The 288,358-nt window shown below is 43.8% G+C and overlaps 3 protein-coding genes, 1 long non-coding RNA gene and 1 other non-coding gene across 6 annotated transcripts; 2 read left to right on the top strand and 3 right to left on the bottom strand.

The window, feature by feature from the left end:
• The first annotated feature begins 114,330 nt into the window (after positions 1-114,330).
• On the top strand, positions 114,331-126,771 carry LOC119827963. The gene is made up of 4 exons (XR_005287734.1): positions 114,331-114,419; positions 116,720-116,774; positions 125,749-125,958; positions 126,055-126,771. It is a non-coding gene; the product is annotated as an uncharacterized LOC119827963 (long non-coding RNA).
• A 1,198-nt stretch (positions 126,772-127,969) lies between these two features.
• On the bottom strand, positions 127,970-174,842 carry Tdrd5 (tudor domain containing 5). The gene is given in 19 exon segments (XM_042056065.1): positions 127,970-128,478; positions 132,168-132,378; positions 136,039-136,182; positions 136,549-136,728; positions 141,769-141,909; positions 145,413-145,541; positions 146,128-146,328; positions 153,577-153,643; positions 154,316-154,528; positions 158,778-158,998; positions 159,946-160,154; positions 162,791-162,864; positions 162,866-162,956; positions 165,049-165,106; positions 166,422-166,499; positions 166,501-166,545; positions 170,874-171,070; positions 173,632-174,024; positions 174,611-174,842. Coding segments are annotated over 19 exon segments (3,165 nt in total). The 3' UTR covers positions 127,970-128,197.
• Positions 139,061-139,133, bottom strand: Trnak-cuu. The gene has a single exon. It is a non-coding gene; the product is annotated as a tRNA-Lys (tRNA).
• Positions 174,843-184,954: 10,112 nt separating the features above from the next.
• On the top strand, positions 184,955-196,351 carry Nphs2 (NPHS2 stomatin family member, podocin). Of its 2 annotated transcripts, XM_038350064.1 has the most exons (8): positions 184,955-185,261; positions 186,445-186,548; positions 187,183-187,255; positions 189,285-189,367; positions 190,542-190,745; positions 193,832-193,887; positions 195,059-195,137; positions 196,073-196,351. In XM_038350064.1, the coding sequence occupies exons 1-8, from the start codon at positions 184,955-184,957 to the stop codon at positions 196,349-196,351; spliced, it is 1,185 nt and encodes a 394-aa protein (XP_038205992.1). The 2 variants fall into 2 exon arrangements, with proteins under 2 accessions (XP_038205992.1, XP_038205993.1); XM_038350065.1 differs by lacking the exon at positions 190,542-190,745.
• Positions 196,352-202,612: 6,261 nt separating this feature from the next.
• Axdnd1 (axonemal dynein light chain domain containing 1) lies at positions 202,613-285,278 on the bottom strand. The gene is made up of 25 exons (XM_038348565.1): positions 285,182-285,278; positions 284,050-284,222; positions 283,265-283,368; positions 276,959-277,079; positions 274,145-274,230; positions 271,110-271,166; positions 270,430-270,532; positions 269,010-269,131; positions 265,290-265,430; positions 263,801-263,905; positions 260,374-260,494; positions 254,101-254,202; positions 251,947-252,110; positions 250,510-250,585; positions 248,791-249,025; positions 239,186-239,387; positions 236,715-236,808; positions 222,936-223,144; positions 220,506-220,602; positions 218,335-218,445; positions 212,395-212,517; positions 208,786-208,890; positions 205,521-205,603; positions 203,995-204,266; positions 202,613-202,680 (listed from the first exon to the last, which is right to left on the bottom strand). Exons 1-25 carry the CDS (start codon positions 285,276-285,278, stop codon positions 202,613-202,615), a joined length of 3,171 nt encoding a protein of 1,056 aa, XP_038204493.1.
• Positions 285,279-288,358: the final 3,080 nt, after the last annotated feature.

The following is a 288,358-nucleotide window of genomic DNA, read 5'->3' as shown; positions in this document are numbered from 1 at the left end:
CTGTCTAGATCTGCATGAACGTGTGATTAGCTCATAACTAATTATGATGGAAGATGTGCCTGTGAACTGGCCTGTCCTTCCTTTTTCTCTTATCGGAGCACATCCCTGATGCTGCTGCTGATGACCTTCATGACCTTGATCTTTGTGCCTCTGACCTTCGCTCCCTTCTGCTTTCTGCTCAACTGCGATTCTAGCTCCTCTTCTGAACTCTGCAGATTTGAGGGAGAAGGCAGACCGGAAGGCTCCCTGCTGTTTGAACTGAAGTAACTTAGAAGGGGCAGAGTAAGCAGCTTACTTAGAGAAGGAAGGTCTCTAAGGAAGTTTAGAAAACCCTGAAGGGACCACTCAGCAGTCCTCATTATAACCGTCAACTGTGCTAGACAGTGGAGGATATGGAGATGAGAAAGGGGGGTTGAAAAAGTTATTTTATGTATAATCTTATTTTTATTTAGTTTTATTTGTAGGGGGAATTTTTCCTGATGCTTGCCTGTACACCACAAGTGTGCAATACCTGAAGAGGCCAGAAGAGGGCATTAAATACCCTGGGATGAAAATGAGTACGTGACTGCTCCAAGGTATGGTTGAGGAGGAGAGAACAGCCAGAGGCATCTGGAAGAGACCAGACTGAACAGGGCCGTGAGAGGAGGGGATGAGAGAGGAAGAAAAGAGAGAGAAGAGGAGAGAAGGCAAGCAGCCTGAGAGAGGAGCTGTGGACCAAGAAAGAGGCCAAGAGTGGAACCAAGATGACCGAGTCCTTTAGGAGAAGCTGGGGGAAGGGAAGCAAAGCCCAGTCCCTAGGCTGGAGAGGTTTAGGGTAGGGGGCTGGGTGAAGCCACGGGTATTGAGTGAGACTTGTCCCAGGGTCCTTTGGGAGCTGGCAGTTCTGATCCACCATTTGGGTGCCAGTAATCAAACCTGGGTCCTCTGGACTCTGTTTTCCTTTACAGGTTTTAATTATAAAAAAGGATGATTTTTTTCCAAAGTAAATTAATCAGTAGAAATTACTAGTAACTCTCAAAGACAGGAAGGCACTGATTTATGAAAGGTGAAAAGAAACAAATGGGGGGGACAAACATTTACAAGCTTTCTAAAGTCTGGGTTTGTGTGCGCGCGCGTGCGCAAGTGCACATAGCTGTCATGAGATAGCCAAGGACTACCTTGCAGCAAGGGTCAGCAAATAGGATGATGCTGTCTAGAGAGGAGGGGCCCAAGATAACCACTGCATAAGAGTAATAATAAAGATGAAGGAGAAAGATACCTGTGAAGGCACTTATAGGTAGGGGCAGAAGTATAAGTTTAAATTAATCACAAATGGCCAAGGTAGAAAGTCATTTCCTCAGGCAAAGTCAAGCCAGTTTTTGTGTGTGTGTGTGTGTGTGTGTGTGTGTGTGTGTGATGTGCGTGTGTGTGTGAAGATATAAAGTAGACAGATTTGGCAAGAATTTGAATAATAAATATTGTTTGAGATGTTCCCATTGGCTTACTTCTCTGCGACCAGTGAGTGCTGTGTGGCAAGGCAATGTTACCACGGTCGGAGGGACTGGAGCAGAATTCAATAGTGTGTCTGAGACCTGGAAAGCTACAGGCACTTCAGTTCACCAGTTCTCTTTTAAGGAACCCGTTCTTCACAGATACACACATGCACAGGTAGATGCATACGAACATTGCTTCTGGTAGTACTTGTACAGGTGCACACCACTTAAGAAGGATGTATGTGCTCAGAAATGTGTTATTAGGTGGTTTCATCATTGTGTCAACATCACAGAGAGTATTTACAAAAACCTAGACAGCAGAGGTCGACCACTTGACACAACCTCTTCCAAGCTGGCTTTGAACTTGCTCGATAGTTGATGATGTTCTTGACTCTTAATCCTCTTGCCTCTACCTCCCACATTATAGATTATATAGGTTATAGATGTGCAGAAATGGGGCCTTGGAGATATTTTGAAATCTCATATAATTTTTAAAATATAAATATATAAATTTAGAATATATAAATTACTTCCTTTGGGATTTTCCCAGATTTTCAACAAAGGATTTTAATTTTATTATGGTATGGTGGAACATGCCTTTAATCCCAATGGATGGAGAGGCAGGGCAAATTAGAGATGTGGTAAGCACAAATGTGGTGCATATAAAAAAATCTACATACTTACACATAAAATAAACATTTTTTTCTGGGTATAGTGGCACACACACAGGAGGCAGACACAGTCAGATTTTGTAACCAGGGCCAGCCTGCTCTACATAGTGAGTTCCAGGCCAGTCAGGGTGACATAGCGAGACCACGTTAAGCTTTAACAGAAGGATAGGCCTCTGTCAGTAAAGTGTTTGCTTTGTAAGCATGAGAGATGGCTCAGTGAGTTTGATGCTAAGAACCTACAGAGGAAAACTAGACATAGTGGTGCCTGCTTGTGACCCAAGTGCTGGGGAGGTAGAGACTGGCAGCTCCCCAGGGCTCACTGGCCAGCCAACCTAACCGAATGAGTGAGCTCAGGCCAGTGATAGACCCTGCCTCAAAAATAAGGTGGACAGCATTCCTGAGACCCAAGGTTATCTTCTGGCCTCCATAAACATGTGCACACTTGTGCATGTGCACCTGAGCATGTAAACACACAAAACAATTAAAATAGTGATTAAAAGAGTAGTAGAGGACATGCATACACTAGTGACAGTTGTTCGCTGTCATCAAGTATTATGTGTGTGCACAATTGAATGTACTGTATTTTATTCTTTCCTTTTCCATTTGTGTGAGTTGTCTGAATATGTGTGTATATGCATGTTTGTATGTATGTGTGTGTGTGTGTGAGAGAGAGAGAGAATGCATGTGTGTTCACACACACATACATGTAATACATGTATAAGCTAGAGGTTGATGTCAGGTACCATCCCCCATCTCTCTTCTGCCTCATTCTTTGATGCGGAGTCTGTCAATCAAACCCTGAGCTCACCGTTTTTCTAATCTTACTGGTCACCTTGATCTGGGGATCTCATTTCTACCTTGTAGGGCTGGAATTACAGGGGGCCACTGAAACAGAATAAAGTAGAAAAGGCCAATTATTAGATACTGATCTCTTGATTTCTTCAGTGATTTACTTAAAGCTTGTGTGGCTGATTTGCTAAGCATGACTTCACTAGGTATCAGGAACAGAACGACCTGGAGAAAAAGCTGAAACAATGGTTTCTGTAAAATCTTACTTGGTTGAGGCTCCACCTTGTGATTTTAGAGTATAGAATGAGAACGCAAACCAGACCCGATACTGAGGCCTTTCAGGAGCCATCCTGGCTTTGGGTCACCCAGTGACATCCCTCTTCCGCTGTCATCGATGTCACGGTGCTTATTCTCCCACCACACCACCACGTCCAACTGGCATTTTAAGCGGATTCTGTGGATCTGAACTCCGGTCATCATACTTATGCCACAAGTACTGTAACCACCGAGAGAGTCCCACACGCTGCGCTTTATATGGTAATGGTTTGCGGGTACAGTATCAGCATGAACATGTGACTATGTCTAAGGATGGCTCAGTGGCACTAGGCGGTAGGCAAGTCCAGCTCTTTGTCACCCTGTGGGACTACTGTGATAAGCGTAGCCAGCTGCTGGTTGGAGGGTTGCTTTGCCACAGAGTGTGACCGAAGGAATTGATGAGTGTTCTCCAGCACAAAGATCACTGACGGCATCATGGTTCTTCCATGGAACACCACGCAGCTAGTGAAGAGTAAGTCTCCGTTTGCATCACCAACTGTGTGTGACGTTAGCACCTACCTACAACAACACTCATGCTGTCTGACTCAATATTCCTACTTCTAGAAATACATACAGGAAATGATGCCATGGAGGGAAAAGTCTGGAATGGAGGGGGACTCATTAATATTTATAGTCAGAAAAAAAATAGAAATAAACTATAAACATCCAAGTGATAAACTATAAATGTCTAAATGATAGGGAAGCCATTTATTGTCTTACGGCAAGGCACTCAGGGACACGGATAGTTATTAAAGTTACAACTTCAAATCTTTGTATCAGAAGTGAAGACTGTGTTTACACGGACAGAACTGGGCACACACCTATGTAAGTATATGGCTGTCAGGGAAACACTGGAGTGTTAACACGGCAGTAGGCTCGGCCTGGCTTGGCGGGGCTGCGCATGGTGTGAGAATTAGCTGGTTTTCCTTCTGTTTTCATTGTTGTATAAATCCGCCCTTTGCCTCATGAATATTTTTCAGTTCACTCCTTGCTTTTCAGAGATTGTTGGCATCGTGGCCTCCCTCCCTCACCCACCCTTCATGCCATATTACCCCGTGTTTATTGTGTGCACAAGTTCCACTCTGGGTTTGTGGCTGGCGACACAGTTCCTGTTTCTATGAGTGAGGAAGGGGTCCAGGCTTTGGAGTTGGGAAGCCCAGTTAGAGCCACGGTTCTGTGAGACTTTGGGTAAAGTCCTGTGCACTGGGATTACACGTGGGCTGCCATGCCCACCTGGCATGCCTGAGGGTCCTTCAGATCCAAACTCAGGGCCTCGTGCTTGCCTGGCAAGTGCGCAGTATACCCATCCACCTCTCTCCAGTGCTGTCTTCTCGTTTTTATTCACCCATGGGATGGTGTCACCCACATTCAGGGTGTGCCTTCTTTACACTGCTAAACCCTTCTGAAAATGCTTTCAAAGCCGCACCCAGAGGTGTGTTTCCATGGTGATTCTAAATTTAATCAAGTCCACACTGAAGATTGCCCACCACAGAGGGTGCTGGTAAGAATTATGCTGGGGTCTGGAGAGATGGTTCAATGGTTAAGAGCACTGGCTGCTCTTCCAGAGGACCTGTGTTTTATTCCCAGCACCCACACAGACGTGCGTGTAAGCAAAACACCAATGCAAATACACTTTTTTAAAAATCATTTTTTTAAAAAAGGATTATGTTGGGATAACAGGCACAATCCAGCCATTCCTATTTCAATGCTTCTTTGTAGAATGAAGAATTGCTGCCTGAGTTTTTTCTTTTTTTTATATTTATTATGTATACAGTGTTCTGTCTGTATATATGCCTGCAAGCCAGAAGAGGGAGCCAGATCTCATCATAGATGGTTGTGAGCCACCATGTGGTTGCTGGGAATTGAACTCAGGACCTTTGGAAGAGTAGGCAGTGCTCTTAACCTCTGAGCCATCTCTCCAGCCCCTGAGTTTTTTCTTATGTTGGGAACCAGGTGTCGTTTCCACTTTAATTCCCTAAGCTTACAGGAAAGACACAGCTCTGAACTGAGGGCTGAGCAGAAGGTTCTCGAGAGAGTCAGGGCAACAGTTTGGGTTCTTGCCAGGTCCTGCCTGGGAGTGCTGGCTGTGCCTACTGTGAAAGAAGCTTCAAGGAACTCACTCGGGTACCCCTCTAGCTGTTCTTCCAGTCATCAAGGGACCTTAAATAATGTCCTACAGTTGATCACATAAATTATGCCTTAGTGGGGAGGAAACAACTCTGTTAGTTATTCAACTGGAGTTGACTGGAGCCACTTGTGTGTGGCAGTGTTCTGTAGTCTGACTGGATGCCCAGGGCATCATTGACACAGTAGCAGGATCCCCGTGCTTGTGGCTGGGTTCATGTTTCTTTCTAGGGAACTTACTTTTGGCTCGGTTTGCTTTTCCTTTTAATTTGCCGTCATGAGAAAGCACCCAGTTCCATCAAAGCCAATTCCAAGAACTTTGAACCATTTTGAGCTAGTCCCAGATCTGTCTCACCAAGACCCCTTGAGACTTGACAAGACTCTGTCAAGACCTGGGGCTTCACAGAGCGGTAATTAGCGTTAAGCCAGCAGGCCACAGACTGTGCGACCACACACACACATTCTAGAAGGTATCTTGTTTCTATTCCCCACGATCTCGTCACACACTCTGTCCATCAGTTGCACAAGCCATCTCAGTCAGGATTTAGACTCTTGCCGTGAAGAGACATGGTGACCACGACACACTCTTCTTATAAAAGAAAGAATTTAACGGGGGCCACAGTTTCAGAGGGTCAGTTCATTATCACCGTGGCAGGGGCATGGCAGCATGCATGGTGCTGGGGCAGTAGCTGAACTGCATCCTGATCCACAGGCAGAGGTAGCAGCACTGGGCCTGGTGTGGACTTTTGAAACCTCAAAGCCCATCCCTAATGACACGCTTCCTCCAAACAGGCCACACCTCCTAAAACCCTTCTAACTTTTCTCACACAGCACCACTCCCAGATGACTGAGCATTCAAATATCTGGGTCCACTGTGTGTGTGTGTGTGTGTGTGTGTGTGTGTGTGTGTGTGTGATTTCTAGTTCAAACCACCACAAGGTCAAAGGTCATTAGCCTTTGCCAAACCAGGAGGACTGACGTGACCGAGAGGCTGTGGGAGCAGCTGAGGACTGCTGTGTTTGCGTTTGGTGAGAACGGGATTTTGACTGAGTGGTCAGAGTAAGTGATGTTTCTAGTTTCTCCCACTTGAAGTATTGCTTCTAATATTTGTTGCTGAGGCAGGAGGCTCTCAAGATATCCTGGGCAACGTAGTGAGTTCAAGGCCAGCTTAAACAACACAGGGAAGGGTCTTACAAGGTTCTGGGAATGGAGTTCAGTAGGGCAGTGCTCACCTAGCCAGTTCAGGTCCCACCCTTCCCCGCCCACCACACACACTGAAGCTAGGAGCTGTTACATTAAAAAATAGTTATCATATTTGTTTGGTTAGAAGCTCCTGCTCACTCCTGCTTGATCCAGAAAGCCCCATTCCTCTCTCTCCAAACCCCACCCTCTCAGAGAATCTCCAACAAAGAAAAGGCACCAAAAAGTCCCGTTACACATTCTTGGCAACTATTGCAATCTCTTCCCCTGTTGCTGCCAAGAGCTCACGTCCCCACCTAAGCATTGAGCTTTTGACCCTACTGGGGCACAAACCCAGCTTGTGATGGACATGTCATCTCCCCTTGCCTACACACTATATAATCTCCCTGCTTTGGTTCAGGCGTGTGGCTCCTCCGGCCTTGATCTGTGGGACTGGAGAACCCACCCAGGAGTGGCTTTGCTCAAATAAACCTGTTCTACTTTTTCAGTTTGGCTTGATCTGACTTACTGCGTCGGCAGAGAAACCTATTATGGGGGAACAGAAAACCTATTAATACTTATTATATTGTCCTGGTAAATACAACACTTAGAAGAGCAAGCTCAATTTTAGCATTCTAAGAACCTTCCCCAGGGCTCCATGCTGAAATGCGACAGCATGGGGACAGGTGGCCCAGTTGTCAGTTTGCAGTGTTCCCCCCCCCCCCCAGGACTAGGCCATGCAGCCATGAGAGACCTCATATGCATGAAGTGTGACCCAAACTTGGTTCCATGCACTGAAGCGTTGCTGTTCTGAGCTCCTGCAGCTTCGAGGGTATGTGTGCTCTAGGTGATAGATGGAGGGGTGGAGGCTTTTGTGGGTCCCAGAAACAGTCTATAGCTAAAAGACCAGGGCAGGGGAGACACAGAGGCAGCTCCTTGACCCCAGAGATGTGCCCTCCATATGGAGAGAGTTGTGTCCTGAGACGGGCCACAGCAAGGCCTCCTATACCAGGGTCTAAAGACAGTGCTACTTCTAACACTGCCCCAGAATGTTGGGTCCCGGGGGCTTTCTTTTTCCTATCTCTGTTTTGCAAAGGAAATGTGTTATCTGAGTTTAAGACCTAAATCCTCAATGTCTAGGCTGGTTGAGTATTAGTTGAGCTTTAAGGGGCTTTGCTGGGCTTCACGCTGTGAGGGCAATGACTTAAATGGAAATGCTAGGAAGATCTAATGAATAGCTGGCTGGGCTTTCAATTCAGGCCCTTTGGTGTCTGTTCATTCCCTGCTGCCTGGCTGCTCATATATCGTTCCTTCTTAAGAATGCCCTAGGATTTAGAGGAATTTCCCTGCTTGGTCCCCTAGTTCTCCTCTTTCCTCATTCTCTGATATTCTGAAGGTCACTGCAGGCCTCCTGAGCCTCAAAAGGAGTACCTACCATGAACTTTTCCTAGAGAAATCAATCGCAACTCAAGCGGCTGCTGACTGTCATCTACTCAGATCCGTGGGAGGGGGAAGTTTGGTCTCTTAGGGGAGGTAGCATCTACCTGCCTGGCTCACTGGACCAAGCCTTACTTTAGCCAGCTTGTTTCAGCAGGGGGGCTAGAGGGCGAGGTTGACAGTGTGGATTCTGAGGACCACCAGGCAGATGGATTGAAGTATTGGTTCCATAGTTTACTGGCTTTGCAATCTGGGCAAATCACTCATCCACTTTGGGCCTCAGTTTTCCCCTCTAAGATCTCTAAAATGGGGATAAGGATAACTGAGTTACAGATCATTAAGAGGCTTTGGGAGAAAGGTCAGAACAACTTCATGTTTTTAGGAGACATGTAACAGTTGCAAAAGAAAGGAGAGAGAAGGAAGGAAGAAGAAATGAGCTTGACGTGCATGGTGGCATATGCCCGTCATCTCAACATTCTAAGGTAGAGGCAGGAGGGAGGCAGGAGGACCAGGAGTTCAAGGTGATCATTAGCTACACAATGAGTTCAGGCCCAGCCTGGGCTACATGAGACCTTGTCTCAACAAACAACAACAAAGCTGTCACTGTAAGCAGGTCCTACTCATTCTGTCTTCCAGGGCAGCTCTGGTGTTGTGTTGACCTTTCTATGGCTACATGACCTAGTTAGCTTCCTATTGAAGTGGTTAAACACTGAGCCCAATATTGAGAGATGGGGAACTTTGTCCGGGCAGGGACTCAAGGAGGGAATCAGGAACTGAAGCAGTGACCATGGAGGAACACTGCTTATTGGTGTGTTTCCATGGCTTGCTTAGCCTCCTCTAATATATATATATATATATATATATATATATATATATATATATATATATATATATATATATATATAATTTATGTGTATGTGTGTGTGCCTGGTTGAGTTTCTGTGCATTACATTTATGTAGGTGTCCTTGGAGACCAGAGGGTGTCAGGTCCCCTGTAGCTGGCGTTAAAAGCAATTGTGAGTCACCTGATATGGGTGCTAGAAAGTGAACCCAGATCTGGAAAAGCAGCAAGTTCTCTTAACCACTAAGCAATCTCTTCAGTCCTCATTCTGTCCTCTTATATCACCAGAGCCACCTGCTCAGAGGTGGCACTGCCCGCAGTGGGCTGGACCTTCCCACATCAATCATCAATTGAGGAAATGTCCCACAGACCTGCCTACAGGCAATTCGATGGAGGCATTTTCTCGATCGAGGGTCCCTGTCCCCACATAACTCAAGTTTGTGTCAAGTTGACAAATAGCCAACAAGCACGGGTTGTGGAAGAGTTTTTGTGGCAGAGAGGCCACCAAGGGAATGGGTTCTCTGTATTGGTGTGGGGCTGAAGGAGGGAGGCTGTCTGTGCTTGGAAGACTGACCTAAGGGACACTGGGAGGGTGTTAAGAGCTGATCCCTGGCTACAGTGCTATCGCGGACATAGAGTGCAGTTTTCCCTGCCAGTTGAACACTCCGCCTGTGAGAGCTGGGCCTCCCACTGGGAAGCAGTCAGAGCTACAGTGACTTGACTGTAGACATTCGGCCTCCCTTCTTATGGCATCTCTCCTCCAATGACATCTCCAATCGCTAGCTCTTCATTTATGCATTTCTGCACATTGCCAAGTCAGATACATACATCAGTTCATTTCAAGCTTGTAAGATCCATTGGTGGTTGTGTGTGCTGATGTAGGTGTGGAGAAACTGAGGCTGAGAAATCTCAACTACTAGTTTGTTATGGTTAATGTTATTAACTTGGTAGAATCTGGAATCACCTAAGAGATAATCTCTGGCATACCTGTGTGATGTGGGATGTCTTCCTGTGTGCTGTGAGTATGTGTTGCTCTCATTGGTTGATAAAGTTGCTCTGGCCTATGGCAAGGCAGGATAGAGTCAGGTGGGAAGTCCAAGCAGAGATATAAGAGAAGGGCGGAGTCTGAAGGATGCCAACAGCTGCCCAGGGAGCAACATGTTAGAGCACGACCAGTAAGCTATGGGCCACGTGGTGATACACAGATTAATAGAATTTTTTTTTTTTTAAAGACAGGGTTTCTCTATTTAACAGTCTTAGCTGTTCTGGAACCCACTTTGTAGACCAGGTTGGCCTTGAGCTCGCAGAGATCTGCCTGTCTCTGCTTCCCAAGTGCTGGGATTAAAGGCATGCACCACCACCACCTGAGAAATGGGTTAATTTAAATGTAAGAGCTAGCTAGTAATAAGCCTGAGCCATGGGCCAAGCATTTATAAATAATACTAAACCTCTGAGTGGTTATTTGGGAACTGGTAAGCAAGAGAAAAAAACATCTGGTTATACCTGTGAGAGATGTCTGGAATCTAGATCTGGGCTCTAGGTCAAGGTTGGTCTCTTGAGAGTCTCTGAGTGTGATATTGATTAGGCTAACCAACAAGTTAAGATGGTGACCCATCTTAATTGTAGGCAGGACCATTCCCAAGGCAGGAATCCTGGACTGCATGAAATAGGAAAACTGAGCTGAGAATGAACATTTATTGTTCTCTGCTTCTTGAATGTAAATACGCTGTGTAAATATGTAAATATGCTGCCTCAAACTCCTGATGCCTTGACCTCCCTGCCACGATAGACTGTATTCTTGGACGTGAGCAGGAATAAACCCTTTGTCCCTTGAGTCACTTTTGTCAAAGTATTTTAATCGCAGCAGTAGGGGGAAAAAGGAGCTATCATCCAAATACACAACTGGTAAGAGACAGGGCTAGGACTTGCACCTAAGTCTCTCGGCTCCCATCGCTCATGCCATGATGAGCTTCTCTGGCCATAGAGCTCTACCATGATTCTTGCAGTACATACAAGTAGGGGGCAGGTCAGTGGAGGAACAGGCTTTTCCTGGGGGTGTCAGGTTGAGGATGCTCCTTTGGGAAGAGGTAAATAGACTCTAGATAGTTGGCAAACATAGCCTGAAAGTAACCATTGTTTCAACCAAAATTAATGCAAGTTGGATTTGCCAAATTAACAGGCCTGGGGGTGGCAGGAATGATGGAGGATTAAGTACTTTCAAAACAGTTCCTTTTGGATGGGGGCTTTTGTTTTTTGCCCTCCCTTGACTGATCAAGGGCTGGACAGGTAAGGGAAAGAGATACAGAGGCATGCGAGACTGAAGGCTGACTCTGCTGCTGCTGCTGCGCAAGCTCTGTGAGGAAGAGTGACTGCAATAGCTGCCAAACTTACTTCTAGGGAGAAACAGGCGTCATTTGTAGAGGATTTTCCAGAGAACAAAGCTCTTTGTCACTTTTCTGTGCAGTCTCTGAGCTGGAGGACATCAGAGCCATGTCAGGGACTCTGTAACCATCCAGGTCTCTACACTTCACCCAGACCCATCTCCATAGGGAGCAGGCTGTCTGGTTAGATGAACACACACACACACACAGACACACACACACACACACACAGGCACAAACACACACTCACACACACAGAGACACAGACACACAGAGACACAGACACACACAGAGACACAGACACACACAGACACACAAATACACACAGACATACACAGAGACACAAGCACACACAAACATACACAGAGATACAAGCACACACATAGACACACACATACAGACACAGACACACAGAGACATGAACACACACACAGATACACACAGAGATACACAGACACACACACATATAGACACACAAAGACACATACACACAGAGAAACAGGTACACATACTCACACAACACACAAACAAGTACACAGACACACACAGTGATCCCTATCCGGGTACTGCTGGTCTCTGTCAAGACAACTTTTACCACTTTCCACTGCCTCTCACCTGGGCCCTGCGGTGAGCTCCTCCCTGAGTCCCTCCTTCTTCCACTCTGCCATCCAATTAAATTCCCTAAAAGACATATAATCAAGCCCCTCTCCTGCTCCCCTCCTTCCCAGGACAAAGCCTAACACTCCAGGGCAGCTATGGAGTGAAAAAATTGCCCAATTTTCTTGAAATGTTTTATATTTATCTGTTTATCCATGTATACAACATATTTTCATATGTGTATGCAATATATTTTGATCATATTTACTCCCCCATTCCTCTCTCTGATCCCCTTCCCTCTCTGGAAAGCTTCTTCCCCGCAATATGTCCCCCTCCCATTCAGTCTTTTGTTACTGTGATATGACATTGTCATCCACACATTTGTGGACCCCACTCGTCACTATCAAGGGATACGGCTGTAGGCTGAACACACCTGGACTAGACTTCATTCTCATGCCCACGGCTATGCCACTTCACGCAAAGCTCCTGCCTGTGGAGCAGCTGCCTGCTGTCCTCCGCTGACATTGGTCTCAAGGTTATATCTTATCTCATTGCAGACTCATGTTGCACCCAACATTTGGGAAGAAGTCTTGGGGCAGGGTCTATGTCGCTTTCGTTTCTCTGTCTTTGGTGTTGGGTCCGGGGACCAGCCCACGATAAGAGCTCTGAAAATACCAGCTGAATGAGCAAGTGCGTTCTGGCACCTTGGCCTGTTATTTATGTCAATTTTAGATCAAGCAAGTCTCAGAATAGACATGTTCAGGATGAACTCTCTGTGCTCAAAGAGCTAATAGCCCAGCTAAATAGCTTACTCTATTTACTGTGAATTAAGAGCCTTGAGCTAAAGGGATTGCTTCCGGATTGGAAGACTCTCTAGCTGGGTTTGCTGCCACTTGTTCCATGACCACTTAATGTTTTTGAAATAATCTCATCTCAAGTATCAATAATTCGGATTTGTGTGTCAAAGGATGTTAAGGATCACCAAATGGACATTGCCAGATTCATCCTCCCACAACGACCATGAGAGAAAGGTCTTGGACCTCCTTCATTGCAGCAGGCCTGATGTTGCCACAACGCAGATAGCATTTCAGCACCCTGTGGTCCCAGCCAGCAACTTCTACTGCAAGACCCTTGAGACCTTGGCTCCTGGGTTCTGAAACCCATATGTGTGAGTACGGGGAGAGACTTGGGGTTGAGAAATGTCAGGACCCTCAGAGGCAGCAGTCCCTACTAGAAACGTTTAAGAATTGGGTCGTGAAGGATAGATTTAATTCCTAGTTCCATATGAAACCTTGGGAAGGCTTTTTTCTTTTAAATGGAGCTAATTCTTTTATATTTTTATGAGTTTTCTTAAGGATTGAATGACACGCTTATGTCAAAGGGCATAGGCAGTTTATACACAAGTGTAACTGAAATTCTGAGGGACAGAGCCTAGGGATCCTTTTTGCTACTGAGCACAGAGCTTTGTTGGAAACCACAAGAGCTGGGCTCTGCTCCTGGGCTACCCAAGTGCTGGGTTAGGCTCATTTCAGGTCTGTGAAGACTTTCAGGCCTGCAGCCCAGTTGGGTGGCTGGCCCTGAAGTAGCCTTCCTTTGAGACGTCTAGAAACTCTTGCAGATTTGTGCCTGGCTCTGGTCCTCCTAGGCAAATATGGGACTCTGATGCTGTCACACTCTAGAGAGGATGGGGCGGTAAGCAGGGGACACACCTCAGTTTATTCAGGAACATTTCTGGGATGCTTTTAGGAGGTTTGAAAACATCTGAACAAAATGATTGTGTGTGTGTGTGTGTGTGTGTGTGTGTGATATACATGTTGGTGTATGTGTATATGTGTGCACGTATGTGTGAGGGTTGACACTGGGTGTCTTCTATTGCTCCCCATATTTTAAAAAATGTCATTGTGTGTATAAGTGTGGGTGCATGTGTTACAGCATGCATGTGTGAACAATTTGTGGGGGTTTGTTCCGGGCCATCTCACCAATGCTCTACACTATTTTTTGAGACAGGTCTCTCACTGACCCTGGAGCTCACCTATTTGGCAAGGCTAGCTGGACAGTAAGCCTCAGGGATCTTCCTGTCTCTACCTTCTCAGTTCTGGGATTATAGGCTCTCTCTCTCTCTCTCTCTCTCTCTCTCTCTCTCTCTTTCTCTCTTTCTCTGCTGGGATCATAGACATACTGTTTTAGGTGGTTTCTGGGGAGCTGAACTCAGACCCTTATGTGTGCACTGCAAACACGTTACTGACTGAGCCATCCCCCCAACCCCACCTTTTTTTTTTTTTTAAATATTTATTATATATACAATATTCTGTGTGTATGCCTGCTGGCCAGAAGAGGGCACCAGACCTCATTACAGATGGTTGTGAGCCACCATGTGGTTGCTGGGAATTGAACTCAGGACCTTTGGAAGAACAGGCAATGCTCTTAACCTCTGAGCCATCTCTCCAGCTCCCCCAACCCCACCTTTTGAGATTAAAACGAAGACTTTTTTTTAACACAATAAACCCGTTGAGGTTTAGACGTGTATATTAATAGCTTTCGGCAAGGGCATGGGGACATGGTCATAGTCACACTGTCATATAAGGGTAAACGGGGCCAACCTCGCCGGAAGGCTGTTTGGCAACATGAAGCAGTCTTAGAGATTAAAAGCTTAGCAGTTTCATTCCAAGCATTGATCAGAAGGAAACAACCATGACCAGAGGAAAACTTCAAGTCAGTAATAAATATTCCCTGCAGTCTTCTATGTGAGGGCAAGTTTGGAAGTTACCTAATGCTTAACAACGGAAGAAGGTAACTAGTCAATCACCGCGCTTGTAGACTGCTACAGAAAAGCATTGATGTTAACACTGCTGAGCAGGCAGCTTACAAAACAGAGCTAACTCCCAAACAAGACTCCTGAAGTGTCTTCCCGAAGAGGAAGGAGCAAGGAAGTACTCACACAAAGGAAACTTAGGTAACGCATGGTAAAGTGCTAACTCCCCCGCCCCGGTTTTACTTTGTTCTTGAGAAAGGGCCTCACTGTGTACTCCCAACTGGCCCCAGACTGGTGATCCTTCTGCCTCAGCCTCCTGAGTGTGGGATTACAAGTGTGGACAACCACACCCCTGTACACTTTTGGTTTTGAAGGGTGGGATTATACATGACTATTTCCTTGTGGTGATTGTCAACATTTTCTAAGTTTTTGCTTTGTGAATTAAATGTTCGTTGAAATTGGGACTGGGCAGCTCAAGACATACGGTGCAGCCAAACGTTACGAATTCCCAGGGTCATGCGAGAGGGACGACTGCAGAATGGAAACCCAGGGAATGCCTTTTTGATCCTGGCCTGGTTGTTCTATCAGTTGATCAAAGGAAGCCTCAGCTTGGGGGCATGGGCGGAGGAGAGACTGCAGTATAGACTTCCACTCTGGCATAGAAACGCCTGTATTTATAGCCTGCGCACCGACCTTTCTAGCTGATTGCAATTTATGGTTTCTTAATTGGTTTTCTTGAAACAAGCAGTTGGTAACTCATATGCCAGCAGGGGAGGCCTGAATCCCATCAGGGTGCCAGTTGGGGGGGGGATGGGGAGCAGAGAGGAGCTCCAGCCATTCCCTCTGCACAGCCTCCCTGACATGCTGCATACTGCACCTTTAATTGATCTGTGAGTCACAGAGAGATGGTGGAGGGGCTGGAAATGAGTAATCCCTTGATGGTCTATATTTATGCGTCCTCCCACAGTGACATCCATGGACAATTTCTAAGGCTGGGCAGCTTTTCTTTGACATCTGGGACCACCTGCCTGGTAGCCAGACAACAGAAGAGTCCAGTTTGTTTTACAGAATTGAAGAGATAAGATGGGGAGAATGAAACTCACTTCTTAAGTCAGTGAGCTAAAATAGTCACAAGAAAGGGCCTGGGAGGAAAACCCGAGCCTGCAGCCTCCAGCTTTTGCACACCGTGTTATGTCAGTAGCTTCAGGCCATCGTCTTGAGGACAAAATGCTTTCCTTTTCCCTGGCATGTAAAAACAACCTAGGCAACATTTCTCTATTTTTCTTTCTGATTTTTTGTTTTCTTCATAAGTCAAGGTTCTGTTTTCTTTTTTGATTATAATATAGCATTTCTCCCTTCCCTTTCCTCTCTCCCAGACCCCCACATGTTCCTCCTTGATCTCCTTTAAATTCACAACCTCTTTTTCACTAACTGTTATTGCATGCATATATGTATACGTACATACATATATATTCCTCAGTATAACCGGTTTGGTCTGTATAGTGTTACTCATATGGATGTTTTCAGAGCTGACCGCTTGGCACTGGACAATCAATTGGTGTGCTCTTCCTGGAACAGGCCACTTCTGTTCCTAGCTTTCCTCAGTTGCCTATAGTTCTGTGTAGGGTTGAGTCCTCATGGGCTTCCCCCACCCATCTTGGCATGTCCATTGGTGTCATGGGCTTCCCCCATCTATCTTGGCATGTCCATTGGTGTTATGGTCTTTTCCTTATCTGCCTTGGCATGTCCACTGTGCTACCTTTGTTCAGTACACATTTGGGCAGTCATTTTGGTGAGTTTTTTTTTTATGGGTTTAGCATATCATATTACTAGGAGACACAATCTCACAGCAAATTCCCCATCATTTGACTCCTATGACCCCTAACCCCTTCCCAGAGTTCCTTGAGCCTTACACGTGGGAGTTTTGTAGATGTATCCATTGGGATTGTGCTCCACAACTCTGCGGTTTGATTGGTTGTGCTTTTCTGTAGTGGTCTCCAACTGTTGCAAGGAGAAGTTTCCTTGTGAGGGGTGAAGACTACACTCATCAGGCTAGACCTGGAGGAGGGCCTTGGAAATCTGGGTCACTAGTTCCTTTTTGAAACAGTCTTATCCTGGAAGGCATGTTTTCTCTGGGTCTGGGTATATAAATATTCAGGACCATGCTAGGTGGAGTGGAAAGGGAGCTGCTCACGGTGACATTGGGGTTATAGTGGAAGAAGTAAACCTGTGTGTGCTTGGTACCATGTTAACTGGAATTTAGTTCTTTCTCTTTTCTCCCCTCCCTGCCCTTCTCCCCCAACCCTAATGACAAGGTCTTGCTTGTATCCTTGGTTGGCCTGGTGCTCACTAGGTAGATCAGGCCAACTTCTAACTCAAGACAATCCTCCTGACCCAGACTCCAAGAGTGATGGGTGAGCAGGCATGAGCCACCATGCCTGGCTGAATTGGGCTCATCTCTATAACACACTCTACCATGAAGAATTGCTTCCATTTTCAGGTTTGAAGATTAGTTCGACCAAGGACATCCCACCACTAAGTGACAGTGCGGGAGTGTTGAATGTAAGCAGTACAGTCTGGGATTCCATCCTCTTAACCTCCTCTTCCACCTGCTCTGAAAGAGAAGATGGGAATGCCTCAAGGTGAGGGCTCAGGCCAGTTTAGCTACAGCTAGTTCATACTTGCAAATGTAACCAGTTGTGCACAGTCTTAAGTACCTTGGCTGCCTAGGAATCCTGCAGTTGGTTGCTGTCAGTCAGGGGCAACTTTCACCTCCCACACAGGATAAAAATTGGTGGCTTCAGAGGCATCTAGATTCTCACCTGCACATCTCTCCTTACGGGATTCTATTTCAACTATGTCCTCTGGGTAAAGACAGTATTTGAGCAAAGTAGGTGTGATCAGGGAAGTGTTGTTTACAGCCACTAGCCCTTCAGGAAGTTCAAGTTGTGTTATGGTTTCAACATGTTCTGTTTTAGGGATATTGGAAAGTACAACAAAGAATTAAAATGTGTAGAACATGTGGCGGTTCCCATAGTGACTGACCACAGGACCAGATTCGGGTCTGTTACTTAAAATGACCTCCTTGGGTAAGCATTATAATCTGTCTGTGTCCTGCTTTTTTCCTAGACAAATAATAAGAATTATCTTTTAAAACCCCTTTTATTATTTCAGTAGGATGTTGAGAGGTTTAGGAAAGATAATTATAAGGGTTTGACTGTTTGACCAGCTATTTTTGGATCAGAATTAATTCTCTCTTTCCCTCTCTCTCCAGTTAAGCAGATACCCCGCTACTGAGCTATATTCCTAGCAATCTTATTTATTATTTAATCTTAGTGGTGTGTGTGGGTGTGTGTGTGTGTGTGTACGTGTGCCCATGCACATATGCCACAGTGTATGTGTGTGTATAGGTTGGAGAACAACCTTAGATGTTGGTCATTGTTTCTACCTCTTTTTGGGCGCAATGTCTCTTTGATGTTCATCACAGTATAGATTTTCTTGTCTCCACCTCCCCACCTCACTGCTGGAGCACTGGGATTACAGACACATGCTCCCTGCCCCAGATTTTACATGAGGTCTTGGGATTCAAGCTTGGATCTTTGTGCTTCCATGGTAAGCGCTTCAGTCACCAAACCATCTCCCCAGATCCCTTGCAACTCTTTTTAATGTACATTTTTCTTTTTTAGGAAGGCTTCTCCTTCTGTATCCCAGGCTGCACTGAAATGAACCATGTACCACTGGCTGGTCTTAAACTAACGGCAATCCTTCTGCCTCAGCCTCTAGGCATAGAACACAACTGTAGCTTTTAATGTACATTTAAAAAGCAAAAGAGGTATTTTTTTTTTTGGTCAAGGTATTTTTCCCAAAGGGTTTTACAAAATGTCACAGTCAGCAACACAGAAGCTGACTCTCAGTTTGATCAATATTTCTTACAGTAACCATCCCAGGGGCCAGAAACACCCATTTTTCTGGTTTTCTTAGACAGTGTGGACTTGAGTTTGGCATTCTGCTTATATAATCAATGGGTTTCAGGTGATTGGGAATGCAAATCGCTGGGAGTGCCTGGGTCTGCACCAGACTCCGAAGACAGTCGTAATGAGCATGGTGAGACAGCGCCACGTAGGGGTGGGAGGCTGGATTGCAACCTTGACATCGCCGCTAAAGGGTTTGGTGATCTCAGGCAAGTTCCTAAATTTTCCTAGAGAAAGGCTTTCTCCCCTGCAACATGAAGACGTAGACTCGGAAGCTCCAAGGTCTGCTGTCTACTGTTCTTTATTTTCAAGCCAGAAGGCTGCCCATTGGGGCGAACTAGAACTGTAGGCTCTGGAAAGAGGAGGAGATAGCAACAACTGCTGGGTTGTTGGCACACTGTCCAGAAGCCCAGACAACGGCCTTTGAGAGTCCAGATGCCCACAATGTCCATCAGCTTTACCTTGCAAGTACCAAAAGACGTCTGCTTCACCTGGCGTGCCCCGTGACCATGACCACACTGCCAGTTGTCACTGTGTCCTTCCTGACCAACCCCTTCTGGGCTCCCTTCCCCCTACCCTGTTGCTACCCCAGGTTCCCTCGCATTAGTGCCCTTCTCATCCCTTCTACATTCGCTAATTCAATGAGTCCTGGGTCTGTTGAATTAAGCCCACTGCTGTCCCTGCCAGAATCCTCTAACAGCTTTAATTGGAAAAACAGCCTCAGCCTCTGCCCATCAAAGCTGATTATATCCGTGAGCAGAGGGGCCTGGTCCTCGTCCGGGATGTGCCTTCACCCTGCCCTGAGCTCATCCCGCGTTCCCTGGGGCAGCACCGGAGTCAGCTCCCGCATCAAGGAGCAGCAGCTGCGCGGCCCCCACCCCCCACTTCTCTGACGGCATAAACAAATCTGTGTGCATCACGGGGAACTGGAAACAACTCACGCTCAAGGTAAGAAGTCATTTTTCTTTTCCCCTTGCATTCATTTTCCCCTTCCACGAATCCCAGAGGAATCTGCCAAGCTGGAGGTAAGGCTTCATTCCAAGAGAAGGTCCTCTTGCCTCAGGAAGACATCCCAAGGTCACACAGTCCAACCACACACCAATTCCCAGAAGTCTGCTCATTTGAACCCCTTTCTCAGGGGTCAGAGTGGTCAACCAATCAAGAGCACGTGTTATTGGCTGTACGGAAACTAGGTGAGCAGGTGCTGGTTTTCGGATACTCACAGGGTTTCATACACCACACCACCTCCTATTCTGAACTTTTCCACCGCCCTCAAACAAACAAACTCCACATCCATGAAACAGGCATCCTATCCCCCGCCTCCCCCAGCCCCCATCCCCAATCTGCCTTCCTTGTCTGTTAGCCGCAGGGTTGAAGAGCCACCCTGTGAATATGCTTTGCTCTCTATTTTGGTTACTAAAAGACCTCTGTGTAATGCATGCAAGACGCTTTCCTTTTGAGATCTCCAAGCACCAAAACTTGTTAGTTTCCTGTTTTTGTTTTTTTCCATACTTAGGACAAAGAAATGCCCCTGTCTTCTCACTGCCAAGATGCTGAGAACCTTCTGGTCCTTTGGTTTAAGTCTGGGAATACAGCCCTGGTCTAGCTGATATAACTGGGCAGTATTAGATGTTTACCCAAGGTTAAGAAACTTGGTTGATTCGGCATGAAGGGTAAGGCATTTTAGCAAACCTAAGAAATCATAAAGATGGTCAGTGCAAACCATCCAGGGGCAAGCATAGTCCTGGGACAGGCACCATCCTGGGGGAGTCACCGTCCTGGGGCAGGCATCATCCTGGGGGGAGTCATAGTCCTGGGGGAGTCACTGTCCTGCGGGAGCCACCGTCCTGGGGCAGGCACTGTCTTGAGACAGGCACAGTCCTGGGACAGGCACCATCCTGGGACAGGCACTGTCCTGGGGGAGTCACCGTCCTGGGGCAGGCACGGTCCTGGGACAGGTACCATCCTGGGACAGGCACCATCCTGGGAAGGCACCATCCTGGGACAGGCACCGTCCTGGGGGAGTCACCATCCTGGGACAGGCACTATCCTGGGAAAGGCACGGTCCTGGGACAGGCACCATACCTGGGGCAGTCACCGTCCTCGGACAGGTACCATACCTGGGACAGACACCGTCCTGGGGCAGGCACCATACCTGGGGCAGTCGCCGTCCTCGGACAGGTACCATACCTGGGACAGACACCGTCTTGGGGCAGGCACCATCCTTAAGCAGGCACCATCCTGGGGCAGGCACCATCCTTAAGCAGGCACCGTCCTGGGACAGGCACCATCCTTGAGCGGGCACTAGCATAGGAGCTGCACAACCTCCAGCAAGCATCAGGATCACCTGGAAGACTTAGAGCCAAACTCTGGAGTGTCTAGTCTCCTGCAGGCTGGGGTGGGCTTGAGGTTCTGCGTTTCTCAATTCTCAAATGGTGATGATGCTCTTCACACCACACCTGTGTGGGACTATACACAGAAGTGTACAGAATATTCACATTAGCACTTCCTTTGTATTGTCTAAAGGACACAGCAAGGAACAACTGCCATCCCTGTGCGTTTATGTATTTGGCCTTATGTACTCCCTCCTTTTTTTTTTCTCTTGAGACAGGGTCTCACTCTGTAACCCAGATGGCCTGGAACTCACTATTGATCCCAGACTGGCCTTCCAAGGGCTGAGATTATTGGGATGCACCACCATGCCTACTTCATCTTTCACTCCTTAAATCTGATGACTTTAGGTCGAGATCTTGTCTTGATTACAGCCATTGGTAAATAACGCTGCTTACATTTTCATAAGTATGTTTTATATTTAAATTTTCCACTTCACACTTGGGAGCCAAACATCCACAATTCCTTAATGTGCTTATTACAGGGCTTAATCAAATCACACAGAATTTCTGAACAGAAGTGAGATTGAATTTACAGATTATTTTCTCCTTCTGGTTATAGGCACACTTGAGATTTTATGTGTAACATAAATTTGCATAGCTCTGTTCCTATCTGGCCCATCATGTAGAAGACTCTCCTTTGAACTTGCATCATGTCTTATATGAATATGCCTGGCCCCACCCCCCAGGCCTGTGCTCCAGGTGCTGAGCCACGTGTCAGGCATTGGCTCACAGCCATGGTGGTGGACACCTGTAATTCCAGCAATTAGGGTGCAGATGCCAGAGGATTGCCTAGGCTACATAGTGAAAACCATGCCAGCCGGGCCTACATGGCAAGACCCTGTTTCAAAAACATTAACACCCCCAAAGCGGCAACAAGAGCCCCACCCAAATTCTTAGTACTCAAGATAATCACTGTATTTTATTATCTTTTCAACGCAGGAGTGCCTGCAAAGTGTTCAGTTTAATAACTTTCCGAAGTGTAACTATATTGCTTCCTTGCTTAAGCCTTTTAAAGACTTTCCCAGTCATAGAGGTGAGGCGTGATGCTTGATGCTTAACCATTGCCTGCCTTCTGGAGCCAGTCTCCTATGTCCTTAGCCCTGAGACTCTGCCTCAAGAGTGCATCACGCTTGTGCCTGGCTGGCTGGTCCCAGTGGGCCCACAGGGACAGTGTTAATAGTTGGCATGGACTATACAGGGCCTCACCACGAGCCCCTGGGCACCTTCTGTCTTCTTCTCTCCCGTGCCTCATACACAGATTGCAGTACTCAGCCCTGCAGACAACTGAGCTTGTGGCCTGTGCATCCAGTTACAGATCTCTGCTCCTTTCCTCACGTCACCTCAGCCTTCCCTCAAGCCATCTTCCCTGCCCAGAACGCTGCTATCTTTCCTGCCAACATTTGTCAGGAAGCCCAGATCAAAGGCTCAGGTTTTTTCCAGATCATATCGTTAGGAAACCTCCTTCCTCCTCTCTGCTTATGGGCACGCAATGCTCCGCTCCTGTGTAAACCTGAAGATCAGTGCCTTTGTCACCATCCATGCCCTCCTGCCCTCTGCAGTGCCTCATGGCTGGAGGGCACACTGTGTTTCCTTCACTGTTCACAAGCAGGTGAAGTGAAACGGATAACGGCTACAACAGGCTACCTACAGACTCCCTACTTTCCTCTGGTCGGTTCTGGAGTGGTTTCTTCCTGGAGCCAAGACCAGTAGCAGGGAGAAGAGAAAGCTTGGATCCAATCTGGACCTTTCTGGACCTATGCTAAGAGTTAACCGCAGGAAGACTGTAGGCAGACATAACATACAAAGTATGTACATAGTCATGACAGCAAGAGGAGAAAATGCTTCCTGTTACCTTACAGTATCCCAAGGATTTTAGATGCTTCAGTACAGGATAGGAGTTAGAGAAGGCAAGCTGGGCAGTGGTAGGGCACGCCTTTAATCCCAGCAATAGGGAGGCAGAAGCAGGTGGATCTCTGTGGGTTCGAGGCCAGCCTGGTCTACAACAGCTAGCTCCAGGATAAGTTCCAAAGCTACAGGAAAACCCTGTCTCAAAAACAAAACAAACAAACAAACAAACAAAAAAGTTAGAGAAGGCAGCAGGCAGGCCAGAAGAGAGTGCCACTCACCAAACTGATTTCCAGGACTGCTGGATGTGGCTTCTAATTGCCTCTGATTTCTCAGCAACCCAAGCAAAAGAGAAATACAGTCATCTAAGACGACAGAGCCCAGGAAGAACCAGCTCTTCTTTTCAAGCTCCGAGAAGCATCTACTTAAAGGGACAGGTTGACAGAACCCTGGAATTCACTGGCACATCATTCCACAGACAGAAAACAGTCATCCCACTCCCACCAACAGTGACTGAGCCCAGAGCCTACCTCACTACCCTCTCCCCTGCCTCATACATGGATGCTGACTGGGCCCTTGAACTTGTGGCCTGTGTGTCTCATTCTCCTCTGTCTTGCCTCCCATCCCTGCACTCTTGCCCACATTCACCTTAGTCTCCCCTCAACCCTCAAGTCTTTTTTTTTTTTTTTTTTTTTTTTTTGCTTTTTTTCGAGACAAGGTTTCTTTGTAGATTTGGTGCTTGTCCTTGAACTAGCTCTTGTAGACCAGGATGGTCTCGAACTCACTGAGATCCACCTGGCTCTGCCTCCCAAGTGCTGGGATTAAAGGTGTGCACTATTACTGCCCGGCGGCAGCCTTCCCTCAAGCCTTCCCTAGAATGCTACTTTCCTCCCTACCATTAGAAAACCCAGACCGAAACTTCATTTTTTGTGGATGTGAATGTGTTTATTTGTGTGGACACACACGTGTGTGCACTGCGCAGGCACGTGTACACATGCATGTAGAGAAACAACCTTGGGTATCATCCTCAGGCACCGTCCATCTTTTTGATTTGAGACAGGGTGTCCCACAGGGTCTCCAGGGAACTTGATAAGTAGGCTTGATTGATGAACCCAGGAATCGGTCTCAGCCCCTCAGTGCTGGGATCACAAGGACATGCCACCAAGCCAGGCATTTTTTATGTGGGTTCTGGCAATCGAACTCAGATCTTTGATCAAATTCAGGCTTTCATGTCTGCATGGCAAGAACTTTATGAATGGAGCGATCTTAGTTACTCATTTCCTCCCCCCAAAACCTCTCCCTTTTTAAGATAAGACCTTGCTGTGTAGCCCAGGCTAGTCACAAACTCCAAGTCCTCTTATCTTAGCTGCCAGAGTACTGGGTGTATAGGCATGTATCACCATGTCCAAGCAACAAAAGTGATTTTTTATTTTATTTTTTCTATTTTTCTTTCTTTCTTTTTCTTTTTCTTTCTTTCTTTTTTTTTCTTTTTCTTTTTTTTTTTTTTTTGGCTTTTGAGACAGGGTTTCTCTGTGTAGCCATGACTGGTTTGGAGACAGTGGTGACCTTAAACTCAAAGAGATCTGCTTGCTTCTACCATCCAGTATTGGGATTAAATGTGTGTGGCACCATATCCGACTAAAGAGTAGTGTGTCTCAGAATAATCCGAGGACCAACACCCAAGTGCATCCTGCTGGGAAGCAGTGCCCTGGGAGGTGGCAGCTGTCATAGGAAGCTCTCTGCATGTGGGCTTGAAGTGGAGCCCAAACACCTCTAGGGTAACTGCTGTATTGTTCAGCTTCCCAGGGTCTGCCCAGTAGGCCTGCCAGGCTCTAGAGCAGTGGTTTTCAACCTATGGGTCATGACCCCCTTAGGGGTCATGTATCAGATATCCTGTATATCATCTATTTACATTTTGATTCCTAACAGTTAGCAAAATTACAGTTATGAAGTAGCAACAAAAATAATTTTATAGTTGGGGATCACCACACCATGAGAAACTGTATTAAAGGATTGTAGCGTTACAGAGGCTGGGACCACTGCTCCAGGGTCTTCAGCAGAGCCGGGGAGGATGGAGACTGATCTCACGCAGTCCCCGACCTCTCTGATTCCTACCTTTAATGAATTAGAGATTGGCATCAGCTGTCTGATGAAAGGATTTTACATTGCCACAAAAAAGAAAAACAAAACAAAACAAAACTCCAGACGTATCATGAATAATATTTCTTTCCACCAAACTTTTGGCAAATATTTTCTGGGAGGATTTAAATTCATGTTTAAGTTTCTTTGGGCAAAATTTTAGGTGGTTTAAAATGCTAGGTAACTATACAGAAAAACCAAATATTTATACACATGTTCAGTACAGAACTTACTCACAACCCAAAGATGGAGCTAGTTCAAATATTTGTCAGTAGATGAACTATCCCATAAGTGACAGGCATTATGGCACATGCTATGACATACATGTAATGAATCCCTGTACATTATGCAGAGAGACTGGATCTAGATGCAAGATTTTACATATTGTATGATTATATTTACACGATGTTTCCATAATGGGCAAATTCACAGAGAGGCCAGGACAACTGCTTAGTGGGCATGGTGTTTGTATGAGAACGATGACAGGATAGTGGTTGCCAGCAACGTGAATGTACTCAGAGCCACAGAACTGTATATGTCACAATGGTAATTTTATATTACATGAGTTGGGGCAGGGAACCAACACTGAAGGGATGGTCGTCAGTGTTGCTAATGAAAAGCCATCTTATAATTTGACAATTGGCCAGGCAGAGAGCAGGGCTGATACTATTACAGAAATGAAGAATGAAGGACTCACTCCATCAGGGCCAACACACACACACACACACACACACACACACACACACACACACACACACACACACCTTCTATGCACTAGATAGATGGGACAGTGACCACAAGTGAGTGTAGGCTAATAAAGCTAGAGGTGCTTTTTCTTTCATGTGCTTCCTGCCCAGGAGTTACACATCGCTCATCTTTCTAGTCCTGGCCCCGAGTAAGTATTTCCTAGGTAGAATACTGGCATATGGAATAAATCACAAATTAAACACAGGCCTCTGTTGCTGTCTATTCATGGCTCATTTATTTTACAAATATTTACATATAAACATTTCCATAATGCCCTCCCCCTATCTGATCAATTTATTCAGCTTCATCTGCTTTTGTATTTATAGCAAAGAAGTAATAAGGATGACCCTTTCCTGTCAAGGACCCTTCCCTGGAGTTACTTCATAAACCTGGGGCCATTTTCATCTTCTTTCCTGCTGGGTTAATGACCTGATCCCAAGTCATTCTCTGACAAAACCAAAGCAGGACTTGTAAGCAGCATATGTCCTTACCCAATGATAACATACTCTTTTCTACTTTTATTTATCCAGTTAATAGTCATTGAATATTGAGTGTCTGTCATATGCCAAACACTGTGCCAGGTTAACACTGGGGTTATGTCTGTGCCAAGACAGATGCCAGCCCCAATGGCATGTGCGCTGGATTTCCAACAGGTGACTGCAGTGTGCTGTGGAAGCACTTTCCAGTAGGGCAGTTAGTCTCGGGGTACATGGAAGGTCACCCTGATCTTGAGGGAGTCACTCAGTTAAGCTAGGAGATTAGGTTAGCAGAAATATACATGGGGAAGGATCCTCCAGAGCTGGGAGAAGCAGCACAAGGCTCTGGCCATGTCCTCTGCCCTGGCCAAGAGTAAGCCAGGACACCCACACCCGTGGGGATCTAGGAGCTCAAGCCACCAGCCAGAGCTGAGTACTTCCTCTTGAGTTCTAGTTACTTCCCTATCCCCTTCCCCTTTATTCCCCATCCAGGCCCTTTGCACAAATCACTAGTTGTCATTTTTGGCTGTTTAGGTCTATGGAGGCTCTTTGAGAATCTGATGAAAGTCACAGATACTCCTGTAAAACACACACACACACACACACACACACACACACACACTCATAGAATTCTGCCTGTAAGTTCAGAGAACACACTGAATCCCAAACACCCAATCCCTGCCCTTCCTGCCTCCTTCCATGTGCTCAAGGCCAGGAGGTCCAGGATGCTTCTTGCATTCCACCAGACCCAGAAGACAGAGTGCCCATAAACTGGTAGCACCTGCCCTCTATGGGTCTGTCCTGACTTAGGGCTCAGTTCTCTGCTGGTGGTGCCCTGTCAGGAACTCGGATGTACACTTTCCATGCTGACCCTGAACCTTGGTCCCTAGGTCTGGGCCTGCATCATTCTTCCTCTACTTGTCTGTGGTTTGAACTCCCTCCCCTCCCCTTTCCTCCCCTCTTTGTCCCTCTCCTCTCTTCCGCTTCCCTCTCTTTCCCTCCCCCTCATCTCCTGTCCCTTCTCCCCTCTTTCCCTCCCCTCCCTCTCCCCTCCTTCCCCCTCCTCTCCTCCCGTCCCTCCCCTCTCCTCCCTTCCCCTCTCCCCTCGTCCTCTCCCCTCTCCTCTCTTTCCCTCCTCCCCTTCTCCTCTCCCCCTTCTTTTCCCTTCTCCTCCCCTCTCCTCCCCTCCTCTCCTCCTGTCCCCTCTCCTCTCTTTCCCTTCTGTCTCCTCTCCTGTCCCCTCTCCTCTCTTTCCCTTCTGTCTCCTCTCCTGTCCCCTCTCCTCTCTTTCCCTTCTGTCTCCTCTCCTGTCCCCTCTCCTCTCTCCCTCCTTCCCCTCTCCTCTCCCCTTTTCCCCTTCTCCTCCTCTCTCCTCCCCTCTCTCCTTTTCCAATCCCACTCTTTCTTTTCCTCTCTCCCTGCAGAATCCTTCCATCATCCGGAGCTACTTTTCCATATGCTCCTCCCCAGCTACCTCTCCTTAGCATCCTTTGAGCAAAAACTGAATTTGGGTGCATGGTGACCCTTGTCTGTCATCCCAGCACTCAAATGTGGACCCAGGAGACGGCCATCCATCTGAATCCTGCCTGGTCTTACATAGTGAGTTCCAGGCCATCTGAGGGGAATGCAGGGAGATCTTGTCTCAAAGAAAGCAACCTGCTCAGAAGCTGCTGGGGAAGAACTTCCAGATAGGGTTATGTTTGAGTGGAAGCTCTTGACTGGAGAGAATTCTTTCCCCAGGGGCAAGTCAAGTTCTGCAAAGCTGCCCAGGCTGCAGGAAGCAGCTGGTCAGCTGGTATGAAGGAGTGCCTCAAGGAACAGAACATGGAGAAAGATAACAGGGCAATTTTTTTTCTTCCGAGACAAAATATTTTTGTGTAGCTTTGGAGCCTGTCCTGGAACTCACTCTGTTGACCAGGGTGGCCTCGAACTCACAGAGATCCACCGGCCTCTGTCTCCCGAGTGCTGGGATGAAAGGTGTGCACCACCACCGTCTGGCCAGGTCAGAGTTCTTTAATAGTTGTCCCCACAATGTCTCAGTATTGTCTACTGTCCCAGCGTTCACTAAAGAAACACCTGGGGTCACGAGTCCCTCTGTTCTCTGCCTCTTTTAGTCAGATGAAGGCTGTTTTCACCTTGTTAGGTTAGCTCTGCTGGGAACACTGGCACTTTCTCAGAGGAAAAGCTTCTGAAGGCTACGGACATTTCTGCTTCTATAGGCCTCTTCAGATGGAAAGGTCGGTGAGCCCTGAGTTCTAACAGCAATTTAGAGCCCATCCTCCAGGTGGCAATGACTTCTTGCCAACAGTGGCAGCCTGTGATGGTGTCGGTTGCCCAGGAGGTACCTGCTTCTGTGTCAGGAAATGCCTGAGCATCCTCAGAAACCCTCGACTGCCAACACCAGTATGGGTTAGGGCCCCAGGGGAGACAACTCCACTGCTTCTAATGTCTCCCCTTCCTCATTAGTGATAGGACCTCGGTCTTGTTTCCGTTTCTTTCCTCTCGCATTTGGAGAAAATTATAGATTTACGAGCAGTTATAACAAGCAATACAGAAAGATTCTTTATCCAGTTGTTTCCAATGCTGTCTTATAAACTATTATTCAGGATCATGCCAGAACACTGATGTTAACCTCATCCAATAACATTCTGATTTTTTATGAACAGGAATCTGTGTGTTTAGCTTTGTGCAATTTTGTCACGTATGTAGATTTTGGGGACCACTACACAGTGTTCACGATGAGAATCTGTCATGCTGTTCCTTTGTTGTTCTGGTGCAGGCCCTCACGTCACCCACGCTAGTCTCACTACGTAGCCAAGGATGACCTCAAACCCCTGACCTCCGGCCTTCTCCTCCTGAGTGCAGGAGGGGCCATCACACTTGGGTTTCCTTCCTGCCATTCTTTGGTAGCCATAGTCACACACCCCCTTCATTGATCTGTCAATCCTTTCTAGAATTTTGTCATTTCACAGCGTTACAGAAATTAAATCATACAGTATGTAACCTTTTGAGAGAAACTTAATTTTTTAGCTGGGCATATTGCCATCCAAAACAACAAACCAAGCTTCCCAGCTTCCATGGTACATGTCTGGTGCAGCCATGTGACCAAATTTGGATGGACTGCTTTTACGTGGGAGTGTTCTTTGGGTCTCTTTGAAGGTTGTTTATCAGGGACTGACACAACGGGAGAGTCTCCCCTTTGACCTTCATGTCGCTGCTAGTATTAGGATGGAATGGTCAGGGTTCCAGCATCTCTCTTGAACCATGAAGTAACTGTGATGATAAAGAGATCTGTGCTCTGAAAGTAGAAATAAAAAAAATCTATAACCCTGGTCCCCTAATGGCCTCATGGAGCCACTGTATCAGCTCAGTACTATCCATGGCCAGACTTCTTCAAAATGAGGAGAAATATATTGTTGGTTTGTTAATGCATTTTCCCCGCTTGTTATATCTGACTGACCCTGAACTGAACTTACACAAGGTATTTTCAGGGTTTTAAGCAGAGGAGCAATGACCTGAGCCAGGTTTCAGAGCAACGGTTCTTAGACTTGGATATGTGTCTGAATTACTTAACACGGATCACTGGGCACCGGCCAAGAGCGCTTCTGAAGCAGGAGAGCTGGCTGGCCCCAGGAGTGTGCAGTTCTTCCTTCCTTCCCTCCTTCCCTCCTTCCTTCCTTCCCTCCTTCCTTCCTTCCTTCCTTCCTTCCTTCCTTCCTTCCTTCCTTCCTTCTTTCCTCTCTTTCTTCCTTCTATTCTTCTTTCTTTTTTTGGTTTTTTGAGACAGGATTTCTCCATATAGCTTTGGAGCCTGTCCTGGAACTAACTCTGTAGACCAGGCTGGTCTCAAACTCACAGAGATCTGCCTGCCTCTGAGTTCTGGGATTAAAGGCGTGCGCCACCACCGCCCGGCAGGTGTGTGCATTTCTAACAAGGTCTTAGGTGACACGAACGCTGGACCAGGGCTGTATCTTGACAACTACTTGTTTGAATGAATGGCCTTGGCAAAGTGGACATTGATCTAGTGGCATAAAGATCGAATAAGAGGAACCCCGCCTGGGACAGAGAAGGCCACCCAATGACTTGTTTGAAATGAGACTGAAAGTAGCGGGGAGTAGAAGAAATTCAAAGGAGACTGATGAGAATTCCCGGGACAACAGAGTGGGCAGGACCCAGGGGACAGCCTGGTGGAAACGGGTAGGTACCAAAGATGGAGGGATGGAGAATGAAGGCCGTCTGCTGACCGAGGGGGCAATGTCCAGGGCTTGCTGTTTGCATAGGAGAAGTGTGCGATTTGGCTGAGTCAGAGTGGAAAGAAAATAAGAACAGGAGAGGAGGCTGGGCTGCAGGCTGCGAGCTGGAAAATGCCCACGCAAGGCTGCCATTGGAACAGCTGTAGATGTGTGGGCAGAGGACAAGGTCTAGCCAAACCTTACATAGAGTTAGGAAGATGGGGCAAGTCAGCAGTCAAGTAAACGAGTGGACAAGGAAAGTGGCCAAGGCAGACTCACGTGTGCTGGAAGGCATACTGGCTAGAGCTCTTGTCCCACCTCTTTCTTCCCTTGCCTCTTCTTTCCCTGAGAAATCAGGCTCTCCTTCAAGTTGATAAATAGTGTGTCTGGAAACCTTGTAGCTCTTACTGAGAGTTGAGTTGTCTCCCCCTCCCCACCTTGCAGCTGCAGGCCTGAGCCCACCCAACCCCAGATCCAAGGTGGATCTGAGTTATGGCCAGTTCTCATCAGTGTCTTCCTGGCTTCCAGCATTTAGACCAGGTCATGTGACATGGAACCTCTTCCGGATCACTTCTCTCTCTCCCCACAACTAAAAGGGCCGGAAACTCCCTCATTTCCTTGGAACTTGGGGAACTAAGGAAAGTCTGTCTTCCTTCAGGGCCTCCTCGTGGCTACCTATGGCCATGATGCTGTAAGTGTTCAAATAAAAAGAGGGAGGGTTTCAGAGAGGAGGATCCCTGGCACCCAGATGCCAAGGAGCCAGCTTCGGAGGGGATGGGTACCATGACTAAGATCACTCTCAGTGTAGGAGCAGTAGAGCTGTGGGGATAGAGGTTATCACTCTTGATGAAGAGAGGAAGCAGAGAGCCAGGATGTTGGGAGGGAGGGGTCACAAACAGGGCACTTTCGCAAGAGATGGAGATCTAAGTTTAGTGAAAGAGAAGGAAAGAGCTAGGAACAAGGCGATGAGCTAGACACTAAAAATGAAAAGGCAAGGAAGGCACTAGGGCCTGAGTGAGTGTCATCGCTAGGTGGCTATTGCTGGGATAAAACACCATGATCAAAAGCAGCTCGGGAAGGAGAACATTTATTTCATCTTACAACTCTGAGGTCACACTCCACCTGAGGGAAGTCAGGGCAGGAACTCAAGGCAAGAACTGAAGGAGAGGCCATGGAGGAGTGCTGCTTATTGGCTTGCTCCTCATGGCCTGCTCAGCTTGCTTATAGCACCCAGACCACCAGCCTAGAGGTGGCATATTCTATAGTGAGCTGCACCCTCTCACATCCACATCATCAGGAAGATGCGCCACAGGCGTCCCCACAGGCCAACCAGATGGGGGCATTTTCTCACTTAAGGGTTTTTTCTTCCTAAATGACTCTAGCCTGTGTCAAGGTGGCATAAAAACTAGCCAAAACAATGAGTAAAGAAGGATGAGCAGAGCCACAGGACAGAGGGCCACTTCAGAGTCAAAGGAGAGAACAGGGAAATTTGGTTAGGCGCGAACAGAAGTAGCCGAGTTTCTCATAGTGGTACCTCTCTGCAAGGTACCAGAGGTTTAAGGTTGGTGGATTCTGGGCATGCGAGGGGTGGCTTGGAGCCCAGTGTCAGGTGAGGCTCTGTGCTTATAGAGTGGGTGGAGAGTCCAGCAGGGACTTCATTGGGGAAGGGACCCTTGGAAGCTCCATCCTGCAGAGCTGAGAGACCACACTGGGTAGCTCCAATGATAAAAGAGTTCAGTTGCTGAGGCCGCTGTTTTGCTATGCCTGGGCTGAGACGGCAGTGGCAGTGTTTAGCAGTGAAGCTGTCTGAGACCATCCTGGAACACACAGCCCTCCAGGTGAGGCTCTCTCTTCCATCATGCATGGATCAGCATGATGAAACCCCCTTCAGTGGCCACGGGACCAGGGAACTGTGAAAGCATGGGACTATCTAGGGATAGCCAAGGATACGAGGACTTTCTTTCTTTTTTTTTTTCTTTTTTGGTTTTTCGAGACAGGGTTTTCTCTGCAGCTTTTTTAGAGCCTGTCCTGGAACTAGCTCTTGTAGACCAGGCTGGCCTCGAACTCACAGAGATCCGCCTGCCTCTGCCTCCCGAGTGCTGGGATTAAAGGCGTGCGCCACCACTGCCCGGCAGGACTTTCTCATGATAGATATTTCTATTCTCTTTTCTTTCTTTCAAGTGAGATATATCCTGTTAATTAAAAAATATGGAATACCTATAATAAGGAAGAAGGTGAAGTGCTCTGATGACAGGGTTTCTGAGTGAGCAGGGCAGGGGCTCCCATTGACTCTGAGAGAGGTCAAGACAGGTTTATTCTCCGAGGAGCTGAGCTCCAGCTGATCTTGGGGGAGTTCTCTAGACCAAAGGTTTATGGGAGAAAGAAGGAAGAGGGGAGAGTCCTAGGCAGAGGAACGGCATGTGTCAATCAATGCTAGGGAATGAGGAAGAACACAGTGTTCTGTTGTTTTTTAAGATTTTTATTTTATGTGTATACATGCCTTTTGCCTGCATGTATGTCTGTGCACCATGTGTGTATAGTACCTACAGAAGCCAGAAGAGGGTTTTGGATCCCTTTGCAAATGGAGTTGCGTTTGGGTGTTGGGAGTTCAGCCTGGTCCTCTGGAAGAGCAGCATGTACTCCTCATTACTGAGCCTTTTCTCCATTCTTCAAACATGGGTTTTGAAGAACACAAACAATTATAGGTGGGCGGGGCCATCAAGAAGAAGAATGGGATGAAGAGTGAGACTAGAAAAGCAAGGAGAAGCCTGATACACAGACCCCTGGGGATCGTTCCTGGAGCCTGTATTTCGTCCAGGGACAAGGGAGGACTAGGTGTTAACTGCATGGGCGTGAGAGACATGAGGATGAATGGGATGAATGGCAATGACAGATGAAGGGTCCAATTAGGAGGTGCTAGAATAACCTCGTAAGACAATGTGGCTAGGACTCAGGTAGTGGTCAAGGCCTGTGGTTTATACACACAAACATGAGGTAATTAGAAGGCGAATTCAGTTATAGCTAGGGGTGGACGGATGTGGGTGGTTAGGAAAAGGAAAAATAGATAAATAAACAAAACAATAGTTTTACTTCCTGCTGCATCCAAATTGATTAGAAAGAGAAAGGTTGGTGACTGCTAATAGGAGTGTCTGTTGGGAAGGGATGTGGTGATACACACGTGTAATCACAGTACCTGGAAGGTGGGGCAGAGGATTGAGAGTTCAAGGTCATCCTCAGCTACGTAGTGAGTTCAGAGTCAGTCTAGCCTATATGAGACACTATCAAAATAAGCAAGTGGTGAAATAAATTATAGTTATTAAAAAGGAATGTCAGCTGGAGAAGTACTCCAAGTTCAGGAAGGAAGGCTTGGGCCCCAAGATGGGATGTTCTGTGGAGAAACCTGAGCCTTCCTGCCATGGACACTTCTATCTACGTTCCACTCCCATCATTCTGCACACTCGTTCATGTGGTCTGCACAGCGGTGGTGACACTTTATTCTTCAGATGAAGAGGAGGTAGAGAGTTGCAATATGGAGAGAAGAAATTAATAGTGAAAATTACTTCAATTTCAGCAACAATGTTCAGAGTTCCAGTGGAGCAGGAAGCAAGTGTGGCATTATCCAAACAGATTAAAACGTATTCTATGATGAACCCCTTTTGTTTCAGGATGCTTCAAGAATGGGCGAGGTGGAGAAAATGGTGAAAATGGTGTGAGGAACCCTCCTTGCCTCAGCAAACCTCCTGATTATTCTGAAGCATGTCCTATAATCATGTATAAGTAACAAATACTTCAGTGTGTCATCTTCAAAAGTCTCTACAAAGGGGCCCACGAGGTGGCTCAGAGGAGAAAGGCACTTGTCTCCAACCCTGACGACCTGAGTTCAAGCCCCAGGATTCATAGAATGGGAGGAAAGAACCAACTCCAAAAGTTGTCTTCTAACCTCCCTCTCTCTCTCTCCCTCTCTCTCCTCTCTCTCTCTCTCTCCTCTCTCTCTCTCTCTCTCACACACACACACACACACACACACACACACACATGAACTAAATAAACATAACAGTTTTTAAAAGTCTCTTTAAAAACATAAATGCTGAGAAGGTGCTGTTCAAATGATTTCCAGCATTTGGATTCCCCAAACCCCTGTGGATACTAGGTGGGCAATGGTGGCTTGCCTGTAACCGGGTCTCAGAAAGCAGAGACAGTGGCTCACTAGAGTAAACTGGCTAGTCTCTAGCTTTTTAGTGGGTGAGCACTCTGGGTTTGGATTAACAGACCCTGCCTCACTGAATAAGGAAGAAGAGCAATGGAGATGACTCCCCACATCAATCTCAGGGTCATATGTGGACAAGCACCACCCCTCCCCCACCCCTTCCCCTTCCCCACATATGTGCATCATACACAAAGGAAAATGAAAAAAGAAAAAAATAATATAATACTATTAACACAAATAAGTTCACACTTCCCCAGTATCATTAAAAAAATCCAGTGTCCATGCATAGAAAACTTTTAACCATGCCAAAGCTATGATCGGGTGGATGTCCTCAAGGGCACATGGCCATTGGTACTATCAACACCATCTGCCATTACCCATGTCCACAGCCTATAGTGTTCTCAAAGGATCTATCTTAGATTATCCCAGGACTAATTAGAGACCCCTAAATGTTGGTTCAGAAGACAGTGATAAAATTCTGAAAAAACAATTTTACTGGCTACAGGGTATTTGGTAATTCACTTGGTTTATGTGGGTAACTAACTGCAAGATAAGGTGTAAAAAAATGAAGCAATATAAATATTCGTCACAGGAATGGATAAAAAGTTGGAGTATGTGCTATGGAATAGTATGCAACCTTAAAGAGGAAATCATGCCAAATGCTACCGTACACATGAATTTCAAAAACATGGTGCTCCGTGAACATAGACCATTCACCAAGGGCAAATCCTGCATGCTTCTGCTCATATGGACTATGTAAAGTCATCACCATCACAGAAATAGAAGGAAGAAAGTGGGTGTCAGGGGACTATGGGAAGAATAGAGAGGAATTAGCGTTTAGTGGGTATAGAGCAGTAGCTCTCAACCTGTGGGTCTCAACCCCTTTTGGGGGCCAAACAACATTTTCATAGGGGTCACATATCAGATACTTACATTATAATTCATAACAGTAGCAAAATTATAGTTATGAAGTAGCAATGAAAATAATGTTATGGTTGGGGTCACCCCAACACGAGGAACTGTACTAAAAGGGCACAGCATTAGGAAGGCTGAGAACCATTGGTGTAGAGTTTCAGTTCTACAAGATGACAATGATTTGAGAGATCTGCTACATAGCAATGTGGACATATCAACACTGCTTAGCTGAGCGCCTAAACATGAGTGCCATGCTAGGTTTAGCTACTGGATTTTGTTTTATTTTTGCAGTAGTATCTTACCATGTTGTCTAGGTTAGCCTAGAACTCATGATCCTCCTGCCTCAGACTTCTGAGTGCTGGGATTACAAACATCTGCCAGCATACCTGAACTATTTACTTTAGAATTTCCTTATATTGTTTTTATTAATGCACTTTCTATATGTTTTTAGTTTTTTTAAAGGTGTGTGATACCATGTTCGGCTTTAAAAAAAAGATTCATTTATTGACAATTCATACATGCATAAATGTGTTTGATCAATTTCCATTCCCAGGCATCCCCGCCAATTCCTCCCTCCTCCTCATCCTCCAACTTTGCCGCCCAACGGTATGTTCTCGTCTCTCTCTCTCTCCTCCTCTCTCGCTCGTCTCATCTCTCTCGTTCTCGTCATCTCTCCCTTCTTCCCCTCTCCCTCTCCCTCTCCTCCTCCCCCCTCCTCTCTCTCTCTCTCTCTCTCTCTCTCTCTCACTCTCTCTCTCATATTTTATTTTATTTTGTTTTTCAAGACAGGACTTCTCTATGTAATAACTCTTGCTGTCCTGGAACAGGCTGGCCTTGAACTCACAAAGATCCACCTGCCTCTGCCTCCTGAGTGCTGGGTTTAAAGGCATGTGTCCCCTGCCAGCTTTTCTCCATTATTTTTAAACCCACTGAGTCTACTTAGTGCTGCCAGTATGTGCCTGGGTGCAGAATTATCTCCTGGAGCATGGGGAGCCATTCAGGGATTGAATCCCTGAAGAAAGTTTACTCTTCTCTCTACAGCAGCCATCACTTGCCAATAACTTTTAAGTTGGGGTGGGACTTCATAAGCCCCTACCCCATCTATGCTAGGATTTCTTGTAGACTATCATCTCAAGGTGTGTTACATTTGTTTATGCTCTGGAACATTTGTTTAATGATGTAAAGATGTGTTACTTTTGTTTATGTTGCATTTGCTTAACTCTGTGAAGCTGTGATTCTTTGATTGTCTAAAACTCCCGATGGTCTAATAAAGAGCTGAACAGCCGATAGCTAGGGAAGAGAAAGGATAGACAGGGCTGGCAAACAGATAATAAATAGGAGGAGAACTCTGAGAGAGGACGAAGAAGGAGCAAGAGAGAACGAGTGGAGAAGGACGTCAGGGGTCAACCACCAGCCACCCAGCCAGCCATGGAGTAAAAGCGAAAGTAAGATATATAGAAGTAAGAGAAAGATAAAATTCCAGAGGCAAAAGGTGGTTGGGATAAAATAATTTAAGAAAAGCTGGATAGAAATAAGCCAGGCTAAAGTCGGGCATTGTATTTGGGAGCTGGGTGATGGGCTCCAAAGAGCAAAGAGTAAAACAACCAACAACATTTTGGTTTTCCAAAGTGGAGAGAGAGAGAGAGAGAGAGAGAGAGAGAGAGAGAGAGAGAGAGAGAGAGAGAGAGAGAGAGAGAGAGAGAGAGAGAGAGAGAGAGGAGAGAGAGAGAGAGAAAAAGAACAGCCAACAACAAGGATTTGGCTGGCTGGGTCTCGTACATGTAGCCACATGAGGTCTTAGTCAATGTGAGTCCATGCACACAATGATGCTGTTTCACTGCAGAGACCAGTTGCTTCTGGTACTTACAGTGATCTTTGAGCTTTACAGGAGGGAAAGGAAGGGATGTAAATGTTTATTTAGAGCTGAGGGTTCCACAGTCTTATGTGCACATTGGCTAGTTGTAGGTCTCTGCATTAATTGCCTTCTACTGTAAGAAGGAGCGTCCCTGATGAGGGTTGTGAGATTCTCTAATCTATGGATATAAAGGTAAGAACTTAGGGGAATACTGTGTCCATTTAGAGGAATAAAAGTCTTACATTCTCCCTGAAGGCCTATGAACTAGTAGCCAAAACTAATAGTTTTGGATCAGTTAATAGAATCCAGGCATGAGTGCAGTCTTGTGGAGCAGTCTTTAAACCCAGTCAAAGTGGATGGTTATTGCTATAACATTCATGCCACGATTGCACCACCCAGTCTTGCCAGACCACTGGCTATTGTAGTTTGCAGGATTCACAGCTGGGTAATATTCTCCTCAGGTGGCATAAATTGAAATTTCTGGCACCATGAAAGCTAGGGTTTTACCATCAAGAACAATGGCAATAGCTTGTAATGTTTGAGGATCTATGGAATTCCACCGACCAACAGCTAGAAAAGAGGTAATCCACACTTGGCACTAGGCTTTTTGTTTCATAGCCCATGGTATCTGAGAAAGGCATCGTCCCCCTGCGCTAAAGGGTAACTCCACTTAAAATCCTTTTATATTTGTATATAGTTCAGGAAACTTCCGCAGTAGTGGGTTTCCATAAAGCACTTTCAAAGGCCTTTAGTGTTCATTACCCTCCCCACACTGTCCCCTCTACTCTGCCCTTCCATCTCCCACCCCATTTCATTCTTCCTGTCCTGTTATTCCCTCTCTATAAGGCTTGTGTCCTAGCCCCCTTCCCTTGAAATGCCCCTGGTGTGGGACAGTAGTCTATATTCTGTCAATTATATTTTTTAAAAAAAAACATTGAGCTGGGTGGTGGTGGCGCACGCCTTTAATCCCAGCACTCGGGAGGCAGAGGCAGGCGGATCTCTGTGAGTTCGAGACCAGCCTGGTCTACAAGAGCTAGTTCCAGGACAGGCTCCAAAGCCACAGAGAAACCCTGTCTCGAAAAACCAAAAAAAAAAAAAAAAAACCAACATTGATTGGCCAGTAGCCAGGCAGGAAGTATATGTGGGGCAACCAGACAGGACGTTGAGGCGTGTCAAGGAGAACAGGAAAATTCTGAGAAGGAAGCCCATTTCTCTGCATTCCTGACCCGATCACAGAAGAACCAAGATATGACTTCCCCACTGAATAAGGTACTGAGCCAAATGGCTAACACAGATAATAATAATGGGCTAATAATGGACTATACAAGTTATAAGAGTTAATAAGAAGCCTGAGCTAATGGGCCAATCAGTTTATAACTAATGTAGACTTCTGTGTGATTTCTTGGGACTTAACGATTGCAGGAACCAGGCGGGACAGAAAACCCAGTCAACATACCCCCCCCCCCCATACAATGGCCCCTTACTGATTTCCTAACCTTTGAGGATATTCCAAATGAAGCGCATATCTAGAGATTTAAGGCTAATATTCACATACAAAAGAGAAGTGTTTGTCTTCTGGATCTGGGTTATCCCACTCAGAATAATTATTTCTGGCCTCACCTATTTTCCTTCAAATTTCATAGTTTCATTTTTCTTTATAGTTGAATAATATTCCATTGAGTACCAAATTTTCATTATCCATGTATCAAGCCACGGGCATCTAGGCTGTTTCCATTTCATGGTTGTGTGAGTAGAGCAGCAATTACCACGGGATGAACACTGGACAGTGGGATGCAGGGATCTTTGGGACTATACCCAGGAGGGGTGTGTCTGGATCACACGGTTGATCTCCTTGCAGCCGTTTGAGGAATCGCCACACTGATTTCCATAGTGGCCACGCTGGTTTGCACTCCTACTAACAGTGAATATGTGTTTCTCGCTCCCCACATCCACACCATAGCCATATTAATTGGGATAAGGTGGTATCTCACTGTAGTTTTAATTTGCATTTCCCTGATAGCTAAGGATAGTGAACTCTGTAATTTTGTGTACCATGTATGCACAGGAGCCCAAAGAAGTCAGAAGAGGGTTTGGGTTCCCTGGAACAGGAGTTATACACATTTGTGAGCCATGATGTCTGTTTTGGGAACCAAGCCTGGGTCCTCAGCAGGAGCAGCAAATGCTTAGTTGCTGAGCCATCTCTCCAGCCTTCTTTTTAAATTTTAAGTTTTTTTTGTTAAATTAAGTCAGACGTGGTGGCACACACCTTTAATCCTAACACTTAGAAGGCAGAGGCAGGCAGATCTCCAAGTTCTAGGCCAGCCTGGTCTACAGAGTGAGTTCCAGGACAGCCAGGACTACATAGAGAAACCCTGTCTTGAAAACAAACAAACAAACAAACAACAACAAAAGAACTTAAAAAATCAACTTAAAAGCCATCATACAAGATAACAGGGCTAATGACGTCTTCATGAGTGTGTCATTGCACTTAGTTCATATTCATTGTCCCCCACTACAGCCCTTCATTCCTCCTCTGCCCCCCATTGATGCCCTTTCTCTACCCAAAGTCTCTCCACCATAACTTTTGGAGGTAGGTCCTTTTTAGCTGTAAGAGTTGGAAGGACACCATAGACTTCTAGGATGTTCTAGGATGCTATTCCTTTTGTCTGGGTTGGGAAGGTATTGGGGTACACGCTCCTTTTGGGGGAGTCACCTAAGAAAAAGAGGCTAGAAGTCCCTTAGCTTTTATTTATCAATCAGGAAACAAATAACTATATCCCACAAGGCTGTAGGAATCTCGTGTTAGGGGACTGGATAGGTTAGGGAAAGTAGGAATGGGAGCGTGCGTGCGTGCGTGCGTGTTGGGGTATCACCAGTAAGAGAAAGAAAAAAAAATGCAGAAGCCTTTTTCCAGGACTGTGCTGTGCTTGGGGAAGCATTCTGGGAAGAAAGGAGAAGGCTTCCTGTCACCAGGAGCAGTAACGCGCAGGCAATGTGGAGTGTCAGATACAAATGTGTAGCGCACGCCAGCAGGCAGATGTGCAGGAGACTGAAAGCTCGCTGGTGTTGAGAGCTGGCAGGGTGGGCTGGGGGCCGGGAAAGGCCAAGTCCCAAATCCCCCGCCGAGGCACCAGGCCTGCAGAGTGCTTTCAGAATTATTGACGTGAGGCCGCTTTTCAAGAGAGTGCAAGCATGGCCCAGGGAACCCAGGCAGCGGTGGGCAGAGCTGGACTGCAGCCTGCCCAGTCTTCCTCCAGAACATCTCCTGGGACTGCTTCCCTGGCACCCGTGCATGGCGGAGGAAGAGTTCGGTGTCTCTGCTGTCTGTGGCGATACAATTCTGGTCCTAGACAGAGCTTTTGAAGGACTATCCTAGCGAAGGGATGGCAGGAGGGGCTTCCTATCGAAACTTTGAAACCAAAGGGAAGCTGGTCTTATGTGAGGGTCTGCTGCTCATGCGTATTGGAACTCAAATTGTCTGCGAGAGCTTAAGTGGTTCACTGACCATGGCCGTATAAGAATCGGATCAGCTCCTGGGGCCTGAGAACCATCCTTTCTACCCATTTGAGGCCATTCTCTGGGAAGCATTATCAGTGGGGAAACAGCCCTGGTTTTGGGTACTTCTATTTCTTCTGAACCTTTCCTTCTGACCTACATCCTGGTCGTTAGGGTACTTACCTTTGTCTATCATTTAAAAGAACAAATCCATGATGTGGGAGAACAAGAAGAGTGTGGAGTTTTTGTTTGTTTGTTGTTGTTGTTTTGTTTTGTTTCTGTTTTTGATTTTTCAAGACAAGATTTTTCTGTGTAGCTTAAGCTGTCCTAGGATTCGCTCTAACTCAGAGATCCACCTTTCTTACTCTCCTTAAAGGCATATGCCACCTTTAAGGGTGTGATTGAAAAAGCCATAGCCTTGAACCATTTAGAATATGGAAAATGAGCAAAATCCCCCGACCCCCAGCTCAGTTCCTTGACCACTGTTATTAGCTGCAGGCCACGGTCCTCCCTAAAGACTTCCACACTGACCTGGGTGCTGGCGCCTCTGGGCTTCTCTCCTGAGCACCTCTCCTGAGCATCCACACCTAGCATGTCCAGCAGCACTCTGCCTGTGCCCCAGGAGTCACGCTCTGTTATGCAGATTATCTCTTGATGGGTCAGTGGGTAAAACACTGGTTGCCTAAACCTTCAGGATGTGAGTTCAAACCCTGGAATATGCATACCCCCCCCCCCCCGAACAGTGGCATGCATCTGTACCGTCAGCACTCCTATGGTAAGATGGGAAGCAGGGGCAGGACTGGCCAGAGACTTAAGGGCTAGCAACCAGTTATGTGAATCAAATTTCTCATGAGTCTGGGGTGATTATTTGTTTGGTTCAGGCTTCTTTTTAGCCTGAGAGTGATTATGATTTCCCAGATTAAATTCAAAGAGCTCATCCAGTGAGTATGTGTGTCATGCCTTAGAAATCATTTATAAAAGTAGTTCCCCCATCCAAATTGGATGATCCTGACAAGACAGGGCTAGGGAAAAAGTGACAGAGGAAGAGGAGAGGAATTTTAAGTTCTACACAGCTGGGACAGTGTTTCTCCTGGACCAAGGGAAGATAATCATCTTGAAGTTCAAGTCCAAAGCTTCCAATTTTCGTGCTGTCATTTGTCTGTTTATTTTTTGTAGAGCTGGGGTAGCTTTCATCCCATCTGTAGTAGGACTTACTACAGCCTAGCGCCAGAGACCACACACCTCCTCTCTTGCTACATACGGTTCTCCAAGGGATTCTATACCCTTTGTCAGGAAGTGGCTCTTTTGGGTCTTTGTGAATGAACCCCATTAGAACTATGATCAAAGAATTACACATTATTAGAGCAAAAGAAATATGGAAGCAGAGTTGTCTGTCCCCTCCCCCCGTTTTCTAGAAGATGAGCCCAGCCAGGATAGTGCTCTCCCTGCTCACAATTATGTCAATGGCATTGCTGTGTAACTGTGAAGTCAGTTTATGTTCTATTTTCCCTCCTGGGACACCGTGGTAGATCAGAATATACATTGTAAAATGTGCCTTTTTTCACAAGGGATGTTTTGGACTGATTATTTTGAGATATAACAGACACATGAGAAACTGTGAAAACATGGTATAAATGATTCTTCTGGGGGAAATGTACATTTTTTTTTGTAGGAAAATGTCCATTTGTAAGCCTGTCTTCCTTCTGTATTGGGAAGACAAGCTTGAATTAATCTCAGCTAAGTCTTATCAGTGGGAGGACTCAGAATATCAGTGGAGGGCACATGCGTAGCATGAACAAAACCTTGGTTTTGGTTCCCATTATTGCCAGAAAAAAAGTTTTATCAACTAAGAAAGCTTCAATTTAAATTCTCTTCAATAAGAGTTATGAGCTGGGGAGATAGCTTAGTAGCAAGAGTACTAGTTGTTCAAGCATGCGGACCTGGGTTCAAATTCTTGCACCCATGTGAAAAGTTGGGCACGTATACACCTATAACCACGGTGTTGTTTGGGGTGGACACAATAGGATGGCTGGGGATTGCTGGCTGCCAGCCTTATCTTCTGATTCAGTGAGAAACCCTGTCTCAAAGGAACAAATCAGGAAGAGCAGGATGCCAGAATACTTAGTTTTCTGCAAGCGTGTTCATACATATATACACATATGTACACAACACACAAACACATGCACACACATATGCACATACACCTCATGCCAGTACTTTCTCCAAAAGTGACTCTCTCTACTTGCTCCTCTCTTTGTCTTTAGTTGAAGATGGTACCAGAACCTGAATTCTAAACCATTTCTTTGAGATTTGGGCTTTGTTGCCTTTGGCTTCTCCCATGCACGTATCAGGCCTATGTGTAAATAAGATCCTGTTCTCTTTGCTAAACTGTTTTGTTCTGGTGGTCCTAGCAAAGAGCTACAAAGGGTAGATGGAAGCTCTTGTTTTCTTTCCCTACACTCTGAACTCCTGGAAGATATAGAGTATTTCTGTTGTGTCCCGTGCAGCAGTCTGGTTACAATGGCTTCACTCCTGTTCTGCGCAGGGAAGAGGTGCACGTGAGCCTTTCTGTGCCCAGCCTGGAAGATGGCTGAAGAAAGAGAGAGGCGAATAAAGCTTCCCTCGGTTTCTACTTGCTGACCCAATAACCAGTGTTGAGCATTCCTAGAGCTGACAGCACACACATGGAGAAAAACAGTTCTTCATCCGAGCCAAGGGAAGCCTGTCAGTTTGATACATCACAGAAAAGGAGGAGAAAGCATTTCTCTCGCAAGTGGTCCGGGAAGTGTCTGTGTTTGGGATGCCTTTTCTCTGTGTCCTCAGACCATAAGTGATTCAGGCATACAGCTAGGGCCAAGCATGACCTGAGCCATCGATTAGCAAGCAGGAGCAGCGGACATCTAGCTTGGTGCCTGGAAACTCAACCAGGCCAGCACCCTTTCTCCCCTAAACTGCAGTACGACTGGCTGACCCACATACCCAGCAGGATCCCATCCTCTGAACCCCAGCAGAGTGACCCTCCTGATGCTTCCTCTATTGCAGGCATGCACTTGTAAATCTTGGCTGGGAGGCAGAACAGCAGAGCCTTTCCTGCATTCGTTCGTAGCATCTATTTATGAGATGGGTTTCTAACGCGATTATTTCTCCCTGCCTTGATCTGATTATATGACCTTTTAGAATTTTCTTTCTTTTGTTCATTCATTCATCCATCCATTGAACAAAGAGCATCTGGCATCTACTTCCTGCTGGGAACCTTCTAAGCCAAAATCAATAGAATGTTTCCCAAGCTTTAAAATTCCCTGCTCGTAACAGCAGCCAATTAAATAGGAAAGCAGAGGGGTGGGCCAAATTCAGAAATAGCCATACTAAATCTAACTTCTGCTTTTTGCTAATTATTCATTCTCTCCAAATCCCAGTTTCAACAACTCTAAAATGGGAAGAATTCCCCACAGAATTGTTATGATTTAAAAGGGGGAGCATAAATAAAACATTTTGTACTTCATGCCTAATGCTCTCTCTCTCTCTCTCTCTCTTTCACACACACACACACACACACACACACACACACACACACAACACACACACACAGAGACAGAGACACAGAGAGATAGACAGAGAGAGAGAAAGTAACCCAATCTGCCTCAACATTCTCTTCCCTTACTACCTTATAGCCCTGGTCAACATGGTCATTCAAGTTCATGCCACTTCCTAGGGCAGTGTTCTTGGAGTTTTAATCCTCTGTGAGAATAAGATCTGTGTCAAGGTCGGCTGCAAAGCCCAGAGCTTATGGGAGAATGGATCCATGAAGTCCAGTTAATAAATAAACACACAGACATCAAGGCTACCGGCTGTCAGAGTAACAAGACTTTATGTTTTCCTGGCTCCTGTCATCTTCAGGACTGGAAGCACTTAATGAATTAGTCTCGCTTGCAGCCCTCCTGGGCAGAAATCCTGCTGTGTCAACAGCGTGCAGTCTCGGTAACCAGCCAGAGGTCAAGTGCTTCTCTGTACTCTGCCAAGCAGATCCCTAGAGCGGCTTTGGTGTGGGTTTGTTTCTGATCATAAATGTACCAACTGTGTATTAGGTAATTTAAATGACATAAGTCAAAAACTAAGGTCTAAAACCCCTTACAAATCTTTCCATGGAGATAAGCGTGGCTGCTTTCTTATGCTGTCCACACAGACAAACCACACCTGCACACACTTAGGTTATACTGTGTACTTGCTGCTTTAAATTTAACAACACATCATGTGATCTATGTTTCTACATAATTTTAAGTGGTAGCTAGTTTACTATAGAAACTTATTGCTAAGCATTTCTGCTGACACTTGCATGGTTTAGATTTGGCTTGGGTATGTCTTTACAAGACTAGAAGTTTGTATTAGAAGCTTGACTTCCCACGAGGGTAGGAATGTTGGAAGGTTTTAAGGGGCTAACGGTTAGCAGGAAGCAATTTGGTCATTGTGGGCTTTGCCTTCAGAAGGAATTGAAGAGTGGTCATGATGGTACAGACCCTAGAAGGTGGAGGGTCAGGAGTTGAAGGTTATCCCCAGTTACATGACAGGTTCAAGGCCAGCCTGGGCTATTAAAAACCTAAAGGAAACTGAAGTAGTTCTTCAAGACCCTGGTTTGCTCTCAAGAGAGGGTTTTTACACAAGAGTAACTGTGGTTGGTGGCATAGCTCCATAGGTAGACTTAGGTTTAATCCCCAACACCACATAAACCGAGATGATGATACACAGCTGTAACCCACAAGAAAAGGTAGATGATGCAAGGTCAGACATTCAAGGACAACTTCTGCTATAGCAAGCTTAAAGTCAGCCTGAGCTACATAAGGCCCCATCTCAAAACAAAACAAAATGAACAAACGTGACCGTGATGTTGATACTGACTGTTAACATGACAGGGTCTAAGATCACCAGAGCATGCCCCCCCCCGCCCCGCCCAGCAAGCTCCCCAGAGCATGCCCCCCAGCAAGCCCCCCCAGCATGCCCCCAGCATGCCCTCTCTGTGAGGGATTAACTAGATTACACTAATTGAGGTGGGAAGACCCATTCTAAATGTGGGTAGCACCACTCCATGCGCTGGGATCCTGGACTAAAAGAAAGAGAAAAATAGCTGGGTGCAGTCCTTACATTGCTCTCTGCTTCCTACTGTGACCAGCTGCCTTAAGTTCCTGCTGCCATGACTTTCCTGCCATGTCAGCCTGCGCCTCAAACTCTGAGCCAAAACACACACTTCCTTCCTTAAGCTGCGCTCATCAGGTATCCTGTCATAGCAACAAGAAAGTAAATACAGTGGCCTGTTTAGGGTTTCTCTCTGGCTTTCTGTCTTGCCATGTGATCTCCCTTTTTTTGTAAGTTTTCCAACAATGATGTGTAGTCAAGGGAGAAGGGGCCCTCATCACAGGTTGCACCACACTGCTTAGATATTAGGCTTCCAACATTGTGAGTTAAATAAACCTCTTCACAAGTGCCTGGCCTTGGCATTTTTGTTATGGTATGGAAAATGGACACTACTTAAAGATTGCTTTAAGTACGTGTATAATCATGTGCTCCCTCCCTTAGGATTTAGAGAGCAGCAGGAGAGAGGGCACGGGCATGGAAGAATGTGGGAGGTTTGTAGAATGAAATGTTGCTTGATATGTCAGGAGAGGAATGGGACCCCTGAAGGGAATACAGAAAGGGACTCTGAGTGAGGCTGTGCATTTAGAGACTGTAGGAGCTCCTGGAGCCCCTGCTCCTCTCCTCTGCCCCCACTACCACCTGCCTGAGAGCTGTTCCTGGAGCCCCTAATGTGGCCCTCACTGTCCTGCTCTGGCTCTTGCCAACCTCTCCAGACTCTGATCTCCTGTCCTTGTCCTGGTGCTTGGCTTCTGATCCTCTGAGGTTTGTGAGGCTGTGCTGAGCCTGGCATGCCCATTCGCTAGGTTAGATGGTTTTTGGAGATCAGAGTCAGTCTCTGATTCTTCTTCCCCACTCAGGCTGCATTAGTGCCTCCTCCCTTCAACACCCATACTGTTAGAATCCCGGTCCCTCTATTCTGATACCTTTTGTGTCCTTCTCTCTTCTGGTTTCTAGGGTTAGGGTTAGTGTCTTACATACTGTGTATATAATAGGTGCTCAGTTGGTATTACAATAGTAAAGGTGGTCTTGGAGCTTCTTTTGGGTGTGACCAAGATACATAAGTCATGCAAAGCAAACATGGTGGATCCCAAATCTATCCCAGTGTTCATCATTCTCTGTGTTGTCACTCCATCTCTTGCCTAGATCATGAGTGTCATTGACCCACTCGTCACTCAGTTTCAGATAACCTTCTGCAGACATTACATGAGGCTGCACTCAGACAATAAAAAGCTTGCTGTACAGGTGTTAGAGCCTGTGTTTCTCCCCAGAACCCACATAAGAGTCAGGCATGGCAGTGCATGTTGGAGGTAGAGTCCACTGTCCAGTCAGCCTTGCCTACTTGGCAAGTGATCCTATCTCAAAAACAAGATGTGTGGCCCCTGAAGAACAACATTCAAGGTTGTCATCTGGCTTCTGCATATATGTGCACACATATGCATGCACACCCACATGCATACATGCACATGAACATACAGGAACATTCTGTGTACATTATTTTTTCTATTTCTCAGCCATCTAAATTGCTCTTAGGATAATACCAAGGACTATAATGTAGCCCTACATATCTGGTCAGCCTCATGTTTCTCTTTGGTTCTACATGCTGCCCCATTCTCTCTCTCTCTCTCTCTCTCTCTCTCTCTCTCTCTCTCTCTCTCTCTCTCTCTCTCTCTTTCTCTCTCTCTCTCTGACAGGGTCTTATGTCACTGAAGCTGGCCTCAAACTGTCTATGTAACCAAGGATGTCCCTGAGCTCCTGATCTACCTGCCTCTACCTTCCCAATGCTACTAGTCAGACACATGCCACCACATGCAGCTTATGTGGTCCTGGGAGATTGAACCCAGGGCCTTGTGCACTCTAGACAAGTTTTCTGCCAACTGGCCCTCTGTACCATTTTTCTCTGTAGTTCTTAAATCCCAGCCATGAGCTATCTTTCTGATCACCACACAGCTGAAGTCCTTTCTTGCCTTGGGAACACTTCACTCCCCAAGAAACTGGCTCTTTCCCATCCCTCAGGTTTCTGCTTCTGTGTTACTTTATCTATGAGGCCCTGTTTCTCAGTCATGGTGCCTGTTTGTTTCATTACAGCATCTTTATGCTAAATAATTGTGTTTTTATTTGCAGATTGTTTAATCATCTCTATCCTCTTAACTATGGGGCAGTGATTTATACCTGGCCAAAGGAGATAATTGGCAACTGGAAGCCCGTTCTGGTTGTCTACTGGGGTGTACACTGTAGGCACCTAGTGGGCACAGGGCCAAGGTGCTATTGAAGAGTCTACAATGCACCTGTCAATGAGTGATCAACCATAAACGGTGGCAAGAGGGAGGGCCCAGCTTTAGACAATGGGTTCCTTCCTTGCTCATCCCTGTGTCTCCAGCACCTGGCCCAGTGTCTGACACACAGCGAGGGCTTGCTATGTAGCTGAGCACAATAGATGACAGATGTTTACCAAGTCATTTTCAATCAGAACTGACGCCAATCACAGTGTTAGGGCTGGGAGAAGGGACTGCAGAACCAGGCATCACCCCTAGTTGCTGGATTTTGGGGGGAATTTCCAAACCGTAAGTTTGGAAGTGAGGCCGCCTGAGGAGTGGAGGACTCAAGGAACTCTAGGAAGAAAGTACTTAAGAACCTTTTGAATTTGCATGGCCCTACCTGCTGCCAGTCAGTCCTGGGTGGATGGGTGGATAGACAGAGGCCAGAAGAGAAGGAAAGAATGGGGCCTCATGTTGCGTGTTCGAGAAGTGCTAGTCTGTCACGCTTATGCTCATGGACTCCACAGAGAGCCTATGAAGAATGGTAGACACATGAGCAGATACAAAGATAGAACTAAGATGGGCAGGGCAGCTTTAGACTTTTTTCCTGCTGTTTTTCTCTTAAGTCATAAAAGGCCCTGTCCTGGCTAGTTTCATGTCAACTTGACACAAGCTAGAATTACCATAGAGGTGGAAGCCTCACTTGAGAGAACGCCTCCATAAAGCCAGCCTGTGGGGTATTTTCTTAGTGATTGATGGAGGAGGGCTCAGCCCATTGTTGGATGAGGCCACCCCTGAGCTCATGGTCCTAGGTTCTATAAGAAAGCAGACTGAGCAAGACATGTGGAGCAAGCCAGTAAGAAGGACCCCTCCATGACCTCTGCATCAGCTCCGGCCTCCAGGTTCCTTTTCTGTTTGGGTCCCTGTCCTGACTTCCTTCAGTGATGGATTACAGTGTAGAAGAATGAGCCAAGTAAGCCCTTTCTTTTCTAAGTTCCTTTGGCTATTGTTTTTCATCACAGTATATTAACCCTAATTAAAACAGGTTTATTTCCAAGATATTGCAATCTTTTCAAATACTATAGTAAAATATATTAAGCTAGATTTTTTTTTAAAAAAAATTTCATTTGTGAGGCTGGAGAGATGACTCCATGGCTTAGAGAACTGACCGCTCTTGCAGAGGACCTGAGTTTGATTCCTAGCACCCACACAGTGGCTCACAGCTGTCTGTAAATCCTGTTCTGATAGCCTGTTCTGACCTCCACAGGGAACAGGCACACACGTGATGGATAGACATACATCCATGCAAGGCAAAACATTTATCCACTTAAAGTAAATAAAGACATAAAATAAAATAAAAACTTCATTTATATTTGGAAATTCCAGAAGACCTAGTTATTATTTGTCTTTCAGAAAGGAAACATTTATATTTATATTTGGAAATTCCAGAAGACCTAGTTATCATTTGTCTTCTAGAAAGGAAACATTTAGGAAGCTGGTGGGGATTGAAGAAAGCCTTGAATCCAAATAAATAGTATCTCTCTCCCTAAAGCACATTGGCATGCTTTCTGAGCAAGGCTATGCTACAGAAGCACAAAGATGAGAAAGCTTCCAGAAGAATTCTCTCCTAGTCTGCCTTTCCTACATGATCTTTCCAACAAAGCTTCAGGAATTCAATAATCTCACATCTAAGCCTATGACAGTCTGTGTTAGAGACATCTTGTTACCGAGCGCCTAGCTGATTTCATCACCCTCTGTAGAGGGGACCCTGAGTTTTACTCATTCGCTAGGCATGCTGTGAAACAATCTTTGTATACTGTAAACATCTATTGCTCTCAGTGTTAATAAAAAGCTGACTGGATTTTCGGCAGGATTTTTGGGCAGAGAAAATGCTGGGAAGGAGGGCATAGTCAGAGGAGTTGACGGCCAGATGGAGAGGAAGCAGGACATTCAGGAGAGGTAAAAGCCACAAGGGTCGGGGCAGCACATTGATGAATAGGAATAGGTTAACTAAGTTATAAGAGCTAGTTAGTAATAAGCCTGAGTGGCCAGCTGAGCTTTTATAATTAGTAATAAGTCTCTGAGTGGTTATTTGGGAAGCCACTGGTGGAACAGAGCTGATCGCGGTCCCAATGAAAACCTCCACCTACATAAGCTAAACACTGTTAGAGAGACCAGGGATTGGTAAAGATGCTGGCTTTTAGCAGCCATGTTCCCTTGAGATGTTCTTGATATCTGTAGGAGTTATTCACATGGATTTCCTGCCACTATCCTGAACTTAACAGGCTTAAAACATAACTTTACCCCCAAAGTAACAACTCCCATTTCTGTCAACATGATCACCGTTGCTCAATTGCGTAGCGCTGAAAACTTGAACCTACAATACCTTTATCCTCCTTAGGGACAGTTACAAACCTTTGCTTTGTTTCTTATTCCTCGTATCACTCAGAGTTACTCTTAGCAAACAATACTGTCTGTGTCATGGAGGAGAATCACAACATCAAGAGCCTCCTGAGCAGAGAGAGGAAGAGTGGGGAGGGGGGAGAAGAGGAGGGAGAGGAAACTGCAATCAGGTTGTAAAATAAATGAAAAAAATTAATTAATAAAAAAGAGCTTCCTAGCCGGGCGGTGGTGGCGCACGCCTTTAATCCCAGCACTCGGGAGGCAGAGGCAGGCGGATCTCTGTGAGTTCGAGGCCAGCCTGGTCTACAAGAGCTAGTTCCAGGCCAGGCTCTAAAAAAGCTGCAGAGAAACCCTGTCTCGAAAAACCAAAAAAAAAAAAAAAAAAAAAAAAACACTTTGTTAAAAAAGAGCTTCCTGAGCCTGCTGTCCCATTGCTAGCCTAACTAGTCTTGATCAGGATTACCCCAAGCCTCATCTCTTCACTCCCCATGGGAAGGCTGACAGGTTCTCCTGGCCTGCCCAGCCTCCCACATGTGGTCTAGGTCTACCTCCTGCCCTCCCTGAAGTCTGCACTTGGTTGACTGTTACCTCTGCCCTTTCCCTTTCCTCTTCCCTCTTGGCTCTGTCCTTTCGGCTCTTGGATACCACCAAGCTTCTGTCACTCTTAGAAACAGCTCATTGCTCCCACGCGATGCTACTGCCCAGTGATGTCTCTTCTCCTCCAGGGCAAAGCTAGGAGGAACAAAGTCTATACCGGAAGTCCCCACATCCCTGCAACAGGCACCCATCCACTGCTGCATTTTTCTGCCTGGTCACAGCCAGACACTTCCAACATTTGTATCTGCTGCCTCTAACTTCTCGCAACGTACTCATTCTGGACTTACTGAGATCCGACTTCAGGCCACTATTCTGAAACTGCTTCTGCACAAAGTCTTCAGCGACCTCCTTGCTGTCTCTCCCAGACACTCTGCTATCGGCCAGTCACTCCTCCTCCAAACTTACCCTTAATTGTTTTCTTCAGCCTCTCACGGAACGGCCTCCCCAGATTCTGTGTCCAGTTTACTAGCAACCTGCTCCCTCCTGGGCCTGCCTCTGCACTTATGGGTCTTCCCCAGGTTTCTGCCTTTGCTCCACCATGCCTGCCTCAGGCACTGACATAACCATAGCTCATCCTTGAGTCCCAGACTTGTAACTCTCAAAACATTATATTATTCTTAGATGTCTCACAGGAATCGCTGATTCTTCTCTCTTTTCCAATGTAAATTTCTTTTTGTTACTTCTTTCACCGCCCAAAGCCTCGAAGTCCAACAACCTGTGGGTCATCCCTTCTCTATAGTCAAATTACCAAGTTCTACACATCTTCTCATTTCCTAGAACAAATCACTCAGATTCACATTACTATAACAAAATATATGGGATTTACAAAGCAGCAGAATTTATTTGACCAGTCTGAAGCTTCCAGCCCAAGACCAGAGTGATCTATTACTTTGGGCCTTGGGTTGGGATGTTGGAAGGCAGTGGCAGGGAATAGCTGGTAGACTAAACTTTATTTTATGGCGAAATGACAAGAAGTAAAGAGATCACTGCCACAAATCCTCTTAAATGGTACATTCATAACAACATAAGGACTTCATATGGCCTAACATCCTGCAGGTTTTACCAGCTCCCAATAATGCCCCCTTGGAAACTAACCCTTTAACATGAGGATGAGATAGACCTTTCTACTCTGTTTCTTAATGCCTTTGTCTTCATTGGGCTGATTAACTCAGGGCTAGATAGTTACAGTCTATTTGTGTCCTTTGTAAACTATCCATACCTGTCTCTTCCCATTAAGCTATGCAAGGCTCCTACTGTCCCTTATTGCTCCAAATGCATCCTCTGGATTTTATAATTCTACTATGAGTCCTTTGAGGGCGTGGGTCATGTATAGTCTTCCAGAATCCTCCAATGGTCCCAGAACAGCAGCGACTATAGACTAGATGGCTTCAAAACATATGAGACAGCAATAAAGCCTGTCTGCTAAGAGATAGGCTATATTCCGGCACAAAGGATGCTATTCACTTAATTCTACTGCCACAGTTACAAGATGTGCTGTGTGTCGGCACAACCTCAGCAAAGAAGTTGGTAATGGTTTTCTGAGGATCCTGGGAAAGGTATTCCACCAAGATGCTAGCATGGCCTATGGTGTTACCACAAGGTCTCAGATAACTTTGGAGATTTTTTTTGCTGTTTGTTTGTTTGTTTGTTTGTTTGAGACAGTGTCTCTATACATAGCCCTGGATGTCTTGGAACACATTATTTAGATCAGGCTGGCCTCAAAATCTTGCCTCTGTTTCCTAAGTGTTGGGACTAAAGCTGTGTGCCACCATGCCTAGCCCTACTTTAAAGAGAGGGCAACTATCTGTAAAGTTTTATATGGTCCTGAAGCAGATCTCAGGGTCCTGGAACCTTGGGCCTATGGTCTAACTGTTTTGTAATGGTTGTTACGTCTTGGAAAGAGGCAACGGTTTAAATCTTACACGAATCTCTTCTGTTTTTCAGAGTTTAAGTTAAGACTGTTCTATTTCCATTATCTTGAGGCTCAGGCTATTTGATAGCCTTTGTTATACATCTTCCCCTGTCATTGACTCTTCCTCAGTAAGAATTTTAGCATCTTCCTACCCTTCATTCTGGAAAACATTAACACAGAGAAAAATGACTTCCTTAACTCCCAAACTCCAGATTTCACCGTCTCCTTGACGCCAATGGCTACCATTTCACATTTCAGTCACCCAACACCATGGTCATATTTAGGATCCATTTCGCCAGAACTGTCCTCTGGTTAACCACATCTGGACTACAGTCACAGTCTCCTGACAGTAATTTTATCTCAGAGCATAGTGACGGTGGCCATATCCCCATCCTACACAACTCATACCCAAACTGCTCCTCTATTGTCTGTCAGACAGAGCTTTCTAACATATAAACTGGGAGTGTTATGTCCCTGCTCAGAAATTTACACTGGCCCCACATTTCCTATAGGATTAAGAGAAGTCAGAGTCCTTAACCTAGCATGCAGCCTACCATGCTGCCGTCTACTCTCAAGTCTCTGTAAGTGGACATGTCATACTCCGACATGACTGGACTACACACGGTTCCTGGCCTCCCCTGTTGGCCACTAAGCTCCCAGAGTCTCTGTCTCTGTCTCTCTCTCTGCCTGGAAAGGCTACCTTCCTGCCTATCTTACAAAGATACTCATCTTCGTCTCCAGTTCAAACACCAATTTTCCCCACCCTGCTCTGGAAGTCTTTTCTGCCTAGTCCAGGTAGAGCTAGGGGCTCTTTCTCCTCTGTGGCCCAGAACTTTATGAAGCAGCCATTGCAACATTTACTTTATCAGATTTTGTAGCATGAAGGTGGGGGAACCACTCTTATTCATCTCTGTATCTCAGCCCCACGTGCAGGCCTGGCTCAAAGTCGCCTCAATAAACATTATGGAAGGAATAAAGGAATGAATTCTAAAGTCACCTTGCCCCTTTTTCATGCTAGGTCAGAAGAGCCTGGGCACTGGAATTAATTGGATCTCTTCTCTCTTTACCCTGGCTCACTGCCCTGCCCATATGATTAAACCTCCTAATAGAATCGGCTAAGAGGCGCATACAAATCCCTCGGCATTAAGGAGAAGAAAGGCTTCCAAGTGCTTAGGGAAGAAAGAGCTTGGTGCTTCAGTGATGTCTGACTGCTTCCAAGATACAGAGTACCTGGGAGAGTTAGCGAACATTTAAAATTAAAACCAATTATGCGCTCGGCACTGTGCCGGCCACCGACAGTGAGGGTGAAACAAAGTGACAGCGTACATTAGCTGGTCACTTCCTCTGTGTCAGCCACAGTTCTATGGGGGAGGGGCAGGCGTTCATGGTTATCAGTCTTATTTTGCTTATTAGGAAATAGGCCCAATGTCACAAAGCTAACAAGCACAACGGTACTGTCACCTCGGCTAGCTGGCCCTTTTTCTCTTTGCCGAATCCCCCTCACACCTGTTCTCAAAAAACCTTTCCACTTGCTTGCTTCTCCTTTGACTTCCTTTCCTCTTGCTTGCTTCTCCTTTGACTTCCTTCTCTTCATCAGACGCCAGTACCACCCAGAGACTGCATCTGCTCCCTTTTCTTACTACACAGAGATGAAGGATGCTCCACCTGGTTCTTGCGCCAGCCCAGGGAGAGAAGACGCCATTCCTCCCGAGTGCAGCTTCTCCATCAGATTCCAAGCTAGCTACCCATTTTTCAGGAACCTCACACTATGACCCTTTTACTTCTAACTTTCCCATTAAATTGAATCCTTCCCATTGTCTTTTTAAACTATCATGGCTAACTGCGAGGTCCACCCTCACATGTAAGTCTGCGGTCCACTCTCAGTTGAGTTTTCTTGTGTGTGGTATCAGACATGGGTACAGGCTTCTCTTTCACGTGCACAATTCTCCCACCTAACATACTGAAGAGAATGCCCTTGGCTTATTGCTTATTTTTGGTGCTTTTGGCGAAGATTAATTAAACATAAGTGGCTGTGTGGGTGTATTTAGGAGCTTTAAAATTTTGCTCTAATAGTTGATAACTCTCTCTATTCCATTCCAGTTTCTTTTTCTTTTCTTCCTCCCCCCCTCTCTCTCCTTGAAAATGGGGTTTCTTTGTACAGTCCTGACTGTCTTGGAACTAGCTCTGTAGACCAGGCTGGCCTTGCATGCTCAGTGATCCACCTGTCTCTGCCTCCCAAGTACTGGGATTAAAGGCATCTGCCACCATCACCTGGCTCCTGTCTATTTTAATTAGTGTAGCTTTGTAATATATTTTGATGGGAGGATTTGTGGTGCTTCCAGATTTGGGCTGTTCAAGACTGTTTGTATATCTGAGGAATTTTATGTTTCTACACAGATTTTAAGATTATACTGTGTATTTTTAAAATTTTAAATAATACTTATTATTAATTTGTTTATACTGTGTTGGGGGTGAATAACATGGCACAATTGTGGGAGTCAGAGAACAACATTTGTGAAATGGCTCTTTCCTTCCACTGTATGGATCCCAGGTATCAAACTCAGGACCAATGGCAAGTTTCTTCACCACTGAGCCATCTCATTGGTCCCTGTTTCTATAAAAATGCCACACCATTGAGATTTTGACAGGGAAAGAAAGAAAATAAAACTGCCCCTATTTATAGGTGACTTGATATGCACACAAAGCCCTAAAGGCTTCACACAAAATGCTAGAACTAATCAATGAATTCACCAAATCAAAATAAGCAAAACTGAGTGGTGTTTTTTTTTTTAAGCAACATTAAGCCTTCCAGTCTTGGAATAAGGGATAGCCTTTCATTTGTATGTGTGCTATTTAATTGATGTTTTGAAGTTTTTAATATACAAAATTTTCTCCTTCATTTGTTAATTTTACTCATTCTTGAGCTTGTGTGTGTGTGTGCATGAAAGGTGTGGCTATTGTCCTAATCAGACAGCTAGATGGTGGGTGTATAAACATGTACCTGGGGCTGGGGAGATGGATGAAGAGCAGAGTTCAGATTCCCAGCACACATGTGAAGGCACAGAGGTTCGGGTCTATAGCTCTGGCACTGGGCTAGTGAGGAGGCAGGAAGATCTGTGGGTTTGCTGGCCATTCAGTTGCCCACTTATTAAGATCTAGGTTCATTGAGAATCTTCTTATAATAGGTGGAGAGCAATAGAAGATATCTGGCATTGACTTCATTCACATTCATATAGAGATGATCATGTCTACATGCACACGTGTGTGCGTGCACACACACACACACAAACACACACAGGGCTGTAGGGAAATGTATTGTTGGTTTTGGAACTTATATTTTAGTAAATTCTCTGGCTAATTCTAACATTTTGGAGGCATCATCAGGATGTTCTGTAAATAGGGACAGTCTGCTCCTTCCTCCCTACCTGGATACCCTTAGTTTCTTTTCTTCCCTAAAGGCACTGGCTAGGACGTGTGCTGTTATGTTGAGTAAAACTGGCAGGAATGGCCACTCTTTCCTTTTTTTCTAATATTAGAAGAAAAGGTTTCAGGTTTTCATCACTGGGTTTGGTGCTAGTTATGGGCTTTCCACTGGCTTTTGTTTGAGTGTGTGTGTGCCAAAGTGTGCATGTGCATTGTCATGCGTGTGGATCTGCTTGCCAGTGTGTAAGCCAGGGTTGCTGGCGTGCCAGCTTCCCTGTCCCTGTGCTCCACCTTGCCACAGGAGTGCTAAAATTACAGACTCGCTACCATGTCCAGCTCCATGTGTTCTGGGGATCTGAACCCAGGTCCTCACATTTCACCCAGCAGGTGTTTACCCATGAGCCTTTAAAAGTAGAAATTCTGATTACGTTGCTGCTTGATAGACTTTGCTGTGATAAATACCTGAGAACGCCAACTTAAAAGGAAGAAAAGTTCACTTGGACTCATCGTTTCAGAGGTGTCGGCCATCTACAGGGAAGATGCCAGGGCAGAGCAGCTCACCTCATGGCACCTGGGAAGCAGAAAGAAGGGGAAGGAGGGCGAGGGGCTGGGAGAAGGGAGCCTGATCTAGCAGGCCTTCCCCTTTTTCCTCTTATTCCATCCAAGCCCCTGGCTTATGGGACAGTGCTGCTAACATTCAGGGTGGGTTATCTTGCCCTTAGTTAACAGACTCTGGAGATGTTGTCCTCCCCACAGCCTGGGTAGGCTTTGTTAATCCCTGGTTGTTTCTCAATATGGTGAAGTTGATCAGCTAGGTCAATCATTATAATTTTCCTGCTGCTTAGTCCTTCAGAGATGCTCATCAAATACTTAGTCCTTCAGAGACGCTCATCAAATCTTAGCTCTTCAGAGACTGCTCATCAAAATCCTTAACAAGACCAAGACTGTGTGTTCTTCTTCCTCTTGACCTCTTCCGCTCATCTTGTAGAAAGCTCCCTCAGTCTCCACTGGCCTGCAGAACCTCAGATGCCGTGTTCTAAGGAAGGCCTTTGGTCCTCCATGGGAAGTCCTCTTCCAGCTTCTGAGTCCTTCTCCCTGCTAAGCTCCTCTCAGTGCTCAGGTTTGAGCTCAGCCACAGTTCCTCAGCTGGTTTCCCAGCTCCTCCCTGAAGCGTCCCAGATCCACTATCAACAAGTGCTTGTGCTTGTGATACCCTGTGCCCTTCTATGATTTGAGTCACAGCACCTCTATATGCTTCTTTAGTGATAGCTTATTTCTCCTAAACCGCTTCAAGCTGCATGAGAACTGGGATGTTGGCCATTTCCTTTCTTCTCAACAGTGCGCCCGGGGACATTTGATAAATCCTTGCTGGTGTCTTGGAAATGCAATGTTCACTTTTCAGTCCGATACCATCTGGCTTCCAGTCTCATTACTCTGCCCAAATTGTCCTTGCTGAAACCATCAACAGTCGTCAAATGCCAAAACTTGGTTGAAATCCTGGGGTTCTACCAGCTGGTGTAAGGGTTTCCTGCATTAAAATAGAATTTGGGTAGTCCCCCTCCCAACTCATAAAAAAGAGTGGGCTGATAGAATATTTTTAACCTGATGTTTCTGTTTCATAAGTTTTCCTGACAGTTGGTACCTATAGTAGAACCTAGCACAAGATGTTTTCCTATTTAGCTCCAAATTATGTTTTCAGTAATTGTAATGTATGAATATTTCATAGTTATTCTCCTCCAAAAAGAACCACGATTTCCCTAAGTTCTAGCACATGAACAGTTTTTGAGCCCCACTGGCCAAATCCAAAGGAATATTTTTGTTCTCTAATTTGTTCTCTTTGCAATGTCTGGTCCTGTTTATCATGTTGTTCATTCATTTTTAGCAACCAGTACTTACTAGGCCTGTATGATGTTTTCAGGCAGCCATTGTCCCCGGGTCTACTATGGCATCTAACACCTCCTGTGATCTTGTCCATGTGCTGTGTGGTCCTGGGTGGAACAGAGACCCCTGCCTTCCCCACCCCCTCTTTCTCTTCCTCCACAATCACACTACCACTTAGGCCAAATATAAAATTATTTTGTTGACACCTAAGTAAATAAACGAGTGAATGGAGAAATGAACAAAATGATGAGACGGACTTTATCTTGTTCCTGTGCCCTGTGTCCCCACTGAAGAAGCCACTGAGACACAGAAACTTGGGAGAACAGAAATGGTGGTCTTCACCTTATGGTATATAAAATACCATCTGCTTTTTTTTTCACGTAAAGTTGACTTGATAGAAATTATGATAGTCTAACAAGTCTGGGCGTTTCACTTCTAATATCTATAAGCCATCACTAAGACATTTTTGTTAGTTTTTTGGTTTTCGAGACAGGGTTTCTCTAAGTAGCCCTGGTTTTCCTGGAACTAGTTCTGTAGACCAGGCTGGCTTCAAACTCACAGAGATCTGCCACCTCTGCCTCTGCTTCTGCCTCCCAAGTGTGGGAGTTAAAAGCATGTACCGCCACCACCCAGCTAAGACATTGCTCTTAAAGCACACACCCCACATATATGTTCATATATCATGAATGATTTATGGGCATATAAACAGTTTCATTCCATAAACATTTTTAAATGCCATAAACTGTAGGTATAGCTTGGCAGTTGAGTGCCTTACTAGATATGAGAAGCTTTGAGTACCAATGGAAAGAAAGACATGGAAGAAAGGCAGGAAAGGAAAGAAAGGAAGAGGAGAAAAGAGGAGAGAGGGAGAGAAAAAGGAAAGGAGAGAAGGGAAAGAAATCGGCCGTATATTGTGCCTGTGGCAGAAGCTAGGTAAACAATGAGATTATATTAATGTTTCTTTATATTGTAACCCTGTGCCTTGCCTAAACTACTCTCTTAGTTCTGCCCTTTCTCCCAAGCTTGTCAATCAACATCATCCTAGCACCGAGGACTAATTCAAGGGTCACTTCCAAGTGACCTTAACAATCTGTCAGAGTCAACTGGCCAGCCTCTGATCCACTTTAGTGTTTCTGTCCCTGACAGCATGTCCGGTTGCTCTACTTACCATCACTGCTGGCCATATGAATACTCCTTTCCCACAATACCTTGCAGGTATCTAGAACCTGGCGGCCATGCCTTGCTTGGCTCCGATTTCCCAGTGCTTTGAGAAATATGTTTTCTAAATTCAAGCAAGTTGAACTGACCATTTACTACCAGGATGCTATCTATGTAAACACCTTTTTCTATTTTTTAATATTAGTGGGCTCTCTGGCTTTCCCTTTGATGTCTAGGTTCTAGTGGCCTTGGCTGAGAGCCCAGGGCAGCTTCTTGCTCCCACCTCTGCAGACAACCACAGGACATCAAAAAAAGCAATTCTCTTCTGTGCTCCAGAATTTATTTGGGAAAAACTCAAACTGTTTTTTCCTGCAGCGGAATGGAGGTCAGAGGTGAGTCATCATCAGTGAGTTACAAGAGAGCAAGGCTCTTGGAGGCTTTGGGCTATTTCTTCTAAACATCAGACAGATTCCCAGCCCAGACCTGAGGCCCAAGGGACACCTCTGCTGACTTTTCTCCTTGGTATAGACACAGATTTCCATACCACTAGTATCTGGACCAAAGCGGTGACAATCACCATTCCCTGGGGGACATCACAAGGCTATCTCAGTCCTATCTGTTATATATACACAGATAGAAGAGGGCTGGGAATCTAACTAAGAATATAGACAGTTTTATCCCTGCCCTGTGAGCTGTACACACTGACACATGTCACAGTGATTCCGACCTTCAAAGCGCATGACTCCCAGCCTCATCTGGTTATAATCCAAAGCTATACATGCCCAGGTGACGCTGGTGTACCTGCCTCCCAAGTTACCGTGCAGAGAACAAGAGGTTGTGAAGGGACAGGAGAAAGAAAGCCTTGTGGCCTCACGGGGAAGGGTCTGAGCTCTCACACGTCCAGGTTCAAGAGGGCAAATGTGCTTCACGGAGTGGCTGGGAGCTGGGAAAGGGAAACTGGAGAGGCCATCTTGTGGCTGGAAGAGTCTTTCTTACTCAATAGCCAGCCTGCCTGAGAAGGTGACAACTGTAGCCAATGTGCCACCACAATCCTGTCTGCATTCACTCCTTCCAGGCACCGTCACTGATGAAAAGTCTTCAATGAGGCATCTCAGGAGACTCCATTTAATGACGTGAAAACTTCCTTGCTCAAATACTCTGAGGGCCATATAACCCTAGAGTCCAGAGTGGTTTTCTTGTTAATTTTAAATTGCTCATTAATGTGTCTGTGTGAGTGTAGCCCCATGTATGCAGGTGCCCACAGAGGCCAGAACAGGGCATCAGATTCCCTGGAGCTAGAGTTTCAGGCAGGCCACTGCACACGGTGCTGGGAACCAGACTCTGGTCCTCTGGAAGAGCAGTGAGTGCTCTTAACTGCTTAGCAGTCTGGCCAGCTCAGCCCCAGAATAATGTTGTGGTGATCTGAGTGAGAATGGCCCCAGAAGCTCCATGTTTGAATGCTCAGGGAGTGGCACTATTTAAAAGGATTAGGAGGTGTGGCCTTGCTGGAGGAAATGTGTCACTGGGGGTGGGCTTTGAGATTTTCAAAGCCCAAACTAGGCACAGTGGCTCTCTCTTCCTGCTGCTTGTGGATCTGGATGCAGGATTCTCAGCCCCCTCTCCAGCACCATGTCTGCCTGCATGCACACTGCCATGCTTCCCACCATGAAGATAACAGACTAAACCTCTGAACCTGTAAGCCCGTCCCAATTAAATGTTTTCTTTTTATAGGCATTGCTGTGGTCATGGTGTATCTTGATAGCAATAACAGCAGTACAATATTGACTAAAACATCAGTTCTTTCAAACACGACTTCTCCTCCCTGGGGTCCAAAAGCTACCCCCAGAAACAGACCTACATATCTCCCGATGTCACTGCATTCTTCTTGGTCCTTTGCCAAGGACTGCTATGTGTTCCCTATCCCGTGGTAGCAGTGAGACCATGAGAAGAGACATGGTTCTGCTTATTGGGATTGTGGTTAAGGCTAGCCCAGCGTGCCTTGACTACCCAGCTCAGACAGCCTGTCCGAAGGCAGCTCTTCTTCCTGGCTTCCTAAGAACAGGCTTTCCTGTTTTAAAGAGATTCTGGATGGTCCTGATATTGTGGCCCTGTGTCCTTTGGTTTTAAACCAGAGGAATCCTCTTGAGCGACATAAAGGAAGTGGGAGGTTTCATCAACACTGTTCAACTGAGGTCATGTTCGAGGGAATATGGCAGGCACAGGGCAGAGAAAGGGTTTTTTAAACTTCACATGATTTAAAGTTCAAAAGACACAAAGAGATTACAGTCCCATCAGTCGTGGGGTCAATCGATACAGTTAAAGGTCTCATTCTTTATCTTACACTTTTATAAGGTAGTATACCTTCTATACACCTTCTCTTCTCCCCTCAGCCCATAGCTTGGAAAACATTCCCATCAGTTATATAGGAAACTTCCCAATTCTTTTCCTATAGATGAATAGGATTGTATCTGACTGGAAGTAGGGTAAAATAATCAACAAGTTTTTTTGATGAATACATAGTTTTCCTTTCATAATTCAAACAATGCTATGATAAACTCATGCCCTTGTGTTCGTGAAAGTATAGCAAGCAGCAAGTTAAATCCCTAAAAATGGAATCAATAGGGCAGATGGGCCAGAAACTTCTAATCCAGATGGGTGTTTCCAAAATGTCTCCAAAGAAGTTGTACCACTTGACTTCCCTGCCAGCAACTTAGGAGAGAGCCATCTGCCCAGAATCTCATGATTGCTGACTGAGGGGGGCGGGGTCTATCTTACTGTACTTTGCATAATAAAGCCAATGAACAGCGTTAGGCTCTTCTAGACCCGCACTTTCCCCAATGGACTCACAGACATCTGGCTGTAAACAATACCTAGGGATGGCTATGAATTTGGGGCATCACAGGGTGTTGGTTCTTGGGGACATTAGAATCTGAGAGACTGGGCTACAGAGCACAGCACCTCCACTTACTAGCCTTATGATCTTTACAAATAATTTTACTTCTTCCAAATTCAGTCTCCTCACATTAAAAATGGAGGTAATATTGATTTTTTTTGCAACGCCTTGCATCTGGCACATGAAAGAAACTTAATAACGGTTCTTAAATGGTTAGCAGCTTTCCTGGGAGTTAATAATCACAGGTCAGGGCTAACCCCTGGATACTTTCCACAAAGGGCATTCTCCTTCCCTAGCCAGGACCAAATGGCCTTTTCCTCAAGTGGCCGGTCAGACCATTCCCACTTCCTCCTCTGAGTCACTTAGCGTCTTCCACTGCCTGAAGTGGATTGCTGAACTCTGCTTTGGGCCTGAGTGAAGACTAGGCCAGCTTGTCCCTGGGCCAGCTTTCCTTGCTGCCATAAGATGTCTGCTCGCAAAAGGACTAAGACAGCCCTCCTTTTCAATTACAGATGGACAGGCGAGAGACAACACAGAATCCTCTGACAAAATGCCAGGCACTTTCTCTCAACGTCACCATACTTTGCGGTGTCTGCCTTTTCAGGATATCATTTCTGAGGAGGTCAGCAAAGACAGATCTCTAGCTCTGACAGGAATGCTCACAGCTAGGGTTTCTGTTTGTGGCAATAACCAGCTCCTCAGAAGTTTTCCATTCAGGCAGACAGCATCCCCCGTTCACTCTGCAGGATGGTGGAAATTATGAGCATGTTCCTGAAGTGAGTGGGGCTCTTAGAGAAGAGCTGCAGCTGCCTTGCCGAATGCATGTTTGAGTCATCAGAAAACTACACTTGGTTTCTCTCTGGATACTAATGTGTCTGTGTGCAGTTTAGAGCCTCTCCCTCATGGGAGCTGGGAGAGGAGGCTAAGAAAATATAACTTATCAGAGTTTGTTCTTTTCCTTTGCACCGCTGGCTGTTCTGAAAGGGACAAGATCAGAATGTCTGTGGCTTCCAAAAACTCCCTCAATATGGAAAAGGGACTGCCTCTTCCCTTGGAAGATGGCAAACCCCAGGGAATCTCCCGCAAAGTGAATGAACGGTGTCTTGTGTCCCATCTTTGTCTCTGGTACTATCTCCTATTGTGTCTGGAATTGTCTCTCCTGGGACTGGCTCAGACCCAGGCGGGACACAGAGATCCCACTGCATACATTAATCCTTGCCAGTTACATGGCTGCTTCCCTGGAACCGGCCCTTCAAGCCTGCTTGGGAGAACCCAGTTCCTGTTCTCCTGCAACCATGCCGACAATCTGGTCCTGGATTGGGAGCACTCTGGTCTGCTGTCCTCACAGACTGGAAAAGCCCAGAGAATGTGTCTCAGTCTGCCGGTTGGACGCCTCCCATATCAAACTTACTAGGAAACATAACCGTCCAGGGTCCCACAGCTCCATGCAGAGAAAAGGAAGGTCCTGGTAAGAACAAAAAACAAAACAAGAATAGCCCACCCCCAACCAAAATCAAAGCAGCTGAAGGTAGCACTAGGGTGCTGATAGTTCTCAGGTCTCATTACTGTCTTTCTTTATGCCTCTGAGGATACCACCCTTTTTAGGGAGTCTTCCGGAGCAGCAACATGCACCAGCAGAGCTCGGGGGTGACCAAGACCAGGCAGTATCCTCCCTCGGGGTGACCAGGACCAAACAGCAGACTCATTCCAAGCCCTGTCTCTCCATCCCTCATCTTTATTTGGGTCAAGCCTTGGTACTGCTAGCCAAAGCTTCCTCGTGGCAGACGCGGGATCCGGGATGCGGGTGCGGGAGGTGGCTCAGGAGCAGGCAGGCAATGGACCTGCCACGGAGCCGGATCTCTTTGCGGGGAAACCTCTGGCTGCCCTGGACCCGGGTCTCTGGTAAAGATGCCTGTCTCCGAATTCCTTCGGGTTGTCGCGCTCACACATCCCGCCCCTTGAAGCTACAAAAGCACCTTTGCCCTCATTATTCCGTAAAACTTCAGGAAAATCCCTGGCAAGCTTGCTGGAAACTGGACTCACCGACCGACAACTGCCAATGACCAGGGCAGCACTCCCCCCTCAAGTCCCCCACGGATCCCCTCTCCACACCCACGATCGCTAGGTCCCCGTGCCTAGGAGATCCCCGGAAGAACTCGGTGACGGCTGCCCCGCGGTTGAGCGCCAAGGGTACCAGAGGGTCGCCAGAGCCTAGGTTCAGCCATAAAAGCAGGAGGGATCCCCGGAAAGTGGTGCGGGGAGCCGATGGGCGGGGATGGGGGGAGGTGAGGGGCTCCAGGAACTGGCAGCCATCCGACCGCGCCCCTGGGAGCTACCGCAGCTGGAATCAGGAGGGTGCAGAGCGTGGAGTGGGGTGCGCTGCGCAAGGTGGCGCGGGGGCGCACTTACCTGGGTGTTCAGTCGCCCTCGACAGTGCTCTGGCGCCCGGCACATCCACGCTCCCAGTCTGGTGATCCGCCTGGTGAGCCGCACCGCACCGCACCGCTCGCTCTGCGTGGGCGATTGATTGCCCTGTAGGTCCCGCGGTGCAGGCTGTTCAGCTCCGCTGTGGCTCCAGCGCAGCACTGCCCCGGGCTCTGCGCGCCTTCCTTCCAGCGCCAGTCGCCCGCCCGGCCCACGTGAGGCTGCTCTGCCCGCCCTGGCTCTGAGAGCGCGCTGGCCGAGTACCCAGCCCAGAACCTCCTGCTTCCTCCAGGTGGCCTGGGATGGAGGCAGGTATCAAGAGACCTGATTGGCGCTGGCGGGAGTCCTGGAAGAACCCCCAAGCCGCAAGGTGAATTGCACTTAGGGATATACTAGGTCTGCTAGCATGTTAGTCCAGAAAACACTCTTCACCCAGCTCAGCTGCCTTTTAGCCCAAGAAAAGCAAACCTCAGGAGTCGCAGCGTCCAAGGGACAACTCAGTAGTGAGGACCTGGCGAGCTGTAAATGGGGTCCAGCGTGGAAAATCTAGAATGAGAATTTAGGCGCCAGAGTGTGTCGCTGTCTACTGAAGAGGGACCGCCTCAACAGCTACCTCAAAGGCTAGATCTTTGTGCTATTCCCAGGCCTGGGAGTCTAATGACACCCGAGGTCCCTGCCTTTGATGTACAAGGTCCTCGTGGAGGAGGCAGAGTTAGAGTGTGTGCTTACCTAGCCCTGTGATGTCAGACCTATCAGGAAAGGGACGAGAGAAACATTAGCGGGGCTGGGGATTTCATAACTGTCGTCTTTAAAAAAATTTATTTTTAACGTACTATGGCCTCCCTGTGAAGGTCAGGGGACAACTCGCAGGAACCAGTTCTTTCCTTACACAATGTGAGTCCCAGGGCTCGGGGTCAATAACAACAAGTGTCTTTAATCTCTGATCCACCTCACCAGCCCCTCCTTAATGTCTTCAGAGGCTGAGAGTTGCCTGTGAACTGTACCCCAAATAGGAAAATTGTGAGAGCATTTGTTGGAAGGTCCGTTTCGGAGAACAGGGCAGGAAGAGAGTGAAGGAGCTAGCCTAGTCAAGGTTCTCAGGCCAGCATCCCTTTCTCAGGATTCTCTGTCAATCCTGTTCAGACTGAAGATTTGGAGGAAGAAACGGGGTCACTCAGGATAAACTCAGTGAAGGAGAATCCCACTGAATCAATTGTATTTTCTTTTTCACGCTCAGGGTAGTCTGGTACGATTCAAGGAAAAGAAGACAGATTTGAGAAACAAAATAAAACCCTGAACACAAGAAATTGTAGGCCCCCAGTCTGATCCTATTCATCAAGGAATAAGAAAGATGTCATCAGGATAGGCTCCTCCATCATTTTCAATTCGTTGTTTTAAAGAAATGACTATCTAAGGCCAGTTACCCCATACCGGGTCACTACAGGGGAACTTCTGTGGTTCAGCTCTTCATTACTGTCTCTTTCCAGGTTGTAAATATGAAGTCCATTTCCACGTATCACCTCTTCTTTGCACAATCAGATCTCACACCTGCAGTCCTTTCTCATCTCTTTTTCGAAGACAAAACAACAAAATATGAGAATCTTGCAATTTTATTGCAGACATTTACACAGAAAAGCAAGAAGACGTCTGCACATGGATTAACTGCTCATTATAAGTCAAACATGAATGTAATTACCATCTGAATTATTGCCAGAACCTGAGGCCTCTTCTACACCTATCCAGTTCCCAAGTCCCTCCCCGGAGCCACCATCCTAACTTTGTCATAACCTCATGTGTGTCTAGGTTTTGTCTATTTGTGATACATCTCTAAATGACATCATTTCTTTTGCTTGCTTTTAAGCTTTCTATAAACAATAACATAACAAATATTTATATTTTCGCATATGCTTTTATTTGGTTTGTGGGAACTGCCTCTTTTGCTATATGTGGTTGTTCATGCTACTTGATATTCCTTTCTGTGAGCATGTCGCTATTCGGTCATGGTTTAGAGGGACGGTCTACCGATGGTGTCACAGGAGACTGAGCTGCCTGACACGGGTGCCTGACATCACACTCTTGTCCTTTGGGAGAGCGTGTGCACCCTTGACTGCTGAGCTCGCTCTCCGGTCCTCACAGATGGTTTTGAGAAACAGTACAAAGAGGGCTAGGAATGTGGCTCATGGGGCAGAGCACTTTCTTGGCATGTGCAAAGCTCTGGGCTCCACCTAACACAATACAAACCCACTGTGCCAGTGCATGCCTGTAACTAGAGAGGGATTTTTCCTTAGGAAAAAAAATGATGGGAGACGTAAAGGAAGAAGGATCAAAAGTTCAAGGTTATCCTCTACCACAAACTGAGTTCGAGGCCAATCTGAGGGGACACAAGACTATCTCAAAATAATAACGATATTAATGAATATTACAAATAAATTTCAGGCACTCATGTGCCCTTTACCTAGTTTCCCCTATTAGTAACACTTTGAGAATTTCAGTACAAGATTTCAGGATGACTATTGTCACCAACACGGTCAAGATACAAAACATGTCTATACCACTAACATCCCCCTTAGCGTCCTTCGTAGACAAACTTTCTTCCCTTCTGCACCTCCCCCACGTCTAGCTTCTAGAAACTGTTTCCTATATTGTTTTTCCTTTCCAGGAATTTGTGATTTTTAAGAATGCTTTACAAATGAAGCCATTCGGTCATTCCCTGGAGAGTTCTCCATGCTGTTTCACGTATCAGTGTTTATTATTATTATTATTATTATTATTATTATTATTATTAATTATTACTGAACAGCATTACAAGGCCTGCATGTGCCACAGCTTGTTAAGGTGTTCTCTCATTGCAAACTGTTTGTAGTTTGGGGCTACTACAAATGAAGTTGCCATAAACATTCACAGCCTGAATTGTGCATGAACCCAATTTTTCTATCTTCAGGATGGATGCCCAGCCATGCAAGTGTGAGATTATGTGGTAGCTGGGTGCTTTAAGAGACGGCCAGTCTGTTTTTGAGAATAGCTGCAGCATTATCCTCCCTAGCAGTGTGGTTGATCTAGCTTCACATTCTTGCCATCCTTCTATGAATGCTGATGAAATTATCACCTGAATTTAGATGCCGCTCACACATCACCCCAGAGAGTTTCCTTGTGCCTCCTCAATTTATGTGGGATTTATTTTTATGTGCATCTTATGGTTGTTAGAATATTTAACATGAGACTTACCCATTAGCAGAAATATATATATAAATATAATAATATTGTTAACTCTAGGAATTATGTTGTTGACTACTAATCTTGCATAACTGAAACTTTATACCTGGGCCTAAAGAGATAACTCAGCAGTAAATAGTGCTAATGCTCTTGCAAAGGACCTGGATTCGGTTCCCAGAGCCCACATGGCAGCTTAGCACCATCTGTAACTCTAGTTCCAGTGTATCTGACAAGCTCTTCTGGTCTCTGTTCACATGGTGCACTAAACTCATACAGGAAAACACCACACACATACACACACACACACACACACACACACACACACGTTTAAAAAGTTTGATTAAAACCTCTGTACCCACTGGTCACTAGCGCTCCATCTGCTATTCTTTCTAGGTACTGGAAACTGTTCTGGTCACTGCTTGGGGAGTGTCTGTGTTAGCACCATAGCGTTAGCTGGACTGGACAGTGTTTGTGCACATGCATAGCTCATTTCACGTAACACGGTGTCCTTCTGGTTCATCCACCTTGTTCAAGGAGCAGGATTTCCTTTTTACCTAGGGCGGAAGAATCTATTGTGTACGAGTCACATCCAATCTCCCCTCCCCTCCTTTCCCCTCCCCTCCCCTCCTCTCCTCTTCTCTTCTCCTCTTCTCCCCACCTTCTTAAAACAGGGTCTTAAATGTAGGCAGACTGCATTGAACTTGAGATTTCTCTGCCTTACCATCCGAAGTGCTGGAGTTATAGGTATGCACCAGCTAATATCATATTGTTTTATCTATTCATCTGTCAGTGGGCATTTATTACCTAGGCTAAGGTAGATAATGCTGAAATAAAGAAAGAGTGTGGCTATTTCTCCTAGATACTGTTTTCAACCCTTCCCTTCCCACCCCCCCTGTGTGTGTGTGTGTGTGTGTTTCCTATTGCTGAGATAAGACACAAATTCCAAAGTAATTTATAGAAAAGAGTTTATTTGGGACTTAGAGTCTCAGAAGGCCTCAGGCAGGCAGGCATGTTGGAGCAGTAGCTGGGAGCCTTACATCCTGGATGAAGTCAGAAGACAGACAGAGGGACACTGAGCCTGGTGTGGGCCTTTGAAATCTCAAAGCCCACCCCCTGTGCCACATCTCCTCTAGCAAGGCCACACCTCCTAATCCTTCCCCAACAGTTCTGTTCTACTAACTGGTGACCAAGTATTCAAATATATGAGCCAATGGGGGCCATTCTCCTTCAAAGCACCACAGTTTGCAAATGCTAGTTTCTCCACCAGCATTTGTTAGCTTTTGATAAACACCATCCTGACTAGTGTGAGGTAATATCTCTGTGTATCTTTGATTTGCATTTTCCTGTTTTTTTTAAAAGTGATGTTGATAACCTTTTCTTATACCTGCTGGCTTTGGAGATACATTTATTTAATTCATTTGCCTAAAATATTGAGATCATTTTTCTATTTCTATAAAATATGACATTGCTATTTTGATAGAAGGTACCAAGTCTGCAAACCACACTGGAGAGTATGGTGTTTTAACACTATTAAGTCTTCTAGTTTGATCCTTTTGCCTCACACATGCTTGAGAAGTGCCCTGCCACGTGGTTCTTCCAAGACCTTGCATTTTCTTTAATTATTTCATTAATGTTGATCATGTAGACTATACGTATCATTTACCTCCTTTCTTGGTTGCTAAATATTTGTGGTTTGATGCTGTTGTAAATGGAGCTGCTTTCCTAGTTTCTTTATCAGGTAGTGGTTTAATGGTGTTTTGGTCTTAGATTCGGTGTTTTTGTTTTTCGCTTTCTAGTTGTTTTGTTTGTTTGTTTTGGTTTGGTTTGGTTTTTGAGACAGGGTTTCTCTGTGTTGCCTTTGTTGTCCTGGAATTTACTTTGTAGGCCAGACGAGCCTCACACTCATAGAAACCCATCTGCCTCTGCACCTGGAGAGCTGGAATTAAAGGCATGTTTTTAATCTAGGGTCTTATTAAGGAGGTAGGGTAGCTTGGTACTTACTGAGTAGCCCAGGCTGGACTCAAACTTATAGAAATCCTTCTGCTTCAGCCTGAGCACTAGGATAACAGGACTGCACCACCATGCCTGGTGTGTATGTATGTATGTATGTAAGCATGTACATATAATTGATTTTTATTTGTTTATTTCTGAAACAGGACCCAAGATAGCCCAAGCTGCAATTAAACTCCCAATCCTCTGTTTCCACCTCTCAAGTGGGATTATAGGCTAGGTGGGTATCACAGTGACAACTGTTGTGAATATTCTATATGCTGGAGATATTCTGGTTTATTTGTGGACTGTTTAGCGTCGTTCTGTATTCACTTATTTTATTTTTTAATTTTTGAGATGTAGTTTCATGCAGCCCAAGCTGGCCTCAAACTTGATACATAGCTGAGGTTTCCTTTGCATTTATGGTCCTTCTGCCTCTACCTACCTCCTGAGTGCTAGGATTATCGGCATCTGTTGCCTTACCTGGTTTATGCGGCCCCAAGGATGAGGCCCAGGACTTCACAAAAGCTAGACTAGCAGTGTGAGCTATATCCCTAGCTGAAGTCTTACTACATTTTACCTGATGATAATTTGTTAAGCTTCTTAAAAAAAAAAAGAAATCAATTTAGGTCTGTAATTGTGTATGTGTGTCTTTTACTGACTTTCATTTTGATATGTGCATAAGGCTTGCTTCCTTGGAATGAATTGAAAATTACCTTCCTCTACTATTTTCTGGAAGAGATACGATGTTAATTTTTTAAACGGCTTGTAGAATTTTTCTGTAGAACTGCTTTTGCCTGGACACTTTGCCACCTGTGGCCATGTTGGAGTTTGAGGGATGAGCCGCTGTCGGGCCATGCCGACCTGAGTGGCCTGTGCTGCTACCCAAGGCCATAGTGTTGTCTGGGCCATAGTTACTGCTGAAGGCCATATCTGGATCCATGGCCCTACCACAGCCAGGGTCTGTGTCAATGTCCCTGGCTCTAGTTACTGCCAAAAGCAGTGTTGTTGCTTAGGATCTGGGCCAATACCTGAGGCCATGTTGGTGCCCGTGGGCCATGCTGTTGCCAGGGTCATACAGATTGGGGTGGCCTGCCCTGCCACCTGGGGCCATGTTGATGTCCAGGGCCCAAGCTGTGGCCTGAGGCCATGTCTGGGTCCATGGCCCTTCTATTGCCAGGGCCTGTGTTCAGGTCCATGGCTCCGGTTACTAACGAAAGACATGTGGCTGCCCCAGGGTCTGGACCACCACCTGGAGCAATTTTGGAGACAAACCGAAATGCCTACGCTGATACCCAAGGCTTTGGAGACATCCAGGCTCAAGCTGCTGCTGCTGGCCATATCTGAGTCTGTGGTCCTACCACAGCTGGGGTCTGTGTCGATATCCATTGCCCATTATCCTGATATCCATTAACACAGGGGCCCATGAGAACCATGTGTTGAACCATGTATTGAAATACGAGGGCCATGCTGAGCTGGCCCAGAGAGAGCAAACCTCCACCTTTAGCAGAGAACTGACCCTGGATAACAGACCCAGCCCCAGAAAGCCGACACCGCCATTAATAGAAGAGCTCCCGCCCCAAAGCTGGCTCTGATCAGCTCAGCCACCACCCAGACACCTTTGAGTTGGAGCTCCCAACATCTACCCCATCTCTGATCTGCTGAGTGTGTAAAGGGACTAGCCCTGTGGAATCATAGCTGCAGAATCTCCATGACTCAGGACAACTGCAGGATAGCCACAGGAGTTTGGGTGAGGGTCCAGTGTTGATGGTGCACCAGAAGCCAGAGACCTTGAACCTGACCAACAACATTAAACAATGAACATTTGCAAATAAAGCCGTGTGGACAAAAGGGTCTACTGAACGACACACAGCAGCTCCCAATGCTGCCAAGATGAAGGAAGAGGTGGTAGGTGATGGAGAGGAGGGGAAGATGGAGGAGCCAAGTGGTGCTTTGTTTGTTTGCTTTTTACTTTTTTGTTTTTTTGTTCTTAAATTAATACTCTTATTTGCGTTTTAAACTTTTTATTTTTATCTTAATTTTACTTATTTAGTTTCTTAGTTTCTTTTGGGGGGAACATTACAGTGGTGAGGGTCTGGGAAATGAGTGGGATTGGGGTTCATCATATGAAATTTCCAAAGAATCAATAAAAATAATGCATTAAAAAGTTGCAAATTCGATGTCCTTTGCAGCTGGGGGGCTGTTCAGTAGTCTTCTTAGTGGGGGAGTGCAGTTTGCACTTGGTGACATTGCTCCCTTTGCTCCAGGTGGTCAAGCTGTGTGTGCAGAGCCTGCCATCCTGTTCCCTTCCATTCCCTGTGAAGACGGCAGTGCTTAGGGCGAAGCCTCATTTTGTCTTGGGAACACTGGTAATTTGTGCTGTCGCCACTATTTTTTCTTGCCATTCTCGTTTGAAGTTCGTTGTTTATTGATCATCTTCAAATGCCAGGTCTCTGTTTACTAATTTTTTTAAAAAAATTGTCAGCTTACTGATTTCTGGGTTTTTTTCCCCTTATTATACTCCCCTCCTGCCAAGACAGTGTCTCATGTAGCCCAGGCTAGCCCGACTTGCTATGGGACCAAGGATAACCTTAAACCCCGATCCTTCTGCATACAACTGGGTTCTATGTTCTGCTAGGGAAGGAGCCAGGATTTTGTGCATGCTAGACAAGTTCTTGGCCACCTGCCCTGCGTCTCCAGGCCCTGTCTTGTCTTCTTCCTCTTTTGGGTTTATTTTGTTCCACCGTCTCTGAGTTCTTTGATATAGATGCTTAAATTACTAATTTCAGATTTTTCTAATATATCCCTTTAGTGTCGTATAAAGTCCCCCATCACTGTTTTAACACCGCCCCACAAATGCCGGAGATGCAGGCATGTGTATCTCTGCCTGGCTTTTTATGTTTGTGGTGCTGGTGACCAAATTCAGGCCCTCATGCTGGGACAGTAAGTGCTCTTAGCCACTGAGATCTTGCCTTTTGTTCCAAGATAGTTTGATGTTATCAGCATGTTGGGAGGGGAGAGCTCTTCATTTAAGACAGGTGCACCTGGTGAAATCTTTCTGAGATATTACCATGAACTGAATGCTTTCGCCCCAGGAAAAGGTTAAAACCACAGCCTCGAAGGCGGCTCTATCAGGAGCGGGGACTTTGCAAGGGTGGAGCTTCCCTAACAGGATTAGCCCCTTTATAGTGGGGTCCCAGGGAGTTCATCCACCCCTCTTCCAGTGAAGACACGGAAAGAAGGCTTCTTCTATGATCCAGAAAGCATTCTCCCCCGCAGTGTCTCCACTGAGGAGTCCTAGCCTACAGAACCATGGGAGGTGCGTTTCTATTGCTTATAAGCCCTTCAGTCTGTGACATTGTTACAACAGCCTGGACAGACTCAGGCAGATATGAAGAAGGGGGTGCTAATTTAATTTCTTGCATTTATCCAACTCTGCCATCTGGCCGTCAAAGCACATGACATCAGAGCAGATTCAACTTTTCCTTTCTGAAGATATCAAATATTGTCTAACCGGTGATTAAGACCAAGTCTTTGTCTAGAGGGGAGCCAGATTAAAAAGTCCAGCTCCCTGGCCTCTCCTTTGCAGGCTCACAGTCTTTTATCCACAATTTAACTTCCAAAACCCTGAAAATCAGTGTGGTAGAAAGATGCACTGTTCAAGTACAGTCCCTGAGCTGAACTGATGAGGAAGCAAAATTAAACCACAATAATATGTCTTTATCTCACTTGATGTTAATATTACTGCAAAATCTTGATATACTTGATTGCAGATTCTATCAGTGTTATGCTAATCAACAGGAAGTGCATAGGCCTTACCTCTGTAAAATTAGAGCACTGAATTATTTTTCATGGGAAAACCTGGGCAAACATCCCTTCACCCCAGACAGGGCAACGGTGATAGAGCAAAGCCACAGTTCCATCCAGGTCCAGCTCGGTGAGCCAATGCGTATACTGACTTTCTCACAGGACGGGCAAGGGGTTACTGACGCGAGCAAGCTACACCAGCACCACGGATGACACGCCTTTGTCTTTCTACAACGTCATTTCACCGAATAACAATAAACTATGAGCTGTGCCAGCTTTGCTGACTGGAATTTGCCAAGTAGTCTGTTTCCTTTGTTAGCTGCCCACTGGCAAGCAGCCTCTTTTATGCCTATCCTAATTACTAATATTAACTCTCAGATTACACATTACATATCACGTGGTATTTATATAGTCAGTGTACACACACATACACACACACTTATAGAAAGGCAACACAAGAGTTAAAGGGGTCACCACAGAGCTCAGAGAGTTCTAAGAGGCATCACTGGCGGCAGAAGCAGAGGGTTGACATTGCTATAATTAGTTACTGCAGTGGTTAGCTGAACACTTAACCAACCCCATGGGAGAGTATGTAGTTGCTTCCAGGGTCAAACCACTACAGGGTTGAGCTGAGCTGCTGAGGTGGGGTACAGGACTCTGGGAGCAATAGGGATGAGATTCAGATGTGATCCAGATGGATGGACAGACAGACAGATGAGTGGCTGTTTGGTAGTCTGTGTCGGTAGTGCTGAATTGAGCAGGAGGCCCGCAGAAAATTAGGGATTCTCTGCTGTCAATCTTGAGGCAGCATTGGCCATGTGACAGGCCAGTGGGGCAGCCACCATTGGTGTGCTAAGAGTTCTCTTTATGGAGCCCTGCTGAGGGTGTCTGGTGTGTCCTATACGCTCTTGGGCACCATCCTTCTGGTAGGATTTAATATGCCTGTGAGCTCATTTGCTCTCCATCTACTCTGATACATTTAGAGATGGAAGCATTTTCCTTTGGAATAGTTATTTACCAGCCTGGACCTAATGAACGGTGTCTACTTGATGACATGCAATCACCCTGCCTCTGCCTTGCACTCAGAATGTTACCTGGAAAGTGGAGGCACCCAGAGCAAGGCACTGCCTAAGAGCTGCTGGGTTACAGAATATGGAGGAGGTATTTAGAGCAGGACCCAGCCTGACTTCCAGAGTTGCAGGAGTGTAGGTGACATACCCTGCAGCTGTGTCTCCCAGTGTGGTTGACAACTTGTCCCACCTACGGTTAGCCTTCCACCTCCTGTAGACTCCAGAACGCCCAAGACATCTGCATCTGAGGGGCCGATGGTGTAATGACGGGGCTCCCAAGGGGAAGGGCTTCCCTGGACTTTTCCCTCTTCTGCTTTTGGACAAGGCCAGCCTGGTCTACAGAGTGATGATGGGGAATCTTTGTCAGCCAATTATCTTTAAGAGGCAGGACTAAGTTAGGGCATGGCTTTCTTGGTACCGGGAGAAAAACTCCACACTTACTGTGGAAGCATAAGGAGCAGTGCTCCCAGAATCTCATGCAAATGTCTGCTGAGTATGGCCTCCTGCCTGTAAGTTCAGCCTTGGAGACAGAAACAAGAGACCCCCCCCAGAGTAAACTGAGACCCAGGATTGCAAGCTTGAGCCACCACACCTGGTTCAGAGCCAAGAAAATCTGACTACAGTATGAACTTCAGACTCTCATAGAAGTAGCGTGCTTCTGATCCTTAAATCACTGAGTACATGTGAGGGCAAGACTAGCCTTACATGCAGGTTTTGGGCGTGGTGAGAGACCCTTTCTCAATGAATAAGGTGAAAAAACAACTGAGGGTGATTCCTATCATCGGCCTCAGGCCTTCACATGCATGTACATACATGTATATTGTCTTAGTTAGGGTTTCTATTGCTGTGAAGAGACACCATGACAATAGCAACTCTTATAAAGGAAAACATTTAATTGGGGTGGTTTACAGTTTCTGAAATATAGTCCATTATCATCATGGTGCCACATGGCATTCAGGCAGTCATGGTGCTGGAGAAGGAGCTGAGAGTTCTTGATCCACAGGCAACAGGAAGTAAACTGAGACACCAGGTGGTATCTTGAGCATAGGAGACCTCAAAGTCTACCCCTACAGTGACACGCTTCCTCCAAAAAGGTCACACTTACTCCATCAAAGTCACACCTCCTAATAGTGCCACTCCCTTTGAGGACCATTTTCTTTCAAGCCACCACTTGCCGACACATATGCAAACATGCGTGTGCCGACACGTGTGTGCCAACACATATGCAAACATGCATACACACATACATACCACACACACATGAAAAAATGTAAAGAAAAAAAGAGGCAGAACATGTGGATGCTAGAGTCCAGAGGTAGAGAGGAAGCTGAGGGAGTTCTGAGAATCCTGGAATAGTAGAGCTGTGTTGCTGACCTCAGTGGTGTGGAGATTCACTAGGCACCTCCAGAGTCCCGGGCTCTTGTGTCTCAGAACAAGGAGGTAAGCACAGAGCAGAAGCAGGTCAGTTTCTTAGGAAAGATAAGCTTTTAAGGGAGGAAGTAGGCTGAAGCAACAGGAAAAAGGTTAGCCCATGTTTTCACAGATGATCAGGGCATTTATGTCCCCATCCCTGGGATTTAGGTCTGTTTGCAAAGCGTGGACCTCCCTAAACATCTCTGCATGTTCTGTGTAGTTCTACATACAACCTCATGGATCACACACATCATTAGTGCCTTTTTAAAGATTCATTCTATTTATTATATATATAGCATTCTGTCTACATGTTTGCCTGCAGGCTGGAAGAAGGCACCCAATCTCAATACAGATGGCTGTGAGTTACTATGTGGTTGCTGGGAATTGAACTCAGGACCTCTGGAAGAATAGCCAGTGCTCTTAACCACTGAGCCATCTCTCCAGCCCTCATTAGTGTCTCAAGTCTCCACCCATGAGTGGATTATCCTAATGAACTGCAGGTCATCTTTGGATAATTGGGGGTACCTCCACCTGTGTGGAGGCTGGGTTTAGTTGGTTGGTGGAGGTGGGGTAGAAAGCTGTCTTAGCCTTCCTTTTTGCCAACTTTTTTCACATACTAATTTGTAAAGCTTTGTTGGACTGAAGGGTGGCTCGGTGGCTGAGAGCTCTTGCCGTTCTTCCAGAGGACCTGAGTTCAGGTCCCAGAACCCCTGCTCCTCCTCCTCCTTTCCTGCCTCGTTGCCTCCTCTCAGCAGGCCTTGGAACTGGGAGTCTTGTAAGAGGCAAGAAGTGATGTAAAGACCAGGAAGGCAATGGTTCAGAAGGTCTGAAGCTCATATGGTATTTAAATTTACTCGGCTGTGAATTCAGCTGAGTGGTTCAACTCTGTAACAAGGGTGCTCAGAAGGCTTAGGTGAGAAGATCGCTGTCTCACCCACCCCACCCCCAATCTTAGCTTGCATTTCCTTTGGTTAATCAGCTGGGAAACCCGAAAGATTTACACCTTACCTCTTAGGTTGTGCTGAGGCAGAGAGCTTCATCCTGCCGTTAGGCGTAGTGAGTGGTTTTTAAAGCTACCATTTGTTGCATACTAAGACTTGCCCTGGTCCCTGACCCAGTTGCAAGAGCTTCTGCTCCTGTGACTAGTCAGGTGTCCTTTACACTATAGGTGGCCTTTCTGAGGAGGTTTCTGTTTGGGTCCTTGCTTCCGACTCTTCTTACCTACCATTGGCAGACCTGCTGATGACCAAGATGAAACAATCATTCACAAACCAGCATAGCTGCTCTGTGTGTGTGTGTGTGTGTTGGGGGGGTGGTTCTACACACACTACTCACTGAAGAATGCTGTTCTGAAAACTGTGACCAGCATGAAGTACTTTTGTCAGCAGCAGTAGGGAGACCAGCACCTCCACCAGCAGCCTGAGGTCCCTTCCTTAGGGACTTCCGCTCAGGAAGAATTGGATCCTTGACTCTGAAGGCACAGGAAGGAATTCCAGGATGTGTGAGAGTGAGACACAGTCAGTGGGTTTGTCAGAACGAGAGAGAGAGAGAGAGAGAGAGAGAGAGAGAGAGAGAGAGAGAGAGAGAGAGAGAGAGCACTGTTCAAGCGCAAATGCAGGTGTGTAAGGAAGAAAAAAATGCTTAGGGAAGGAAAGCACACAACCTGAAGACGTGAGCGATGCCTCTCAGGAGGGGAGGAGTACTTAGGTGTTTTTGCAGGCCTTCTATGCCATCCTGTGGCTTCCTAAGCCATTGTTCAGCGGTTCCAACCATTAAGCAAAGCTTAAAATTTAAGTGAAGTTTAAAAATAAGTCAAATATATGAACTGGTTTATTTCTCTTATCCTATGGATTTCCTCCGGTAAGTGAAATTGGAAGGTGGTTTTATGACACACATGTATCGGACTCTGGAATGAGAGAGGAGCGGTAGATAGCACAGTAACTAACAAGTGAGCCCAGGATGCCTGTTGTTTTCAAGGCCCTTACTTGAGGTGTCTCTGGGGATACACGTTATCTCTGTAGGTAGCAAGAAAGGTAATTCTTGATTCCAGACTGAATAGCTTCCTTTAATTTTTCCTGTCTTTCTAGTCTGCCTTAATTTTTTCTGATTGTGGTGTGTGTGTATGTTCTGAGAGGGCAGATAGATTATGGGTATATATATATATATATATATATATATATATATGTGTGTGTGTGTGTGTGTGTGTGTGTGTGTGTGTGTTCTGAGAGGGCAGATAGATTATGGGTATATATGTGTGTGTGTGTGTGTGTGTGTGTGTGTGTATACATGGTGACCTGAAGCCAAACTCAAGCTCAGGCTCTTTTCTCAGGAGTCATCCGCTTCATTTTTGGAGCAGAATCTCTCACTGGATCCTGGCACTCACCAAGTGGACCAGGCTGGATAGTGAACCCCAGAGATCCTCCTGCCTCCGCCTCCCCAACTCTGGATTATAGCTGTCATGTAGGCTATCATGTCTGGATTTTCTTACATTGGTGCTAGGAATAGAACTCGGGTCCTTGTGTGTGTGGCAAGTACTTTACCGAACAAGTCCCCCCAGCTCCTGCCTCAGTATCCTGCTAGGATGTCTTAGTTTGTTTCTAACGCTATTTTAACCAAAAGCAACTTGAGGAGGAGAGGAAGATTTGTTTCGCTTACAGGACACAGTCTACCCTCAGGGGAAGCTAAGCCAGGGACACAAGGCAATAACCTGGATGCAGAAACTGAAGCAGAGACCACGGAGGAAGGCTGCTTACTAGCTGCTTCAGCATTCTGATCTTCCAAACTCCCACAAGTCATTCTCAAAGTGCTCAATAGCTTCCCCAGCCCAAAGTTCCAAACGCTTCCACATGGGCTACGAAGTGTGTGGTGCTGTGGGGATTTGTAGCACCAGGGTCCAGACTTAATAAAGCATGAGCCAACACCAAGGATGTCAAAAGTGTCTGCTTCCATACAAAGCAGCTGACCTTCAATTTCCATTTGGTATGGGCACCAGAAGGTATTTAAGGATGAATCCGTTCTTGAACAGAAAGTCACGAGAGAGCCGCAGGTCATTCAGTAAATGACTAGGGAGCACTCTCAAGTTCAGATCTATAAGCTGTGTGCTTGGGCCCTGTGACTTGTAACACTGCAAATTAAAGGAGAATTATTTAAAGAAATGAAATTTGCTAACCTTTGGACTATTCTTAGCTACCTGAAACAGACGAGTCATTAACATATTTATATTTCTCAGTCCAGTCTCCTTTCGGGAACTAATTCACAAGTCTGGGATTTTCTTCTCTGTGTCCATGAGATATGGGATTATTCGTCTGTGTTACTCATGGGAGTAGAGTGGAAAATATTGACATCAAGATTATGCAAGAAGATCTGAAGAGAGCTAGAACTCTGTTGTGGGCGCTTTGGCCTTGCTTTGTTATCAAGGGCACCACATCTGTCCTCTGCAAAGATCCGCTATTTGCCCTTGGCTAACACAGCCTTCCACACTATATTAGCGAATAGGAAAACAGGCACAGGGGAGAAAGACTGTTTTCCACTACTAGGCAACTGCATGAGAGAGAATCACGGTGGGCCCATTCTGAGCACTGCAATCTAACCAACACTTGATCTCCATGGAAGGCCTGTGTCCACAGCATTGCTAGTTCTGTAATTGCACTCACTAAAGGCAATTACAGCTGAAAATCCCCCACAAGTCACCTCTGTAATCTCACCACTTGCGTGATGCAAGAGGCTTACGTTGGGTTCGTGGCTAGCCTGAGCTAAATAGAAAAGACTGTGGCAGCCTCAGTTACAGAGTGAGGCTGTCTCAAACAACGACAGAACGCAACACATACGTTTACTTGTCTTATACTTCCTGTCTTGTTCAGCCAGTTGTCTGAGTTCCCATAGAAATCTCTTTCCAGTTGCTCTCGGCACTGGCGTCGTTTCTATCTAGAGAAGAATCCTGGATCGCTGTCATTCAGAGTTGCTTTCTAAGACTCTCACAGCAGAAATGATGAGTTCGCTCTGACACGGGATGTTTCTCCAGTTCTCAAGTAGCCACACTGAACTCCCAGGCCCCATAGTTTTTGCGGCAAATGCCCCATAAATCTATGTTCCTTCTCTATGCCTCCAACACAAAATAAATTTGTCTTGCTGATTGTACAGAGGAACTGGAAGGCTGGGGAGACAGTTCAACTGATAAGGCACTTGCCATGCAAGCCTGAGGACCGAACTTAGGATCCCCAGAACACACATAAAAGCTGGCAGGCATGGCAGCCTCCAAGATAACCTTCAAATCGCAAGGTCTAGCTGAGTAGCCAGACTAGCTGACTGGGCTGCTCCAGGTTCAGTGAGAGACCCTGCCTCTGAATACAGGATGGGGAGTGGTTGAGGAAGATGCTTGTATCAACCTTGGATCTCCATACACGTAACAGCACACACAAGTGCCCTACCTGTGAAAATTCACCACACACAACACACTAAAGACAAATGCAGGTGTCTTTTCTCAGGACCATCCCACTTTATCTTTTGGGACAGAATCTCTCACAGGATCTGCAGGGGTCATTAAACAGGCCAGGCTGGCAGTCTAGAGAGCCCCAGGGATCCTCCTGTCTCCCCCTCCCAGCAGTGGATTGCAGCTACCGTGTGGGCTATTACATCTGGATTTCTTACTTTGGTGCCAGGGATAGAACTTGGGGTCCGTGTGTGTGGCAAGCACTTTATTGAACAAGCTATCCCCTTAGCTCCCACCTCTCTTTCTCACGACTGAGCTAATTGCTATAGCAAACAGGATGTCTTAGTTTGCTTTCTGTGGCTGTGAATGAACATTTTTCTTTTTAAGCTAGAAAATTCTTTGCTTTGGCCTAACGAGAATCCCAACCATTTAAAAAAAAAAAAAAAGAAGCATACCATATTTGTATCACTAAACAAATTGGTAGCACAGAGTGTGGTAGTCTGAGTGAAAATGACCCCATAGGCTCATAGGGATTGTCACTATTGGGAGGTGTGGCTTTGTTGGAGGATGTGTGTCACTGAGGATGGACTTTGAGGGCTCAAAAGCTCAAGCCAGGCCTAGTGGCTCGGTTTACCTCCTGTTTCCTGTTGATCTAGATGTAGACTCTCAGTTCCTTCTCCAGCACTATGTCTGCCTCCATGCTCCCCACCATGATGACAATAGGCTAAACCTATGAACCGTAAGCCAACTAAACATTTCCATTTTAAGAGTTGCCACGGTCATGGTATCTCTTCATAGCAGTAGAAACCATAACTAAGTTGACTTTATTTGCGAATTTATTTTAATTTCAAATTAAGCAAATTTATTAAATAACAAAAATGAGTATTCCATAATAAATACCTCGCTTGGCAAAAAAGGACGTGAGGTTTGACTTGATCTCTGAGAGATGAAGCACTTATTCCAACAAAACCTGTACAATAAGGTCCAGTCAGGCTCTGACCTTCCCTTCATCCCCTAATTAGTGCTATCTGCAGGGACTCAGCTGAAAGAAAATTATTGCTTTCATTTTTGTCACATAAAAACGCTTACAAATCTCTTTTATATAAGTGAGGACTTTTTTATATACAAAATATCAAGAATTTTAAGATTATACAGCATATATATAAGCAGACACACATACATATACACATAGACACATACATATGTACATGCACGCACATGCACATACGCATATGCATATGTACACACATATACAATGTACATATATATGCATATATACACATGTACATACATATACATACATACATATATATACACATACACATATATACACATACACACATGTACACACATGCAGACACACACACTCATGCCCTTTTGGTTTTACATCCAGCACAATAACTTGTAAAGCTGAGCTCTTAATGCTTTCTGCCAGTGACAACAGAAGTCCTAATCTGAACCAGAGAATCCCTTTAGCTTCCTTTATGACACCCGTTTCTACTTTATGTCAAAGGCACAGCAGGAGAGTCATGCGGAGGGCTGCGTCCTTCTGAGGAACTTATTACCAGTCCTGGTCCTCTGAGGCAAGAGTCCAAGTGCTCCTTTCGACTCAACCAAGCCACCCAGGGCTAGATGAGAAGCCAAGTCAGCAGGAACATCTGTCACCCTTGACCGTTCTGCCTGAGCTGATATCTTCACTTCTTCACTTGGTGGGAGTCGCCCCCTCCAGCACCATTCTGTGCTCTCAAGAAGAGGAAATCCATTACTTAGCCCTGGTCTTTGGCTGTTTTTAAGTCGCTGTATGCATACCAGCTCATGGAATTCTGACAGCTTCCACTAGAGGCTGTCACCACTTACCCCAGGGAGGACAGCCTCCTGTGATGTGTAAGGGAACCAGGTCAGCAGGGTATTGAGTCAGAGCTCTGTTCTTTGAAACACACACCCTGTCCTCCTTCTCTATACCAATCTCAAACACCGTCCCTGCTTCAGCCAGGGCTGATGGAAGGCCAGGCCCCAAAGGTAGGAAGCTGATGCTCAGGCCTCCTAATGGAGCTTGACAGCGGCAAGATTAAAAAGCAGAAGCACAGCACCCAGAGTCAGCATGGGAAAGCACCCGCTCACCGCCTCTCCTGCTACCAGCGCTTTCTTTTAGAGAGCTGAACCATGAAGATTAATCTTTTCATAGAAACAGAGGCTGGAGGAAAGCAGTATTGCTGCAAGTGTGCTGAGAACAGGAAAGGAGGACAGACAGAAACTTGCTTGGGTATTCCAGGGGCTGTGAGCTCAGCTCGTCTCGGCAAGAAATCCCCATCGGAGGCACGGATGTCAGTACACAAGGAGCAAACAGCGGCAGTGGTGTCGGATGCCACTCAGATCCATCTGTAAAACCAGGCCAACTCAGAAAGAGGCGAAGGGACAAATATCAAAGGCAGGGGAACATCTCAGCCTGGTGACTCTGGTGACATCCTCAGCCCAATGCCCCCCTCCTCCCTGGGCCAAATAGCAATGAATTAGCATGAAATCAGAATGTCTACATTCCATGCCCAACTGAAGGGAACTCGGACACTTAAGGACGAGGAGACCCAAATGCAGTTGGCTGAATAAGCCACACATTTGAAACAGCTCTGTAAAGGATACAAGGCAGTGACAGATGGGACAGTGTACTAAGTGCACACACACACACACACACACGCACACACATGCACACGCACACATACACACATGCACGCACGCACACATGCACACACAGACATGCACCTCAGAGTGTTCCATTAGCAGAGGACACAGGAGGGATTTGAGGAACAAATGTATTTCAAGGAGGAGAAACTTCAGGATCGCAGGATGCTGGCTTCTGCTGTCAGGAGAGAAACAAGGGGCCAATTCCTGCCCTGGTATCCTGGAGCTGAGAAGGAACAGCCTTCTGGAATGGCGGCGGCTGGCCAGCTGCACACAGACGTGCATTTGCTGATAAGTGAGCGAGAGGCCTTTGCTAATGGGCTCTGCTTGGCCGTGTATTTTGAGATGGGGCCTAACTCGGTGCCCCAGACTGCCTGAGAACTTGCTGCAATCCTCCAGCCTCACTCAGCATCTCACGAGTGCTAGGATTACAGGCAGAAGGCAGTATACCTGGCATGTCAAGCTGACTCTTCAGCAGGTCTTCTTGACTGCATTTAAGCCCAGGTCTCGAGATAACAGTGACCTCAGGACAAAAATCATTTATCCCTCTTCCTCTTCTACTGGAGCAGTTGACAGCTCTTAGTCATTCTGGCAGCTCTGCCATTTTATCCTGTGGCTGAGATTTGACCACCTAAGTGCTCATATGTGACATCTCACAGACATAAGAGCAAAGCAAACAACCACACAAGCACATTGCTCTAAAATTATCCCAGGATGGGTGGGAACACCAAGAAGCCTGTCTGGAGACCAGGAACTCCCTGGGTGCTCTCACCTGAGTCCTGTGGTAAGACAGAAGATGGGCCAGAAGCAGCAGAGAGGAGAGAGACTGGCCCTGCCTGGAACCCAGTCCATGGCAGTACCTCCAGAACACCCTTCAGGCCGAATGAGCTTCATCCAGCCTCATCTTGTCAGCAACAAACACACTTGACTAACCAGGCAGTGGTGATGCACACCTTTAATCCCAGCACTCGGGAGGCAGAGGCAGGCAGATCTGAGTTCGAGGCCAGCCTGGTCTACAAAGTGAGTTTCAGGGCTGTCAGGGCTACACAGAGAAACCCTGTCTCAAAAAAGCAAACACCACCAACAAAAGCTTCCTTGAAGAAAAACAGCTTTGGTCTGTCTGGGCAGAAGTTTCCATCTGCTGTGACTGCCTCTGTGTGCCTGTGATGTGGAATGGCAGGCACCGGGCTTAGGACTCTCTGTGCCATCTTAGTAGACCTGAATGGCTGCACCCCAGGAACTGCCCCATGGTCCTCTCTACTCATAGGAAAAGCTGCAGAGTCCCTGGCCTAACACCACCTCATTTTCCATCCCATCTTCTGCCCATCATGCTCAAGCTCCTGTCTCCATCTTCTACCCCAGGCCCCCAATCCTTTCCATGCAGGGATCACAGGTCACATGGATATCATTTAATCTGAACTTCACATTTTTTTAAAGCATTTGACAGAGTTGATTGTGGTCTCTGTTATAGACAGGCTAGGGAATGATCTGTGGCAGCCATTTATCTATTGATAATACACCACGTCCACAAGGAAGTTGGGGAGGAAAGGGTTTATTTCTTCTTATGACTTTCGGGCCATTATCCATCACGGGGGAAGTCAGGGCAGGAACTTAAGCAGGGAAGGAACTCGGAGGCAGGGGCTGATGTTGAGGCCACGAAAGAGTACTGCTTACTGGCTTGCTTCCTGAGGTTTGCACAGCCTGCTTTCCTATATACCTCAGGACCACCTATCCACGATGGCATCACCCACAGCAGGCTGGGCACTCCCATATCAACCACTAATTAAGAAAATGTACCACAGGCTTTCCCACAGGCCAATCTGGTGGGGAATTTTTAAAATTGGGTTCTCTCTTCCCAAATAACTCTAAGTTGTATCAAGTTGACACAATTTCACAACTGTTTATTAGAAATTGTCACTCACAACTCTGAAAATGGTTTTCCTTGCCAAAACTGACCTGTATTCTTGGGAATTGTTTGGAATTTCTTGATACTGATTGCCCTTGAAGTCAATTCAAGTTTTATTATGCCCAGCCCTGGTTCCTGGCCACTGATGCAAACTTGTCTTCTACAGTTAGGCAAATGAAAACTTTGCAGGAAGCAAGGGTGATTGGTGGGCCCTGTGTGCTATGTGAGCCTAAGACAGGTTCCCGTCCCTCTGTTGAAGTGCCTAATGGGCCTGGACCAAATGTGGGAGTCATTATCGAGGAGGGGAGACCATAAATCATGGGATCAGATTGAGGTTTTTCTCAGGGGTCCTGTCACAAGTCATTCTTCTCTTTCTGGGACCCACTGTTTCTGGGACAACCCTGGAGATTCGCGTTCTAGTTCTTGCCAAGACTTAGGCTGTGGGTAACAAACATGTGATGCTGTCTGGTTAAGAAGAATGGTATAGTTTACTGGGTCTTACAGTCATTTGTAGACTTTCTTCTCTATGGATTTCAAATGAGGGAAAGCAATTCATTTTTGAAGGTTAGGGGCCTCAGGCATAAATTGATCCAGCAAAGGGAAATTGAACAACATTTATGGATTACCTCTGCATGCCTGATACAGTCAAGGTGCTGGCAAGAGTCTGGAAAAAAGTATTAATAACCAGTACAATTTGTAAATATTATTTATGAGACACAAAGGCTGAGAATCCACTGTTCTGAGAGTATAGAAGATGAAGTTTGGAATATGATATAGGATGCCCTTCTGTATGCTGTCAATATGTTTTATTATCATTGGCTAATAAAGAAGCTGATTTGGCCAATAGCCAGGCAAAATAGAGCCAGGGTGGGAAAAAAAAGTAGGCAGAGTCTGGGAGATGCCAGCAGCCACTGAAGAAGCAAGATGTGAAGTAATGCCATGGCCACATGGCAATGCATAGATTAATAGAAATGTGTTAATTTAAGATGTAAAAGCTAGTTAATAATAAGCCTGAGCTAATAGACCAGTTTGTAATTAATATTAAGTCTCACAGTGGTTATTTGGGAACTGACAGGTGGGAGAGAAACCTCTGGTTACAGGTATCAAAGCAAATGATTTATATGGAGTCACTTTTGGGTTTTCTGACTGTGAAGTTTTGAACAGCAAAGCCAAGAATATTTAAAGATCCAAGTTCACAGCAAGGGTAAGGGGAACAATGAATATGACCAAGGCAATATCTATCTATGCCACAACGAAACCCATTATTTTGTACAACTAATGTCTAACAAAAAAAGACCTAAGTTCAGTCTGTTTGTTTGTTTGTTTGTGTTCTTTTGTTTGGGGAGGTAGGTGTTTCACTCCGTAGCCACTGCTGCCCTTGAACTCACTCCCAAATGCTGGGGCTACAGGCAGAGGCCATCATGCCTGGCTAGACTCATTTTGGTGGAGTTATGGTGTAGTATTCATGGAGCTACAAGATGGTGAAGATTTGTCAGAAAACTCTAAAGCAGGCCTGCTGACTGTGTGTATCGTCTTCTTCTTAGGCCCTCTGTGAAGTCAACAACGCTTCCTGCTTGATCTGATGTGGGCTTTTGCTTCCATCAGAAGGCTAATAAAAAATTTAAAAGACTTTTTTTGTTTTGTTTTTTTACTTAAGAAAAACCGTTTATAGGCTGGAGAGATGGCTTAGCAGTTAAGAGTACTTGCTGCTCTTTCAGAGGACCTGGTTTGGATCTTTGGGTGTGTTTGTACGTGTGTGTGTGTGTGTGTGTGTGTGTGTGTGTGTGTGTGCAGATATGCACTGAGTATCTTCCTCTATCACATTCTATTTGATTTCTATTCTAAAGTTTACTTGTATGTTGCCTGCATGCATGCATGTGCCTGCGTGGTTCCCATAGAGACCAGAAGAGGGTGTCAGATTGTTGAAGATTTTCTAGATATATAGAGATATATTTTAGTTAAATAGGCATTCTTCATATCTTTCAAAGGCTACAAAATATGGCATTTTAAATGTTTTTAATAACTTAGGGTTTTTCATGACAATGAGACATGCCTGCTCCTGGCAGCACCAATCTACTTCAAGAGGAAGATGGGCATTGAAGAGGCTCCTTATGGAGTTTGATAGCCATTTGGGCAAGAAACTGCTCTTGCCTGGACTGTTGCATAAACTGGACACAAAGAACCCGCAGAGAGAGGACTGCTAAACTTGCCTAAAGGTGAGATGGTCTCTCAGGATTCCTGATTCGTAAAAGAGTCTGGGAGACGTTCTGCAGAACACAGCAAAAAGTGACTAAACTGTCTTTGGAATTTTTCTGCTTCATGGAAATGTCTGCTGGATACTATGGGCCTAAAGCCCAAAGATGGATGCCCCAACGGTACAGAGGAACTTTGGGTGACTGTCCAGACAGCGAGTTGTCTCTGTCATTTCTAGAATTTTATAAGTTACTTATTTCTTGTTTACTTAGGTAGCATTATGTCCTTCTGGAGTCTTTGATGGAGTTAAAAAATAAATAGGTAGTTATAGTTTTCCTTAGTTATGATAAAAGATAAAATAGATATAAATATTGTAACTGTAATTCTTGCTTGATAACTCTTGTTACATGTAATTTTACTATGTTAAAGTTAAAGCCTTTCTTTTTTGTTTAAACAGAAAAAGGGGAAATGATGGAGGAGTGTCTATGTGTTACTTTTTAGTTTTAATAAAAAAACTGCCTTGGCCCTTTAAGAGAACAGAAAATTAGGTAGGTGGAGTAGACAGAACAGAATGCTGGGTAGCAGGAGTTGGGGAGATGCTTCAGGCAGTCGCTATATGCAGCCGCCATGCTTCTCTCCAAGATGGACGCAGGTTAAGATCTCTCCTGGTAAGGCACCCCTCGTGGTGCTATATAAATTACTAAATATGGGTTAAAGCAAGATATAAAAATTAGCCAATAAGAGGCTAAAACTGCCGGGCGGTGGTGGCGCACGCCTTTAATCCCAGCACTCGGGAGGCAGAGGCAGGCGGATCTCTGTGAGTTCGAGACCAGCCTGGTCTACAAGAGCTAGATCCAGGACAGGCTCCAAAGCCACAGAGAAACCCTGTCTCGAAAAACCAAAAAAAAAAAAAAAAAAAAAAAAAAAAAAAAAAAAAAAAAAAAAGAGGCTAAAACTATGGGCCAGGCAGTGTTTTAAAAGAATACAGTTTCTGTGTAATTATTTCGGGTGTAAAGCTAGCCGGCGGCCGGGTGGCGGGACGCAGCCCGCCGCTTCCTTCTACAGATCCCCTAGAACTGGACATAGTGTGAGCACCATGTGGGAGCCGGAAGCAGCACCCAGGTCCTCTGCAAGAGTACCAAGTGCTCTGAACCACTAAGCCACCTCCAGCCCTTCACTTTATTTTTTGAGATGGGGTTTGTTGAGCCTGAAGTTCACTGCTTTGGCTAGGCCGGCTGGCGGGCAAGTTCCAGGGCTCCATCTTTCTCTGCCTCTCCCGTGCTGGGATTACAAACAAGAGCAAGTTCTTTTGGCCTTTCAAACTCAGGTGCTCATGCTCTCTGGTGTGACAAGCAGTTCCCGACAGAGCTTTCTCCCTGGCCTCCATCTGGCCCTTATTAGTCATGTCTTGTGGATTTTGGTATACTTATCTTAGACGTCTTTCCTTATGTTTGCTCCTAAGTGTTTCACGTCACTTGATATTATTGCAAATGGAATTCTTTTTCTAAATCTATTTTCTCATAATTCTTACCTAGTAAATAGGAATGCAACTGACATTTGTATATGAATTCTGAGTCCTCAGCTTTGTCAATCATGGTGCGTGTGTGCGCATTTCCTGCTGTTTTTATTATAACTGTAAGTCTGAATGCCTTTTATATCTTGTAGTTGGCTAACTGTCCTCTTTGGGGCCATCGGTATAATGCTGAATATAAGTGACACAAGTGTACATCCTTGCCTTACTGCTGGTCTTAGGGGGTGAGTATCAGTCCTTCACATTACTCAGTAAAATATTACTAGGGGGCTAGGCAGTGGAGGTGCACGCCTTTAATCCCAGCACTCGGGAGGCAGAGGCAGGCGGATCTCTGTGAGTTCGAGGCCAGCCTGGTCTACAAGAGCTAGTTCCAGGACAGGCTCTAAAAAAGCTGCAGAGAAACCCTGACTCGAAAAACCAAATATATATATATATATATATATATATATATATATATATATATATTACTAGGGGACTGGGCAGTGGAGGTGCACTCCTTTAACCACATTACTTAGGAGGCAGAGGCAGGCAGATCTCTTTAAGTTTGAGGTCAGCCTGGTCTGCAGAGTGAGTTTCAGGACAGGCAAGGCTACACAGAGAAACCTTGTCTCAAAAAGCATATACATACATACATATATATATATATATACATACATATATATATGTGTGTGTGTGTGTGTGTGTGTGTGTGTGTGTGTATGTATACACCTTCATCAGTTGATGAAGTGTAGCTGATCTTTGTTAAGACATTTTTTGGACTGCCAGCCCCCAAATAATGACATGGAGGCTAATTATTAATTATGAAAGCTTGGCCTTAGGCTTATTCCCAACTAGCTCTTAATAACTTAATCTGTTTCTATTAATCTGCATTCGGCCATGTGGCTTTTTATCTTACCTCCATTCTGTACGTCTGACTCCCTTTATGTCTCATTGGAATCTCTCACATGCCTAGATTCTAACCTGAGTTTCTCTCCCCGCCCCAGAAGCCCCGTCTAACCTCTCCTGCCTACCTATTGGCTATTCAGATTTTTTTATTAAACCAGTCACAATGGCACATCTTTATATAGTGTACAGCTATTCCATAACAATGTTTTTCTTTTTATTCTTAGTTTGTTGATGTTTGTGTGTGTGTATGTTTGTAATGAAAATGTACTAGATTTTTGTTAAATACATTTTAATATCTATTGAGATAATTACATTGTTTATTGAGTTATTGCCTTAGTGATTGCTGTAGGAGTTAGAATGACTACTTAAACCAGTATAGTTTAATTTCAGTCATAGGATGGTTAATATTATTTGTAAACTTACCTGGAACATCAGATGCTATACTAGTGTATTTTTGTTGCTATGACAAAATGCCACGACCAAAGGCAATTTAGTTTATTTTGGTTTACTGTTCCAGAAGGCTAGGTGTCCATCAGGCAGGAAAGGCATGCAGCAAAGAGCAGGAAGCTGAGATCACATCTCAACCACAAACAGGAAACAGAGAGAGCACAAAGTGGAGTGGGTGGGGCTAGGAACCCTCAAAGCCCCCAGTGATTTCCTTCAGCAAGGTCGCACCCTCTAAAGGTTCCAAAACTTCCCTAAACAGTGCCACCAACTGGGACCAAGTATTCAAAAGCAGTTGCCTAAAGGGACACTTCTCACTCAAATGAGCACAGGTGCCCAGAAATTTACACAAATATTCTGGGTGTTTCTGTGAAGGGACTTTTGGATGGCTTCAGCCTATTTTTTTAAACCACCAAAATGATTTTTTCCATTGATGCATAATGCTATAATTATATATATATATATATATATATACATATATATATATATATATATAGTCACTTCAAAATTAAAGCTTATAGTGGGAATATCCACAAGCCATAACTACTACACATCCCTACTGGGTCCCACTAACTTCAGACACACACACCTGAAAGGCAGGCTGCTCGGAGGGCAAGAGCTCCCAGAGCTGTAAATAAGGATCACACACGTGAACACAGCAGTGCCAACGCATCGGGTCGTAAACAATGTATGATGGCACATGAACACGCCTGACACTTCTCCCTGGAAGCTGCTTTCTACTGGCTTAGGAAGCTGAAGCTTTATAGTTAGTTTTTAAAGGAAATGTTTCCCACTCTGCTGTGTTTAGTTAGTACTTTTTTTCTAATTTTATTTACTTTTCTTGTATGCAGGTGGTTGTTTTGCTTGTATGGATATCTGTGCACCATACACATGCCTGGTACTCAAGGAGGTCTGGAGAGGGTGTTGAATTCCCCAGAGCTGGAATTACAGATAGTTATGAGCTGCCCTGTGGGTACTGAAAATTGAACCCAGGTCCTAGGAAGAGCAGTCAGTGCTCCTAACCACTGAGCCATCTCCCCAGCCCCCAGTAAACACCCCCTTGACTACAGTACTGTCATGTTTCATCAGGACTCCAGAAAATCAGCCTGTCATGTCTTCAGCAGCCTCACAAAGCTCACAAAGCTGTCTTGTCTTCAGCAGCCTCACAAATCAATAATGAAGCTTCTGGATTAATCAATCCATTGTTCACAGAGCTACACACAATTAAGCTTCATATCAGAGCTAATATCTAGAATTCCTGAAATCTTAAACAGAACATTCGTGGTCATCCTCACTGTGACCTTCAGATTCTTGACTGCAGTAGCAGCCAATGCCACCCCCACCCCTAATCTGCAACCACCATACTACTGCTACTCACCCTGAGAGTGGTCAAGGGAGGCGGGCTGTAGCACCTGCGCTATGGTACCCTACGCGAGCTGGGAACCAGGCTGGAGACTTAAAAACACATGCACACATACAGACAGAGACACAGGGACACGGGTCATCCTTGAAACAAGAATGCCAACTTTATTGTGCTCCAGGGAAGCTTATATAGTGATCTTTAACTGATAGCCACACCCCAGCTCTTGGGATTTTCAGCTGTAAAACCCATCAGAATTCACTCCCCTGCCATCAGGAACTCATGAGGGTCTCGTGCTCAGAGCAGCTGCAGGCACAGGTAAACAAGTTGTTTCACTCCGGCAGGCAAAGGGTCTGAGGCAGGCAAAGAAAGTCAAGGGGCCAAGGGTCTGCAGCCCCCAACAGCAGGCAAAAGACTTCTTCTGAACTTGGCTTTAGCATCAAGTCAGTAGTCCTAGTACAGAGCATTGCCCTCTCTAATATAGCGGTGACCCTAATATAGGAGCAGCTCATTCAGTCAGTTCGAGGCCTGACTAAAAGACTGAGCTTTTCTAGCTAAAAGCAAATCCCTCCAAATTAGTCTAAGGGAGCATTCAGAGGATGTTTGCCCTGATGAAGCAGGAGGGTGGCTGGAAACTAGAGCAGTTGGACAGAAATTCTAGCATCCCACCAGAAAGGACCCTTGATAGCACAGGGAGAGGTCCCAGTGTCCAGAGAAAGTCTTGAATGCCACAAGAAAGCCCTACAAGAAAAAGCAACATCCAGCGTCAACTACTGCCCCAGTAACAGGGTCCATAACACATGCCTGGGCTCTGCTTCCTTAGCACAGTGCTACACTAGCAAGTGGGGAGGGGTTGCCAGGGACAGAATGATGCTGGATGTGATTGACTCTCCTGCCACAGACCTCTGGAGGAGGAGGTAAGTTTTCAATAAAGTGACACTTGAAGTTTCTATCTGACCCTGGATAAGGCTCACTACTATCTAGGAAAAAGGAGACTATTTTAAAAGTAATGATAAGAATCAAAATGATAAGGCCCAGGAGAATCTGGGAAAGCTGTGTGTTTTATCCAGGTCTAGGGAAGAATTTCTCGTTGTAGCTGGTTTGTGGGAACACGGGTGAGAAGTTGAGAGTGCTCTCTTATCTCGTTTCACAGAAGCATGTGTCTGAGGACATCAGTAAGTCAGCGTGGCTGTGTCCTCTGGTGCTCGAGACCCACCGCTTGGGCTGGCAAAGGGAGACGTCCCCTCAGATGAGATTTGTCATTTTAATATGTGTGTGTGGGGGTGGTTGTATTCGAGCCTCTTCTTGAATGTGGAGGCCATTGTGTATCTGCTATCACTCCCCACCTTTCCTTTAGGGCAGGGTCTGTCCCTGATCCCGGGGCTCACATTTTGTTGGCTAGGCTGGGAGCCATTGATTCTCAACAGTCCCATGTCTCTTTACTCCTCAAGGATGAGGTAATAAGCATGTGTGGGATACCCAGCTCGTGGGTGCTGGGATCTGGAACCGTGGTTCTCAGGATTGCCCAGCAAACCCTTAACCCCCAAACCATCTTTCCAGCCCCACACTGGACTTTTTAAAAACTAAAGATTGCTTGGCATTTCCTGAGAAGGCTGTGTCAGCCACCTCCAGTTTCTAGCTGAAGAGGACGAAATTCGCTAGGATGTTTGCAGTGGCAGCTGAGAGCCAGAATGTGACTTTATTAGGGTTTCTATTGCTGTCACTGAAACACTGTTACCAAAACAACTTGCCCGGAAAGGACTTATTTGGCTTATACTTCCCACCAGCAGGAACTCAAGCATGGCAGGAACCTAGAGGCAGGAGCTGATGCAGAGGCCATAGCGGGGTGCTGCTTACTGGCTTGCTCAGCCTGCTTTCTTATAGATCCAGAACCACCAGCGCATGGCATCGCACCATGGGCTGGGCCCTCCTCCATCAGTCACTGTTTAATAAACTGCCTTACAGGCCTGCCTACAGCCTGTTCTTATGGAGGCATTTTCTCAATTGAGGTTCTCTCCTCTAGCTTGTGATGAGCCAGCACGAGTTGCCTGTGTCTACTTGCACTTCATGGGCCACTTGTCTTTTAATAGGTCACATTTCCTCTGAACACCATATTCTGCGGATTAAATGTTTCAGGATGTCACCAGCAAGACTGACTTAGTTAAAAGACCTCAACTGGATGCTACGGCTCACACCTGCTGTTTCAATGCTTCAGAGGCTGAGGCAGGTGGATCTCCAAGACTTTGAGGCAGGAACAAAGTGAGTTCTAGGCCACCCTAAACTACACAGTAACACCATGTTTCAAAAACTAAACTTAACTAATTAACTAAAAGTCAGAACTCTAATTCACTGTAGAAACTGCTAAGTGTTGGGAAATAGCCTCAAAGTTCTCGTTCACAAGAGCAGACAAATGTAAAGCTGCCCGATTTTCCTTCCCATGAGACAAGCATTGCTCATTTGTGGTTCTTTCCTTTGCTGAGGCAGACAGGTTTGACAACTAGCCTTCAAATCTACCTCCTAACAGGCTAGGGAACATTCACAGGAATGAAAAAGTCTGGATGTGATCTCTTTCAGCCAGTCTCAAGTGGGAGTGGAAAGCTGTGTCCTTGTTTGTGTGGCAGTACCAGGCCAGTGTGGAGGATATGGTAGACTTCAAGTGGTCTCTAAGCTGTGAACCCGGCCCTACCTCACAATGCATGGCCAGTGAGATCAACCACAAGGGCAGCCTGTATTTTTCTGCCCTGGGTTACAGCAGCAACCAAGTTCTCACACTCCTACATGATATGTAGCCACAGAGGTCTGTAAATGGAGACTCCAGCTAGCTCAGTCGGTAGAGCACGAGACTTAATCAGGGTCATGGGTTCGAGCCCCACATTGGGCACCATTATGTAAACAGAGTCTGCACTTTTGTTTCCCAGCCACCCAGATCGGAAAAATCACACAGTTTGGCCAATGACTCAAGCATATTCCTTGCTAGCTCTAACATCTTAAATTAACCCATTTCTATTAATCTATGTACTGCCACAAGGCTGTGGCTTACAGGTAATGTTCTAGCATCTTTCTCCTTTGGCAGCTACATGGTGTCTCCTTGACTCTGCCATCTACCTACCTATCTATCTATCTATCTATCTATCTATCTATCTATCTATCTATCTATCTATCTATCTATATGTTTGAATTTCCTGCCTGGCTTTACTCTGCTAAGCCATTGGTGAAAACAGCTTTAGTCATCAACCAATAAAAACAACACAGACTGATGTCCCACATCAGAGGTCCTTACTCCATCAGCCCTCTGACAATGTCGAGGGCACCAAAGCCCAAACTCAGCTCCTTCCTATATCAGAGGTCTATGGATGGAAGAAATGAACATACTTAGTGGTTTCTTTCAGTTAAAGGACATTTTTTTCAATTACAAATGATACTTTTTAAAAAATGATTTATTTAACTTTTATTTTTATGTGCATTGGTGTGAAGGTGTCGGATCTCATGGAACTACATTTTCAGACAGTTGTGAGCTGCCATGTGGGTGCTGGGAATTGAACCCAGGTCCTCTGGAATCAGTGCTCTTAACCGCTGAGCCATCTCTCCAGCCCCTACAAATGATATTTAACTGCCTTTTGGTGGCAGTGCTGGGATTATAGGCATGCACCCCTATGCCTGGCTATTAACTGTCATTTTATTACTTTTTCCTTTTATTTGTGTGTTTGCATGAGTGCACACTCCTCAGAGCACCCAGGGAGGTCAGGGGTCAGTTCTCTCCTTCCACCATGTGGGTTGTGCTAATTAAACACAGGTCATCAGGCAAATTACCCTTACCCTCTGGCCTCCTCAGGGTCTCACTTGCATTTCTTTCTTTTAAAACATTTATTCTGAAGAATTGCACTCATGGAGACAATGAAATACGACCATACAGCTGCCACCCTTTTTATTTTACCACCGAGCTCTCTCTCCAGTAGTAACATTAAAAGAAACTTATGAAAAATTTTGAAAATGGATGTTTAGTGATGGTTACCCCTATGTTTCTTAAAATTATTATTATTTTAAAATGTACTTACAAGTTTTCAAGTCTCGGATATTCTGTATAGCAGTACAGACTGGGCACACGGGGAGATACATTGTGTCAAACAGGTCCCTCAAACGTTTTCCTTAAGTTGGAAAATGACCTCCCTCTGACTAGCCCATGCTGGGTGCCCATCTGGAGTTTCAGAGGGCAATGAAGACAAGAAATGACCTCTGTAAACATCCTACTCCTATGATCTGCCTTCTATGTATGTATTTTACCCGTTACCACTGCATTTCCGCAAACTGCAATTACATATCAAGATGGGAATTTTTAATCAGGAACATGAAATAGTGCAGATAAGGTGAGTTAAGAATTCACACAAAGCTGTTGGGTAAACATTTTCCCAGCTGGAATGGCTTCCTGGCCCCCCTGGGACTTCAGGGGAGGTGGGGGAGGAATGGCTGTCAGCCGCAAATCTGTTTCTGGACTCCACCTTCCTGCTGGCGTCAATGGAGACTGACGCCAATGGCTTCCTTGCTTTAATTTGTCTCCCCAGCTACCGCCTCGGGGTCACACAGAGGTTAGAGCAGATGTGCTCTTTGCTGTTCCTGCTTAGTATTCAGGTTGCTTTTCTCTTGGGGGTTACCGAAGTAGGAAACAACTGAGAGGCAGCTTAGGGGGTGGAGAGGATTGTGTCTTGGGCAGAGAATTCTGAATTTTATCAGACAGGCGAGAGCCTCAGCCTCACCATAAGGTCCTTGTATGTAGAAATCATCTCTGGCTTTTTAGCCTTGAAGTGCAGTGTAGTGGCTGGAACAAGACAATAAGGACCCGGTTGTCATTCTTTCTCTCTGCACTGACTAATTTTATGTCACCTTGACCCAGGCTAGAGTCATCTGAGAAGAGGCAACCCCAGTTGAGAAAATGCCTTCAGAAAACGGGGCTGTAGGCAAGCCTGCAGAGTATTTTCTTAACTAGGATTGGTGAGGAAGGGCCCAGTCCACTAGAGTGGGCACTCCTGCGCTGGCGGCCCTCCGTGCTACAAGAAAACGGACAGAGCAAGCCAGTAAGCAAGACTTCTCCATGGCCTCTGCATCAGCTTCTATCTCCAGGTTCCTGCCCCGCTTGAGTTCCTGTCCTGACTTCCTTCAGTGAGCTAAATAAACCCTTTCCTTCCCAACTTTTTTGGTCACCGTGTCCCATCATAGTACTAGTAACCCCAACTAAGAGAGGTCGGTCCCAGGATAGTGGGGTATTGCTGGGACAGACCTAACCGTCTTGTTTTCGGAGGACCGTGGAAGGACTTTGGAAGGTTGCGCTAGAAAAGGCATTGAGTGTTGAGGGCTCAGTGGGCTCTTCTGTGGGAGCTTGGAAGATGAGGCTGCTGAAAGCAACGTAGATGGTGGAGGCCTGGCTTTGATGCTGTTCAGCTGGGGCTGAATAATCAGCTGGGAATAAAAAGATCCCAGCATCACTGAGGTGAAATCCGGGAAGCGTTTGCAAACTGTGTTCTAGAGGTAGTCATGGCGGCACCTTGGGTCGTAGCTGAACTTGGAATGTGAAAGTCTCCCAGGTGGGACTGATTTTGAAGACATAAAATGAACCTGGAGAGCAGCTGAGGCTTGGCACTGCGGAAGGATAGGAGAGGCCCTTGGTGAAGGTGCAGCCCGGGGAGCAGTGGGAGCCCCAGGATGTAAGAGGTCGTGGAGAAAAGACCAGACTTTGCACCATGAAGAGAGCCCAGGAGAGCCTATTGTTCAAAGTGCTGCCCCGTTATAGAGAAAGATCCCAAGAGTTTTGGAGATGCCAATACGACGGGTGACCACCAAGAACAGCAGCAGCAGAGAGGAGCCAGCCAGAGCCTGGAGAACAAGCCGTGGGTGCTGCAGAGGACAGAGCTGGAGAACTGGCCCAAACCCTTTGGAGGAGTCTAGAGGATTGTGAGTGAATCCTAGATACTGACATTGAATTTATGCTGTTGGAGTTTGGTTCTGTTTTGTTCAGATTGTCACTGTGACCTGGTTCTTCCCTCTTGAAGTAAGATATTTTTTTAAAATATTTATTTATTTGTTTATTATGTATACAGTATTCTTCCTGCAGGCCTCATTACAGATGGTTGTGAGCCACCATGTGGTTGCTGGGAATTGAACTCAAGACCTTTGGAAGAGCAGGCAATGCTCTTAACTGCTGAGCCATCTCTTCAGCCCAGAAGTAAGAAAATTTTTAACATTTTTGATTTTATAGGGGCCCACAGTTGAGAGACTTTTAATTTTTAAGAGAGTTTGGATTTTTCTTCCCTTTTATTGCAATAGATTTTTTTCACCTAATATGTCCTGATTATAGTTTCTCTTTCTTCTCTTCCTCCCAGTCCCTCTCCATCACACCCCCCCCCAATCTCTGTCCACCCCTTTCTGTCTCTCATTAGAAAGCAAACAGGCTTATAAGGGCTAGTAAATATTAATATAACACATCGGAATTGGATAAAACAAACAAATGAGAGAAAAGGAGCCTAAGAAAAGGCACAAGAATCAGAGACCCACTGGTTCTCACACTCAGGAATCCCATAAAAACACTAAACTTGAAACCATGATTTGTACCCAGAGCACCTGGTGCTCACTCGTGCAAGCCCTGAGCGTGCTGCCAGTCTCTGGGGTTCGGGAGGTTTGCTCAAGCTGACTTAGAGGGCCTTGTTATCTCGGTGTTCCATCCACTCTGGCTCTTACCCTCTTCCCAGTTCCTCTTCAGGGGGAGGGATTTGGTAGAGACACCCCCTTTAGGGCTTCCAAGGTCTCTCTCTGCACGTCTGGCTGTGGGTCTCTGTAAATTTCTCTCTGCTGCAGGAGGAAGCTTCTCTGTTGATGGCTGAGTGAGGCACTGATCTAAGGGTATAGCAGAATGTCATTAGGAGTCATTTTATTGCACCTTTGTTTTAAAGAATGGTAGTGATTGGTTTTCCCCTAGGTTCCTGGGCTGTCTGTGTTCTCAGGTTCTCCATCGGCCAAGCAGTGTTCAACGTGGGTTTCATCTTGTAGAGGGGCCTGGAGTCAAAGCAGAAATTGGTAGGCTACTCTCGCAAGCTTGTGTCACCATTGCCACAGCTTATCTTGCAGGCAGGACACCATTGTTGTTGTTGTTGTTGTTATTATTATTATTATTGTTTTTTGCTTTTTTGAGACAGGGTTTCTCTGTAGCTTTGGAGCCTGTCTTGAAACTAGATCTTGTAGCAGGCTGGCCTTGAACTTAGAGATCCGCAGCTCTCTGCCTCCCAAGTACTGGAATTAAAGGCCTGTGCCACCACCACCTAGCTAGGACACCATTGTTAAGCAAAGGGTTTGTAGCTAGGTTGGTGTTTCTGTTTGGTAGTAGGCAGAGTACCTTCCCACACTAAAGACTCTAGAACACTCCGCATAGGTACCAGCTCCTTTCTCCATGTTCAACGAGTTGTGTAGAAGTTGTCTTCAGCAATAGGGCCCTACTATCAATTCGTGGAGTATAACCTTGGCAACAGCCTGGGTCGTTTGGGGATTCCCGTGGAATTCCTTGCCTAACAACTCAATTAGATGTAACCCAATCCTGGGGCTGGAAGCTTCATTTGGTGACAAGAGATGTCTAGCTTGGACTCTGTCTTCCCCATTTAGGTCACCTTCATATATGTCTATATTTTAGGAAGCATCTACTGTATTTGGGTTACATACTACCCCTCAAATGGTCCTTAATTTTAGCTGTCTTTCCCCATATTCCCTCCCTCATCTCCATTTCCTCCTCCTCCTTCATACTTGACCCTCTTGTCCCAGCCCCTTATCTGTCTGTAACTATTCTATTTCCCTTTTCTAGGGAGATCTATCATCCCCTTCCCCACCGGTCCTTTACTCTATATCTATCCTCTGTGGTTCTAGGGCTTACAGTTTATCATTGACTTAAAGCTGGTATCCACATATAAGCAAATACATACCCTATTTCTATGGGTTACCTCACTCAGGATGATTTTCTAGTTCTATCTATTTACCTTCGGATTTCATTTTCTTGTTTAAATGACTGAGTAGCACTCCATTGTGTAGATGTGCCACATTTTCTCTATCCATTCATCTGTTGAGGGGCCTCTAGGTTGTTTCCAACTTCTGGCTATTATGAATATAGCAGCAATGAGTATGGTTGAACAAGTGTCTCTGGTGCAGGATGAAGCATCCTTTGGGAATATGCCCAACAAGTGGTATAGCTGAATCAAAATCATGTGTCCATAGGTATATGGAAAAATGTCTGGGACGCCAGTTAGATTCCATTGATCAACACATCTGTTTTTGTACCAATACCATGCTGTTTTTATTACTGTAGTTCTGTAGTACAATCTTAAATCTGGGATAGTATACCCACTGAAGCACTTTTATTGTGGAAAATTGTTTTAGCTATGCTGAGATTTCTGTGTTTCCATATGAAGCCAAAATTGTTCTTTCAAGATCTGTGAAGAATTGTGTTGGGATTTCGATGGGGATTGCATTGATTCTGTAGATTGCTTTTGATATGGGATGGTCATTTTACTACGTTAATTCTACTTATCCATGAGCACGGGTGCTCTTTCCTCTTCTGGTACCATCTTTAGCTCTTTCCCCTATGACTTGGAGTTTTTAAACATAGGAGTCCTTCACTTGCTTGGTTATTATTATTGATCCTTAAATTTTACTGTCTCAAGGCTATTGAGAAGGGTGTTGTTTCCCTGTCATTCCCCCCCCCCACCCTCAGTCTATTTGGAATTGGGCTGGAGAGATGGCTCAGTGGTTAAGAGCACTGCCTGCTCTTCCAAAGTCCTGAGTTCAACCCAGCAACCACATGGTGACTCACAACCATCTGTAATGAGGTCTGGTGCCCTCTTGAGGAGGAGACCTTGTCAGTCATCTTCAACTTTGACCTTGAAACCCAATATGGACAAGTTCAACAGAACTGCCATGCATGCTTTGGCATTGCCAGGGCATAAATTTCATTTTTCATTTCATTCCATTTGAAATTTATATATAGGAGGGCTACTGATTTTCGTGACTCAATTTTGTATCTAACTACTTTGCTGAAAGTGTGTATGAGCTGTAGGAGTTCCCGGTGGAATCTGTGGGGTCATTTATGTATACTATCAAATCATCTGCAAATAAAGAAACTTTGACTTCTTCCTTTCCAATCCGTATCCCCTTGATCCCCTTCAGTTGTTTTATTCCTCTGTCTAACACTTCAAATACTGTGTTGAATAGATATGGCGAGAGTGGAAAGTCTTCTTTTTTCCTGTTTAGTGGAATTACTTTGAGTTTCTATCCACTTTAAACTGATAGTGGTTATTGGCTTGCTGTCAACTGCCTTTATTATACTGAGATATGTCCCTTATGTACTAAACCCTCCAAAACACGAAGGGCTTTTAGATTTTGTCAAAGTTTTTTTTCTGCATCTAATGAGATAAGCATGTGGTTTTTTCTTTCAGTTGGTTTATATGATGGATTACATTGATAGATTTTCATATGTTGAAGCATCCCTGCATCTCTGGGATGAAGCCTACTTGATCATAGTGGATGATCTTTTTGATGTGTTCCTGGATTTGGTTTGCAAGTATTTTTACATCTATGTTCACAAGGGAAATTAGTCTGTAATTATCTTTCTTTGTTGGGTCTTTATGTGGTTATGGGTATCAGGGTAACCATGGCCTCATAATGTGAAGTAATTGAGGAATATTGGTTTTTAACTCTTCTTTGGAAGTCTGGTAGAATTCTGCACTAAAATCATCTGGGCCTTTTTTCCTTTTCTTGGCCGGGAGACTTAATGACTGCTATTTCACTAGTGGTTCTAGGTCCGTTCACATTGCCTAGCTGATCTTGATTTAACTTTGGTAGGTGGAACCCTTCAGAAAATTATCCATTTCTTTTAGATTTTTCAATTTGGTGGAGTACAGGTTTTTAGAGTACGACTTTATGATTCTTTGGATTTTCTCAGTGCCTGTTATTATGTCCTCTTTTCACTTCTGATTTTGTTAATTTGGATATTCTCCCTCTGTCTTTTAGTTAATTTGAATAAGGTTTTTTTCAATCCTAATGATTTATCAAAGAACCAATTCTTTGTTTCATGATTCATTTTATTGGCTTTTTGTTTCTATTTTGTTGATTTCAGCCCTGAATTTAACCATTTCTTGTCATTATACCTTTTGGGTGTGGTTTCTTCCTTTTATTCTAGAACTTTCAGGTGTGCTGTTAAGTTACTAGTATGAGATCTCTCCAGTTTTTTTTTTAAACATATTGGCGTTTAGTGCTAAGAACCTGCTTCTTAGAATCACCTTCACAGTGTCCATTAAGTTTGGGGATGCTGTATATTCATTTTCATTCAATTCCAGAAAGTCTTTCATTTCTTCCTTAATTTCTGTCTTGACCCATTTTTTATTCAGAAGAGAGTTTTTCGGTTTCCGTCCGTTTGTAGGTGCTCTGTTGTTTCTGTTGTTGATAACCAGCTTTAATCCGTGGGGTCTGATACGATGCAGGGTGTTGTTTCAATTTTCTTGTATCTGTTGAGAGTTGCTCTGTGTCTGAGTATACGGTCAATTTGGGAGAAAATTCCATGAAGTTCTAAGAAGAAGGTGTTTTTTTGTGTTTGGGTGAAATGTTCTGTAAATATCCATCAGGTCCATTTGGTTTACAATGTCTGTTGGCTCTAGAATTTCTCTGTTTAGTTTTTATCTGGGTGATCCATTGGCAAGCGTCAGGTATTGAATTCTCCCACTATCAGTGTGTGAGAGTCAATATGTGATTTAAGCATAGCTGTGTTTCTTTTATAAACTTGGGTGCCCTTTGTTTGGGGGCATAGATGTCCTCTTGGTAGATTTTCCCTTTGAGTATGTAGTATTATTTTATCCTGAGATTATTCCAATAGTAAATGGACCTAAGAAGCAAGCTGGTGTGACCATTTTAATATCTGACAACACAGACTTCAACCAAAACTAATCAGAAGAGACAGTGAAGGACACACATTGACTCTTACACACTGATAGTGGAGGATCCCAGGTAAAGTGCATTTCTAGGTATTGAGAGTTGAGACTTTACGAATGCGGATGGGCTAGGAGAGGGGCTGAGGGGGTGGGGAGGGGGAAAGCAGTGTGATCTTCTTAGTCCCCTGGACTCAGGGCAGAGGATGAAGCAAGGCCACAGCAGAAGGTCGGCTACAGAGCTGGGCATGAGAATGAGATATTGGACGTAGAGGAAGGAAAGAGAGGTAAAGATCTGCAGGTAGACGGCTTTGCTGGCCAAAGTGGTCTGCAGGTGCCCAGGAAATGCCTATTAGTGTGGGGGTGGGGATAAAGGAATGAGTGGGGGAAGGAAATTTGGCGGGGAAGATCGGTGGGATCCACCGGAGATGGCGGGCGGCAGAGGTGAGGGCCACAGGCGTTTGGCTGCAGAACTGGAGATGAGATTGGGGCTTGGACTTGGAGGAGCAAAGGGAGAGGTGAAGCTCTGCAGTTAGCCTATCTGCTTCCCTGGCCACAGTGGTCTGCGGGTTCCCAGGGAGCGCCTGAGATTTTGGATTTTAAAAGAGACTTTATATTTTTACAGAGACTGAACTTTTAAAGTGTTTGAATCGGTAAGAACTGTGGGACTTTTAAGCTTTCAATGTTTTATATTTGTGATATTTATTAGTCTGAGATCTTGGGGGATGAACCAAAAAAAGGGGAAGGGTAATGATTTAAAAACTGTGTGTCAACCTGGCAAGGGGTCGATTGTGCTGGCTAATTTTATGTCAACTTGACATGGGCAGAATCACCTGAGGAGGGAGCCAAGCTGGGAAAATGCCTCTAAGAAGTTGGGCTATAGGCAGGCCTGTAGAGAATTTTCTTAATTAGTGATTGATGTGGGAGGGCCCAGCCCACTGTGGTGCAAGACTCCGACTGTTTATTCTATATAAGAGACAGCTGATCACATATGTTACCACATTTACCTCTTAGCTCCAGCTCAACTTTCAACCTCCTTGCTTTGGCTTCATGTTGAAGGCCCTCTGCTACTTGGTTCTTGAGTGGGTCTGAGTTGTGTGAGGATTGCTGGTCGAAATGCCAGCAGCTGGCAGTTTGAAGCTGCTTCCTGGAGACTCTGCCTCCTCTCTGAGTCCGCTAACTCCTTAGCTACCCCAACACATGCCGGAGGAAGGACAGCTAAGGTGAAGGCCAAAGCTGGCAGCTACTAATGGTGTGGGGGGGCACCAAAAAGGCCACTGTTAGGGGGGCAGAGTGGGCAAGGGAGCTGTGGTAACATGGAGCATTACATGTAGGAGCTTGTGGTGAAGGTTGGGTGAGCATCATGGTGGGGAGTGGCTGTGCGTGACTCTCTTCGAAGGTAGAGCCAGTGGGATTCGATGTTAGCAGTGGAAATGAAGTCTCTGGGATGATGCCCAGAGTTTGGTGCAGGAAGGAGATAGCAATAGTCTACTGGGCTACATAAGGCTGCATGGGGCGTAGTTTGGGATGCGGATGGGGTGGGTGGATATCATGAGCCCCGTTCTAGAAATGTTAAGTTTGAAACATTAGGGAATCTGAGTAAAGAGATCAAGAAGGCATTTAAGTCAGTTTGGGAGAGTGATCTTGGCTGGTTTTACTGAGAGTCCTCAGCTAGAGACCCTGATTAAAGCCACAGCCTGGATGATCTCGCTAAGGGAGTGAGTTCTGGTACCCGCAGGCATTAAGAACGAAAGGAAAGGGGAACTCTGAAAGCTTCCAAGGCTTGGGCAAGAGCAGAAGAAATCCTAGAGGTCCTGGAAGAAGGTAAGGGCATCAGGGGGAAGTGTGGTCAAGCAGGTCACATGCAGACAGGCAGGGCAGGGTGACTGGGGTGGACGGGTGGGTTGGGTGATGTGGTAGTCCCCAGAGACCTTGGCAGGCACAGTTTTAGTAGTATTGAGTGTGGAATTGGAAGGGTTTAATGGGGGGACCAGAGAGCCATAGAGAAGAAACTTCAGGAGACTCCACAGAAATTCTACCTCTTTGGGTCCTATCACTTCTTAATGTGAGTCCTGGGTAGAGATCTTACCTTTCTGATCTTCAAGTCCCCTATAAAAGTGGAATTGTAGGAGTGCTGGGAAGATCAAATATACAGAAAGTATGTCATTGGGATGCTTCATTCATATTGCCAACTTGGCAGGATCTAGAGTCAGCTGAGGCAAGCCAGTGGGCACACCTGTAGGGGATTATCTAGCGCAGATCAACACTGGGCATGCCTGCAGGGTTTTCTTGACTCCAGTAACTGAAGTTTACCTGAAGTGGGCCTTCCCTGAATGCAGGGGTCACTTTTCAGTGGCAGCCCAGACTCAAGGTCTGTTGGGGAAGCCTTTTTCCCCCTTTGCTTCCTTGCCTTCCCTTGCTTGTCTATCATTTCTGCCAATACTGCTGCCACCGCCCTCCTCGGACACTAGAGTCTTCAGCCCCTTCTATGTGTTCTGAAGACCAGTGGCTCCCTAGGAATCCAGCCTCCTAGACTGAGCGGTTTCCCCATTCCCAGCCTCTCCAGTGTGAAGACAGCTTTTGCTGGACTACCTAGACCAGACAGGGTAAGTCAGCCGAACTTCCCTTTCAGGATATATTCTTTCTATCGGGTCTGTTCCTCTGCAGAGTCCTTACACGGTTATATAATAAGTGCGTGGTAAAGAGATAGTAGCCTCACTATGACACAGTATTAACTTCTGCCATGTTCGGGCAACACACATAACTCTTCTGTGCCACAGTTGCCTTTACTGTAATGAACTGTTAATACCTAGCGATTGTCAGAACTGGGGTTTGACTTTCCCTTGCCGCTAGGTGGCGCTCGAGGACAAGCGCTCTGCCGCCAACGGGCGTGGAAGCCACGAGCACAGACTACAAAGTGCCTGCAGGTGTTCTAGCTGTTCTGCGAAAAACCTTCCCCGAGAGACCTGTACAGACACATACCATTGCCATCCCCGAAAGAACTCCCCTCCCACCAATCCCTCACCCACTCCATCTGTGCAATGTATGTATTCAACACATAACAGCATCCCCAGCCTGAGAAAATCCTTTTGGAGATTCAAGGGTGTGTTGAAATCGTAAGAATTTTATGTTCTTCCTGCACTAGAAGTCTATAAGGTACCAGCCTGAGTCCTAAAGGAAGATGACAGCAGACACCCCCCCCCCCCGCCGCCCCGCCCCACCCCGCCTTGGAACTTTCCAAGGGAGAAATCTTGGATACTGTTTCCAAACGTAATTAAGGCCTTGTTAGGATTTCCCCACCTCTTCCAAGAAATAAACTCACAATTTTAATGGCAGTTTCTGTAAAGGGGGAATTCTCTGGTTTGGCTATTTCTCGTAGTGTAAAATTAGAAAGTGAAGTTGAAACCGTGGGATGATTACCCTACGAGAATTTTACCCTAAGGCTCTGTTTCCAAAAGAAAAAACTTTCACCTGAAAGTTGCTTAACTATCTTGTTGTTTTTGTTGCTGTTTTGTTTGTTTCGAGACAAGGTTTCTCTGTGTATCTTTGGCTGTCCTGGAACTCACTCTGTAGACCAGGCTGGCCTCGAACTCACAGAGATCCACCTGCCTCTGCCAGTGCTGGGATTAAAGGCGTACGCCACCACGCTCGGCTCGCTTAACTATTTTTCCAGGTTAAAAGCAAACAGCTGGAAAGACAGCGCAAAGCTGCAGGCCTAACTCTACCGTGAACACCAACGGACGTTCACAACAGGGCTGCGCTGCGGGCTTGGTCACAGAGCGCTTGTCCTCGCGCGCCACCTAGCGGCAAGGGAAAGGTAAACCCCAGTCTCAAAACAGCTCCTAGTGACCCTCAGAGGGAAAAAAGCCAAGACTTGGTTAGCCCACTCGCCAAGTCTACTCTTGGGAGTGATTCACTGCTGAAGTCCTGGGCTTACAATCCCCACACTGAAATCCAGTGAGCTCTTGATACTCGATTCCATCCCCTCTTCCCTCATTCAGCAACTGCTCCAGAAGGGGGCAGAGGGGAGAGCACATGCCGGGCAGTTGCCACCAGGGCTCCCTGGGCCATTGTCAGTCCACCCGATGCAGTACTGGCACCTCTCCAATACAATCGGAAGTGCAGTGAGCTGAAGTTCCAACAGACACCCATCTCTCTTGTCCAACCGCTGTCCTGTAAGCAAACATCGAGCGCAGCTCCTGGCTGCTGGGAATGTTGATACCACACTGCCCCCGGCCGAACATTAGGCCCCTGTTGTGAGTAGGGCTAAAAGCCACCCGGATTTCAGGCTCACATCAGATGTACAGCATGCAGTGGGGAATGCTACCAGGGACTATAAGAGAATATGGAATTTCAAACCCACGACCCTGTTTCAGCTATTTAAAAAATGAGACTGGCTTCACAGAACTGTAGTTCTTGGTATATTCCCAGGACAGCGGGCCTGAGGGCTAAGCCTTGATCTGACGCAGTGGCTTACTGTGGGTCGTACTTGAGAGGAAAGGGCTCCAGGCACAGGAAGGAGAAAGGATAGTGGCGGGGAGTGGCATGGGACATCAGAGAAGTCTCTGGTTCAGTTGGTGTGCTTGCTCTTCCTCCCCTGAGATTTGCCATTCTTATGCTTGAAGGTTTCATGATGAGCTTTGGGAGCTTGTATGTAGCTGGGTTCAGAATTCTGCACAGTGGTTGTCAGCCTGCTGCTCTTTAGAACTATATGGAACCAATGAGATCAGCATCTTTGTGGTCCTAAGTGAGTGTGGGATGTGGTCCAAGTGGAGATACATATATAGTGATTTACCCACACAATGTGGGAAGTTTCTGAAAGCTTCCAAGTGACGCAAATACAAGGCAAGGCCTGTGATAAAGTTTTAAAAACTTGATATCAAGTTTTTAAAAAACATTTTATTTGAGACATAAAAACATAAAAGGCATACATATTAATAGGGTACCTTCCATGTAATGTTCAATATAAGTCTACTTGTGTAATGTTCACCTCAGGCCAAACCTAACTCCTCATATGCTTGCTAGAAGCCCTTGTTCTGGCTTTAAGAAATGCGCCTCACTCTATTGTTTATCGCTATCCACAATGCAACAGCAAAGCAGAGTTTCTTGCTCCTGACTGACTCAGTATCCACTGGTGAACCTCCATCCCTCCCTCCCTCCCTCCCTCTTTTTTTTCTTCCTCTCTCCCTCCTCTTTCCTTTCTCCCTTCCTCCCTCCATCCCTCCCTCCTTCCCTCCTCTCTCCCTTCTCCCGTCCTCCCTCCATCCTCTCTTCCTCCCTCCCTCCCCCCTCCATCCTTCTCTCCTCCCTCCATCCTTTCCTCCCTCCCTCCTCCCTCCATCCCTTCCTCCTTCCCTCCTCCCTCCATCTCTCCCTCCTTTCCCAGCACCTGTAATGGTAGTTCACATTCACCTTCTGCGGGTGAGCCCATGCAGTACATGTCTTCCTGAGCATGTCATTTTAACACAATGAGTTTCTGGTCCATCCATTGCCAGAGACTCCCTTCCCCTCTCCCTCCCTCCCAGTGTGATCTTGAACTTGTGAGTTCAAGCTATCTTGCCATTTTGGTCCTTGAGTACAGCCACACACCACCACACCCAGCCATTTTCATTCTTTATATACAAATGAATATATAGTCTACTGGATATATATTCCACTGTATATGAGCACACATTTTAAAATCCATCCATCTGCTGCCCAGTACTTTCTTTTTTTAACCATGTCTTGGTTAAGAACCTTCAATGAGCATGAAGTGCCGAGGGCTCCACATCTGGTTTTATCTCCTTTGGATATAAACGCCGTAGTGAATTGCTAGCTTATACGGCAGTTCTAGTTTTAGCTTCTGAAGACTGTCAGTGCTATTCCTATGACTATAGTAACTTACATCCCGACAGTGTGCAGTGGTCTGATTTGTGCTGCCCCCTCACTGGCATTGATTTTTGGTCTTTTTGGAGAAAGATGATAACTTTCAGTTTTATCTGCATTTCCCTAATGATTCCCGATGCTTATGTTTATTCATAAAGAAAATATTATGCGTTCTTTTAAGAGGTGTCTATTTAGACCTGCTGCCCAATTTTGAAACTGGGTTCTTCTTGTTATTGAATTTTTAAAATTCCTTTGAGCTCTGGGTATCAGACGTATAGTTTGCAAATGTTTCCTCCCATCCTTCTGGGGCTCTGCCGTAGCTGCTGATTTTCCTTGCAGAATTTCGTGTGTATCCGCCTGCATTCCTCGTGCTCTGGGAGTCTTGCCCTGCATTCCTCGTGCTCTGGGAGTCTTGCCCTTCATTCCTCGTGCTCTGGGAGTCTTGCCCTTCATTCCTTGTGCTCTGGGAGTCTTGCCCTTCATTCCTTGTGCTCTGGGAGTCTTGCCCTTCATTCCTCGTGCTCTGGGAGTCTTGCCCTTCATCCCTCGTGCTCTGGGAGTCTTGCCCTTCATTCCTTGTGCTCTGGGAGTCTTGCCCTTCATCCCTCGTGCTCTGGGAGTCTTGCCCTGTCCCCAAACTCGTGCATTTCAGTGGCCGGAACGGCTTTTCCTATGCCTGCTTCTAGTAGTATAGTTCTAGAATTTACATTTAAGTCTTTTGTCTGCTTTGAGGCTTTTGTAACCGATGTGCAGTAGGGGTTTGGTTACATTTTGCCGAGTGTGGATCCAGTTTTCCCATCACCATTTGTTGAGAAGACGCTCCTTCTCCAGTGTGTCCTTCACTCCTTGCTGATCTTGACTGGCTGCAGGTGTGGTTGACCTCCGGACTCCGTCCTGTTGGGCCGTGTATTTTATGCGCAGTCATGCTGTCTTGCTTGCCAAGGATTTGCACTCTCAGATCAAGGGGTGTGGTGCCCCCTGCTTTGCCCTTTGTTAGGAAAGTTTTGACTTCTAGGTCCCCCATCCTCATGCACACATCTATATAAAATGTAGAATTTTCTTTCTAGTTCTGTGAAGGATACTATGGTGTTTTTTGTTTTGTTTTGTTTTGTTTTGTTTTGTTTTTTGGTTTTTCGAGACAGGGTTTCTCTGTGGCTTTGGAGCCTGTCCTGGAACTAGCTCTCGAACTCACAGAGATCCGCCTGCCTCTGCTTCCCGAGTGCTGGGATTAAAGGCGTGCGCCACCACCACCCGGCTACTATGGTGTTTTTGATAAGGATTGAACTGAGTCTATCAATCTCTCCAATGTGTGGGTTCTGGGGCTGGGAGTCAGGCTGTCAAGTGTCTGTGACAAGGTACTGAGCCATCCCACCAGCTCTCTGGTTTTTTGATGGATTTCTGGGGGTGTGAGCTAAAGTCCTCCCAAGGCCACACCCGTGTGAAAGGTTTTGTCAGGATGAATAGCTGATTAGAACTGTGTGATTGTGGAGAGTTAGAATGTTGCAGATCTTGGGCTAGCTTTAGTCTACTCAGCAGTGATTCATTTCTGAGCACTCGGCCACAACATTTGTTTAGTTGTTCCATTGGTTTCTGAACATTTGCTTGCCAGCATGTGCCCTTCGCCCCGGGCCGTGTCTCCAGCGCCTGTCTATGTTTTGTGTGCTGCCTGTAGCATCCTTGTGCCTCATTGTTTAGAAACCACACAATCGCAGGAATACAATGGATATGAATTCCCTCCAGCCCTGTAGGATGGAAGTGTCAGAGTGAGCTCCCATGAGTGCTTTGACCTCATACAAAAGACCCCAAACACACACTCTATTCTTGGGTTGGAAAGAGCCGTGTCTCAGTCTGGAAGATACACCTAAGTGGTGACCACTCAGTCACAGCCCCTCACAGGCGTAGTGGGAGGGACCAAGCTCTGAGGAGGCCTGTGGGAGCTACCTCCGTTAGCAGTGTATAATCCTCACCCCAAACACAAACTCTCCCACCCACAGAAAAGGCTGTAATTTTCCTGTGGTGGGGGAAAGGGGAGACATTAAAATGGAAGAGAGAAACTCAATAAATAAAGGCTGTTGGCGAGAACCCAGTACTCCAGCTGATTTTGCTTGATTATTGAGGTAATCGAACTTACATTTTTTTTTAATGGGGCTACATTTGATATTATCCTGCCCTAGTTCCATTCACGTTGCTATGGTAAAATATCACAACAAGCAACTCAGGAGTGAAAGCTTTGTTCCAGCCCACATCAGGCCATAAACCATCAAAGGGAACCATCATAGACCATCAAAGGGAAGCCCGGATGATGGTCAGGGTTGGACAGATGGCACAGCGGTTAAAAGCACAGACTGCTCTTGCAGAGGACCTGAGTTTGGCTCCTGGCACCTTCTTAGGAAGTGCTACTGGAAGCCCCTGGTCTCTGAGCTCACAGGAGCACATACCCATACACAGACACGCCCAATTAAATCTTCAAAAAGCCATGTGAAGGAGCTGGAGAGATGGCCCCATGATGAAAAGCACTGGCTGCTCTTCCAGAGGATTTGGGTTTGATTCCTAGCAGACACACGGCAGTTCACAACTGCCTCTAACTCCAGTTACCGAATACCAGTGCCCTCTTCGGGCCTCTACAGGTGGCAGGCATGCACATGGTGCACAAACATTCGGAAAAAATACTCATACACATTTGTTTTTAAAAAGTCACCTGACAGTCAAGACATACCTGCTTATTACTCAGCTGGCTTTCTCTGTTCTCTATTCCTGGTCCCTGTCTGTAGATGGGTAGATGGGTGTCTCCTCCATCCAAGGCACGACTTCCTATCTCGGTTAACAATCAAGGAAGTTCCCCAGGCATGCTCACAGGACAGCCTGATAGAAACAATTCCCCATTCAAACACTGTTCCTAGGAAACTAACACATAAACCAGAAGTCATGGGTATTAGAACTAAAGATGATAGCTAGACAGCTTACTTGATATTCCATTTTAGCTTGGTTTTTAAATTTTTTTATTTTTGTACAATATATTTATTTTTTAATTGAAAATTTTTAGACCATATTTCTGATCATGGTATTCCCCTCCATGATCTATCTCTAGACCCTTTCTACCTCCCCCACACACCCAACTCCATGCCGCCTTTTTCTCAATCTTTATTAGGAAACAAATGGGCAAATTAAAAAAAAAAAACAAGATATAAAAAGCAAAGAAAAAGAAAAAGTATAAGAAACATGCACACACACACATACACAAAACATAAAAATACAAAATAAAAAACCATAATATAAAAGTAAAAGACCAGTAATATAAAAAATGCCCAAGCAAAGCAACATAAGACAAAGACTCTACAAAATTACTGTCCAGCTCCTTTAGTGTTGGCCAGCTTTTGTGGGGTGTGGTTTGAATATAGATTACATACCCAGTGAGCCTCATTGGAGAAAACTAACTTTCCCTTTGCAAGTGGTTGTCAGTAGAGAGAGCGTCTTGGTCAGGGGTGGGACCCTGTATCCACTTCCCCCTCTCAGCACTGGGACCTCACTGGCTCGGACCTGTGCAGACCTCTGCGTGCTGCTACAGTCTGAGTGTTCACGCATGCGTCATCCTGCTGTGTTTAGAAGAAGGTTTCCCTGGCATCATCCACCCCCTCTGGCTCTCACACTCTTCCGCCCCCTCTTCCACATGGCCAGTTTCGTTAGAATCTGTTAGGACAACTCTCCATTCTAATTTTACCAGTTTTCCAAAGTTTGAGTTAGCTAGGGGCTAGGAAGTAGACTGTTAATTTTTTCATGGAACCAGCTCTTTTATTCTGGATATTGTTCCTTTAAACTTTAATTTGTTTTGGTCTTTATTATGTTGGGTCCTGGAATTGCACAAAATATAGGGAGTAGACACTGAAGTCTATAAACTAGAAGTACCTTTATTTTAAAAAAAGAGGAAGGAAGGAAAGAGAGAGAGAGAGAGAGAGAGAGAGAGAGGAAGAAAGCAAGCAAGAAAGCAAGCAAGAAAGCAAGCAAGAAAGAAAGGAAAGAAAGGAAAGAAAGGAAAGAAAGAAAGGAAAGAAAAGAAAGAAAGAAAGGAAAGAAAGGAAAGAAAGGAAAGAAAGGAAAGAAAGAAAGGCCATATGGGGACAGAAGCTTCTAGCTAACCAGGGCCACAGAAAATTTTTGGTTCTGTGACCCCCCAAGAAGGGGGTCCCTTTATAGAGAAGGACCACATGCAGGGTGCAGGGTTTTCGGGCTCTGGGAAGTATGGCCCTAGAGCTGGGATTTATGACCTGGGGAAAGAGCAGCTCCTCGGAGAGTGCAGCTCTTGGATTTACACCTCCTTGGGGAGTGCATGCCAAGAGTTGGAGTCTACAGTCTCTGACTAGTGTTAATTCAAGATGTTTACATAGTCCTGGGTTCCTTTAAACTGTCTTTTCCTTATCTGGGAGAATGTAGGGCAAAGGGTCAAAATGACTATCAGTCCTAATATACTCAGAAATATACACATAGGTTATAAGCATACATTTTTTTCACATTTCTGGGTTCTTCAATTATTTCTGGCCATCTGTTGCATTTGGGTTTGGTGGCTTCTTGTTTTTCTAGAGACTTGATGCACCATTAGGTTATTTATTTGAGGATTTTTTTTTTTTAATGTGGGCACTTGTAACTATAACCCTTTCTCTTAGTATGGCCTTGGTAGTATCCTAGAATTTTTAGTGTGGGTACTTGTAACTATAACCCTTTCTCTTAGGATGGCCTTGGTAGTATCCTAGAATTTCTGCTCTCATTTCCACTTGATTCTTTTATGCTGTGGGTTCTTAAGCTTGGTCTCTTGAATGTATTGCAGACTTCCTGGTGGTTTTGTGTGTAAATATTATTAATATTAATTAATATTAATTATCACATTATATTTATTATATTAATATTAATTAATATTAAAATTAATATTAATATTAATGTTCACTAATAGACACACATTCATAGATATTATTGTCATGGCTTTGTTCTTCACCCTCAATTTCTGATCTTTTGTTGTTTTTTATTTGATTCTCTCATTTTGAGAATTTCTGATTCTTTCAGTTTTCTTGCTGAATTTCTCTTCCTGTTTACAGTTTTTTCCTTCAACTTATTATCTAGTTGATTTGGTGGCTTTCTTGTCTAGGTCCTTGTTGTGAGGGATCTACCAGAGAAAACTGCTTGGACATGGGCTTAAACCGATGGAAGATTTCTATTAGCTGGCCAGTGACTACATTGGGTGTTCAGGATCCAAGTATAACCCCTAACCTTTCTCAGGGTGAGCCTTTAAGAGCAGAAACCATGTTCTGGGTTGACACACTTCAGTTAACAAGCACAGTTAGCCAGAAGCAGAAGTACAGAAGCCAGATATCAAGGTTAGTACATTCAGACTTTCCCAGGACTCTGGACTTTGTTTTTGATTTGGCAGGTGATGCTGTCAGTGTGCTGAGTTTTATGGCCTGAATAGTATATAATATTATGGGGTTAGTTGTGTTAAGGTCTGGGTGCCTGTCACTGTCCTGAGTTCACTTTTAGATCTAGGTCTTGAGTTAATCTCTCGGTTTATGTAAGTTTTTTATTTGGTTGCTGATCCTTTTAAAAAGTAGGACTCTGGAATCTTTTTCTGGTGTTCCTATGACTTCATCATCATTGATTTCTGGGGCTGAGGAGCTGCCAGTTGGAGGGAGAATCACAGCAGAACTGTTTCATATTTAATGCTCCTGGCTGTGGTTTGAATTTCTCCTGGAGTGTCTCCCAACTTGTAGCTTTTCACTTTCTCCTGCTGTTTTTATTTTAATGTAAGTCCTCCTGGTGGGTGGTCTTCATTTGTAAGTCCTCCTGGTGGCTTGTCTTCATTTGGGTTCAGGTTCAGAGGGAAAGCTGACTGTAGCCACAACTGTGCTGGCTGCCAGCGGTCCCAGTGTTGGCTTCTAGAGTTGGGACTTGGATCTTCATTTTGTCAAACAATGGCTGTCTGCTGATGGAAAGTCCAAGAATCTGATGGTTGTTTGGTCCACGAGGCTGACCGCCTCAGCCGGTCTTTGGTATACACTGGAGTTCCAAAGAAGCAGGCTGTAAGGCCAGTGAACCGATGCCCAGAAGCGGCGTGGACAAACGTGACAGTCACAGTGAGCAGGCAAAGAGCAAAAGCTTCCTCTCCTGTGGCCTTTGTATCGGCTGCCACGAGGAGGTGTGGCCCAGAGTTAGGATGGGTCTTCCTATCCCAGCGGCCTGGGGTTTTAGTTAATTCCAGATGTAATCAAGCTAACAACCAAGACTAGCTCACACACTCTCCCTCCCCAAACTCCTCCTGTATCTACCCCCCATTTCCTGTTCTCCAGCCCCATCCCATTTAAGTATAGTTTGTGTTGCCCAGCTACTCTTGGGTCACAGTGCAGTCAACCTACCAAGGGTCACCCCATTAAAAAGATTTCTCCCCTCTTAGCAGCTATCAAATGGCAGAAAGCTCCTAAACTAGTTATGGGGTTTTGTGGCCCCTGTCCCCCACTCCTACCCTCACTGCAGTGGCCCTGCCAGGACTTTGTCTGACTTAAGCTTGTCCAAGTCTTGTGCCTGTTGTCACTGCCATGGGTTCATAGGTGCAGCTGCTCTGCTGTACTGAGAAAGTGCTGTTTCCTTGAAGGTGTGGTCCAGCTCTGTTCTTCCTGATGCTCCGGCTCTGCTCTGTTCTTCCCTGTGCTCCATGGTCGAGCTTGCCCTTCTTTGTGTATGGTGCTCCTCCAAGCACCTCCTGTAGTACAGATCATGAGTTTCCTTAGCTGTTCCTTGTTTTGAAGCATACTTATTTATCATTTTTAAAAGGTTAATTGGCTGGAGAGATGGCTCAATGGACACAAGCTCATATTGTTCCTCCAGAGGACCTGAGTTCATTTCCCAGCACCACATCAGGTGACTGACAACCACCTACCATTCTGGATCCAAGGGGCTACCTCCGTGGGTCCCGTCACTCACATGGGCATACCCATGTGCAGACAGATACATGAAAATCATACCCTTTAAAAGATTTATTTATATTGTGTGGACAAGGACCTGCAGGTATGTATTGCACCATTTTTGCTCCTATGGAGGCTGGAAGAGAGTGCAGGATCCCTGGAACTGGGTTTATAGTCAGTTGGGAGCTGCCCTGTGGGGTAAGAGCAGAAAACACTTACACACCTATCTATCTTCCCAGTCCCTCCCTGTCAGTTTTAAAAGACAGCCTTGCTGGATCTCACAGGCTTGTTAGTTGTTATTTTCTTGGAGGGCTTGAACAATACCATCCTATGTCTCCAAGGTTTTAGGGTTTGCTGATGAGATCTGATACAGTTCTGATGTGTCTTCATTTGTAGGTGAGTTGATGTTTTCCCTTGCAGCTTTGAATAGTTTTTCTCCCTTGTGGCACAGAGGTGATCTCTGTTCATGTCTGTTTGCTGTTGTAAATGCCTCTGACATTTGGATGTCCATTTCTTTCTCTGTACTTGCTATAATTTTCCTGAGTAGATTCCTACACTTCTAATTTTTACCTCAGGCCCCTTTTCTGTCCCACATTTTTTTAGGTGATTTCTTCATCACACCCCAGGGCCATGGATGGTTTGTCATTCTCATCCATTTGTTAAACTGATGCTTGTGTGTTTCCTGGGCCTTGCCCTCCCTGCTATTCTTTGCTCTTCTTAAATAGTTTCTGATATTCCATCTTCTGTTTGGTTGAGCCTGTTGATGATGCTTTACGCGGTCTTTTTAATTTGACTCATTGAGGTCAATATTTTCTACCCCACCCCCAAACTTAACTTCCTTGCTGAACTTTCGTCCGCGCTCTTGGCTTTCTCATCTCAGCCATTTTCCTCCCACGTTCATCTGTGCTGCTGACTCTGCCCTCCCCCATCCTGGATCAAATTCATCTGCTTGAATGAAGGTTACTAAAGGGATGATCCATCTCTTGATGAGACTGGGGGCATTGAAGTCACCAGTATTCTATCTTGATCTGATTGTACCTTTATGTCCAACAGTGTTTGTTTTATGAAATACACTTATACCTTGTGGGGGATCATCTCCTCTATTAATATGTATGACCTTTATTTCTTCTGATCTTGGCTTGTAGGACGCTGTTGTGGCTCCACTTGTCTGGCACACCGTTTGCTTTCAGTCCACATACGGTAAGGGGTTCAGTTCACATCAGTTCTGTGTGCATAATGGCTTTACCAGGCTAAAACTCACAGCTTGAAATCCATCTCTTTAAAGTGTATGGTTGACTACATTTTTAAAAATAGAATGTTTAGAGTTTGCAGCTATAGAGCAACCCAGTTTTCCACCATCCCCCAAAGCAGCCTGTTGTCTGTCTCCAGTCTCTTCCCCTTCTGCCGTCAGCAACCACTAAGCTGCTTATTCCTGTCGATTCCCCTGTTATGGGATAACTGGAAGCACGTGGTGCAGCCTGTGTGCCTGGCTTCTTTAACTTCAAGATTGACGTGTAGTGTAGAACACACCAGAAAGCACTTTATTCTTTTGACCATATGATTATGTCAGGGCATATATAGACCGCGCTCCGCTTGTCCTTTCTTCAGCTGCCATTTCAGAGTTTTTCTAAGTTTGACGGTGCTTATTTTATTATTTATTGCTATCTGAATGTTATATATCTTCGATATTGTCTCCAGTCTTCTTTCCTTCCTTCCTTCCTTTTGCTTCTGCAACTGCGCACCGACCCCCAGGCCTCCCACTCAGCCTTGGGCCACAGTGGCCTATGAGAACATTCCACTCCACTCTCACCTGCGTATGCGTACTGGCCTCTTCTCAATGCCACCTACCTGGTCCGGAGCAACCTCTGATACTTCCTCTTGCCTCAGCCCCTTTCCTTCTCACAAGCCTAACATGTTAATGTTCAGTTACTGTTGGTCAATGCTCATGGGACTAGGTTAATACTAATAACCTCAGCTTAGTTATGGGATCTTGGGACATTTTTTTCCCCTTCAAATTATTTTTTTCATGCCCCATGTTTTAAGAGTATCATCTTACACTCCTACATATAAATGAATAATAAAATTCTCTTTAAAAAACAAAAACAAGCATGAAACAGGGGTTAGAAGAAGGTGGGGTCCAAAGGATTTGAGGGCACTGACTTCCACTCTGGCTACTTCCTGCTGAAACTGGGTCAAGCCATTCTTCTCTTCATTCCGTGCCAGGCAGTCAGCTGAGCCGGGGGCTAGTATGTGTGTATCATGTGAGTCTGGATGTCACATGAACAGCGGTCTGGACATACTAACAGATGAACTAGAGATGGGTCTGGTCTCTTTTGAAAAGGAGCGCGAGATCCCCCAAACATCACAGGAGTAGGGGTGACTCTCCCGGGGCTGCTCCTCCAGGATGGGCTCAGAGAGCAAACAGGTGTGTCTGTGAGCCTCGGCAGCTGCTGACACAGCACTGGGAAGAGGGTTGTTGAGAAGCGACAGGTTTATCAGCAATAAGAGAAAGAGAGGCAGAGTAAGGGCAGGACCCCAGGTGTATGGCAGGAGCCCAGTCAAGAGTCTGGAGAGGAGATGCTGAATGGCTGAAAGAGCTGCAGCTGCTATCCCTGAAGCACCGGGGTTTTACACTCTTATGTTTGAAATAATAAGGATTCTTTCTGGCTCAGTAGAGAGAGGACTAAGATTCCAGTCAAACATCTTTTAGTAATGCCAGACACTGGTGGGTGGGGGTGAGGGGATGCTGGTGACCCTGAGAGGAGATTGAACAGCAATCACTTTTGTCAGAAGTGATCTTGCTGAGCCCCATGCATCTGTAACCAATGTAGTTATAATTAACAGCTAGATAGTAATCACAGAACTCTCTGGAGACCTGAACCTAGGGAAAACCCACATCGGTGGCTGAAAGTGTTTATGCAGAGCATAGAATCTGGTCACAGATGCCCTGCTGTCTGATGTACAAAATAAAAAGCGAATCTTGCCTCTTAATCACAGTCTAATGTTCCACCCATCTACTCCCAACTCAACCTCCCTGTAGTGTGAAAGCCGCGGGGCTGCGCCCTGCCACCCGGCCGCCGGCTAGCTTTACACCTGAAATAATTACACGGAAACTGTATTCTTTTTTTTTTTTTTTTTTTTCGAGACAGGGTTTCCCTGTAGTTTCTAGAGCCTGTCCTGGAACTAGCTCTTGTAGACCAGGCTGGCCTCGAACTCAGAGATCCGCCTGCCTCTGCCTCCCGAGTGCTGGGATTAAAGGCGTGCGCCACCACCGCCCGGCCGGAAACTGTATTCTTTTAAAACACTGCCTGGCCCATAGTTTCAGCCTCTTATTGGTTAATTCTCACATCTTCCTTTAACCCATATTTAGTAATCTGGGTAGCACCACGAGGTGTGGCTTACCAGGAGAGATCTTAACCTGCATCCATCTCGGAGAGGAGAAGCATGGAGACTCACTATGGCAAATGCCTGAAGCGTCTCCCCCACTCTACTTCCTTGTTCCCACAATTCTGTTCTGTCTACTCCACCTACCTAATTTTCTGTCTCTTAAAGGGCCAAGGCAGTTTTCTTTATTAATTAACCAATGAAAGAAACATAGACAGATAACTCTCCTCCATCATTTCCCCTTTTTCTGTTTAAACAAAAAAGAAAGGCTTCAACTTTAACATAGCAAAATTACATATAAAACAGTTATCAAGCAAGTATTACAGTTACAATATTTAAATCTATTTTATCTTTTATCATAACTAAGGAAATCTGTAACTATCTATTTATTCTTCAACTCCATCAAAGACTCCAGAAGGATATAATATTACCTAAGTAAACAAGTCATTTGCAACTTTCAAACTCTAGAAATGACAGAGACAACTCGCTGCCTAGACAGTCACCCAAAGTTCCTCTGTACCGTTGGGGCATCCATCTTCAGCCTTCAGGCCCATAGTGTCCAGCAGACTTTTTCATGAAGCAGGAAATTCCAAAGACAGTTCAGTCACTTTCTGCTGTGTCCTGCAGAACGTCTCGCAGACTCTTTCATGAATCAGGAACCCCGAAAGACCATCTCACCTTTAGGCAAGTTCAGCAGTCCTCTCTCTGCGGGTTTTTTGTGTCCAGTTTATGTAACAGTCCAGGCAAGAGCAGTTTCTTGCCCAAATGGCTAACAAACTCCATAAGTAGCCTCTTCGATGCCCTTCTTCCTCTCGAAGTAGATTGGTGCTGCCAGGAGCAGACGTGTCTCATTGTCATGAAAAACCCTAAGTTATTAAAACATTAAATGCCATATTCTGCAGTCTTTGAAAGATATGAAGAATGCCTATCTGAAATATATCTATGCACATCTAGAAAATCTAACATGACTACAAGCTTGACTATTATTGATGATTATCCATTAACAACCTATATTTCCTAATTATACATTACATTTTTAAATGAACTACACAATTACAATAGCTTAATCAAGATCAGAAATACATATACATATAACAAATTGACCTTAAAATCCATACCATTGCAAATTATTCATCTCTATATCATATCCCCCTTTAAATGTAAAAGAACATTTATAAACAATATTTGGGAATGTGGACGCAGTTATTTCTCTCCAAACTGCTTCCTGCTGAATGGGGGCGCTGTTAATCAGATCTTTTATGGTATAACCTGTCTGCTAGGTTCATCTCAGTAGGCAGTTGAGTGAAGTAATTTTTTGAGGGTGTTCACAGCAACCTTTCAGGAGGGCGTGGTCTATCATACCATATTGGGATAGAAGCAATCCACAGGGTGTCATCCTCTGTGAAAACAAAAGAAGAAACTCTTTTCCAAAGCATCATGTTCTTAGATCCAAATCCTGAAGTCATACCGTTAAGATGTCCATTCTGGTCTAGACTGGCAGCCCATATAATGAAATGTCTCTCTGTATTTAGCTCCTTTACAGTCAAAAATTTCAAAGAAAACACAATAAAATACATAATCCAGACTCTCTGTGAATTTTCCATTTTTACGTGGCTTATTTTCACTCTATCACTTTACTTTATTCTGTCTCTTTAAAGACTTTATCCTTTTTTTTTAAGGCATTAACTTTATTCTCTATATTTTCTTTTTCTCTCTTTTAAGCCTACGTGAGCCATTTAAAGGCCTTCTATGTCTGAATCTTTTCTATTGTGAATCTGTAATTTTTTACTATCCAGGAGCACTTCTTAAAAGGTTAACCACTTCTTAAAATCTTAAGTTGCGCCAGGTAGAGGTAATACGGTACCACCTGTTTACAGCCAAGTCTAAACCTTAACTGCGCTGTTATTATGGTAATTGCGATAGACCTGTCTGAGCTCAGCACAGTTTAGCATGGCGGAGCAGAGCCAGAGCTGCTACTGCCTCAGTCATTTGGTGCCCCTGAGCTGCACAAAGTTCCAGGTACACAGCAGTCCACATTGGAGCTGCACTCAGCAGTTTAATTTTGATACTGAGCGTGCAGCACAGAAACTCTTTTAATCCAAGTCACAGCCAAATCTGACGCGCAGAGCACCGCGCAGTCTGAAAACACCTCTCTCTCTATGGCGGCAGGAATCCGCAAATGCTGTCCCGCTCGCCTAAGCCCGATTCCGCCATCTGCCCAGGTGCAGGCAGGGAGCAGTGAGCCATTGGCATGGTCTCAGAGTACTTTCTTTCCGATCCCAAACGGGCAAGGTTTTTAAGTGGATTTAGTCACCACGTTGGAGCGCCAATCTGTAGTGTGAAAGCCGCGGGGCTGCGCCCCGCCACCCGGCCACCGGCTAGCTTTACACCCGAAATAATTACACGGAAACTGTATTCTTTTAAAACACTGCCTGGCCCATAGTTTCAGCCTCTTATTGGCTAATTCTCATATCTTGCTTTAACCCATATTTAGTAATTTATATAGCACCACGAGGGGTGCCTTACCAGGAGAGATCTTAACCTGCGTCCATCTCGGAGAGGAGAAGCATGGAGACTCACTATGGCGACTGCCTGAAGCGTCTCCCCCACTCTACTTCCTTGTTCCCACAATTCTGTTCTGTCTACTCCACCTACCTAATTTTCTGTCTCTTAAAGGGCCAAGGCAGTTTTCTTTATTAATTAACCAATGAAAGAAACATAGACAGATAACTCTCCTCCATCACCTCCCCACTCTATGTCAATAAAACAACACATTTGCACCCCCCTCTGCAGTGCTAGGGACAGAAAGCAGGGCCCAGTCCCAGCAGGTGCACGTTCCACACTCAGCTACCCCCAGCCCACGTTGTATATCCTTAAGTTTCCACACTGCCACAGAAAGACAGGCATCCACGAGGAGGAAGGCATCCTGGGGAGCAGGTAATATTCCGGTGGCCAATTTTTGCCTGTTAGTGTCTGAAATAACATACATGAGGTTATTCAGCTGTTTTCACACACAAAGCATCACCAGAGAGCTTCCATCAGAATCCACACTGCAGGAGAAAAAAGCTTGGTCAAGGAGTGATTTGTTCTGGTAAGAAATGAGTAAAAGCCAGTCTTGGGCTTCTTATGGTCCATTGGGATGGCGGGTGAAGGAAAAGTTCTAGAATTTGAGGACCACCTAGAAACAATCTGCTCTTGGCAGAACTGGATTGCAGGCTCTGTGGAGCAAAGGAGGAACACTAAATGGTGGCTCAGAGATTAGCTTGCTTGTTTGTTGGGATGGCATCAAGAGGGAATTTTAAACCCTGGACGGCAACACATTGCCATAAGTAAAAGATAGCAGTCAGGGTGTGCCAACAGCAAATGATTTCCAGTTTCTTGGAAGAAGATGATGCAACACAGGCTTGCAAAGGTCACGTCAAAAATGCGGGCAAACATTTAGTCAAGTCTACTTTTCTAACTCAAATAAATTCTGTATTTTACTCAAGTTATCTGGGTCACAGATTCAATATTTCATTCCTTCAGAATCAACACAAAAACATCTAGACAAAAGCATCTAGACAAAAACCTGAACTCCATAAATATTTAAAGAAAATGCTATTACATGCTCAAAAGATTAAGATAATCTTCCTTTTCTAATTCCATCAACTTTCTGTTATATAACCAACATTGAAAGTAGAGATCATTGCTATTCAAATAAACAATTTTACTTATTGTGGAGGCCCAAAAATGTGAGCCTATTTCCACCTTGACCAAAGGGCAGAGAGTTAGAGGATGCTCAGTTTTGGTAACAATCAGAGCTACATGTCCTGAATTGGTTCTTTTGACATTAAGACAGCCCATACAGTTAGTCCACTCCACCCTGACAGATGGTCACGATATGAAGCATACTTCTGCTCCTTCTTTTGTAATAGGAGGTCACCTGGGGAGTGGCTACTTTCAGGATACTTGGTCTAGGGTGGCTTCACTGCCTAAACAGAATGCTAATGACTTGAAGTCTCAAAGTGTTGAAGCAATGAACTGTTAGTTGTCCTTTGTATCATATTAAAGAAGTCTTTTGTTACCTTCCTCCCCCTTTTGTGTTGAGGTATAAAAGTGCATGGAAAACTAAACTCAGGGATTTCAGTATTCACTGGAACTCCCTCCCAGTACTATTCTATGTTTTAATTGTTATTATTATTTTAGTTTTTTTCTAGACAGGGTTTCTCTGTAGCTTTGGAGCCTGTCCTGGAACTAGCTCTTGTAGACCAGGCTGGCCCTGAACTCAGATATCCACCTGCCTCTGTCTCCCGAGTGCTGGGATTACAGGTGTGCGCCACTACCACCCATCTGTTTTATTACTTTTAAACCCATCTTCATACTTTTTACTTATATTTCTGATCCACACGCCCCTACCCTGGCAAGAGGTGTTTTTGTTGAGCTGATCCCTGACAACTTATATCCATTTTCCATAAATTAAAGGCATTTATTTTAAACAAGATTTATGCCCAACAGAAAAACTTGGTTGCTGTTGTAAAACAAAGTCTCTGTAAGTAGCCCATGCTGGCCTTGAACTCTGTGAACTTCCTACTTCGGCCTCGCAAAGACAGGTTATAGGCCTGTGCTACCATGCTGGGCTTAGAAAGTTTCTAGGAAGAATTTGGTGTAAGTCCAAGAATCTGATTTCACATGGGAAGAGGAACACACACACACAAAATTACTTACATTTTAAAAATTGTGTTTATTGAGTATATGTTTTTCTCTGCTCACCTTCTCCCATGGTCCTCATGCTTTCAATTTACTTCCTGTGTGGATTAGATCCATTTATGTCTCTCTTAGGGTCCTCTTTGGTGTCTAGGTTCTCTCTAGGATTGTGGATTGTAGGCTGGTTTTTCTTTGCTTTATGTTTAAAACCCAGTTATGAGTGAGTTTAAAACCCAAATATGTTATTTGTCTTCTGGGTCTGGGTTATTTACCTTACTCAATATGATGTTTTCTAGCTCCATCCATTTGCCTGAAAATTTCAAGATAATAAGATGTCATTTTTTTCTGCTGTGTAGTACTCCATTGTGTAAATGTACCACATCTTCTTCATCCATTCTTCAGTTGAGGGGCATTTAGGTTGTTTCCATGTTCTGGTTATTACAAGTAATGCTGCTATGAACATAGTTGAGCACATGTCCTTGTGGTATGATTGAACATCCTCTGGGTATATAGCCAAAAGTGGTATTACTGGTCTTGAGGAAGGTTGTTTCCTAATTTTCTGAGAAATCATTATACTGATATCCAAAGGGAATGTACCAGCTTGCATTCCCACCAGCAATGCAGAAGTGTTCCCTTTATCCCACAACCTCTCCAGCATAAGTTGTCATCAGTGTTTTTGATATTGGCCATTCTTCCAGGTGTAAGACGGAATCTCAGAGGTGTTTTGATTTGCATTTCTCTGATGACTAAGGATGTTGAACATTTTCTTGAGTGTCAGCCATTTAGATTCATCTGTTGAGAGTTCTCTGTTTATGTCTATACCTCATTTTTTATTTGTTCTTTTGATGGCCAATTTCTTGAGTTCTTTTGTATATTTTGGATATTTTGGAGATCAGTCCTCTGATGTGGAGTTGGTGAAGATATTTTCCCATTCTGTGGGCTGTAATTTTGTTTTGTTGACCATATCCTTTGCTTTACAGAAGCTTCTCAGTTTCAAGAGGTCCCATTTATTGTTTCTCTCAGTGTCTGTGCTACTGGAGTTCTATTTAGGAACTATTAGTTCTATTTAGTGGTTTCCTGTGCCAATGTATTCAAGTGTATTCCCACTTTCTCTTCTATGAGGTTCAGTGTGGCTGGCTTTATGTTGAGGTCTTTGATCCATTTGGACTTGAGTTTTGTGCATGGTGATAGATATGGGTCTATTTTTCATTTTTCTATATGTTGATATCCAGTTATGCCAGCACCATTTGTTGAATATGCACACACTACTTATGTTATAACTTACTACAGAAGTCCTTAACAGAACAGTTCATGCTTTCTGTGTAGATGGTAAAAATAGCAGTGTCTCGAGAATTTCAGATAGGCTAACGGTATCAAGACCTTGTCAGGCAGATTGGTGCGTTGTAGATGGAACGGTGGAGGGCCACTTCCCGCCACCCAGCTAGCTTTACCCAAAATAATTACACGGAAACTGTATTCATTTAAATACTGTCTGGCCCGTTATTTTCAGCCTCTTATTGGCTAATTCTCATATCTTGCTTTAACCTATATTTAGTAATCTGTGTAACACCATGAGGTGGTGTCTTACTGGGAAGGATCTTAACCTGTGTCCATCTCGGAGAGGAGAGCTATGGCATCTGCCTGAGGCGTCTGCCTGACTCTGCTTTCTTTCTCCCACAATTCTGTTCTGTCTACTCCACCTACCTAATTTTCTGTCCTATTAAAGGGCCAAGGCAGTTATTTATTAACCAATGAAAGTAGCACATAGACAGATGACCCTCCTCCATCAGGTACGTCAGTGAGACAAATGCCACCTGCGGGAGAAGGTCCTGAAGTCCAAGTACACGGACAGATTTTCTGACACAGCTATGCATATCTGAGAAATATAAGGGCTGATGGAGACATAGGAAATGAACTATTTTCAGTGTGTTAGGGATGGTGCCTGATTATGAGTAAGATAGCCAATGCCATTCATGGCACTAGATTAGATTTGTTAATTCTAAAACAATACAAAATGTAAGAAAATACAAATGCATATAAATGCTGACAGTTCTAGAACGATTTCTCTGTGAGAGGTTGGTTTCTCATTCTTTGATCTACTTTTCAGATAGCTTGGCTGTGCAATTGGCTCATTGTTATTCATGCTCAAGAATGCGAGGCCTTTGTAAACTGGTTCCTGTTGCCTATCAATTTCAATGATTTTCTTCAGCTATCAAAAACACACTCCATTGGACTCATCTACTATATCTATCTTCCGGCATAGATCATGCAAGTTTTTGCCACAGACAGGCACTAAGGTGGAAGCTACACGATACAGGTATTTAAGCTATCTATGATTTTAGAAAAGACGGGCTCCACAGTTCCTCACCCAAGGTTCTTCCTGTACCAAAATGTTATAATTCTACATCTCTAGGCTAAATGAAGTGGAATATAGGCAGAAATCTCTACCACTGCCATGCCTTACGAAGGGCAATGGACGTCTGAGATGTGTGATGCTTTGAGAGAAGGTGACTGGAGCTGGGGATGACAAAGCCCATCTTAGAACCCCATGGAGCATCTTCACATGGCAGAAGGGAAGCCACTCTGCATCTCTGAGGAATCAAGAACTAGAGACTTATGTTCTCACTGGGTTCCTTTTCATACATCTCAGTGTCTACTTCTTAGCCAACTGCTCTTTAAGATCACAAGTGTTCACCATATACATGCCCACCCATTTGTTGACAATCAGATGAAGTTTAATGTAAATCATAGACCACCCCTTACTCTTCCCTTTCTCCCCTCTACTTGTTCACAGAGACAGGGTCTTGCTATGGGTGGCCACCACATTAAGCTTCTTTATATTTTCTTAGTTGTTCCTGGCCATATACAGAAACCTATTTGTTCTTTTTCAAATGATCTACCAAGTTTGTTTCTCTATTTAGCTACCTAAAGCCCATGTCTGGGGACAAGGCAGAAGAGTGGCATGTGGCTGTTCTAGTCCAAAGGCACAAGCCTGTTAAGGCTCCATTCTTCACTCTAAGTCATATAATGACTAATTTCTCCATGGGATTCTTTCAAAGCGTGCGTCTATGTGTTGCTTTTATTGGTTAATGAATAAAGAAACTGCCTTGGCCTGTTGATAGGGCAGAACTTAGTAGGCAGGGAAAACTACTGAATACTGGAAGAAGGAAAGAGTCAAGGAGAAGCCATGGATCTGCTGCCAGAGATAGACGTGCTGAAACTTTACTTCAGTAGGCCACGACCTTGTGGTGGTAAACATATTAATGGAGATGGGTTAGTCAATAAGAAGCTAGAGCTAACGGGCCAAGCAGTGATTTAATTAATAGTTTGTGTGTGCTTATTTCAGGTCTAAGCGGGGTGGTCGGGACAAGCAAGCAGCCCCTCCTTACAACAACTGGTGCCCAACGTGGGGCTAAACCCATGTAAAACCTGAGAAAGTTTAAAAGAATCCTAGACACAAAAGAACAATTAAGCGTGGTTTGGTAGCGGCATTTTCTTGGGTGGGCTGTTGGATACAGGCAGACAGAGGCATGGCTTCTTTGGGAGGATTTCCTGGCTCTGCACACAGGCTGAGGGAGGACGTATGCCAAGGGGCACTCCGAGCCTGGCAGCATGCAGTCAGAGTAGGGGGTTCTAAAACCAAATGATTGGGTGCCAGGTGATGGCGGAAGTCACAAAATAATCCCACACTAGTTCAGAATTATGAATAATAAAGGGTTCTTTATTTAGGGAAAACTTACAAATCACTGTCCTAGACAACAGTCCTATTGCTTCCAGCTGCTAAACTCTGTTCCTGTTTGCATAGAGGACTACTGCCTGAGGCTAAATTGAAGAGTTTTGGATTATTGTTGTTGGCAGAGATTTGAAGGCAGCCTAGTGTCGACTGTGTGCTGTGGTTTTATTAGTGATCACCCTTATGAAGACCTATGGTGAAAAAAGGATTAAAGAAATAAAAAGCGTATACTTTAAGCAGAGAAAGCACCAGGAAATGTAATGTAGAAATTCCAGTGTTTAGGGAGATAAAATGTTTCAAGGCAAGTCTGATGCTAAACAGAATAAAGGGAATACTGATCTCTTGGGCAAGCCTCACCCAGCTACCCTTGCTACTTGTGATATGAGAAGGTTCTAGGGCCTTCCTAAACTTATCCAGCAACTGAGAGTTTATAACAAGCAGGAGAAGGTGGTAGCTTTAGCCACTCTGGTCTGGATTTAAGAGTCAGGACGTTGTTGCCAGGTTTACGGCAAGAGAGTCTCTGCCTGGACAGCTGGCTGTTGTGTGGTAGAGATGTGAAGATACTGTTGTCTGGTTAAATATAGGCCACAAAAGATTATTTTTTCAATTTTCATTTATCAGTCATGATATATACAGGAAAAACTCAGCAACATATACACAAACTCCTTTAAATTACTTCATTAAAACAAAGGTGAACCAAACCATTCAAAATGAAGTAAAACCATGAACAAAAAATTTAACAAAGTATCAATACGACCAATTAGCAAAACAAAGCTAGCCTATGCTCACACAGAAAGACCCAGCTATCCCTACCCAAATGCTGCTACTTCACTTCATCTTTCTCCCCCTCTTGTCCCTCTGGCTTCCATCCTTTCACACCGGGGTACCAGTGCAGGAGGCTCCGGGATGTGGCTAACCGCGCGGCAGCTCCCAAGACAGCCGTGGCTGTACTTCGAGGGAGGCAGAGCTTCTGAGAAATCTGGTGCTGGGGGGACAAAATGAAAGAGAGCTGCTCTATGGCTCCTTGACTCTTGTCCTTGGCCACCGTGTCAGCATGGCTACTAGAAATATCTTCATTCTTTAGGCTCCCTGGAGAGCTTTCCACTAAAAGAGAAAAAACAAAAGAATCCTTTCAAGAAGTTCTCCAATTCACTGCCTGCATCTCCCAGAGCAGTTCTTCAACACGTGTGACAGCCTTTCCTGATTGACAGCAGTTAGTCAAACAACCGAGGACAGGAAGGAAGGAAATCCTGCATTAGCATAAAATAAACACTTAGCAGTCTGAGAGCAAGAGAGGAAGGGACGTGAGTGAGGAAAGGAAGACTTCCTTTCAGGAATGTCAGAAAATGAACTGGATGAAGCTCAAATCTCTGGGAGAAGCCCAGAGTCCCTTATCTTTTTCCCAGCACAAAACAGAAAGAAACTCTCCAGGCATTCTCTGGGCAAGCAGTTCTGATTCCAAAGTCTATGCCAGAGTCAGAGCAAAGCTGTAAATGGCAACTTAATAACAAGCACCTTCTGTGTTGCCTTCTGTCATTAGAATAACCACGTGAGCAAAGTGAATCCGCTGGAGCTTTACTGCTACACCCAGGGTGTCTAATAACCTAGGATGGAGAAGTTACACATCTTAAATGGACACGCTAGACCCATTCTAGCTCTTTTCCACTGGAGACCTCCTTTTGCCTAAGAGTTTTACAGGGCCCTACTACATAAAATAGGCATATAAATCAAATGTTTACTGATAATAAGTTGATTTGTAAAATATGTTTGGTATACATATAATTTTACTGATTATTAAAGACAAAAATATGAATGTTAATTTGATGGATGTACTTACCTTTTTACACATACTACAAGGACATACAACATCTTCAATGTATTACAAAATGACAGGAATGTTTTAGACCATTTCAGAAATTGTTGGAAATCCTTACCCTTACCTAATCCTAAAGGCAAAATTCATTTGATTTTTTTTTTAAAAAAAAATAAAACTTGTCAGTTACTAAAACATTCTAATGCAATCCAATCCAAAGAACACACTAATTTTATACTTAGGAGTAACAATGGGAACAGAGTAAATGAAAGCCTTTATTTTCTATAATTAAACCATTATGTTGTATTTGTTTTTGTTTGGATACAGGTTATCACATCATACCTTCTAGCCTCCGGAACTCACTCTGGAGAACTCCTGATCCTCCTGCCCTTGTCTCCCGTGTGCTGAGATTATGGGGTTGGTGCAGTTTTCTGGAGTGCCTGAGCTTGAACCCAGGGCTTTGTGCACGCTAGGCAAGCACACTGTTAACTGAGCTATAGCCAGCTCCTAGCCCTCACTTTTTTTGGTAAACCATTGTTTCTGTAAGAGCAGAAAACTCAGTGCAATAAAAACACTGCAATTCCTAACAACCTCATCTCAATTCTGCGCCAAGATGTTTCAGTAAAGTTTGTTGGCCAGGTCCTATTGCACGGTGCGTTGGCGTGCACAGTGCTGTGCACAGGAATGAAGGTGAAGCGGTGTGCGGCAGCATGTGGGAGTGCACCACACGCACCTGTATTCACTAAGCATGTGAATTGAGGGGCTGGAGCAATGGCTCAGTGGCTAGAGTACTGGCTGTTCTTCCAGAGGACCTAAGGTCAGTTATTAACACCCGCATGGCAGCTCATACAACATGGTCCCATGAGATTCTATCCCCTTTTAGGGTGTGCTTATATACATGTAGACAGATCACCACATATACAGTAAATCTTAAAAATGTTTGAATTGAATTGCTTGTTGTGTCTTCACAGCCTTTGGCTACTGTATAAGAAGTGAAACCAATGCTACCCACGGTGGCTTCCGACTGTGAGAGAAGAACTGTTTGGGGCAGAGAACCAACCTGGCTTTACTCCACAAACTTCTGCTTTTGTGGAGCATGCTGGGCACGTACCTGTAATCTCAGCACTAGGGAGAATAAGGAGGTTAGTAAATTCCAGACCAGTCTGAACTACGTGGCAATCAGTACAGCATGGGCCACAGAGCAAGGAAGACTATCTTTAAAACCCTGCTTAAAAAATTCAGGAGAACTTAAGTCTGTTCAGCAATGGAGTCAGGCTGACATCCCACGCAGGCTGCTGTTGTGCTCTCTCCAAACACATTTCAGTAGCCTCAGAGAAAGGCGAGCACAATCCAGCCCTCAATCACTGTGTTGAGCACATAAACACGATACTTTATCCCTGTACTTGTGGTGTGTTTTGTCAATGCCCCCTAGAGAGAAAGACAAATATATGAAAGGAAGGATATGTGATTCCACAGAGAGCTGCAATGTTGAGCGGGAAGCAGGAAACTAAAACACTGAAGAGCGGCTTCTGCTGTGGGAGGGGCTGCTAAGAGCACACGAGAGGTGGGACCAAGCTTGAGAAGTCACCACCACCCCAGTCCCTAACAAAGACAGAAGGAAGGAATCCAGACAAGATCCAAAGAAGCAAATTCTGACTTGGAATCAGGAGAAAACAGGACACAGGTGATAAGCTTCAGAAAGAATTACAAGAGAAATGCATTGAAACAGATTCTGGGACACTCAATATAGTTAAGAAGAAAGAAAAATATAAGCATGATGGGAAATAACTGGAAAATAAAAACTCCAAACAAAAATGAGGTGAAGAGCAGTATCTGAGATCAAAGTCCACATTGGGACACTTGGGGCACAGGACAGACACTACCCACAGAGAGCAAAACTGAGAATAACGAACCATCAACGAGCTACAGAACGAGTGACCTCGCCATGTGTGATTGTCTAAGAACTCATGGGAAACTACCCCTCAGCATTTAAATGCTGCAGTTCTGGGTTTACAGTGCCATTCAACTCTGTCTGCAACTGTTTCTGTACTGCAGCATGATCACAAGCCCGCAGCAATGAAGTGTGTATATCCGGGGTACCAGGGACCAAACTCAAGAGCCTCAGCCACTGTAGAACCCTCATTTAACCCTTGAAATACAGGGCACCAGAAAAGACGAATATGCCAGTAAATAAAGTGCTTTCTTATTTTTTAATTAAAAAAAACTTTATAAAAAAGAATTGATTATGGGTACATAATATGAAAAGCAAAATATATAACAGGATAGGATGAGAAATGCATACTATTCTAAGATTTTACTAGTATAAATATATCCATTTAAAGATATAAGCACAGAAAAGATGGCTAGTATGGGAAGCAGAATGATCCAAATTGGTTATAACAGCCTTATGCATTTTACTAGCTTGGCAAACTTAATAGCATCTGGGGCTAGGATGTGGAGCAATTGCGAATTCCATAGCTCGCTGGGAGGCATGTGAATGATACATGCACTTTGGAACACATTTTGGTAGTTTAAAAAGCTGCGCATGCAGTGAACAGAGGCCCTACAAAAATCACTTCCAAATAAATAGCCAACAGAAGCAAAACTCTGTAATAAAGGAAAGAAGCCAGTTATGCAAACTACATACTGTGTAGTTCTAGAGATGGAATAGTGACGGGCATTGCTGAGGTAGGGACCGGCTGCAGAGGCATAGGAAACTTTTCAGGCTAAAGGAAATAGGACTGAACATATTCGCCAAAACTCAAAAGAACCATGTCCTTGAAACTTTACAATTATATAAAGTCCCTCCAAAAAGTGTAAGCAAGGAAGAAAGTGGCAAAGTTAAGAGAACTGAGCTTCAAACTAAGACAAGAACTTGGAGTAAATGCTGGTACCAGTCATCTTTCAAGGTACGCTCTCAAAGAGATGGAGGCAAACTTTCTACTTGACAGTTGCGCATGTGCAGGATATGCAAACCTACCAGAGCCAGAGTGGGTTCCTGGAGAGTCGAGCCCTGCAGGAGCTGAGCCGGGCACTGTGGAGGACAGCAGACTGTGCTTGGGTTGAGTCTGAATGCTGGCAGGGTCACACTGGCTCCCTTCTCCCGACTGCTGTGACTTGATAAGAGAGATGTAGAACTCTTCCAGTCTGGGCAGTGTGCAAGAGTCCAAAGGGCCCTGTGAATCTGCTTGCTGCAAAATAGAAACAAGCAAATGCATGAAAAGAGACTGTCAGTACAAGAAGCAAACTTTTTTATGTTTTATTATTTAGATCACAGTTAAAAAGTAAAACTCTGGAAAAAGCAAGCTCTTCTATACTTTTAATGAATATCAAAACTAAATTTAAGAAACTTTTACTGATATTTCTATGAACAAATTGGTACTGAGTGCCACCACACAGTGGAGTCAGGCCCTCCCTCCCACCCTGTGCCCAGTATTGAAGTGCATACAGTGTATGATAAGTCAAGACCATTATCTTCCGTGATGCTGAAGACATCAACATGGCGAATGTGAACACAGACAAACTAAAGCACTCAAGTTGCTGGTAAAAATGCAGAAAGGTGCAGCCACTATGGAAAACACCCTGTGGTTTCTCAAACTGCAGAGTTACTACATATTTATCAGATTATCCACCTAGGAGACATAAAAATGAATATCCAGCCTAGAAATTATGTTAGATTATCAGGAGGAAAAAGAAGGATATCACAAATTCCAAAGAACAATCATGACTCAAAAAGGAATAGGCCAATAATGATCAACTGTAGCTGAAACCAGGTAAAATAATGTGCACCAAATTCAGCAGCTAAGCCTATGAAAGGATGGTAGGCCTATCTATCTGATAATAAGGAAGCACACCTGGATACTTTCTTGTGTACAGTTTGGACCTTTCCAGAACCTGCAACGTGCATGTCCTAGAGTGGAAAGTTGCAGGGTTCCGGGCAGGTGGTCTTCCATGCTCCTGATCCAACCTGCACTGGCAGTTTTAGAAGAGAAAAGAACAACACGTTTTGATGTCACCCTGAGTTTACTGTTTTCTGAAACCCTGGTCAACTGCGCTGTAGTTCCTTCTTCTATTAGAGTATAAGACCTCCATTAACCAAACTAGAGGCTAATATACTAAAGCAGTAAGATAAGGTTGATCAAATTGTAGTGTAATATATAATGTATAATATGTATATATTGTGTATGTTTATATAACATGTATATATTACACCTACAATATGAGAGTAGTGTCCCCAATGACCTAATTACACCATACTAAGCCCCAACATCTCAACACTGCCATACCAGGGCCCACGCCCTTGACACGTATTTTGAAGGAAACCAACACATGCGCCTCACAGCAACAGAGCACTGCTCCTTCTCGTGCAAGCAGCCCTCAGTTGATGTTGACGCAGGAGTCACTCCTGCACCTACTTTTCTCACAAGAGTGACTGGACATTCTCCTAACACATTACTGATATTTATTCTCAGTGAATACCCTCCAATGTTAGAGACTACAGTCCCGATTTTCCTTGTTGAGTTTTGTAAATGGCCTCTATAGGAAGTCTAAGTTACAGGTCTGAGTTATCTCCTACTTCAGAAACACTTCAGAGCTGCCTATCTTTAATGCACAAATTTTTACAATTTCTTAAAAACAAAATTAAGACCCTTCTCCAGATATAGTTCACAGCCCCTATTAGGTTTATTAATAATATTGCCATTGCTACTGTAATTATTACTATTTTATAAAATTAATGTGTGCTTACTATATGCCAAACACAACCTTGTAGAATATCTTCACTACTGTGGTGGCTCGAATAAGGCAGGCCCCAGAGGCATACGCAGACAGACAGACAGACACACACATACACACTTGGTCCCCAGCTGATGAGCTGTCAGGGAAGCAGTAGTGGGTATGGCGTCATTGGAGTAGGTGTGGGCTTGTTGATGAGCTGTGTCATTGGGATTGAACTCTGAAGTTCAAAAGCCCACGCCAGACCTAGTGTGTGCACCTCTGCCTGCGAATGAGGATGTGACCCTCTCTGCCACTTTTCCAGGGCCTGCCTGTGCGCTGCTCTGCTCCCTGCCATGACGGTACTGTACCAATCCTCTGAAACTGTAAGCAAGCCCCCAGTTAAATGCTTTCTTATAAGAGCTACCTTAGCTGTGGTATTTCATGGACTAAGACAGCTACTTAGTATAATCCTTAGGCAACTTAATCTACGTCTCTATTTCCTCATTTAAAATGGTGCTAACAGTACTTCTTAAGAAAAATTAAATGACCAGGGAGGTGCATAAAATGCTCACAACAGCGGCCATACATAGTAAGCTTTTAGCCCTGTGAGCAGTGTTATCTTTACTAGTGAGAAGGAGCACAGAGTTAAGAGCCAAACCCAGACATTTGACTCTAGGACAGAACTCTGAATTACTATGAAGTTCACAACTCCTTACAGATGGGAAAATTAACTGTCATTAATTGAAACAGTCCAGAGTATGGTTACTAAAAGTCCCAGGAGATTCAGATGGAGCTGGTTTACGAATCCTCACCCCTTGGTGTGAAGGTATGAGCTATGAACATGTCAGTGAATCCTGACCCCTCGGGGTGAAGGTATGAGCTATGAACATGTTAGTGAATCCTGACCCCTCGGGGTGAAGGTATGAGCTATGAACATGTCAGTGAGTCCTGACCCCTCGGGGTGAAGGTATGGGCTATGAACATGTCAGTGAGTCCTGACCCCTCGGGGTGAAGGTATGGGCTATGAACATGTCAGTGAGTCCTGACCCCTCGGGGTGAAGGTATGGGCTATGAACATGTTAGTGAGTCCTGACCCCTCGGGGTGAAGGTATGGGCTATGAACATGTCAGTGAGTCCTGACCCCTCGGGGTGAAGGTATGGGCTATGAACATGTCAGTGAGACTTCCAGCTCTACTCATACAGCTTCAATCTCACTGCATCGTAAACATTGGACAAATTAGATTTTATAATATTTCAAAGTCCTAGGGAACAAGAAGTCAGGGGAACTGTCAGAAAATGAAGTGGGTTCCGTAGGCACAACCTTTTTAACTAAGGCATTCTCCAGTCAAGAACGGGGTTGAGGTCCAAAAAGAAGTTGCTGTCTTAAGAACAAGAGCCTGAGTCTGACAAGGCATCCAGACCTTGGTAGACACATCCCAGAGAAAGGGACGGGAGAACAATCGAACATTCTGCTCACAACTCTCAATCTGCCAAGCCCACAAAGTTGCAAATCATTGAGCGAGAGTCGACGTAAACTCGCAGAGATGCGCAGCTGGCAGGCTAGAAGACAGAATGGAGTCCGAGCCTCACCCAGGTGGACGGCAAACTGACTAGACTTTCAGCTGGTGTTGCCAAAGGTCTCAGGAGTAAAAGCCAAAGGGGAACATGGAGCTAGAATTAATGTGAGCTCACACTGTCCCAGTCAGCTTTGTCAACTGACAGAGCCTGAAGCAGTGGTTCTCAACCTGTGGGTTGAGACCCACCTTAGGGGTCAAAAGACCCGTTCACAGGGGTTGCCTAAGACCATCGGAAAACAGATATTCAATTATGATTCATAGCTGGAGCAAAATTACAGTTATGAAGTAGTAATGAAATAATTTCCTGGTTGGGGCCATGACGCCATGAGAGCTGTGTTAAAGGGCTGCAGTGTTAGGGAGACTGAGAACCACTACTATCACCATCCAAGAGGACAGCCTCGCCCGAAGACCTGTTTCACCAGACGGGCTATGGGTATGTCTGTGGGTGACCGTCTTTACTAACTGATGCAGAAGGCAGAAGGGCATGCATTAGCCACAGTTTCTAAGAATGAAAGTGATTAATTATACACTGGTCACAATAATACTAATTAGATTTACCTTTTGAATTCTGGTTGTGCCAGTACTTTTGTCTTGAGCAATGGGGCCTTCTGGTGTTTGGGTTCCTCCTTTCATGTCATTTGCAAGGCCTCCAGGCTGCCACGAGTCATCCCATTTATCTTTAGATGCAGAAAAATACCAGTCCTATAAGAAAATGCAACAATAAATAAAGATACAGTGGAACAAGACCTCAAGGTGACGGCAAGGAAGTGACATGTTTTAAATGACAGAATGTGTGATTGAAATTTGTCAGTGTGACTTCTTCCCTTGATGTCAGTACTAAATCTTCAACACGGGTTTCATGAATTACATACAACCCTGTGGACGTTAGCGCCAGTCTCCTAGCTAGGTTTCCTGAGCATCTACTGTTACCTACTTCAAAACAACCCACATGTTCTTTTGAGCCAAATCCTTCTGAATCCCTGCATGTGAGACTTTCTAGAAGCCTGTCTACTGGATTTAAATTTCCTTTGTCAACAGTGATTTGCTGTTCCCCCCTCCAAATCTAACCTTTTGTGACATTTCTCCATGTGACTGATACTGTTTCTTCCCAAGACTTGAAGTGAAGAGATGGGAGGCAGGACTCACTCCCTTTCCCATCTTAGCCTGCAGAGGGAGCCAGTTCTCATCCCAAATGTCGTCACCTATGGTCACTGACTCCAGGCATGGCATTCCAGTAGGAATCTCATCCTGGAATTATCAGAAGACAAAGAAATACTATTTTTTATATTTCCCCACATAAACACATTTTAACACTTAAGTGCATATTTTTTCCTGGCTCCCAGTTAAGACAGAAGTTTACATACACAAGACATTTAAGAACATGTACATGGTAAAGAGGCAAGAAGAGAAGACCTACCTACATTCTGGGTGTAAGAAAGCAGACTTCACAACTGATTACAGGATTCTAACTGATCACAGACTTCTGAGTGTATAGTGGGAAAAAAAGACACAACCAAATATATACATAAACATAAAGGTTCAGGAGTTTTAAAGTAAGGACTAAAACTTCAGGGTGAGAGGAAAAGGGGATAAAAACATGTGCTGGAGACCAGAGCATCTTCTGAAAGGATTTTTGAAAAGTGTAAAAACACGGATTAAAATGGAGAAATGAAGGCTTTTATATGCGTCAGCTTTCCTTCACCCAGAGAAAACTGCCAAGAAAAATAATTCAAAAGAAAAGTTTATTCTGACCCATGGTTTCAGAGTTTTGGTCCATGGTCACCACGGTCACCAGGTCATCTGCCTCTATAGATGTGGACCGAGGAAAGCAGATGCTCACACCAGCGAGTTCATGTGACAGGGGCTGTTCACTCGTGGTGGAAGAGAAGGGAAGGAAAGCAGAGAGCCCACCTCCTGAGGTTTCTACTACCTCACCACACCACCATATGTGAGCTACCAAACCTTTAGCTCATGGCCTTTGGGGGACATTTCAGATCCAAATTCCTTAAGTTTTATTTCTATATTGTGCAAAAATGCATCTTGTCTACATTCAAGGGCCTCCAAAGCCTTAACCGTTGTAGTTGCTCAAAAGTCTCCTCAAAAAATCAAGGCAAACTCTTAGCTGTGAACCCTGTTAACTTTTTTTAAGTTAGGGAATCAGAAGCAGGTGGATCTCAGTCTCAGGCCAGCCAGAGGGATACAGTGATATCCTGTCTCAAAATCAAAAACTAAACAAAACAATTATACACTTTATAAAGAAGTGAGTACTACTCCAAATAAGGAATAGGAAAATACCAAGAAAGGACTGAACCAAAACCCAGCGGGGAAAACAGTGACCTCCACGTCCAGTGTGCAGGGTCCAGGGTGGTGGGAACAGGCTTTGATAACCAAATCCCACTCTCTGACTAGCTGCAACCCATGTGGTAGCTCGCTGGCGCGTTGATTGGTGCCTATAGTTTTTCTCTGCTGATATTGCATGTTCCTGCCACCTCTAACTTCCTAAGTGTTCCACTGTGACCTTGGCTGCACTCAGATTAATGCACTGCATTTTGGGGAGCTTCCCACAGGGACTCTGCGACTCTTACATTTTGTATGCCATGTGAATGATGTTAGAATCTGATGTCCAAATCTGTCGACAGTGGAGCAGTGGCCAGAGCCATTGAATACCTGGATGGCTGAACACTGAGAACCCCAAACTCAGGGGTTGGGTCTTTTTTTCAAAGTGAAGTCTTCCAGATGACCTCAAAGCATCTCCTCATGCAAAGTACTCAACTACTTAAAAAAGTTATGCTTAGAAGTGTTTTGCCTGAACGTACGTATGTGTGTCCAGAGGGCAACGAACACCCTGGTGTCATGGCTGGTTGTGTGATACCATGTGGGTGCTGGGAAACAAGCTCAGCCTCTCTAAAACAACCAGCACACTCTTACCCACTGAGCATCTCCCCAGACCCAAGCTACAGTTTTTAACATCTAAATTTTTATTTATTCCACTACGCACACAAAAAAATGGTATCACAGCAAATATAAAGGAGAACATTAGAACACCACCCGGGGTCTAACTGGCATCCACAGAACTTTCCACCCCAAACAGAAAAATATACATTCTTTTCAAATTAGCCAGTAGAGACTCAACCTGTGTTGACAAAACAAATCTTAACAAATGTAAAGACCTGAAATTATATAAAGTACGCTCTCAGATCATGATACATTACACAGAAAATAACAAGAAAATCTCTAATCCCATAGATCAAGTATTATATTTCAAAAGAAATTTAAAAATATACTAACTGAAAATAACATTCAAATTTGTGTTGCGGGAGCTCCTTCCGCTCCTTCAGCCAATAGCTGCTGAGATACCAGCCCATTGGGGCGTGGTCTTTCTTTTTAAAAATGCAGCCACTTCCCTCCACTCGTGCTCTGGCTTCCGGCTCTGCTTCCAGCGACTAGGCTCCCTTCCTGATTGCGCAGAGGGTTGTTGGCTGGGACCGTGATCTGTACGTTTTTCCCCTTTAAATAACCATTCTATTAATCATAATTCCAAACTGATGTGGGATTGTTTGTGACTTATGCCTACATTTGGCACCCAACGTGGGGCACGAACCCACGACCCTGAGATTAAGAGTCTCATGCTCTACCAACTGAGCTAGCCGGGCGGCTGAGAGCCAGGCAGGAATGCAGCCTGCAGCTCTCACTACAAATTTGTGTGGCGTGGCTAAACTGTACACTGACAGACAATACACACTTATCTTAGGGCAAAGGTCTCAAATCAACAGCTAAACCTCCACCTGAACAACCAGAAAACCAAATGGAGAAGGCAAAATAATTACAAAATAAACAAACTTGAACACAGAATGACAATAGACAAGATTAAGACACAGATAAACTGATTCTAAAGTTTAAAAGATTAATAATACTTTAAAAATGATAAACTATGAGGATTCATACTCCCCGATTCTCTTACCCAGCATATGAGAACAGCCTACATGCACATATGTGCACCACACTCATGCCTGTGAAGGTCAGGGAGGCTGTCAGATCCCTGGCACCAGTTCCCGAATGCTGTGTGCCACCAGATGCTGGGAACTGAACCTGGGTCCTCTGCAAGAGCAGCAAGTGCTCTTAATGGTTGAGCTCCCGCCCAGGACCACACTAGATCTAAAGAGGTTCTACAAACTCAAGCAAGGTAACCAAGAGAGGGATACTGAGAGGAACAGATCACTGGGGCAGAACACAGAGTCACTGACTCATACAAACCAACGACTGACTTTTATTAGTAAAAGGCAATTCAGTAGAAATAGGATGGCTTTCTCAACATGATGCTCAAACAACTGTGTGCTCATGGATAACAAAATGTATCATCCTCACACCTGTGCTAAAAATTAACTCAAATTTAATAGAAAAATTGCCATATTTGACTTCTAAAAATTAAAACTTTTGTCATATGAAACACTGTTAAAAGAATGAAAAAGACAAGCTACAAATGAGAGAATCTATGTGAAAAATCACACGTCTGACAAAAGTCGAGCACCTAGAAGATATAAAAAATAAAGTCTCCCCAAACGGTAAGAAACAAATGATGGAGTAAAGAAATCGGCAAGAGATTAACAGACATGTTACCAAGCACACACATGACAACACTGTTAGTCAGTAGGGAGATAAAAATTAAAAGCATTCTGTGAAAGTACTGTATGCTTACTGTATGCTTAAGGATAGCTAAAACAAGAATCACTTGGCAATACCAAGCACTGTCAAGGACTAGGAACAACCAGAAGGCATACACTGCTGCTGGGAAGACAAAATGGCACGGCCTCTCTGGAGAGCAGTTTGCCAAACGCTGCCACAAAACCCACCAGTCCTGCTTCTGGACATGTTCTTTGTTAAATAAAACTTACATCCACAAAACTTGTTTTGAATGTTTGTAGTAGTTCTACTCATAATTACTTGGAACTGAAACAATTCAGATGAACCTTGGTTGCGGTGGATAGACAGAGTGGGGTATATTCAATATAGTAGAATAGCACTCGGCACTCAAAGGCTCTCAACTATCAACAACTTGGATGCGTGTAAAGTACTCAAAGGTAGTATGCTAAATGAAAAGTGTCACTCTTAAGAAACTATTAAGTGCTAGTTCTCAAAGAACCAGTTAAGAGTAACAAAACCAATGGCAGTGGCTCTGCTCAGGTCTGTGAGAAGACAGAGGAGATAAGCACAGGGCTTAGCTCAGGTGCTGGAGTGATTCTGAACTCTGAGTGTTGTGTTGAGTACATCAAAATGGACAGGAAAGCACACCGGAATAAAGTCTGCGTTACTGCAGGTAATTTAAAAAGAATGAAATATCAACATAAAATACATGACCGCATGTGTAAGACCTGCTCACATTCAAACCAGACAAAAACCCATCACAAGGCAGGGAAAGTGGGCACCAAGTCCCACCTGTACCCAGGAAGCCTCAGTGACAGCTGAGGGCAGGGAAAGTCAGCTTTCTTCACTCAAACAGCAACACATCCCGGGCAACACAAACGGAACTCTGTTTTCTTTTAAGAGCAAAAAAGAGCATGAAGTTACGTGGGTAGGGAGGCAGGGGAGGATCTGGGAGGAGTTAGGGGAGAAGAAAGAATACATAAAAATATTATTTAAAAGTATATAGGCCATGTCCTAGCATACTCTTTGGCTCATCAGAAATAGAATTTCCATTCATAAACACTGGGAGGTCAGCACCAGTTTGATATACTGGACTAAGGCAGATGGTGGGGAAGGGAATGAAGACCAAGTGTGTGCGTGGTGGGGTGAAGGGATGAAAAAGGGTTCAACCCCCATCTTCATGCCAAGAAATCTAAAGACACTTAAAGCTGCAAAATCAGGAAATAAATAAGACTATTTAATAAAATTAAAGGTAAATATCAAAAAAGCTCCAAGAAATGAAAATACTTTAAAAATAGAAAAACATTAAGTGTCACGAAGGACTCCAGGCTATGTGCATATAAACACTTGGTTAAAAAATGTGTTCTCCCCAAACTGCAAACATATTCCACGATGAGCTTTCCTAATATTACCTCTCAAGGTTTCAAACACTGCCATGCTTGACTAGATCGTGGGCAGTAACCGACCGCCCAGCCCAGCCAGAGCTTTCCTCTGCCCTAACTGGGTTATGTCCCATACTGTGGTCTTGGTGACTAAGGAGATCACATGTAATTCAGTGTCATGGAGTGGTCCTCACAGGCTGACTGATTTCCAGCTGTCATCATTTATGAATTAATTAGTGAATTCAAAAGCCATCCCTCATCTTACCTCATTTTCTTCCTTTGCATCCATGGGCTGCACCATGGACCACTGTGCGTCTTCTTCACAGCTCTTACATGTTTCCAATGAATTGAGTTTAGAATCCTCAGATTTAAGGTGACTTAGAGACTTCTCATCATTAATATCTTGCTAGTAGACATAAAAGAGAAATCACTTTCTATATTAATGCTGTTTCTAAAAGTCTGCATTTCTATAAATTTTGGTGGAAATTTTACATTATAGTTCATAGATGCACATAAATGTTCCTCTATTATTTTTTAATTTTACCCATTTCCCTGGGCCTTCCCCATTCTGTTCATCTACCAGGAAACTACACTGGAAGGCATAGGTGGTCAAGTGTCTATGCGACAGGCTGTATTACAAAAAGCCCACAGGTCCCAGCCCTAAAGAACTAAAACTGTGGGGAAACACAATCACGTAATCGCCATGCATTCCTCCTGTGCAGCCATCACAGAGACGTGTCACACACATTACAGGAAGGATTCCGAGAAGACGCAATGGAGATGAACTGTTGGGACACCTAAAGCCACTAGGGATAAGCGAGAGTCTGAGTGTACGGTGGGTGTGCATGTGTAATGATATTTTGTTTGTGATCAGAGTGCAGAGCTAGCCACTAGCTAGCCATACAAGCCAGGCATTGCTGGCACACACCTTTAATTCCAGCACTCGGGAGACAGAGGCAGAGGATCTCTGTAAACTCAAGGCCACCCTGGGCTACAATGAGATTGAAGATCTGTCTAAAAGAGAAACAGACCTCACACAAAGGTGATCCAGCACTAGGGAGGTGGAGACAGGAGTGATATGGCTGGGTAGAGAGAGGAATATAAGGCGGGAGGAGACAGTAACTCAGATGCAGTCTCTTGAAGAAACAGCAGCAGCCTGAGGCAGCGTAGAGACAGGGTCACCCCTTTGGTCTGAGGTAAGAACTCTCTAGTGGCTGGTTGCTCTGATTCTCTGATCTTTCAGCATTAACCCCTGTAACTGACTCCGGGTTTTTATTATTAAGACCAATTAGAATATGTGCTACATGGGTGTGCAGGGGGTCTGCAGTGAATGTGCATGCAGGTGTGTAGTGGGTGTGCAGTGAGTATGTGGGTGTGCAGTGGGTGTGCATGTGGGTGTGCCCACAGAAGCTTTGCTGCATCAAAACAAACTAAATCAGCAGAGTTTACAATTTGCTCTTTTGCACAAAAGATGGTGTTTCATTTCTAGAACCAAACTATAATTATTTGAAGATACAAACAGATACATATTCTAAAAAAATGTTAAGCAATTAATTAAATTCAATTATTCAAGAATAACAAACTATAATTCTTCCAATGCAGTAAAAACGATTAAGAAATATTCAGGGTTGTTATAGGCCAACAAAGCGAATTAATTAAAAACAATTTCCAGGAGCTGGAGAGATGGATCAGTGGTTAGAGGCACTTGCTATTCTTGCAGAGGACCCAAGTTTGATTCCCAACACCTACATGGTGGCTCATGGCATCCATAAACTCCAGTTCCAGGGACTCCAATGCTCTCTTTTTGATCTCCATGGGCACCACATGCACCACTTACATGTAGGCAAAACATTCATTAGGTAAATGTATCATTTTTAAAAATGTAATGATTTTTATTTTATGTGTATGATTGTTTTGACTGTGCATGTACCACATTTGTGCTGCACCTTTCACCTGCGGAGCCAGAAGTGGGAACTGGCTCTCTGGACCTAAAGTCACAGGCAGTTCTGAGCTCTCATGTGTGAGCTGGAAACCAAACCCAGGTCCTCTGCAAGAACCACAGTAGTCTTAACCAGTGCGCCATCTCCCCAGGCCCAGGCCAGACAATTCTTTTTTTTGTTTTGTTTGGGTTTTTTGTTTGTTTGTTTGTTTTGTTTTGTTTTTTGAGACAGGGTTTCCCTCTCGTTTCTAGAGCCTGTCCTGGAACTAGCTCTTGTAGACCAGGCTGGCCTCGAACTCAGAGATCCGCCTGCCTCTGCCTCCCGAGTGCTGGGATTAAAGGCGTGCGCCACCACCGCCCGGCCAGACAATTCTAACATTAACTAGAAAGCTAATATTTTTCTACTTCTTTTGAAATTCAGCAGGAGAGAGTCACTTTTTTTCTTGGTTTTTCAAGACAGGGTTTCTCTGTAGCTTTGGAACCTGTCCTGGAACTAGCTCTTGTAGCCCAGGCTGGCCTCAAACTCAGAGATCTGCCTGCCTCTGCCTCCCAAATGCTGGGATCAAAGGCATGCACCACCACCACTGCCCAGCTAGAGTGACATTTTTGTTGCTTGTTTCAGACAAAGTCTTGTTATGTTGCCTAGGCAGTCTCAAAACTGGTTTCCTTGCTTCAGGCTCCTGAGTGTGGCATTATAGTTCTTATTTTTTGTGACAAGCTAAAAATCAGTCATCAAGGTGGCCTTGCCTTTGAACCTTTTCAATAATCAATAAATACTCAAAAAAGACTTTGCTATCTCTAAAATACATAAATATACCCATTAAAGGATATTTTTCATTTAATTTCATACAAAGACCTTGTGAGAGAAAAAAAAAAACATTTGACCCTTAAAAACATCAAATATTCTTAGCCTAGTATCCACTGTCACAGAATGTCAGACTCAGGGGACATGTCTGTGACTTTGTTCAAGCATTAAATTCTTGCTACGGGCTTCACCCCACTCTCCCCTCAATGGATCACAGCACCAACTGAGACTGTTCTGGTGATTAAGCCACCTACAGGCTGTGATACACTGCTACTTCAAGAACTGTTTCCACTTTGGGCTGGAGTAACATATTAATGGAAAAGATATTATAATGTTGTCTTTACTGTGGTGGGGAGTGCTGGTCGTTTTTATAGAGTATGAAATAAGACGACTCAGAATACCCTGAGTAGTGCAGGAGCAATAAGACAGGCATTAGTGTCTGCAAGATGCGCAGGGGGTAAAAGCACTTGTTACCAAGCCTGGGCTGTGAACCACATGGTAGAAGAAAGAAAGAACCAATTCCCACAAGTTTTCTTCTGACTTCCAGTGTGCATCGAGGCACAGATGGGCCTACACACATACACACAATAAATAAATGCGATAAAAATATTTTTAAGAGCTGGGAAGTGGTGGTGCTTGACTTTAATCCCAGCACTCAGGAGGCAGAAGCAGGTGGATCTCTGTAAATTCAAGGCCAGCCTGGTCTACAGAGTGAATTCCAGGACAGACACAGCTGTTATACAGAGAAACCCTGTCTTGAAACACACACACACACACACACACACACACACACACACACAGAGAGAGAGAGAGAGAGAGAGAGGAGAGAGAGAGAGAGAGAGAAAGAGAGAGAGAATATATTATATGTAAGAATATATAAGAAATATATAAGAATAGTATTGGCATCAGTGTAGGGGAACCACAGCCACACAAAGGGTGCAAGAGAATTTGGTGCATAACACTGTTGAAGAGGAAACAGAACTAATGCAAATTGTTAAACTGGGAAAGAGACAAGGTCAGTCACTATCATTGTGCAAGATTCCCCGATCTTCTGTCTGGGAAGCATCATCGCATTCATCTACAAAATGAGGACACGACTATAGTTCCTGGGAATCATTATATTTGTAAAAGTTTTTTTATGTGGCTGGCTGGGCAGCGCACTCACCTTGGATTGCTCCCTGTCTTCATTCAAACAGTGCTGCTGAGAAGGACACCCCAGCTCTGTTGGGACCATGTCACCGGCCACTCCGCTGGAGTTAGTGTAGAGTGCTAACGGGTTTAAGTCTCTGAAGCCCTAGGACAAAGCATTTAATTATATAATAAGCTAGACACAGGGAACAGGCCAGCACTCCCCACAGCATGGAAGCACATTTTCTAACATACGGTGACTATTTCCAACGGACACTCCTCTAGTTACAAAAGCAGCAGAATAAAGGAAATTATATGACAGAACCACAGCTAATTTCAAAATAAGAGAATGTTGCTCTTCTCTGGGAAAACATTAAATACTTCAGATTAGGGGGAGTAAATAGTTTAGTTTTCACTGGTGGATTAAAGAACAATTAGAAAAATATGAGTTATCTCTTGGTGGTGGTGGTGGCAGCCTGGTGTCCACAGTCGCCTGAAAACGAGGAGGGTGCCTTGCATTAAGAAGTGGGCTAGTTCCAGGACAGGCTCCAAAGCCACAGAGAAACCCTGTCTCGAAAAACCAAAAAAAAAAAAAAAAAAAAAAAAAAAAAAAAAAAAAAAAAAAAGAAAAAAAAAAAAGAAGTCAGGAATCTAAAGGACATCTCTAAGACTGAAGAGTAAATCAGTAACCTGCCCATAATACACTGTTTTATATCCTGAAGTGTGGCATTTAAACAAAATATGTACTGTACCTTGGATGGGGCATTTTCTCGGCAGACAATAGCATAGCCCTCTGTCCTCAAGACGTGATGAAAGTAGATATCTTCATTTGAGGATGTATCACAAAGAAAAATGTTAAGGATTCCGTCTATATATTCATCTACCACCCCTACTAACGGCTTCAAACCACACAGCTTCTGGAAGTGCAAAACAGCTCTGGATGTCCAGTGTCCCTGAAACACGACGGAGATATGTTTATGCAGTAGACTTACAAGCTACAGCATCGTCAACAAAATGAACTGCTAATGAACTAGAGTTTTAAGTGAAAAAAAGCCTAAAAAAATTAGAACACATAAAATAGGTATAATTTTAAGGTAAGAGAAATTAAAATGAAAAATGGTTAAATAAACATAACTACAAAAAATCATCTGGTGAAGAACTCTCATTTTCAGAACTATTTATCACAAATAAAAAGACCAACCATCAAGGAAATGCAAATCAAAACCACACAGAGATTCCACCTCACCTCAGTCAACACAGCTACCACCAGAAAACTACAGTAAATGCTGGAGAAGGCACAAGAAAAGGGGGCCCTTGTAACTGCTGCTGGGGGTGTTGCTAGTCCAGTCACCATGGAAACCAGTACAGAGACTCCTCAGAAGGTAAAAAGAACAATTCCATATGACCCAACCTCACTGCTCCTAGGTACACACCCAGAATCCGTGTCTGTGTACCGCAGGGACAGCTGCACACTCGTGTGCACCGTGGGCCGTTACAGCAGTGCCTGCTGATGGAGGAAGGTGAGGGGGTAAAGCAACATGCTGTGCGTGCGCAATAGTTTTATTCAGAATCAAGAGGGATTGAATTATTTAGTGTGCAGGAAAATGGGTGGACACAGAAGTCATCATACTAAGTGAATTAGGACAATCTCACAAAACATTCCATTTTTCTCTAAGGTATAGAATTCAGGAGTGGGTGTAGGAGTAAAAGGGATTTTAGAGCTACAGAAGATAAATGGGGAAGGATGTAAATACATTATATAAATACAAGAAAATCTCATAATAGAAACAAAGTAATGGGCAAATATGATCAAAATACATTATATGTGTTCGTTAGAATGTCATAATGAAAATCCTTATTTTATATACCACATGCTAATTTAAAAAGAAAAATGGTGAAAAGGTTTGGAAAAATTTAAATAATTATCCACTGAGCATCTCTCATTAAAAAAAAAAGTCAGTTAAAGATTATTAGGCTAACCCTCCCAGAGGAAAAAAAATTTAAATTCCGGGTAAAATATTATTTTAGTAATCACAAAAGACCAAAGATCTTATAAGATAGCAACAAATTATCATGCCAAAATGGAAGGGAAAGAGATCTACTTCTGCCTTCAGAGCACCTGCTCATCTGAGCAAATCTGAACTACAGTTTTGATGGCCGAAGGGGACAGAGAGCAAAGCCAGGGTCTACAATGGCTGGGAGTCAGCCAGCAAGTTGTCTCCACGGGTAGAGGCATGTGCATGGACCGGACTACCCCAGGTGACTGGGGAACTGTCTTGCCCTCACCCCTGCTTCTACACACAAACACCTACACACAGACACACACACAGTCACATATACACACAGACACACAGATACACACGTGCATACTTTTTAAAAACTCGATACAATTGAACTAATTTCAGAAAGTAAAAACTAACAAAACCTAAAGCCTTCGTGGGTTAACTCAGTAGCAGATGAGACAGGGTTAAGAAAGAGTAGGCAGTGCAGTGGACGATAACTCAGAAACAAACGCCTGCCACGGAAAGACATGCACATAAAAACAGAGAAGGCAGCTAAAAGGTCTGGAAGAAAGACTTACCTTTAACACTTTTTGTTCCAGAAAGAGAGGCAAACAGAGAATAAAATTATGAATATGGGGCATAGGCAATAATCAAAGAACTTCAAATTCACAGGGTTTAATGAAAACTAATGCCGTAGATTTCTAAGTGTCCAGTGAGCAAAGCAAGGTAAATGATAAATTCACACACACAAGTAAACATATCGCTCTCTATATAAACATACCCTGAAGCTGGAGTAAGGGCAAATAGAAAATCTTTAAAACCGCTAAAGACAAAGAGGACAAAACAATGGTTAAGGATTTCCACAGGAAAAGCCACCAGACAGACAAGGAACTTCTCCAAAGCTAAGAAGACAGAAGCTAGCGACAGCCTCTTCAGTGACGCCAACCTGGAGCCAAGCAGGGTGGAGGTGGGGATGGGACAGGCGGTACAGCCTGTGTTTAGCAAGCATGAGGCCCGCATTCCATCTCCAGAACCTGCACCAAAAGCAGGACAAAATAATGATGGGTTCTATCGACATCACTAAATCTGCACTACGTGACCCTCAGCAGGGAGAGCCCACACAGAGCAGCTCCAGTGGAACAGCCGTTCTCAGGCAAAGACCGGGACGAGATGAGGAGTCAAACTAACAGATCCAAAGAGACACAGTTAGAGTCTTTTAACCCATTTCTTATTTTTAAAATAAAAACAATTTTTCTGAAAATAAAAATTCTAACAAGACAAACATCTTCTAATTAATTTGAAATTTCAGTGTTTTTCTTGCATTCCTTCAAGAAAACTATTGTAATTGCATATCATACATCAGACAATTTACAAGGTCTGGATTCTCTGAGTATCCCTTTTATCACTGTCCTAATTTCCATTAAACTATATAGCACAAAAATGCATTTTTGTGTAAGAGATCATGCTGAAATAATACAATTTATCATATTACACACATTAAATAAATTACTTGAAAGTTTTGTATTTTAAAGCATTATATAAGGCACTTACACAAAATACTTTGACAAACATATACTATGAATGTTAAACATTATAAAGTTACTATATTCATAAAATTGTTAATAAAAGCTTGATATCAGGGCTGGAGCAATGGCTCAGAGGTTAAGAGCACTGGCTGCTCTTCCAAAGGTCCTGAGTTCAATTCCCAGCAACCACATGGTGGCTCACAACCATCTGTACTGAGATTTGGCGTGCGGGCATACATTGAGGCAGAATGTTGTATACATAATAAATAAATAAATCTAAAAAAAGGAAATCACATAAAAAAGCTTGATATCAGAGGGCATGTTAAAAATAGAGGATTTACAGATACTGCAATGGTGGAGTGTCATATTCTTTATGCTGTGTTCCATTAAATATAAAGGTCATTTGAGGCCATGTCAGAGAAATCTTAGCAGCTCCCAAATGTAGTTCTTCACTATGTACATTTTAGTCAGTTTGGAGAGATCTAACAAAATGCCAGGGAAAAAAAATGTGAAAATTAGTTTGTCATTAATCTACAGGCTTAAGACTCTAACTCAAGGTTTGAAAAGGTATTTCCTGGCTAGCAGCCAGCCTCCTTGCTATGGCTCCCAGATGGAGTGAAAGAAAGGAGAGGGGGAGAGGGAGAGGAGGAAAGGAGGGGAGAAAGGAAGAGGATATGTAAATGGTGTGACTCTATCAAGGAGAGGAAGCAGGGATCTACAAGATAAGGGACACGGGCACAGAACTGGGGCTCCACCCCAACGATGCTCATTTTATTTACTTCTTTATTATTTAACTTTTATTTCAAAAATATAATAATTCAAGAGTTTGTATATATTTTGATTAACACAATAAATACATGAATGCTCAATGCCTTGCCAGGGCACACGGACATACATAGGCACACACAGATGAAGCCGTCAGTCATGAACTATGCAGTAACCTAAGCTAGCTCAATGGGACAAAGATGAATTGATTTCTGGCTTTGTCTTAAAAAGTTCTAGTTTGTTTATCGCAGTGAAAAATAATTTTCTAAGCAATAACTTTAGCACAGTAATACATGCTCACGCTATTATCAAAACGTAATATCACAAGAACAAACTAATTCATCTATACTAAGATACTAATGCAGGGGCTAGAGAGATGGTTCAGTGGCTGACAGCATTTGCTACTCCTGCAGAGGACCCTGGTTCATTTCCCAGCACCCACAGGGAGGTTAAAACCATCTAGAACTCCAGTTCTGGGGATTCTGTTGCCTCCTTCTGGTCTCTGTGTGAACTGTATATTTGTTGTGCATACATACATTCAAGCAAAACATCCATAAGCATGGAATTTAAAAAGAAAGATTATAATTCATAGCGTCTATGACAAAGTTAACACTATCAATGGTAATAGAACTCTAAGATTGTTCCATCAGCCAGGAAAGTGAACTCCAAGAGGAAACACACCTTATGCCTGTCTTAAAAGTTTATTCTAATTAGCGTATAGTACATTAGAAAGTTAATTTTAAATTCTTATTTATGGCAATTTATTCCCACTTTGAGTTTCCTCTAATAACACAGTTTAGAGTCATCGTTATCTTTTATCACAGATACTTCATTTTTCTTACAAGATCCATCCAACATGGGAAGTAAAACTATCATGTCTAGTATATAAGGTCACGTTTCACATAACTACGTCCAACATATGACTAGTAACTAAACAAGAAAAAGAAAAGCCACTTGAATTATCGTTTATTTCCATGGTGTTCAGTTCTACCACAATGAGGTATCCATATTGTAAAAATACCTGAGGGTTTGTCATATACAGCTTTTAGTATGTTGAGACATGCTCCCTACTCCCACGCCAGGACTTTTTCATGTACTCATGTTGGATTCTGTCAAAGGCCTTGTCTGTATCTATTGAGATGATCATGTGATTTTTGTATTAAGTTCATTTATAGGATTGATTATATTTATAAACATATTTTAAAATGTTTTAGTGATTTTTTTAAAAGTAATACAAAGTAAAAATACTTTTTAATCTTCAAAATCATTAATGCTAAATTAAAAAAGAAAGAACAGGCAAGCTATAAAGTAAACACAATAATGAAGTTTGAACTTAGATATTGTCATAATAAATATAATTAGCCAGGCAGTGGTGGTGCACACCTTTTATCCCAGCACTCAGGAGGCAGAGGCAGGTGGATCTTTTTGAGTTCGAGGCCAGCCTGGTCTACAAGAGCTAGGTCCAGGACAGGCCCCAAAGCTACAGAGAAACCCTGTCTCAAAAAAACCAAAAAAATAAAATAATAAAAATAAATAAATATAATCAATACAAAAGGTCCAGCTAAAAAGGTGAACACATTACCCTGGATTAAAAAAAAAAACACGACTATATATAATTCATGAAAAACATACCTAAAATAGAATGCTCAGAAGAAAAATAATGGCTATATCAGAAAAAAATACTAAGTAATGGAAAGTTACAGAGCTACAGGAATATAGCACAAAAGGACTTGAAGTGAAAGTGCGTTCATAGGTTAATTTCATAATAGTATTCGATTCCCAGGCATACAGCACACTAATGAGGACTTAATGAGTGACTAAATGACAGAACAAACCAAGCGCATCAGAGCTAAAGCCAGGCTTCCTTCCCATGACAGTTTTCAAAAGCACAAGAAAACCGACATGAGCCAGGTGGTGGTGGCGCACGCCTTTAATCCCAGCACTCGGGAGGCAGAGGCAGGCGGATCTCTGTGAGTTCGAGGCCAGCCTGGTCTACAAGAGCTAGTTCCAGGACAGGTTCCAAAGCCACAGAGAAACCCTGTCTCAAAAAACAAAACCAAAAAAAAAAAAAAAAAAAAAAAAACCAAAAAAAAAAAAAAAAAAAGGAAAAAAGAAAACCGACATGAAAGAACACACCGTACGACCAAGGCGACTAAAGCGCAACTGTGGACTATCACACACGACAGCCTGCACACTCAAGGACGCATGCCACCTGCTCTGGCTCAGAAAGAAACCTACTCAGTTTCCAAAGGGTTGGCATTACCACATGATCACATCTGATCAGCTGTTTAGATTGGAAATTAGTAACAATAAAAATCAGATAAACAGTATTTATAAACAAATCTCTAAATAATCCATGACTCAAACATAGAAGCAAAATATAAATTGTAAAATACTTTAATAAGCAATAAAACCAATGCCTCAAAACTTACAAATTTATCTAAAGAAAGGCTAGATATTGATAACTTAAGGTCGTATACCAAAAGAATTACTCAAAGTTGAGAAGACAATGAAGATACGGCAAAAGTAAAATAGAAACAGGTTCTTCACAGAGAATCAAAAGGCAAAAGTTGGTTCTTTGAAACAAACTAAGCACAGTGGACACTACCTTATCATTTAGATGATGACAGAATGAGAAAATATACAATAAATAACATTCATAATTTAACATTTACACTACTACAAATGTTGACATGAAAAAGACAAGAGGAATCCAAGAACGGTGGTATATCCCTGCCCTCAGGAAACAACTTGAACTTTATAATGAGACTGTAACTCATTAAACAGAAAAAAAGCAAACAGAACACCAAGAAGCTATTATGAACTATTCACACCAATAAAATCAAAATTTTAAATGAACACATTCCAAATTGGGGACGGGAGACAGTACAAAAGAAGGGGGAAGAAGGGTAAGTAACACTGAGGATGTTTGAAATAATGACAGGGAATCATTTTATACTTATCTGAAACTATATATAATACACACACATATCTAGATAGTTTAAATGAACTTATGCCACTTGGGATGATAATGTCTTCTGTAAGAGCCATAGACTACCTAATAAAAACGCCAGTATGAGGCATGAGAAACCTCTTTTGAGTTGCTGGTCAGGGAGTCCAAGAGATTCCAAAAAATATAGACTTTTGCTGTTGCCCTTGACTGCTTCTGAAGCTGAAGACACCACACACTTGGTCAGGACTCGGAGGGTTACTTCTGGATCTGACCTGAAAGTCTCCACCCTGGCTGAGGACGCTTTCATCTACACCTCAAGGTGCTATGCGAGCTGCCAATGGAGGAAGCAATCAATAACTCCACCCAGCTGTGACGTTGATGGACCACAGTGACCAGCACAGGAAGAGACCCTAAAACAGCTACCCACAGATAAGCGCAGCTCTCACTCCATCAAAAAAAGCTTCTTTTGTAGCAGATCAAAACTTCCTACTGCTCAGTAAACACTGTTGTGAGATAGCACCATAGCACAACACAGTGCTCACTTGTGGGGACGCTGGTGTAAATAAACTGTGCTGCAGGTCAGATTAAAGTGCACCAAGTGCAATGTGCACAGTGCACAGCCTATGATAGTTAACGGCTGCTACTTGTTCACAGATAACTCAGGCACCCAGCAAGAGCTCAAATGTTGGGGATAATGCTTGCGCTACTCTCTCTCTGCCTGCAACGGCTCCTCTTTTCACCCTCTGACTAGTTGGAACTAAACAGGCTCGCTTCCATTTGCTCTCTTCCACCACAGCAAATACAACATGGCACAGCTGCTGCCCACACGTCTATCTCTCACACAACACACAATCACTTCACATGCTATTTTTGTGTCCTGAGAACTCAGAATCGTTACTGGCACAGAGTAAGAACTTAAATCTTTGCTGATCAATGAGAAACAAGTGAACGTACCTCTGCAGGTCTCACCCAAGCCAAAGAGCAAGGGATTGCCTGAGCAGGCAGCTTCGTGTAGCAGCATCTGCAGAAAGTCAAACGTACGACTAGGTAATCATGTATGTACAAAGCTTTTAATGAGTCTCTGATCCACTTGTCTTGTTATTCATACCATTCCAATTAATTCACGACACTTTAATGCCTCATACTTTAGAAGTTATTTTTGAAACAAATCACAAAACAGTACTTTTTAAGAGAACCATGTAAATGAAAGCACCCAGGAGGACTGCCCAATCCCTTGGCATGTAAGCATGCCTCTTAGCATGACCCTAAATTACTGTCTTACTATGAGACCAAAATTTATTCTCACGGTTCATTCAAATTCATAATCAAGTGAAAGAATAGAGTATAGTTCATCCATAAAATAAGTAATCAGCAGCTCGGTGATTAACAAAGTGTGCTCCTTCTGCAGAGGATCCCAGCTCCCACACCAGGCAGCTCACATCTACCTGTTACTCCAGCATCACAGCATCCTATAGCTTTGGTCCCTGTGGGCACGTGATCATACATATACAAACAGTTAAAATAATAAAGATAAATCTTTTAAAAAATATATTAAATGATGATTTGCCAAATATGTTCTGCAATAAGATGTAAAGAATGGATGGAAGATGGCAAGAGAAAGAAAAAATCCCAGCTTCAAAGTTCCATGATTCATAATTTCATTTTTCCAGCATTCTTTTTGAATTCAACTCACTTGAGGAACCGCAGAGCGGACTTCTGAACAGTTCCAATATTTCCAAAGTCTGGGTAGAACACTTCAACTTCCTTTTTCCCGATGATTCGGTGGATAATAACCCGGTACCACCACTTGTCCTCAGAAATCCTTACACAACAGAGATGTCCTGGTTGGATAAAATATTCCGGCATGATGTACCGATCGGAAACCAGCTGATTAGAGTAACAGCGCCTGTAGAATTCATAATACAGAATAACTATGGAGTGAAAGAAAAAAATTTACTGTGTACGAAGAGCAAGAAAGTCTTAGCAAAAAGCAAAGCAAAAAATTAATTTTCTCTGATTCGTTAATGCCTATTAATGTCAATTCCTTTATCAAAATCCTTTCTCTCAACGAACTCAATTAAGTATGAAAATTCCACACTTATCTTGTTACCTTACATTCTCTAAATAGAATGTAATCCAAATTCCTGAAATGGCTACTTTCCTGTATTTATGGTTCCTTTCGGGAAGATTTCAGAAGGGGTGACAGACTGTTAAGAACCAGAAAACCGGGAACTGCGCTGTGAAACAGTCTCACCTAGTAACGGCCACACAAAGAAGACCAGAGCAATGACAGAATCAGTGGACATATTCATGTGGAAGGGGGAAAGTCCGTGGGGTCTCAGCACTAAACAAAGATACAGGCAACCAATGACTGCAGGGAGATTTGGTCTCTCCTAGGAAATGAGCCCAGTGTTGGTTATTGAATACAGAGTGGTCAGCCATGAAACAATATACATACAAACAAGTTGTGTTTGCATATATTTGTGTTACACATGCATACATACATACACATGCATGTTACAATAGTAATCCAAGAAGAGGCTATCGACTTGAAGGTGGAGAGTAGGTGGATGGCAAGGGTTCTAGGGAGAGGCTGGAGGAAGAAAAGGGAGGGAAAGAGATATAATTCTATTTCAATTAGAAATATCCTTTTAAAAAGGCATTGATGGAACAGGTGATGGTGGTGCACACCTTTAATTCCAGCGCTGGAAGATAGAGATGGGATCTCTAAATTTGAAGCCAGCCCAGTCTACAGAACAAGTTCTAGGACATCCAGGGCTACATGGAGAAACCCTGTCTTGAAGAACCAAAATCAATGACTTTTCCCCAAATGTAAGAGTCTCTCTCTGCAGCTTATCTTCTTTCATGTTTTTGGATACTAATCTCCACTATTCTCTCCTATTCTCTCCTTGTATCTTTAATAGGCTTTTTGTCACCTTAAAATTTGGGGTCCTTTGGAGTGTTTAAACAGAAACCTAGGTTTAAATCCTAACTCCCTTGCTTACAAGATCAGTGACTGTGCCTTTCTGCATTTCAATTTCCTTGCTGAAGACGGAGACAGTAGTGCTGTCCCAGCACTGCTAGTGCTCACTCCACTTCCTTATTTCCTCCCAAGGCACACCATTTAATCCTTCATTAATGTTGATTTAGTGCCAGGACACATCCATGCCCATCTCTGGTGGACACAGGAGAAAGACGTACAGTGAACAAGGCCTTGGGGAACAGAGAAAGGCTCTGGGGAAAAGGCAGAGGGCCTTCGCCTCAGGTACATTTGTTCCCTGGAATATTCTTCTCATGATTTCATGCCTCCTGTGTTAAACATTCCATTCCATTTATAAGACATGCTTATTCTTGCTGGGTATCGGACCACAGCCACAGAACCCAATCTGGTAAGACTATGCTGAGTGCTGTCCTCAGTGTGCCTGAACCTGGATGTGGCCTCTGCCTTGCGTTTGTGCTTCCCCAGATGTAATCTATGGTACCTGCCAGGCACTGTTTAAGCTGGTCTGTCCTGAGAAAGTTCTAGGAATAGGCTGCTATTTTAATAGTATGTGCTTATTGGCATTTATTTACATGTTTTCTGAACATAAACATCCTTCCTTAGATCACTGCTTTCTTTGGTACATCAGTGTATAAAGCACACTGAAACTGAAGTAAGGCTGTTTACAGCATTAGACTGTTTACCCATTCTTTAAAGTCCTAAACCCCAGGTCTCACAGACACATCTGCAGAGGTTGTCGAAGGCTGACAATCTCAACTGGCAAAACCTTGCTTTTGAGGCCTTGCTGAAATATCAACTATGAAGCTTTCCCAGACAGAACTGCTACTTTCCGGGCAGTACCAGGGCCTCTGTAACCAGACATTCAACAGTTCCAGTTTAACAGCAGCAGCCAGGCTAGGCTGGTAAACTGCTCCAGAACCCACATCAAAAACAAACATTACCTGGGCATTAGTATCGTATTCACTAATCCCAGCGCTCGGGAGGCAGAGGCAGGCAGATCTGTGAGTTCGAGGCCAGCCTGGTCTACAGTGTGTTCCTGGGCAGATGCAATGTAGAGGCCTGAAAGGCAACCTTAGGGGTGATTGTCAGGAATGCAGCCCGCCTGCTCTGCGAGGATGTCTCTGATTGGCCTAGAGCTCACCAACACTGGTAGACTAGCTAGACAGAGAGGCCCAGGGATCCTTTTGTCTCTGCTTTCCCCATGCTAGGATTACCGGTGTTTGCTACCATGCCTGGCATTTTCACATGTGTTCTGAAGATAAAATCCCGGTCTTTGTGTTCACAAAGCAAGTGCTTTACTAAACTATCATTCGAGCCATGATAATATTTCTAGGGGATTATTATTGGACTTATGTCAGGTAACTTAGGTATCATATAAACATATAATAAGGTAAAAAAAAAAAAAAGGAAAGGGCTGGAGAGATGGCTCAGTGGTTAAGAGCATTGCCTGCTCTTCCAAAGGTCCTGAGTTCAATTCCCAGCAACCACATGGTGGCTCACAACCATCTGTAATGAGGTCTGGTGCCCTCTTCTGGCCTTCAGACATACACACAGACAGAATATTGTATACATAATAAATAAATAAATAAATAAATAAATAAATAAATAAATAGGAAAACATGGACTGCTTCTGTAAATACAAACTGTGTAACTTGTTAACAAGAGGCTGTCCTGCTGTCCTGGAGCCCTGAGTATCTGGCACCAGCATCCGAATAAAGCCTCTTTTGTTACAAGTTTTCATGGTCAGACTGGTGACTGTCTCTCTTAGTGACCCCACACCCATAACAATAACACTACAATTCAGAAGTGAGTATTGAAATGCATCTTCCCAAAACTTCACTACAAGGAAAACAACTAAGACTGTATACTGTCAGCACGAAAGCCTTCAAGCAAGAGTCAGGACTGTAAGTGCTGCAGCAGACTGAAAGCTGATGCTGTTCTGATAGCACTGGTAGTAGAAGTAAAGAAAATAAAGTAGTAAAATCTGTCTTACAAGTTCGTTCAACTCCCACAACTCCCTTGCCAATAGGTAGATCCCAGTTTAATATTATTTTATAGGATAAGTATGATTTTCTTTCTCTTCAATACTGTAGCATGACACATCTACATTGGGATGAGCTGCATAATCAGTAAACATGCATTTCACATTATAAAATCATACACAGGCACAATTCCTCCAGGCTGCTTTCATGTTTAGGAGTCCTACTTTCATGTTTCTTTAAAGGCTCCACAATTACTAACTTGAAATTCTTAATGATTTCTAAAGGGCCCTGTATTTTAATTTGGTACTGGGGCCTGCAATTAAACAGTTTGTCCTGGATCTTTCAGATCTGCTAAAGCAGACCAATTCTAAAATAAGAAAAATTTGAAAGACATGAAAACTTCAAATTCTAAATTGCAACTAATTTTATGAAGTATTTGTAAAATTTAGACATTATCAAAACACAACTTTCCAAAAAGACTGGTAAGACATTTATTTATTAGTTATGTATTTATAAAGGCAGAGGACTTCAAGTTCCTCCATCCTTCATACTTTTCACGTGCCATGGTTTCGGCTACCTAAGATCAACCACAGTCCAAAACTATTAAATGGAAAGTTCAAGAAATCAGTAATTCATAAACTCAAAGCTGTGTGCTGTACTGAGTTGAGTTGCACAATGCAATCTTCACCATCTTCCCTCTGCAGCCCAGGGTCCGAGCCACCCCTTCAGGAGTGCCCTTGAGCCACATGCCAGTTCAGTCCAGCTGCTACCACAGGAGATGGTCATAACTGTTATATTTTACTGTTAGTTTTGTGACTCTTACTGTATCTAATTTATAAGTTAATTTTAGCAAAGATAAGTGTGTATATGAAAAAACAGTATACAGTATGAAGAGAGTTTGGTATAATCAGTTTTAGCATTCACAGAGGGATTTGGAATATACACTGTATATGGATTTGAAGGGCTATTGTACATGCGTAGATTGGAAAATAGTTATTTTTCATAAAAATGATATTTATAGTACCACACATTGATTTTTCTTAAACTAATGTTTTAATTTTCTCAGTTTAAGTTTCTGTATGATAAAAGCATCAGAAAGCTTTGTTACTTTAGGAGTCCAGGAGCAAAGTGCCCGACCGTCACTGTTACCGGGACGGAAAGCGAGGTCCTACCGCATTTCGATCATCATGTCCTCCAGCAGCTCCGACGAGTCTCTGCTGTAGATGCGGATGTAGAACTGACTAGGAGAGATTATGTACTCCACGAAGACCCCCACCAGGGTGCTGGTGTCCAGTGGCGGAAGTCTGCAGAGTTTCTTTGCACGCACGGCATCTGGTGGGATGTCATGGTTTGCAACTGACAAGCTGAACTGGGATTTGTTTGTTTCTACTTGCTACAGGGGAGGCAGGGAGAGAAAGAAGTTATAAAAAGCCTGTAGGGGGCATTTCAAATCTTATGACAGTGTCTCTCGAACTATTTATTTAGTAAGGGACATTTCAAATCTCATGACAGTTTCTCTCAAACTATTTCATGAGTCACTCTTTATCACAATCATCTCGAAGTTATAAAAATCCAGATTCTTGGGTCGAGCCAGGACTATGATCCAGGATGCTTTAGATGGAGCTCACAGCCACACACTACAGCACTACAAGGTCAGAGTGTTAGCAAATGTCTTCAACAAAATGGACAATGCGACATCGCAAATATTCAGGCTGGGGTTAAGGTGGGTTCCCAACCTTTGATGACTGGTAGGCTTAGGTAGGCTATCTTTAAGGGATGGGTCAGACTCAGACTAGCTCTCCTATCAGAAGCTCTGCAATCATGTTCATTCTAAAACATGTTAGACAACACAGCAGGCTCTAGAACTGTTCATTCCCCTGAAGAGCCATCTACAGTGATGTCCTTCGTAACATCAGATCCGAAACAGGAGATAAAATACAAACAGAGTGTGTGAGGAGGTAATGGAGGAGAAAATTAAATGAATCAAGGAAGTGAGAATGGGTATATAAAGGCATCTGTGGCCACGGCTGAGGCAGGCTCCCACACTCTATAAAGCCCTGAGGACTACAAGCCTCCAGCCTGAGGCTCAGCAGAGAAACCAACAGAACCATCAAAAGAGAACTTGATACAAACCATTTGAAAATCTTAAAATCAGCTGTGTGGGAAATGAAAGACGGAAAACCAGAGGAAACACTTCATAAGGAGGCGCTGGACTGAAGAACTGGCCTCTTCCAAGGAACAAGATTCTTAGGGATATTTTCCCCTAAAGAGCATTTTGATTTAAACAAACATTCATTCAGCTATTCTGACTACTATATGAAGTCCTTGAACCCCACTCACCAGCTGTAAAGGCTTTACCACAAGGTTAGGCTTCTTGTAAAGTTTCTGTTCTGGTTCCTTGTGGTTCTTCAAGGGGCAGTCCCACGTAGTCTTCCTAACCGCTGCAGTCGACAGGGGGTTTCTAGAGGGGCTGGAGAGCCAAGCATTGCCTTCTGTTTTCTTGTCTGGTTGAACTAAACACGAATTTCTGACTGATGGAAGCGCTCCACCTGAAACAGCCAGGGTGCCCGCAGACCTGTCACCGCTGAGCCACTGCCACTAAGCAGCCCCCATGTGCCAGGCGCTGGGGAATCACTGACCTCTCAGATGGAGACACAGGGGAAGTTGTTGTAGAGCAAAAACAAACCCCAACATTCTCACAATGGGAAAGCAGGAGCTGGTACAACTTCTTAAACCTTGGCGAGCCACTTTCTCAACATTCTGGTTTCCAAATTCTCCTAACTAAGCAGTGAGCAGTTGACATACAATATACATACTTTTTTTTTTTTTTTTTTTTTTAGACAGGGTTTCTCTCTATAGTCCTTGCTGTCCTGGAACTCACTCTGTAGACCAGCTGGCCTTGAACTCAACAGATCCGCCAGCCTCTGTGCCCGAGTGCTGGGATTAAGGGTGTGCCCCCCCCCCACTGAGCCACCATCCCCTACTGTGCATACACGAGTACCTGCTCTGGCACATTACACAGGACTCCCTAGAGCTATGACTACAGTGGCTCCTAAAGAAAACCTCACAGCGCATTAAAATACTGGCAGAAAAAGATTAGTCACAGGGCTGACGATGTCAGCTAGCGGTGAGATGCTTGCCCGGAATGAAGGAGGGCCTAGTTTCATACCTGAACAGCAAAATATATAATAAAAAGCTAAAAATACTAGTCCTGATGCCTTTATAATGGTAAAAATGGAAACAATCTAAATGTCCTCCAACAGCACACAGGTTAAATGAAATAAATATAAGAATTGTGCAAAGGTAAAAATGAAAAAATATTAATATGGAAAGCAATATATTAAACATAAAAAGCAGACACAATATTTATATAATAATGTATTATATAAGAAAATTGTTATAATTAAATATAGAAATACACTCATTGAAGCTACAAGCACTATCTCTGTTATTTGGTTTAAAGAGCTTTTGTGGTTAAAAAAAATTCTATGACTTCAGATCAGCTGTCGCTTAGTTCTTCCAAGTCCTGGATTCAGAGCGTGCGGCTTCCGCAACAAGGACTTCTCTCAAAGCTCTGCGAGGCAACCAAAGGCAGCAGCCTGTATTGTTTTGGGTCATCTTCTGGCTGCCCTGACCCAACACTGGGGTTTTAAGATGCCAAGGGAGACAAGCATTCAGTAATCCTACCCAGCTGCCACACCTGTGAGCACAATGACCAGAACAAGATCTCCTTAAAGGTGCAAGACTGGTGCTCTTATCTTGACAGTGAGTCAAAGACAGAATATGGAAGGTAGTTGTACATCATAACCACTAATAAAAACTTATTATAAAATAGACCAGGAAAAGATTTAAAAAAATTGTCGGTGAAGCCTTGCCTTGTAAACACAAGGATATTAGTTGACCCCCCCACCCCCAGAATCCACATTAAAAATAAAAGTCAGGCATGGGATCTGCATGCCTGTAATCCCAGTACTGGAGAACAGGGTCAGGGGGATACCTGGGTCTTCCTGGCCAACTAGTAACCCATTTCAAAAGTAAATAAATAAAATGCGGACGGCCCCTGAGGGACAGCTTTCTAGAGCACTCACACATGCACCTCCCCACATATATTTTATAAAAGGACCATATTGTCACCAATGCAGATGTCACCACTGAGGGAACTGAGGAAAGGACCCTTGGGCTCTATCCACATGACCACATAAAAGACAATGCCCTAGGTCCAATGTGGGTTCCAATAGTAAATACAGAAACAGAAAATAGGACATTTTTGTAAAAATTGGAATTTATTTACTGTAAAAATATACATGTAGGGTTTCTCACATATTCCCTAGATTCTGTCTTTGTGTAAGAAGTGTAGCAAAAATTCTAACTGGCCTTAATAAATAAAACCCGGAGTCAGAGAAGCAGTGCAGCCAGTCACTAGAGAGACCTTTTACCTCTATGGATGCTCAGAACGAAGGGGCGATCCTGTCCTGACTGCCTCCTCAGACTGCAACAAGCTCCTGTCTCCTCCCGCCTTGTGTTCCTCTCTCCACCCAGCCATATCACTCCTGTCTCCACCTCCCTAGTGCTGGGATTAAAGGCATGGGACCCCAAGTGCTGGGATCACCACTGCGTGAGCTCTGTTTCTTTTACAACTGGATCAATTTTGTGTAGCCCAGGGTGGCTTTGAACTAACAGATCTGTCTGCCTCTGTCTCCTTAGTCCTGGGATTAAAGGTGTGTGCCACCACTCCCTGGCCTCTAGTGGCTTAGCTCTGCACTCTGATCTTCAGGTAAGCTTTATTTGTTAAAACACAAAACATCCATGCACATAAAATAAAAATAATCTTTTAAGAAAGAAAAATTGCTGGACATGGTGGCTCGTGCTTGTAATCTCAGCACTCAGGAGACTGAGACAGAGATTTCCATGTGTTTAAGACCAGTAGGGCTACACAGTGAGCTCCAGGCCAGCCTGGGCTACATAGTAAAAACCTATCTCAAAACACTCAAAAATTAATAAGTTAAATTGTAAAAATTTGATTTTTTAAACTAATAATACAGGTTAACTTGACTAATATCACTAAGAAGGTCCCTAGTCAAACTAGCATGAGGTGTTTTGGGTCATGTGATTCTAATGATGATTCTTAATGCTTTATTCTTCCTTGTCTTCAAAAGCACAGTTAAAAAGGAGGTTTATATTATACCAGGTTTAACTCACCAGGAGGGATGCGGCTTCAGGTCAGCATCAAACACCAGCAAGTCTTGCTTTTCTTCATGAATCGACGCGGAGAATGTCACTCAGAGCTCCAACAAGTTCTGTCACATTTAAGAACCCTAACTGTTTGGTGAAAGTTGCTCTTTAAAAATTAGCTGAAAAAAAAAACCACAGAAAAGCATGAGGACTCTGGATCTCGATACTTGGGGTTCAGTGAACTCAGGCAGCCAAGCCTGTTTCATAGGCAGCCAGTCTAACCTAACCACTGACTCCAGGTTCAGGTCCCAGAGACAGATCCCTCCCCAAGACACAAAGTCGACAGCCCCTGAAGAACACTCAGGGCCCTCTAGGTACCATATGCATGGGCATACATGTGAGAAACATAATACATGCATGTTTTCATCCCCTGAACCAACATAAAGCAACTGCGTTGTTATCAGCAAACCAAAGGACAAATGGGTGGGCCAGGGTGGGGTGGGCAGGTTGGGGTGGGCCAGGGTGGTGGCAAATTAGAATTAGTATCTATTTCTTCAGGTTACATATTAACTTCTTTACCTTTTATGTTTATCAGTCTCTAATATATTAGTTTCTCAAATAACTGTGCATTACTATGAAAACTTAACATAAAACTAGGGTGGGAAGATTAAAAATATAAATAAGTAACTGCTTTGGTTTTTAGACTTAATTTTTTAGAATTGTGTCTGCATGTGGGTGCAAGTGCCAGCGCCCTGAGAAGCCAGAGGTGTTACAGACAGTTATAAGCCACCTAACATGGGTGCTGAAAATCGAACTCAGTCCTCTGGGCTATCTCTCCAGCCCTCAAATTAGTAATTATTCATAGTATATTCAAAAGGTCTAAGCAAATTTTCAGCAAAAATAAGTTCAGGAGGAGGAAGAGGATAAACAACGATGTGGGTGATCAAAGTTTATATATAACATATGTATACATGAAATTGTGAAAGAATAAATAATTTTAAAGAAGAAATTTATAGTGAGAATTCTCACAAATAAAAAATTCATTCATTAAAACAAGGGGCAAACAAGTCTCTGCCTCACCCCCAAATGCTTCAGTCATCTAGCAACCATTTCCCTACAAATAACTATTATTAAATAACTATTATACCTTTTTTGTCTAACTTTCCAGAAATTGTCAAAACTTAATTGCGCTTTGATATAAGATTATATAAGTTATGCATCTTGCTTTTTCAGTTACCATAAGGGTAATTTCATATTGTTATTATATTAAACACAGCTTAGGTGCACTTTATAATTAGTTGAGTCAATTCATTGATATGTCAGATGTATTTTATTCTAATGCTTTTGGTATTGCTCCCAATGATGAGCGATAAAGAAGTTGACACAGTTCTACTCCCACACCCCTTCTTTTCCAGAACCCCGGCCCACTGATGTAAGATATAGTTTTCATATGTATCTACATTCATCTTCATGTTTTAAACCCAGCTAGAGGCCACCTTAGCTTTAAATAGCAGTATGTTCTAATTGGTAGAAGAGAGCAGCCCTTTTAGATGCACTTACCCTGTTTACTTTATCCTTTGTTCCTCAGTTCTAATCTGGCATCATTTCATTTAGCCTTAAGTATTATATTTACCGTTGTCTTACAATATCAGTCTATTCAATTTCTCTATTTCTTGACTATTGGAAATGTCTTTATAGTGCTTCCCTCTTATTATTACTGAGTATAAAATCAAGGACTGTACATGGAGTGCTCTGTTTTTACACATCTCTTCTTGTACTGTCACACTTTGAAAAATGTTAATCAAGCTATGAAGTGGTGGCACACGCCTTTAATCCCAGCACTTAGGAGGCAGAGATAGGAAGAGCTCTGTGAGTTTAAGGCCAGCCTGGTCTACAGAGAGAGTTCCAGCCTCGTCTTCAGAGCGAGTTCCAGCCTGGTCTACAGAGCAAGTTCCAGAGAGGTTCCAAAGCTATACAGAGAAACCCTGTCTCAAAAAAAACCAAAAACCAAAACCAAAAAATGCTTAATCATTATATTTCAATGATGTTATAACAGTAAGTAGTAAAAATATTGTCTTCCTATCATAACTACATATTTGTTACTGGCCATATCCTAACTATCATACTGATTTTTAAAAAGCACTAAGACACCAAAACAAGATATAAGTGTTAAAAGCACAGACTTCGAGGACCCAGGAAGCAATAGCAAATTAGTCTCTCATAAGAAAATTAGCAATACAGAGAGTAGACTAGTAAGAAGAAAACAGTTACCCTCAAATTCCCAAGCAGTTTAGAAATAAAACAAACCTTGTGGAAACTTAGATACAACCTAATCGACAGAAAAAAACACAAGATAAAATTGAAATATTAGGAACAAAAATACTAAGATTGGTTTTAATTTAAAAAAAAAACATTACTCTCATAAATATTTCATTTTGCACATACATAATTTTAGGACAAGTCCCCAGAATGGACTTGCTTCAATCCCAATACAGTATAAAGAACACGTGCCCTTCTTTTTTTTTTTTTAAAAAAAGATTTATTTATTTATTTATTTATTTATCACTGTGCCTTCTTAAATCTTCTAGATGTATTTTATATAAAATTCTAATTCACACATCAAAGAAGATATAAAGTAAATACCCCTTTAAAATCTTGTGACGAAGAGACAATTTCTGCTGCATTTCAGGAAACATCCTTTCAGAAGGGTACACATATGTGCTCCATTACCCATCATTTCACACGAAAGGACACAGCAACCGTGGCAGAAGCACGGTAGCCTGTACAGGACACACTGCCTTGGGAATCAATGGCGGCAGGCATTAACTCTGAGGAGCCACATCATGATCCTTAGAGTTTAATGAATCCTTAATCAACGAATACTTTTCCTCTAACTTTTTTTGGTGCTGTATTAATCGTGAACATCCCTGAACAAACAATTGTTAGACACTTGTTCAAGTTTCAGAAACAAGGTGCCTGAGCTTAGTGGATTGACCTATGTCCCACCAAAGTCACAGTAAGTGAAGTGAGGTCATGTAAGGCAGTAGGAGCCATGACATTTTGCTTACACAGACCAGGACCAAAATCCTCAAGGCAGACTACACCCTCTCTCCCAATCCCTAACAACAAACGAGACAGGCCACTCATATGGAAGTGTTTATCAGTATAAGAACATAAAAAGGTAGCTAATGTAAAACTGTTATAATTTACATTAAATGTGGCTGAAAGTAAAGCTATCTTCCAAAGGGTCTACTTATTCAAATCTTTTAGATAGTAGTGCAGTAACTTTTATCTTCAACAAATCAAATGTCTGGTGTCTTTGATGGCAGCCTATACACTACATAACTGTTCAAGGGACTTCAACTACAGAAATTTTTAAATAGCCAAGGTCCAAGGCAACTCAGACTTTAATCCCTCATAGGTCTTCCTAAGTGAAACATGGAACATAAACATATTGAGATATGTGTAATAACATTTGTAATAATGCTACATATGCAGGAAAGAACATTGGCTCAGAAAGATCTAGAACTGTTTGTCAACAATGACTAGTTGGGCAACAGATGAAAAGAAGGGAGAATGGAAGGACCATTTTCTAAACAATTTCACATTAAAATTCAGCCAATTTTATTGCTTTTTCTCATTACAAATTATTTTTTGTTTCCCAGAAATGGAAAATACTTACAAATTTTATCTTTATGTTTTAGGTCTGGATCAATAGTCCCGACCCGGTCCAACTTGGGCAATAACTGATTTGAATGTGTTCTCCAACTATGAATAAAAGAAAAGTCAATCACTAAAAAGTCAAAGACAAATGGAGCAATCTATAACAGGAAATGCTTTTCAATCAAATGAGTCCAATCCTGTTCTTAGAAAGTGGCACTGGCGGCCACAGAGATGGCTCAGTGTTTAAGAGGCACTTACTCTCTTGGAGAGGGCCTGAGTATCGGTTCCCAGACTTTGACCTCATGTGGGCCACCTGCATTCACATTAACAATACTCATATGCAGACAAATCTACACATAGTTCATTTTAAGTATCATCGAGACACTTTTATATTATATAAATATACAAATGGGATTTAGTGTGAAAACTTGACACTGAGGAATATCCCAAGATAAACAGCATTATCTATAACAGATTCTACAGTCTGCAGTTAATCTGATACAAGGATACTTGCCATTCATTTTCTAAAGTTATTTTCTGAAGTTTTCTAATATATTAGTATTTATTACATACCTAGTGACTGCCTAATGACTGGGAGGCATGGGCTGTTAGAAAGGTCCTGAAAGGTAGGAAGGAGTGTTGAGTCGGGGCACAAGTGGAATTAATGGCCTTGTCTAAAGGACAGTGGGGGAAGCTCCTGTATGTAGTATAAGCAAAGGAAGAAAGAAATGGTAGGATGGAAGGGCTATGCATGTGGGCAGTGGCTAAGAATTGCTACCTAACAGTTTTAGTGCTCTGGGAATTTGGAAGCACAGGCCTGGCCTCTCATCTGGATGCAGGTGAAGAGGAGGGCGGGCAAATATTTGAGAAGTAGACAGTGATTGAGAAAGATGCCTACCATCAACCTAAATCTCCACATCCACACACATACACGCGGAACACACACACACACACACACACACACACACACGCACGCACGCACAGTCAGGAACAGGGCAAGCATCTCCACTCCCACCATTTCTCTTCATTTTTTAGAGAGCCCAGCCTAAGGGTGATAAGAAAGAAGGCAGATATACTGAAGCAAAACTGGGGCAGGAAAGACAGCTCAGTGGTTACACGCACTGGCAGTGGTGGCGCACACCTTTATCCCCAGCACTTGGGAAGCAGAGGCAGATGGATCTCTGAGTTCAAGGCCAGCCTGGTCTACACAGCAAGTTCCAGTACAGCCAGGGCTACACATAGAAACTGTCTCAAAAAAGAAAAATGGCACTGGCTTCTTTCCCAGCACCCACATGGCACATGGCCTCTCACAACTGTCTGTGACTCCAGTTTCAGGTGTCGTGACACTCTCTTCTGGGCTCTGAAGGCACGAGGTGTACACACTGTGCTCAGGCATATGCCACAGGCAAAAATACCCATTCTCATAAAAATATATATTAGCAATAATTAACTTGAAAATATCATCTTTAACAAAATAAAAATATGAAAGGCATAAGAAGTAAGCTTAATAAAATGTATACAAGCCATATATACTGAAAGCTATTAGACACTGAGAATTTAAAGATAAAAATGATGATGAGTGCTATTTTCTTGAATTCTGAGATTTAACATTATTTTTCCTCAAACTCACCTATAATATCCAATGCAATTCTAATCAAAATCACAAGACTTTGACAAAAATTAATCAGATTTCTATACAACTAAATATACATAAAAATGTAAAATGTAGAATAACCAAACAATTGTAAACAAGAAGATTGTAGGACTTGATTTTATTAATTTTAAGATATTAGAAAATAATAGCGATCAAGGAGCACTGGGTAATGAGGTACTCAGTGTGGGGAGCATGCCAGTCCAACAAACCGCACTACCATTAACTGGCAAACCTTTAACACTTCTTATTTTAAAGGTTTTTTTTCATTCTATATACCAACCACAGTTCCTCCTTCCGCTCCTCCTCCTACCCCCCCCCAATACCCAACCTCCTATCTATTCCTCAGAAAGGGTAAGGCCTCCCATGGGGAGTCTACAAAGTCTGGCATATCAAGTTGAGGCAGGACCAAGCCCTTCCCCCCATATCGCGACGGAGCAAGGAAGGTATCCCTCCATAGGGAATGGGCTCCAAAAAGCCAGTTCATGCACCAGGGATAAGTCCAGGTCCCACTGATAACTGGCAACCCTTATTCAGGAAGTTTCAGAACTGGCATATTATACAAAGATTAATTTGAAAATTGTAATAGACTGAAATATATAATCTAAATCTCAAAAATTCTAGAAAAAAATTAGAATTGTTTGTCATTTTATATCCAGCAAAGATTAGTAAACAAGAACCACATGAGAAAACTCAAAAATTAGACTGACAAGAACCAAAGACTTCTGTCTACAGAAGACAAGATTAAGAAAAGAGTGGAGCTGGAGAGAAGGCCCAGTGGCTAAGACACCAGCCTTGCAGAAGACCCAGGTTCAATTCCCAGCATCCACCTGCTGGCTCACAGCCATCTGTAACTCTAGTTCCAGGGAACCTGACCACCCTCTTCTGGGCCTTCCTGGCCCCAGGCCCGTTACATGGTGCACATAATACAGGCATTATAGGCAAAACACTTCATATCACACAGAGTAAATAAGTCAATCTACAACCTCTTGGAACAATCTTTAAGAGAACTGTCTTGACTATGTTAATATAAATTAGAGATACACCTTAACTATGAGTGAGCCGTTCCCTAGGCAGAATAGCCTAGACAGATAATACAAATAGAGCTGGCCAAACTTGGCAACTAACATTAATTATTAATCCATTGCTTTCTGGTCTTGACTGTGGTTTGTGGGGGGACCAGTTCACTCAAGCCCTGTTTCTGGGGTTCCCTGCTATGATGAACTGGAACGGAACTGTGAGACAAATCCTGAGGTCATTGGAACAAGACCTTGGCCTCTCTACATCTCAAGCTCCTGGGGGGGAGGGAGTGGCCTGAGAGGACTCTTAGCTGGTGATAACCCAGCCCACAGCCACATCAACTTTATGGAAACAGACACAGGCGCTCTCCCCTTTATGGTGCTGGAAGCAGACAGTTTCCATAGAAGCCTTGGCTTGTGGCATTGTCTGCAGGGTCTTCGGTGTGCTGAGGAAGGGCCCCCACATGTGAACATGGAAGGCTTCATCTGAGCTAAGAAGACAAAATGTTGGCTTCCATCAGCTTAGGTTAGAGCGAATCCATGCAGGCCAGTTCAACAGGCAAAATACTGCTGCATGGAAGACTGGAACATTAATTTCAACCATGTAGAGAAATACGGTACTAGTTCAAGCTGTATCCCTGGAAAACCGGTAATGAGGCTGAAAAACCTGACTGTAACAGTTAAGATAATAAATTTCTCAATTAGCTCTATTATACAAATACTTTATACAAATGAAAACCACTGCTTTCTTCTATTTATGAAATATACCACACCCTTTGATGCCCAAAAAATAAATAAAATCTAAAAATTTAACAAGTTAAACCATAAACCAGGAGAAAGTACATATAAATTCTTCTATCCATTTCACCGGGCTATGGTGGTATACACCTTTCATCCCAGCACTTGGAAGATAGAGGCGGGTGGATCTCTGTGAGTTCAAGGCTAGCCTGGTCTACAGAGTGAGTTCCAGGACAGTCAGAGCTACAAAGAGAAAGCCTGTCTCAGAAAAAAAAAAATCTTCCATTTTAATAAAATGACAACCCAATCTTGTAAAACGAGCAAGTGACCCTGAAACTTCAAAGATAATGTACAAAAGGTAACTATGGCCGGGCGGTGGTGGCGCACGCCTTTAATCCCAGCACTCGGGAGGCAGAGGCAGGCGGATCTCTGTGAGTTCGAGGCCAGCCTGGTCTACAAGAGCTAGTTCCAGGACAGGCTCTAAAAAAGCTGCAGAGAAACCCTGTCTCAAAAAACCAAAAAAAGAAAAAAAAAAAGGCAACTATGTGCATAAGACACCTAACATGATTATTAGATATATCCTTCAGCATAAAATCAAATGACATAATACTAAACACAAGTGCAGACATGGAGGTGTCTGCCCAAACCTCCCAGAAACAATGTAGGGAATAAAACAGGAGAGATAAATGGGAGAGGTTAGTGACATCTACAATCGATAAATGGCTGGCGTCAACCTTTTGTTTTTATTATTTTATGTGTATAGGTAAATGTTTGAATGTACATCTGGTGTCTGCAGAGGCCAGGAGGGGACGTCAGGTCCCCTGCAGCTGGAGTTACAGATGTTGTGAGCCGCCACATGCTGGGACTGAACCTGGTCCTCCACAGGAGCATCCGGTGCTGTCGATGACCGCGCCACTTCTCCAGCTCCAGGTTAAGTCAACTTCCCCGTCAGGTCTAAGTGGTAACACACTGAGCTCAAAAGCATATTTTTGGCATAATTCTATCCCTGACCTCCAGCACCTTACCTGGTTTAATTTTTCAGTGTGGTTCAGCCTTGAAGTCTCCACTGTATTGAATGTGGGCATCTTCTCCATGCTCAGTACTGGCTTTAGTGATTCCATATTTGAAGTGCGTTGGGAAAAGCGGGTCTTCGTTACTGGGAATCCAGTAGAATAATATGACCCCTGTTGCTTCATTCTAAATGGCTGAGTAAAAATTTTACCTTTTATGAAGAAAATAAAAAACAGTGACTAGCAATTTCCCAGAGATTTTTAGAGAAAAAGACTACTGTGAGCTAACAGCCTCAACTTAGAAGAAAAATTAAGGAAAAATGTATACAGCCAATAAAACTTACTATATAAGTGATTCATTTAAAAAAATACTAAGAAACTATGTTCCTGAAAAGATTGCTACTCTCTAAAACTCCATGTTAGGTCTCCTGAATATGACTGAGAAGTAGCATTTTATAGGAAAAAAAAACCTTTAAAACTGTATTTCGGGCTGGAGAGATGGCTCAGAGGTTAAGAGCACTGGCTGCTCTTCCAAATGTCCTGAGTTCAATTCCCAGCACTCACATGGTGGCTCACAACCATCCATAATGAGACCTGGTGCCATCTTCTGGCCTGCAGGCATACGTGCAGGCAGAACACTATACATAACAAAATCTTTAAAAACTAAATAAACTATTTCATCTCAAAGAGCTAACAGTGTCCAACTAAGAAGTTTGCATAGAACTATGCTTTTCATGGTGGGTGACCACCTTCTAAAGAAAGGGAGCAGAAAGTGCTGTAAGGATTATGGGATGGTCCTACAAATAAGTTCTCATAAATATCGGGGAGTGTACTTCTGTAGCACAGCATGTACCCCTGAAAAGCATCACAGCTTAGTCCATTTCTTACCCCAAGATCAAGTTTACCAAATACACCAGTTACTCCATTGACACATATCCAAAGATCTGGGAGATGAGCCACGGATGGAAAACGTGAACAAGCCAATCACGGGAAGGAATATCTGCTTCTACTGTTCAGGAAATGTGTGCAAACCGCTTTACATAATATTTTTTTTTTTGGTCCGTTTTCTTCCAGTGCTGAAGAACAAACCTAGGGCCTTGTACATGCTAGGCAAATGCTCTACCACTGAGTTATAGACCCAACCCTTGTAAGTTTAATGGTACAACTGAGTTTTCCTAAATCTGAGCCCCTGAATTATACTGATAAGGTTGACATGCATAACCCCAAAACAGTTCCAGGACAGGCAGAGCGAGCTAGCCATAACCCCAAAACAGTTCCAGGACAGGCAGAGCTAGCTAGCACTCACCCCCAACAGTTCCAGGACAGGCGGAGCAGGTTAGCACACACTCCCAACAGTTCTAAGACAGGCACAGTGAGCTAGCCATACCTCAAACAGTTCCAGGACAGGCAGAGCGAGCTAGTCATACACCCAATAGTTCTAGGACAGGCAGAGCGAGCAAGCACATACCCCCAAGAGTTCCAGGACAGGCAGAGCGAGTTAGCATATACCCCCAACAGTTCCAGGACAGGCAGAACGGGCTAGCACAAACCCCCAACACAGTTCCAAGACAGTCCATCACCCACCAGTTTAAACACTGCTTTGTAAATTCATGACTCTCATAACTCATTTACTTTGATCTAAATGCAGACTTTGGGGAAAGGGTCAGTGAAACAGGCATGAAATTCTCTGCACTAGGCTCCCTTCCCTGAGCAGTGTATGTTCTAAGGTCTAGAGTGATCACATCACCCTTGAGCCTCGTCTACCACGTAGCATAAACTTATTAAACAGCAGGCTCTCTACAGACCTTGTCTCATGTAAGGTCCTCAGTACAACTCCGAATCCCATGTATTACATGTACTTTGGCGATCTGGAGACCAAAGCTTATGCTTATGCAGATGGGCTAATCTGCCAATCATTATTCAACTTACAAGCAAAACACAGATTTAACTTTAACTCATGAAGTTTAACCCTTCAATTCCTTTTCTATACATGTCAGGATTGCTCTAACATGTACTCATCCACAGAACAATCATTTCTAAAAAACACTTCATGTGTATGGGTATTTGGCCTGCAAATGTCTGTGTAATACAGGCATGGCAGGTGCTCACAGAGGCCAGAAAGGGGGAGGAGACAGTCTGTACCCTGGGTTAGACAATTGTGAGTGCACAGAGCTGAATGTTGGACCTCTGGGAGAGCAGCCAGCACTCCTATCTGCTGAGCCATCTCTCTAGCCCCACAATTATTTTTTCTAATTTCTTTTTTTAGAATTTCATAGATGAATAAATACTGTATATAATTTCCACTTCGCCCTCTCCCCTCTAACTCTTCCCATCCCCTGCCTCACCCCACACACATATGTATATAAATACAGTCTGCTGAGTTCACTTGGTGTTGCTCACATACAGATATATTAGGACTGGCTGCTTGGGATCAGAAAATCCATCATAAGCTGGGCAGTGGTGGCACACATCTCTAATCCCAGCACGCAGGAGGCAGAGGCATGTGGGTCTCTGAGTCAGAAGCCAGCCTGGTCTGCAGAGCTAGTTCCAGGTCAGACAGAGCTGGTACAGAGAAACCCTGTATGTATGTGTGTGTGTGTGTGTGTGTGTGTGTGTGTGTGTGTGTGTATATATATATATATATATATATATAGAGAGAGAGAGAGAGAGAGAGAGAGAGATGTCAACTGCTGCCTTTGTGCGGGTCTTTCTCAAGTGACCATATTTTTGAAAGTGCATGGGCATGACCCAAGGTTAACACCAACGACCTTACCTGCTGGCCAGCCTCTCTGCTTTTCCCCTGATGCACTCTTTTTTAGTGTCAGCAAGGAGCCAGCTCTGGTCTGCTCTACAGAAATGACATCCGAAGCGGCACTGAGCACTTCAAACATGGAGAGGAATCCATACTGCATATACTGAAACGATCGTCCAAAACGCTTGGCAAACGCCTTCTCAAAGTCAGAAAGGAGAACAGGAGAAAATGCCAGAAGGTCTTTCAACTCACTCTTCACAAAGGCTGGGAGTATAGGGGGCACCCTTCCCCGGTAAGGCACCCGGCCAGAGCAAACGCTGGTTCTTCCCTTCTGTATGGAGTTTCGGACCTTATGGCTTCTCCTCTGCTTTGCAACTAAACTTGCTATTCCTTTGGTGGATTCATCTGGAATGGCTAAGGAGACACGGGGAAAAATCACTTTCAGGTAAAAGCCATACTCCACTTCTCCTTTGTAACTGCAATTGCCAGGCAGTTTTCTCCCTCCAAGGAGCGGTCTATGTAGGCAGCATTAACACCAGGCTCCTGGTTCCACCATTTTTACATCCTGCCAACAGTTTCCTATCTCCTCTACCAGAAGACACCAAGAGCCCACTGTGTTATTACTGTTAATTGACACCTGGAAGTTTTGAGACTATTAATGAAGACCAAACTTGCCTACATTTTTGTGCTTTATTTTTGTGCTTCATAAAATTTAAACTGAGTTTTAGAAATTTCAAAACCAGTAATCTGAAGTTGTTCAAATATAGTTTTGTGACCCTCCATTTTTCTGGAGCATGGAAATTTGGGGGTGGTGGTGTTGTTTTGCTTTTCCTTTGCTCTCTCTTTGCCCATAACCTCAAAGGTACCAATGCCCACCACCCTACCCCTATGACACCCGCCACCCTGGAATATAGGATTAACTGTACAGTTACAACAACTCTATACTGAATAGTATCTTTTAATTATAAAGCTTATAGACCTTCCAAAATCTTAAACGTACCTTTCAGTATTACGGTACCATCCCCACAGGGGCAGACATTAACCACATCAGGCATATCCAACACCAGTTCCATTGTGGACCGATATCCAAGGATTCGGAGCGGTAGATGGTTCCCAACCATCAAAAGGTACTCCTTCTCCAACTGTTGTGGGGTCAAACCATCTTTAGTGGAGATTAGGAGTGACCTTATCTCTTTCCTCAGACATTCCTGTATACGCTCTTGTTCAGACATTGTGCTAGAGCATTTAAGGAGGAAAAATAAAAGCTTTTGAGAAAAAGTGGTCAAACCCATGGCAGAAAAACAAGCAAAAAGGCCCTTTAACAACCAGCCAGAAAATATTTTTTTAAAAAATCAGCTGTAAAATTTATAGATCATAAGACCTAGGCAATACCGCAAGAGTTTTCATGAGCCCTTCTGCCACACTCCCTACAAACCCCAAAGCCCAGCTTGTATGGAGGAAGGCGCCTTCCCAATCATTTGATTGCCAATGGCTGGCGTGAAGTCGCAGCTGGGCCGGGCTGATTACTGTGCTTGCTCAAGGACGTCTCAAGCTCCCTAAGGGGTGTCATTTCCCACTGCAACTCCGTAGGGGCTGGAGTCTCTTGCCACTCTTTGGGAACCAAGGGGATTAGGCCGCATTGCAGGAGCGAGCGGGAGAAGCGGGAACCGACCGCAGGCCGTCCCATTTCACGTGGCTCCACTCGAGCGGCCGCCGTCCCGCACCTCCCCAGCTGGTCCTCCTGCCTGCCCCTCGGCCTTCCCGTAACCCGAGACGGGAAGGCGTGCGGAGGGCGGCGATAGCGCATCCCTCTGCGGCCCGCCACTACCTGCCTGGCGCTCCCCGCACCCGCGCTGCCGTTGCGCGCCGCCCAAATCCGGGCTGGTCCGGGAGGGCGGAGGAGAAGCAGAGCCGGCCAAGGTGTCGCGCGCCTGCGCACCACGGGCCGTCGGACCCCCCGAGCGCCGCGTTCCACGCGAGAGGGCGCGGCCGGTGTGACGGTTAGCGCAGACCGGCGTGCGTGTGTGGCCGTGGACGCTTTCACCCTCTGGGGTGGTGCTGCCCGCCCACCTCCTATGAAGCCGTGGGAAGACGCAGGTGTGGACGCTGCACCGCCCCAGCCCCGTGCGCGGCGGGGTCGTCCTGCCTGGGGGCACCTGCGGGAGGCAGGAACCGCCTAGAGGCACCTGCGGATTTGGCTAAACCGGGACAGGTGGCCCTTCCTCCCGTCACATCAAGCCTGAAGATGTGCTCGGTCCGTAGGTCTGTGATTATTTGAGGGAAAATTAAGAGCGAGTCAGGTTCTGGTTTGAAAATCACTGCTGAGCTGGATGCGACCTTGACTCCTAGAAGAGTGAAGTGGAAGGGTGGGAGGGCTTTTGGAATGAAGAACATTCCCGGTGCAATGGAAATAAGAGAATTGGGAGACTAAAGAAGATAGATTTGTTGGATTTGTAGAATAAGCCAAATTGACGGACTAAAAAAAAGAAAGAAAGAAGAAAAGAAAAACCTAGCAAGTAGCCCGGCGGTGGTGGTTCGTGGTGCACACCTTCAATCCCAGCACTCGGGAGACAGACACAGGTGAATCTCTGTGAGTTCGAGGCCAGCCTGGTCTACAGAGCTAGTTCCAGGACAGCCAGGACTGTTACATAGAGAAACCCTGTCTCGAAAAAACAGAAACCAAAACAACAAAAAACAAAGAAACCCAAAAAACTAACAACGTAGGGTATGAATACCTTTCCTTAACAATATGCAATCGTAAATGGACAAATTAAAAGAGTCAAAGAATTCAAATTAAGAAACCAGAAGCTGGGTGAAGTGATGCACACCTAGCACTTGGGTGATGGAGAGAGGAAAAATCCCAGTTGGAGACCGGCTTGGTTGTATAAAAGCAGTGTGATAGGGAAGTACACACACACACACACACACACCCCTTCAGCCCAAAGTTCCTAAGTGATTATTCCAAGAGAACAAAATGTGCCATCAATGAATGAGGAATATTAAAGAATCTCTTAAAAACAAAGTAGGAAAGATTTATATATTCGGTTGACAGTAGAAGAGTTGCTGATTAGTAAATTAACAAAATTCTGAGATGAAAAATGGACCCTAACTGGGCAGTAATGATGCACACCTTTAATCCCAGCACTCCGGAGGCAGAGGCAGGCGGATCTCTGTGAGTTCGAGTTCCAGCCTGGTCTACTGGAGATAGTTCCAGTACAGCCAGGGCTGTTACGCAGAGAAACCCTGTCTCAGAAAACCTAAAGAAAAAAATGGATATAAATATTGCAACATTTCCAGACAAGTCTTAGAAGGAACATATCTTCATATTTTAAGGGCCCATCAAGTCCTCAGAATAACAAAAATATCTCTTCTTAGACAAAGCCTAGGAGAAAAAGAATCAAAATTTTAGATAGAAACGGCTGTAAGAAAATGGAAATTAGACTGCCATTCAAGCAAAATCTACCCACTTTTACCTTGGCTAATCAACATTAAGAATGAAATTAAAATGTTTTCATAAAAGATTCAGAAAATAACTCACTGAATGACTCCTAAAAAATGATCAATGAATGAAGATGGATGCTTAAAAGAAATCCCACACTAGCTCAGAATTGAGTATAATAGACATTTATTTAGGGCTAGACTCACAGATTACAGTTCTCTGCTCGAATGGGGAACAGCAACCGAATCCCACAGCTGGAAGAGAGGCCAGACGCTTGCTTTATATCGGCATATACAGTATAAGAGGCCATGCCCAAGTGGGTGGGTAACTTAAAGGCTGCTGGCTGTAGAAATTCCTGCAGCACGTCCCCCTTTTGTTTAAAGTTCTAAGCATCATACAAAATTATATACAATAAGAACAAATATCTGGTATAAAATTAGAATTACAACAGCATAAGCAATATCAAGCAAAATATGTGATAAATGTTTCAATAATTATCCTATTCTAAGGAGTTTAAGTCTTGTATAATAAATAACTTGGCCAAATCATGAGAGGAAAGTAACTACAACTATCTAGTCTTCAACCCCATCGAAGACCCGAGAAGGGAAATATTACTTGAGTAATCAGGAAGAGCAATCAAACAACTTCCAAACTGTGCAACAAATGATAGAGAAAACTGGTTACCTGGGCAGTCACCCAAAGTCTCATTTGCAACGTTGGAGCAACCAACTTTGGCTAAGGCCTAGAGTAACTGACCTTTTTCAGAGGCAGGAAATTTTTCAAAACCATCTTACCCTGTCTTGGCAAGATTTGACAGTCTTTTTTCTTGTATCCTGCTTGTCCTGCATTTATCATGCATTTTGTCAGTGGTAGATGCATGGGCACTTCCTTGCCCAAAGGTCAGTTTTGCCAAGAAGAAAACAAGCTCCAAGTGGAGTGTCTTTGGTGCTCAACACTCTCTCAGGAATAGATGGGTGCTGCCAGGAGCAATCGTGTCTCACAGCAACAGAACCCTAAGTTATTTATATTCTCCTGTTCTTTAAAGTGGTTGAAGATTACCTATCTATGCAGAATACAACCTTTGTATCTAAAGTACCTGATTAGCATAACTATTAAGTATGACAAACATGAATGACTATTGACCTATAATTCTTAATACCTTTATAACTTAAAGACTAAGACTTCATATTAGAATATTAAACAATCTTTAAACAACTGTGTAACAAATGAAGATAGTGACCTCAAAATGTAAACAATGTATAATTTAAGTTTGTATCAATATACAAGAATCTATACCAATGTAAATAATAGCTCACAAGTATTCACTCTATTACTCACTATTATTAGTAGTTCACACTAATCGATTATCCCATCCAATTTCTCCCATTTTTTCCCAAAGAGATCCCTGAGCTTACATAATTTCCTCCCAACCTTCAATCTTATAACAATTATAATCAACCCCTAAGTGATGTCCCTAACCCTGAGGACAAACTTTGTTGGGAGAGAGGACATTGTCTTCTAGAATTATTTCCAGCTGTTATGGGGGAGACTGGGTGCTGGAACAGCAGGCACACTCGGGAACCTTGTCCTAGGCGGTAGCTGCATGGGTTCCTCAGGTCCTGCCACTTGCGCTGCATGTTGGGTGTGCAGAGCCAGAGACCACTGCCTCCTTGCAAAGCTCTGCTCCAGCCGCCTTCTGGCCTGAGCCTCGCTTGCCCTGGGTCCAGACTAGTGCAGGGAGTGGAGCAGGACTCTGGAAAGAAGGCTCGCCACTCCGGAACCGAGGAAGGGGCCCGAGCTCCCTCTGCTCTTCAGGCCCACAATCTTCAGCAAACAATCATTTAGGGTACAGGGAATTTGGGTGTAGCTCTCTCTCCAGACTACTTCCTGTAGTTAGTTGGGTGAAGTATTATTTGGGGTATCCACAGCGACACTTCAGGGGGTTTAGATGAATCAAACCACATTAGCCTGGAATGAATCCACAGGCTCTCATCCTCTGTGGAGGCAAAAGCAGAACCTCTTTTCCAAACAACAAATCCTTAATATCCATATCCCAGAGTCAAGATACCTTTCTCAGCAGTTCCCAGAATCAAATGTCTTTCCTCAGTCAAAAACAGAAAAGACAACACAGTAAAGTAACACACCATCCTTTTGTGGTTTATAATCTGTCTATACTCTGTCTCTTTAAAGACTTGCTCAAACACAAATAATACACATACCCATCTTTAATCCACCCTCACCATTCCAGAGGGCAATCTTCCTGAGGGCCTCCATTTGTAAAATAACACTGGTTCCATTCCTGTGCTCTACTGGCTACGCTCTATGGGAACAAGGCTGAAAATTTTAAAACATACACACAGAGACAGACAGATAGATGGGGCCACGGGGACATCCTTGAGACAAGAGTGCCAAGAATGCCTCTTTTCTATATAATTATGGGCGATTTCTCAGGGATCCATAGTTCCTGATCTCGCTGTACTACATGCTATATGGTACTATGCCTGTAGTGCCTGTGCCACTGCAGGTGGGTATGTGAGCCGAAAACTACACTGGGGACTTAAAAACATACAAAGACACACAGACAGAGACATGGGTCACTTTGATACAAGAGTGCCAAATTTATTGTGCTCAGAGGAAGCTTATATAGGGCTCTGGCCACACCCCAGCTCTCAGGGTCTTTCAGTGGCAGACCCCCCAGCCTGCCATCAAGGTCCCGTGCTCAGAGGAGCTGCAGCCTGCTCAGAGCAGAGGAAAACAAGTTGCTTTGCTCAGAGCAGCTGCAAGCACAGGAAAAACAACCAGCTCACAGGGAATTCAGGGTCCAGGGGTCCACAGCCCCCAATAGCTCCCAACAGTAACATCTGCAGTCAAGAGTGTAGAGAGAATAAACGCATGCAGGTCTAGTGATCAACTAAGTTTCTTTATTCTCACATGGTCCAGGACTCAAGCCAAGAGGTTGGTGGCATCCACATTCAGGATGGGGGCATGCCAGCTCAATTAACCAAACTGAGAATGTTTCCGACAGGAACACTGAGAGAGTCTCCCACAGGCATTACCACAGGCCAACCTGATCTAGACACTCTTTCATTGATTCTCTACGTGTTGAGCTGACAAACTAATCATAACAGATAGCAAAACCAAAATGTGATTGAATTTTTAAAAGGTTCCTGGAGGGAAGAGGGAGAGGAAGACAGCATGGGCGGGATGAAGATGCTTCATTGGAAAGAGCTACAGTTGGGAACCGCATGGGGACCATCTCACTGAGTCTTTTATGACGATGCCTCTGCAGATGTCCAGGGATACTGCTTTCAATGTACCTTTTCCCACACCACTTTGTTCCCTATCTCAAAAATACCTTACTCCATGACTGAATATGCCATTGTAGGAATTCTACCCACTGCTAAAATTGCTATTCCAACAATTCACCCAGCAACCAAGACTCATAACTAGATGATAAATTCAGTCTCACTATGCCTATGCAAAGGTGAACCTGGACCAAAATGCCATTTGTCGCCTAAGCCACATGACCTTAAAATAGTGAAGGCAAACAATGAATAAAATGATCAGTTTTGGAGCTGGCAAATGGTGGTCACTGCAAAGTTTGAGTATTTTCTCTTCCCTATAATAGCTATCCATAAGAGCGCTCGAGATCTTTGAGGAAAGCCTGAGCTGAATGTTTGCCATGGATGGGTAACAAAGCTTTTCTTGGGGAGATGCAGCACACACATCTACTCACCCCAGACAAGAAGCCCATGACAGACCAAAGTACAAACACCACCAAAGTCCAGCTTGGTGAACCAAAGGATTTTACTTGGGTTTCTTACAGGAATATGGGTGAGGAGGGGTCACTTACAGAAGCAGAAGTGACTCTAAAGACGGCTGCATAACCAAAGTCTATCCCAACTTGAGTGACAGCTTGCAAAAGCTGGGAACCTGGAACACACTGCACAGTCTGCAGGCTGCTCAACAAGTTAGAGTGTCCTTTCCAAGGGACTCGGTTGGTCTAAACCTTTCGCAGGCAGCTTTGCTGGTTTCTGCTTCTTCCAGGAAGCTGCTCTGGTTTCAGGGTCTTCTTTGCAGCTTGGCTTAGTAAGATCAGAGAGGGATTTTCAACTTTTATTGATACTCTAGCAGAGAGGGGGGTCCTGACGAATCTGGTCAGTTTGGGGGACTTCCTGGAAGCTATATGGGTTGTTTACCTTCCTGTCTGAAGAGTTTCCCTTCAGGCTGTAGTGTTTCAATCTTGAAGGAATTAATTTTAAGGCTGTGGATCTGGAACCTGGAGTTGGTCCTCAAAATAGAGTAATAAGTCTTGTCTTTGTAGGATGTGGGAAGTCTTTGCTGTCAAAACATAGAGCCTGTGTTTTGCCAGTTTTTGTTGCTACACACACACACACACACACGAGTGTAATTGAGTTGTTTGTGGAGTTCATTCCTCAGACCCTACAACTATCACCAGAGAACCAGAGAAATGTGCACGTCAGGCCTCCACTTGCTTCCCCCTCTGTCTGTTATGAAGGCCATAGCCTACTTGTCTGGTAATTAACTGCCTCCACCTGGTCTCCTCCCAGCACCACTTCCAATCTGGCAGTAAATTTCAATTGCAGCTGCTCCTACAAGCATTCTTGCCTTGGTCAGGAAAATATAGGGAAGCTTTTTGACAGTGTTGGCAGTTGAACCAGGGCGTCTGTGCCCTCTGGGCAAGCACAGCACTGGGAGCTACAGTCTCAGCCTTAGGGGAACTTTTTAAGAGCGTGGTGAAGGAGTGGTGATTTGGAAGGTCAGGATGGAATCAATACATTATTCCTACCCCCCCCCCCCAAGTCTTTTGAACACTAAGCCCCAGTTTGGGCCATTTGATACCGAATTCAAGTCTGTTGCCACAGAAATGACTCCAAACCTTTGACTCCAGCTTAGATATTTTTTTTCCAGCTTAGACATCTTGATCTACCATTTCACCACTACTGGAGAGTGACTATGCTCTAAGCCCATTAAAAATGTAAGTTTTCATACATAAACCTCCTCAGCCCCAGACCGGGCCTCTGCATTAGCCTCCCATGTCTTTCCTTCAGGCATCTGTGTGTGTGTGTGTGTGTGTGTGTGTGTGTGTGTGTGTGTGTGGTCCCTTCCCCTTCATCCTATCCCCATAGCATCTGCCGGACCACGATTTGCTCTTTGGTTATCCTTGTACAATTCTGTTTCCCTTTCCTTATAGACTTCTATAACATAAAATTATGTTCTGGTTTTTATCTTACATAGAGAGGGAGAGCAAGCCGAGGAGGGAAAAAAATCTTCCCCGACCTAATCCCTCTCTTGCGTCTCCTTCACAGCCAACTCCTTGGATAAACAGCCCACATTAGATTTTCCTGCCTTTCCTTCCACGGTTCACCACTCAGTATAAAGTCATCCTGTCTTTTTGCTGACCAAGGGACACGTTAAAAACGTAGAGCCTCGGGCTCTGACCCAGCTGCACCGAATCAAAACGAGGAAGCTGATTTCAGTAGTGATGTAACAATCCCTGCTCTAGGAGGCGGGTCTGCCAGAGAAGCTGCAGTTAGGACCAACTGTGCTGAGTACTGGTGGTGCCCGCCTTTAAATCTCAGCACAAAGGAGGCAGAGGTAGGAGGCTGTCTGGGTTCGAAGTCAGCCTGGTGTATAGCGTGCGTTCCAGGACAACCAGGGCTACACAGAGAAACCCTGTCTCAAAAATCCTAAAATAAATAATAAATAACAACTGCTCAGTAATAAATCTCCTCTCATCCTTTGTCAAGTCCCATAATCTCAAGAGAATTCGAGGTACCTATATCGCTTTACATATAGATATAGAACATTGTCTGGTCGTCTTCCTAAATCCACACCATCCCCATCCCAAAGCCTTGGATCAGGCTTTCGTCAGCATCACTTCCCTGGACAGAGTTAGCCAATCTGACATCTGAAAATTGAAAACGTCAAATTTAACACATCTTCATGGCTGCCAGGTCCCAAACGATATTTGAACTTTTATCTAATGACAGTAAATTCTGTTTATGTTCCACGAAATAATCTGTATAGATATATGTCCACCCCTTCTTTTCTTTGGATATCAGATTTGAAGGCACTGAATGGGAGTAAGTGTAACATCTACAATCTTCCCGGCTCTTTCGTCTCGCACTCAAGTCAACAATGAGTTCCTCCTCCTTCTAGCTGCCCTATTTCTATAGACGTCAGTCTTACCAAAGAAGGAGTAAAGCATTAAAGTCTTATGACTATGTAGACTAGTGTCAACAAAGGTATGAGCAGCATTTTCAATTAAGAAGGAATCTGAAGGAAAACATCAGCATCATTACAATCATAGAGGAGGCTGGCCAGCAGCACTCACTGCTGACTCTGCTCTGCCTCCCCAACTCCTCCACCTCCAGAATGCTAAGTTGGCCGTTTTATCAGGGACCATCATGCATTTTTTTCCAGATACTTTCACCATTCGTTACCCCAGCCAACTAGAAAACAGGTGCTTATATTGCTTTCAAAGTGGACAAGAAATTCATAGTGCTTTTCTCTCTGTGAATCAAATGCAACTTCAGAATTTTTCTCGCTGTGCTGTTCTAGGCAGGAAATATTCAATGAGCCAGATTTTTTAAATATTTGCCCTCTCGTACAGCTTATAAGAATCAGTGTCAAGGGTTGGATAGGTGTCAAGCAGTTAAGCACATGGCTGTTGTTCTGGAGGACCCAGATTCGATTCCCGGCATCCACATGGCAGCACAGAGTTGTCTATAACTTCTGTTCCAGGGGATCTATTGCCCTTTTCTGGCCACTACAGGTGTCAGGCATAACCAAAGTATACAGACATACATGCAATCAAAACATCTGTACATAAAATAATTTTTGAAATATTTCAAAAAATTAGAGGGTCAGGGTTTAGTTTAATTTCAAGTTACTTGGTTACTAAATATTTATTGTATTCCCGTGGCTATCTGAAACACATGAAAAAAACAATAGTTTTCAAGGTTAATTTATTTCAGGTTCTCATTACTGGAGTTTTTTATTTGTTTATTTTGGTTTTTGAGACAGAGTTTCTCTGTACAACGCTGGCTGTCCTGGAACTCACTCAGTAGCAGGCTGACCTCGAACTTGGATAGTCACCCGCCTCTGTCTCCTAGTGCTGGGATTAAAGGCATGTGCCACCACTGCCCAGCTACTAAAGTTTTCTAAATAAAAGTTTTTAAGAGGAAAAAAAGGCTTGTGTGAAATCAATATCAAACACTAAATGAATGAACATTTCTATCAACACGGGCTAATTCTACTGGAGTAGAATTGTGAAGTTGGCTTTAAAAGTTATTTAGACACACTTCCGTTTCAGATAGAAACAATGGAACACAAAGACATCTATAACCCTGTCAAGTTCCCCAGAGAAGGGTAAGACAGCTCCTGGGTTTGCTACTAGAAGCTGTTTGGCCACTGAACTTTGAAAACCCCGCCAACTCCTGCCTTCAAGAAAGCATGGGAACAGGACCTGGGAGAGAAAAGCAAACCTTTGTAAACACAGAAATTAAAGCAGATCCCCCAGTAGCCCGTGTCCTATTTCACACCATTGTTGGCCAGCAAAGCAGAACTACCTTCCCTTTCTAGTTCGCGGACCTAATCCTTGAAGCTGCCTGGTGCGGTGGCACCAGGGTTCTCCCACCCAGGTCCTCAGAGAGCATCCCGCCCTGTCTTGGGGATCCGTGAGCTCTGTCCAGACCGAAGGACTACGGGTTTACTGGGGGAGGTCGGGTGATGGCCACCCCGGCCCCGCCCCTCGCCCCTCCCTCTCGACCCCAAGGTCCTACTTAGGGTCCTGGGGTCGCTCCCTAGCGGCTCAAAAAGCTGAGGCTGCCACTCTGCCAGCACCTGGCTCCGGGGCCGCGCCCGCCCTCCGTGCTGAGGATGGACAGTAGGGCGCGGAGCTCTTCCAGAGAGGCCCACGGGCGAGGTGGCAGATCCTCTTCTAGGGAGGACAAGAGGGTGAAAGCCGGGAGGGGCAGCGGAGGCCGCACGCGCCCGAATGCTGGGTCAGAGCGGCAGAGCGCCGGGCGGACCGGGACCCGGGGAAAACCCCGAGTCCCCGCCGCCGCCGCCGCCGCCGCCACCGCCACCGCCACCGCCACCGTAGTGGACGTGGACGAGGTTCGGGGTTCCGGTGAGGAGGGCACCGAAGTGGTGGCGCTGCTGGAGAGCGAGCGACCAGAGGAAGGTATGGAGGGCAGGTCCGACCAGAGGAAGGTGTGGAGAGAGAGATCAGACAAGTGGAGTAAGTTGCTCCACTGTGACCAAGTCAGACAGACTGCGTCCAGGATTCCAGTGTCTGTGAAAAGAAAGGCGTGAATTATGGCAGTTACTCAGTGGCGGAGACCAAAGTGCATCAGACGAAGTACAAATAACAACATCAGCCAAATAGTTTGTCCCTTTCGCCCAATGGATGGGAGTTGGAAGAGGGCGGGCTCAGTCAACATGCAAAGGAACCACGGTGGTGACATTTGTGGTCATGGAAGGACCTGTGGACACAATGTGGAGGCTCTGAGCAACAACCGTGTGGCTCTTCTCATCCTCGCCCAGCCCCCCCCCCCCCCCCGCCCCACTCCCAGGCAGCAGAGCCCAAAGAACTAAACCTGAGTTTAAATTTCAGCCTAGCCACTTGCCAGCGGTTCTCTATCAGCCATGAGGCCACAATGTATGCTCAAAGGGTAGATGTGAGAATAAAGTAAGCCTTCCAATGTGCCTTGTACAATGTCAGCTAAAAGAGAGAACCACCATATCATGGGGGAGAATGCAAAAAAGGGGTCCTTTTCATCTCCGTGGGTGCCACAGCTCTTAGGGAGAAATGTATCTACTTCTGGTCTTTTTCATAGCAAATTTAAGAAAAAAAATCATTATACTCAAATTAAAGGATAACGGATGTTTGATGAAATTAAGAAATAGCATGTTACATTGCTGTCTGCTGGCATGTGGAGATTTAATGTTTCTAATTACCAGCAGTGTGATATATGCTGGATCATAGGAAGCAACTATTTATGGAAGCCTCATGCAGTTGAGCTATAGTGTAAATGAACCATGCGTGTACTTTTTGCCTGATAACCCTTTGGTCCTTAGGAGAAGTTGTTGGCTTCAATGCTATAAAAATGCAAGTTAGTTTGTGCCAGACCACAGCAGGGAAGGGGGCGAGGGAGGGAGACCAGTTTGTGGAGTCCTTTCTATGTGACAGGCACACCCTGGGTGTTTTGTTTTTGAATTATTTAGTTGCATACCATCACAGATGAGGAAGAATGCTTTGAGTTTCTCCAGACATAGCTCCAAACTGTTCCGACTCCAATGCTAGCACTGGACTGATAAATACTGCTCAGTAAATATGGTGATGATTGATGTCATTGTTTCCCTAGGTGTCAAGTCCTCTGGGTTCGGGGCCTGTGAGTGGCTGCTGGTCCTCGCCTCCCTGCTCCTCATCATCCTAACTTTCCCTTTCTCTGTCTGGTTCTGCATAAAGGTGAGCATTAACGCGACCCAGGGGGTCTTCCGTTGTCTCTCACAGGCCAACTAGGCCAGTCTCTGTGTTGATGCCCTCCGACCTTCCGGAAGAGCGCTGCTTCCTTCAAAACCTGGCTCAGTGTAACGCTGAAGCTTCCTTCATTCTCCCAACCTTCTGTGGTGGCTAGGATAATATGTCAGCAAATCGTGTGTGTGTGTGTGTGTGTGTGTGTGTGTGTGTAAGGGTGACACATTTAGATAGATTATGTGTATATGTGTAATATATAATAGGATATGTGTGTGTGTGTCCTTGTTAGCCTGAGAGATCCTTCAGAAGCTATATCTAGTTCATCCATGCTCATTGACTTAAAGAGCGTCCCAGAATGGTATCATCCACTCTGACCCAACAAAGAAACGTCTCAGGCAACTCCTACAGACAAGGAGAGACAATTTCTTTGGTCCCCAGCATTTTACTTACACTGATCCCAGAATTAAATGAGGACCAGGCTAGCCTCAAACTCACAGAGATCCACCTGCTTCTGACTCCGCACCCGACTAACAAAAATTTCTTTAACCTAAAATCACTCATATGCAAAGGTTTTTTGAATCTTTTTTTTAAAAAAATCATTTCAAAGTATTGCTTTTCCCTTTAGGTTGTACAAGAATATGAAAGGGTAATTATATTCCGACTGGGACATCTGCTCCCTGGAAGAGCCAAAGGCCCTGGTAAGAATTATCCTCCTTGATTTTTAAATTTTCATCCCACCCAGGATTTGTTGATTTCCTTAGTTTATGCATAGTCATGATCCATATCCTAGATTACATGAAGCTATTTGAGTCATGAGATCTGTATTTCCAATCTGTTCCTTATAGGGCAGACTGTCATGAAATTCTCCGGAAAGCATTACTAATAGGTAACAGGTGACAAGAGAGGGCACGAGCAGCGAGCCCCACACCAGGGCTGGTCTAATTGGAGCAGCAAGGCAACTACAGACCTGTGGCTAATGGGTGTTCCGAGTACGGTGTGTGTAGTCAGAATCCTGTGACTTCTCAGAGAAAATCTGAGCTCTCAGGTTCTGAATTGGGGACTGAGGCAGATTAGATCTTGGAAGTCAAGCAAAATTCAGCATCTAGTAACAAATATGTCTTTAGCTGGTAGAAGAGACATATATTGAACCCCTCCATTGTTTTAAACTGAGCTCTGACTACCAGGGACTAGAGGGATAAGGCGGTCTCTGATCTCTAGGACCTGAAAATGCAGAGGAGGTCCAACCTGATGGGGGCAGGGAGACATATTGCAAGAAGTATGGGTAGTCTGAGAAGTTTGGATTTAGAGATCTAAGACAGCCAAGAGGGCATAAGAAAGAAAGAAGTCCCACTCCACATACACTGAGTGAATCTGAGTTCTCAACCGCGCCTGCAAGAACAAGTTAAAAATGGAGAGCCATCTAGGAGACACAATCAGGTTTCGGGATTCTCAGTAAAAAGTCCACACAAAACAGACCCAGACTCCAGAGCTCCAGGGCACACCATCTTTCTATAACCCTGGTTTTCAGGAACCTTCTCTGTTGGGGCAGCTGCTTGCCCATATACCTTGGGCAATGAGCGCTGCTACCAGTTTCCACAAAGCTGGGGCTCTTGAAGGGTGCCTGTCTTAGTCACTGTTCTATTGCTGTGAAGAGACACCATGACCACGCAACCCTTATAAAAGAAAGCATTTAGTCAGGGGCTTGGTTCATTATCATCATGCTGGAGAGCATGGCAGCATGCAGCAGATGCTGGAGCAGTAGCTGAGAGCTATATTCTGATCTATAGGAGAGAGAGAGAGAGAGAGAGAGAGAGAGAGAGAGAGGAGAGAGAGGGAGAGACGAGAGAGGAGAGAGAGGAGAGAGAGAAGAGAGGAGAGAGAGGGGAGAGAGCGCCCAGGCCTGGCATGGACTTTAAACCCTCAAAGTCTACCCCAGTGACATACTTCCTCCAACAAAGCCACCCTCATACTCCTTCTAGTCATTTTCATATAGTGCCACTCCCTGGTGACTAAGCATTTGAATATATTAGCCTATGGGGACCATTCTTATCCACTCCAAACCACCACCGTCCCAAATCATCCAAGGGGCCTTTTTCAGGAAAACTTTCAGTTATCCAATCTACAGATACTGGGTATTGAATCTCATTACTGTCTGGATAATGAGGGCTAACCAACCACCACAAAGCTGCTGGCATGAATGCTATTGCTAATTCTGAGATTCCCTGGGGACCCTACATTTTCAGAAATAGCACAGAAGTAGAAGTTCAAGAAGTGTTAGATCCACACTGAAGTGCCAGCACCGTCATTCGTAAAACAATCGTCCACAGCACCTACAAGGCTCCACTAAGGTTAACGTTCATGATCATTAGGTCAATGTTCATGCGTACGACACTGTACTCACAGAGCTTGAGTCTAGAGATACAGATGTGCAAGAGATCCGGAAGGGTCCATGTGATGTCCAAATGACCAAGTGGTCTAGTTTTCTGAAATGGTCTGTTTATACCTGATATGCTGAACTTAGCTTTAATAATGAACCCCTGTTTTCACTTTCAAAAGTGTCACAGTCAAATAATGAATTAGACGACAATATTTAGTTATAGTGAGCTGCCCAGTGGTCTCTGGGTAATGGGGACTAAGAGGAGCAAAGCAGCCTGGCGCCGAAAAGACCATCCCCAGCAGTCTCCACACTTACCGTTCACCTCTTACTTTCCCCATGCCTTCTTGTAGGCCTGTTCTTTTTTTTGCCATGCCTGGACACCTACCACAAGGTTGACCTCCGTCTCCAGACCTTGGAGATACCTTTCCATGAGGTGAGATGCACAGTATGTTTGCTTTTCTCGTGATGTGTCTGTGGTCGACTGTCCAACTCAATCCCAAGGCAAAGTAACTATGATCAAAGGTCGGAAAGAGAAGCGGAGATGCGTACTACACCAGAATCGAAAGCATTATTATCAAAGCGTGTAGTCACCACAAGGAAAGGTAGTCAGCCCAGGAGCCTGGGAGCAGGAACTAGAGCAGGAGCCATGGAGGAATGCTGCTCACTGGCTGCTCCTCCCAGTCTGTTCTGTTTTCTTACACACCGCAGGACCACCTTCCCAGGTGACGCCACCCACAATGGGCTGAGCCCTCCCACATCCATCGTCTCTCAAGAAAATGAGTCACAGGCCTGCCCACAGGCCAGTCCTATGGAGGCATTTTCTCCGTTAAGATTCCTTCTTCCAGCCGTGCGGTGGTGGCGCACGCCTATAATCCCAGCACTCGGGAGGCAGAGGCAGGCGGATCTCTGTGAGTTCGAGACCAGCCTGGTCTACAAGAGCTAGCTCCAGGACAGGCTCTAAAGCTGCAGAGAAACCCTGTCTCGAAAAACAAAAAACAAAACAAAAACAAACAAACAAAAAAAAAAGATTCCTTCTTCCCAGATGACCTTAGCGTGTGTCAGGTTGACATAAAAACCACAGAGCTGATGGAGCTTTTGATGGGAATCCCCAGCTTGTCCTCTGATGTCACCCCAGTAAGTGTATGTGGGAGTCTTTCTGTCCTAGAACATGGCTCCCTTCCAGGAAACACGTTGGGCACTGGTTTAGGAAGGTCTTGACATAAAATCAATTGAATGTTTTCATATGAGAAAATTATTCTTGGTTTTTTTTTTATAAAGGAATCTCTAACAAGATTTCTTTAAATTATGAGTTCTATCTTCTGAGCCTAGATTGTGTTCATGCTTTCCCCGCTCCTCTTCCCTCCTCCCTCTTCTTCTTCCTCCCAGAGGCAAACATCATTAGGCCTGACTCTTTAGTGTACTTGATAAAAACCTTCATGCATTAAAAAAGTCATTTTGAATAAAGAATCAATTCCCCCACTACGCTTTTGTTTTTCCCTACGATAGTCTTACTCATGGAAAGGGTATTTTAAATGCACTTAGTTCCTGTCTCCCACACAGGAAGGAGTCCAGGAATCTGGCCTGCATTCCAACTTTCTTCTGCTTAGGTGGTAACCAAAGACATGTTCATAATGGAGATAGACGCTGTCTGCTACTACCGCATGGAAAACGCCTCCCTTCTCCTGAGCAGTCTCGCTCATGTGTCCAAAGCAATCCAGTTCCTGGTGCAAACCACCATGAAGCGCCTCTTGGCACATCGGACCCTCACCGAAATTCTCCTGGAGAGGAAGAGCATTGCCCAAGATGTAAAGGTACCAAGATGAGTTTAATGATGAATTGGTCATTTGCTGAGTTTGCCACGTGCAAGGCATTTGGCCATAAAAGATGCCCTGAGCAATCAATGGCATCATAAGTCTTGGTACAGATTTGCTTCCCTCCCTTCCCCAAGGTCATGCCCCAGTGACCTTAAGCACAAGTGAAATTCCAGCATAGTACCGGGTATTGGAAGCAGCCATAGGCAGGAAGGGTAGGACTGGTGGGGATGGGCAGGATGGTTGATGGCCATGTGCTAAGATGAGCAGGCATGGTTCCCAGACGCTGAGTTCTACCTGGGAGATAAAGCATTAGTTGTGCCCAAAGGTAAACAATAGTTAAATTCAAATACTTTCGGAGTCCCGATATCACCACACCCTTTCATGATTAATTGCTAATTCGTTCCATTCAACAGATGGGGGGAAATAAAAGTAAAAAACTTGCCCACCAGGCGGTGGTTGGTTTAAAGCACATGCCTTTAATCACAGCACTTGGGAGGCAGAGTAGAGGTAGGCAGATGTCTGTGAGTTCGAGGTCAGCCTGCGTCATACAAGAGGCTAGTTCCAGCGACAGGCTCTAAAGCTACAGAGAAACCCTGTCTCGAAAAACCCAAAAGAGGGAAAAAAAAGTCAAAAACTGCCACTGGAGAGATGGCTCAGTGGGTAAAGAGCTTGCCATGCAGCATGCGGTCCTGATCTAGATCCCCAGAAACCATGCAAAGAGCTGGGCATAGCAGGTGGCCCCCATTCATAGAAGGAAAAGCAAGGGTGGAGGTGGGGGCTCTAGCCAAACTAGTCCAGTCAATTAATGTGTTTCCAGTTCAATGAGAGACCCTATCTCAGGAAATAAAGTGGAGAGAACAATAGAGAAAGACACTCAGTGTTGACCTAGGGCTGTCTCATTCACAAACGTACGCGCGCGTACACACACACACACACCACACACCCAAAACGGAAAAGGAAAGTCCCTTATAAGCAGTCTTACTGAGTCCACAGGACAGCCAGCTCTGCAAGTCTCATCCAAGCCAGGGTAGATGCCTCTATTACCATGGACATGGTGGCAAGAGATATTAAGACAGGCCAGAGAGATGACTCAGTGGCTAAGAGCACTGACTGCTCTTCCAGAGACCCAGGTTCAAGTTCCCAGCACCCACATGGCAGCTAACTGTCTGTAACTCCAGTTCTAGGGGACCTGACACCCATGGAAAAACACCAATACAGAGGAGAGAGTAGAAAGGAGAGAGCGCGAGAGGAGAGGAGAGAAGAGACTGGAGCGAGAGCGAGATGAGAGAGAGAGAGGGAAGGAGGGAGGGGAAGGAGGGAGAGAGAGGGAGAGAGAGAGATGGAGAGAGAGTGAGAGAGAAGAGAACAAGCAGGGATGCAGGCACGCTGGCCAGTCAGGTGACAAGTACCGCCGGGTACCCAGCCTCAGTATTGAAGTCATGGAGACAACAAAAATCGGATTGGGGAGGTTGTAGGAAGAAAAGATGTGAAATGAAGGAACCAGAAAGAACCAAAATACAATAAAGTGACTGCTTTATAGAACCTGGAAAAAACACGCAGTGTCCAGATGTCTGTCTTGTCCAAAGTGTCGCTAATAACTAGTATTCCTACCTTGAGGGAAAGTGAAGGAGCTGGAAAATACAGAGAAGCTGAAAGAGGTAATAAGAGGTAAAGATGGGTGATATGCGCAGGAGCTCCACCACTCTGCATGTCCCCCACTGTTCCCTTCAATCTCTTCATTCATCTCTCTCCTCTGAAGGAGAAAGGCCAGGTGCTGAGATCCAAGCTCCGTTTTGTTGCAGCGAGTTGTAATTTAGGCATTTATATACCTGCCTCCCCAGATTATGAATTCCGTGACTTGCCACAATGCAGAATATTGGGATGAATCGAGAACTAGCCCAACCGTTGTGGTCTCACTCCCCCCACACTTTCTCCACAGTCTAGCACCCCCACCGCTTAGCATTCGCCCATCTGCAGCCCTCTGCTCCTCTGGCTTCCTCTCAGCTCTTTGCTCTGCCTGGAATACCTGCCTTCTCCCCCTAGGACAAACCTATTTGTTCCTTACGATGCCAGCTCATCTACGATGTATTTCTTCACATTTCTTACAGACAACCTGCTTCCTCTAATAGTTGGTCCTCTTAGGGTTTGCAATGCACTGAGATTAGTGTTTATCCACTAAGAACGGTCGGAAGCTAAGTTTGAAATGAACATGACCCAATACGAAGGGCTCCAAAACCCTGTCTCCTCACCCATTTTCAGAACCCAGTTCATTTTTTCTTAGCTACATTTCCAACTTCCGTCGCGAGGAGCAGAGAGGACTAAGAAGGCAGGGGGATCCTAATACCACCAGGACTGCGAAAGAGAAAGTACCCTAGAAATGTTAGCCGTTTGGAAGGCTCTGAGCCAGACATGCTAGTTATTTAAGGAGTGACTTTTAAAACAAACTGGAAAAAAAAGTGCCATCTGTACTAGTTCCCTGTCTGCTCATGTGACAAATGTTCCCAAACTGGTGGCTTCAAAAACAGTGCAGCTTCCTGAACTCTTTTGTGGTCCTGAAGACCAGAGTACAGAATCAGCTTCACTGGGCTTAAGTCCAGGCATCACCAGGCAATTTTCTTCTGGAGGTTGAGACAGAATCCAATACTTTGCCTTTCTCGGCATCTAGATCCAACTGCGTTCCTCCTCTGCCCCTGCCTCCCGACATCACAGAGCACCAGCCCCACCCCATCCCTTCATCACAACACCTCTCTCAGATGAAGACACTTGCGATTATATCCCTCGAGGACCTTTGATCTAGTCACATCCTACAGGTCTCTTGGGTGGCAGTCACGGGCCCTAGTGGACATGAACGTCTTTGAGAGCCGTTATTTCGGGTTCCTACATCGTCTTTAGACTCAGTGAATATTTAATAGCACTGTGCAAGTTAAATAACTCTGTCTCAGATGCTGTGACATTGGAAAGCAGTGCCCTGTGAAAGCACCTGTTCTGAGCACTGAACAATGTTCTTGGTGCATAGCAGGGACAGGGCCATATTCCACCTGGGGAGGCAGGTCTCACTGGTGTCTCAACTCTTCCCTTCACAGGTTGCCTTGGATTCAGTGACCTGTATTTGGGGCATCAAAGTGGAAAGAACTGAAATGTAGGTAGGAAAATAACCAGAAAGGACAGTATTTGAAAAACCATTTCAAATTCTGCAGCCACATTAATACTAGAGAAAACTGACCTGACATCTCATTGCCAAGATGAAATTGCTATGACCTCTGAGAGAACTGTATTGTAGTTTCTAATTACACATTGAGGTCTTTTTACATAAAACTCAACATTTAATCATGTTTTGGAATTAGCTTAATGGTTTAATCCTAACTTCACATTCTCATTACCCCCCCCAAACCCACAAGCAAGCACTCTCTAACCCCTCACCTTAGCCCCCAGTTCTCACAGAAATGGAGCCACAGCATAGAGACTTTCACATCTGGCTTCCTTTCATTTGACATAATTTTTCAAGGTTCACCCATGGCATGGCACACATCAGTACTTCATTCTCTATTATGCTCAAATAATATTCCACTTTATGATCATACAAAATTTTGTTTTTATATTCCTCCCCCAGCCACTTTGGGACTGTGATGGACTGTGCTATAATGAGATTTTGTTTCTGTGTCTTTTACACACTATATTAGAATTGTTCTTATTAGTTCATTCCTTCTCAAAATCAATTTTCTTTTATAAACTTAGGTGAATTTCTCTGGCTTTTGTTTTTAATTTTATGGCTATTCCAGGTTGTTTTTCATTATTTGACTTTACATGAAATCTTAAGTGAGACAGGTGGCGACAAATCGTGAGCAGAAACTGTGTCCTGTGTAGCTCGGGTGTCATGGCCCCACGCAGCCTCCGCAGTGGCTGCACCTGCACTCAGGACACAGACCCCGAATGTGCTCTTCCCTGCTTATCTTCCACATTGGAACTCTAGGGACAGCTCTATCTTCTCATTTAGAATTTACTATTCAGGGCTGGAGAGACGGCTTGGTGGCTTTGAGAATTGTCTGCTCTTCCAGAGCTCCTGGGTTTGAATCTCAGCCCCCACCAGTCAGATCACAGCTGTCTATAACTCCAGTTGCCCTCTCTAGCCTCCATAAGTGATAGGCATGCATGTGGTGCACAGACATACATGTAGGCAAAATACCAATATACATAAACTATGTTTTTAAATTTAAAAAAAAAGTTGATATTCATAGAACAACAGTAGGAAAGCCTGTGAGAACGCCCTGCTGCACAGTCAGGGCACACACCTATGCTGTCTTCTTTTTCAGTAAGGATGTGAGGCTGCCAGCTGGTCTTCAGCACTCTCTGGCTGTGGAAGCTGAGGCTCAAAGACAGGCCAAAGTGCGGGTGAGCCATTCCTGAGCACTCCATCCCCCACCCCTGCCTCTGAAGAGCATCTTCAGATGAAGAGCAAACCCAGTGAAGGCCTGTTGGTGGAGAATGTCTCCCCTGTGCTCTCTCACATTGGTCTGGGAACTGAGCAGAATCTGGCTGTTGACAGTGTGTATGTAGGACTGATCTTGCAGTATCTCAACCACCCCCCAAAATGTCCTGCTAGCATGTCCCTCTCCTCTTTTTCCACCCTCTCTCCTTAAAATCTTCCCTTGCAATCCTTCCTCTCTTGTGTTGGGATTATCCCTGGATAACCAAGCCCCCACCTCCCGCCCTGTCACCCCTAGGATAATGAAGGGATGAAAAGAGGCAGATTCCTTTCAAATAACTGAGTGGAGGAAGAAAAAGACTCTAATTACATAGAAGAATCAATAACAAAAGACTTCAAGAGAAGGAGGGAGGGAAAGAAGAAGGTGGCCTTTTGGGGCACAATGGCATCTAGGTCTCTGAACCAGTTACCAGTGCCTAACATTTGGCGGCATCTGTGAGACGGGTCCAGGAGCTTTCTCTTCTGAAATGCTTGCCCATTCTTTTGTGGCCGAGTTAGAATTCCACATCTGTGCCCGGAACTCAGACCAACCTGTCCTCCACACAGCAAGCAAGAGCCTCCTAAGCTTTCAAGCCTCCCACACATTAATACCCTACACTTCATGTATACTTGTCATGACCTGTAACAAAATCCACCTTCAATTTTGATTGCTAGTTTAATCTGTTCCCTCTATGTCACAATCCGTCAGAGAGAGACTGAGTCTAGTGCCCCAAGTTTAACAATGCCTGCCACGGAGATGTGTGGTACTTGCTTTCTGGGTCACACTGAGTGGCGAGCACTTAAAACCCTCATGAAATAAAGAAGCACGATCACGCTGCTTTTCTCCATATATGTTCTGTAGATGATTGCTGCAGAAGGGGAAAGGGCTGCTTCCGAGTCCCTGCGGATGGCGGCTGAGATTCTGTCGGGCACCCCAGCTGCTGCTCAGCTTCGATACCTGCACACACTCCAGTCATTGTCCACAGAGAAGCCATCCACTGTGGTTCTACCTTTACCGTTTGACATGCTAAACCTTCTGTCTACTCCCAGCAACAGAACACAAGGGAGCATCAACTACCCAAGTTCTTCCAGGCCCGTTGAACCACTAAACCCCAAAAAGAAGGACTCTCCTATGTTATAGGGGTGAATGGACAAAACGCAATGTGAATCTGCCATAGAAAACTATATCCCCGAGTGAGGCATTCAGTCCTTCCTGCCCTTGTTTGGTGGCCAAATAGGAGGCATTTCGTGTCACAAGATGGCCACGTGGATGAGAACACAGCGAAATGGCGGTGGCTGAGAAGGCATCTAATTCATCGTAGTAATTACAGGAAAGAGACTTAGACGTTTGACTGTCTGTGTGGTTCAAGTTTGATCTCTGAAGACCTAGATCGGATATCCTCCCCTGTGTCTTACCTGGCTCCTGTCACACGCTCTCTGCAGACCCTACAGCCTTTCTGCGAGCCCCCGTCAATGTGCTCATCACAGAGAGTGCTGAGCTGAGCTTTCAGTGCAGCTCTTCCCCATTCTGGCACCCTCAGAACTCCCACTCACACGGCCGTGAAGCCCTGCTGCTGGCACTTAACCTGTCAAGCCTACAATTCCAAACTCTCCCAGAAAATAGTCCAAATGCTTAAAAACTCCATGGTCAGGCTTGTCATGGCAACAGCCCTATTTCCTCAGTCAAACTCTCTTCCAGTTTAATTTGTTTTTATGATAAATATTCCAACAACAGAAACTTCAAGAAGAAATGGTTTCTTTGAGCTCACAAATCCAGGTTACAGTCTGTCACTGTAGGGAAAGTAAGGAAGGAACTTGAAGCAGCTCTTAGTCATATCATAGGTGGAGATGCAGGCAGGAACCTGAAGCAACTGGAAATATCCCACTCACATACAGAAAGAAATGAATACAGGATGCTTAGTTGCTTGAGTTCAGCACAGTTTATCCACTCATCCAGTTCAGGGCTTCCCTTCCTAGGGAATGGTGTCACCTACTACGGGCTGGATCTTCCTATGCTGATTAATGCCAGGGTCCAGCCTCTGCTTGGGTTCAGGTCCTGAAGTGGGAAGGGACATCGGCACAAGGAAAACTTCTGACCACCAGGTGGATTGCTCTTAAGTGGTTCTGAATCACGCAGGCATTCTTTGTTTATATTTAAACAGAGTTTTTCTTACCTGGGCTACATGAACAGCTTTATTATCGGCTTCTATTTTTGACTTTAAGAAAACACATCACAATTTAAGGAATGTATCATGTGCATTATGAAAGCCCCACTGCTCCCCTTTATGCCTCCCAAGATACACCTTCCCACCCTGCATAACCTTATTCTAGACATAGAGTTCAGCGTTTTCCAGGCTTAACTAAATACAGAGCCAGACACATCCGGCTCTCCCAGCACTTATGCCAGCTGGCAGCTACTTGCGGTTACAACATTAAAAGGTAATAGACATAGGTGCAGTGCTTTAAGGACAACAATATTCAAACCAGACAACTCTTTCGTGTCTGAAAGATATTTTTTTTTTTTTTTTTGGTTTTTCGAGACAGGGTTTCTCTGTGGCTTTGGAGCCTGTCCTGGAACTAGCTCTTGTAGACCAGGCTGGTCTCGAACTCAAAGAGATCTGCCTGCCTCTGCCTCCCGAGTGCTGGGATTAAAGGCGTGCGCCACCACCGCCCGGCTGAAAGATATATTTTTATGCAGCTCCTTTTTCTCCAAGAGGGTCTGATGACTTAGTCTCCCTATAAAAGGCAGACTTTGGTAAGCACTCTTTCCCCTTCTCCCTACACCGTACTTCTTCCTGTGTGTGGTAAAGATGGATCTATCACCCCACATTTTGCATTGTATTTTTCCCATTGGAGCATACCACATCCTGCCATCGATTCTATGCTTGGTGTCCAGGGAACTTATTCTCAACAGTTGGCACTATGTGTATTTCCAAGGTCTTTTCCCTGTTCTGTGTATGCATGCCTTACTCTTTCCCAGAACTGTGAGGCATGGCTAATGCTCCAAGTGTTGCTTTCTCATACGTAATTAACTATTTCTATTAGTCAGAAAAGTTCCCAGGATTGGGAGCTGTGGTTAGAAATTCCAGATAAGAGACTGGAAAAGTATTAGTCCTCTTTTGAATCTTGGGGGAACATATTTGAGAAAGAAGAGAATTTTCAGGGGAATCACAGCTGTTGTGTGTGTAACTGAGAAAAAGTGAAACTAAAACCACCCAAGAGTCACCAGTGAGAGAGAGAGAGAGAGGAGCCTGGAAGCTGCGTGCAGTTTGCAAATTCCTATGCTGTCTCGTGGATGACCTTGTCAATTATGAGTCAGTTTCCACACATACCTTGCTCCACAGAAACCCACTGCATGGGTAGTCCTATGCTGAGCCAAGACTAGGCTGCACGGCTCCAGACAGATTCCCTTCAAACAGTCCCTTCAGCCATGCCCATGAAACAATCTAATGTAGATAATCCCTCATTTTTCTTGGATTATTCTAGGTTATTTCAAGTTGTAAAACAAAGCTATCCATCATATCTACATAGTAATACCCTGTCTCAAAGCCAACAACAAAAATAGTCACTTGTGCCAACGTTTCAAAAAGTAACAAAAGCATAGAGCAGTGGTTCTCAATCTTCCTAATGCTACAGCCCTTTAATACAGTTCTTCATGTAGTGGTGACCCCCAGCCATAAAATTATTTTCATTATTACTTCATAACTGTAATTTTGCTGTTATGAATTATGAAACTGTTTTCTGATGGTCTTAGGTGACCTCTGTGAAAGGGTCATTAGACCCCAAAGTGGTCGCGACCCACAGGTTATAGAGGTTATGGAGAAATGGTTGTTATGTATGGTTACCTAGCCCTAATGCCTCCAAACCTTAGCTCCTACTCGTATTCTGTTTGTGACACTTGTTTCAGACACAGGTATACTTCAGACATTTTTATATCAAGCCCTAACTGCTTGCTGTCATGTACAGTGTACTTCAATGTATACAACCATGTGTTGGAGAATTCTCTTACTGGTAAGAAGTGATGCTGATAATCAGCCAGGGGCATGTGTCAGGATGCTATCCTTTGTGTGATACAGATCTTGTAGATATAAGAGTCACTACTGACAGTAGGGAATGGTAGGGCACAGAAAGGACAGCTATAGGCACTTTCATACTTTGCATTATAAAGACACACTGTACCCGATACTGTAGAAAGGAATCCGTACATGCACAGCACTGACAGCACATCTACCTGCTAATGGTCTGTTCAGTTAACCACCCCTCCACAGCCCAGGTGCTCCTGGAGAACACTGTCGACACCTACACACTAACCTAGAGTTTCAAGAAGCGTGGGAGCCCAAACATCTACAGAATGAGGGGAAAACACAAGGAATGACAACAAGAGAAGCACAGGCATCCACCATGAGTCTCAAAAATGTCACTGACCTCCTGACCCGAGGGGCAAGACTGAGTCTAGTATGATTGGCTGACCAGTCGCCTCTGTCCCCCACCCCACCACCTCCTCTTCTCCCTGTATCATCTGTCAGAGATAAGATTGAAGATGGGTCTGAGATTTCAATCTGCTGTCATCTTGGATTGCTTGCTCTCTGAATAAAGTACAGTTTACAGCTTAAATCTTGTTTCTGTGTTGTCTTCCATGACAAGCAACATAAACCAACTTCCATTTTTCCTCTAGGAAGTGGTGAGCTATGGAAGACTAAGCCTAGTTGGAGGAAGGGGGTAGGTGAGGTCATGCCTTTGAGAGGTATATTTTATCCCTGGCCCCGTCCAGTTACTCCCAACTACCTATTCACCTTGATATGAATAGTTTACCATATGTTCCCACCACCATGATATTCTACCTCACCTCAAGCCCAAGTAGACCAGCCAGCCCTGGACTGAAACCATGAGCCAAAAAACAAACAAAACCTTTCTTCCTGTTAAATCATTTTTCTCAATCATTTGTCATAGCCACAAGGCAGCCAATCAGTTTCTTCTCTACTAGAGATGGGTCAGCCTAACTGTGTCTGCCCATCTGACTGTCTGCCTTTACACAAGGGGCCTCAACAGCCAGGGATGGACAACAAAGAGTTCCTCCCTCTACATTGCATGAGAGACCCAAGAAAGTACAGCAAGGTCTGAAAGGCTACAAAACTTCCCACAAAACATTAAGCTATCAACTTGACACACCCTAGAGTTTCCCAAGAAGAAAGTCTGCACTAAGAGATTACCCAGATCAGACTGGCCTGCGTATATGTCTGTGTATATAACTTCATTGCCTAGTCCATGGCGGGCAGCACTATTCCCTGGGCAGGTGGTCCTTCGCTATAGAAGAAAGCTAGCTAAGCGTAAGTCAATGAGACCCAGCAAGCAGCATTCCTCTATGGTTTCTGCTTCAAATTCTTGCCTGGCTTCCTGCCATAATTTCCCTCGATGATGGACTCTGAAATGGGAGTGAAAGCCAAAATAAGCCCTGCTCCATCTCACCCGTGCCCTTTAGTCAGTGTTTAATCACATCAGGAAGGAATCTCGAACAGCATCTGTGGTACAGCTGTGGTACAGCCTCTGACCATGAGATAGACATCCTCTCTTTGGGGAACCCAAGACGCTGGCAGAATAATGCAAAGATGAAAGAAATGACTGAAATTTGTTACACAGTAATCTGGGGTGAAATGGTAAAACAATTATTACACCAGAGGTCTCCCAAAGGTGCTGTGGTCACTAGCCTCATCCTAGTTTTTAAAGATTTTAATTACTTGAGCTCCCCCAAATCCTATCAATAAATTATCCTGCAAAAGTAGACTTCTGTGATTTATAACCAATTCATAAAGTTCTGGATACAAAAGATCCCATTATAATCAGGATAGCAGTAAATATACCTGATGGAGTTGATATGATTTGACACATTCTAAGGGCCAGCCTTGTTGTTGTTGTTGTTTTGGGGTTATTTGTTTTGTTTTGTTTTTGGTTTATTCCAGACAGGGTTTCTCTGTAGCTTTTGGGTCTGTTCGCCTATTCTGGAACTCATTCTGTAGACCAGGCTGGCCTCAAACTCACTGAAATCCACCTGTTTCTGCCTCCCAAGTGCTGGGATTAAAGGTGTGCACCACCACTGCCTGGTTAGGACAAGGTTCTTGTGTTCAAAGATAGGATCTACTAATTTGTATGGGAATACCCATTCATTCCTATGGAATAGAAAATTAATAAAAATGATTCTAGAATCATGCAGAACTGAAAAGCCCCAGATTTGCTGGTGTCGTCAAGGGATATATTTCAGAAGAAGGAAAGCAGGGCTCTGGTCTAGCAGGTGGAAGCTATAAGCAACAGCTTTGGCTTTGGCCATCAGTTGGGCCATGAACACACCCAACTGTCTGAAGAATTTCATGTATTCTTTCTTATAAGCACGAAGTATAATTGACCCTTTCCAGTAGGCATGGGTAACTCCTAAGCAATGTTGAACTCATCCCTCATACTCTTCTGGTGGCCAGATTGGGGACTCTGGAGTCAGTGGGTTTCTGAGGATAAACAATCAGACAAAGGTCTAAAAGTCTAGGAGAGAAAGCCAAAGGAACAGTAGTCATATGGAACAAAACAATGCAGCCATCTTCCCAGCAATGACCAAGCCCGAGAGATATGCAAACCCAAGCAGGCCAGAGGCCTTGTAGCAAGGAGCCCTACAGAGTGACATCCTCAGCATCCATTTGTCATTCACAGTGTGCTTTTACAGGAAAGACCATCTTCTGTGCCTGTATAGACTCGGGGACATAGAAAATACAAATGAATGAGGTTGTCAAAAAAAGAACACAGAGATTCTGGGGAGCCTCCAGCAACACAGAAAGCCATGGAAGCCATGGCTGGGCGGCCAGGCATGGATTCTGACACCATCCAGATCTGTGGAATCAGGAAGGCGGATAACCTTCCTGAGGCTCAGTCTCATTCTCTGAGAAACGGGATTAAGACCATCTCCCCCAACCTAGCTAGAGGATTGTTAGGACCAGAGAGATCATAGGGCGCCTGAAATCTGGAAACTCAAATCTGTGGCTGCAATCTAAGTGGCTGAGCAGGATCCTCTCTGCTGAGTCAAACACAAGGCTTCCTGCTTCCTTCCACCTGAGCTGAGTTGCTGCAGCATTTTTTTTCATAGAGACGAACACTTTTCACAGAACTCTTGGGAAAGCAACTGAAGAAGCCTGTACACTTTTGCATAGACAGTTTTTAATCTGGAAAGTAAACTCACATATGAATCCTTATGGCCTCTGCCATGCTTCTAAAGAAACATCTTCTTGGCTTGGATACCGTGGCTTTTCTAATGGCTGTTGCTAGGGAGTCTGCTCATGTGAGCTATGTTGCCAACTCCACAGCTCAGCAATATCTATGCATGTTCAGGGGCATGGCCACTGTAACCCCTAGGCTCTTAAGGAAGCTATTTGGGTTTGGACTTAGATTTAGTTCGGCTTCCAGGCCTAGAAGGATCATCCTTGGACTGTGCTTCTAAAAAGATAAAAACAGAATATTGTTAGTGACTGGTGTCTTATATGTACTAAAGGCTCTTAACTCTAAAAGCTGTTTTTTAATTCAATTTGACCTGGGTAAGTCCAATCCAACTAGTCACTCAAAACTGGTTATTGAGATTCAGAAAGTTTCCCAACATTTATGTGTTGTCAGCTAATTTCTTGATTTCTAGGTCCTGGAATAAAGGATTCTACAGGCAAGTAACAAAGAAGAGAAGGTTCAAACAGAGCGAGTTCCGTATTCTCCTCTGTTCACTCCCACATCCCTCTGCCGTCTCCTGCCCTTGCTCTCCAGCCTCCCACACACACCATATGAGATGCGCCTCGGGAATGGGACAAGGAGGCCTCTGGTCATCGAGCCTACTCTCCCTAGAATGGCCATTAAAGGGTGACCAACCGTGAAGGGAAGGTGACAGAGGCTGTCTTAAGGATTCAGCTGGAAAGGTTGGGTGTCATCTCCACCTTTGTTTGTAGGCTGTACTGAGGGGGGAGGGTACGTGCTATGGTGTACTTATGGGAGTGAGAAGACAGTTTTGTACAGTCTGTTCTCTCTCTCTCTCTCTCTCTCTCTCTCTCTCTCTACCTTATCATGAGTTCTAGGGACTGAAATGGAGTCATTAGTATTGTGCCTAAGTGGTTGTAGACACTGAGCCATCTTGCCTGTCATAGTTACTTATTTTTAAGATGGTATCTTGCTTTTGCCCAGACTGGTGTCAAATTCATGTCAAATTCATCAAAGCAATGCTCTAGCCTCAGCCTCCTAAGTATCTGGGACACAGGTACACACCACAATGTCCAAATCATTTCTTCAGAATGAAATTATTAGACAGAAGCAAATGCAAGCTTTAAAGAAATGGCTATATGTACTATCAGATTTTACAGATGTTTTCTTATAAGTATATTTATGAAATTCTATTGCTACTCCTTTGTATGTGAGTGGTATATGCATGTTTGTGCAGTATATGTATATGTGTAGGGTGCATGCATGCATATGTGAGTGGTGTACGCATGTTTGAGTGGTACATGTGTAGGGAGCACTCACCTGGGCATGTGTGGAGGCCAGAGGCTGATATCAGGTGTCATCCTCTGTCACTCTCCATTTATTTTTTCAAACTTTAGTATTTTGTGTGTATGTTGTGTGCACATGCACACATGGTGGAATGCACAAACATGTATTGTGTTTGTGTGGGGAGGACTTTCCCATGATAAATGAATAAATATAGAGAGCTCATGCTCTTCTAAAATGCCATGGTGCAGTCATGTCTTCTTCATGAAAGGCAGAAGGCCGTCTCACCTTTCTTTGCACGCTTTGGGGATTTTCTCGCTGGTCTGTGTTCCTCTCCTTCTTGGCTCCCCTCTTTTTGTTCAGGTTCCTCTTCCTCTTCCTCCTCCTCCTCTTCTCCCTCCTTGTGGCTTTCTATTCTTACACGTGAGTCCTTTCTGGCTTTCTTGGTCATTTCTTCTAATTCCTTCTCCAGATCTCTGTTTCTTATGAGAGCGTGATGAAGCTTCTCATTCACCTCGTCAAACTTCTCCTCTGCCTGTCTGGCTCTGCTGTCAATCTGTCTGATGAGGACAAAGTCCAGGGAAACACAACAGAATGGAGAAGGGTGAAAATATATCCTTCCTTTACACAGAAACTCGTGTGAAAACTGCCATGGGAGAAGATGAACCTGGCTGAAGGGTAAATAGAGAGAAACAGGAACATCGGTGGTGAATGGAGACTCAAGGTCCTAGGGGTTACTCCAGGTGACAGCTAAAGTTACGCTGTCACTTAAGAATACAACATAGCCCTGGATCGTGGTGACACATGCCTTTAATCCTAGCACTTGGAAGGCAGAGGCAGATGGATCTCAGTGGATCTTAAGACCACCCTGGTCTACAAAACAAATTCCTGGACCAGCCAGGGCTGTTACCCAGATAAACCCTGTCAAAAAAAATACAATGTAGCCGGGCGGTGGTGGCGCACGCCTTTAATCCCAGCACTCGGGAGGCAGAGGCAGGCGGATCTCTGAGTTCGAGGCCAGCCTGGTCTACAAGAGCTAGTTCCAGGACAGGCTCTAGAAACTACAGGGAAACCCTGTCTCGAAAAACCAAAAAAAAAAAAATACAATGTAGTTCTCATTTCTTAATGAGATCTGACTTTGCTATATTTGAATTCCCCATTAATAGCCAGAGAATCTTCATCAGTAGTTCATTTTAGTTTCACATTATTGATAGAACTCAGCAAAACCCGATAATGTCCCTTCTTTTCTAACACCTCTAAAAACAGAATTTACAATCAAGAAAACCAGCTTGACATTATGCTTTAACCTTATGAGAGTACATGTTAGGACTGGGGAGAGGGCTCAGTGAGTGAACGTACTGCTGCCCAGCCTGACTACCCGAGTTCAGTCCCTGAGCCCACACAGGTATAGACACAAGCGCACATACACACAACCATCAGCCATGTTAACTGTTGTCCTTCCAACCCTGGGTGGTATAACTTTCTTTCTCAAGCACAATGCTTTCTTCCAGTTCCATTCTTTTCCTTAAGTCTTCTCCCAAATATCCACTCACTTGGATTGCTACTCGCTCCTCTCCTGACAAATGTACACATTGAAAATCTCCACACCAGCTCCCATCTCCATGGCGGCTTAAGGAGGGGCTTTCTTTCCATAGCAGCATAGTTCACTGCCTCTAGACAAAGATTTTCAGTTGCTCATCCGACTAGTGAGACCAAAACCAGCAGGACAAAGGAAAGCTAGGACATGTGGATTGTCAGCCAAGCTCCTGGCCTACAGTCTTCATCCTCTTACCGTCATGGTACCTCATACTTACATAAGCTTCTCCTGCATGTGCTCAATTATAGTCATTACTTCAAGGTACTTCGGCTCCAATACACCTTTGCTAGCTGGTTCTCTCTGACAAAGAAAATATCTGAGTGACTGAACTGAGAGTCCCAATAGTTAATAGTCTGTTTTCAGGAACTATCTAGAATATTCTTTTTCTATTGCTCATATTTATCTAGTATATGATTATTCATAAGCATAACATCCAAAAGACCAGACATTGCCTGCAACCAAATAGCACAGCAAATTCTAAATTATTCATACTGCATGCAGATGTGAAAGACATTAGTGTAGAAAAAAAGGGTAGGAGAAACAGTAACAAAAGGAAATGTGGAAATGCTTTAAGTAAACATGTTTCTATAATGAATCAAATTAAAGAAAGTAATTCACAGTTATTAATAATTTGTTGCTAATAATTTCACTTCATATATATCATTGTCATTCCTTAGGGATGACATAATTGCTTAAAAGTATAAATCGTGCTGGGCAGAGAAAATGTAGGCTTAGGGTTTGAATACTGATTTAGAAGCAGCAAAGCAGGCCACTGCCTGGAGCACATCATATCAGTGCCTCCTTTTGCTCTTCCACCCGAGTGTATGACAGAGATAAACATGGAGGCATGGCTCATAAAGGTGCATTGGGCTCTTCTTGCCTGTGCCTGTACACTGTACCTTTAGGCTGGTCTCTGTCTGAGACCTTCTACCTTCGGCATTTGGGCTCACTCTTCCCAGCTTTCCAAAGGGGATCTGGACTGAACTTGAGGCCTGAAAGGGCCTCTGAGAAGGTGTGGGTCCAGACCCACCTCCTATGGATGCAGCTTTCTGCACCCGACTCCCTGCCAGATTTTGTGCCCTATCTGTTTAGGACATACCTTTCTGGAGCCAAGTACTTTAAGGGACCTTTCCTATCGTTGTTATAAATCTACAAATTAGTCTCTCTCTTTTGTTTTGTTTTGGGTTGTTTATTTGTCTGTTTTTGGAGACAGGATTTTTCAGTGAAGCCCTGGCTGTCCTGGAACCCCAGTGTAGACCAGGCTGGCCTTGAACTCACAGAGATCTGCCTACCTCTGCCTCCCAAGTGCTAGGATTAAAGGTGTGTGCCACCACCGCCCTGCAACTCACTGCTCTTAATAATTATTCCTGGGGTATATAATATTACGATATGAAAATTCATACCAGTCCTTGAGCACAAATAATGGACAAGGGGAGAATTCTAATCTTGGGTTGAAAATACTGCTGAGCCCAAGTCTGTCTCTGATTTGCCTTTCTAAGGGTACTCATATGTTTAGGTATGTCCTAAACAGACAGGGCACAAAATCTGGCAGGGAGTCGGGTGCAGAAAGCCATAGGACACTATAGGAGTCGGGGTCTGGACCCACACCTTCTCAGAGGCCCTTTCAGGCCTGAAGAACAAAACCCATGATATGCTTGTGGCTCTATGGGCAGTCAGGACCCAAGAATTTAAGATGACCGTTAGGCATCCTGTTTCTAGTGTGCTGCTGCTGGCTAGAGTAGCTGTGCTCCGGGCAGCCCTGTTCCTACAGCTGAGCACATGCATTAAGACAGCGTAGTTGTCTGGTAGTGCCTGCTGAATTTAAAGTGTCCGTATCTTCCCCATAACTTAAATCTCAGAGTCTGAGCTGATTGCTCTGTAATGAGATGCTGGAATGATTGTGACATGGTGAGGGTCCCTGGAGGCAAGAGTAACCTTTCCCAGGGAGGAGAAGCAGGGTGGTGCTGCTCAGTGGATCTGAACTGTCCCCACAAAGGGCATACACTAAAGGCCTCGTTCCCAGGTGATGAAGTAGAGGACAGATGGAGATTTTAGGGGCTAGTGTCACTGGTGGCATGCCTTACAGGGTATACTTTAGCACCTTCTCTTCCTCATCCTCCTTTTCTTTCCTCTCTCTCTCTCTCTCTCTCTCTCTCTCTCTCTCTCTCTCTGTGTGTCTCACTGTGTGTCTCTGTCTCTCTCTCTCTCTCTCTCTCTCTCTCTCTCTCTCTCTCTCTCTCTCTCTCTCTCTCCCTCCCTCCTGCCACTGGGGAAGGTGGCAGTGCCCCATTGCATGCTCCCTACTAAACTGTCACACCACCACCACAGCACTGGCACATTGAAGCTGGGTGACAATGGGCTGACGCCAGGAGCCAATCAAATCTTTCTTCCTTTCAGTTGGCCTTCTCGGGCATTGTGTCACAGGGATAAAAACTGACTGAGACAGGTAGCATATCAGAGCTGTGAGGTCCTTCCTAACTGGTTTTCTGCTTTGCCCACAAGCTACAGACTTCTAGCTCCCCTCTGCTTCCTGCCCGTCTCCAAAGCTGGATCCCGACACCTCCTCTGGATGGAGTAGCAGGGCTTTTACTTCAGGGAAACAAGTTCAAGGAAGAACAGCTTTGCCTGGACTGGCGGTTCTGTATTTTCTTTTTAAAGAACTTGCCTTATATCTATTCTCTGTGTTCTGTTTGTACTGCCACTTCGTAAATCTGCCTCAGTGGTGATAACAGATGCCAAGAATTATTTCAAAAACTTCTTACAGGACTCCACTCAGGAAAATGTGCTTATAATCCCCCATGTACTCCTCACCCCGACTGTGCCCTACAATGACTTCTCTGAGTTCTTTCCACCATTGGTGGGGTTTATTGCCTCCAAGGTCCTTGGATAAACTCACTGTGAATCCTCTCTACTCTAGGCCTGGCCTCCACCTACACGATCTAATTACCATCCTCCACCATGCTGACATAGCTCCTCAGTCCCATGTACAGCCACCTAGGCGTATGACTCACACCTAACAACCGAAAGACTCCTGATTTGAGGATTGAGAAATTTGATAACATACGTTGATTCCTCTCTCCCAACCCAGAAAAATACACACATGGACATGCACATAGAGTGTAGCAGCAAACTTCAGGAGGCTGATGGGCTGAGCCCCCCAGAGACTCCAGAAGCAGTGTGTTCTGCAGCGCCATAGAAGCCCGTCAAGAGCTGACCTCGGCCACCACAGTCCTAGAGTGAGTTTTCCATGGAGACACAGAGAAGGGAATAAGTGGGTTGTGGGTTTTTTTTTTTGTAAAGTCAATATGGAAAAATAAGAGTCTTCTAAAGCTTGTGCTAGAAGAAGAAAAAAACTCTGCAAAATATACTAAGCCAGAGACACCTGAGAGGAAATAAAGGCACTAAAAGTTAGAGCTGTAATGTTTTCAAAGAACATTACGGAGTAGCTTTTAAGATTTCCTAGTTGAGTTTTAGTTACATACCCAGGATGAAAATATATCTTCTTCAAACAGAGGTTTGCAATGAATATTTTCATCTCTCCGAATGTATCGAATGGTTTGTTCATTTTCTGGAGAAACTAAAGGTTCCTAGAGCATGGAAAAACCAAGGACTTGTTAGCCAGCTGACACGTGTCACACAAGTCACCCAGAAACTTGTCTCAACCTTAGGTTTCCATTTGTCTCCATTGTGTAGACAATGTTTGAAGGCTTGCTCCAAACACAGGCAAAGTGGGAATGGGGGTGGGGACAGGAGAAAATGGTTATGATCAAAAGGAAGAGCTGCATCCAGCCCGTGAGAACTGTGACGGCAATTCTTGGTTGTCAACTTGACCCCATCTGGAATCAGATAATACCCAATACATCTGTGATGGGATTTTGTTGATTAAATCATTTGAAGTAGGAAGACTCAGTTTTCTAACATTTTTAACTTATTCTTTGTGTCTTTTATATCATGCACATCTCGATCCCATTCATTTCCCTGTCCCTTCATATCTGCCCTCTGCCCTTGAAACACACTCCCAAAATAGAATAAAATTTAAGAGAGAAGAAGAAAAAAGAAAAGAATAAAAGGGAAAATCTCATCACAGAAGCTGTGGTGTGATACACTGAGTCACACAGTAAACCCTTTTATCTATACATCTTTACTTGCAAATGTTCATTGCAAAGAGTCATTGGTCTGGTTCAAGGCCTGTGGTTTCTGCTACAGTATAGATGATGGATCTTCACTGGGCCTCTTGAGTGCTGCAGCTGGTGAGGGGGCAGGGCAGCTCTCCCATTCTTATGACCGCTCGGCCATCTCTCCTACCCACCACAGGAGGCAGGGTCTGGTGAGGCATCTCTCCCCTTCCCATACTACCATATGGCAGATGAGGGGCAGGGCCAGATCTCCTGCACTCATGTACGTTCTCCAGATGGTTCACTGGTACCCTGTCAATAGGGGCAACTCTACCGTGCTGCCCAGGCTAGATACAGGGCCTGTTCTCCCAAGGGCTGTAGCTGGTGATGGGCGGGAGCAGCTCTCCCACCTGCCTCAGGCATAGAGGGGCAGAGAGCAGGGCATCTCTCCTCTGTCCATGCCGCCATATGGCAATGAGCAGCAGGACCAGATATCTCATGCTCATGTTTGGGGGCTGTTCACCCGCACCACCCCCACATACCCCCATAAACAGGGTCAATTCTACTGTGCTGCCCAGACAAGTGTTGTAGCTAATAAAGGGGAGGGTCAGCTCCTTGGCCAACTGGAGGTGGTAGGGGTGAAGGGGAGGCTCACCCACACCCTATCTACAAGGTCATCTCTACCATGCTACCCAGGCAAGGTGCAGGGCCTGTTCTCCCAAGTGCTACAGCTGGTGAGGGGCTGGGTCAGGTCCCCCACCTGCTACAGAGGGCGAGGGGAAGAGGGTATCTTTCCTCACTCACACCACTACATGGAACACAAAAAGGGCACAACCTGCTCTCCTATTCTCAAACCTTCAGAGCCGGCTCTAATCTGGGCCACACCTTCTCAGGTAGCCTATATAAAGGACATGGAAGAAGCAAGTTTCTCTCTTTGCCTGCTTGCTCTTGCTCTTGCTAGCAAGTCCATTCCTTGGCCAGTATTAGAGCCTCCTCCTTGAGGATTCCAGGGAATACTGAAGACCAGCTGAGACATGACTGACTACTGAACTCTTGGATCTCCCACTGGTAGATGGCCATTGTTGGAACACAGACGATAAGCCATTCTAATAAGTCATATATATATATATATATATATGTGTGTGTATATATATATATATATATGTATATGAACATACACATAAAGTGTAGCAGCAAATTTCAGGAGGCTGATGGGATGAGCCCCCCATAGACTCCTAAGCAATGTGTTCTACAGCGAGATAGAAGCCCATCATGAGCTGACCTAAGTCTACCATGGTCCTAGAATGAACTTTCTATGGAGACATTGAGAAGAGAATGAGAAGGTTTTTTTTTTATAAAGTCAAGATGGAAAAATAGGATATAGATAGATATTCCTAATCCTAACTCTTAACCATAGAATATATATGACTACTATTTTTCCATCTTTATAAAAAAAGCCTACATATATATATATATATATATATATATCCATTTTATAAGCTCTGTTCCTATAGAACCTCTGACTAACACAGAAACTTAGCACAGCAGGAAAGGCAAAGGCAGATAATAAGATGAACAGTCATGGTATATGATAACTGTTAGCATAAAGATGTATTCGAAGGGCTGTATGTACACACAAGGGGGCCCTGATCACAGAAAAAAGTATATTTGACAATTGAACCAATACTTATGAAATAGAGAAGAAAGGGCCTGAAGTAAATTCACAGATGGTGATAACTTTAATATTCTCTATAAATAAATGGAAAAGGAAAATAATATGGTCTTCCATATACCAAGCACTTTGTCAAAAAAAGGAAACAGAAAATGCTTGAAGACAAAGGGCTGGGTGCTATACATAATTTTGTTCTGTAGTTGTGCTTTATTGTGACTAAAGACCTAGAATAGAGTTCAGGGTCAAAGCAACAATTTTTTAAAAAACTTTGCTTATTATTATTCATGTATGGGAATGCACATGCGTGAAGGAAGAACAACTTCATGAAGTCAGTTCTTTCCTTCCACCTTTATGTAGGTTTTGGGGATCGAGCTCAGGTTGACCGCCATCTTGCAAGGCCCTATGACAACACTTAAACCATGTGCAGAGGCATACACCAAGATATGTAGAGACAATCAGGCAAGCACGAGCTCTAAATCAGAGACAGTAGCAATCAGTCCAGGCATTGGTAAGGGCTCTTCTGCCACCATCGTCTGGGTTTGAGTGCTGATTCTACTGTTAGAAACTATATGATTTTAGGTAAATTTGTCAACATTTCAGAACTTAAGTTTCCTGTCTGTAAAATGAGACAATGTATACCCTAAGTTGTTATCCTGGGCAACATGCACAACACAGAACTCATAATCTACACTCAGTTACTAGTAACTGTCATTGTATTATCACTACTATAAATGTCCAGCTGGGTTTTTACTGCCACAGATTTTTCAGCAGGAGTAGAGAGAGTCCGAACAATGAGAAAAGTTAGAGACAGGGAAGAAGGAAAGGGCAGCAGGGAAGCTGAAGCAGAGGCAAAGGGAGACCTAACGATGCAGGGAGAAAGAAGCAGCAGCAGGGAGTGAGGTGGATGGTGTGAATGCTGGCGAGAGGCAATGAATGAAGCTAATGGGAACCCTGGGATTTAGGAAAAAGAAAGTCGCAAGGGTCAGTATAGCTGGAGGTGTGGCTACATCTGGATGGGGAAAGAGGGAGGTTGACTTGGTCACTCCAGGAAACCTGCTTCCACCTTCTGTGTCTGTTATATCCTTAGTCTTAGAAAAGATAAAGGGGATGGAAACCCAATGCTAAATAATCACACATCATTTTTGCTTGGCTTCCCAGTCGCTTGTCTGTTTGACTTTGTTTTGAGACAAGGTCTCGCTGCGTTGCCAGGTCTTGAACTCCTATGCTCAAGTGATCTCCTGTGTCAGCCTCCCAGGCAGCTGAGATGGTAGGCACCCATTACTATGCCCAGCAAATAATCTTACCTGCTCTGTTACTTCTACTTCTTCCTCCTTTTCTTGAATTTCAGGCTTCTTAATCTCAATTTCATCATCATCATCATCACCAATAAAAGGTTTTTCTGGGTCAAGATAAATTTTTGTAGCTTCCTGTGCAATGTAACAGTATTATAATTGTAATTCATATAGATAGATAGATGGATATAGATATATATTAGCAGTTTCATAGTAAATGAGCACTAATCCCACAACCGAGTATTCTGCTATCAATAAGAACACAAAGGAGTGGAGGGGTAAAGAGACGGCTCAGTGGCTAGCAGCACATACTACTCCTGGCACCATGTCAGATAGTCATCACCAGAAGGAGCTCCAGCTCCAGGGAGGTCTGCTGGTCCTCCAGGTACCTGCACTCATGTGCACAAACCTACACATAATAAGATAAAAAGTAAAATCTTTTTAAAAAAAAAAAAACGGTGGTAAGAATGATTCCTGTCGGCCGGGTGGTGGTGGCACACACCTTTAATCCCAGCACTTGGGAGGCAGAGGCAGGCAGATCTCTGAGTTCGAGGCCAGCCTGGACTACAAGAGCTAGTTCCAGGACAGGCTCTAGAAACTACAGGGAAACCCTGTCTCGAAAAACCAAAATAAATAAATAAATAAAAGAATGATTCCTATCCTCACAAAGCTTACCATTTTACAGACAGTACAGTCTTATGGAAAGCATGGAACAGAACATCCAACCTACACCATGTAGAGGACAAGGGGGTAGAAGGCTGGTTAAGGAGGAGGCAATACTGGTAGCGTGCTTTTCCTTGTAGTATGAAAAGGGGATAGAGGAAGGCACAGAAGCACTTAAGTGTGCACTATTAGCTCCAAGAAGAAAAGTGGTTTCATAAGACAGAACCTTTGAGACAAATGGACCAAAGACACACAGCTGTAAACCAGGATTTAACTGTCATGTCAGGAGACTTCATGATATCAGAAAGACGACAAAACATCTATAAGATGGCAAAAATTATTACTCCGATTTTCATTTTCAAAATAGCAAAATAGATCAGAAAAAAGGGAAAAGAGAAAAATCCAAGGAGAGAATGAATACAGAGTCTGTAGCCATAGAGAGAAGGGTGATCCAGGAGACACTGAACGAGGAAGCACACGGTTAGGGGAAAGGCACATCTTCAGTGGCGCGTGGCTGATGGCTCATGCCACTAACAGATGGGGGTGCCATGCACTGAGATAATGGACGAGACCAAGGAGGCAGGTTTGGGAGGTGAAACAGGGTCCTTGAAGGCTGAGTGCATTCAAGGCACTGCTGAGAGAGCCAAGTAGAAATCTATGGATCTGGAGTCCAGAGAGAACAATTTGGGCTAAATATTTAATAGTTATGTGCATGTAGTTAAAGCAAGAAAAATAAATTACATTTCCACATAAACTTGTGGAGCAGTGCAAGAACTTAAGACAGAAACTAGTTCCATAAAACTGTAGAGAAGAAAAAGAATCCCAAAGTAGCCTGAGAAGTCTGAGGGCCACCAGGAAAGCCCCAAGAGAAAAGGGGTTATGGTGTCCCATGCCTTAAAGGGGCCTATTCAAATCCTGACAAAAACTCATGTATGTGAACTATACATCAGAGTGAGGGTGCAGAATGCCAACAGCAAAAAGAAGATCTTAAAAGTAGCCAGAGTATAAAGATGGGTTATCTTCAAACTGACAGCTGAATTCTCCATCGTTAGCTCTGTGACAATCTCATGGAGGGAAAAGAACGCCATTATAGAGTTAATTGTATGCACAGATAAAATTTTGAAGAATGAAGTTGAAACAAAGATATTTCAGACAAGCAAAAACTTGGTTTGCCACCAGTAGATATAGATCCTCAGTTTTTTTTTAAAAAAAAGAATTTTAAAGGTTAAAGCAGAAGAAAAAAAATATCTCCATACAGAAGGGCTAAAATTTCTGAGGGAGCTGGGTGGTGGTGGTGCATGCCTTTAATCCCAGTACTCGGGAGGCAGAGGCAGGCGGATCTCTGAGTTCGAGGCCAACCTGGTCTACAAGAGCTAGTTCCAGGACAGGCTCTAGAAACTACAGGGAAACCCTGTCTCGAAAAACCAAAAAAAAAAAAAATTTTTTTTAAAAAAATAAAATAAAATAATAAAATTTCTGAGGGAACAATAAAGATATTAAATCGTGGGTCAGTCTACTCCTTTTAATTTTAACTGGTGTTTCCATTTTCCTGTGTGTGTGTGTGTGTGTGTGTGTATTTCCACCTTTCAGGTTTTTTTTTTTTTTTTTTGAGACAGTGTCTCATAATACAGTTCTGACTGGCTCAGGACTCACTGTAGAACTTAGTGAGATTCATTTGGCTCCTGAGTCCTGGTATTAAAAGCAAGCACCACCAGACCCACCCTCCAAAATAGTTTTTAAAGGCAAATCATTAAAAGCATTCCTGCTAAAATCAGAAACAAGAACAACAGGGCTGAAGAGAAAGCTCAGGGGTTTAGAACACTTGCTGCTGTTCTAGAGGACCCAAATTCAGTTCCCAGCACCCAATCAGGCAGCTCACTGTTGCCTGTAACTCCAGCTCCAGAGGCTCCATTGCCCTCCTCTGGCTTTCAAAGCTTCCTGCATGACTGACTATACACACATATATACATATACACATGTACATAACACTTGTATACACGCAGAAAAAAACTCATCTTTAAAAAAAAGCTGCTAGCTATCTCTATCATTTAACATTAAATAAGAAGAATTCAACACAATTTAACCATTAAAATGCCTTTAGAAATTATCAAAATTGACAGAAAAACATAAACTATTTTTGTAGTTAACATTATTAATATATAGATAACACAAAGGACAACTGATGAAAAGCTGGTATAATCGAGCAGATTCACACCGCATATAAGACTAAAATAAAAAAGTTCATAATATATAAAATAGCAAAATAAAACATTCATATATAAACTTATATGCAAGATGAGAAAATTATTTAACATTTACAAGCATAAAAGTACACATTATACCCCATGTTCTTGGAAAGGACAATTCAACATTATAAAGTTGTCTTTCTGAGTTAATATATAAATTTAACACTATCCTAGTTTTTTAAAATATTTTTTCTAGAGCTAGATTATAGAGAAATGCTTTAAAAAAGTGAGGAAGGCTTCGTCCTATTGGCTACTAAAACATCTGTAATAAAACATGGTGGTGTAGGGCTGGAGAGATGACTCAGAAGTTAAGACTGAATGCTATTTTTTTCTTTTCTTATCGATATTTATTGAGCTCTACATTTTTCTCTGCTCCCCTCCCCCCTTCAACCCTCCCAAGGTCCCCATGAACCGAGTTTACTCAGGAGATCTTCAGATGAAACACTATTGCTCTCAGAGAACTGGGGTCAGTTTGCAGCACCCATGCTCACGACTGCCTGTAACTCCAGCTCCAGGGAGACAACGGCCTCTTTAGACTCCACTGGCTCCTGCACTCACTCACACACACACACACACACACACACACACACACACACACACACACTTTTGGAAATGAAATAAATCTTAGAAAGTAGAATGCTGTGGTAATAATTCATGAATAGATAGATCAAAGAAAAATAATAGAAAATCCAGAAATAGACTTTGATTTAGTATTGGAAATACTATACTGTCAGATATTAACTCAAACATTGAATTAGGGGGTCAAAAAAGGGACAGAATTATCAGCAGTTGGTAGAAAAAGATACAAGGAAACACAGCACATTTATCTCAGTAGAAAGTCTAATGTTCAGTGATCCACTGCCCCGCAAAAGCACATGGACCATTTCTGAGAGCACCTGTCAGCAGGTACTCAAACCTGGGCACAGTGATCAAGTCTGGACACCCCCTTAGGATTCACGAGCTGGCTTCATGGAAGACTGAGACACATTACCTTTATGGTCCCTACTGTGGTTATGTCTCTGTGATTATGTGCACTTTTTAAAGATGACACGTGTTTATTGTTTATTTTATATAAGGTCTTTTATTGTCCAGACTGGCCCAGAACTTGCTGTGTAAACAAAGATGACCTTGAACTCCTGATCATCCTGCCTCATCCTCCCAAAGGCTGGGACTGCAGGTGTTTGTCACTGTACCCAGCTGATTCCGAATGCTTCAACAGCTCCCCAGGAATCAGTTGTTAAGCGTAGTCATCACTGTACTACTTCAGCAAGTTTCTCAAAGTATACTGCAATTGAAGATTTATGATGTCAATAACATCCTTCACTGGTTAATTCAGAAATAATTTTGAACAAGATGTGGGCAACACAGAAAAGGTTTTGTTGAAGATGCATTTTTCAAGGTAATGCTCAAAGTCCTACAAATGTTTACATAGAAATGTCTCCTTCCTTCTCAGACTCAGGGACATTAATATGTATGCTATCAGATCATACTTGTGAGGTATGGCTGTCATAGCAACAGAAGCTTCTTCAGAATTAATTGGAGGTAAATGCTCTTCAGTCAGAGACCGGAAGACTATGCGACTGCTGTTAAATAATCATTTGCACTGATCTGGGATCATTGGTAAGCAGGGGGTAGTTAAAAACCACAGGATTAGCCAGGTCTGATGGCTCACACCTGTAATCTCAGCGTTTAGGAGCTGATGAAGGAAGATTGTCACAAGTTCAAGGCCAAGGCCAACCTATCTCAAACAGTTCAAACCAATCTGTGCTACAAGTGAGCCCATCTCAGACACACACAAGAAACTGGATGAATACAATACCATGTAGAAAGGGTAGTGAGCACATCCTAAGGTCAGAATGTCAACACGTCACATACAGGCAGAAGTAGAAACTAACACGAGGATAAAACCCTGGAACGTCTATCTTGTAAGGAAAGTTTATCAGAGGAATGAATAGTTACGAGACAAATGCTAAAGGGAAACCGGGTTAAATGGGGACTGAAGATTCTAGAGCAGGCAATAAAGCCCCTGGTGACTCACAGTAGATTTAGAATTTTAACAGAACACTGTGGGCCAGGATATGTCTCATAGGTTGCACAGCATTCATTAGGTCCTGGCTAAGATCAGGACCATTACAAAAAGTGATTATGATTGAAGGAGAGAGAGAAATGAGGCAAAAATCAAAGGACATACTTTCTAATACGGAAGAAATCGCCACATTTATAAAATATTTTCAGATTGGCAGATGGAACTGCTGGGAAGATGTTGAAGATACAAAGGAGAAAGGATGTTCCATAGACTAAACACTCAGAAGACAACGTAACCCTGGTGGGTGCAAGGAGGTGAGCATAGAAGCAGATGGTCTGAGGAAGATTTAAGAATTCCCATCTGAAAGTCATCTTCCCTTAAGATGTAGATTCAAGCCGGGCGTGACAGTGCACAAGACTGGCAGATCTGTGACTTTCAGGCCAGGCTGGACCACATAGTGACTTCAAGGACAGCAAGAGCTATATAGTAAGACCCTGTCCTTTAAAAATGAAAATAAAAGCAAAACAAAACAAAAAAATGGTTCAACAGCTAAGAGGGCTTACTGCTCATGCAGAGAACCAGGTTCAGTCTTCAGCATTCATACCAGGCAGCGCACACCTGTATACAACTCCAGTTCCAGCAGATCCAAAGCCCTCTTCCAGACTCCATAGGTGCACACACACACACACACACACACACACTCACACACACTCACACACACTCACACACACACACACACACGGGGAGCAGAGGGGGACATAAAAACAAATCTTAAATTTATTTTAAATGCTGTCTACATAGAGGAGTCCCTTCCTTAGAAGGAAGAAAGCTGCTGATGCTCTCGATCACAAGCAAATGCTCTTCTGGTGGAGCCTACACTGAGGATGCAGAACAACAATTGCAGAAAGATGCTGCAACTTACCCTCTGAGATGCACGAAGAACCTGAATATGACCTTACTAATGATTGTTTCACCCATTTCCTTACCAACGAACTAATGTCATCATGTGGTAAATACCTCTTCCCCAAGCAGCTGCTCTGCTTCCTCATATGTCAGTAATCGTATTTTCCTGCCTTTAATATCAGAAAGGAGATGCGAACACGTGCTGATCCAATCGTAGCATTCTCTCTGGGAAGAGACACAGCATAATCACTATGTGGGGAGAAAATGAACTATACCAGTCCACTCCTTGACTCCCACTGACCTGTGATGCACAATTCCTCTAACTGCAGTTCCTTTTAGTCCAGTTAATTCAACGACTTGCACAGAAGGGTCTTACTGCAAACACAGGCCTCCGTCACATTATCTTTCACTAACAGGGTTTGTGATTTGGGTTGGAATAGGACAAAGTATGGTAAGGTCCTATAAAACCAGATGCAGGAGGATTCCTGGGTTTACTAACATTTAAATGATCTGTCCTAATAAGTTTTATGCAATTGATCATATCAACATGATTGTTTGCTAATAACAGTAGTGTTGGGTGAGAGTTACTTCTGAGATTGAAATGATCCATCTTGCAGGGAAGCCCTCTTAACATTTGAAATAAACAACTCAAAATAGCTTCAGGAAGTCCCTGAAACTAACCAGATTCACTAGACCCCTGCTCATTCCCCAAGAGGATACAAGTAGTAAAGACTGTTGAGGGTTACTATCAGACAAATCCAGTAGCAGAGACCAAATGAGCTGCCTGAGAAAGGCTCCTATCAGCTGACACACCTGGAAAGGACACTCTCCAACCTGTTGACCTGTCTGTGAGTTGTACAGCGTGCCCCAGGTTCCCAGTTTTTGTGAGCTGTCACCCATGCTGGAGTGGGCTTTGGTGATAAAGCTGTCTCTGAGTGATTTTTTTTCCTGTAAGTAACCTCTCATTTGTATTCCTATAAGTAATCCCAATATAATTCATTGATTCACCACATTAGACACTGGTACAATCATTACTTTGGTCTGCTATCTGGAGTTAGTAGACATGTTTGTGTTGTGTCTCCTTAGGAAAAGCCAGTCACACAACAAATTGAAATAGCAAACACATTGATGGTTTTTAGTTCCACACCAAGCTTTTATTTTATTTTATTTAAAGATTTAATTATCATCTACGCAGTATTCTGTCTGTATGCCAGAAAAGGGCACCATATCTCATTACAAGTGGTTGTGAGCCACCATGTGGTTGCTGGGAATCGAACTCAGGACCTCTGGAAGAGCAACCAGTGACCTTAACATCTGAGCCATCTCTCCATCCCTGTATACCAAACTTTTTTAAGTATTGTGTACATATTCATATCAATCAAATATTTATTGAATCAGTGAGGTCTAGGTTCAACGAAAGAATCTGTCTTAATAAGTAAGTGGAAGAGTGCTCAAGAAAGACACCAGATGTCCACTTCTGGACTCTATACACACACACACACACACACACACACACACACACGCTCATAAATCCACACAAACACGTGTCCACACACATGAGAACACATATACAGACATGCATATCATACACCATCTATAACTGTAGTCTCATAGGATCCAATGTCGTCGTCTGGTATGCAGATGTACATATATATCAACTGTCAATGAGGATGTGAAACAAATGGCAGGAGTATAAAATGACTTGATCACCTTAGAAACATACAAATCCTATTCCAAGAGAAGAAAACCAATGTCTGTTCAAAGACAGTACATTGAAGTTTTACCTATAATAATCAAAAGTTGGAAACAATTCAGGTGTCCATCAAGAGAATATATATATATATATATATATATATATATATATATATATATATGCCATACAGTAAAATACTTGTGTACTTGTGTTGTTGTTTGGGTAGGACACGTCTCCTTAAACGGCTCCTAAGTTGACTGTTTGGCCCACACATGGTAGTCCTATTGAGAGGTATACAAGAGGGTACCAACTTCATGGATAGGTTAATCCATTGAGAACAGAAGGTGGGATGTGGTTGGAAAAGTGGGGTTTTTGTCTTTGAAGATCACATCCTTGGTCCTGAGTTCAATTCCCAGCAACTACATGATGACTCTCAACCATCTATAATGAGATCTGGTGCCCTCTTCTGGCCTGCAGTCATACGTGCATGAAGAACACTATATATATATATATATATATATATATATATATATATATATATATATATGATGAATAAATCTTTTTTTTTAAGGAGCAATATAAAAACTCTTACCCTCATCTTTTCCAGCTCCTGAAGGTCCTTAGCAGGATTCTTCTGTAAGTGAGCAGCTCTAGTCAGAACCATCGCTCTCACCATGCCTATGCAGCAACTGGAGAGAGACAGAGATGGAGATGAGCAGAGAGAGTGAGCTCATGTAAGCTCAGTCCAATCATTTGGACTTGGTCTCCTCCTTCCAAGATGGCACTATGGGGAAGAAGTGAAGGTGCAGGAGGTGGGTCCATTGGAGGTGTGTCCTGGAGTGGACTGTGTTAGCCCTTTCTTTTCCCCTTTTGCTTCCTTGATGTGAGATGAGGAAGCTGTTCTCTCATGGACTCCTGCAGGGACAATGATGTGCTGCCTGGCCTCAGGCCCAAAGCACTGGGGCCAAGAAGTCACAGACTGGGGCATTTCAAACTGTAGACCAAGATAAAACCTTCCTCTTTATAAATTAGTTATCTCAGGTATTCCATTATAGTAATGAGATTCTGACTCACATTCCCAGCATGGCTGACTCTTCACTGATCTTTCAAGTGCTTACAATCCAGACACCGCCAACCATAATAGTGTCATGCAGTAATACAGTACTGCTTCACCAAGACAATAATTTGTCCTTACTAAATTTCTCCCCTTAATCACCTTCCTGCCCTTCATTCCTCACCTTTGAACATTTGTGACTTGAACTGAAATAAAGAACAGATTCAACCTGAAAGTGCTCCAATTGTTTGAGTTACTTCCAAAACTACAAGTAAACACAGGCAGCTCTCAATTTAATCCACAGGTTATGATTTTCATGTCCCATATTTATTGATTTGAATCTTCTAAATCTTTTTTTTTGAAATGGTATCTCAGGTAGCCCAAACTAATCTTAGACTTAACTATATAGTTAGGCTGGCCTTGGACTCCTGATTCTCCTGCTTCTGTCTCCTAAATGCTGGGATTAAAGGTGTGCACCACTAAATCCACATTTTGTTGTTGTTGTTTGGTTGAATTGTTTGGTTTTGATTTTGTGAGAGAAGGTCTCTCCATGTAGCCCTAAACAACTCTAAGGCCATTCCCGAGGCCTCTCAGCCTTAGTGCTTTCCCCTCCCCTGGAAACCTAACAACTACACATGCACAAACTGGAATGTTGGGGATTTTCCATTTCCCTGTGTCCTTGTTCTCCAGATAGAACTCAGTTATTGGAATTGGGACAAGATAACCCTTAGATGTTGACTCAGTTCCTGATGTGTTGACTCAGTCCCTGAAATAGGGTCACAATGACCCACAGATGTTTCTCCTTACCCCGCCTGATCTAGCAATGGCTCTCCCGCCCTGGCTCAGTCCAGTAGCCTTTTGAATAAGCCAATTATAATAGTTGAAAAATAACCCCCGGGTTCCCCCCTTATTTCCTCTTCTATTTCTATAAAAATAGCCTGCTACAGCTATTCAGAGTCCTTCTCCTCTCGAGGCTGAAGGGCCCTATCGCAGCAATAAATAAAAATCCTCATGCATTTACATCAACTGCGGTGTGAGAGTGGTCTTTTGGGGCAACTCCTCCTTGGTGATTGGACTTGAGGGTCCAACAGCCCTAGCTGTCCTAGAGCTCACTATTAGACCAAAGATCTGCCTGGCTCTGCCTCCTAAGTACTGGGATTAAAGGCGTGAGCCATCACACTCAGCTCAGGTTTTTGCTTTTTTGTTTGTTTTTGCTTTTCAGTTTTATAAAAGATAATTGATTAGTATTTAGTGAAACACAAAGTTATATATTCAATTTTTCATGGAATTCGAAATATCTTGTTTTATTCTGCTTTCTCTCTATATATGCCATGTGTGTGTGAAAGAGGGGAGGGAAAGAGGGGGAACAGAGAGGAAGAGAGAGTCTTGCTAAACTTGGAGCTTACTGTTTTGCTAGACTAGACTGGCCAACAGGTTTCAGGAATCTATCTCTGCTTCTCCCAAGCCCAGCACTATGGACAGATAATGCTTGTCTTTTATGTAGGTGCTGGTGATAGGCCCCAGGTTCTCATGCTTACATGGCAAGCACTTTGCCTACTGAGCCATCTTCGAAGTCCCAAGACTACAAGTGTCTTAAATGTTTCCCAGGACATAAGGTGAAAGATATATCTTATTTATGCATGTAAGCCAGTCCCTTTTAAAAACTGACACTTGGGTCTGCATAGCACACTCCCTATCCTCCCTTTGCCAGTACTGTTTCCAAAAGAATCCTTCACTGCCACTGGGCACAGTGTTGAAGCAAGATGGAAACCTGAACTAGAATTTCTTTCTTTTTCTGAGACAGGATTTCATTACATAGCCAGCCTAGCCTTTACTCACAACCCTCCTGCCTCAGTCTAGTATTTCCTTCAAGGCCTTAACATATACCTCTTGTTCCTGCACTGTTTGTTCTACCTGCCATGCATTAAGCTTCAAGTAGACAACAATGCAGAAAACAGCAGGTGTCACCTGTATAAGTAGGCAGAGTAGCGTGCCAAACGCTTGGCCAGTGAAACTGCATCCAACTCTAATTCTGCGACTCCTATTTCACGTTCCTCTTTGGTCTCTAGTTCTTCCTCCTCCATCTTTGGGAGAGTCGCTTGGTCAGAAAAGTCAGGAAGCATTACGGTCAGCAAATTTATCATCCACTGGATCATAGCTATATGCAATTCATCCATCTGTTAAAATGGTTACAATCCAAATAGCCATTTTAAAACACAAAAGCTACATCACATCTAATTTAAACATTAAAGTTAATAAATGAGAAAGGGGCTGGGGAAGACAACTCAGCCTTTACAGGACTTACAGGTAAAAGAGTTCAAATAAATGCTGGATGGGCATGCCTGCAAGCCCGTAACCCCATATCTGGAAAACAGAGACAGGGGATTCCCCAGAGCAAGCAGGCTAGCAAGACTAGCCATATAGATCTGCTCTAAATTTTGTTGAGAGACCTTGCCTCAATGAATAAGGTAGAAGAGCCACTGAGGAAGATATTTGGCATCAGTCTCAGGACTTCACACACATACTCACACGTACCAGCACACACATATGCATGAGACACACATACACACACACCACTCACATACACATGAAAAGAAGACAAAAAATGAGGAATGGTCTTACCTATGTTCCATTTTCAGCAAATCATAATTACTTAGCTACTGTAATCTTATTTTTTCACTATCTTGTTGCTGTGGGACAATGGTCTGTAGCCTGTCATTTGTATTTTAATAATCAGTAGCCAGGCAGGTAGTATAGGTGGGACAACCAGACAGGAAGTAGAAGAGGGAAATGAGAACAGGAAAATTCTGGAAAGAGGCAAGCTTGGTCAGCTGTCCTGATCCAGCCACAGAACAAGCAAGATGTGACTACCTAGCTGAAAAAGGTACCAAGCCACATGGCTAACAAAGACAAGTATAATAGGCTAATATAAGTTGTAAGAATAATAAGAAGCCTGAGCTAGTGGGCCAATCAGTTTATAACTAATGTAGACCTCTGTGTGATTTCTTTGAGACTTAATGATTGCAGGAACCAGGAAAGACAGGGGAAAAACAAAACAAAACAAAAAACACAAAAAACAAAAAAACAAAACAAAACAAAAAACTCAGGCAACAAATGTCACCCAATGTGGGGCAACTGCATCCACATAAAGCCTGAGAGAGCTTGGGAAGAGAAAAGAATAGAGTTAAACATGGATTCTTAATAGCACCATTTTCTTAGGTGGGCTTTGTTTGCTAGAGGCAAATGCATCTCATTTAAGAGAGGCTGACTCAGCTTTAGTTGCAAAGCCTTGTAGCTCTTTTAGGAGGTTCTGCCATAAAACACTTAAGTGATTTTGATGAAAAGCTGACTGCATGCTTTTTGGTTTTCAGCTGTAGCAGGAAAAAGCTGTGCTGTTTAAAAATGCCTGCTTTCTGGGCTATCCTGCCAGCACAAACTCTGACTCTTTCAGGCAGGAGGTTCAGCTACAGAGCATTTAAGTGTGGTTTATGAGCACACTGCTGCAGCTTGCTTGCTGGCAGGGACCTTGAAACACCATAGAGTTGTGCAATAAACATGGCTCCAGCCGGTACCTCTGCCATGAGGCTGGAATCTCAGCAAGCTAAGGATTGGGCTGGATCCAGTTGTCAAAGCCATGGTTTTAATCCTCTCCATATTGCTTAGCAAATTAAAGACTCATGTGGTCAGAAAAAGAGAGAGATACAGTAAAGATAGATTCAAAGACAAAGGAAACCTCTAAATGGTTTACAGTGTGTTTAAATGTTTATATATATATATATATATATATATATATATATAAACACACACTATATATATATATAGGCTTTTTTAAGTATAAAGTCCTTAAAAGAAAAAAGAAAACAAGAGAGTAGTGGGTGTGGTGGCACACACCTTTAATCCCAGCACTTGGGAGGCAGAGGCAGGTGGATCTCTGTGAGTTCAAGGACAGCCTGGTCTACAGAGGGAGTTCCAGGACAGCCAAAGATACACAGAGAACTTGTCTCAAAAAGCCAAAAATTAAAATAAAAATAAAAGAAATAGAAGTTAAAATAAAGCCACATAAAGATAAAAAATACACATAGAGTCTGGATACTGTATGTTATTATGCTGTCTTTGAATTGTTTGAATGCTAAGGAAGGATAAATAGCTGTTAAAAGATATTTGCTTATAAATGCTGCTGAATCCAAGATAGGTATTTTAAGAATACCTTGACTTCAAAATTGAAGTCAAAGGATATGTTATTAGGGGCTGGAGAGATGTCTCAGAGGTTAAGAGCACTGATTGCTCTTTCAGAGGTCCTGAGTTCAATACCCAGCAACCACATGGTGGCTCACAGACATCTGTAATGAGATCTTCTGGCCAGCAAGCATACAGATAGACAGAACACTATATACATAATAAATAAATAAATCTTTTTTTAAAAAGATATGTTACTTTGGAGAAGAGGTTTTGCTTTTGTTTCCACAGAAAATGAGAAGCTATGAATTTATTCTGAGTTAAAAAAAATCAGGTTTGAGCAAGGAAGACCACCTGAGAAATCTCCAGTAGGAACAGATGGCCCAGATGTCAGAGTTCTACATCCTAAACAGATTCAAGATGCTGCCTGAGATGATCAAGTCTCACAGGATACTCCAGTCAAGACTTAATCATAATTCTAAATTTTTTAAGGTCCCCATAAGCTTATCAGTGACCCCAACCAGCAGGAAGTAGCCTGGAAAACTATGCCCATATTTCCCAAAAATGGACTATGGATATTTTCCTTTGTTTAGAATGTTGGTTACAAGTTGTTATGGATAATGGTCAGGAGAAAAGCCAAACAGGATATTAGATTCAGAGTTCTTTTTTTTTCTTTTTTCTTTTTTTGGTTTTTCGAGACAGGGTTTCTCTGCAGCTTTTTTAGAGCCTGTCCTGGAACTAGCTCTTGTAGACCAGGCTGGCCTCGAACTCACAGAGATCCGCCTGCCTCTGCCTACTGAGTGCTGGGATTAAAGGCATGCGCCACCACTGCCCAGCTCAGAGTTCTTTTTTTAAAAAATAAAAAGAGGAAGTGGTGTGGGACAATGGTCTGTAGCCTGTCAATTGTATTTTAATAAAATGGTGATTGGTCAGTAACCAGTCAGGTAGTATAGGTGGAACAACCAGACAGGAAGTAGAGGAGGGAAATGAGAACAGAAGAATTCTGGGAATAGGCAAACTTGGTCAGCTGTCCTGATCCAGCCACAGAACAAGCAAGATGTGACGTCCTTGCCGAAAAAGGTACCAAGCCACATGGCTAACAAAGACAAGTATAATGGGCTAATATAAGTTGTAAGGGTAATAAGAAGCCTGAGCTAGTGGGCCAGTTTATAACTAATATAGACTTCTGTGTGATTTCTTTGGGACTTAAGGATTGCAGGAACTGGGCAGGACAGAAAAACCTCGGACAACATCTTGTGTTAAATTGGTTTTTGCTTCTTCTGCTTGACCAAGGATGTTGTCACTAAAGTTCAAGTTGCCAAAGTGCCCAAAGCACTCTAGTGCTCTACAAATACCTCACAAGGACCCCCACAGGATCTTTAATGGATGGGAATAATGCTTGGGATGTCTGCTATATGTAGCATGAACTCGGCAACCCACAGGATGTATAATGGATGGAAATAGTGGTTGGGATATCTGCTATATGTAGCATGAACTTGGCAGCCCATTTTCCTCATCAGACACATATGTTTTGTGTCATTGTTTTGATGACATTGTTTCTTTTCAAAGTTTGTTGTTGATGTTGCGTAGAAAGTCAACATAAAACAAGAATGAGAATAGTGATGTGTAGGAGGCAGAGGTCCTTGTGCTCACACATAAGCACTAGGGGAACCTAGAATGTTAGCACACAGGGCTGTTCCTTAAAGGGGAGGAATTCAAGACCTGCTATCGACCTAGAAGGCTGGGAGCAGACATGCATTCTAGCCTGATGATCTTTGCACTATCTGTGTGACCAGAGACCACACTGGACCCTTCCCCAGACCCTCATCATAAGCTTGTTTATTTCAGTTCATCTATAGAACCTATCTTTATGGAAGGTGCCATGGCACTTTACAAAAAGTTTTGATAGTCACATCCAACTTTTATTTAGCTTACTTTGTTCTTTAAAGAGATTTACTTATACTTTATTGGCACACAGGACCAAGTTAATTATCACCAGAAAAGATTTCATCAGTTTGTGCTGTGTTGAAATATGCCTAAAATAAACCAGTCAGGATTAGACTCCTGAGGTTTGAACCAATACTGGCTACTTAGTTTTATTGAACCCGACTGTCTTCTTGCTTCCTGCAGATCTTTACTTTGCTGGCTGTGGAGATCACAGAGCCCCCAGCAGTGATGCCCCCTCTGGGTCAAGCACATGCATCATGTTAGGGAATCATTTTAATCAAACAAAAACAAAGGGGACAGGGAAGATGGCACAACAGTTAAGAGTATGTGCTGTTCATGCAGAGAATCCAAATTCAGTTCCTAGCACCCATGTCAGGTGACTGACAATCTCCTATGGCTCTAGTTTAGAGAATCCAATGCTGCTGAATTCTACCAGCACCCACAAACCTGTGCAGAGAGATATAGACAGACAGGGATATAAAACAAAAATAAATCTTTTGTGGGGGTTGAGACAGGGTTTCACTGTGTAGCCCTGGTCATCCTGGAACTCTCTCTATAGAACAGGATGACCTTGAGCTCACAGAGATTCACCTGCCTCTGCTTTCCAAGTGCTGGGATTAAAGGCATGCACTACTACCACCAGCTAGAATGAATCTTTTAAAATGAAAGGTATTTTGCTTACAAAATATGCATACTATTTTTCTAAAACATTACTTGTTAGGACAGCAAGTGTTTTAAAAAGTGTGTAAATCTACCTACATAGTATTCTTAATTGTCAGGTGTTTCTTTTGGCTTCCAAATTTGGCAATACTGAGTTGCAAAGATGATGTGTGATGTCCTTCTACATGTGTTGCTTTTATTGGTTATGAATAAAGCTGCTGTGACCTATGACAAGGCAGAATATAGCTGGGCTGGAAGAGATAAAGAACGAAAGTAGGCAAAGTCAGAGAGATGCCATGTAGCTGCCAAAGGAGACAGACACCAGATCCTTACCAGTAAGCCACAGCCTTGTGCCTAAACACAGATGAATAGAAATGGGTTAATTGAAGATCTAAGAATTAGTTAATAAGAATCCTGAGCTAATAGGTCAAGCAGTGTTGTAATTAATAGAGTTTCTGAGTGATTATTTGGGTCTAGGCAGCTGAGAAATAAACGAGAAGCCTCCACTTACAAGGCCCCACCATCTGGGGAATGGATCCACATAAGACCTAAAAAAGCTTAAGAAAAAATAGAGAGGGGGGGGGGGGAGAGGGAGGGAGGAAGAGAGAGAGAGAGAGAGAGAGAGAGAGAGAGAGAGAGAGAGAGAGAGAGAGAGAGAGAGAGAGAGAGAGAGCCAGACAGTGGTGGCACATACCTTTAATCCCAGCACTCAGGAGGCAGAGGCAGGCAGATGTCTGTGAGTTTGAGGCCAGCCTGGCCTAAAAGAGCTAGTTCCAGGACAGGTACCAAAGCTACACAGAGAAACCCTGTCTAAAAAGCAAAAAGACAACAACCAAAGAAACAAAAAAAGAAAGAAAAAGAAAAAAAGAGGGTTTCTAGAACCACAAAAATGGGATCAATTGCAGTTTCTTGGTAGCCACATTTTTCAGACAGACTCTGTTTGCTGATAGTGAACAGAGGCATGGCTCCTTTAAGAGAAGGCTTCCTGACTCAACATTAGCAGCAAAAACTGTATGACTTCTTTAAGAGACAGCTTCATGGTTCATGATGGAGCACAAACTCTGACTCTTTCAGTAGGCCCTGCTCTTAAATGGGGTTTGTGAGCTGCATGCTACTCGTTGCTTAATGGTGATATAGACCTGCTGCATCTCTGGAGCTGGAGCTGGTGCTGTAAGAATGCCTCGCAGAAGTGGTGAACATACCTCTACCATGTTGGACAGGGTAGAGCCAACAGGCAGAACCCAGAGTTGGTCCTAGCCATGCCTACTTAACATTTTTAAAAATGCGCTCCTGGTCAAAAAATGATTACAGATATGCAATAAAGACAGATTCAGATGAAAAAGACCTCTAAATGGGTCACAGTGTTGTACATGGGCTTATGAAAGAGAAGAAAGAGTACAGAAAGTCATAGATTAAAGGGGTAAGATAATTAAATATTAAAAATAAGGCACATAAAGATGAAATATACACAGAGAGTCTGAATTATGTATATTATTGTATTTTCTTTGAATTTTTTTTACTATGAATGAACTAAGTACAGAGAGACACTTCATTGTACAGGCTGCTAAGCTAAAATAACATATATATTTTAAAGGTATCTTGACTTCAAATTTTGAGTCTAAGGATATATTGCTTTGGAAAAGAGATTCTGCTTTTGTTTCCACAGAGGATGGGAACCTGTGGTTTGATGTAACAAGTTCTCCCAAAAGGTCTCCATGAAGCCTAAAAATAATTTTCCCAACAAACAACAGGAAATAGTTTGGAAAAAATATGCCCAAATTCCCAAAATGATTAACTATAAATGTTTGCTTTCATTTAAAGGGAGGGTATGATATAGAGATGAATATTTTGCATTGGTATGGTTCTTAGTCTATTGATGTAAATTTAAGGTCTATTTTGTTACATTTTGTATATCTATTTCTGCTCTTATTTAAGGTATTGTGTTTGTGCAGCTCATTTAAAATGTAATGTATAGTTAAGAAATTCAGATTAATAGTCATCTGTAATAATCAAACTTGTAATGATGTTAGTTAGGTTTTCTAAATATACAAAGATATTTCAGTTAGGTAGATAATCTTCAACACTTCAAAGATCTACAGAATATGGGACTTAAAATGTTTTAAGAACTTAGACTTTTCTTGACAGTGAGACATGTCTGCTTCTGGAAGCACCAATTACTTCAGAGAGGTTGACAGGCATTGAATAAACTCCTTATGGAATTTGCCTTCAATGTGACAAGGCTAGTCATTTGGGCAAGAAACTCTCTTGCCTGGATTGCTTTATGGTATGCTATATGAACTGGACACACAGGACCCACAGAAAAGTGATTGCTGATCTTTCCAAAAGATGGGATTCCTTCAGGGTTCCTGCTTCACAGAAGAAACTGCCAGATATTCTGCAGAACACAGAAGAAAGAAACTGATGAACTTTGCCATTACAAGGCAAAAAAAAAACCTTCAAATTTCCTGTTTCATGGAAAAGTCTGCTGGATACTATGGGCCTGTAGGCTGAAGATGGATGCCCTAATGTTACAGAAGAACTTTGGGTGACTGTCTAAGCAGCAAAATGTCTCTGTCAATTCCAGAGTTTTGGAAGTTGCTCACAGTGCACCTCCTGTTTACTTAGGTAGTATTATATCCTTTTGGAGTCTCTGAAGAGTTGAAGACTGATAGATATAGTTTTCCTTAGTTATTATAAAAGATAAATTAGACATGAAACTTTATAGACTCACAAAGAAATATCGTAACTGTAATTCTTGTTAAAGTTAAAACCTTCCTTTTATTTAGACAGAAAAGGAGGGATGATGTGGGATGTCCTTCTGTATGTATTGCTTTTATTGGTTAATGAATAAGCTACTTTGGCCTATGGTAGGGCAGAATAAAGCTGGGCTGCTAGAGATGCAGAGAGAGAATAGGCAGAGCCAGAGAGATGCTATGGAGCCTCTAAAGGAGACAGACACCAGATGCTTACTAGTAAGCCACAACCTCGTGCTGACACACAGATTAATAGAAATGGGTTAATTTAAGATGTAAGAATTAGTTAATAAGAGGCCTGAGCTAATAAGCCAAGTAGTGTTGTAATTAATATAGTTTCTTTGTGATTATTTGGATCTGGCCAACAGGAAAACAAAGCAGACTCTCTGTTTACACAAAGTGCATTGTGAACAAAGTCTGAGAACCTCTGTATCACATAGTCCTGGTGGAGGCTGAGTCTCAAAAATAGGAAGCAAGGAACTGTCTAAGGTGCACAGCCAAGGCAACATACTCCTCAAATACCTGCTTCTTGCTTTGTTTACCAAGTTCCCAGTTTTCTCTAGGCTTACATAGCATCTATCTGAACTCTACTTTCTTTTTTTAAAAGATTTATTTATTTATTATGTATACAGTATTCTCAGTATTATGTCTGTGTATATGCCTGCAGGCCACAAGAGGGCACCAGATCTTATTACAGATGGTTGTGAACCACCATGTGGTTGCTGGGAATTGAACTCAGGACCTTTGGAAGAGCAGGCAGTGCTCTTAACTGCTGAGCCATCTCTCCAGCTCCCCTCTACTTTCTTTTTTAAAGATTTATTTTATTTTTATTTGTGTGTGTGTGTGTGTGTGTGTGTGTGTATAAACATGCATGTGCACAGAGGTGCGAGGTGCCCTAGGAGGCCAGAAGCCATCTTTGGACACGCCCTCCATTTGGAGTTATAGGCCATTGTGAGCTGACCAAAATAGGTACTTGGAATTAAATTCTGATCCTCTGCAAAAGACGCAAGCTCTCTTAGCCACTGAGCCATCTCCCCAGCTTCTAAGATTTTAGTTTCCACTGACATTAGGTTGTCCCCTTTCCTAAGATGCTATAGTACTTTCTAAATATCTCTACTATTATTCACTTATACTTCTATCTTCTCAATTGACCTGGATGTCTCTTTGAGGCATAAACCATTGTGTTTATCCCTTAATACCTTAAAGTCTTTAGCAGGGAGTAAGTAGGTACTCCATGCTTGTTGAATGAATAAAAAGCAAATACATCACTCACGGAGGCAGAGAAAGGAGATTCCTGTGAGTTTGAGGTCAGCCTGATGTAGAGAGTGAGTTCCAGGACAGCCAGAGATACACAGAGAAACCTTGTTTCAAAAAAAAATATTAAGTACATAAAGCATTATGCCTTCCTTTCAGTAAGAGGGAGAGGTTGTGAATGACCTAAAGCAGTGTTGGTTAATGTGTATTTCACACTTAAATTAATGCATCAAGACAAGTGGTGATCTTGCCCGAGGAAGAGTTAAGTGAAGCGGCGAAGATTGGAAATAACCAAAAATAGTCCTTTTATAATTACTCAATTTTAATACAAGGGGAGATAAGGGAACTTACAGAACCAAGGGTCCAGCGGAGCCGAAGGTGAGCGCGGGGCAGCGCAAAAGAATGGGGCGCCTTCCGGCTCCCCAATCCTATTTAAGGGGAATGCTACCCCGCTGGAGCAGCCACGCCCCTGAACGCAGGGATTGGGCCAGCTGCCCCAACAGTTAAGAGAATGCTCCCTCTCTTACCCCATTCCATCTGCTCCCACCATTCCTAACAGTTCTGTCACATGCCAATCGCCTGGGTTATCCTGCCATGGAAATAACTCATTTTTGCTTACCTAAAACATCAATCCATCCTTGAACCTTCCTTTGAAATCAACATAAATAGATACTATTTTCTTCATTTCCAAGTTATATGATAGACATTAAATGGCAGAATCAAGGTCATGCAATTAACCATGGTGAATTTAAAATTAAAACAGAAAGCCAAAAGATTATCATTTATTTCCATGATTTTTAACAAATAGAAAACGAATATTATCATTGTTATATTGAAACAGATTGGCTGCAATTCTGATTCAGAGCTCTCAAGGCAGAGGTCACTGAAGAGTGTTTCTCTTTTATAAACCATGTTGTGGAATATTAGTTTAAGATTGTTACATTTGTGTATCCTGTGGACTATTTGTTTAATGGTGTAAAGTTGCATTGCATTATTTTATGTTGCATTTACTTAACTCTGTGAAGTTGTGTTACTTTGCCTGTCTAAGACACCTGATTGGTGTAATAAAGAGTTGAATGGCCAATAGCAGGACAGGAGAGCAATAGACAGGGGTGGCAGGCAGAGAAAATAAATAGGAGTTGAAATCTAGGCTCTGAAAGAGGAAGGGGGAGGGAGGGAAGTGACGAAGGAGGGGAGATGCCAGGGGCCAGTCACACCCAGCCACACTACCCAGCCATGGAAGCTAAGAAGGGAAGAAAAATAAATGAAGAAAGGTAAAAAGTGTAGAGGCAAAATGTAGTTAAAGAGAAACCAGATAATTTAAGTTAGAAAATATGGTTAGAAACAAGCCAAGCTAAGGCTTGGCATTCATAAATAAGAATAAGTCTCTGTGCATTTATTTGGAACTGGGGTGGCAGACCCCCAATGTGAAAAAAAAATCCACTACAGAACCAACTTGTTCCAGGTTACAACTCTTCAAGGGCAGTGGCTACTTAGGGACTTAGCTGATAGTTTAAAAAGTAAAAGGACGTGAGTTTTGTGCATGGTGATAGACACGGATCTACTTTCATCATCTTCTACAGGTTGACATCCAGTTATGCCAGCACCATTTGTTGAAGATGCTCCCTTCCTTCTATTGAGTACTTTTAGCTCCTTATCAAAAATCAGGTGGTGTCATAGGTTTGTGGGTAAAGATCCGGGTCTTCTATTCAATTCCATTGGTCGACTTCTCTATTTTTATGCCAATACCAAGCTGTTTTCAATACTGTAGTTCTGTAATAGAGTTTGAAGTCAGGGATGGTAATACCTCCAGAAGTTCCTTTATTGTATAAGATTGTTTTGGCTATCCTGGGTTTCTTGTTTTTCCATATAAAGTTGATTATTGTCCTCTCAAGATCTGTGAAGAATTTTGATGGGACCTTGATGGGGATTGCATTGAATCTATAGACTGCTTTTGGTAGAATTGTCATTTTTACTTTGTTGATCCTCCCAATCCTTCCATTTTCTGGTATCCTCTTCAATTTCTTTCTTTAAAGACTTAAAGTTCTTGTCAAATAGATCTTTCACTTCCTTGGTTATAAAATATCCCCAAGATATTTTATGCTATTTGTGGCTATCGTGAGGGTGCTCCCACCCACCGAGATGGTGGGGCTGATCTAATCGGAGCTCACCAAGGCCAGCTGAACTGGGACTGAAAAAGCACGGAATAAAACCGGACTCCCTGAACATGGCGGACAATGAGGGCTGCTGAGAAGCCAAGGACAATGGCACCTGATTTGGCTCCTACTACACATTCTGGCTCTGTGGGGGCCTAGCCTGATTGGATGCTCACCTTCCTAGACCTGGATGGAGGGGGGAGGAACTTGGACTTCCCACAGGGCGGGGAACCCTTACTGCTCTTCGGAAAGGAGAGTGGAGGGGGGAGGGAGACAGAAATTTTTAATAAAAGGAAAAAAAGTAAAAGGAAGAGAGGGAGGGAAGGAGGAAGGGAGAGAAAGAAGGAAGCAGGATGGGGTGGGGCAGGCCTGAAATGTTAGCAGTCTGAAGACTATAGATATAGTAGGATCAGGAGCTAGAGGCAAGCCTGGGCTACATAATGAACTAAAGGCCAGCCTGTGCTATGTAACAAGACCCCGATTCAAAAATAATAATAGTTAATTACCTCATTTTTAAAAGAATACTTAATTTGCCCCTTCAGAATGTAAGTGAGAGCTTGGTGCACATGCAAGGTCTCGGTTTAGTTCCCAGCATGGAAAAACAAAATTGCGTTTTGTGTGTGTGTGTGTGTGTGTGTGTGTGTGTGTGTGTAGTGTAGTGTAGTGTAGTGTAATAGCAAGTAAATGAAATATGCTAAAGAGAACTTATTTTGTTAATCCACAGCTGTTTGCAACTCCATCTCAGTGTGAATTGGTTGGTGGAAAGAATCATATATCAATAGATCAGCCTTACTTATTTACATGTATGTGTTATGTGTGTGTATTAAGAGAAGGTCTTACTTTGTAGCCCAGGCTTTCCTGGAACCCACTGCGTAGCACAGGTTGGTGGGGATTTTTTGTTTTTGTTTTTGTTCATGATGATGATGATGGTTAATGCTTTTTTAAAAATATTTATTTTTTATTTATTATGTATACAACATTCAGTCTGTGTGTATGCTTGAAGGCCAGAAGAGGGCACCAGACCTCATTACAGATGGTTGTGAGTCACCATGTGGTTGCTGGGAATTGAACTCAGGACCTTTGGAAGAGCAGGCAATGCTCTTAACCGCTGAGCCATCATCTCTCCAGTCCCACAGGTTGGTTTTGAACTGATAATGATCATCTTCCTATCTGAGCTTTCCAAGTGCCAGGACTACCACACCCCTCTGAGTTACTTCTTTACACAACAGCCTGGAAGTGACTTTCTAATCTGTTATAAAGTCTTACAAATAGAAATTGATTCAACGAACTGAGAAGCGTTCATAAACTGCAGAAACGCTACTCTGGCTACTGTTTGCATGAAGAACAAATGTACATGGTGGCAGGTGGAAAAGAACCCACTGCATAGTTCACAGACTCAGAAATGAGCGCCATCATGTAACAAATACAGCTAATTATGAGCATCACTTCAGATCTGTGTCTGTGAGCTGTGGTGTCTGCCAAAAGGCATCAAAGTAAGCTAAGCTCTGGAGCGACTCCCAGAGGCTTTATGGTGAACCTACAGTTAAAACGCTTAAGAAGCAGGGCTGGAGAAACCCTCTGATTTCATCAGTGTTTTGAACCATTTCAAAATTATTTTAAAATATTGAGTTTTTAAAAAATCTCTTTTGACTTTGTATATGTTTTATAACAGAAAGCATTTTAATAATTCAGATGTGCAAATTAGTAACAAGTTAGAAATAACTTTTTCTTCAATTTTTCTTACTAAGAGAATTACAGAATAAAGCACTTGCTGCACAAGTCTGAAGACCAGACAGAGTTCAAAATCCTGGTAGAACCTGGGTAGGCACAGTGACCTGCTTGTGCCCCAGTAATCAGAAGAAACAGGATCCCCAGGGCAAGCTGGCTAGTTAGACTAGCTGAGTTAGTGACTGAATCCTTGAGGCCCTGGTTCTGTGAGAGAATACTCCTCAGCAAACAGAAACTAAGGAAGACATCGACTATCAACCTGTGACCTCTACACACATGCTCATATATATACTTGCAAACATGCATACACACATACACACAGGCACATACCACACACATGGGAAAGAAAGAAAGAAAGAAAGAAAGAAAGAAAGAAAGAAAGAAAGAAAGAAAGAAAGAAAGAAGGAAGGAAGGAAGGAAGGAAGAGAAAGGAAAAAAAGAGAAAGGAAAGAAAAACAAAGAAAGAAAAAAAGAAAAGAAAAGAAAAAGTTTACAGACAAATGTTGCAGACAGGCATAGAGCAAATGGAACAAAAGGGAAAAGGGACAATAGCCAAAACTGGCAGTGGGGAAACGGAATAGAAAGTGTAGCTGATGGACAGAAAGACAAACTCCCCCACTTCCCGAAGGCATTATCAGTCTCTCCCATCTCCTCCGTGGACTAACTACACGACAATATCTCAGTGTTAATAAAGGAGCACATAAGGGCATTTCCAAGTGCTCCTATACAAAGGGTGAATTCTAGAATACAAAGGAAATAAATACATGACTCCATGGATCTAAACTCCTAACAGTAAATCAAACACTTTTTGAAGAGGGTTGCTATAGCAATGTCATGAGATTCTAACAGTGCTAGAATGTTCTTCCTTGTGTCACAAGACAAATATTGAGTCCTACCATGTGACGCCCACTCGGATAATTTTTTAAATTCTCCACTGAATAATTTGAATAATTATTATATAAGCTTCCAGTTTGCACTTCCAACTGTCTACTTCAGCAGGGCCCTGTTTTTCCTTAAAGAAAATCCCCCAACCAAAGCACAATCGAACCCCGCAAAGTCATACAAATACATACATGTCGAAGAAGTTCAATGTTACCATTGGTGATTTCATTGTTTATCTTCAAAAGCCATTGTTGAATCATATCAAATATATGTCCTTGGAGTGTCCTGTAGGGAAAAAAGCAGGCAAAATAAACACAAGAAACATGAGTCGAATATACAAGTCACCATCAGAGAGACAAAAGAGGGACATAGTAAGTGTGGGTATTGAGAAGATTTAAGAACTTAGGCAAAAATGACTCAAAGCCTTGAGTTCCTGATAGGTTGGTTAGGTTGAGACAACCATCCTAACTACAAGAGACAGATGTCAACTAGCATGATGCCCTTGGGACACTGTACAGTCTACCTGCAAAATTCTGTCTCCACTGTAAACACACATGCTGTTCACTCCTGGGCTAGGAGGACCTTCTTGTGGAATGTTAATTAACCTTAAAAATCCTCTCAGCGATTGGCTTCTGGCATGACTGTGCAGAGTCAGCACAGCCCACACCCCAATGAAAACAATAAGTTAACTTTGAAAAACTAAACTATTGAAAGCTTCCAGAAATGATAAAAAAGAAAAAAATTTCAAAAAACAATGCTGAAAATGACATAAGTTTATGGAAAAATAATAATTAACAGAAAGTTCAACAATTTCCAAGCACAATAGTCACGGAGATTTGTTAACAGAGACATCAAAGTGAAAATGCCAGAAGTCTCCAGGATGAAGACACTGCTTCACAAAGCAAACCTCAACTTATTCAAAAGCCAAAGTTACATAACTGAATGAAATTACAGTCAACAAATGGAAGGAACTGGGAAACTCAAACATGTGAAATTTAAATGACAAATGGGTCAGCAAATATTAATTCAAGATTAATCATCAGGTACTTTGAGGTTAATGCAAGTAAGGAGACACCATAGTGTAACTCAGACATCCTTAGATGGGAATTGATAGCTTCAAATATTAAACAAGGGTCTCAAGTCCATGACCTAACGGTTCACCTTAAGACCATGGGAAGGGCTGAGAGGGTTCCCTAAGTGACAGACAGAATGTGTGGTTAATGTGTGCCACACTATGGATGGAGGAGGTGGTGAAGCACTAAAAACAATAAAATAAAAAGCAAGATGAAGGAAATCATAGTTGTAATAAAAATCAATACCCTGGAGCACAGAAAGACTCTGGAGAAAATCAATTAAAATGAAAGGAAGTTCTTTGAAAGTTAAAGCTTTCTATTGCTGTAATAAAACATCATGACCAAAAGCAACTTGAGGAGAAAAGTTTATTTCAGCTCTGGAGGCAGAAACTGAAGCAGAGGCCACTGGCTTGCTTCCTTGGGCCATGTCAATCATTAATCAAGAAAATGCATTATACAGACTTGCTACAGGCCAATCTTATGGAGGCATTTTCTCAATTGAGAGTCCCTCTTCCAAAATGACTCCATTTCATGTCACCTGACATAAAATTAACCAACACTAGATATTTATCTAGAATTGGCAAGAAAAGCTGAGGTGGGGTCCAATGACCGCATTCAGAAATGAGAGAAGGGACACAGTGTTGACTTGGGAACAAAGAAGTGGGCTATGGCTGTAGCTCAGATGTGGTTTGAATGTGTCCCTTAGTGGTCACTGTATCAAAAGCTAGTTCACTTGGGTACGGAGGCACTTACTGCAGTGTTTACTTGCTGTTCTCATTATAAACAGTTCGCATGAAAGGAAGGTTGCCTGCAAAATAATCACTGTTAAATGTAGGCCCACATCAAAATACACGTTAGGAGGAGCCATTAATAGTATTGTGTGCATTGATTAACATTAGTTACATTTGGGAAGTTTCTTTTTTTTTTTCCTTCCCAAATGTAACTACATTTAACTGTGAGCTTGTGTTCTAATTTCCTTGATCTCTCTGTGGAGAAGGAAAGCATATTAGTGGTTGATTAGGGCCATAGGAGGGGGATGGGGTATAGGCTAGGTGGGTTATATGGTTTGACTGTGGGGTGTTTTGTTTTGTTTTGTTTTGTTTTGTATTTTCCAGGGGTTCATGTTTTGGAAAGCTAGGTTTTTTTGCTTGGTCATGAAACTTTTAAGGGTATGGCCTACTAAGTGGTAATTAGGTCACTGGGGTACTCCATGAGATTCTGGGTAGTTCCAGAATTGTTGGAGAAGAATGAACTAAATCCCTCTGACTTGCCATGTGATTCCCTCCCTCCTACCTGCATTCCAGCCATGATGTCATTTGTCATGAGCCCTTGACAGAGCCAGCACCATGCTATTTAGACTTTCAATTTGTGAAACCGTAAGTAAAAATAAGTCTCTTTTCTGAAGAAAGAGCCCAGCCACCTGTATTTCATGACAGTAACAGAAATCTTATTTCACCATAACATACAAAGCTTCTTTTTTAGAAGAATAAAAAAAAGGTTTTAAAATCTATAAATACACTGAGACTATTGGATTATTAGATTAGAGCTTTAGACACATCTACCCCAAAAAGAAGAGCCTGGGAACTTACGCGCCAGAATCCATGTCCAGGTACTGTGGAACGGTACCAATAATGTTTAACAGCGTGTCCAACTGAAACCTCATCTCATTGATCTTCTCATCGACTGCAGCCCACTCTTCAGGGGGCATGGTAGAAAATTCTAGGAAGTTTTCTAACTTGAAAGAACACATGTCCAGAGAAACAATCAAGTTCGGAAGAACTTTGGAGATACCTAGAAAAGTGAGGGGAGGAAACATTGACAAATTGTTTGTAATATCACTGTTTCAATACTAGATTATAAAATCTAAGCAAGGACAGATGCCCTTGAAAGACTCATTCCTGAAAGAACTGGAATTGGCACAAAACATTCCAAAACCAAGTTCTCAGCACAGAGGAGATGTGATTGCCCCAGAGGGAGTGAGGACAGGGAATAAGAGACAAAGACAGGAGATAGAAGACAAGGGAGAGAGGAAAGGGAACATGGGAGAAGGGAAGGGTATTTGTCCCTGGGGGACAAAGGACTGCCTCTGGATAGAGAGAAGAGAGATGTGGCCCATGGGCAAATGACGGTTTATAAGGGTTAAATGGGAAACACTATGTTAGGATGAGTTGGTTTGTTTTGATTGGGCATGTTAATTAGGGCAGCCGAAAGGGAGCTATTGATTGCTGGACTTCAATAGTTTGACAGCTGGATCTTGGTAGTCAGATTCGGGAGGAGGAAGTAATCAAATAAGGGAATAAACCTTGGTGGCTAGCTTTAGGAATATGGCCCAATGTTTTTTTTTTTTTAATCAAGGCTGAGGGAATAGTGATGAGGCGGTGGGCTGCATTCCCAACTGGCTCCTGGCCGCCTGGCTAGCTTATGCTCCAAAATAACAACACACAAATTGTAATCATTTAAACACTGCCTGGCCTACTAGTTTCAGCCTCTTATTAGCTAATTCTCAGATCTTGCTTTAATCCATGTTTAGTAATGTGTGTAGCACCACAAGGTGGTGGCTTACCGGGACAGATTCAGCATGTCTGACCTGGTGGCTGGCTCCATGGCGTCTGTCTCAGAGAGGAGAGGCATGGCGTCTGAGTCACTGCCTTCTCTCTCCCACAATTCTGTTCTGTCTTCCCTGCCTACCTATGTTCTGACCTATCAGGCCAAGCAGTTTTCTTTATTAATTAACCAATAAAAGCAACAGATAGATAGATAGATAGATAGATAGATAGATAGATAGATAGATAGATAGATAGACAGACAGATAGAAAACCCTTCCACATCATGAGGAGAAAGGCAAGGCTGACCAGAGCCCTGTTTGCCATGCTCCAGCCTACTAGAACCCATAGATTTCTAACTAAACAGCAAGTAAACACTGCAGTAAGTGCCTCTGTACCCAGTGGGTGCTTCTTTGGTAAGCTTGTGTTCTAATTTCCTTGCTTTCTCTGTGGAGAACCAAATGCAATAAATCCAGAAATACCAGCTACAGTTTTCTGTCACTCTCTGAAGAGAGGAGTGATGATGAGCATGCTTATTCCTGAGACAGTCAATGACAGGGGACTAGATGTGGGTCTGCAGGTATTTCTTGGTCCTTGACTGGGTCTTCATGAAATCCACAGTTTCTAGTCATGGCAACCACTAAACTCTAAAAGCCTGAAGAATAGAGCCTGGATCCTACTGTTAACACAGTGGACTACTTCACTGTGAGGTCACAGAAAAATACCTTCTCTGTCTCATTTCATTTTTAAAACATGAAGAGAAAACCCTGTAGTGATATTTCATTTATATTTTAATAAATAAAACCTTGCTTTTATTATTAGATCAGAGGTGTGAAACAGCCACACTGGCCAGCCATATAGACCAGGCAGTAGTGGCACACAACCTTTAATCCCATTAGCCACACTAGTTAGCTATAGATTGCCGGGCAGTGGTGATGCACGCTTTAATCCCAGCATTAGAGAGGAATATAAGATGGGAGGAGACAAGCTCTCAGCTCAGTCTTATTCGAGATTCCTGGAGGCAGGATCACCATTTCGGACTGAGGTAGAGGTAAGAGCCAGTGCCTGGCTGCTTTGCTTTTCTGATCTTTAGGTTGAACCCCAATTTTGTCTCCGGGTTTTCATTATTCATGCTACAAAACCCTGCCTTTTAGAGTTACACAGAGAAATAACTACAAGCCAGCTGTTTATTCTGTCTTTTTCCATGACATTCACCAGTGAATCAGTAAGTAAACAGGAATGTTCAAACTGACTTGAGAATTGTCCATCATTTTGTTTTCTTTATTTTAAACCCTTCACAACCTCATTTTTTTCCTTGCTCACTATGTACTCTTACAGGTATTACCATTTTATTTAAAATTGTATCTTTGTTGCTATAGAAAATTAAGTGATGTTTCTTCCTGTAGTTTTGCTTGTTTGAATGGTTAGTTGGTTTTTTTAAGACAAGTTTTCTCTGTGTAACAGTTCTAGCTGTCCTGGAACTAGCTCTTATAAACCAGGCTGGCCTTGAACTCACAGAGATTTTCCTGCCTCTGCCTCCTGAGTTCTGGGATTATAGACGCATGCCACCACCGCTGGACTCTTCCTGTAGTTTTACATTGAACAACAATGCTATCAATGGACCAAGGCAACCCTTTGCTCAGAAGGATTCCTAACAAATACACAACAGAGTGAAAATGCATTGCTGAACTTTTAGCATCTCCATGGGTTTGGGAGAATGGATTTTCAGTATCTTCCATGTCAACCTTCTGAGGAGTGGGCTAACCTAGACTCAGGATCTACTAAGAAGCAGATGGTCTAGTAAACATATGAGACTTCCCCTGAACCCCTAAACCACACACCTCAGAGAAAATGGTGGAAGAGGTAGGTTAGAGCTTGAAACACCTAGAGTTAGACTTCATTTCAACTCAGGCTCTGCTTAAATTAAGGTGATCTGCTTTAGACCTAAATGGTCTGCTAAGTGGGGGATGAAGTGAATGTTATAACATTCAACAACAATTTAAAATTGGTACCAGTCGAGCTGGAGAGATGGCTCAGAGGGTAGAGCACTGACTGCTCTTCCAGAGGTCCCAAGTTCAATCCCAGCAATCACAGGGTGGCTCACAACCATCTGTAATGAGATCTGATGCCTTCCTTGCCAGCAGTACACTGTATGCTTAATAAATAAATAAATCTTAAAAAAAATGGTACCAGTCTCAGGTCAACTCTAGAACTGTAGAGATAGTGTCAAGATTCAATCAGAATATGGCTCATAAAAGAATTGGCTCAGAACTATGACAAAATAGAAATGATTTTGCAAAACCTAAGGGAGAATCAGATGTGCCAATTATCATAGTTTTAAATGTAAATAGTTATTAATATTTAGAAGTTATTAGGGCCAGGGATGAGGATTGGTGGTAGAACTCTTGATTGGCACATGCGTCGTTCTGCTTGATCCTTAGCACTGGAAAAACAAAAGACAAGTTATTAAAGGATAAATAGAAATTTTTGGTAAAGAACTGGAAATCTAAAAGTTTATAAGCCCAAGAACTGAAAAAGGCAGTAACTGAAATGAAGAACTTGGAGGATGTCTAACAGCAGGTTAGAGACAGCCCTGAAAGAAGGCTGCTCCAGACTGGGATTCCTGTATCCAGATGGATGAGCTTTAACAGAGGAGGGAAAAGCAGAGTGTGGCAGCGCACACTTTCAGTCCCCACACTAGGGAGGCAGAAGCAGATGGAGCTCTCAGAGTTTGAGGCCATCCCAGTTTGCATGGCAAGTTCCAGGCCAGCCAGGACTACATACCCTGAAAAACAAACAAATAACCAAAACAACCACAACAAAACTGGGAGAAATCTGTAGCATCTCACTACTGTAAGAAAAACTCAAGAGGAGAAACAGAAAGGAGGGACACACAAATAAAGGATATGACAAGAAAAAGGTCTTTCTCCAAAGACACAAAAGACTAAAGCCATGAAGAAATGACAACCACTGGTCATGGTGGTTCACACCTTTTATCCCAGCAGGCAGACCTCTAAATTCGAGGCCAGTCTGGTCTACTCAGCAATTTCTAGGACAGCCAAACCTACAAAATAAGAAATATTGTCTCAAAAAAAAAAAAGGAAGAGGAGAAGGAGGAGAAAGAAGGCCAATCTGATGGAGGCCATTCATCAACTGAGGCTCCTTCTTCCCAGATGACTACAGCTTCTGTCAGGTTGACTAAGCAATCAGTGACAACTGGGCTATTCCCTTTCTAGTCTAAATGCATGCATTTCCTTCTCTTAATTTTCCAACTAGGCCTCCCAGTGTTATTTTGGGTGGAAGTGTGCATCACTGTTTGTAGGGAGATCTCAGCTATTCCTCCACTCAGTGTGATATTAATGGTTGGCTATTACATGATCTTTATTATTTAGGTATATTCCATCTATTTTTATCAAGAAGGGGTCAATTTTATCAAATGCCTTTTCTGTATCCACTGAGATTTTCACAGGGGTTTACCCTTCATTCTGGTGACATTGTAGGTTTATTGGTGCATGTTGAGCTCTTTGCATCCCTGAGATAGATTGTACTTGGCAAACCGAATCTAAGAACACATTAGAAAAATTATCCACTACGATCAAGTAGGCTTCATCCCAGAGAGTGCAAGGGCTGGTTCAACAACGAAATCTATCAATGTAATCCATCATATAAATAAACTGAAGGATAAAAAACATATGATCATCTCATTAGATGCAGAAAAAGCATTTGACAAAATTCACCACCCCTTTATGATAAAGGTCTTGGAGAGATTAGGGATACAGGGGTCATTCCTAAATATAATAAAGGCTATTTACAGCAAGCCGACAGCTAACATCAAATTAAACAGAGAGAAACTCAAGGCCATCCCACACTAAATTCAGGGAAACACGACCAGGCTGTCCACTCTCTCTCCTTATCTCTTCAATATAGTGCTTGGAGGAGTTCTAGCAATAGCAAAGAGACAATACAAGGGGAATCAAGGGGGATTCGGAATTGGAATGGAAAGGAAGAAAGTTAACTTTCGTTATTTGCAGATGATATGATAGTGTAACATAAGTGACCCGAAAAACTCCACCAAGAACTCCTACAGCTGATAACTCCTTTAGTATCGTGGTGGGATACAAGATCAACTCTAAAAATCAGTGCCCTCCTATACACAAAGGATAGGAAGCAGAGAAGAAATCAGAGAAGCGTCACCTTTCACGATAGCCACAAATAGCATAAATATCTTGGGGTAACGTACCTAACCAGGAAGTGAAAGACCTATTTTGACAAGAACTTTAAGTCTTTGAAGAAAGAAATTGAAGAGGATACCAGAAAATGGAAGGATCTCCCTTGCTCTTGGATTGGGAGGATCAACATAGTAAAAATGGCAATACTACCAAAGGCAATCTATAGATTTAATGCAATCCCCTTAAAGATCCCATCAAAATTCTTCACAGATCTTGAGAGGACAATAATCAACTTTATATGGAAGAACAAGAAACCCAAGATAGCCAAAACAATCTTATACAATAAAGGAACTTCTGGAGGCATTACCATCCCTGACTTCAAACTCTATTACAGAGCTACAGTATTGAAAACAGCTTGGTATTGGCATAAAAATAGAGAAGTCGACCAATGGAATCGAATAGAAGACCCAGATCTTAACCCACAAACCTATGAACACCTGATTTTTGATAAAGGAGCTAAAAGCACACAATGGAAGAAAGAAAGCATCTTCAACAAATGGTGCTGGCATAACTGGATGTCAACCTGTAGAAGAATGAAAGTAGATCTGTGTCTATCACCATGCACAAAACTCAAGTCCAAATGGATTAAAGACCTCAATATCAATCTGAACACACTGAACCTGTTAGAGGAGAAAGTGGGAAGTACTCTATAACATTTGGGCACAGGAGACCGCTTCCTACGTATAGCCCCAGCAGCACAGACATTAAGGGCATCATTGAATAAATGGGACCTCCTGAAGTTGAGCAGCTTCTGTAAAGCAAAGGACACTGTCACGAAGACACAAAGGCAGCCTACTGACTGGGAAAAGATCTTCACCAACCCCGCAACAGACAAAGGTCTGATCTCCAAAATATACAAGGAACTCAAGAGACTAGACTTTAAAATGCTAATTAACCCAATTAAAAAATGGGGCACTGAACTGAACAGAGAATTCTCAACAGAAGTTCGAATGGCCAAAAGACACTTAAGGGCATGCTCAACCTCCTTAGCAATCAGGGAAATGCAAATCAAAACAACATTGAGATACCATCTTACACCTGTCAGATTGGCTAAAATCAAAAACACCAATAATAGCCTTTGCTGGAGAGGATGTGGAGTAAGGGGTACACTCATCCATTGCTGGTGGGAATGCAAACTTGTGCAACCGCTTTGGAATGCAGTGTGGAGGGTTTCTCAGGAATTTGGGATCAACCTACCCCAGGCCCAGCAATCCCACTGTTGGGAATTTACCCCAAGAGATGCCCAATCATATTACAAAAGCATTTGTTCAACTATGTTTATAGCACATTATTTGTAATATGCCAGAACCTGGAAACAACCTAGATGCCCTTCAGTGGAAGAATGGATGAAGAAAATGTGGAATATATACATATTAGAGTACTACTCGCGGTAAAAACAATGACATCTTGAATTTTGCATGCAAATGGATGGAAATAGAAAACACCAGCCTGAGTGAGGTACCAGGCCCAAAAAGATGAACATGGGATGTACTCACTCATAATTGGTTTCTAGCCATAAATAAAGGACATCGAGCCTATATTCGTAAAAAAAATCCTAGAGAAGATATAGAAAGAGGTGAATCCAAAGAAAAAACATATAGTTTCCTCCTGGATATTGGAAGTAGACAGATTGCCAGACAAAAAATGAGAACGTGGGGGTGGGTGGGATGGGGAATTGGGGGGATTGGGAGAGAAAAAGTGTGAAGTGGAGGATGGGAAGAGCTTGGGGGGAATAGGATGGTTGGGATATAGGAATGGTGGATATGGGAACAAGGGAATTATATATCTTAATTAAGGGAGCCATTCTAGGGTTGGCAGAGACTTGACTCTAGAGGGATTCCCAGATGTCCAGGAAGACACCCACCAGCTAGTTCCTTAGGGCAGCTGAGGAGAGGGGTGCCAGAAATGTCCAGATCCTATTGCCATACTCATGAATATCTTGCGTATCACCATAGAACCTTCAACCTTGCGTTGGATGAGGAAAATGACAGAGCCCCCACATAGAAGCACCGGACTGAGCTCCCAAGGTCCTGATGAGGGAGCAAAAGGAGGGAGATCATGAGCAAGGGAAGTCAGGACCGTGAGGGGTGCGTTCACGTCATTGAGATGGTGGGGACAGATCTAACGGAGACCACCAAGTCCAGTTGGAATGGGACTGTTGGAACAGGGGACCAAACCGGACTCTCTGATGTGGCTGATGGTGGAGGAGGACTGAGAAACCAAGGACAACGGCGATGAGCATGAACTCTGCAGCATGAGACGGGCTCACTGTGAGCCTTGTCAGTTTGGTTGCTCACCTTCCTGGGACGTAGGGGGAGCTGGGAGGACCTTGGACTTAACATAGTGAAGGGAACCCTGATGGCTCTTTGGCTTGGAGAGGGGTGGAGTGGGGGTATGGGTGGAAGGGAGAGGAGGAAGCGGGGGAGGAGGGGAGGAGATGGAAATTTTTAATAAAAAAAATGAGAAAAAAAAAGAAGGTCAACCCATGAAGTAGCTGCAGCAATTATAAAGACATAGACAATCAATAACAGAGTATCACACATACAAAGGAGACCAATCCAAGCAATAGTGGATGACTCCAGTTTCTTATTGTACAAAATGACTCAACAAAGACTATGAGGCTGGGGCTGTGAAATGGCTCCAGAGGACCAAGAGTCAATTCCCAGCAGTCATATGGCAACTGACAACCATCTGTAACTCCTGTTCCAAGGTCCCAGATGCTCTCTTCTGGTCTCTGCAGTCCCTGTATATATGTGCTACACAGAAATACATCTAGGCAATACCAGCGGAAACTTGAAAAGGCAACCAATGGAATGGGAGAAAATATTTGTAGGTCACATGTCTGAAAAGTGATGTGTAGCTACAATAAAAGGACAACAAACACATGCATGCATGCATGCACACACAGACACTCATGCACACACACTCATGCACATATGCATGCACACACACTCATGCACACACACGCAAGTGCACACACACATAGGCATGCACAATCTGAACGGGAACTTTCCCAAAGAAGATAGACAAGAATTTTTGCTATCCTTATTATCAGATGCATACAAATCAAGACCACAGAGAAACAGTATCTCACAACCACTGTCCTGGTGAGATGGCCATGGTGGTACCAAGGAAGCAGAAACATCAGAGCCTCTTAAGTGCTTCTGAGGATGTAAAACTGTATCCACTTCAGAAACAGTATGGCAGTCTCCAGAAAGCTAAACACAGAGCAGCCTGTCAAACAGCTAGGACTTCCGCCCAAAAGAAATGAAAACAGCAAAGAGGGATAAACCCAAATGTCTATCAACAGTTGAAACTATATACAAAGTCAGGTGTATACATGACAGTTTATTGGTCATAAAAATGATGGCGGGCCAGCCATGGTGGCAAATGACTGTAACCCCAGCACATGGGAGGCTGAGGCATGAAGACCAAGTTTGAGGATAAGTCGTGTCTTTAAAACAATAAAAAAAATTAAAAGACAGGGTTTTGGGGCCAATCTGGTCTATATAGTGATCACAGGACATAGAGAGACCCTGTCTCAAAATAAGGGGGTAGACAAGGCTTGAAAGATTAGTACATGCTGTGAATATAGATGATGCTATGTAAAGAAACGAAAAAGGCACAAAGCACATGTCTCATTCATATGAAAAGCCCCGATGGAATTGTAGAAAGTGTTTTAGGAATAGGGATAGAAAGTGGTTTAGGAATAGGGTAGGGACGAGGGTGATGAAGGTTAAGACCTGAAGGATACAGGACTCAGGACTCCTAGTGAGGTGTTCTAAATATTACAAACTCACCTGTGGAAATGGATGCACACACATGTGTACATTGTATTCACACTTTAAACAGGTGGTGGTATTATATATTAAATTATATCTGAGCAAAATGATACTCAATACTTTTTCTGCTTGATTTTTTTCATCTTTTTTAAAAGATTTATTTATTATTAGTCTCAGTATTCTGCCTGCATGTATCCCTGAAGGCCAGAAGAGGGCACCAGATCTCATTATAGATGGTTGTGAGACACCATGGGGTTACTGGGAATTGAACTCAGGACCTCTGGAAGAACAGTCAGTGCTCTTAACCTCTGAGCCATTTCTCAGCATCCTTTCTGCTTGATTTTTAAAACTGGGATAATTTGTACTTATTTCTTAGATTTTATTTTTTTATATATATTTTAAAGATTTATTTTTGTTTTTATTAATTGTTTTTATTGGGCTTTATTTTTCTCTGTTCCCCTCCCTTCTTACCCCACCCCCTTCTACTCTGGATCCCCACGCTCCCAATTTACTCAGATCTTGTCTTTTTCTAAAATTTTAATTTCTAATGAACTCTTTGGGTTTTAATGGTATTCAACACTGTAATTACTGTTAAGATTCTTTACGATGCCAAGAAATCTCATTTTGTTTGTTTGCTCACCGTTGTCACCATTTATTCTTATTTCATACTCTTTGTAGAGCCTGGCAATGTTTTTTATCATTTCCTCCATGTACTCGTGCTCTGGGGGCAACACCCCATCCATGTTCTTATGGCGACTAAATATCGCAAACCCAATGTCTGTCCAGTTCTCCTGTAGGCGTCTAATGATCTTGAGAGAGTCGTATTTGGCCAACAGAGAATCCCCTGAAAAGTTTTCCTTCTCCTCACTCATCAGCTAGGAAGGGAAGCAGAGGGGAGAAGAGCACACTATTATTCCAAGTCTGCCCCAGTCTCCATCCCTGTGATTCTTAATGATTCTGAAAAGTCACACGTTATTGTCATTGTCTGTACATTTCTTCTTGTAAGATTCTGGGGTTAAAGATACTCAGGTTCAAATTCTTATTCTGCCATTTACTACCGACAGAAAACTCAGTTAATTATTTTCCTAAGCTTCAATTTGGGAAAGTGTGAGATGGGAATCATAAAACCTCTATCATGAGCTGTCAGAAAGAATACAATAATGTATGAATTGCATTTTCAGCCTGACAAGTATTTAATAAACTAAATAAGAATTATTATCCCTAATTAAGTATTTTTCAATTTTATTCATATGTGTCAAAACTACCAAAAAAAAAAAAGAAATCACTAAAGTATATACACTCTACATAGAAAGGCAAACATCCTTGGTCTGAAGATTATTATGATCAAGTCATTCCAGAAGAAGAGGAAGTGGCTGGGCACAGTGGTCAGTGCACACTTGTAGTCCCAGCCCTGAGAGGCAAGGGGGTTGGAAGGAACTCCAGTCTGGTCTTGGCTACATCATGAGCTCGGGATCAGAATGGGTTACTGGAAACCTAGTCTCAAAAGTGAACACAAAAAATCAATTCTTGAGCTTTGTATGAGATTTCATTAGGTCATGAGTTTGATATTCCCTCTTAACTCAATGTCATTATACATTTCCCATTGTCCCACTACTATAGCACAATAGCACAATAGCAGTCAGCCCTGCACGTGTGGCTCAGTGTAGGACTGAGCCACACCACTGAGCCATAGCTCTGGCCTCATAATGGTGACTCAGTAAAATTTATTTTTAAAACTTAAAACTTTTTTTAAAAATCATTCTAATAATGTGTGAAATGTATGGCACATACACAATAAAATACAGCCTGACCTTAAAAAGGAGTTGATTCTGAAACATGTCTGAACCTTGATGGCAATACTGAGGGAAATAAGGCACTCACAGAGAGACCAATGCTAGAACCGTCAATTCACAGAGAGTAGAATAATGCTTGTCAGGGGCTGAGGGAAAGCGAGCCCTGGATTTTCTGCTTCATGAGTAGCAATTCCGTTGGAAAGCTCGACCACGTAGCAGTGCGCATGCACTCCATGGCATAACCTGGACACTTCAGTGGTTAAAACGGTATTTATGTTATATATATTTCCCCATGATTGATAAAAATGTAATTAATTTTAAAAGTCCAGCTTGTCCTTTACACAAAAGCTCAATATGAGGGGAACAGAAATGATACTTACTGGGAATTCAACTGAGGATCAGCCTCTCTCACCGCACAGCCTAGCTAGGTTTTTTTTTTTTTTTTTTTTTTTCATTCATAGACCTTGATGTGCCTTTCTAAAGGATAAAATGTGGCTCGGCTGCGGTGCGAGCCATCACACTGGCCCCAGCCAGTGGACTGGCAGACTGTCTTGAGGAAGCCTTACCCTATAAAACGCCTTGAAGTCGGTAAGGATTGAAGCGAAAGGGTTCCCCTTACCAGGGGTTACAATCTCTCTTCCGCTGGAAGAAGAAGAACAAGAGAGAGGTCTCAGAACAAGATACACACAAAGAAACCCAGAAGTGCACACATGAACAGCAACATTACCTGCTAACTCCACCACCTTTCAGGATAGCCTCCAGGCCCAGTCCCTCTCTTCTGGGAAGTCCTCTTCAAATTAACAATTAGAAATAATAAACTCTGATTCTAACTAGTCAAGTTATGGGGCTTAAAGCCTTCAGGGCATCTCTTTAAAGAGCAAGCTCTCATCTTGAGAACCCAAGACCAGGGCATCCTAAGAATTCCTGCCAAACACTAAGTTACTGGACAGGAAGCCTGACGGATGGACAATTATGAGAACATCAGGTCAGGAGTCCCAACCTCTTACCAGAAGTGCCCTTTCATTTCTCTGACATGTACAAGGAAAAAGCTGTTTAATTTTTATTCTTTTATATTTTATTGATTTGTTTAATTTTTTAAACAACAAAATAACCCTTTTTGGAACTTGAAGACCATTTTATTACAGGCAAGAGAGCTGAAAATGCCAACAGGTGCTGGCAGGAGGAAGACGGAGAAGAGGAAAAAGTCATTGGAGCTGACTTGGAGGTTGTCAAGCAGATCTCGAAACAGGGGAGGGCCGGAGAGTGTGCAGAAAGAAAGTGCCAGAGTCCAATGTCAGGAAAAGCATCCTGAAGCTCTTGGCTAGTAACGGAAAACGAGTCAGAAATGAGGAAGAGCCAAAGGTTCAGTTTTTAAATTAGAAATCAGAAAAGCAGGTATACTTAGCAATGAAGATCTGCAAGTGACGACTTGAAGAATATTTACAAAAACGGGTTCACCATGTAGCAGGCTGGCCTTGAACTCATGATCTTTACCTCCACCTCATGAGGGCTTACAGGTGAGAGCTAGCACAGCTAGCCTGGTGACATCATGCTTAAGAAGTTCCTGAAGAACAAGGGAGCAGACACCTGGGCTCCCCTTGCTGCCAAGTGGGCTGCATGAAGCCACTCGTTGTGTATCAACGTCGGTTTTCAGAATTTTCACCTCCACTAATTGGGAAGTCTTCAAGGGCTTTGAAAAACTGAAATCACTACATTAAAGTTGAAATAGAAAAGGTACTTAAAATGTACCTCTGTGTCAATGCACTCATGGGATAGCACAAGTCTTCTTGTGCACCTTTCTAGAAACTCACTCCCAGATGCTCCAAGGGCGATCAGGAGGGCTGCACATGTCTTCAGCACTGGAAAGCACCTGTGTTCAAGGCCCAGTAAGGGATGTTCTTACCTCCCTGCAAACTCGGTGCTAGAGTAATTAATGATGGGGTTGGCTGCATTACCAGACATAATGCAATAAAATCAAAACAGCAAGATTCTTGCACACCCACATGTTAGTACTGAAGAACTTCTGCCATTTGAGAATCCCAGCTTTCACAGTTTGGGATTTTTCCTTTGTGGATTCCTCCGTTTGTTCCACATCCTGCTTAAATCTGTTCACTAACCTTTTCCATTTTTCTGTCAACTTCTGCAGCACTGCAAGGTCTGCAGTGTCCTAAAATACACAGAATCAAGGTGTTCATTTATTCATATAACAAACATTGATCGACATGTACCACTGAATCACTAGAAGAACTCACAGGAAGTGGGTCAAGTAGTTGGAAAGATAGTTCTCTCTTTGAACACTGTCAGAGACACCATGGCAATGGGTTTTCTGTGGGACATATTATTCGGAACAAGAATTTTCCCTTTGCAACAAGAACCTAGATTTCCCACAGGGTTTTTGCAGGGGCAAAATGACATACTGGCAAGAACAGAAACTGGAAAACCAGGCAGAACTGAATGTGAATTCTAGACAGTGACATTATTTAGTCTAAAGCTCATTTTTATTATCCATAAAATAAAGACACTAATATATACCTCAGAGGACTATTTTAACAGTTAGATGACAGGAACTGTAGAAATGGCGTGGTCATTAAGAATGCTTACTAATCTTCAGAGGGCTGGCCTGGGGTTCTATTCCCAGCACCCATATCTGGTGACTCATAACTGCAGTTCCAGGGAAGCTGATACCCTCTTGTGGCCTGAGGGCAACTGCACACACATGGTACACATAAACTCATACAGGCACACACACATGTACATAAATTTAAAAATAAGTAATTTAACTGGAAGGTGTTCCTCCCTCACAGCCCCCCCTACTCTCCATAGTTCTTTCTCACATTTCCTTAATAAACCTATGTTTGCTATGCTCAGAAGGGAGGAGCTTAATGACTGGTGTAAATGCTTTGACTTGATGAAAACGCACTAAATGCTAGTTTATTTTCTTTCTTGGGAATTGTCTTAGTTAGGGTTTTTATTGCTGTGAAGAGACCACAGCAGCTCTTATAAAGAAAACATTTAATTGGGGTATCTCGCTTACAGGTTCAGAGGTTCAGCCCATTATCATCATGGTGGTGAGCATGCAGGAAGACATGGTTCTAGAGCTGAGAGTGCTGCATCTTGCAGGCAGCAGGAAGTTGACTGATACATTGATTGGTATCCTGAGCATATGAAACCTCAAAGCCTGCCCCAACAGTGACACACTTCCTCCAAGGCCAAACCTCCTAATAGTGCCATTCCTTTTGGGGGTCATTTTCTTTCAAACCACCACAGTGATCAATACATTTTCTCATAAAATTGTTTAAGAATGCATCAATAATGTCTCCTTCCTCCCCCTTCTCCTCTTCTTCCTCCTCTCTTTGTAGCCCAGACTGACCTCAAATTTATGGCCCTCCTGTTTCAGCCTCCTGTGTTGTGGAATATAAATTAAACTAGGCAAAGATATGTTACATTATTTATGCTGCATTTGTTTAATTATGTAAACGTGTTGCTGTTTCACCTTGCCTTCCTAAGGTCTAAGAAACTAAATGGCCAATAGGAGGCAACAGAGTGATAGATGGGGCTGACAGGCAGAGAGAACAAGTAGGAGAAGGAATCTAGGGTCAGGAGAAGAGAACAATGGAGATAAGGAGGGACAGAGAAGACACAGAGTAGGAAATACACAATGAAAGAAAGGTTTAAAAAAAGCCCCAAGGCAAAACGTAGATAAAGTGAAACAGGTTAATTTAAGTTTTAAGAGCTGGTGGAACAAGCCTAAGTTAAGGCTGAGCTTTCATAATTAATAAGTCTCTGTATCATGATTTAGGAGCTGGTTGGTGGCCCAAAAGCAAGCCTGCTGTGCTCCCGAGTTCTGAGGTTCCAGGCATGCCCCACCACAACCAACCACCACCTCTTATTTTTCTTTTATCTTTTAAGCACTAATATATAAATAACTCTATGAAACTCTGGAGTGTTATTAGACTTAGATGTGTTGCTTTGATTACAATGGAAGACAATGCAATTAAGAGTCTTTATTCCTTCCCTTATATTTTCATTCTACCCACAACAAAGCATAACTATAGAACAGTACTTAAGAATCTACAGGTTTGGCAAAGCAAAGCATATGGCGTCAAAACATAACACTTACAGTCATTTTACCCATGACTTATGTAAACAGGATTTACCTTAGTTGACAGCATTATAATGAAATGCTTGGCATATTTATTCCAACCTTTTTCATTGAGGTAGAGTTTTTTAGCCAGTATGACTCTATTTCTTTCAATTACCTATAAAAGATGTACTATAATCAGGAATCTAAAACATTTTTAAACACCGTAATTTACTTATAATGTTTTCACATGTTGATTTTTATTCAGTCATTACTTTAATCAAAATTTCTTACTTTAATAATCTGAATCACAAATTTACACATTTTTAAGGACTACTGAACTGGAAGTACATTAGAGTTCAGGACTTCTGGGTAAGACGGAAGACCATAAACTGCCCTCCAGATAAAGAAAAGACAGACTAATCCTCACAGAGAGGACAGCTTCAGGATTTCACAAAGACAATGATGAACGACTGCAAAGGAAGCCAAGCTGTCCTAGAGAGATGACCCAACAGATAAAACCTGAGGACCTGGGTGCACATACCCAGAATCCAGGTAAAGCCAGCAGTGTGCACTTCTGTGTCCCCCCCTGTACATCTACAGCAAGATGGGAGCTGGATACAGGAAAGTCTCTGGAAGCTCTTGGGGCCAGCTAGCCTAGTGTTTACAGTGGCAGAGAGAGAGAAAGAGTGAGACAAAGACAGAGGCAGAGACTCTCTCTCAAACAAAGTGGAAGGTGAGGACCAAAGCCCAAAGTTGTCCTCTGACCTCCACTTAAGCAAAGCAGCATGTATATGCTATATCCTCCTCCTCCTCCTCCTCCTCCTCCTCCTCCTCCTCCTCCTCCTCCTCCTCCTCCTCCTCCTCCTCCTCCTCTTCCTCCTCCTCCTCTCTCTCCTCTCTCTCTCTCTCTCTCTCTCTCTCTCTCTCACACACACACACACACACACACACAGAAGAAAAATTAAAAAGAAAGCAAAGGAGCCAATCTGAACACAGCTCTCACTGCATCCCAACCCAAACAGAAGACTCGGCCAAGAGGTGAAGCCAGTAGCCCTGGTGAAGACCAGCTGGTCCACCCACAGAAGGACAAGCCCACAGTGTTCACAAACCTCAAAAACTGCTGCAGGTTTTGGTGAGGCAGTGATTTTTCTGGCAGACAGATCAGTAGAGGACAAGAATCTCATTCTGTCTCTCTCTGAGTTGGGAGACAGGAACTGGGTGTCATTTTGAGATCTAGTGCCTGAAAAATAGGCTACCCTGGGGTATCTTCCTCGGTCATTCTACCTTATTGTTTTATAAAAATGTATTTACGTTATTATTAGTGTGTAAGATAGTGGGGATGCATGTCATGGTGCACACAAGCAGATCTGAGAATGACTTGAGTTCTCCTCTCCACCTTTATGTGGGCTCTAGGGGCTGAATTAGGTCATTGGGTTTACATGCCAAGGACTTTCACCCAGTTAGCGATCTCACCAGCCCTGCAGCTTATCTTTTAACACAGGTCTCTCACTGAACCTGGCTAGCATGCTGTCTGTCTCGGCCACCACCCTGGGCTGGGCTTACAGACGTGTCTACACCTGGATGTTTCACAAGGGTTCTGGGAACTGACCTCGTCCTTATGCTTGCATGACAGGCATTATGTTGACTGAGCCATTGTCCCAGACCCTCTTTTCTGATTTTAAAAGAAATCAGTTCTGTTTTTCCCCATTTATAAAGGTTGATATGGTTTGTTGAATATAGCTATTATCATGTTGAGATATGTTCCTTTTATTTAGGTCTCTTGAGGACTTTTATCATGAAGGGATGTTGAACTTTTTAAAATGCCTTTTCTGTATCTAATCAGACACTGTGATTTTTGTCTATTTATAGAAGATATATATATATATATATATATATATATATATATATATATATATGATTTGTATATCTTGAACCAACCTTGAATCACTGGGGACAAAATCAACTTAGTCATGATTTTTGATCCTAGTGTATTCTTGAATATAATTTTAATATAAGTTTATGTGTCTATGTTTTCAAGAAAATTGATCTACAATTTTTCTGTTGTGTTCGTACCCAGCCTTTGTCCTGGGGTAACAGGAGCAGTGTAGAGAGAGTCTGGGGATGTCATTCCCTTCACATTATTGGAATAGTTTGAAGAATGTTGGTGTTAGTTCTTCCTTAAATGTTTGGGAACTTGGCAGTGAATCCATCCTTTCTTGGGCTTATCTTCGTGGGTTGTTTTTTTTTGTTTTTTGTTTTTTTTTTTTTTTTTTTTGAGATAGGGTCTCCCTATATTGTCCTGGCTGACTTAGAACTTGCTATGCAAGGTTGGCCTCAAACTCTCAGAAATCCATCTGCCTCTGTCTCCTGAGTGAGTGTTGAGATTAGAGGAGTGTACCATCTTGGCCACAGAGATCCTTTTAGTACTGTTTTAATCTTATTCTTAATTTAACTTTTAGTAAACCATATATATTTAGGAACTTATTTTTCCAGTTCATTTGCTTTGATTTTTTTAAGGTCTCATGGAGTCCAGGCTGGCCTCAAACTCTCTTTGTAGCTGAGGATGACATTGAACTCCTGATCCTTGTACCACTATACCCAGCTTATGGGGTCCTGGGGATCAAATTCAGGACCTCATGAATGCTAGGCAGGAACTCTACCAACTGAGCTCTATCCCTAGCCCACACAGTATCCAGATGTTTTTGTAGTTTTTAAAGCATCCAAAGTATTTCCTAATCCTCTGTATGTCATTGGAATCTACCATTAATGTCCCCTTTACACACACATACACACACATATACACACACACAATTTTAACATAAATTCAGGAATAAGGCAAAAGTGCTCAGTGTCACCACCCTTATTCAGTACAGTGGTTGACATAGTCCTGTGTGTGACAGATGTGGTGGTTTGAATGAGAATGGCCCCACAGTCTCATATGTTTGAGCAGTTGGTCCCCAGTTGGTGGAACTGTTTGGGAAGGATTCAGAGATGTGGCCTTGTTGGAGGAAGTATGTCACTGGGGGCAAATTTTGAAGTTTCAAAAGAATGACACAATTCCCTGTGTACCCTCTTGTTGACTGAGGTTTCTGTTCTGCCAGGTTCCTGCAATCATTAAGTCCCAAAGAAATCACACAGAAGTCTACACTAGTTATAAACTGATTGGCCTAGTAGCTCAGACTTATTAACTCTTATAACTTATATTAGCCATTATTCTTGTCGATGTTAGCCACATAGCTCAGTACCTTATTCGGCAGGGCAGTTACATCTCGCTTGCTCTGTGGCCAGGTCAGGATTGCAGACTCGGACTTCGTTTTTCCCAGAATTCTCTTGTTCTCATTGACCCACCTCTACTTCCTATCTGGTTGTCCCACCTATACTTCCTACCTGGCTACTAGTCAATCAGCATTTATTTAAAATATAATTGACGGAATACAGACCATAGTCCCACACCACCCCTTCTCTGCCTCCTGGTTTTAGATCAGGATGTGAGTTCTCAGCTGTTTCTGCCACCATGCCTTTGCTCCACCATCATGGACTCTCACCCTCTAAAACCATAAACACAACTAACACTTTCTTTCATAAGCTGGCATGGCATGGTGTTTTATCATCGCAATAGAAAAGCAACGAAGAGAGAAGTTGGTACCAGGAAGTATATTACTGCTATGACAGACCTGTCAATGTGGTTCTTTTAAGAGGAAAGTGGAAAACTTTGAGACTTTTGACTAGAAAAGAGGTCGAATGCTATAAGCAGAGCTTAATGGGCCATTGTAGTGGGAGTTTGGAAGACAGCGTGCTGAGATAAATGTGGACTAGAGGCTCCAGAGGGTTCAAAGGAAAACAATATTAGAACTGGGGTAGAGAATATTCTTGTGATGTTTTGGCAAAGACAACGCTTCTTTCTGCCCTTGTCCAAAGAATCTGCCTGAGGCTAAATTTAAGCAATGAACTAAATAATTTGATAGAGGAGATTTTAAGATAGCCTTACTGACTCTGTCATGTGGTTATTAGTAATCACTCTTATGCAGGTCTATAATGAAATAAGCAAGTAAGAGAAAAAGAAATTTTAAATGTGCAGTTTGAAGTAGAAAAGGCCTTGGGAAATTGAATTTTGGCACCAAGGCTTTTGTTTTGTTTTGTTTTTTATTTATTTTTATTAAGCTCTACATTTTTCTCTGCCCCCCCTTTCCCTCTCCCCTTCAATCCTCCCCCCCAAGGTCCCCATGCTCCCAATTTACTCAGGAGATCTTGTCTTTTTCTACTTCCCATGTAAATAAGATCTATGTAATTCTCTTTTAGTGTCCTCATTGTTGTCTAGGTTCTCTGGGATTGGGGTTTGTAGGCTGGTTTTCTTTGCTTCATGTTTAAAAACCACCTATGAATGAGTACATGTGATAATTGTCTTTCTGTGACTGGGTTACCTCACTCAAAATAATGTTTTCTAGCTCCATCCATTTTCCTGCAAAATTCAAGATGTCATTTTTTTTCTGCTGTGTAGAATTCCATTGTGTAAATGTACCACATTTTCCTCATCCATTCTCCGGTCAAGGGGCATTTAGTTTGTTTCCAGGTTCTGGCTATGACAAACAATGCTGCTATGAACATATGTCATTGTGGCATGGTTGAGCATCATTTGGATATATACCCAAAGGTGGTATTACTGGGTCTGGCACCAAGGCTCTTATGATTTTCCTTCCCCCTCATCTCCCTACTCCCCATCCATAGCCTCTGAACCTCACTCCTCCCTACCACCCAGTCTCTTTTCCTCTGTTGTTTTTGGTTTTTTGTTTTGTTTTTAGAGACAGAGTTTCTCTGTACAGCTTAGCCTGTGCTGGAACTCACTCCGTAGCAGGTTGTCCTTGAACTCAGAGATCCCCCTGCCTTTGCCTCCCAAGTGTTGGGATTAAAGAACACCACACCCAGTTTTCTCCTCTTTTACATCCCACACGTCCTTTCACCTTCCCCCACCCTCCCTCAGCACCTGTTTTACCCTCTTTTATTCTCCTATCTAGTTTTCCAGCTTTGCCCACATTTACAACCCTCATACACATACAGATTTTACAAAGCCTAGTTTTTCTGCTTGTTTGTTCATTTGTTTTTGTTTCTTGAGACAGAGTCTCACTATGTATCCATGGCTGTCCTGGAACTCACTATGTATCATAAAATATTCATTTATATTCATAATTGATTCTAATACATTTGTAATATCATGGTTTTTACATTTTAAAATGTAATTCTTTCTTGGACTTACTTTTTTCCAAGTAAGAAAGTTTTGATTCCACTGCCCAGTATGTAAGCTTTCTCTCTAGGTTTAGGATACCTGCACATTTTGATAGAATTCCTTCTGTATGTTCTCCAAGCAACTGACAAGCCATTACGTGGTACTAATGAGTACTTTGGCACAGCTCTATCATGCAGGCTGTCTGCAAGGAGCCACCAGTGGAATTTTGAACCAATCCAGCTGGGTCAGATTTTTAAATTTTCTATGGGTCAGAACTCAATGTTATTACCTACCATCCCTAGGGTCAGAACAGGGAGACAGCATATATGGGTCTTTAAAATGTAGATTCTTGTGGGATTTGCTCTCACTGTAAACCATTACTGCCATGATCTACGGGTTCCCTCACTCATTTGTCAAAGTATAATAACCCACATGACATGATAGCCAACGACCCTAATATGATTACCTGAGGTGAACAACAAAGAGCTACCTTTTATAGACACTAGAATTAGTATACATTAGCCATACTACCTTCTCTAGGGATTAGTATTTATTATATCTAAAAATTAGCATACATCAAAGTTAAAAGTGTTAATATATGCCCAAACCAAAATAAAAAAAAAGAATTTATAGTCATAGTTTATAGGTTCCAGCTAAAGAAGAAAACAGCCCAGAATTACACAACAGCTAATTACCCAACAGAGGGCTAAAGAGATGGCTCAGTGGTTAAGAGCACTGCCTGCTCTTCCAAAGGTCCTGAGTTAATTCCCAGCAACCACAGGTAGCTCACAACCATCTGTAATGAGATTCGGCGCCCTCTTGAGGAAGAGACCTACTTGGTCAGCTGTCCTCATCAACTTAGACCATGAAATCCAGTATGAGCAAGTTCAACAGAACCACCATATATGGGCTGCCCATGCATGCTTCAGCATTGCCAGGGCATAAATTTCAATTTCAGTTACCTAACAGAGGAAAGAAACTTTCCATCTACAGTGCCCGTAAAACCTATGATTTGATCCATAAATATCTTCTTTCTTCTTGTCCCTTTTGTGTGTGTTATTTAAAACTGTCAAATGAAATGTTAGTCAATATCAGAGCATGAATTGTAAGTTCAGATGAACAAACCTTTAGCGCCAATTCGTATGTGGCTGAGCTCCAAATGTCTCTTTCTGACATCAGCAGTTTGATGTCATTCTCCATCCTCCCTCTCTGTAATGTATATAAGTCATGGTAATCTTCTACTATTCTAAAAGAAAGTTAAGAAATATCTATTTAGATACTTAACAAATCTTTGTTATGAAAATAAGCAACCTGTTCCTTCAAGCCTCTTCACAAGGTAATTGGTATACTTGTTGGGTAGATTGATAACACCTTTCAGAGTCAAATAAAAAAGTTCACATTTTATTTTCAAATATTATGGTAGTCATGACAAAAATAATACACCCAATGGACCTTCTAAATATCATTGTATCTAATGAGCAAGTTAGAAAAAGCCCCAAGAGGTGGCTCGGTGGGTAGGAGCACTTGCCTTGCAAGTCCGATGCCTCCCTGAGTTCAGATCCCCAGGAACAACATAAAAAGTCAGATGCCGTAGCACGTACCTAATCCCAGAACTCCTAAAGTGAGCCTGGAGGCAGAGACCGGAAGTTTGTTCAATAGCTACCTGGAGTATACAAGCACAGTGGCAGAAACAAGAGAGACCCTGGCTTAAACAAGGTGGAGGGCAAAAACTGACCTTGTGAGCTGTCCTCTCACCTTCACAGGTGTGTGCCTGGATGTGCGCGCATGCACACACACACACACATACACACACAGAGAGTAGATAAATGTGATGAAAAAATAAACACAGAAATCACAAAGTGACTGTGGTCCTTTTTTTTTTTTTTGGCTTTTTGAGACAGGGTTTCCCTGTAGTTTCTAGAGCCTGTCCTGGAACTAGCTCTTGTAGACCAGGCTGGCCTTGAACTCAGAGATCCGCCTGCCTCTGCCTCCCAAGTGCTGGGATTAAAGGAGTGCACCACCACCGCCCAGCTGACTGTGGTCCTTTGAATGGCCCTGATACACTCATAGATTTGAATGATTAATCACCAGGCAGTGGCATGGTATGGCCTTGTTGTGGGTATGGTTTGTTGGAGGAAGTGTGTCACTGGGAATGGGCTTTGAGGTTTCAGATGCTCACAATAGGCCCAGTCTCTCTCTTCCTACTGCCTGCCAATTTGGATGTAGACCTCTCAGCTCCCTCTCCAGCACCATGTCTGCCTGTGTGCCATCATGCTCCCTACCATGCTAATAATCGGCTAAACCTCTGAACCATAAGCCAGCCCCAATTAAATGTTTTCCTTTGTAAGAGTTGCTGTGGTCGTGGTGTCTCTCCACAGCTATAGGACATTAACTAAGACAGGCAAATGGTATTTTCCCTCATTAATGTTAACTTTGCTAACAGACTTAAAGTGCAGTGACACAGAATTATATTCTTGGCTTGAGTCAGGAACTGCCACTTTAAGTCTTCTTCCATGTGCTCAAAATAATTGAGAGGAAAGTCACTAGGTGGGCACACAGAGAAAAGTTCCTGGGGCTGTACCTTCATGATGTGTTTTCCTTTCTGCCTGACAGACGACAATTTTGTAAAAATAACGAATACCCTAATTTATAAAAGAGCAAAAATGGGGGCTGAAAGATGACTCGGGCACTAGGAACTCTTGCTGTTCTCGCAGAGGACTTGTATTTGGCTTCCACTGCCCAAACAGTCGCTCACAACCATCCACGGTACATGACATGTGCAGACAAAATACCACACAGATAAAATAAAATAAAATAAAATAAAATAAAATAAAATAAAATGGGTTTAAAGTGGAGAGAATAGAGGAAGAAGGTACACGGCCCCTGGTTTCCATGATGCACACGCAGGTGATCACAGACGTACACATACATATACACCACATCACACACTTTTTTAAAGAATTGAAAGTTTTACAAGAAAGAATGAGAAGAGCATTCACACTGCTGTCTTTAGACTTAATTTATTAATATTAATTACATTGATTGAATGCATTAGTGATTAACTGAGTCACCAATAATGTATCAGTGTCATATGAAGGAAAGAAATAAAACACATCCCCTTGTTGTCATTTAACCAAGAGCAAATCAAGATTTAAATCTCTACTTCATGCAAACTCTTTTCTCTGTGTGTGTGTGTGTGTGGTGTTTGTCTGTTGTGTGTCTGTGTGTGTCCCTAACAAAAGGCTTTGAACAGCACAGAAAGCATCATATGGGAAAGGAAAGGGACGCTTTACAGACATCTTTAACAGTTTTACAAGGGATTAAGTTCCTGACTCCAGCTGACCCAGGTGACCCTGACAACAAACAGTACTACAACAAACAGTACACTGTTGTTTATCAACCAATATCCATAATGGACATTCGTTTTAGAAGACTGCTTTCAATGTTTGTATTTGCTGTTTCCAGGCAACATCATAGCACACACGCATTGTTCTGGGCCAGGGGCATGAAAGAGTACATAATTTAAGACGGTAGCTATGCAGTAGCTTAAGTTGTAAAGTTTACTACTTGGAGCCAGGTGGTGGTGGTGCACACCTGAGGGAGGAGAGTCATCTGTCTATGTGTTACTTTCATGGTTAATAGAGAAACTGCCTTGGCCCTTTAATAGGACAGAAAATTTGGTATGCGGAGTAGACAGAACAGAATTCTGGGAGAGAAGGCAGACGCTTCAGGTAGTTGCCATATGCAGTCTCCATGCTTCTCTCCAAGACAAATGCAGGTTAAGATCTCTCCTGGTAAGCGACCACCTCATGGTGCTACACAGATTACTAAATATGGGTTAAAGCAAGATGTGAGAATTAGCCAATAAGAGGCTGAAACTAATGGGTCAGGCAGTGGTTAAAAGAATACAGTTTCCATGTAATTATTTTGGGTAAAGCTAGCCGGCGGCCGGGAGCTGGGAAGCGGACCACAGCTCCATCTACACACACCTTTAATCCCAGTACTTGGGAGGCAGAGGCAGATGGTCCTCTCCAAAGCTACACAGAAAAACCCTGTGTCAAAACAAAAAAGAAACAAACAAAAAAAAACCCATGAGGTTCATTGTTATAATGTTCTCTTAAAGGCAGGTTAAGCTAAGAGCTGAGCACACAGTGGGATATCAGCCTTACGTCCTAAGTGAAGTCTTTCTGTGAGGTCCAGCAGGAGCTCCAGTCTCTTCCAATGCAAACAATAAGTTCAGAATATTGCATTGCCACACCAATGCTTTCACCGTATTTCAGGGGACAGACAGATGTGGTTCTTGTGGCAACTGTCTGCCTTGTGACCTTAGAGTGCCAGAGCAGTCAGGGGCAGGATACAAACATGACATGTGCCCATAAGGCTTCATTAACTGACACTGAGCCAGAGATGGCACCTGAAGGGCTCTATTAACTGTCACCGTCATAATAACCCTAGGAAGCAGGCATTGGTGCAGCCTGGGTTCTACATATGGAGAATCAGATGATTAAACATCTCTTTCCATTATCAAGTACTATAAGCTTTGGCAACTCACTTTGCATTTTTTTCTGCTTCCAAAATAGCTTCTGCCAAATCCTTCTGGGCTTTCTCTGCTTCCTTTGTTAATTTGCTGTCATGGGCCCGAACCAGACAAAGTTCCCTGGAGGGGGGGGGGGGGCACGGAGGAAAGAAATTTCAAACTCAAAAACTTCCAAAAAAGTTTCGACCCCAGAAACCAGACTTGCATATAATCTCTGTGCATCCCCTCCTTTCATTTTCTACCCTCAAACCAAGGTGAAACCTCCAGCACACATCGTGGATGGACTCTCGTCAGGTTTGGCAATGGACATGGGCTGACAGGAAAAGCAAAACCATGTGACAGGTGCATCTTCTAGAACACAGCAGGAGCAGATGCTGTACCCACTCTGGTCTGCCTTGCCTGTGCTCTTCATTCTTGCCATTGGTCATCTTGATACAAGGTTAGCCACAAACCATATTGCTATGGTGATGTGGGAGGTGACGAATGCTGTGAATATGTTTTATTGCCATTGGTTAATGAACAAGCTGCTTTCAGCCAATGGCTTAACAGAGTAAAGCCAGGCTGAAAGAGATATATAGAGAGAGTAGGCAGAAGCAGAGTCACGCCATGTAGCCCCCGGAGGAGATAGACACAAGCCACCAGCCAGAACCTTTGCCAGTAAACCACGAGCCTCATGGTAAAATATAAAATAATAGAAATGGGTTAATTTAAAATATAAGAGTTAGCTAGCAACATGCTTAAGTGATTAGCCAAGTGGTGTTTTAATTAATATAGTTTCTGTGTGATTATTTCAGGTCTAAGCAGCCAGGAATGAACAAGCAGTCTTCAATAACAAATTGGTGCCCTCTGCCAACACTACAGTATATTTATTTTCTTTGGGATTTGAACACTAACATCTACAATCCTAGATGTGTTCCGGAAACATGATTAAAATAAGTATCTATAATGTGGAACAAGTTCTTCTCTATCAAATACAGGCAGAATTTTAGTTTTCAGTTTAAAAGAGTAAGCCAGCCTTCTGCCTCTCTCCCAGGACCCAGCTTAACCACTCCTCTCCATTGTTGTCGGGCTGCTTGTTCATTTCCCGGCTGCCCAGACTCCTGAAATAATCACACAGAAACTATATCATTTAAATCACTACTTGGCCAATCACTTAAGCATATTGCTAGCTAGCTCTTCCATCTAGAATTAACCCATTTCCATTAATTTATATTTTACCACAAGGCTTGTGGTCTACCAGCAAGGTTCTACCTTACAGCTCACATCTTTCCCCTATGGCAGCTACATGGGGTCTCCTGACTCCACCTTCTGTCTTCCAGCATTCCATTTAGTTTTCCCTGCCTAGCTCTATTCTGCCCTATCACAGGCCCAAAACAGCTTCTTTATTAACCAGTGGTATTCACAGCATACAGAAGGGAATTCCACATCACTCCACGATTCTCTACTATGGATAAAAACAGGGTTCTGCCTTCTTCTTTGTGTGGAGGAGCACTAAGGTTTTCACCTGGTCAACTCCTCAATCACATTCTTGAAGTTATACAGTTCTTCTAAGATGCGCTGGTCCATCATCCGCTGAGTTACCAAGTCTTTGTAGAAATCAATCATCTGTCGAGCAATTTGGTCAAGCATTTGCACATATTTCTCTCTGCAGGAGAAACAAAGGAAAAGGAAAAGAAGAGAGACAGGAAGAGGAATGCAAGCAAGAAAGTACTGTTAGGAAAATAAATGGCCAATAGGCAGACACGAACTGTATGTGGGGAAAAGGACAGAAAGAAAAAAGGAACCAGGCTCCTGTCCCACAGCAGACACACAGTAAGTCAGCTATGATGAGACAGAACCGGAGACATGGCTACTAGGAATGTAAATAATATCTGTGATATAAACAAAAACAGAATGTGTTTTAGTTCTTCTAAATTATAAACTCCTGAGAGAAGAACAATGTCATAATCTATATACTAATAACCAGAGTGCCTTGAATACAGTGAGATTTTCATATACTTGAATTCATAGGTGACACTTTCCTCAAACTGACTAAACATGAAAAGATACCAACTATTTAAAATCTATTCAGATACTTTTACCCAGAACAGTTGTTTCTTTTGCTCTTAGTCCTTATCTCGTCACCCTTGGCTTTATTCTGAGCTTGACCCCGTGGGCTGCTGTTCTGTTGTCTCTCGACACTCCTCACAGTGGTCTATTTACTTCTTTCCTGATCCTAACCAGGCTCTAATGATTTTGCTTCTACCTCCTCAAACCGGTCAGACAGCAGGAAGAGGAAATCCATACTGGAGGTGTGGCTCAGCAGGGAAGGGCCTCCTGTGCCCTCATACACACAATACACAAACACAAAATAATAATAATTTTTACTGAACCTCATAGAAGAGAAAAGTGGGGAGTATCCTTGAATGGAAAGTATCTTGAATAGGGAGTATCCTTGACACAGGAGATCACTTCCTAAATATAACACCAGTAGCACAGACACTGAGAGCAACGATTAATAAATGGGACCTTCTAAAACTAAGAAGCTTCTGTAAAGCAAAGGACAACAGTCAACAAGACAAAATGACAGCCTACAGAATGGGAAAATCTTCACCAACCCTACATCTGACATAGAGATGATCTCCAAATTATATAAAGAAGTCAAGAAACTAGACATCAAACTACCAAATAATCCAATTAAAAAATGGGGTACAGATCTAAACAGAGAATTCTCAACAGAAGAATCTCAAATGGCCAAAATACACTTAAGGAAATGCTCAACATCCTTAGTCATCAGAGAAATACAAATCAAAATGACTCTGAGATACCATCTAACACCGATCAGAATGGCTAAGATCAAAACCACCAATGACAGCTTATGCTATGGAGGAAGGGGAACGTTCCCCATTGTTGATGAAAGTGCAAATTTGTGTAGTCACTTTAGAAATCAGTATGGTGGTTATTTCTCAAAAAATTAGGAATCAATCTACCTCAAGACCCAGCAATACCACTTTTGGGTATAAACCTAAAGGAGACACAATCACATCACAAGGACATTTGCTCAACTATGTTCATAGCAGCATTATTCTTAATAGACAGAACCTGGAAACAACCTATATGCCTCTCAACTGAAGAATGAATAAAGAAAATGTGGTACATTTACACAATGGACTTTACTCAGAGATAAAAATAAATGACATCTTGAAATTTGCAGACAAATGGGCAGAACCAAAAAAAACAAACAAAACAAAACAAAACAAAAAAAAGACACATCCTGAGTGAGGTAAACACAGATGTAGAAAGATAAATAATCATATGTAGTCACTCATAAGAGGCTACACATATAATATGCACTCACTCATAAGTGGATACCAGACATAAAGCAAAGGATAACCAGCCTACAGTCCACAATCCCAGAGAAGCTAGAACTCTCTTCCAGAAACAGATGGAAGCAGATGCAGAGATCCACAACTGACCACTGGGCCGAGCTCCCAGAGTACAGTCGAAGAGAGGGAGGAGTGATAATATGAACAAAAGGGTCAAGACCACAATGGGGAAACCCACAGAATCAGCTGACCCAAGCTAGTAAGGAGCTCACTAACTCTGGACTGACAACTGAGGAACCTGCATAAGACCAAACTAGGCCCCCTGAATGCAGGTGACAATGGTGTGGCTTGGGCAGTGTGTGGGGCTACTGGCAGTGGGACGAGGATCTAACCCTAATGCATTAACTGACTGGGTGGAGCCCATTCTCTACGGAGAGATACCGTGCTCAGCCTAGGCCCAGCATGGGGGGAGGGGGTGGTAAGGGTCTTGGTCCTTTCTCAATGAGTGATGGGACAGAGGATGGGGTGGGGGGAAGGTGGGAGGAGCAGGAAGAAAGAAGGGAGGGGGAACTGGGATTGGTATGCATAAATAAATAAATAAATAAATAAATAAATAAATAAATAGTAAAAAGATAATTTTTAAAAAGAAACTGATAGACTGGGTACGACAGTGCATGCCTTTAATCCATCCAAGGCACCAGAGTTTGTGAGTTCAAGGCCAGTCTGGTCTACACAGCAAATACACAGCCTGCCAGGACTACATAGTGAGATGCTGAATTTAAAAAGAAAAAGAAAGAAAGAGAGAGGGGGGAAGAAAGGGAGGGAGGGAGGGAAGGAGAGAGAGAGAGAGAGAGAGAGAGAGAGAGAGAGAGAGAGAGAGAGAGAGAGAGAGAGAAAGTGATGTTCAGGAAGCTCTTACAACTTTCCCTGGTTTCACAGAGAGTGAAATACAGATATATTGTTTGGCCAATGTATTCTTTCAGTTTTTTGGAGAGAACCAAAGCCTAAGGAGGATAATCATAGTAACAATAGTATTTATCACTTTTTTACCATTGATGATCACATATACTGAGCACCTATTTCTATTTCAATTTTAATCAAGTCGTTATGACTCTGAGATAGGGCTGTGTGTACTCACAGGTGCGCCGACAACATGGCACCTGTGGAGGTCAGGGGGCAATGTTCTGGAGTTGGCTCTCTCCTTCCGCTGTGGATTTCAGGTCATCAGGCATGCGTGGCAAACACTGCTACCCACTGGCCCTGTCTTCACTCACCAGCACTGCGTTCTCATTTAAATCTCACCACAGTCAGGCATGGTGGTTCATACCTATAAGGCTATATAACAAGTTTGAGGCCAGCCTGAGCTACATAAGACTCTTTCAATAATTAATAATTAATTTACTCTTTCCCCTGCCCTATGAAGCATCTCAGTACTTGACACAGAATGAGCACTCAACAAACACCACTGGCCTAGGAGTGGATAGTGAGCATCTCAGTACTTGACACAGAATGAGCACTCAACAAACACCACTGGCCTAGGAGTGGGTAGTGAGCATCTCAGTGCTTGACACAGAATGAGCACTCAACAAACACCACTGGCCTAGGAGTGGATAGTGAGCATCTCAGTACTTGACACAGAATGAGCACTCAACAAACACCACTGGTCTAGGAGTGGATAGTGAGAGGACAAAAGCTTGGGCTTTTAGATCTTAGCCAAGATGGAGACTTTACATTAGTTCATAGAGATATTTTTGTATCTTTCTCAAAAGCAGGTGCAAGCACACCTCAACACGTTCAAAAAGATGCATGATGGCAGTAGTACAGTGGCTCCTATTAACCTTTATAATTAATATGCACTAATATTTATAATTCAGATTTTTGAAATGGGGAACCTGAAACATTCCGTTAACATTTCTAACCTGATTTTGGATAGTAGCTCTCCTCTATCTATACAATCCACGCTGACTTGTCGAATTAGTTCATGAAATACTGTGTTGTAAATGGTCTGTTCCTTTTTCAACACATGTAGGAGTTGGTGCATCTGCCGGAGGTAAACCAGATAATCAGTGTTTATCTATCGCTACACACTGTATAAGAACTATCACATCGTACTCCATATATATGCATAATATGTCCATTAAATAAAACTAAGAGCTGCGCATTGGTGGCGCACGCCTTTAATCCCTGCACTCAGGAGGCAGAGGCAGGGAGATCTCTGTGAATTTGAGGCCAGCCTGGTCTACAAGAGCTAGATCCAGGACAGGCTCCAAGGCTACAGAGAAACCCTGTCTCAAAAAATAAAATAAAATAAAATAAAATAAAATAAAATAAAATAAAATAGAGGGCTGGAGAGATAGCTCAGTGGTTAAGAGCACTACCTGCTCTTCCAAAGGTTCTGACTTCAATTCCCAGCAACCACATGGTGGCTCACAACAATCTGTAATGAGATCTGGTGCCCTCTTCTGGCCAGCAGGCATACATGCAGACAGAATACTGAGAATACTGTATACATAATAAATAAATAAATCTTTTTTAAAAAGGAAAAATAAAATAAAAACAAGTATAATAAGATCAATCCAGGGGCTGGAGAGATGGCTCAGTGGTTAAGAGCATTGCCTACTCTTCCAAAAGGTCCTGAGTTCAATTCCTGGCAACCACATGGTGGCTCACAACCATCTGTAATGAGGTCTGGTGCCCTCTTCTGGCCTGCAGACATACACACAGACAGAGTATTGTATACATAATAAATAAATAAATAAATATTTAAAAAAAAATAAGATCAATCCATGGAGCCTTGAGAAATATAGTTACATGGCAAATAACAATACTTCAGTCAACAACAGGCCAGGTCATAACTAAGGTTCTGTAAGGTTAGGGTGGAACTGAAAAATCCCCATGACCTGATACTTTTATTGACCTTCTCTGTCTTAATACAAGAATCCTTACCATTATGCCACAACTGCTGTGGGGTTATAGCATCTATCCCCACAAGGCTTGTGGGTCTAGGTTTATGTAAAGCCCTGCAAACATGTTTGCGCAGTAACACCACCTAATGACGCCTCTCTCAGAACACATCCCCACAACTAAACAACATATAACAGTTGATGGTGTGGTGTTTGCTCTAAGCACTTAATCATGCCATTCCATCTCGCTCACAATCAACCCCATGAGGCAGGTACTATCATTACTTCTAATCAATAGATTAGGACATTGAGGCACAAGCACATGAGACAATTTTCCCAGGGCCACCCACCAATAAATGGTGAATCCGATTCCAAACCAAGCATTGTCTCCCAAGTGCACACTGGTAACCACGGGACTATTATGACCGGCAGTTACCTTGGTTGGCCCTGCATACTGCTCGCTTTCTGCTCCAGCCCGCTCCAGCATGGCGTCCATCACATCACCCAGCTGGATGACTTCTACTCTTTTATTGGGTTTCCTAAATAGCAAAGGGACACACTTAGAGAAGCAGCATCTCATCAGGCCATCCTCGGGTGAAAACAAAAATGTCTCAGGAAATAAATACGATACTGAATACTAAGGGCAATTTAAAGGAGTAAGCCCAGATAAACTTAGTGATTTACCAGTAACACGGTTATAACAATGAAAATAGTGTAATTTTTTTTCTTAAAAGAAAAATAATTCTAACCCCCCAAAGGTGCTATATAACCATATGTTACTATATTGAGATAAACACAGACAAAAAGGAGGGGCCATAAACACGAGGCTTCAACACTGGGTAGTTCAAGTGCAAGAGAGAAAAGAGGCAGAGACACTAATGCTGAATGTGCAGAACACAAGCACACATTACAGTGTTTGAGTGCCACGCTATGCATACTATCTGATTATGCAATGGCCACAGGAACACAACTAACCAAATTATGTTCTTACAGGCAATTATTACCTTGGATCTCTCTATGACTTGAATGTTTTTGTCTAATAAAATGCCAAGGAAAGGAAGACATGTATGTGGTTACTCTTTCCCAGAGACACTTTAGAAAACCCTCTGTACTCACATGGACGGGAAGAGCAGGAGCCTGTTCTCACTGTCTGTCAGGAGGGTGGTGTATTTGCTGCAACAGAGGAGAAAACGCTACTTCAAGAAAACATTCTGGGCTGAAGAGTATAGGTTGGTGGTGGCACACAGGCACACAGAGAGAGGAGAGGAGGGAAAAGGAGGGGAGGGGAGGGAAGGGGAGGGAAGGGGGAGGGGAGGAGAGGAGCGTAGACAATATCTGGCCTGTTCATCAGTTAGCACACCACAGACCCGGCACCTTGGTTGCTAAGAGCCATTGTCCACTAAACCCGTGGTCTCTGGAGAAATTGCTGGGAAGTTGTCTGAGGAGTGGAGATGGAAGAAATTACAACAGGACAAACAAAAGACCTGATAGAATTTAAAAGCTTGGATGTGATTTTAAAAAGGTCCCTCGTGTGCATATGAGATCATCCATAAAAATCCACACAGAGATATAATGACACTGGTCATATGTGGAACATTGTTAGTAAAGAATATTCAATTCCATTCCCTGATATATCAAAATACAAAAATTTCCTTGATTCATTAAAAAAAAAAAAAGACATGCCAGTAATCCCAACACTTGGGAGGCAGAAGCAGGAGGATAGGATAAACTCATCTCACAGAGTTCGAGACCTACCTGAACCACATGAGACTTTTTTAAGGCCTTTGAGATGGTTCAACAGGTAAAGGCACATGCCACCAAGCCCAACAATCTGAGTTTGGTGCCTGAGACCCACATGGTGGAAGGAGAGAATTGGCTGCCAAGAGCTATTCTCTGTGTCACCCTGTGAGCACACACAAACAAATTAATGCAATCAACAGTTAGTTGATTAAACAACAACAGTGCCTTTTGGCATTTTCAAAGATGGCCAGGTGAGCTTGGGATGTAGCTCGATGGTAGAGCCCTTGCTCACAGGAACAAAGTCCTAGGTTTAACTACAGTACCAAAAAAGGAGAAAGAAAAGAAAAACAACTTTGCAATAGTGAACTGTTATTTTAGAAATTAAAACAAGACTCATTTTCAAATGCGTACATAGGAATCAGCAAATGATGCAACGACTCGTGTGCAGTCCGGAACCACACCCTAGAGATGGGCATAGAGGAGGACCTTCTACTGTCTGTGTGGTCACTGTTCCAACCCCTTCCGCAGCTAAGAATTTGGAAGACCAGCGGTGGTGGTGGTGCACACTTTTAATCCCAGCACTTGGGAGGCAGAGGCAGAAGGATCTCTGTGAGTTTGAGGCCAGCCTGGTCTACAAAGTGAGTTTCAGGACTAGGTAGAACTACACAGAGAAACCCTGTCTCTGAAAAAGAAGAAGAGGAGGAGAAGAAGGAGGAGGAGGAGGAAGAAGAGGAGAAGGAGACGGAAGAGGAGGAGGAAGAGGAAGAAGAAGAAGAGGAAGAGGAAGAGGAAGAGGAAGAAGAATTTGGAAGAAAGTTCTGCTACACAGAGAAACCCTGTCAGGAGCGGGGAGAAGAATAATTTGAAAGAAAGTTCTGCTTTATCTGTTTGTTTGGTTTTGAGTTTTGAGACAGGGTCTTTCTATATAGCCCAAGCTGGCCTTGAATTTGCTGTCTGCCTAGATCAGCTTCCAAGAGCTGGGATTGCAGGTACACACTACTACATACAACTCCAAGTTTCATTTTGTTAAATATTTAATTTTCTTAATGATTTATTAATTTTTATTTATGTGCACTGGTATTTTGTGAGGGTGTCAGATCCCCTGGAGGTAGAGTTACAGGCAGTTGTAAGCTGCCATGTGGGTATGGGGAATTGAACCCAGGTCCTCTGGAAGAACTGCCAGTGCTTAACCACTGAGCCATCTCTCCAGCCTCTAAAGATTTAATTTTTATGTGTATGAGTGTACATCCAAGTGTATGTATATGCACCACATGCTTGCAGATGCCTTCAGAGGCCAGAGAGGACATCGCATGCCCTACAACTGGAGTTACAGGAAGTTGTGAGCTGCCATGTGATGCTCAAACCTGAGTTTTCTGCAAGAGCAGCAAATGATCTTGAGTGCTGAGCCATTTCTCCAGCCCTAAAATTTCACATTTTTTACATATTTTCAAAAATAATTTATTTATTTTTATTTTATATGCATTGGTGTCTTGCCTGCATGTATGTCTTTGTGAGGGTGTCAGATCTTGGAGTTTCAGACAGTTGTGAGCTGCCATGTTTGTGCTGAGAACTGAACCCGGGTTCTTTGGAAGAGCAGTTAGTGTTGTGGGAGCTCCTTTGGCTCCTTCAGCAAATAGCTGCTGAGATACCAGCCCATTGAGGCGTGGATTCTCTCTTTAAAAATGCGGCCACTTCCCTCCACTCGCTCTCTGGCTTCTGGCTCCACTTCCAGTGACTAGGCTCCCTTCCTGATTGTGCAGAGGGCTGTCTGTTGTCTGGGATGGTGATCTGTAAGTTTTTCCCCTTTAAATAAACAACCATTCTATTAATCATAATTCCAAACTGGTGTGGGATTGTTTGTGATTTATGTCTTCAAGTTAGTGCTCTTAACTGCTGAGCCATCTCTCCAGCTCCAAAAGGTATACTTTTTAAAATATTAAAAATTAAATGACAAGAAAAGCTATAGAACTATTTAATCATGAAAACCCAAAATTCTTGTATTCCTCCCTTGGAGTCCCCCTAACTATCAGGAGTTCTTTCTTGTTTTTCCTTAACAAATCTATGTTTACTTTGCTCTAAAAGCAAACCGGAGCAGGAAGAAGAGGAGGAGGAGATACAAAAAGAAAGGAAGAAAAACAAAAAAAGGCAGAAGGAAGGAAGGATGGAAGGGAAGAAGGGGGAGAGAGGGAGGAAAGGAAGAAGAGAGGGAGGGGCCAAAACTCTTTGAGCCATCTCTAGGTTTTTGTTTGTTTTGTTTTTGTTTTCATCATTCTTACATTCTGCCAAGGCAGCTTGCCCAAATGTTTCCTCACCACACTAGGAAAATGAGTGTGCTCTTCTTAGGTTCCTTTAAGTGTGGAAAGAAGAAGACAGTGCAGGTCAGATACGCAACAAAACATCACGGTACTCACTCGTCATAACACTCCAAACCCGAAACTCCTGTATTTGACACGATATGAAATTCTTCAGGAATCAGAGTGTCTGCTAATGTCTTCTGCTTATAAAGAAAAGAATGACTATATTAATATAAGAAAAAGCTGAACATATATTGTAAAATTAAGCATATTTTTTCTTTTGGTATAATCATTACTCAGGGTTTTTTGGGGGTGGGGGTTTCGAGACAGGGTTTCTCTGTGAAACAGTCCTGACTGTCCTGGAACTCACTCTGTAGACCAAGCTGGCCTCAAACTCACAGAGATCTGACTGCCTCTACCTCCCACTTGCTGGGATTAGAGGCATGAGCTACCACCACCCAGCCTCATTGCTTGGTATTTGAGAAGGACTAATTTTAGAATCCTTCAAGATACCAAAATCTAGATCAGTGATTCTCGCCTTTCCTAATACTGCAACCCTTTAATACAGTTCCTTATGTATGATGACCCAAGCATGAAATTATTTTCATGGCTATTTCATAACTGCCATTTTGCTAGTGTTATAAATCATAATATTTTTGGAGGCAGAGATTTGCCAAAGGGGTTGCAACCCAGATGTAGAGAACCACTGATCTAGATATTCAAGTCCATTACATAAAACAACTTGGTGTTTTCATAGAAGCTACATACATTTATTTATGCTGTGTTCACTCTGAGTTACTATAATACCTAATACAAGTAAATTGTTGCCATGCTAATTTTTTATAGAATAATGACCAGAAAGCATCTATACTTTTTTAGTGCAGATACAATGTTTTCTTTTTTAAAATATTTATTTATTTATTTATTATGTATACAATATTCTGTCTGTGTGTGTCTGCAGACCAGAAGAGGGCAGCAGACCTCATTACAGATGGTTGTGAGCCGCCATGTGGTTGCCAAGAATTGAACTCATGACCTTTGGAAGAGCAGGCAATGCTCTTAATCACTGAGCCCTCTCTCTAGCCCAGATAGATACAATGTTTTCTAAGCATTTTGTACTTGTGGTTGGTGGCATAGGTGAATGGATAACAAGCATAGAGGGACAACTATATTCATAAATCCTTTAGCTATTTTTTTTTTCTTGCTGCGGTGATTTGAATGAGATATCCCTTACAAGACTCGGGCATTCCCAGTTGGTGGAACTAACTGGGAAGGACTAGGAAGTACAGCCCTAATTGGAGAAAGAATATCACTGGGGTCAGCTTTGAGGTTTCAAAAGACTTATGCCAATGTGGTCTCTCTGCCTCCTGCTCTTAAATCAGAATGTGAGCTCTCAGCTGTTCCTGCTCGACCATCAGGGACTCTAACCCTCTGAGTGTACAGGTTTCTTGAATAGGCTGCCTTGGCTATGGCGTTTTTGTCACAGCAATAAAAAGTTACTAAGACAGAAGCTAGAACCAGGAAGTGGGCTATTACTATAGAACTTGACCATATTGTTTTGGAGGAATGTAGGAGACTTTGGAACATCAGATTAGCAAACCAGTTGAATGTTGTAAGTGGAAATTATGGGCCATGCCAGGAGGTCTTGGAAGACCACAAAACTAAGAGCTACGAGGACTGTGGAGGATCAGATCAAGAGGCGTCAGAGGAGAAACAATATCAGCAACTGTGATATCGTGAGAACTCTTGTGATATTTTTGGCAAAGACTGTACTTGCTTTCTGTTCTTGTTCTAAGAGAATTAAATTTAAAAGTAATGGACTAATTTCTTTGATGGAGGAGATTTCAAGACAGCCTACTTGACTCTGTCGTGTGGTTATTAGTAATTATTCTCAGGCAGGTCTATGATGAAAAAGATCAAGTGCGGCAGAGAGATATGCAGAATGCACAGTTTGAAAAACAGAGAGCCAGGAAATGTAACATTATGGCCAGGGGGTGATGAAAGGGATAGGAAGATTAAGAAGTGGCCTGACCCAAACTGGAAGAACATGAGGGATGCCCTTAGCACTGGGGAGGCAGAACTGGAGACTAGCCTGATTTACATAGCCAGGGCTACATAGAGGGCCCCTATCTCAAAGAAAAGAACGTGGAGGAGGAGAAAGAGAAGCAAGAAGGAAGAAGGAGGGGCTGGAGAGATGGCTCAGAGGTTAAGAGCATTGCCTGCTCTTCCAAAGGTCCTGAGTTCAATTCCCAGCAACCACATGGTGGCTCACAACCATCTGTAATGGGATCTGGTGCCCTCTTCTGGCCTGGAGGCATACACACAGACAAAATATTGTATACATAATAAATAAATATAAATAAACAAATATTTTTAGCCGGGCGGTGGTGGCGCACGCCTTTAATCCCAGCACTCGGGAGGCAGAGGCAGGCGGATCTCTGTGAGTTCGAGACCAGCCTGGTCTACAAGAGCTAGTTCCAGGACAGGCTCCAAAGCCACAGAGAAACCCTGTCTCGAAAAAACCAAAAAAAAAAAAGAAGGAAGAAGGAGCAGAATGGGAGGAGGAGGGAAAGAGGAGAACAGGAGGGGGAGGTGAAGGAGAATAGGAGGAGGGGGAGAGGGGGAGGAGGGGACAGGAGGAAGAGGAGGCCATCCATCATCCACAAGTCTAGGTGTGAACTTTCCAGCGGAGAAACTACCCTCCCTGATTTTGTACTTCTAAAATCACGGAATACTTACTCATTAGAACATTAGCTGTGGCTTGGGAAATGGCTAGCATGTCTTTGCTCTTTTCCCAGTAAATGCAGTTTTAAAGAAATAACTGGGTGTACTGGGGTGCCCATGGAGCCCCGAAGGCTGTTGTTATACCTGAGGCTGCTTTAGAGAAGAAATGAACAGGCGGAGAGAGGAAATCCTCCCTCCAGTACTCACACTGTGAGGCACCATGGCACTGTCCTGTGGCTGCAGTGACTTGTTTAAACTTGGGGGACAAAGTTTCTTCTCCTTGGCCTCGCCTTTTACATATTTAACATCATACAGAAAAGAAATATCCCTTGAAAGTAAGAAAATACGTTTTAGAATTAGCTTTTTCTTTTTTTCTTTTTTTTTCTTTTTGGTTTTTCGAGACAAGGTTTCTCTGCAACTTTTTTTTTTTTTAGAGCCTGTCCTGGAACTAGCTCTTGTAGACCAGGCTGGCCTCGAACTCACAGAGATCCGCCTGCCTCTGCCTCCCGAGTGCTGGGATTAAAGGCGTGCGCCACCACCGCCCGGCTAGAATTAGCTTTTTCTAAGAGTGTATACAGCCACATACTTTCTACTAGTGGGTAAAATAGGAACTTTGGTCAGCAAAACTGCTCTCACTACCTCTTTCTTCCCCTGCTTCTCTGAATTTTATTATTGAGAATTATTTGAAAACATGGGGAAAGGAAGTGTGATTCCGCTGAAAGCTTCCCTGTGGTCCTTACACAGCTCTGTTTCAGAAGAAGAGTCCATCCGTTACTTTAGGATGATGAGAGCAGTTTACCAAGCAAATAGCTCTCCCGATTTCAGTGACGGCAGCCACGCCCTGCACCATGGGAGAAACTGAAACTGCAGCCTGGTCTCTCCACAGGACCCGCTCCTCACCTGTCCAGCAGTCACTTTCAGCGTCACTGTCATGGACACTTCAGAGATCACAGATATCAGAACCCACAGCCAGGCCCAGATTCCTCTGGAAACCCGTAAGCTTCCAATAAAGGTTGCCTAATTAAGATAGAATAGTACTTGGCCAGGACTCTCTGGGCAGAACAGCTTAAATCACAATGGCAGCGGCCATGGCCTCAGGAGCAGAGGGGAGGAAGCAACCAAGGCAGGCAAAAAGGCCCTGGCTTGGGTAGGACACTCCCACAGTGTCCACAGCTTCTAGAGGTGGGGTTCGCTCACCTGGTTGGTGACCTTAGGTTTAGCATCCAGCACCAGCTTATTGGATGGAGGCCTTCCATGGCCATTGTCCAAGGTTGAAGGATGAACCTGCTGACACCTGGACCAGGACGTCCCACCCCGTGTAAGAAGAGTCTGCCCACATTCTTCCTCTTCACCAAACTTCTCATTCCCATCATCAACTCTTTCCTCCCCTCCAACCTCGGATGAATCAGTTCTTTTTCTCACAGTTATTCCTGCCATGTGTGCGCAGGACTCCATCTTGGTCCACAGCCCCCAATCTCATCCCACCAGCCGTAACTGTGTAGGGAACTTCCACTGCCCCACTAAGACACTCCCTGGCCTGGTTTGCTTTGTGCCGCTGTGATAAATACTGACCAAAACCAACCTGGGGTAGAAAAAGTCTTGTCTGGCTTACAGGTTCTGAACCAGAGGAACTAGGGAGGAGCTGTGCTGACTGGCTCTATGTACATGGCTTTCTTGGCCTGCCTTCTTATACAACCCAGCACCACCTGCCCAGGGATGGCAAGGCTTCTAGTGCGAGGATCCCTCACCAAGAAAAACGCCCTACAGACATGCCCACAGGCCAATTGACAGAGGCAGTTCCTAACTGACAGTCCATCTTCCCAGGTGCCTCTAGTTTGTGCCAAGCTGTTGAAGACAGACTTTTCCCTCCTAAAACTTCTTCCTTGACCATGCATTGCTTTTATGTCCTCGTGATTTACCTAGATAGCATATATCATCCCTGTCTTTCTGTTAAATATCAGACTCGCTGATATTACCTTGCAGAAGAGGTGTCCCCTCCTTTCTGAAACCATGACCCAGAAATCTAGTGCAGACTTCCCTTTATTACATTAATCTCTTAGCAGTTTTTCCCATTGGCGTGACTACTCCTTGCGTTTGCAACATCCCTGGTTCTGAGCCCTCCTGCTGCTCTAGAGATGCCATCAAACCTGCAGTCTGCTTCACCTTCCTCTGTGTGCTGAGGCTGCCATCAAAGTCACATCAGTACCCAGTCCCTTCCCGCCCTTTGCCCTCAGTATCCAATCTGCTGCTAACATCGGTAATTCTGCAGCCGCCCTCATGTCGTTAGGGCGGGCAGTCCTCTTCTTGCCAACAGCACATCTCTGCTCCAACTTGTTATTATTTGATGTGGATCCCCAGGTCTCTCGGGTATGTCCTGTGTACTCCTCTCAGACTCAGCTCCCTAAGGCATCATTATTTAACGTATAATATTTTCGTGTCTCCATCCTGCCATCATCTTTAAAGTAGACTTTGGCCTGATTTTTGCCTGCTGTCCATTCTCTCTCCTCCATATTGCTGCTGCTACAGAAGATGCTGGTCCATTTGCTGACCAGGTATCTCTCCATTCCCTTTTCATCAAAGTGCTAGTACTCTCATTTGCCTTCCTCCTCTGTTAGAAGGTCTCTCAAAAAGAGATTCTGGGGGGGTGGGGTAGCAAGATGGTTCTGCGGGTAAAGACACTTGCCACACAAGCCTGAAGTCATGAATTTGATCAGTGGGACCCAAATAAAGGTAGAAGAGGAGAATCAACTGAAAAAAAAATTGTCCTTTAACCACAAGTGAGCTTTCACACACACGTACACACTCACATCAACACACAGTACAATACTAATAAAGTATAATAAAATACAATTTAAAAATCAGCTAGGGATGGGGCTGGAGAGATGGCTCAGAGGTTAAGAGCATTCCTGCTCTTCCAAAGGTCCTGAGTTGAATTCCCAGTAACCACATGGTGGCTCACAGCCATCTGTAGTGAGGTCTGGTGCCCTCTTCTGGCCTTCGGACATACACACAGACAGAATATTGTATACATAATAAATAAATAAAAATTTAAAAAAATCTGCTAGGGGGCTGGAGAGATGGCTCAGAGGTTAAGAGCACGGGCTGTTCTTCCAGAGGTCCTGAGTTCAATCCCCAGCAACCACATGGTGGCTCACAATCATCTGTAGGGAGATATAGTGCCCTCTTCTGGCAGAACACTGTATACTTAATAAATAAATAAAATATTTAAAAAACTGCTAGGGAAAGCAAATTTACTCAGTGGTAAGAGCAATTACTAAACAAGCTGAGTTTGAGTGCCAGGGGAAATCTGATGCAGGAAAGTTGTCCTCTGCTCCGCACATGCAGACTATGGTGTGAGCACACACACACACACGTAATAAATAAGTAAAATAATTAAAGAATAAGCAAATGAAGTCATAGTAGTGACCTGTGTCATTTGCATTGAAAATATGTCATGTGCAGAGGTAATAACAGAACATAGTAAATATTACTGCACACATTTTAAAAAATGTATTTGACATAAAAACACCCAAAGCATGGAGGAGGGCACTATAGAAGGGGACAAATTAGAACAAAATCTAATGGCACATAAATATGAAAACATCCTAATGAGCCTGGTGTGGTAGCACACGTTTTACTCTCAGCTCTCAGAGAACAGACAGGTGGATCTTTGCTTGAGGCCAGCCCAGGCTACACAGTTCTAGGCCAGCCAAAGCTACAGAGTGAGTGAGACCCTGTCTCACACACACACACACACACACACACACACACACACACACACACACACACACACAGAGGGGGGAGAGAGAGAGGGGGGGGGGGGGGAGGGAGAGAGAGGAAGGAGGAAGAGGAGGAGGGGGTGAAGAAAGTGTCATATTAAAACTTTATTTAAAAAAATGTTTTCCTTTGCTAGCAGAAAGTATTATGATGTCTCTGTGAAGCTGGTCACGTGAATGTCATATTCATGTCAAGGAGCAGTGGGCACTATATTCATAAAAGCACCAGGTTTCATGTTCTCCTTACCTTTTTATATAGTCATACAGTTATGCACAATTCTACATCTACTATATTCTTACTTAGGTGTGGGGGACACCCCTTTAATCCCAGCACTTGGGAGGCAGAGCAGGCAGATCTCTATGAATTCAAGGCCAGCCTGGTATACATACCGAGTTCCAGGTTAACCAGGGCTATACAATAAGACCATATCTCAAAAACTATTTCATGTCTTTATCATTGGTGCAGATGTGGGTGTCTGTGATGTGGGTTTGTGTAATGTGGCTCTGTGTGACATGGGTGTGTGTGGTACGTGTGTGATGTGGGGGATGATGTGGAATGTTGTGAGGAGGGACATGTGATCTGGGAGTGTGTGTAATAGGTGTGTGATGGGGATGTGTGTGATATAGGTGTATGCGGTGGGTGTGACGGGGATGTTTGATGTGTCTATGTTATCGATATAGGTGTATGATGTGGGACTGTGATGTGGGTGTTTGTGATGTGGGTGTTTGTGATGTGGGTGTTTGTGATGTGCGGGTGTGTTATGTGGGGGTGTGACATGTGTATGTGGTGTGGGTGTGATCTGAAGGTATGATGTGGGGGTATGTGATGTAGGTGTGTAGTGTAGGTGTGTGTGACACAGGTATATGTGACATGGATGTGTGGTGTGGGGGGTGATGTGGAGAGGTGATGTCAGTGTGTGTGATGTCGGTGTGTAAGTGTAGACACAGATGCCACAGCACTCACATGGCAGCTGGAGGACCATTTTGGGGAGTCAGTTGTCTCCTTTAACCCATGGGAATGGGCTCAGGTTACCTGGCTGCAGGGCAAGTGCTTTTACCTACTGAGCCATCTTGCTGATCTCAACATTTTCATAGCAGTCAATTGTCTGCATTCAGTCATTTCCTGCTTAAAATTCCAAGGCTTATTTTGTGCACTGAACACTGACTGATGAAGCCATCAGAAAAGATTCTTAGAACTAAACGCTTTGTCATTTGCATTTTATTGCTGTGCTCTGAATACTTGGCACTGCCGGAAAAATTACTCCTTGTCCCTACGAGTTGTGCACACCATTGTCTACTCGTGGAGGTCCAGTGAAGGTGTCACAGCACTAAATCAAGGTGCTGACGAAGGTGTGGTGTGGATGCCTGCGAGAGCCACGCCTAAGATTGTGCTGGCTGGCTTTTGTTAGCTTTTATTAACTTGACACAAGCCAGTGTTATCTGGGAAGAGAAACATCAACTGAGGAAGTGCCTCCATCATATTGCCAGCAGGGCTTTTTCTTAAATAATGATTGAGGGAAGGCAGAGGCAGGCAGATCTCTGCGTGTTCGAGGCCAGCCTGGTCTAGTCTACAGAGTGAGTTCCATGATAGCCAAAGAAACCCTGTCTTAACACACACACACACACACACACACACACACACACACACACACACACACACACAAATAAGAAAAACCAAGCAAATTGAACAAGCCATAGGGAGCAAGTATTCAACCATGGCTTCTACTTCCGCTCCTGTCTCCAGGTTCCTGCCCTGCCTTCCCTCAGTGATGGAGTGTGAGCCGAGAGCTGTAAGATGAGTAATCCTTTCCTCTCCGAGTTGCTTTTGGTTAGGGTGTTTTATCACAGCAAGGGAGACCTCAGATAATCCTCTTCTGGTTATTGACAGGATTCCTTCCTGGAGGTCACGGGACTAGGACTGTTTCCTTGATGGGCATCAGCTGAGTCACCCATACATCTCTTGACTTGTGTCCTGTTCTTCCGTTCTTGTCTGGTCCATCTCCTGACCCATGAAGATTGTGCCTTATTCATTTGAAAGTATTTTCCATTTATCAAAATCTCTCTGCATGCCTTGCTTACATGCCATGATCACACAGCAGTTTCTCCACACTTGAGTGTGTAGGATATTGATCTTATTGAAATTACTTTTCTCATGGGTGAGAAGGGATGGGTAGCGTTGCTCAGTTTTAGGTGCATTTAGGGGTACAGAAAAGCAGACACGAGAGGATGGTGATCAGAGCATCTCAAACCGCAACTCGATGTTTAAGTGTGAATGCAGGAAGAAGTAAACAAATGCAAGCCAAAAAAAAAAAAAGAAGAAGAAGAAAGAAAGAAAAGAAAAGACAGAACCAGACATGGAAGAAGTCTCAGTGGATAAAGGATCTTGATACCAAAACTGATGGCTTAACCTGCAGGACCCGGATGTGGGAGGCAAGAACCAATTCCTACAAGCTGTCCTCTGATCTTACACGTGGGACACAGCATATATGCACACTTACATATAATAAACAAATAATGTTTAAAAACTCAGCAAAACAAAATGTATGACCAGAATTCACAGCTACTGTACTGATAATAACCATACATATATCCTTTCAGAATTATCACTTACCAACGATACTGCAGTTTCACAATCCATAATTCTAGTGTTGCCATTCCGCCCCCTCCCCAGACTGTCATTCAAAATGAGAAAATAATTCTATCTATCTGCATATATCCCACTCTCTTCCTTCTTTACCTTCCAGCTCCGGTTAGGGAAACAGGATGATCAATCAGGTATTTGAGTTTATTCCTTCGAACAGGGTGCTGCCAGACACGGTCTACAATACGCGGAAGAGCACCCTGTGGGGAAAAAACACAAACGGCCAGCAGAGGGCACTCTAGTCAAAGAAAAGTTACCAATTTAAATCTACATCAAGGGCATTTGGATGCTTTACTGAGGAGTGGAACTCTTGATTCAAGAACATGTTGAAAGGCAAATTAGAATATTAAGAGAGCATCAATAATATGTTTGGTAAACTTACATGAAGTAGGTTAAGTGAAATAATCAAGCAATGGAAACATTTGCTCAAAAGCTCTGAGGCTTTTTTACTTTGGTTGTTTCTGGTTTTGTTCTTTTAGTTTGTTTCTTGAGACAGGATCTCATTTGTGTAGCCAAGTCTCACCTGGAACTCATGATAATCCTCCTGCTTCAGCCTCTGAAGTTGGATTTGTCAGTGCCAGCCACCATCTCCAGCAAGATCTAAATTTTCTAGTTGGCAAGATGTCTCAGCAGCTGAAAGAGCTGGCAATCTGATGACCTGTGTTTCTCCCCAGAACCCATGGTGGGAAGAGAACCAACTACTCCTGGAAACTGTCCTTTGACCCTGTGCCCAAACTCATACATGAACTAATAATTTTAAAAAATTAAATCTGAATTTTAAAAGAGCATCTGAAATATATAACTTATGCTCACCAAACACTTAAAAGTGAATTTTAAAAAAAGATAATGACCCCAAACATTATAGGCATATGTATACGCACCTTTGGGGCTTTAAGTTTCTTAGAAGGCAGTAAGTTTTCAGGACATGGACCAGCATTGGCTGCATAGTTCAGAGAGAGAAGGACTTCCTCAGGGATGAATTCATTCGGAAGGGAAGAAGGAAGGGGTTTGAGATGGTCCAGCATGACTTTTCTCTCCTTTAGCTCAGGAAGTCCTAAGAAAGTAAGAGGAAAGAAAAACTCTCAAGTGGAGTGTCCTGGGGAGTCAGAGCTCCCCTGCCTGCCTTACCAACCTCATGTGTGTTCCTAACAGGAGGAGCACTTCTAGCGGGCAGGCACGCAACAGAGAGTCCTTAAAGCGCAGAAGAACATCCAGTGCTCAGAAAGGTGGAGAAGGAGAGGAAGCAGAGTATGCGAACACGAAGAGACACAAATAAGATGACTGGGCTACAGAGCGAGCATACAGCCAGCCTGGACAGTTGAGTGAGACTCTCGTTTCCAACGTAGAAAGTGAATAGGGAGCTAGCTCAGGGCAGAGTCCTTGCTTAGTGTGTTTAAGTCCCTGACTCGAATCATCTGTACCTCCTAAATAGTAGAAAGCTTGATGGAACTGTAGCTAAATATAAACAACAAACCAAACCAAAAACCCCTCAGTGACACTGAGACTGGAGGAAATTTCAGTCTCAGGAGGGGTGACAGGTGTCTGTACTTGATTCAGATCCTAGTACAAGTCTACATTTATCATATTTTCTTTGAAACAAAGTCTCATCTCACTATGTAACTCTTAACTGTCGTGGAACTCGCTCTGTAGGGTAGGCTGGCCTCAAATTCACAGATTCACCTTCCTCTGCCTCCCCAGAGCTGGGATTAAAGGCATCAGCCACAAAGCCCAGCACCAAGGATGAAAATTTTAAGAATTCTCAGAGAAAGTCTTGAATCTTATACAAATAGACATAAAGTACTAAGCTGTGTTTATCTTATCCACAAGGTTCCCTTAAAGTCAGAGAGCAAGGACCCAAACAGGCGTTGTTTCAGACAGCTGTTAGTATTTAAACGAAGATGAAAGAGGATTCTGACTTCCTAATGGCCAGGTTGTCTGAGGAGAAGGGGAGAATGGATTGCGAATTCTGCCAGTGGCCATGATGGCTCTGTCCACAGCATCGCTCAAGTTTACCTTTGGTCTCCTCCTTGACTAGAGAAAGTTTTGACTGTTTGACCTCAGATGTTGACAGGGAGTTCAGCGAAGTTCCGGATGCTTTGTGGAGAGACATAATAAACGATTTTTCCAGAAAATTAGTTCAGAAACAAATCAAAATCGTGCTGGGAACTTTAGGCTCCCCGTGGTTCTGTAGGCAAAACAAGGCAAATGAACAAAGAGACCCCTTGAGGTTTATGCTCAGATTGGAATTCGGAATTCATCTAGCATGGTTTCCCTTCTTTGTTTTCTCCCACGACCTGACGTGACAAAGAGGGGTATGGATGGGTCAGAGTCAGGGCCTAGCCCGGCAAAGTCAGGGTCTGCTGCGCTACAGACGGCAGGCAGGCGGGCGGGCGGGTCAGCGCGGCCCAGCTCCACGGGCTCGAGTGAGGCAGGGCTCCCTCGGTCCCTTCAGCAGAGACCTGTGAACACTGACACCCGCAGCTGTACCCACAAATTGTGTTTCCCGCCAGGCCTCGGTCGGTAGGCCCTTTCCTGGAACGCCCTGCGTCGTCATGGCAACGCAGGACCCCGTGTCCTAGCAACCTGTGGTCCGGGCTGCCTCTGGCGGCGCCGTCAAAAGAAAAGACAAAATCGCTACACTATCTGTTTCTGTGTGATCTTAGTCGTGCGTCGTAACAATAAGGAAAACAAATACTTAATCTGGTTGTCTCGGAATGGGACGGTCTCTGGTGGCCGCGCTTCCGGCTGTGGACTGCGCAAGCGCAGGCCCCGCTGGCCTCCGAGCTCCTTTAGAGACTGCACTGTGGCCCTGTCCTTAGGAGTCTGTTGTGGGAGTGGTTTCAGTCCTTGTAACCGGCTTTATTGTTTTGCGTATTTTTTATAAGTATCCCCTGTGGCTTCAAACTCAAAGAGATCCTCCTGCCTCTGCCTTCCAATTGTTGGGATTAAAGGCGTGCACCACTACGCCAGGCCCTACCAGTTCATTTTTATAGCATGTCGACAGGGATTTCATGTTCATCTTGGGTGCTCAGATATTATTAGCCTGCAGATCTCCCTGAAGGAGTCCGTGAGTGGAAAGTGGACTAGCATCTGTTTTAATGTGGATTTATTAAAACATGAGGATTTAAATTAGCACCTTTTTTTTTTTTTAAATGAAAGGAGTTGGCTGCATAGGCGTGGTTGAAAACCCTCCTGCCTCCACCTGGAGTACTAGGTTCACAGGCATGCACCACCACACCTGGATTAATTTGGAACTTTCCAGAAGTGATACTTTTTAGTATCTAGGAAATTTAATTACGGCTTAACTAAACACTTCCCAAGGGAATTGGTAGCTTGGGGTTCTAAAATTAAAACGTCTCATATTCGTCTAGTTGGTGGCGGTAGTGAAGTCTGTGCGTGTGTATGAGTGTGCGGTACAACGCCCAGGAACAAAGCCAGAGCCTTGCGCACGCTAACTAAGAGCTGCAGCACTTAGCTCCGCCTCCATTGTAAACTCTAGTTCTTTATCCCTACTCCGTTCTCACCTGATGCTCCCACAGGGAGAGACAGCTCAGCTTCAGTGCCCACCCTAAAAACTGAGAATAATTGCCTTACTCACTCACTCACCATGAGCACAGTGAGCAGCCGTGCAGACCTTGAATATGGATCCCATGAGAGCTTTCTCTTGGTAAATTTACAAACTTGTTATCTCAACTTTGTAAATCAGATGCGCAAACTTGGTTGAGTCCAAATGGACCCTAAACTTCCACAACTTGGTTCCCCCACCCCCCACCCCATGGTGTTTCTTTCTTGCGTCTCTGCTTGGCAATGGATAGCCAGGCACACTTAATTTCTGAAGCAACTTCTCCCATCCCACTCCCTCGCACTGCAGAAATAGGTGGGGAACAGTTGGGCTGTAGAGAGTGAGTAGAGTGCCTGTTGCTCCCATAGGTGCTTCGCTGGAAGAATATTCTGATGTCAACTGCTGGTCCTGATGCGCTCCAACAGTCAGCGTTCTTTGGAGAGAAGATGAGCACATTTGTGCTGTAACAGCAGGGACAGGACGGGCAGTCGGTGAAGAACAGACTGTTGTGGAGACTGGCAAGAGCCGGGTGCCGGCAGGTCCAGTTTGATAGTTCAGTAATCTCAGCACTTGTGAAGTTGAGATCTGGGCTGCAGAAACTGTCTCAAGCCCCAGCTCTATTCACCTCCCCAAAAGGAATGACCACAGTAGAGAGAATGCTAGAATCAATGTCACTGAAAATGCAAATCAGGCCCCGTTTATTTATTTGTAACCTATAACATACCTCCCTCCCTTAGTCTAGGTAAGAAAGCCCTGCCCAGTTATTTGTCTTCTCTTTCGGCTACCGTTGGCATAGAAAGCTGCCTGGAACTAGGATGAAGGGCACTTAAAACATGCAATGATGAATGCATGGAAGCTATTTGGACTACAGAACTAGGGTATTATGTTTGTTAGCGGTTTACAGGGTTCTCTGTGTAACAACTCTAGCTGTCAACTAGCTCTTGTAGACCAGGCTGGCCTCAGACTCACAGATCTGCCTGCCTCACTTCCCAAGTGCTGGGATTAAAGGCATGCACCACCACTGCGAGGTTACTCGCCTCCTTTTGAGACAAAAGTTCTCGCTAAATTACCCTGGCTAACTTAGAACTCATAGTAGACCATGCTAGTCTTGAACCTGCAACCATTTGTTGTCTTCTAAATTGTTGCTGCCTTTTAATTTTTTTCCTTTTTTTTTCTTCTGTTTTTTGAGACAGGGTTTGGAGCCTATCCTGGAACTCACTGTAAATTCAGGCTGTCCTTGAACTCACAGAGAACCACCTGCCTTTTAATCTACAGCTGTCTGGTTAGCAACAGCAACTCTACTGCTCTCAGCAGGGGTTAGTCCTGAGGGAATTGCTTCCTCAGGCACCAACTCTTTCAAAGCTACAAAGGGAGTTTATCTAAATCTCTGTCCCTCTAAAGAACTCAGGATTCAAAGGTTGCCATCCTGCTCTTGAGAGACTGAAGAGCAGCAGCTCACCTCGCCTTCCAGCACCTCTCCAGAAAACCTCTGCTGCCCCATCCCCCTTCAAAATCTCTCTCCACCTGACTCCTCCCTGCCACTTGACCACAGGTGAATGTTATTTAATCAAACACCTTTGCATCATTAGATAAGTGTTACAAAGCAGGCACAGAAGTAACACACCTTA

Source organism: Arvicola amphibius, chromosome 12 (assembly GCF_903992535.2).
Source record: "Arvicola amphibius chromosome 12, mArvAmp1.2, whole genome shotgun sequence".
Classification (NCBI taxonomy): domain Eukaryota; kingdom Metazoa; phylum Chordata; class Mammalia; order Rodentia; family Cricetidae; genus Arvicola; species Arvicola amphibius.
The sequence above is the reverse complement of the archived record's forward strand: the minus strand, read 5'-3'. Positions and strand labels throughout refer to the sequence as shown.

Excerpts from the sequence above, each read along its gene's own strand:
- Nphs2 (XM_038350064.1), top strand. The coding sequence starts at position 184,955 with ATGGACAGTAGGGCGCGGAGCTCTTCCAGAGAGGCCCACGGGCGAGGT. Across the intron at positions 186,549-187,182 it reads CTGTCTGGTTCTGCATAAAG|GTTGTACAAGAATATGAAAG; the intron begins GTGAGCATTAAC and ends TTTTCCCTTTAG. Across the intron at positions 187,256-189,284 it reads TGGAAGAGCCAAAGGCCCTG|GCCTGTTCTTTTTTTTGCCA; the intron begins GTAAGAATTATC and ends GCCTTCTTGTAG.
- Axdnd1 (XM_038348565.1), bottom strand. The coding sequence starts at position 285,278 with ATGTCTCTCCACAAAGCATCCGGAACTTCGCTGAACTCCCTGTCAACA. Across the intron at positions 269,132-270,429 it reads AGTATGCAGGGCCAACCAAG|ATGCACCAACTCCTACATGT; the intron begins GTAACTGCCGGT and ends TACCTCCGGCAG. Across the intron at positions 250,586-251,946 it reads AAGTTCTTCAGTACTAACAT|CGGAAGAGAGATTGTAACCC; the intron begins GTGGGTGTGCAA and ends TTCTTCTTCCAG.